Consider the following 238,516-nt stretch of genomic DNA (forward strand, 5'->3'; position numbering starts at 1 on the left):
TGCAATTTCTTGTAGCTGGCAAGTGTTTGCAGCTCTGTGGGGTTGCTACACCTTGGCAGAAGCTTCTGCTGCTGCTTGACAGATATATGCATAAGACAAGAAAGACAGAATGGGAGTGGGTGAAAAGAAGGCTAAAGGAATGTGGAAATGGGCAAAGAGACCGAGATTCAAAAAAATAAGGGTGCAGCAAGTCCTTGTAAGTTGTGAATAGGAAGAGATCACATTACCTCATTCCTGGCTGGCCTAACCTGTTCTTAAACAACACCAGTGGGTGGACAGTGCCCAGCCAGTGTCACTGAGCAGTCTATTCCCAAGCCTGTTTAGCCAAATGCTTTGTTTCCAACTCGTTCTGTGTTTGCCTAACTCATTCTTCCTGCGATTGTGCTCAGTGCTTGTATTTTCTGGGGTAAGACTTGGAATTGCTTAGCCTCAAAATGAAAAGACTCAGGGGGGAACCTTTTCGATGTGTGTAAATGCCTGATGGGAGGAAGAAAAGAAGACGGGGCCAGACTCTTCTCATGAATATCCTGTGAAAGGACAAAAGGAAATGGTCACAAACGGAAATATAGGAAATTCCACTTAAAGCTAAGAATTTTTTTCACTGTGAGGGTGGTCAAACAGTGGCACAGATTGCCCAGAGTAGATGTAGAGTGCCTGTCTTTGGAGATATCCAAACCCCACTGTCCATGAACCTGAACAACCTTCTCTAGCTGATCCTGCTGTGAGCAGAGGGCTCGAACCACAGGTACATTTCAGCCTCCACCATTCTATGGTTCAGCAACACTGGGCAAAGAAACCAGTTATTCTTGTCCTCTTTCCAGCAGTTCTTGTGTATTTCAAGGCTGTTTTCCTGTTTCCAATGAGAAACTAGTCCAACAAATCCCTATTCTTCACATAATAAATCAAAGCTTTTAAAGTTCAGATTACCCTTGATTTCCTTTGGGCTGTTTTCTATAGATAATTCTTAAAATGGTTCTATCAAACTGAATATAGAATTCCCACTGAGGTCTGACTCAGAGCAGAGTAAAAGGATTACTGCGTAGGTCTTATGTATAATGCTCCTGTGTGTTCATTGTAGTATAAATGGATTTTTTTTTCTTTTTTGTTACTGGTGCTCTTATCAATTTATGATCTAGGATTACCCCAGAACTCCTGATTAACCAACTGTTCCTGAGCTTGTATTTATACAGATGATTATTGTTCTTGAAAATTTTTCCTCTTGCCAGGCATTTCATTCATTTCAGGTAATTTATTCAACTTACCACAATAATCTCATAATGGAATCCTGATGCGCAGTGGGCTTTCTGACCCTTCTAGCCTGATGAATTTACTAAGTACACTTGTTATTCCATTATTTGAGCCATTGGCAAAGGTACAGGATAGTACCAAACTAGAGTGTTAACCATTAGTGACCACTGTCCAGGAGAAAATTCCCAAATGTTATAGCTGTGGAGGTGTCATAAATGGACCGTTTTCCTTAGATAGCTATGTGAAAGCCACAAGGAACAGGATCAAAGGTCATATTAAGTGCAGACACAACTATTTCCCAGGACTGCTAGACTGTCGTAAGAAGAAAGGATGATTCAATCTCACGTTTGTTGTCTTAACTGTTCACACTTTGTTGTCTTGCCTTGAAAGTACATACTTTGATAAATTTTTTTCTGTTCTTTCTTTTCATTTACGAAAAGAGTCTGACTGATCTAAACTTCTGTGACTCTTCCTACTTTCCCTTGTTAAGGTCAGGATGGTGGCACAGATTCCTCAATATATAAGAAGTTATAACTGCCCAGTGGTTTCACAGACATTGGAAAACAATAGGAAATTAGAAGCCCAAATACTTTCCCTACTTTCTGGGGCCTCATTCTCTGCTAGTTTTCAAAGATCAGCACTTATTTCTCCAAGCTGATCATGTTTCCACCTGGCCCTACCGGCCTGATGACATAGTGTAACTCCTGCAACAACAACACGTGCTTGTAATTTCCCCTGCAATAATTACTCAGGGATAGTTCTATTTCCTCCTACATCCTATATGGTGTAATGGTGTATATGGCAGGCTTAGGATGCCTTAATAAATGAAAGAGTGCCTTGCAATTCTTTGTGTCTCATCTCCAAAGAGACAATTCACTATTTATATGCAGTGTCTAGGATATTTTAAAATTTTGTTTAGGAATGCCTTTGACTGTATCTCAGAAACATCAGGTAAAGTGGAGTCATTTGTGTAGCTCCATATCTGTCATAGTGTTACAGCCCTCTGATTTATCACACATAGCCATAGAGCCAGGGTAAAAAGCTATTTTAGAAATGCAGTATATAAATTGTTCAGATAGATAGGTGTTGTGATATAATTAAAATATCAAAGTGAAAAGTACATTGCCAAGTGTTTCATATGGCTCTGATTCCACCTTGCTCCTCTCCAATCTTGCTTCTCACTGGCAGTCCCCCCCACAAATGCAGAACTTGGCTGACTCCAACAAAAATACAGAACTTCCCTGATTTGTCTGAGGAATGATCCTACATAAATTTCATTTTATTGTTATTTCCATAAAAGATAGACCTTGCTTTTATTTATCTGCATATAAATATGAGTATAAACTCTGTCGCCATGGCAGTTTAAAACATTTTACACATATCAGTATAGTCAGGCTATAACACTTGTGCACAGTAGGGAACAAATGTTACCTTTAGTCCTAAATGCAAAAGTGTGGTGCAAAGAACCTGCTGTGTGTTCAAGGACAAGGACTGAGACTTTCTGATTTTCAGTCCTCTTTTTCAGTCTCATGTCTGTCTTCTTTCCCTTGGTTTGACAATGACCTACATAGCATTGCACAAGAAAAGCAAAGCCAGCAATAAACACTTTTAGCCTGTAGATAGCAATGATCATCTATCCCAGTCACTCAAGTATAGAACATATAATCTCACAGGAAAATAAAGTTCTTTTAATCTTCTGATTTAGCCCTTTGAGAGTCATAAGAATTCTAATTACCGGCACAGTACTTAACTGAGCATCAAGAGCTTGAGGATTGCAAGATCTGTACAGGACTTTTTTAACCACATGCCACAGATGAAGGAAAAGCTGATAAATGTTTTTTGACCTAAATTGTTGCCTGGCAGCTAGAGATTCTGCTCTTGGGAGGAGAGGGTTGTGTGTCACTCTTGGAACTTCATACATCCCTACTCTTAAACACTGAGGTGTATCTGCAGTGTAAATGCAGCATTATGTAGAGGATGAGGTTGTGTAAATATGAGTTCTCTTGGAGACCTGTAGGTAGGTGTGTCAATGAGGTTTTTTATGGCTCCAAATGTCTGCCAGAATAATTTCACTCACAGTGTTAAAAAACAATCAGCTCATCTCTGTGTTGGTGCATCTGGCTAAGATACAGAAAGGCTTCCAGAAGACCACTCTTCCTGTTCCAGCTCATGACATTTGGGAAGGTGATGGTCACTGGAAAAGCTCCTTTGGATGACGCTCTCTGAGACTCATCACAAGACTCTGCTGTTCTATAAGAGTTCCTTAAGAGTTGCAACAGAAAACAGGAGATGCACTCCAGGACTGCCTCTGACAGGCTCCAGTTGCTAAGGGGTCTGTAGGACAAAACTGGATCTAATCTTAAATAAAACTCCTGGAATGTGCATGGTTCAGAAGCTGGATTCTCAGCACCAGCTGTTTAGGTCTCCAAATCCTTTCCAATTCTATGTGTCACTGCTTCCTAACGTAGGCACAGTTTGCATTAGCATATCCATACTACAGACATGATCTGATTCTGCTCCGTGTGACACTGGCACTGGCTGAGTGATACTAAGGTAAGTCCTGACCCTCCTTCTGCTCAGTAAGGTCAGGTGAGTTTGTTCCTACTTCAGTTACTGTGATTTAGAGTCCAGTTCCATAAATAGTATTTAATAGGTTACTGTGCATCTGCAAATCCAGTTCACAATATGCTGCACAAATGCTTGTGGCTATCCAGTGCAGGCGTGGGACAGGAATAGAAACACACAGCTGGGAAGGAGGAAAGGATTATTTAAGCTGGCTTTAGCAGTATTCAGTATTGTTGCTGAATGTCACAGAGTGTCAGACCTTACTTTGCAAAGTTCCCTCTGGAAAAACTTCTGGGGTGAGGAAAGGAGAGTTTGACCCCAAGTTAATTGGTTGCATAGGATTTTGCTGCAGCTGTACATGTGCTATTTTGAAAGCAAGGCATTCACAATATGTAGAGTGGAGTCTACTAGAGTGATATATAAACATATATATAGAGTGATACATAGATAGATAGATAGATAGATAGAGTGATATACAAATATTTTGTGTTACAACTTTATTAACTGAATGGAGTATTAAAGAATGTTTTCCATCACAACTCGGTAACGCTTAAATCCTGGAATGCTGAGACCACTGGCTTTGAAGCTGATGAAAAATGCCTCATTTTCTTATGTTCATCCCTTAAACATCTCATTCTGTCACTGACTTTGCCTTTTGTAATGGTTCTAAATCCCTGGAATCTGAACAGACATTGCTGGCTCTGCGCAGCACAGTGGGGGTCCTTATCCAGAACTGGAGCTCCTGGGCATGACACGAATGCAAACAATGCATAATAATTCATAAATATTGTATAAAATAATGAGTGCCAGGAGAACAGGGAGCAAGAGGAAAGTGATTCAACCCCCTACACTTTTCCTGCATTTATTTCCATCACATATGACTGACAGATTTTTGCACTGAATATCTAATACATTTCCTTTTCCTAGGGCAGCCAAAACCAGGGAAAAGTGACAAAATGAACTGTGGAACACTTCAGCACTTGGCAACTATTGCTGCTCTTCAGGTGTCATCTGATGCTTGGCCTCCACAGTATTCACAGCACATAAAGTTAGTTATGCAAAAATGGAATACATATATTTGGCTATTTTTGCTATTTTACTGTCTAATCTACTGATAAACCTGGAGGATTTAAAGCTAGATTCAGTGAACACCAGTAAAACTACAAAGATGATTATGATTTTTGTTTCTATAACACTAAAATAGAAAAAAGAAAACCCCTAGGGAAATTAAAGCAACTTCCAAGAAAGAGACTTGCAAAATTGATTCAAATTGGCCAAATGGCAGAAAAAAACCCCCCTTTTAAAAGCCCTTTTTTTCTAAAAGACATATTAAATTCCAGTGATCCTGAAATCTTACTTTTCATCCTTTCTAAAAGGCAGAATTCTTCTTTTTGTAATGTGAGCTATTGTTCTGTTTAAAAAAACCCCAGCCTAAATTAGACGTAAAGAAAGGGAGATAACTTCTTCCAAACGGTAATACAACCATTAACTTTTTCAGACTGAGGAAAAGCAAGAACAATCTGTTTTAAATGAGATGCAAATTTTATTACAATGGCCGTGAAGAACAGCCTGCTGTTTACTGTGGAGAAATTATGAATTGAATGTGTCCTTGGTATAGTATAAATAGTATTTTAACTGAGGAAGGCAGCCCAACAACACAGTAAGGAATCTTTTTATGTGCAGTAGCTTGGTAGTCTGCAAACTGCAATTTGTAATTCTAGAATAAAAGAATTGTAAGCAGTCAAAACATTCTCATTTATTTTTGAAAATGGTCCCATTGATTTGCTCTTAACAGCAAGTGCAGCAGAGGGAAATCAATACATTGTCCATCAGCCGTAGAGTATATTGTGGATATTAACCACATACACATTGCTTCGAAGGGAAAAGGTTTTTCCTTTCCTAGTGCTCACTGAAATGGAAATATTCCCATTGCAAGTAAGAGATTTTCATGGGGACGGAGGGAATACCAGAGTTCCTCTTCCTTTAGAGATAACTATAGCTGCCACAAAAAGTTACTTCACTGAAAAGAAAGCTAAAAATAAATTCAGGCAAAAATTCTTTTGCAGAACTGCTTTCTCTGGTTTTTGAGAGTTTTCTTTTTCTTGCCAAAAAGCTAATGTTCATGCCAGTAGTTTTATATTTTTCTGTTCTAAAACACAACATAAAACTATTTTTCAGTAGTACATTTACAGGCCCTTCAGAAAATGTTCTAGTACCAAACAAATCTCTTTTATCCACTATATTGCCTGTCAGGAGACCCTTTTGTGTTACTCTTGTTCTGAGGAGGTTCCTTCTCAAAGCAGACTCTTCAGTCTCAGTTTAATGCATGACAGACCCTCTCTAAAAAGCATACACACACAAAAAGCCTTCTCAAAAACATATTGAGGAAAGTAACCTCACTAAGAGTGAGGTTATCATCATAGTGAGGAAAGTAACCTCACTAAGAGAACCTCCCTAAGCTCCAAAGCGAACCAGAAGCACATGGAAGGTGCAAGTGGGTAGGGAATGCCAAGGAGGAATACAGAGGCATTGCCTTGGACACACAGGGATGAAAATAGAAATGACAAAGCACAGCTGGACTAAAAACTGAGAAGGAGTATGAAGGGTAACATGAAAGGCTTCTGTAGTTACTTTGGCATCAAAAAAGATGACCCAAGATTTTTCTAATGTTTCTCTGGAAGCTGCCAGGAGCATTGAAGCCAAACAAATAAAAAAAATTGTTCCATGACTTCTTAATGACCAACATTTAGAAATAAAGATCCTCACACTGTCTACAGTGTCATTTCCAGGTCTGGTACCGTTCACCTCAGGAAGAGTGGTGTGTTTGTTTAATCTATCCAGCCAATTGTACTTCCAAGTGTGGAGTGTTCCTAAATCACATCCCTCTCTGTTAATCAACATTTAAACTTGAAATCAAGCTGCTGGCAATCAGGTAATACTGGGAGAGTGCATGACTAATTGTCAGCCCACGCATTTCCTTACCATTAGCTAGTGACAATGAATTGCAAAAATGCAAAATTAATCTTCCAGTTTTTCCCCTTGTGCTAACTAAAGCTGACAGGCTCATAAAAACAGCACCCAGCTGTGAATCTATGGAAAACACACTGAATGCAAACAGAAAACTACCCACGGGGGAAAGAAAAAAGCTCTGATCAAAGCATGAAAAAGGGCAAAACAAAAGTCTGTCCTTGAAATCCCTGCAAACATTTTAATGGCAACCCTATGCATTGTGCTACAACACTGAACTACTTGGGAAACACAAGCAGAATAAAAATGATATTGTAAGTGATAAATATTTAGTGAATGATAGTGCAGACTAAAGACATAGGAGCAAAAATAATGTTTTGACCCATTGAGAAGTTCAGTTCCTAGTCCTAAAGCAGAAAAGTTCTGAAGCACATGCTCATCTTAAAAGATGTTAATGTTCAATTAAGTCTATTTAAACTATACGTCTGAAGTCATGCCTGCACTTAAATGCTTTTCTAGACTGGCTGCTCAGTGCCTTCCAAAATGAAGCTCTTGCCTGGGTCTTGAATGTTCACATTTAATAAAGAGACTTCTCATTTCTTAAAGTCCTTTATTCACGTGTTTTGTAGCATCAGTAATGAGGGGGATGAGGGGAGACGGGTGGATGGGAGCCGATCTAAGCGGAGCCGGACTGAGGGGAATGGGCTGAGGGACCCGGGGCTGAGGGGAAGGGGCTGCGGGGAGCCGATCCAAGGGGAGCCGGGCTGAGGGGAAGGGGCTGCGGGGAGCCGATCCAAGGGGAGCCGGGCTGAGGGGAAGGCGCTGAGGGACCCGGAGCTGAGGGGAAGGGGCTGAGGGGAAGGGGTTGTGGGGAGCCGATCTAAAGGGAGCCGGGCTGAGGGGAAGGCGCTGAGGGCAGCCGATCCAAGGGGAGCCGGGCTGACGGGAAGGCGCTGAGGGATCTCCGGGGTCCGTCGGGCAGGGTGGGGAGCGCAGCCCCACCCGCCGCAGCCCCGTCCCACACAGACCCCGCCCCCCTCAGGCCCCGCCCGGCAGGCCCCGCCCCTCTGCGCCGTCCCTTTAAGAGCGCGCGGGGCGGGGCCGGCCGCTGTCACGTGCGGCGGCGGGAGCGGAACCCCGGCTCGCGCCCGCTCCTCCCGCTCGCGCTCCGGGGCAGCGCCCGCGTGCGCGCCCCCGCGCGCGCCTGCTCGGGAGCGCGCGCCCCGTGCCGGCCATTCCCCCTTCCGCCCCGGGGCCGCGCGCGGCGGCGGGAGCGCCCCTTCCTCCCTCTGTCCCTCCGTCCCTCCGACCCTCTCTCCCGGCGGCTCCCGGCGGCTCCCGGCGCGCGAGGATGGAGCTGTTCCAAGCCAAGGACCACTACATCCTGCAGAGCGGGGAGCGGGCGCTGTGGTGCAGCCGGAGGGACGGCAGCCTGCAGCTGCGAGCCGGTGAGACCCCCGCGGCCGCGCCCGCTGCCTGCGCGGGGAAGGGCGGGCTGGGACCCACCCGAGCGCCGGGGCGGGCGGGGGGCGGCGAGGCCGGGGCGCCGTGTCCCCGGCGGTACCGCGGAGGTTCGGTGCCGCTGCCCATCGCCCCGCAGCTCGCAGGACCAGCCCCGGCTCCCCCCGGGCCGCGGGAGGTCACGCGTGTCCCGGGGTCCCGGCTGGCGCGGTGCTCTCCCTCCCCGCCAGTTTGTTTCCCCGCACGATGAAGCAGCGCTGCCCCCGCCCGCGGCTCCGCGCCCGGCGTGACCCGAATGGGTGCCGGTGTCGAGAGGCATCTGGGCATCCCCGGGGAGCATCGCGGGGTGCGAAGGGCCGTGTGGGGCCGGTGTCAGCCTTACATAAGGAATGCTCCCGGTGCATGGGCATTGCGTCTTCGGGCAGATGTGTCCCGTGGTCGCCTCTTCCAGGAGAAATTGAACAGGTGGCTGCACTGGGTAGGGACTGCGTGAGCTTTAAGGTCCATTCCGACCTTTTGACGTTCTGTGATTCTGTGGCTTCTAAAGTGCTTCTAAATTTTTTAGTGATTACAGGCTGTGTAAGCGACAATTACACAGAGCTCCACTGTGTATTAATATAAGACTGAAAGGAAGGCAAACAGAAATTGAGATGGAGTTGTGTAAAAGGGAATTTTGAAACAATGGTAATTATCCTATCCTACCTAGGAGGTTAGTCAGTAAAGGTGTCTATAAAATAAAATGCCACCCGTGGAAGTTATCTTGCTTTGTGTAATATTGGCTCCCATGGCAGGGGGTTGTAACACGATGATCTTGAAAGTCCCTTCCAAGCCAAAGCATTCTGTGAGTTTTCTTCATTCTTTGTGTTTCTAATGCATAGCTTTGATGCAAAGGACCATGCTGACCCTGCTTATATGTGAAAGAAACTCCAAATAGCTGGGTGTTTCACCAAACATGTGGCAGACTGCACAGATGTTACTTACAGCTTTCTAAAATTGGGATCTGTGTTAGGCCAAAAAAGGTGGCTAAGCATGTATATGGCCAGGTTGGCTATCTGAGTACTGTAGGCTTTATGAGCCTCTCTGAGAGGCTGGACAATCTTTAAACATAAATATCAAATACTGTTGTTATCTGTGTTTTTCCAAAGAACTGTTTTTCATGCAGCGCTTTCTTGTTATATTTTCATCCTAGAGTTGTGTCTTCTCAGCGCTATTTGTTTGCGTCTCAGATAAAATTGCAATCTGTCTCAAGTTAGCATGACTAACTCTTGTCCATCAACTTCACTAATCCAGCAATACTTTGATTTGCAAGAGATCTTACAAAATAATTGATGTTAAGCTATCAGACAGTACTGCTAGTCAGTGAAATGTGTGCTTTCACGGGGGGGAAAACCCCTCAGGTTTAGGTTTGTGATGGTTACAGCCATCTACGTGGGCATAAAAGCTCTTACTTGACCCACAGTAATTAAAGCACTAACTAGTGAACTATAGTTCTGGAGACTGGTGTTTGATAACTTCAACTTTTGAAAGCATCAGTCCCTTGCTTTCTTGCAGCCATTGCTGTGTTTTATTTTATCTTGATGTCCCTTTACTTCCTGGAGGCTTTGCCAGTGCCCAGCAGTTTGTCTGCCTGCTGTTCCAGCAGCATTTTGTCCTTAGCCTGCCTCTGCATTTCCAGGCAGTTTACATGTGATCCCTATTGTGTGTGACCTGCAGATTAACAGAAGGTAATGTGATATTGAAGTCCCTTGGTCTGCTTGAAACTCTCAATTGGTAGCAATATTTTCCCATTTCCGCGTGTTTGCAGCTTTGTTTTTCCAGCCCTGTCTGTGGATCATCTTCTTGACAGTGGACTCCAGGGCTGTGCAATGAAGTGCCTTAGTACTGAAATCCTTAGGGTTGAAAGTAAGCCCAAGAAAGGAACAGTTCTCTCACAGGAAGTGTTTCTTGGATCAATAGCTCTTTCTTGTATTAAGACAAAGCTGCATATCCTCAAGTTTGCAATTTTATTACATTTGACCATTTATTATCGAGGCTACTGCCTGGAAATGAGTAGATGGATTTCTGTGTGATGAGTCACTGCCATGTTAAAAAAAAACAAAGTCATAACTTGTGTTCATTGACATGTTTAATAATCTGTCAAAAGGCTGTGATCTATGTGTCTCTGCTTGGTTTTGGAGGCTTTGGTTTTATTCTGTCTCACAGAGGCTGCTTTGAATTAATCTTTGCACGTTCGTGGGTTGAAATAGATAATACTGATAAACCTTGCAAATCATTGCTTGAGATGGTAGGTCTGAATCTAAAGAGCTGATGCTAAGCTTTAAAATACTCTCCTTCCTCAACTGTAAAGGCATGTTCAGGAATTTGCTAATGTTGAAAGCTGTATTTCTGACCTCTTTGGATCATGCAGATTAACAGCTTGAATTTAAAAAGAAAGGCAAATAATCTTGATATATATTTGCCATAAGCAAAGTCTGAGGTTGGCCCTCATTTGAAGGTTGTCAGCCTGTGTTTACATGATGTTGCTGGGGTTTTTTTATTCTCTAAAGTGAAAGCACTAATGAGTCACCTGCAGGAAATCCATGAATCACTTTGGCATCATAGATTTTTTTTTTTCTTTTTTTAAAGAATTTGGCTGTCTAGGGTGTACTTTTTTCAGTGTAGTGAAAAAGCATGTGCTGTTCAACCATGCCTTAAATGCCTTACATCAGGTCGTGGTCAGGATTTCACTCTGGGATTACTCTGTTTATGCTCTGTGTGACTTCTCCTGACTGGTAGTTTTATACAGATTACAAACATCGTTTTATTGATGATGTTTGTATAAATTATGTACTTATATCTGCATATGTATACATTTATATATGTGTGTGTGTAAAGGATAAAAAGCATTGAAGACACAGAATTCTTCTGACTGTTTTTTTAGCAGCACAAAAAGGAATGAGACTGTTATGGTGTGAAAGCTTCTATTATCATTGTACTGGCCTTGATAATATTCCAGGCAGTAATGTCAAATAAGATTGGGAACAGTTGCTACTAAAACTATTTCTTGTAGTTATGCTGATTCCCAGCACTCTTTAGAAAAAAGCCTACCAGATTTTGAAGGATACACAGATTGGAATTAGTCTAACCCAGTTTTTGGGGATGTCATGCTCAAAGACTCCGTTGCCTCCACCAGTAAGAGTGAGATAGGTTAAGCTGTATCTTACCTCTGGAACTGTGAACTAGAGGCAAATGAGCCTTTGTTTGTTTCAAACACTTCAGGAATTTATTGTTACAGTTTTCATTTTTATCTGTTGAAAATGGTTGTGAGTCAGCAACTGAAGCAATGCATTTTAAATACTTCTAGTGAGGGACATGTTACCAAACAGTATTTTCAGAGGAGCAGGGGACAGATTTCAGGTTAGGTGTCTTAGCCTGATAGTGTGAAATCATCTCTGAATCACAAATTATAAGGCTGTCTAATATTCCAGCTGTGTGCTTGCCTTACTCCTCAAAGGCATTGCAGGAGTTGTGTAGAAATGACTTGTCAGAATTCCTGAGCTGTTCTTCGTGTCTGTAGACTGGAGGAGGAAGTTTCTTTGTGGGAAGTGCTCAATGAAGGCCTTGAGCTAATGAATGGTGTAAGGAGTGATGCCACTGCCGCCAAAGCATGTATTGCTAAGTTTAAATCTACAGAGTAGTTCTAGACATGGCTCTGAGGGGTGACAGCCTGAGTGTGAAGTCATGCTACTGAATCATTTCATACAAAATTACCTTCCTGAATTTCAGTAGTATGTCTTGGAAACTGCCTGTCTATTCTGGGAAATGAATTCCACAGGAGGCTGTAGCTTTAGAAATATTCTCTCTGTATTTCAAGTTACTTCATAAGGAACCTCAAGCTGTTTTTTGACGCCTTTTTAGCTGCAATGGGTACTGCACTGTTTCTCACCCTTGCTTGCTCATTCTGTTCTCTCTTTTCCCTACTCTTTCTTGGTTGTCAGCACCATGTACTCGTGGTGTATGTGACAAACCAGATGTCAGAACTGATCTGCATTAGCTGCAGCCCAGCGAGAACGTAGGCTGAAAAAATCCTCAGCAGTTGGGTCCCTGTTGCTGCTTTTTCCTTCTTGTGAAAGGTAACAGAGGGGACCAGGGGAGTGGGCTGGGCTGCTCTATATCCTTCGTCTGGTTAAATATTGCATACATTAGTCACTGTTGTAGCTTCTGACTCTGAGACAAGATCTTCATATATATTTCTCAGAGGGAAATTATTTTTTACTTTTTGTAAGTAAGATCTACTTTGTAATTCCATCCATGATTCTTTTTATAGAGCATGGTAAACCTAAAACTGAGATTTAAGTGGGTTGACAGTGTGTTACAGCCTAGCCTGGTGAGAATTAAATAAACCTTGAGGTGAAGTGTTTACTTTCCTGTTGAGCCTTAGCAGGTGATGAGTTGAATATGACAAGGGTGTTCCTGTCTCTTTTTCCTTTTTTTTTTTTCTCCTTTTCCTTCTATGAAAAGTTCTGAAAATGCCAAACTTGTCCCAACTCAGATGTGTAGATGTCTTGGAAAGCCTGCCCGTGCTGGAATGACCTGTGTTTTTTTAATACATGAAAAGCTCCTAATGCTTGATATCTTGATATTCTGGTGTGGCTGGTTAATTTATTTATTTTGTTTTGCCTTCCCCCTGGAATTAAAATGAATCTAATTCAAGTGATTTCTGTGGCTTGTATTTTGCTGGCAGAGGTGACTCATTTTTGATCTCATGAGTATTAACTAAATATTGAATAGGAAATTGCAGACTAACTGCAACTAAAATATGTAGAACAGAAGACACTGATTTCAATTAAGAAGGGTCTGCATCTGTACCAAGGGCTTGTGGTTTTTTCATCTGAGAATGCTGTTCTTCTTGTTAGGTTGTTTCACAGTTTAATGGTGTGGGTGATATTTCAGCTGTATGTGCAAGGAAACATTAAAACTTTAGTGATTTTAAGTTTTAAACTCTGAACTGCAGGAAGAGGCAGCCACTTGTTTGATATGCTGCTTGCGTTCTTTCAAAACAACTGTTGCAGATTGGAATGGGATAGAAAATCAAGTGGTAGGAATGGTGGATCAAGAGGAAGAGAAATTTTTGGTTGTATTTCTAGAGGAAGAATTTGGAAATAGTGCAAAAACTGTTTTTTATTAAAGTTTGGCTTTAATAAACAGGAATATCAATTCTTAATCTATTTTCTTGCTCCAAACATCTTCCCCAATAAAAACTGGGAGAGGACTTTTTGCCTGAAAAGCTGAACCCAAATGAATGAAATACCACTTGGAACACTGAGGTTTTCCTTTTAAGGGAGAAATCTTACTTGAATAGAGCCCTGGAGCAGTGTTTGCTGAGTCTCTGAAAAACTGAAGACAAGGCCCTTGAACATGCTTTGAACTGGAAAACAGAATTCTGAGCCAAATTTAAAAGTAAATGACCTTGCTCAAGAGGTAATTGCAAAATGTGAATGGCAAATATGCTGGTCTGTCATTAATTGTTATCTTTCAGTTTTTTTCCATGTCTGTTTCTCAGTTAAGGAAAAACAGCAACTTTTGCACATATGGGTATGTGATGGTTAAGTTTTTCCCTGTATTTGCATGTTTTCCAGTAACATTTAAAAAATATGTTGCTGCTTGTTGTCTGAGTAGTCAAATTGTCCCCAACAGTTAAAAAAAAAATAATAAAGGGGGGAATATATGGGGGGTGTGTGGTGTGAAATCCTGTCTGTTCCTGAAACATGTGCCAAGTTTTTGAGTATAACTCCCTTATTTAGTGTTAGAAGTGGTTGTTTCCAATCCATAACTCTTTTTGTGCTTTGAGCCTGATTAGTTGGACAATTAGAGAGAAAAGTTAATTATGGAGTCAGAAGAACAGGTGACAGTGAGGGAGAGCTTTACCTTGCTTAGACTTGGCTCACACTGTAATTCTCTCATGGCTCTTAAGAAGCATTAGCATAAGTCAGCTCAGTGATTAGTAAAACAAACTAATTTCCATAATTGGGAAATCCTTCTGCTCAGTTATTGTTTATATTGTAATTTTTTGAGGATAGAATAGCTTTCTTGCTTTCTTCTTTCAGTATAGCTGTAGCTGAGCAGACCTTTAATAGAGAATCTTCAGAATGAGTGAACATAGTGTTTAAGCTGACAGTTTTGTAAGTAGGTTTGAATAAAATCTTTCTCCTGCCTGATTGATAGTTTCCTTCTTGCAGAGTAAATAGGATTAAAAAAAAAATGCAGACAACCTACTGCTTTCTTAGCTTTAAGGGTATATCCTCAAACAACTTGAGCTTTGTTGAAATACCAGCTAAAAATGGGAATGCATGTGTGTTGGTGTGGAATAATATTAATTAGTGCAGTGTTGTTGCTTTTGGAAGGATAAAAGATATTTTTTCCTTTTCTGTATCACTTCTGAGAAAATGTGTTTGCTAACAGAGTTCAGCAATGTGAAGAATAAAGGGAAGCTCTAAAGTAAAAAAAAAAAAAAGCCAAACCAACCAAGCGAAGAACCAACCCTCTGAGCTCCAGTGGCTTGGCACTGATTTGCATTTTAAGAGTTCCTGCTGGGTGCTTTTCTGAATGGTATTTACAGGTTTGTGGAAGGGATGTGAGGAGCTGATTCTTATTTCAAATGGTAGAAATGCACATTACAACTTGTTGCATATATTTAGCCACCGACATCAGTGGTCTCTAAAGACCACCTTGTGGGTGCTCAAGGCAGTCCATTGGGGGTGTTGGAAGAAAATATTTTGTACCATTAATAAAAATAAACAGTGTTTTAAAATAGTGTTTATTCATCCATTAAAAACATCTAATCTTTTGTATGTTTTATAATGTATGCAGTGTAAATGAGTTACGTGTCCTACTGGACTTATAAATAAATATACGTATTTGGGACACGTCCTAATTTATTTTTTCTTGGTGTGGTACTTGATAAGAAAGTTTGGAGGCCACTGATGCACAGGGTCAGATTCTGTTTGGAGCAAACACTGGTAACAGCAGTTTGTTTCCACTTCTGGTACAGGAGTTCCTTGTGTAATTCCATGTAACATTGGATACTCTCCAGACAACTGAACATTTCCCGTATGTTTTCCAGTTTCCCAAGCAATGCCTGGTGACTCAAGGGATTTTCTGACTGCACCAGAATACAAAGAAGTATTTCTTTATCAAGATGAGTAGTGGGAATTCTTTTTTAGGTGCTTTCTCTGGGACTTGCATCCTGCCTTGGCAGCAGCAATACAAATGTGTATTGTATGCTCCCATCCCCACTGCTTTAAATCTGTCACTAAATTGTGCTTGACCTGTTTGTGTTCATCCAGTCTAATGCTGAGATATTGGAGAGAAGTGTCCCAATAAATGAAATAAACTGTTGGGTTTTCCTGAGCTCAGCTGGGGCGGTGTGTGCTCTGCAGTGGGCCGGGCTCCTGCTGCTGACTCAGGCACTGTAAACCTTGCACTGAATTCCTGTTTGGAAAACATGCTTTCCATGAGGGGAGGATAAACAGGTGCTCTAAGGAGGCTGTGAGGTGCAGCAGGAATGAGAGAATTAGGGAGGATTTTTTTTTTTAATCCTCCTGGTGTCACCCTTCTGTGGGCTCCTTACAGCAGGGCCAGACTGGGGAGCAGTGGTGATCCCATTTCTCTTCCAAAGCAAAACATTTCAACTCTAAATGATGGAGGGCTCTTGAGACTATAACACCTACAGACAGCACAAGCTGTATAAATGACAAATTATATTTGTATTCAGTCTGGTGATTAGCTGAAGGGATAACTTGTTCAAAGTTTGGAGGGGAATATGCAAGTAAATAAAGTTAACAGTTCATGACAATTAAGAGCGTGTAGTACTAAATGTCTTAATGCTCCATCTTCCTGCAAGTAGCTTGAATACAGTTTTGGAAATCTGTGTTGAAAGGAAAGCTCAATTAGCCTAAGTTTTATTTGCATAAGTAGTAATTTATTTCCTCCAAGAGAAAGAAGTTCAACTTTATACTCTTAAGTCTTCCTAGTTAATTTGTAATCTCTTAATCCTGGCTAAAATTCCAGAACACTATTCAAAGATGAGCTGGGACTTGGAAGCAGACTTTCTTTTGAAAAGCCACAGGACATCATAAAGGTCAAGTAATGCTAATAGTAAAGTCTTACAGTTGTTTTTGATCTAGAGCAGACACAGTTTAAAGAAAAAAAACACCTGAAATCTATTTAAAAATAGTATTGAAGCTTCTTCCTGAAAATTAACACTTCTGGTGTTAAAATTTACATTAGCAGAGCTGAGTGATTTATTTTGGCTATATATATATATAGTGAGTTATTCTGCTTTTATTTCTTGTATATAGATATCTATGGCTTGTGTCGAATGGTGAAAATGATTGAGAATTAGTGCTCTGTCAGACTCCAGGAAGACTTTATGAGAAATGACCCATTAATGTCTGTGCTTATACACTTAGGTGTAACCTGAGGGAAATTCAGTGATGGTGTGTATGTTTTTATATCGACTACACTGTCGATACAGACACTTTCTAGCTGAGGTTTATTCCCAAAGGCCAACAAAGAGGGAGATAAGAGGTGTGCCTATGCCCTCTGAGCTATAGCAAGATTGGAAGTGAAATAGTTACAGCTACTCAATGGATTGAACCAGGCAGCAGCTCAGTAGTATGGGCTGGATTCAAATGATAAAAAATAAAATCTTTTTTCTTCCTGCCTTCTCCAAAGGAAGCTGCCAGCCTGCCTCCCCAAACTCTTCAGGCTTGCCTCCAGCCATTCTGTGTTGAGCAAGTGGTTTATCCCAAAGCAGCAGTTTATTTTCTTATCAGAGTTTGTGCCTGACCTTGGATCAACTCAGCTGGTGGTAGACTGCAGAAAGGGCCAGAAAGCAGTTTTGGGTTTTGATGCTCTTCCAAGTTGCTTTTGTATCACCTTTATCAGGGTTATGTTTGTTGTAAACACAAAGAATTAAAGAGACTTTATCTGGTGTTGCACGGCTCTGCATCGCTGCTGGTGAGCTCTGAGGGTGGTGGTGGAAGTCAATCACATCAAAGCTGGTTTTGTTCTGAATTTGGGACAGAAGTTCTGTTGTGCTGCAACTGAATGCTGATACCATTGCTGTGAATGGTAAATGCATTGCAGTGATCATTAATCTCTGACAGGAATCAGCAAAAACCCCCAATATTTATTTCAGTAGCTTGAATTTATTTAGTAGGATAAGGCAAGGAATGAGCAATTTTGTACTTCAGGATGGAAACTTAGTGAGCAAGTGTATACATCAGAGTGTTAAGGCCTGTCAAACACTGGCAGTTCTGTCAAATTTAAACACACTGAGGACAGCAGAGAATGCCTCAAGTCGGGAAAGATCTTCCATGGGACTCATCTCACTGCTCATAGTGATTCTTTCTGGACACAGCTTCTGACTTTCTGTTATGAGGAACAATGACTGTTTTGACACTGCTCTTTTATCATCAGCACAATACTGTAAGAAGTCTGTTTAAACATCATTGTGTTGCAGTTTAAAGTTGATAAGTCTTTATTCCTGCCTCGCTGAGGTTCAAAAGAGGACTAGTATGACATTTATAGGAAGATAAGTTTGAATAGGGAAACAAGAGTAACTATTGATAAATTGTATTTCACATTATATCTCAAAACATTCAGTCTGAATGTGTAAGGAAAGTTCAGTGTTTCCTTTGATAGAGCTTTGTGGTGGTTAATTCTTATTGATAGATTCCTTAAAAGAGAAAAAAGAATCAAACTTGTCATGAGTTCTTTCAGCATTCAGCAGTCAGAAATGTGGCCAGGTCTCATGTATGCTATCTGAAAACTTTTAACTGAGGATTTTCAGTTTTGTTTTGTATGGTTATTTTCTTTTTATGACTTTTAGAGGATGTGGATACCTTCTGTAACATTATCACTGTCTACCATCTTAGGCTGCCTCTTAAATTCAGTAAAATATGTTACAGTTAAATACTAACCTACAGGCTTGCAGTTAACTTACTTGGGTCTCTGAATCTTTACTTATGTAATGATTTTAAATATAGAGTGGTTATAATTCTCAAGGATACAAGATAGTGACTGGAGATTGCTGCTGCCAGATTTACCAGACAGACCAAATGGCTGCAAGGGAACAGTCTTGAACAATTTTAGTGTTAGACAGAAGTTGGAGACAGCTTCTTCCTATGCAGAGTAAATAGGAGTGCACTCAGCATGAAAGCCCATCTTTGGGGGTTCATGAGAGAATGATATTTAAACCTTTAATTTGTTTAGTTCATCCATCTCCCATTTCCAGAGTTCACTCTACAGGAGCAAGAGGTTCATGTTGGTATTTACTGTAGTGGTATTTATTCAGCATGGTTGGGTGTTGGCTCTGAGCTGGGGTTGTCACACAGGAAATCGAACTCTAACCAACAACAAAGTTCTAATCAGAAGGTCGGAACCAGATATGTTTTATTTAGTTAAAACAACTGGCTTGCTTCTGTGCTGTCACACAAACTTTCCTGTAAAAAGTCCTCTAGAAATAGTGTGAGAAAAACAAATTTTGTGATGCTGTCACCAAAAGGAAGTCGGTGTGATTCTGCAATTGGTCACAGCCTATAGGCATTTCTCCCATAAGACTTCTTTGCATCTAGGTTTTCTTGGGCATTGAAAAAAACATGCTTGTCTCCTTACATGTTGCTAAATATGTATCCTTTTTTCCCCCTATGCTCTGCCTTCCCCATGGAAAATTTTCTTAAAGCAGTCAGCCTTTACCATTAGTAGCTTGATAATCACACTTATCTCAAGAGCCAGTGCTGCCCAGCTGGTGGATCCATATTTGCTGCCTTTAAGCTCTGAAGGTGGAATATGCATTTGATTCCAAATGCATTCTCATCTTTTCCAAAGCTTGTCTGTACTTAAAGTTTAGAGCCTTTTTTCATTGTGTCTCTACTGCTAGCATAGTAGGATTCCTGTAGAAGTCTTGGATTGTCTGGTGCTGCCTCTGTCAGAGGAACCCACAATAGAGCAGCTGTGTAAGACTCACTTGTCTGTGCAGTCCCTAACACCAGTTTTCTTATGTCCTTTTACAGGCAGGTCTAAAATGTTGTTTCCTTATTCCTCTAATTAGAACAAAACCTTGTTTCCTCATTTTTTTTATCTCTTGTAAACTCCTAGAGGAAGGCTCTGGATAGCAAGTGAGGTTTTCTTGCTAATATCTTGTCACAGCAGGAAATCAGTGTTTTAGAAAGACATAGAAGGTCTTCTAGATTACTAGGCTTATAGTAGCCATGGTTAACCTCCACTGATTTGGTTCTTTAAATTCCTCCTGTGCCTGGCTTTGTTTGCTGCTTGATACCTCTGGCTGGCTTTTAGATATCATGGTGGAAATATGAGTTTAAAGCTAATTACTAAGCAAGAAGTAGATGAAGTGTGAGACAGTGCAGCTCTAGAAGAGTCCCAGGGTAAAGACGAAACTGGGATTGTGTGGGTGAACTGGGAAAGATGGTGGAGGGTTTGGGAGTGAGGAAGGCTGCCTGTGTCCCTCTTTGCTGATAGTGCGGATTTCCCACTCAGCACAGAGATACTCCTTTTTGGAGTGAAACTGAGCTCAGGCTGTTCTAGAACTTTGTCTGAGCACAAATCTGTCAGGAGGATACAAGATGTGTTCAGGTACTTCAGCAGGGATTGAGGGTGCATCAAACCTTTCACTCTGTTGTACCCAGCATCACTGATTTCCTGATGCCCAACTGTGTTAGTCTCTTTAAAGTCCATTTCATTCTGGCATGGGTCACACAAGGTTCTGTGCAGATCAAGTCACTGTCCAGAGCACTCCTACAGAGAAAGGAAGAACCAGGAACTTGGTCCAGCCTGGTTACACACATTAATTGCAGCCCTGCACTGCTGCTGCAAACATTGCTTTAAATTCTACTGCTGTGGGCTTTTATTTCTTGCTTGTCTGTGTCCAGGCACATGTGATCCATCCCATTTAATGAGTTCATTCCAGATCTTCCCTGGCTGCAACCGTTTCTGTTGTAGCTCATGGAAGTGCTTGTATTAATGAGGAAATTAGCTGAGTCTAGTGTACTATTAAATGTTGTGCTGGAAGCTAGGAAAAGAATGTTCTTAGAATATCAAGGTCTTAATTACAAATGTTTCAAGGAGGATTCAGTGTTTTAAAATAAGTGTGTAAAGAAAATAATCATACTGTCAGCTGTCACCTGCAGATGTCAGATTTACAAGAAGAACGAAGGTATTGTAGATAAAAGTGTTTTTATGTAGATGATTTATACTCTTGCATTGTGTGCGTTTGTTCTTTCAAATGTTCATCTACTTACACCAATAGCTAAGATATCTATTTGTCTGGATGTTAAAACTGGAGAAACTTTTACCTTGGAACAAGTGTGTTTTGGTAAATAATAACAAGCTTGTCCTTCGTGGTATGGAAAAACCTCTTTTCCTTTGAGATTTTTCTCTCCTACACAGTTATTATTTGCTTTTAAGTATTTGTTTTCACTTTAAAGATTTGAATTAGGAATTTTATTCTTTGCCCCACTCTCAAATCCTTGAACAGGTACTGCTCCACTGTTAGAAACTCATTTTCTTCCTGCTTTCTCTTCTACTTCCTATGTGGTTCACTGGAATTTGTTAAGAGTAGAACTAGAAACCTAAACCTTAACTTTGTGTACTTCGATATTCCTTGTAGTTGTGGAGAGTGTTTTAACAAAAGAGGAAGTGTCTGTGTGTGCATGTTTATAGAAAGAGGATGTGAAAGTAATAGTAATTGGATACAAATGGGAGAGAGCTGGGAGTGCAAGTCAACATCTGCTGGGTTTTGAAGCTGTGCTGTTAACTCAGTGACCGCTATTCAGTTTCACTACAGCCATGTAAAATTTTGCTTATGTCAAAAATTCTAGTGGTTATTAGAAGAATTAAGCCTCCATTAAATTCAATTACTGTACCCCAAAGCTACTTTTCCCCCCTGAAAAATCTGGAAAATATCTGTGATAGGGCTTTTTGTTGGATACTTAGTCATTTGGTCGGTCATAGCTACTTGGTAACAAGCAAAAATAGAAGTGTGCATCATCTTATTATTGCTGGAATCATTGCACATGTTCTACCCCCTAAGGTGGGGAAAGTGGAGAGGGTGACTGTCCCTGGATTAATTGTCCTGTTGAGTTTACTGTTTAAAAACAGGAACTTTGTTCTTTTTTGCAGCCACTGATCTTCTTTTGGCTTGGAATCCCATTTGTCTGGGCCTGGTAGAGGGAGTCATTGGTAAAGTCCAGCTTCATACAGGTATGTGCTTTGTTCTGTTTTGGTGGGTTTTTATTTGTTTTGTTTACTGCTGAACTTCTGTGATGTTGCAAATAATACTGCACAGCTCAAATGGAATGATGTAGTATTCTTTGCTCTGGAGGAGCACTCCTCAAATATGTGGACTTGTCAAAGTGATTGTATTACAGCTGCACATATAAATTCACTCTGCTCTCCAGTGTATGTATTTTGATTTGACACTGTCTTGTAAAGATAGAGAACTGCATTTATAAATAGTAGAAGCTTGCGTTTGAAGTTCTTTCTGAAGCTCCATGTGGGATTTATAAAATTTGTAAACTTTTTGGAATAATCCATTCAAGGAGATTCCTGTTGTTCTCCTATGGTACGAAAACTAATAAAGGAAGTTTTCACAAAAGTATAAGGCCTGAATTCTTGATGCTGTATAAAAAGCTGAAGAAGAATTGCTACCTTGTTAAAGGAATATTTGAAAGCAAAAGAAACACTTAAACTTGCTTGCCATTAAATGACAGCTCTACAATTCAAGCAGGTGTAGAATTCATTGTTATTTCAATGATAAGCTTGTCTCTAACTGATAGTAGTAATGTTTTCCTGTAAAATAAACTCAGTACTCCTTTTGCTTTATCAGCTGCAAATTCCTGTAGCCATAATAAATATTTATTTTGATATATACCAGCTTTGTCCAGAAAGATACCTCTGCCAATAGAGCTCTGGCTGTCTATTTCCTGGCAGGTAGGAAAGGTAGCCATAAACTCTTGCTGTGTGCCATTCTTTTTGGGAGTGCTTAGACCCTGCATTTAAAGTAGTGCCTGGCAATATGATCAATACAGGTAAAGTTTCAAGTGTGTTCCAGGAGAGCAGGATGGATTAAATGCTGAAATGGATCAGATGTTTGTGGTCCCTTGAATAGAAACAGATTGGTCAGGCTGGCAGCATCCTACTGGCAATAATGGGATGGAGAACAGGGGACTTGGACACCCTGGCATGAGTGTAGGGCAGATTAGTTGTAGGAACTGTGTGACTCCAGAGGTACTGACACCCCTGGTCCTGTTTCTGGGAGTAATAGTTCAGAGGCCATCTCTCCATGAAGTTCATGACCACATCTTCTTTCCAGTTGCCTCGCTTCATCTTCCTTGAATTTCACCTGATGTGTTTGTCTGTGCTCAGTCTACAGATTTATTCAGCCACCCTTTTTCAGATCTGGTGATAGGAAGTGCTTCAGACTCTGCCATCTCACTTCTCTTCATCCAGAGATGTTGTCTGTGCTGTTCAGCACGTGCTGTCCATGATGAATGATGGCTAAACTCCAGTAATGACCTTTTTCTGCTGTGGGAAAATGCTCAGTGATTGGTTCTGACACATGTTTTTTGTGTTTGTGTGGGGTGTGGTGTTTAGTTTTAAGACCAGGCCCTTGGGTACACAAAAGCCTTCCCTCCCCTTCTCTCTAGGAAGTCTAGTTATAAAAGCCTTTGAAAGGGGAGACCTCAAATGCTTTCTGGAAGGTTTTTTAGTATGTTGTGGCAACTGAAGATCCTTGCATGTGTGTTTATTGTGAGCTGCTTCCTCTGCTTATGAAATCCGAGTTGAAACTTTCCCCAGAGTGTGACACTTCAATCGGTGTCAGCTTGCTGTTGTCAGGTAAATTAAGATTATCAGGTAATAAGCCTGATATCTCTTCTTTCCATGTGGCCTATAGAGCTACTGAATCAATTAAGATCATCCAGGCATTCCACTCAGTTGCTGCTTAGGCCAGTGGAAGTGTTTTCTTTTGTCTCTGCCTTGTTCAGATGACACCATCACAAACTGTTCATCCTTTTTGTCGTAGATATTCTGGTACTTAGTGATGCAGCTGTCCTATAAATGGTGTTTTGTTTTCTACCATTAAATGTCTGAAGAAAGATAGCCTCCAGCTATTTATCCTTGCTCTTCTTCTGAGAACTCCTTGAATTTGCTGACATTTCCTGATGACTGTCATCCATCAGGCTGCAGTCACAGTGAGAGGGCTGACTGAGATGTCTTACATAGGTCTCTTCAAACCTGCTATTTTCAATAAAAAATTCCTACTTGATTGTATTCAAGTGCAGCTTGATGTTATCCTCACGCTGACTCATCCAGCAGTCTGTAACAGTAACCTGTCTTCATTACTTATTCTTGTATCAATCTTTGTCACCTGGAAACTTTATCAGCAGAAGTTGTATAAATATTTAACATTGCTGGACCGTTCTGTCCAGCCTCAGTAGGAGAACTGTGCTGCAGGAGCTGGGTGAAATGCTTTCTCCACAGAGCTGACCTGCAACAGGAGGACTTGCTGCTCTGATTTCTTCTCCCCCTGCCCTCAGGTTACGAGGATCAGAAAACTTAATTTGAAGCTCATTTGGTGAATTTGGGCTTGTCCTGCTCAGAGCCTTGTTACCAGCTGTTGTTGAAAAGAGGTTTTAAAAATCCTTAGCACACAACCAGTGCTGGAAACTTCAAATGCCTTTTTAACTATTGGAGTTGCTACTGGTGCACTCTAGAGCTGTCACTAAGCCTGTATGCACTTGAACGTTTTGGACATAGATCCTCATATGGTCTTGAAAGGTTTGTTTATTGCAAGAATGCAGGAATTGTCTAAGGTGACCTTGAAATGTCCCTGTAATCAGTCATGGGCTGTCTGTAATTTAGCATTGACATACCCTTGCCAATGAGCTGTAACTAGGAATGGGTTTTAATTTACTCTTTAATCTTGCTGGTTTTATTGCTTGCTTCATACAGGAGAATTTGTAGGAAAGCTGCTGTGACAGGGAAGCCGTCTTGTAGAAACCAGCTAGCCAATTTTACATGGTTTACTTTTTAATTTTTTTAAGAATTTTTGACATGAGGGAGCATTTGTACCTCTGAACATAACAGTATGCTCACATTTGAGATTGAAATCCCTTTAAAGTAGTATTTTGTTCTTCCCCAAAGTGAATTTTCTTAAACATTCAGATACTTTTTTTGTTGTTGTTGTGTGTGGGGAGCTCAAACCCGAACAATAAAACCTTGCTTGAATATCAGAATGTAAGAATATGATCACTTACCATTTTCTGGTCCCTCCTAAGATAACGTGTAAGAAAATGCAGAGTAACAAGGGGAACAAAAGGAAAAGGTTTTAGGATGTATCGTGGAAATGTTACTGAAACAGATCATTGCACATTTTCTTGGTAAGATGCACAGTTAAAACTGTCTTTGTATGAGCTTCCCATGTAGAGGCAAACACATCTCTTGCATAAAGCATCTCCTTTATAGAGTATTAATTCTGGTGTTCAGTATATCTGACTATAACCAAAGCTGGATTTTGTAACCAGTTCCAGCATCTGCCACTTAACACAATAATTTCTGCCACAGCTTCTTCTGTTTCTTGGTCAGAGCACATCCCTGTGCAGTGCAGTGTGTGTACTTGTATTCATTTGGAGCATTCTTCCAGTGCTGGTTAATTATGACTCAGGTTAAATGCTGCTGACAAGTTTCCACAGACTCTATAAACAGGAGGGAAATGGGGTTCTTTCTTCCTTATCCCCAGCTTTTTTTTGTTAGCATTCCACTGAATCTTGATAGAAACTACAGGCTGTTCAGCATCTGAAATCTCTTCACTGAGATACAACTGAATTTCCTGCAATCAACAACCTAAAGCATTCTTTTTGCATGCAGCCAATTTTTAAGTTGTTCAAGTAACAAAAAGTATGAAAGTGGTAGCATAGAATTTCTTGGCTAAAATCAAAATACTTGCAAAAAGCAGCATTGTTAGTAAACTCAAGTACAGTTTAAGAAAAGCTACTGCAAAAGCATTTGGGGAAAGTAAATGCTAGATTGTTTGGGAAACGTTAGAGAAAAACAGCTGACAGTGTTGAAGCAACAGAGGAGTGAATTTCCATTTTAGTGAGGAATGAGAGGTGATAGCTTCCTTTGGATGCAATTCTTCAAACTAGTTGTGGCCATCTGCTCTGCCATAGTTCATAAAACACTGAAAATGAACGTTGGATCCTGAGAGATGACTTGAAACACGCATTTTTCTGGAATGGCGTACAGCTGTCCTGTTCTGCTGTTCACACCATCCCTCACACGTTGAGCAGGCAATAACTAATCTTCTGTGGAAATGCCTTTTTTTTTTTTTCCCCTTTCTGACTGCAGAAGCACATGCTCTATATTTAGGGATTCAGTTACTTAAAAATTGCTGGCTATTATAATATGCAGCTTTTACGGTTATTGTTGAAGCTTTTACTTCAGGGCATACTTTATCTGCATAATTACTTCCTGACTGTTTGCTTTTGATCTGCTGGGGAATTCCTGTTTTCTTTCAATGTTCTGTGGCTCTGGCTATAATACAAAGAGTTTTGCAATGTACACCATGACATTTCAGTGCATTTGAAAAAATGACAAAAGGATACTCAACTCACTTGTCTGTATTAAACTCTTAAGTTCTTGTTTACTGCTACCAGGGTTTGTTAATCTAGGTAAAGGGAAGACTGGATGGAGATTTTTCCTTTTCTGTTTTTTTACTGTGGCATATCTGCTCAGAAGTGCCTTTACCTTATACTTATCTCTAAAGAACCCTATTGATGAATTCACTGGAGCTCTAGATGGTCACCTTTCTTAAAAGAGTGTCTGTTTTGTTTGTTGACGTACATTCTCCTAGGAATGAATTGTGTGGCTAACTTTCTGTAGGTGGGAATAGATGAGATTATAGGACTGCCCAGCAGGAATATCTGCCTGGATGCCCTGTTGTACTTCCTTTCTGTTAAAAGCTTGGATTGCCCTGGCTTGCCAGAGACTGCTGGGTTTGTCTACTAGAAAGCAACATAAAAAGGGTAGGCCTTCTTCTCATATGAACTGATAGGCATCTCTTGTTGGTGGGTTTGGCAGCATTTCAGTTTCTCTTTTTCAAAAGGGTTTTTTTAACCTATTCATTGGTCTTCTCACTGTTGCATAAAATCTGTCATTTTCCTCAGCTTCCTTTTTCCCATGGCTGCTAGATGAGATGCTGGGGGCAAAGGCAGGTGTTCTCCAAGGCATGTTCCCTACACCTGCACAGAGGAGCTGTTCCAGCACCTGCTCGTCAGTGATGATCACTAAGTGGCATTTGCTGTCACTCTCTTGTCCTGATTTGGTATCCTTTGATGAGTTTTAGGAGATTGTGCATGTGTGACAGCTTGGAGTAACCTGGTCCAGCCTCAGGGCTGGCTCTGCTTGATCAGGGTGACACCCTGAGATCCCTCCTCACCTGAAGTGTCTCTGATCCTGCAGAGATTATGATTCTGCTGCAGTGTTCAGGAATAGCACAGGACTCCCTTCACAGGATCATATGTATTAAAGAAGTGGTGGTGCATGTTTTCATTCCCCTTCCCCTCCTCCCCTTTTGGGAGGCACCCTCTGGCTCTCACAGCACGTGTGTTGTTATGAGGATTTGAAATTTCTAAAGGCTTCTTAATACCCAACATAAACATAGCTCTTTTTTTAAGGCAGTAATACAGAATCAGAGGGAGGAATGGAGTGTCATAGCACAGTTGTCTGTTGGCAATGACTGTTCCTGTTCTTTAGATAAAAGAAACTGCGGGTTTTCTGTGTTTTTCTTAAGCATTCAGAGGATAAAATACTGTTTAGAATTTACTGAGCAAGGAGAACAGGCTTTGTATTTGCTATAGAGCTGCTAAATAGACTTTTCAAAGGCTGTATATCATATTCAGAGTATAATGCATGACACAATCTGCCATCACAAGTGTGGGAGCATATTTAAGTCTACCACAGCCTTTTATGTATTTATATCACCTTTTCAGTTGAACTCAGTTGGCTGCTTCTCAGCTGGGAGAAGCAGTGAGTGTGTATGTTTGTTTCTAAGACCTTCTCTGCCTTTTCCATCTCCCTTCACAAAACTTTTGCTTTTGACTCCTAAAAGCCCAGCATACAACTACTGCTGTAACCAAGGGATTGAAATCTAGGAATGTCCAGGCACTCTTCAGCAGCCAGTGGGAATGTTTGCTCTGTTTCCCTGTCTCATTAAAGTGTGGGTGCTATAACTGCAAGTGCTGTGGGCTGGATGTGTGTATGGAATGCACCTGTCACCAATATCTTCATTAACTTTAATCTCATTAATTTCTCCATCACTATGCACCCCAGGAATGATTTCATGAGCCCTTAAACATGTGTAAACTGCTTTATGGTGCAGTCCATGCTTGCTCATCAGATTTCTTCACTCATGAATCTCGTAATCAGATGTTACCTGTGTCTCTCTTGTTTGTACCTCCTGTCATGTATCAGACAGCACAGGGAGATTCTTAACTTGCTGTCTGAGCTGCAGCTGTTCTCAGACTGTGCTGCCATTAGTGGAGTGGGCATCATCCTAGAGATTGCTGATTGCTATAGGTGAGGCAGGGGTAACCTCAATGAAAGTCTGTGAAATAGTTAATCTTCTTATTATTTTAGAGACTGAATAAATATTTTTCAGTTTTGTTTTTTTTTCTTTATTTTATTTTATTGCAATGCATAATAACAAAACACAACAATAACAAATTATCATTCACTGGATTCTTCCAGTCAAATGGTTTCTGGCACACTAATCAAAATAAATGCCTGGCAAGACAAATAAAAGCATCTACTGATCTCTTTTTTCCCAGATTTACCATGGTGGCTCCTTTTAATTCGTCAGAAAGCATTGATTGGCAAACTTCCAGGAGATCATGAGGTTTGCAAAATAACAAAGATTGCGGTGATTCCACTTTCTGAGACAGAACCTCAGGATCTGGAATTGGAGGTATGGCTGTCCTCAAGGAACTCTGAGTGTCCCCCTCCTGCTTCAGTGAAATAAAAGTTAAATGCCTCTTATCTTTTTTTCCTGGTATAAGCAGACATCTTGAATATTTTGTGCTTTTTTTAAATACTTTTTTTTGATTAAAAGTATTTTTTAAACAGAAATCACAGGTTCTGCTAGGGAGGGAAATTGCAACAAAATAATACCTAAATTTCATAAAGATCACTGAGAATAATACCACACAAGAACAAGATGTACTGAACCTGGAGAAAGTATATATTTTTTTTAATGAATCCTTTGGCTTTCATCCCATTTTGGAATCTTAATTCTATAGCTTGGCTTGAAGGGAAATCCTTACTTCAGATGTTGCAAATTTTTTTTTCCCAGAAGAGAATGGATAAAGGAGCAAAAATAGAAATGGATAGTGGTAATGTAATTTGGGTGGGAAGTTGAGGTGGGTCTGGGCACTCAGGTGATGTCAAATTGAGGCAGAGATTCTCACAACCACAGGAGGAAATGCCTTTTACAAAAAATGGTGACAATCAGGCTGTAGATGGAAACCTGCATGTTTCCCCTCTATTTCAGTGTCTCCCCTAGGTTTCTGGACATCAAAATCTTGCTTTTGTAGAATTTCAGTTTTCTTTGAACTTTTTAAAGAGTATTTAAATGTTGGCTTTAATTCAATGTCATTATTTTAGCTTTGTAAAAAGCACCATTTTGGGATAAACAAGCCAGAGAAGATTACACAGTCCCCAGATGACACAAAATTTCTGCTGAAGACTCTTACTCAAATTAAATCTAATGTGTCTGCTCCAAATAAAAAGAAGGTAAAGTTTTCTACTTGGTTTTATTTCCCAAAATGTTTAGTTTACAGTTCAAAGGCTGTGATGGATGAATACAAAGACTTTAAAAAAAAACCCCAGTGAAAAACTGCAGAATGTGGAACTACTGTCCTGCTGCCCACTTTGATTTTTTAAATTTTTTAGCTGTGGCTCTTCTGTGGTTTTTCATTTTGTAATGACATAATTTTTGGCATAATTGCTAATAGAGTTCTTTTCTACCAGGATTAGCGTCTAGTGAAGTTCTAAACTTCTAGAAGTTGCTTTGTCTAAGTATCTCTTACGATGTAGAATTGGACTCAAAATTTGGTGCCGGTTTCCTCAGAGAACACCATACAATCTCATCTAACTGCTTTTAACACAATAGTGGCTTAGATTAGGAAGTCAAAAAATTAGGTATTAAAATTAGAATTATATTTCTGAGGCTGCTGTCTCTTGTGTTTATCTCTGCTGGGAATTTTAAGGTCCTGCTCATCACTGGGAAAATGCTTGTTCTGCAAGGTTAGAAATGGAAGATATGACTGGAGTCTTTTTCACTCACAGAGAGAGACATAAGAAAGCCATTTTTTTTTCCTTTCAGATTAGAGAAAGCAAAGAGAAAGAGAGACTGGAGAAGAGATTATTGGAGGAGTTGTTCAAAATGTTCATGGATTCAGACTCCTTTTACTACAGCCTGAGCTATGACCTGACAAATTCTGTGCAGAGGCAGAGCGCCTGTGAGAAAACCAACTTGCCCCTGTGGCGAAAAGTGAGTGCTTTGTGTTTGCTTCTTGCACCTGGGAGATGAGCTGCCCAGTAATGGGCATGGTCCAAACCTGGCTGGTCACATTCTACAGCAGCTCAACCCCTTCTCCTGTCACCAGCTCAGGTGCAAGGAGACACAAGTCTGCAGCAGCATGACCTGGAGTGTTTTAGTAAAAGCACTGACTTGTCCGTACAGCCGTGGTGAACAAACTGATGGACACTGGTGTCCTTCCCACAGATGTTGTCAAACCCTCCTTGTAACCCTGCAAAAACTGCCCTTTTGTCTTTTAAACAGGTGGATGACAGATTCTTTTGGAACAAGCACATGATTGAGGATCTCATCAGCATTGATGTGAGTCTTATTTCTAATGTGTATTATGAGAACCATTCTTTAGCTTTAGTTGAAATGTTTGCTTAAGGCCTTGTAGAAGTTTGATTACAAACCTGCTTGGCAGACAGGTCAGGATCAGGGCTGTGCCTTCTGTAGCTGAGCAGCTGGCACTGCCCTCTTCCCCCAGCCAGCCTTCCAGTCAGCCTGTGATCATTTCTAAGGAGTGAACTTCAGCTAAATTAAAAAATTTATGACAATAAAGTAACGTAGAATAACTTGGTATGTTTGTGCTGATTTCTGAAGGTAAATTTGAGTTGTATTCTTATGTGAAATAAATTATTCCTGAACAGAGCTGAACTTGATAATAAGGAGGAGCCAGAAGAGAAATAACCTCTGAATTCCAAAGTTTCCCTGAGATAAGATTTTGGTCCTCCACAGTGGAGAATAGTGTTTTTTCTCCTTGAGCAGAGTAGCTGATCAGTGTAAAACCAGTGTAGAACAAGTTGTTCTGAACAGCTGCTCAGAGTAAATAAAACATTTTCCTGGCTAATGAGCACATAAAGAAACAGAAAACCACCCCTCTTCCTTCAATGTATGATCTTCCATCACTTTAAATTGACCTTGTAGATCAAGGACTAAGTTGCTAACTTCTGTATGCCAGTTTAGGCCAAGTCTAATTTTCTTGAGGGATGACAGCAAACATCTTACCAACTTATGCCCTGCTTCTCTTTCATTGATAATTATCCATAATGAAATGGCTGTGGAGTCACAGCAGGGTAAACCTGTGCCCTCTGTGAAAAGTTGTGTGTAATGCAGGAGTTTAATGAGTTGTATTTTTCATGTTACAAAATATAAATGAATAACTTTCAGTTAGTGGGGAATTGAGATCTCAATGCTGTTTAGGAAATTGGTGTTTTAGGGTGCAGAGCCCTGAACCAGTTGTCTGGGGGACTAACTTAGCCCCCATGAAGCTTTCTGGTGGTATGTTTTGCTGAAAATAGGCTAACATCTACCTTCCTGTATAAATGTGATACAGTATGTGTCCACACAGAGGTTTTAAAACTGCCTTAAAGCAGGAACTAGGTAAAAAAGTTGCTTGCTTTCTTCTTCCTGATTTAAAAGCCCTATGACTGATGGAGGAAGAATGCTGGTACCTCTTACAGAAATAAGGATATGGCGAAAATTAAAACATGGGAAACATGTGAAGCAACTGTTTCTATAAAAGTAACATGAGAAATGGCAGAAATAATTGTCGGTAACATCGGACCAACAGGAGAGTAATTGTCTTTTGTAACCTTCAGAATGCTGAAGTGGACTTCTGGATTATCCCCATCATTCAAGGATTTGTGCAAATTGAAGAACTTGTAGTAAACTATAGTGAATCTTCTGATGATGATAAGAGCAGTCCTGAAACTCCTCCTCAGGAATCATCGTGTGTAGATGACATTCACCCAACGTTTCTGGTGGCGCTTATCTCCCGCCGGAGTCGGCACAGAGCGGGTAGGCAAGCACAGTTCAGGCTACTGGGGTTTTCTCTGAGCCCTGGAGAGGGATGCAGATGCTAAAACTGGAGAGTGCTGAGTTGCTCAGCAGATGGTCAGCCCCTGTCAGAGTCTGTACTGCAGCCTGCACTGCTTGGGAGGAGGGAGAGGAGAGGCTGCAGTGCCCACGACACTGCACAGCTGGTACTTGGGGTGGCTGCTAAGTGAGTAGGTCGGCTCAGGAGAGATGCATCCTTGCAGGTCACATTCCTGAGATAAAGTTCCATTTTTACAGAGATCCCTCTGATTAGGACCTTGCTTATAGCTCTGTGCTGATATATTTTGGTAGGCTTGGATGGGAGCTAAATTTTTAATGTCTTTCAGGGCTTTGACAGCAGCTAAAGTGACTTGAAAAGTCATGTGTGTGCATGCCTGTGTCCCAGGAGATGTTTATTAGGGGCAGGGTGTGAAATGTGACCATGCTTTGGTCTTGTACCTTCTTTGACTTAGAGTAGCAAGGCAAACAGAAATTATTCCCTGCCCTCAGGATCTCAGAAAGATTGAATCACTTTACTGCTTAATAGGTCCTGTTCAACTCGGCTTTTCAGTCTATCTGATTTTTATGATGATATTCTTCAATGTTCAATGTCTCCAACTCCTTTCTTACACAGTCAGGTTTTTAACATGTCAGAAAACCCAGGAAAAAACCTGTTGAGCTTGCCCTGTTACAGGACTGTGCCTTTGTACCACTGCTCACTTGGATGTATTTAATTCAGTTCCAAGGAAAATGGTTTGTCAGAACAACTTGGAGTAAATACTTGAGGGTTCCAGAGCAGTATCTAGTTTGCAGTCTGCTTTTTTAATACTAAATTGTTACACAGATACAGCAACTGAATTCTAGAGGGAGAATTTCTTATTGATTCCTTCTTACTGTTAATATCACTTTATTCATCTGATTGCTAGTCCAGAGCATAAACTGTGTAGAATTTTCTCCCTGTCTGATGAAAGGCTGTGATGCTGCTCTGACAATTTCTCTATAAAGGTCCCTATTACAGGTATTTTGAATTCCTTTCCCTTCCCTACTTTTAATCTCTTCCCCTCTGTGCTGTCATGGTTCAGATCAAAAGTTTAGTTCAGTGCTACTTCAGGAATTGGAACTGAATTTCCATGACCTTGAATATTTTTCCCACTCTCGTATTCCTTCCCCATCCTTTGCTATCACCTGCATCCTTTCTGAAATAATGATGTACTCTCCTTTGAGTCAAGGATATGTATGCAAAAACTTCTCTGTTTAATGACAGTGCAGAGCTGGGCAGGCATAAAACTGTGGTCAGAGGAGCATTATCTTTTCTTAATGTGCAGAGTTCATTACACAGGTTAAAACAAGGAGGGGAAGCCTTCTGTTTAGTGGAACATGCAAATCTTTTTGAGCTGCTTGTGGGATCTCTGTGAGAAGTGGAGCCTCTGTCACTAAAAGTGGCCTTTAGGTTCATGGAAAATATTGAGTACTAAAGTAAAACTTTGTGCTAAATGTGACAGAACAGGCAGAAATGTGTCTTTTAAGGTGGACCAGAAGTATTTGTGACTTTATAGTGCCATTAAACTGCCTTGCCCTATCAGCTTACTTTCTGCTGCTCATAGTATATCAGTAAATAAACTTTATCCATATAGTCAAGATAACTTCTGGGGAATGAAGTAGGATAGGAGTGACTTCTGCCATTGATCACGGATTTGGGCTAGAACTGTTGTCTTGTGTTAGCATGGTCACAAACAGCATCATAAGTTATTAATGTTTAAGACAAATACTTAAGGATGACTTGACCAATCTCATTCCCCCTAGGAATGCGGTATAAGCGGAGAGGTGTTGATAAAAATGGAAATGTGGCAAATTATGTTGAGACAGAGCAACTGATCCATGTCCATAATCACACCCTTTCCTATATCCAAACACGAGGCTCTGTGCCTGTTTTCTGGAGCCAAGTTGGGTACAGATATAACCCACGGCCCCGGCTGGACAAGAGTAAGTATTTGGGTGCAAAACCTAAAAATCAGGGGTCCCTTGCCACTCTTCTTTTGGAAGAGGTGTTTATGTGGGTATGTGGTGCATGTGTAGAGGGATGAAGCAGGTTTATTAAAAGTTAAATTTTTGTCCCATCTCCTCTGCACAAAAGGCGAAATGCAGCAAAATTCAATAATGTGTTTGCTGTACACTAGATTGTAACAGCAGTGTTGAAGCTGAGCAGATTAAAGAAAGGCCTTTTAAAGTAATTTTGTACAATGTGTTATTATCTTTAAGCTAGGCTGTCTTGGTTTTTTAGAGTACAAATCTGGGCATGATTTAATACATCAAACAGGACTTACTGCTGAACAGGCTGTTTCTGTCTAACACTGCTCCTCCTTGCAGGTGAAAATGAAACCGTGTCCTGTTTTCGTGCACACTTTGAAGAACAGCTAAAAAATTACAAAAAGCAGGTGAGTGTTACATGACAGAACAGTAATCTCGTGAAACTGCAGGGGATGAAGGTTGATGTTTTTAGGTTGTTTTTCTTGGTGATGTGTTGTGGGTTCTTTTAGAAGCTTGTTGACAATTGGAAGGTTGGTGCATAAATAGAATTTTACTTTAGGTTTTTCAAATATCCTTGTAAGTAAACAGTAAAACTCAGGAATAACTTATGGAAATGTGTAAACCCTATTTCTGTGTACCTGTCTGGTGCATTCAGAGTTTCTCTGTATAAAATTTGTGTAGGCAGGGAACTGTTGGAGCTCATTTGTTTCAGGTACAATCTAGCAAAGATTGTAACTTCAGCAAGATTGCTACAAATCTTTAGCTCGTGAGCTATTTGTTATTGCATGGTGTAAATCTAAGCCAGTTGTGTAGCAGATGATGAGTGTTAAATAATTAAACTTTTGAACAGGTTATTATTAATTTGGTGGATCAGACAGGCAGAGAGAAGATTATTGGAGATGCTTACCTTAAACAAGTTCTTCTCTACAACAATGCAAATCTGACTTATGTTTCATTTGACTTCCATGAGCACTGGTAAGAAACTTTTTAAAAATGTCACTTTGCATCTTTTTTATTGGCATGGAGGGCGAGTATAAGGGAGGAGAAAACCCATTGTTGTTTCTACTTCTGCATGAAACAGAAATAATTCCTTTAAAAAGAATACAAGTTTTAAACTAAAGCACTATTAAACTTAAAGTTTGGGTAACCAAGCACTGCTGTTTGTGATGTTGTGTCCCTGACCTGTTAAATATGCAGTCACTTATTGGGCAAAGCTTGACTGTCACACATTTTAAAGAGTTTCCTTAAACATGCCGTGAATGTAAAGCTGTGGCTGACCTGCTTTTTCAAGATATGTAGCATTTGGCTTTTAATTTTCTAGTTCTGTTTCTCTTCCTTGTTCCTATAAAAACATGATGGGATCTTTCAGGAACCTGATGCTGTTATTTCAATATAAAATACACTGGATTTTATCTTAATCTGGTGTGAGTAGTTGCTGTTTTCATGACTCCCCTCTGATGCTGCCATGCTCTAGAGCAGTGCTCACGTGCCCAAGCATCTCATCTGTCACAGGCATGTATTTCTCCTGCTCCCCTCAAGCAGGCTGCATTTGTGTGGGGTCTAAACTGGTTTAATCTTCATTTCCAAACTTAATCTAGGGATTGCAGCTGGCCTGGGAGAGCATTACTGACTGACTGAGTATGGCATTAGTAGATTTTGTCAGAGGGGGTGGTGGGAAGTGAAACCCCTCTCAGAACAGTATTGGCCTTTGAGAGTTCTGTAGGACTGTTGGCGCCCTGGATTGATTTGATAATTAATCTTTTGTATGAAGGAGCTTTCATTTTCCTTTGTTCACTTTTCTCCTATGAACAGCTGTAGTGACCAGGACTGTTTCTGCACTGTGAGCAGAAGTGAATTGAGAACAATCCTGAAAAATAACCTGATAGGGTAGGGGGAGGAGGGGGTGATGTGTCTATAGGTGGTTTTCTCTGTACAGTCACTGACAAAGCAGGACTCACCATCCCAGTTCCAAGTCTACAGCAGTTAACTTTTATTGAGACTAAAATGAGAGCAGAATGTTGCACATGCCTGAATGGCTGCATGCTTATTCTTCCTAATGGAAGCAGCATTAAAAAATGCAAATCCTTGAGAATTTCATGATCTTTTAACCTCTTGCCTTGGATTTGGGTGTTGAGCTGTACTGCAGAGTAGTTCTGAATATTGGCTCCTGTTTAAAGCTCATTGCAGGAGGGAATGCTTGTCTCTGTCATTTAGCCAAAACTTTCTTCGTTAATGTTACAAATAAAATAAAGTTATTAAATAAAGCCACTGCTCTAGTTCAAACTAACTTTTCTGAAATTCCGTGTTTCAGCCGAGGAATGAAGTTTGAAAATGTTCAAACACTGACTGATGCCATTCATGATATTATTCTTGACATGAAGTGGTGCTGGTAGGTACTTCACTGTTTTTAGACTAGTAGGGAACATTTGTAGAGGAAAACACCAACAAAGAGTAGATATTCAGAGGCCTTAATTTTCTCCCAACCAGTGTGTTTTATATTCCTCTTTCGATGTCCAGGTTGTCTGTCAGAGATTTTGTGTTCTGAAGTGTTGGTGTTGAACCCATGTGAACTCAAAAATTCTCAGGTGCTGTTTCCTGTCCCGGATTTGTTGCATTTCACGCTTTCAGGGTCACTCACATTTGATGTGAAACACTTCTTATTTGACCCAGAAACCCTAGAATGGCAGCCTTACTGTTCACAGCAAGTAGACATGTGTGACCTTTGGTTTGAACTGATTAAAGTTCATACCTTTGGGTAACAAGTGTGGCTGCAGCCTCAGTCAATTGTTCTTTGTTGTTCTGTATTGCTGTCATTATTATTGGCTTCTCTGTTCTTGAAATTAAATGCCTTTGCTCTTGAAAGCTTGTATTATGTATGCATGAGTTGAATTCAGCATCTGATTGCATCTCAAGTTTGTGGCCCCAGTAGGATTTATGTCTGACATCCAGCCTAGATTAAAGAGGAGGAGGATAAATTGGAACAAGAGGAGTTCAGAGTGGGGTGTGGCTGGGGTGGTGAGTGCAACCACTAATAGTGCTCCATGTGTAAAATGTTCTACTGTTGATAGAAACTGATAAAATCCACTGGATTTTGAGTGTCTCAGTGTGCTTTTGTTCTCTTCCTGTTGAAAGGGTTGACCAAGCTGGAGTGATCTGTAAGCAGGAAGGAATTTTCCGGGTTAACTGCATGGACTGCCTGGATCGGACCAACGTTGTGCAGGCTGCTATTGCCAGAGTGGTCATGGAGCAGCAGGCACGTATCACTGAGGGGCTGGGTCAAGTACTGAGTGCCTCACACCTTAGTTATTGTTCACAGAGAAATCTGTGCATTTGAAAAATGCTAAACTAACATCTACTAACAAATCTTTGCAAAATACTTGAAGAGCCACAAAGCTGAGAGGAATAATACATACAAATGCGAGACTTGAAATCATTATAGAACAGTGATGCTTCATGTCCTTCTTCAGAAAGGACTGACTGTCCACACCTTGGGAGAGGATTGTCTTGTTTGGATTTAGTTATTTCAGTTTAAGTGATGTAGGAATACAGAGTTCAGAAACAAGACACCTTCCCCCGCCAAGTCCTTCACTGAAACGATGTTAAAGGACTAACATCTAACAAGCTGGATGCTATTTTAGGTGCTTTGAAGTGAAATACTGTGATGCAGCAAGTAGGGAGATTAGTTGTCCCTTCTGTGTGTAGAAGAATAATTAATTCATGTTGTGAATAGCTGTGATGGTTGTGACTGTTGTGCTGTGGAGTTCTCCCTGTACAGAGCAAGGATTTCCAAGCAGACTGAGAGTACTTTCCCTTAGTTTTTCTCTTTGCCCTGGCCCCATTTGCTTTTTTGCTCTAAAAGCTCAGTGGTGACTCTGTTCCCTTGTGAAGACTTCACTGACACTGTACTGCTACAGACAAAGTGCAGACTTAATGTCCTGTAACTGAAACTTCAAAGCCCCAGTCACAGCCCCAAATGAGCAAACCCAACTGTGGTTAAAGTGAAGGAGAAGGGATGATGTGGATCCTTCATTAGGATGAAAAGTGAATGGTTCTGACCATTGTATCTGGCAGTTCCTCTTTGTCATCTGCTGTTATGAGCTCCTGACACAGGAGGAGTACTGAGGACAAGGGGAGGGATCAGCAATCCCACAGTCATTATTTTAGAACAGGATTTCTATCCACGGTAACTCTTGAGTTGCAAGGCAATTCTTTCAAAATCAAGAGTGTAATAGATTGTTGTGAAAAGGCTTCAGTAATCATTGCTGAAGTGTGAGCTTGTGATGTGCTGCATCATTGTTGTATTGTAGCTGAAGTCCTTGGGAGGCCGTTCATGACTGAGAAATGCCCTGAGCATTGCAGGGTCGATGGCATGGAGTGAAGGACTGAGAGTTACACGTACCTGACCCTTCTCTTCCTTGGAACCACAGGACCTGCTCTCTCTCATCTGGAAACTCGATAGGGCTTTCAAAGTTAATGAGCAGCTTTGTGTCAATTTTCATCGAACTTGCAAAGAGTGCTTGAACGTTTGGTTTCATTTGTAGATTGAAGTTTGCCCATGATTTATTCCAAGTTATCCCTATCATTTAGTGACTGCATTGCAGTTATGTGTGTGCTGCTCTATCCACTCAGGGTGTGTGCAAAGCCTGATGTTGGTGTTGTACCCCAGGCTTATCTCAGGTTCAGGAAAACTGAAGGGCTGGTTGTTCTGAGAGGGAGATATCTTACTTTAGTATCAGTGTGAAACAGTAACTGTCCAAAATGTGCAAGCACTGCTAATAAACCAACAGAAGAAGTTATTTTTCTTTGTTTTCAGAGCCTTGACGTCATGTATGCTTTTGCAATGGAAGACTTAACTAACTTGTTTATTTTAAAATTCTGTGATGACTTTTTTTGGAGGATTCTCTATTTAAAAATTTCCTGTATCTTGAGAATCTACAGTAACTTGTTTTTCTTCAGCTAATTTTTTTGATGATTGACTTAACATCCATAATTAATGTTACTGCTGCCTCCAGTGATACAATGTTCAGCAGTAAATCACCAATTCATTAATTTAATCTGACAAATTAGCACAATGGCTTCCTTTCCCCAATCATACAAAATCTAACAATTAAACGCTTGGCAAGCATTTCCATTTTCTTTACCAAGCTCTGATACTGAGAATGACTTTTACTTTGGGCATTGAATTAATACACATGTCAAATTCCAGCTCAAAAAACTGGGTGTGATGCCACCAGAGCAGCCTTTGCCAGTGAAATGCAACAGGATCTACCAGATCATGTGGGCCAACAACGGCGATGCCATAAGCCGGCAGTACGCGGGCACTGCAGCCTTGAAGGTAAGGGAGAGAACCTCACCTGCCCTCAGGAATGTCTTGTGTTCCAGGGCTCGTGTGCGTTGGAAGACCCTGGGGTATTGAAAAGTTCACCAAATATTCTGTGTGGTTTTGTTCTGGAGAGATGAGGCTTTGCAACAGAAGAATGGTTTGTGTCGCGCTTGGTGTGAATGGGAGAAGAGCTGAGCGCTCCCTGCTCTTTACCTGCATTCTGGTCCCTTCATGTCTGGGTACAAAGCAGAGCTAAGAGTTTAAGATCTGTATTAATTATTACATCCATCTAAATTTTAGCATGGTTATAGTACTTCTAAGCAGTTACAATACTTAAATTCTCCAAAGTTCTGGAGATCGGGCTATGTAGGTAGTAGGGTGATATTAATTAGTTACATTTTCTAAAGACTTTCCTTAATTAGCTGTAATGCACTCTGTCTACCAAGATTAAGCATAAAGCTCCTTGCTCTGTACTTCTACTGCTCTGAAAAGTCATAGAATTTGAGTATTTGCTGTGTATAGCTGGTGGAACAAATTTTAGTAGTATTTGCATTTGGCATAAGAAAAATAATTATGGTGGACATGCTTAACACTTAAATCTCTCTTTAAGTATCTTTACTGATCTTTGATTAGTTGATTCCACTAATAATTTAAAAAATATAGAACCAGCCTTACATGCTTGTTTTCATTGAGTATATTAAACTTTAAATCTGAAGCTCAGACCTCAATTTCTAGATCTACATTTTCAGGCCTTCTGCTGGAAGATTTCTCTACTCACTGTTGAACTTCATGGATCAAATTAATTTTAACTGTGTTACTTCTTTTAATTTGAAAGTGAAACACACTTGAAATATTCTTCATAGGAGTTGATGTGGCTTTTAGAACTGCTCTATGCCAGTGTTCAGAGTGTCTCTGAAAATAGAATCCTCTAATGAAGTGTAACTACCAAAACAGCTTTTTATTCAAATTCTAAGCCTTCTGTGGCCTAGAAACTTTCTTTTGTTTCTGGGGTTGTAAGGATATGTGCTGCTTTCCCTCAGTATGTTATGCTTGTCTTGTTTTGGTAGCAAAAGCAGAGAAGATGAAAACGGTTTTTTAGTAAGCTTCAGTCTTTTCTATTGTTCCAGTAGTGTTCCTGTTACATTAAAGGCCAAAAAATAAAGGGATTTTTTCTTTTTGAGGTATTGAAGCATCACAGTGATTGATGTCTTGAAAGTCCTGCTTCAGTGTTAGCTGGCTTATGTGTCCAGATCTGTTTTCTCTTGGAATTTCCTACTGAAATTTTAAGTCTGTCAAAACCAGGATTCTCTGCAGAGTCAAACAATGCCAGAAGATGCTCTTTGAAAAAATCAGTATTTTGAACTTCTATATGAAATAGTTACTTGAAGATAATTCCTGAGTTGCCATCTATTCAGTTCTGAGTTTCAGAGTGCCAGATCCTTTGAGCTCAGCCTGCTGCTCCAAAGTTTCATATTTGCATGGTATTTGCATGTTGTGTGTGACAGGGTGACTTCACAAGGACTGGTGAAAGGAAGCTGGCAGGGGTGATGAAGGATGGAGTGAACTCTGCAAACAGATACTACCTGAATCGTTTCAGGGATGCTTACAGACAAGCAGTCATAGGTAAGAGCACTATTTCAACCAAGCTGAGCTATGGTGTTTAGAAAAGATTATTAAATCATATTGGCATCTTTCTGACTGGTTTTTTTTTTTCCCTGCTGCTTAAAAGCACCTTGAGTGTGTACAGTGTTCATGTCTGTGCTGGACACTATAAGGAAGAGTCTCACTCACTTTGGAATTTAAGCAGCACTCAATTCAGAGTGATGGCATGCAGTGGGACTCATTGGAGACTTTGCCTCAACTTCATTTTAGCATTAAATGTCTTGTAGGATCTCTTTTTTTTAAGACAAAGTTAAATTTATGTAGCAAGTGTCTCTTAAAATGATGAGGAGCTCTTGTTTTTCACTGAAAATAGGGTTATACCTACTGAGCTTTCATTTTCAGGCAACATTCCATTCAGAAAGACCACCAAGAGCATCATTAAAATGCAACATTTGGAAGGAATTTACAAAACTGTTGCCATCTATCACTTTTAACTGTTTCATTCTTGTTTGGTATTTTATGGATTTTTTTAGATTTGATGCAGGGTATCCCTGTGACAGAGGACCTGTACTCCATATTTACAAAAGAGAAGGAGCACGAAGCCCTGCACAAGGAGAGCCTGAGGAGTCACCAGGAATTGATCAGCCAGCTGCTGCAGAGCTACATGAAACTGCTCTTGCCAGATGATGAAAAATTCCATGGAGGTTGGGCACTCATTGACTGTGATCCCAGGTTTGTTGAGCAAAGTTAAAATTGATCAGCTGCTGCTCTGACACCTCTGTTAATTACTCCTCATGTTAAAAGGTTTTGATAGCTGATGTGTGAACAGAAAACAAGTGGACAGCTCTGTAGAAGGATAAGAATGCTTGAAGGGTTTGAATACTTAAAATTATAAAAGAAAAGGTCCTCGGAATGTGTGCTTTTTCCTAAGTGCTGTAAAAATGGTGCATGCTGAAATTACCTTTGAGATGTCATCTGGAAATGGATGCATTTGGTTAATATTGCCAAAATGTGGCAGGTACCATGAGGAGAACTAAGGAGGGTTAGAAGGGAGTGCTTGAGGAGCTGTTCCTTACTGCTTTATAGGGAAAGTGTACCTTGACTGATCAGATTGAATCCCTGGGGAATGAGTCAGCAGTAGGTCAGTCTAGATTTCTGTTCATGGAAAGTAATGGGCATAAACTCTGAACTTCACTCCTTATCAAGGTCAGAGTTCAGTAGCCTGTAAGAGAAAAATAGTGGTTAGATCTCCTGCAGGTTAAATGTCAGCAGCTAAAACCAGCACAAGTTGTTACAACAGCTGTTCAGGGCACAGACTCATCACCCTCACTGAGGTATTTTTCCATTTCTCTGGTAGCATTTTTAATAGCTTGTGGGCTATTTATTTTTGGACCTTCTGGTGATATATTTGAGCTAACTTCAGGTTTGAGAGAGAGTGTTGCTTACATGGATCCATTTGATAACACACCATGATGGAAGCTTCTTGTAACTTGTGGTCAGCTGTAAAAGACTGTCCCCAGAACACACTGGGCATGGGTTACAGCTCTGCAGATAAAACCTTCTACCCTGTATTTATTTTTCTTCCCTTCAGTCTCATCGATGCCACTCACAGGGATGTGGATGTGCTGCTTTTACTTTCAAATTCTGCCTACTATGTGGCTTAGTAAGTTACCACTTTCCCTTACTGTGTGTAGTTTATTTTGGTAGCTTTGATTTAGATTAGCAGGAAGCACTAAATTCTGTTATTTTCTTCTAGTTATGATGATGAAATCGACAAAGTGAATCAGTACCAAAGGTTAAGTCTTGAAGCTCTGGAAAAAATAGAGATAGGTAAGAAAACAGTTACTCTGTGTCTTTTTTTGAGTGCTCTTAACGATGGCTTGATCACTTACCAAAGCATCCTGCAACTGCACTGAAGCAGCAGTCCTTGAAGTGTGGCACATACCCTGGGCAGCCCACCTAGAAATGGCCCTTGTGGCTGATAACAGATGCCAGGCTCTTCCTACTGCTGCAGATGGAAGCTTTGATCACCAGAAGGGTTCTCAAGTTTTCCCTCTTTCAAACTGAAAGAACCGCAGAGTCATCCAAACAGATTTCATTATTTATCAAATGGCAGTAACAATTTGATCAACTTCTGCAATGAGTCATGGGTTTGTGCATTCAGTGCTCTCTTCCTTTGATCCAAACACAGCAGCTGGCTTGGAATCATACTTTAGATCTGTTTCAGAGCTTTGTAAAACTTCTTTCTCAAGGTCTGATAACTAACATACTATTACAAAAGCACCTGGTTATGCTGATTTAAGTTATTTGCTATAGAATGTAATATCTGCAGGCTAAATTCAGCATTTTCTGCTGGAAGCATTGAAGATGTGATGTCTTTGGATCATGAGAAAGGTGATCCAGTTGGAGAGAAGGGAGTGTGTGGCCCCCTGATGGAGTTTAATCCTGCATTACACAATACACAGTGATGTCATCATCCCCTGACTGTAACTTTCACTGTGTCTGTGCAATTTCTAAGAGTTCAGGGGAGAGTTCTCCCTCACTTGTGTATTGTGGAGAGCTGTATCCTGAGGCACAGAACGGAGTGAAACATCTACATCTACACCTACACCTCCTTTAATGCTGTAAATGATGCAGTGCACTGAAGAGTTGAAGTACTTGATCTAAATCTTGAAACTTAAATTATGTCATCTTGATAAAAATATATTAGCTTTCCCTTTAATCCTTGCAGGAGCATTCCCTAAAAAACCTACAGGATGTAAAAAGTGTAAAATGTTTTTTTTCCTTCTGTTTGAAAGGGTGATCTGTAATAAACAATCAGGCTGGAGTGTAATAGACACACAGAATCTAATTGCTTTTTGTAAGTTATTGATTGTTTAGCTAGTGTGCAAATCTTTCATTTAAACTGTCTGTCCCGCTCTAATGAAAACATGAAGCCTTTTAGGCTGAAAAAAGACTGTCAGCATTTTCATCCCTTTAGGTACAGACTGCAGTATCTCTTTCAGTGTTTGGTTAAAGATTTCTAATCTGGTTTCTCTCTCAGGGCCTGAGCCTACTCTCTTTGGCAAACCCAAGTTCTCTTGCATGAGGCTGCATTACAAATACAAAGAAATGAGTGGATATTTTCACACTCTCAGGGCTGTGGTTCGCAGCCCAGAAGAGGATGGAAAAGGTTTGTATCCTGTGTAAAAGTTTTAGACATAAAAGTGTATTCAGGGTATCAGTGTTTCCCCAAAAAACCATTGTTCCATTGCTCTTAAAGTTTATCCTTCTTCAGAAGTCATTCCAATAAAATCCAGTTGTGTCAAGTGGGAAAACAATTTAAAAAAAATCACTCAGATGTTACTGTTTTAATAGAAAGGAAAATAAGTTTCAGATACAGCTTTGAAGCAATACATCTTTCCAGAGCTGGAGGAATTTCTGTCCAGGTCTTAACTGCTCCAAAAACTTAAAAACTCAAGTTAAAATTAGCTCCTAAAGAGGTAAAGAAATTGATTTCTTTAGTGAAATCAATGTTTGGAAGTGCTCTTGCTTGTTGTTTAGCTAGATTAAATGAACACTAGCAGGGGAAAAAATATTACTTCATACCTGGAGCACTGAGTTTTGTCAACAAGGATTAGAATAAATAAAATTGCTTCTCTTCCTTCCCCAAATGAAGCAGCTTGGCAGTGATCCACTTAATGCTGAGTATTTAGGGCTGAAGGAGAGTTCATTCTTTAGGCTTGTTTTGTAAGCTTTAAATGAGAATTGCAATTTGTAGGGCACAACTGTTCTGTGAGGTGAAAGGAAAAAAAAACCCAATAAAATCAAACAAAATTATGTTAAAATTAGACCTGTTACTTCGTAGATTGTGGAATATGGGTTTTTAAGGGTGTTTTTAAGGGTCTGACAGGCTGCTGCTTGGATTTCAGACACTCTTCAGTGCATTGCAGAAATGCTGAGAATCACAAAGCAAGCAATGGGAATGGATGTGCCCATTATTGAGAAGAAGCTGGAGAGGTGAGTACCTAAATGATGTGAACCTTCTGTATCCCACTTCTGCTCTCAACTCAACTGCTTTTCTCAGCTGAGTAGAAAGTGTAGCAGAAAAATCTTTTTTTTACAGGTATTGCAGACTGAATCTTTGCTAAATATGGCTATTGAGTACAGCATACACAAAGTCAGGGTTACAAAAACAGAGAATTCAAATCCTTTTTCATCAAAAACTAAAGTGCCTGGAGAAACTGCCTGCTCCCCTTGTTTGGCTACTCTTCTGTATCAGCCCTCCTTTGTTTTTGTTGGTTTGAGCTTGATTAGCTTATATGGGTACAATATTATGTAAAAAAAGGATTAAATTTATTATTTATCTAAGGAAGGGGTAACTTAGGAATGTAAATGTCTATCTCTGTTAGAGAAATAGACTGGAAGACAGTGAATACTTGGTGCTTATAAAAAAGACTGCTTTGATTGTACATTAAAGATCTTTTTCTCCCTCTTCTAGGAGGAGCAGCAAACCTCATGAAGACATCATTGGCATTCGGTCTCAGAACAGAGGGTCCCTGGCCCAAGGCAAGAATTATTTACTGAGCAAGTTCTCCTCTCTCAATCAAAAGGTGAAACAAACCAAATCCAATGTAAACATCAGCAACCTTCGGAAGCTGGGCAGCTTTGCCAAACCTGAAGTAAAAGTCAATTTTCTGAAGCCAAATCTGAAAGTGAATCTTTGGAAATCAGACAGCAGCCTTGAAACTCTGGAGAATCCAGGGGTAGATGCTAAAGCCGCCAGTGAATCTGACACAGAAGGCTCGGACAATGACTCGTTCCACTCTGATGACTTCCTGACTAATTCCAAATCGGATGAGGACACCCAGCTGACGGATTCCCTGGAGAACATTGGCCCCACAGACTATGTGCTGCCCAGCTGTGGCATCATTGCCTCGGCCCCGCGGCTGGGCAGCCGCTCGCAGTCCATCAGCAGCACGGACATGAGCATCAGCATTCCCGTTCCGGCCGAGGGCCAGGGCTGCCCGGCCGGCCGCTCCGACTGCGAGGACGTTCCCATGCCTTCTGCTGACAGCACAGAGCTGGAGTTTGCTAAGCCCATGGATGTGTACTGCCAGAGGTTCGTGCAGGATGCCCAGAGCAAGGGGTCCGATGTTCTGGAGCCTGAGGCTGGTTCTCAAGAGCCCCATCACACACTGACCCGAGCCAGCAGGAACGCAGCCAAGAGGGCAGAACCTAAGGCTGAAGCTGTTGCAGACATTCCTTCCAGGCCGTCCAAGCTGGATGTTCAGTCTTCTGAGCCAAATCCTCAGCTCTTGGCTGTCGGTGGGCCTGACTTCAGTAAATCCCCCAGAAGCCCGGGATCTGTGTCTGGGAACCACGAGCCAGGACTCCACACCACTCCTTCCCCCGCTGACGGTAGCAGCAGCAGGGCCGTGTCTCCCTTTGCTAAAATCCGCAGCTCCATGGTCCAGGTTGCCAACATCACCCAGGCAGGATTGACTCAAGGGATTAATTTTGCTGTGGCAAAGGTCCAGAAGAGCCCTGCAGAACCAGAAGCTTTAAATGAAATCAAACAAAAAGAACTGAGAGAAATGTTTACGCAATGCCAGACACGAATAATTCAGATCTAGTTGCTAATTTGGGAAGTGTTCTTCTAGCTGTGGCTTCTAATAAAGTAACACAATGGCATCAGGACTATTGTGGCATGAACTGCTACTGGATACTGGGATTGATAACAGGTAACTTGTTTACAGGCAGTGAGAGATGCAAATGAATTTGGTTCTGATCAAGCTTCAGAATTCCCTCAGGCAGGTGAGACAGAACCTGTATAAACCATATTTAAACAGGTAGCTTAGACACTGGGATTCAATAAGCATGCTGTCTGTCTTAGATGTGTTGCACAGTTATTTTTTTGAGACTAATTTTGTAGCTCCTCTGAATTATGTAGAAGGTATTTATACTCAAAAGGTGATACTGCACTTCTCTGACCTTACTTACCTTGCACTACACCAGCAAAATAAAGTACCGGTAAATTACATTTTATTTATTTTTGGACTAGTATTTTTACTTGTTTTCATTGAAGTTCTAGATGCAGCTCTATGAATTGTGCCTCTACAATGGGAACCGATGTGTTTTTGTTGAATTTAAGTATGTTGATCAGGAAGTAAGATTTCTTTGCTATCCTTTTCTTTCCAGACATCCTGGGACACTTTCATTATAAATAAAACGGAAAGACCCAATCTGAAATATCCACAATCCTGCGGTGCAAATTTCTTCCGTAGATTGGGTTTTTTCCTCACGTGTTTTGAGGTGAGGGAAATGAAGCAAATGTCTTTGAATTGTCTTGCCCATGTTAAAGAAATTCTGTTTTTTTTTAAATTCCAAACTCTGCCAATTTGCTCTAATTTTTTGTCTCTGTGTAAAGCAAGACAAGCCAGATACCTGCCCATCAAGCACTGTGTCCCTGTGTGCTAGGATTCTCTTTAAATGTATCCTAGCTGCCCAGGTGCAAAATCCCAGCTAGCATCTAAAGCAGGAGGCCAGTGCACTGCTTTGTAAGATCAGTGTTGCATTAGAGCACAGCTGTCAGCATCTACTCAAGACCAAATTCATGACCAGCTCCAGCTTTGCAACTCGCAGGGTAAAGCGTCCGCTCATGCTGGGAACTGGATAAAAAATCCCTTCTCTCGGTGTGTCAAAGGCTCCCATCTATTAAATGCTCTTTCCCAGGAATGCCTTGCCATGCCATGCTCTAGCCTAGGACATTGTCCAAAAGCTGCTGTGAAGCAGGACCTTCCTGTGCTGTGGTTTGTGACTATAACCACCCTGACAGACCCAGTGCCTCTGTCCTCGTCCCTGTTCTGTAGATAGGCTGCACGTGGTGTCCCCACAACGTCGTGTCCTGGCTAGGGTAGCTCTGTGTCTTAGGACTTGTACTGTGTCTGAAATCATTTATCACCTATGGTCTGAAACTTTGATAAACAAATTTGGTTTATTTATTTTATTAAAGTGATGTGGGTTTGGGTTTTTTTTTGAGTGTCTATACTTGTGGCTATATTTAAAATAAAACTACTGCTGTATTTTAATGTGAGCAATATACATGAGATATTTTAATAAAAAAAGTGGAATCAAAAGATGGGTTTGGTATGTGATGTTAAGGGATGTGGGACTGCAGGGCTCTGGGTGTTTTTTTCAAAGTTACAGACAAGAGCCCCTGGCAGTCAAGGGATACAGCCATGACTTCAGTTCTTTATCCTTTTAAAATGGTGCTGCTCCAACTCTAAAAAGCTTCTCTGGGCAACCTGTGCCAGGGCCTCACCACACTACCAGGGAAGAATTTCTTCATATTTAATCTCAATCCACCCTCTGTTAGTTTGAAGTCATCAGCCTGTGTCCTGTCCCTCTCCAGCTCAATGTCCTTCCAGCTTGGGAACTGTCCCATCCCTGGCTGTGAAATATTGGAGATGGCAATGAGCACAAAACCATTCTCTAGAGGCAATCTTAGAACCCAACTCTGCATTCCAGCCCAGCTGCCTTTTGAAGAGAGACTTCATTTTCTTCCTCTATTTGTTCAGTTGCTTCACTTCACAGTAATGCAGCACAAGGCAGCTGAAACCATGAATATTCATTTTTAGTGTTCAAAAAAAGAAATCAGTGATTTGAAATGGCATCAAACTTGGCTCAAGTTTAGGATACACAAAAATGTTTCTCACAGTAAGTACTCATTTTTAGTGTGAAGAGACAAAATACCCAGATTGGCTGTACAGCAAAACCCCTCATGTTTAGAACAGGAAAGTGCAGTAAAAAAGGGGATTCCTGTCCCTGTGATTTCAGTTAGGAGAAAGGACTTAGTAAAGGGGGGTCTGAGCTTGATGAAAATTTGGCTGGAGCCTTTTGTCTTGTTCAGAACAAGAGTAATTAAAATGTAGAAGTGGCTCCATTACAGGCTCCTGCAGGCTCTCTCCACACAGCAGCCTTCCTGGATTACTCCCAACATTTCACTCTTTAAACCACCCTTGGTAAATGAGTTCTGCAAGTCCCATGATGGGCAGCACATCCTCTGAGGACCAGCTCCAACTGTCCAGCAGGAATCAGGGATGGAGAGACCATTCTTAATGCTTCAATGATGTTATTCAAACCCTTTAACCACCCTGCAGGCCTGCTAAGGTAGAAAATAAAGATATGCTTTGTATGAGCATGTGCATATCACCCATTGTCCAGTCACTGTGGTTTTTTTAAGAAGCTGCACCAGAATAAAGCTCATCCAAGAAATTTGAGAAGTCATGGTCTGCTCTAAGCACAAGGAAAATGTATTTCATACCTGAGCTGGTTCTGGGTAAGATCAAATCACTGCTTGATACCAGTGATCACAATGCTGCTGCTGCTCTGAGTGTGATGTGCCTCAGCTCACAGAACAGCACAGAGAGTGAAGTCAGCACCTCCTCCAGCTGCAGCTGCTGGCCAGCTGAGAACTCTGATCCTCACACTTCAGCCACGCAGGAATTAGAGCACAAAAGTATTCCAGAGCACAGCCTACCACTGCTGTGTATGAAGGGCTTTGGCTTAAATTATCTTCTTATTAAAGGAAATAAGTTTACACAACCTCAGTATTAAAGTTTAATATCAAACAATTTGCTCAATGTTACCAATTTTCAATTACAAAACAGGGTCCAAAAAAATTCCATAAAATATGTTTAGGTGGCTGAACAGAGTTAAGTATGTTCAGACTGCAAGGGTAAATATCCATAACTTTTTGGTATAAATTATCTACAAAAACTGGTATAAACAATATTCCAATCTTAGTACGGTTTCCACCTAGGATTAGAGAAATGTTCAGGGTGACATCCAGCAGGTGTTAAAGTTCATTGCCATTGACACATTGCTGCTGCTGCAGCCTGGCTTTCCGCAGAGCCTCGAGTTGTTTTGCTCTCAGCCACCTCTCCCTCGACAGCGTCGTCTGCCCCGCACTGAGCGACAGGAACCTGGGGGAGCACAAAGAGCCACTCAGGAACAGCTCCTGCAGCTGCTGATAAACCAGGACAGCTCAAAACCAGCTGGCTTGCAGGATCCCGGGAATTAGAAAGCATGGGATGAAAGTAGGGAGGGAATACTTTGCCTAAGAGGAATAGAATCGCCTCTGCCTAGATCTGGCTAGTTTGGCACAACTCCCATTCAGCTGCAGACCAAGCCCTGGCTCAATTTGCAGCTTGCAGGGAAGCCTGGAGTGGTGACAAGGACACCACACCCACCTGGCCACGAGCAGCATTTTGTGCAGGTCATCGGCCGTGACGCTCTCGGGGTCATTCTTGCGCATTTCCACAAAGTCTTCTTCTACTGCCTGGAACAACACAGCGTGGAATTACGGAGAAGAACAGATCTCCACTCCAAGATAGGCTTTTGAGGAGCTAAACACTGCAACTACCTTTAGACTACAGGAGAACATTTCAATTCACTGCTGTCCAGAAGTGAGCCTGAGCAAAACCAGCTTACTCTCATCTTTGAGAAGAGCTAAGCTTGCAAACTGAGTGTTAGAAATCAGGCTACATGCACTGTTCCTTATCTGTAATAAATTCAGTATATACTTTACAAATCATTGAAAGAACATTCCCATGTGAAAATGCTTCTGTTTGGTTTTTATAAAACTTAACAGAGAATCACTGACAGGGCAAGTACAGTAACTGTCTACTAAGGTGCTTTCTATCCAAAAACACAGTTGAAAACTTATTAGTGAAGTGCCATACCTTGGTCACCTCATCTGATATACTGTAGTCCAGGAGCCTCAATAAACTCAGGTAAATTCGGAATTTGTTCAGCACAGAGGGCAGCACTGCAGTGAGGAGGCTGCTCATGTACTCTTCCATGTTTGGGGGAATAATCTGTGGTTGTAAGTGGACTTGGCAATCTGACTGAAAGAGAAAATTACATTTCATCTTTTTCCACATCCCACAGTTTTCTATTCCAAGACTAATCTACTCTCAGAACCAGCAGAAGTCACTATTTCCCAGAATGAAGATAAGACAATTCTTCAAACATTCCACAGCTCCCATTTTGAACAGCTCCTGGTTCAAGCAGGAGAGCAAAGGCTCAGCAGACAAAGCTGGAATGTCAGAGAGCAGACCTTTGCAAGCTCAGGCTACTGCAGGGGCAATGCCACATCTGTGGGCAGCACCTCAGAACCTGCCATGCCAGAGGGAGGCTTTGAGAATGGCACTTCTCTGCAGCTTTAGCCATCCCCGGGACCTTCACCACCTCACCATCCCTGTTCAGAAAGGAGGAGGGAAGCTCCATCTCCATGTTTTGCCATGAAGAGGTTTTCTGGCCTGGCTGCAGCCACGAGGGAGAAGGCAGCAGCTCCTGGCAGTGTCACACCCTCCCTGGTCACAAGATACATTTCCTGTCCCCACTTGTCCCTGGCAGGGCCTGCTCTGAGCAGCAGCTGCCAGCTGCAGTTCCCCAGCAAGCCCTGCCCATACCGGCAAGAGGGAGCGGCCCTCGGAAGTGATCAGAACATTAATGTTGCATGGGAATTCCATCCGGTGGTAATTGAAGTCATAATCCACCTTCTGCCAAGTGATCAGGTTACCCAGTGCTGTCACATTGTGGACACCTGCAAGAGCAAGAACAAATTCCCTGACCACTGGACCTAAACAAAAGTCAGCCCTGATTTTTGTCTCCCATCTGTCTTTAAGCAGCCAGAATAAGGATTCTTGCAAGCATCCTGCTCCTTCTTGTGTTTGAGGTGTCTTCCAGATAGAGACAACACTTCTTAATGTGAATCAAAATTAAGAATTCTTGATTTCAGTCTGGCTTAGTACATTAGTACATGTATTTATAGCTCATGTTTTCATTGGCCCTACAAAGCCAGCTATCTATTTACAGAGAAAAACCAAAACAGAAATCTCTCCTCAAAAGTAGAAAAAAAACTTACCAATTTAATTTTGCCAAATTTTTTTTATAGTACTCACTTGCCTTACCTGGAATTAAGTTATTTAAAATATAAAATGCTAAAATTGACAAATTAACTGCTTGACCCTTGGAATTCTCTCTTTGAAATACCAACATGTACCTGACAAATTCAATTTCTCTTCAGCAGTTACTGCATCAAATGACAAAACTACTGTTATGGTTTTGCCTTTAAATAATTAGTAATAATTCAGTATATTGTAAATAAAGGCAAAGTTAGCAAAATAATGGTAAATTTGATATTAGGGGTTGACTTCTGGGACATTTTTCTATTTGAAATTTCTAAGCTGTAACTTCCAAGAGTTCCAAACCAATTACTACATCTGAAGACATTCTTCTCTAGGATTAAATTTTGTTCCCAATGTTGCTGTAAGAAATTAAATTTTTTACTTCTTTACTCTAAATTCAGTAGAGAACAATATCACATCAGCAAAAATGAAATAAAATTAACAAGCCTTTTTATCTGCAACTTTTAATACCCAAAGTATTATTTTTCACTAAATGCTGAGGTTTTTTAGACATTACAAACAAGCATTTTAGAAAGCCTATAAAGCAGCATAGCAAGAATTCTCTCTAGATGGGAATTTATCATATTTTGACTATTTTTTTTGAAACAGACAATGCAAAGCTTGTTACTAGTTTTACTATTTTTCTTTAGTATAATTTTGTAGCTTTACTAAAGCTGAATAATAAAAAATTACTGAAAACTCAAAAGCAATTGAATAATTTCAATTAGCAACTTTTAAGAGCAGTAATTAAAAAAACTAAAGCAGCTTTCTCAAGACAGCATTTTTATTTTAAAATGAAGTTACTTGCAGTGATTTCCTGTTGTTCTTTCACAGAATCTCCTGAGTTGGAAGGGACCCACCAGGATCATTTGGTGTTCAACTCCTGACCTTGCACAGGACAGCCCCAGGAGTCACCACAGACACCTGTACTGTGCATGCTCCAGTTTTTAATATGCAACTGACCTCTTTTATGTGAGTTATAATTAAATTAATTTCTAAAGCCCTGCTGAAAGCATGCTACACAGTGCTACATCAGCTTGTACGATAGAATCCCCACGCTTTTAAACACGGTAATAGCAATCTTCTCCAGTTTTTAGCTGTGTTCTCAGGGTGCTTTCCAGATATACAGTAGAAGTATAGAGCATATTGCATCAGCATATGCTTTGCCCACTTCTTGCACTATCACAGGAAACTGAAAGGCCACTCTAATGAATCAGAGTTATTTTAGTAATAAAGAGTTCTCCAATTTGTCTTAAGTTGGCTGAGAAGGCTGCAGGAAGCTGCATTAAAGCAATGAAATAGGATGTAGAAACCACGAACAGTTTTGCAATAGACCCTTATCACCAGAACACATCACAATTATCACTACTATCTTAAAACACATCAGCTTTTAACCTCCCAAATGAGATTTTAAACACCAAAACCTGTGTACCTGCTGTGTCCAACTGTCCTTGCTCGAGCTGGGTCTCATCTATGACCAGGGAGGTGTTGCTGGCCAGCTGCAGGAGCCCACTGACCAGGCGATTGGCCGTGTAGTCCTTGTGAGGGATGAAGCGCGAGTGGTTCATGCTCTCGATGCTCATCCGGAGGTGGTAGGACTGCAACGAGACAACAAACCATCAGCACCTCTCCTGTCCTCCAGCTTCCCTAGGGAATGCTGCTTCCTGCAGCTAGAGCTGGGCTGGGAACCTGCACAGTAAAACAAAATTTGTCAGCGCAACGCTTTATCCCAAATATCCAAATGCCGTATGCTTAAAAATGTCCCAAAGGAAAACATTGCTGTTAAGAACTCCTACCACCTCTCCTGCACATCCAGGATGAGCTCAATAACAAATTATTTATTGCAGCAGTACTGTTAGTGTGACCCCAAAACAAATTACCATGAATTTTCTGCAGAGAACTACCCACAAATTTGGGAATAAACCATAATGATAGCATAATTAAATGACCCAAATGTCTAAACACATCAATCCAAAAGACAAAATAAAGCAGGCAGCAGCTGTCTGTCAGTTCAATACCTCTGAGGAGAGGATTTCATTCCATATTCATCCTAAATGATGAGGTACAGAGACTTCAACACACAGGCCAGCCACATCTCTGTCGTCTGCTCTCTAAATGGGTAGCAGGACAGCATTTAATCAGCGTGCCCTGACCTAAAGCACTGTTTGCCTGGCTGAATCAGTGAGAACACGTTCCCCCAGAGCCCTGCCCAGTGCAATGCTTACTGCTGGCACCAGCTGCTGGATGAGGCGGTACAGGTGCTCTGTGAAGGCGCTGTTCCGGGGACACCCGCTCAGGTTGACAGTGAATTTTCCCAGAGGAAGCACATCCCGTCTGGCATAACTGCACCAAAAATGACACAGGTTAGGCAAACAGCTGGCTAACACTGAATACAGGTGTCATGCAGCTTGAGCATTGTGTGGTGTCTCTGACAGCCAGCAGGATTTCACAACTAACACACCAAAATCAGCCACCTCCTCTTCCTTCCTTCTGCAGTGCCCAAGGAGCTGAGCCAGGCTGAACCTGCTCCTCAAGGCTTTGCAGCACCACACAAAAGCACTAATTTACAGCACTTGGGATCCTGCAGCGACCTTTCAGACATTCTGCTCTCCTTGTACTCTGCTGTTACTCAGTGAACACACTTCATTCTTTTCCTTCCTCCTGTCCAATCTCAATTTCCCTGCTTACCACACTTGTTCATCTCCTTTACCTGCCCTCAGCTTTCCTCTCCCTCTTCTCACCGTGTATCTTCTCCCCATTCTTGACAACTCTCAACCTTTCTGTGATACCAGCTAAGAGAGAAAATACATTCTAGTCTAAGTGTTGGAACATTCACAGTCCCACTAAAAAGAATGAAAACAGAACTAATTTTGATTTTGAAGACTAAAATGACTAACACTAAATTTGGGACTGACAAGTTTCACACTTGAGATTTTAATGAGTCAAACGATGCTGCTCTTTCACCCAGAGACAGTTTAAATCAACATAAGAGTCAATTTCTATCCCTAAACAGGTCACTTGAACTTACCCTTACATGTTTACATATAATTACAAGAATTCCCAGAATGTACCTTTCAGTACCTAAGCAATAATTGCTGCAGTCAGGAAATTATGTCTTTGGGAAGTCAGTGGCATGTCCTACTCATTAGAAGAAGCCAGAGGCAGGAAGATGTTTTCATACCTCTGTTTAAAAGTGTATTGGAGATTTTGTCAGCTCTCAAAGCAGTACAGAAAAGATACAGTGCCATAAAGCTGGTCTTTTATCAATTTTTACTGTTATTTCAGACAGTGAAATCTGCCTCTGTGTGTATTGTGACAGGACAACTCCAGCTGGAGAAAGTACTACTGAACCAAGTATTATTTAAGCTATTTCTGCCATTTATTTGCAGACTGGTAAAGGACCCTGTAGAAGGAGATTTCTTTTAAATGATAAATACATAACTTCTTAGCACACATCTAAATACTTACACTGTAGAGATGAGATGCAATATCAGGTATTCAGCAGCCAAACTGTCTCCCAAGAGGGCATGGGTGAGGAACCCCAGCAACTCTGCTCTCACTGGTGACAGCTCAGACATGAAATTAGAAACAACTGGCAAAAGAGCAGAAGACAAATGTCAGAAAATGTTCTGTTTCTCACCCTCTTCCCTCTATATAAATCTGACTTTCCATCACAGTTTGATGAAGGAAAATGTTTATTCCAAAGGAGTCTAGGAAAAATAAACAAACATTCCGTTTTTCCAGCTGGCTTTGGGTAACCTGAATCACTCAACATTTCCTTGAAAATGCTTTTTTCAAAAAATTAGATATTGCATAATGCATTTGCAGCAGGCTATAAAGTTTAGAGCCAAATTTCTAAAATCCATAGCTGATCCATTTTATATTAAAGGCAGAAAAAGCCTCCTGCATATAGCTCAGAACAAGCAATACAAGGCACTCAAGGAAGAAGGTTATAAATATCAGAGGTCTGCAAGCAATAATTCCATGAAAAGAACGAGTCAAACAAGGAATAGCACAATTGCTTAAAAGCAGAATTGCCTTACTTTGTACACAGTATTATGAGTCTCTATATTATCAGTATGTTTCTTACTTCCAGTATCACACTAAATTGGAAATCTAATTTTCCAGCAATTCACAACTCCATTTGAAAACAAATCAAATCTTATGGCTGAACAGCTTGGTAAAATCCACAGGCATGGTGAATGCAAAACCAAGTTCCATATAAATCACATTTATTTCAGCCAAATAAAAAAGCAAAAATCACATAAACACAAACACTTGCATCCTGTGCAGCTTTGCATGGTTATTCCATTTAACAAGATTTAAATTTGAACCCTGCTGTTGAGGCATTTGCCTGTGAGCAAAGCAGTATTTGTTCAGATGTCATGGAAAGTGCCCAGAGTTCAGACACTCACAGGTTTTACTCTCCTCTTCGTTAAGGCAGGCAGGCAGCAAGGGGTTAATGTGTTGCAACTTCTGTGCCAAAATCACATGGATCCTGGGCACTAACGAGGCTGGAGGGCTGTGCACCCTCTGCTCCTCTGCCGTGTCCATGCACTCCATAGGATCAAGGGTTGAGCTGTCCCTAGGGAGAGGGCACAGCACAGCTGGACTTAGAAACATGCCACAGGAATTTCTCTCCCTCTGACCCAGAGCAGCTGGAACCAGGCCAAGAAGAGAGGAACAAACAACATCCACTCCCAGCTCCTGGTGACTCCTCCCACATTCAAACTACCTTCTTTAGGATCTTTATAAACACCATAAATACTGAATCACAATTATATAATGACATATCAACACCAAATCAGGCTCGACCCAAAATATCTGGATTCTATTATTTTCAGAAAATAATCAAGTCATACTTTTCTGAAGAAAAAAAACTCAACAAAAAAACATAAAACCAAACTCTGAAAACCAAACCACATTTATTATTTGCTGCACCATTTAATAGGCTGTAGCTTCAAGTAAAATGTTACACACTGTTCTGTCTAGCCTGTACTGAATGAAGTCTAAAAAGCAGCTTTTAAAAAAATAAGGTCATGATTTATTCCATTTGTCTCTGTATGCACATGTGGGATTTTCATATCCCACCAGGTTCTGGAGCCTGACAAGATCTTCTAGACAGTCACATCACAGCTCTGTAAGTGGCTGGGTAAAAAAAATCTATGAATAAATAAACCCTAATGTACATCTGCTGGAACCTGGAGGTATTACCTCTTAATTTAAGAGTTCAGATACACAAGCTTTGCATGCCTTGAAGATGTCTTACAAAATTTCTTCCAGGTGGTTTTCATTTTTCTTTTTCAGAAAGTAAAATCCCTAAAGCAACTCTATCAGATGATAGTAAAGTTTAGCACCAATTTCATCTTCTTGTACTGGTTGTAAAAGCTGTCAGGCTTTATAACTTCAAATCCACTTCAGCAGTTCACCCACACACTATCCACTATTTCCATTAAAGGAGATTTCTTTTGTTTGCATTCAAAATGCTGCTAAATGCCACCATTTTGTCTTCTTGTTCTAGAATGACACAGGAAAAAACCCACAAGCACCTGTGACAGAGCAACTGAGCTGCCAGTCTGGGATTAGCTGTCACACAGATGATAACAAAAAGCAGCTGACCAGGCTGAGTTAATTTTTAAGAAGTTGGCACTATAAAGGATTCACATTGCACTCTGGATATTGTACGTGCCAGACAGATAAACAAACTCACCAACAGAAATGATTCAGAGTGCAGTGGCTCAAGATAACAGCAGTATTTATGTTAGATTTTGGTCAAGAGTTTTATTTTGAAAATTGACTTCTCATTTGTATTTTGTCAGGCAAGGAATTGCAGAACAGCAGGTGAAACGGGAAGTTTCTATCAGTGGTACAACATGGTAAGATATCTTAATTAATGAAAAAATCAACCCATTTTTTACTCATTTTGGTCTCTATCACTCTCCATGCAGGCATGCAAACTTTTTTTTAATATTATTCAGAAATGTTTACATTTCTGGTAACAACTTTCATGGACTTAGAAATTGGTTCAAAAGGACATTTTATAATTTTAAAGCTTCTCTGAAAGCTTTGTTCACTAATCACTCATTCCCTGAAAGTTTAGTAGGCATGAAAGAGTACAAAACATTTAGCTACAGAAGCATTTTCTGCTTTATAGACTGCACAACAACCTAAAAAAAGATGCACTGGGTATCCAAGGATAGGGATGAACCAGAGCACGTTGGACTTCAGTTTACAGGATGCTGGATATAACACTTTCCTCATCAAGCTATTTTTAAGCAACAAAATTCACTTCCTAAGCATAATTATCATGTATTTACACATTTCCTTGTCTGCATTAGGGGCAGCCTGCTCATTGCATAAAAACCTGCATTTCAGGGCAGCCTTACCTCTCTTCACTGCTCACTATGCTCAGCACTGGGTCCACAGACAGAACACCAAACACCTCCAGCACATCATTGACTTTGAAGCTCTCCCAGCTCTCATAGACCTGCCCCCAACAGAAAATAAAATGCAGAGGCAGGTGGGCTAGATGCAGGACAGCAGAAAAACACAAAGGAAACTCAGGAGACTCAGCTGTGGACTGAGAACAGTCTGAGTGAAGAGGTCTTCCCCAGCCCTCAGTGTCAGCAAGCTTACACTGGAAAAGGGAGTTTCTATGATTCCACACTTTTTCTATTGGCATTCTTTGCCACACAAGTGTGAACAACTGTATTCTACTCTGATTCATCAAGATTTGCTGAATAAGAGAGAACAGCACAGCAACAGCAGAGGAATTTTGTGTTAAAGTTTCATAGTAATATAGCACAGTAGTAAATCAAGGACTACTTCAAATTCAATATACAAACATGTAGCTTATTGGTTTTTCACAGCCATTTTTCAATTAGAGGAGATATCCTAAAAGCAAAATCCTAAAAGCAGGGCTCAATACCAGCTACATCCTCAAGCATCTAATACCACAATCTTTTTTTTAAACCAAGTTTGGTGAGAAGGTACAAGCTCTAATAAATGCTGCTGGAGGATTTCAGCAACTCAGACACAGCACTCAAGAAGAGAAACACTGAGTTAGCGAAGAGAAAGCATGTAATTATCTCTAGAAACAAAATTCTGGACTTGGGAGACAATTTCTGTGCCTACAAATCTCTGCAAGGCTGATTCTGTCTGCCTAGCTGAGAGCACAGCCCTGCTCATCACCTCTCCTTTCTCTTACCTTTACAAGACACGCTGGTCCCTTCTCTCCTGGCAAGGGAAAATTTAGGTCAAGTGGAGGGGAGCAGTTGGGAGAAATGACATGATGACCTGCAGAAGCTTCTGTTTCTAATCTCTTTGGCTCCACACACCCATGGATATCACTTCCACTGCCTGAAAAATACAGCATTTGCAGGCTTTTTAAACAGAAATGCAGAACTGCACAACACACAGTTAAACTAATTGAACAAGGCATCTGGCACAAAAATATTGCAACGTACTTGACAGAACATATTCTTAATATGAGAAGTCCCACAAATGCATATTTTATGTAATCAAGTGTGAGAGAGAGTACTGGCAAAGATCTATGTGTCTTGGAAACCCAAACATGGCCAGAAATCTGATTTTCAAAACGCAATGTTTAAGCCAGGGGAATGATTTTTTTTTCCTTGAGTCCATAGGACTGCAAAGGTGATTTTTTTTTGCACTTCATGTTTAAAAAACCAGTTCTTAAAGGTGAGAATATGCATAAAACACAGTTTATATTAAAAATCTTTGTAGACTGTCAGCAAGTCATACAACACACAAAACACTGTGGGCTCTCCCACACTCCTTCAAATCAAACCACTGACATCACCAAAGCCCCCAAATCACAAAGGCTGCAACAACACTAAAAATTCAAACAGCTGCAAATACTTCAATTTTTAGCAATGAATTTTTGACAAATTCTGGAATGATATCATAACAACTATTCAGCAATAGCAACTATTACCCATATGTTGCTCCTTCTGTTTGGAGGGATGCAGATCCATGTCCTCATCCTCCTCATAGCTCCTCTTGTGGCGACTGGGTGTGTAGGAAGTTGAAGGGCTCACTCGGGCTTGGCTGGCACTGATGTATGCGTGGAATTGAGGGTTAAGGAAGCACAAACTGAGCAGGGAAACCTCAACCACACTAAGGCTGTTTTTTTTTTGTTTGTTTTTTACAAAATCCTAATCTTAACATGCTCAGCTACAACTGTTTTATAGGAGACTCTCACTGTGTAACATAGTCCTACTGTAGAAAATGCCAGTGGCTCCACTGAAGTTTCCTTTTTCTAAGCATTTGCAGATAGAAATTAACAGAAATTTTCAAGACTCTCCCAAGCAAAAATGTCTACTAAATCAAAACAAAGGCTCCTAATTCATTTGCATCCTCTTAGTGCATATTACATACCATCAGTTTTCCTTTTTTCTCTTTCTACACCTACCACCTCTCCTGATTCTCTAAGAAAAAAAGAAAAAAAAACAAAAAAGGAAACTGCAAATAATCTTATCTCCTTATATCTAATTAATTAGTTGGTGACCTCTGATTGTATAACAAAGCACCCTCAGTCAAAAAAGATATTTCTTTCACCCATGCTGATTCACCAGGCACTGGAACACAGTAGAAAGTCTGTCTCTCCGAGGTGACTGTTTGTGAGGAGTTCAGATCAATTTCCTGCTGAGGCTGGAATCCAAAGAGAAATTTTGTTAAAAACCTGATTATACTTTGTTTTCTTTTTTTAAACTAATCCCACAGATTCAGTTACACAGCCAGAAGTTACAATTAACATACAAGACGACATAATTCAGGAAAAAGTGACTATATAACACTTTGATTCAAATTGCACTGCACTACCAAAAGTAATTGTTTTCCATAACAGACAGTTTCAAGGTCATGGGCACTCCCCCCTCCACTCAACCAAAACAAATTTTAAATACAACAAACAGCTGGAAGCCTGCTGAAATTAGAATGCCACTGAGCAGTTATGAATACTCTGCTTTCCAAACCAAAGATTAATTCTGCATTTAGAGCAGTATCTTCAGGAATCCATTGGCAAGTACCAAAGAAGCTCTGTCACATTTATAAAACTGCAACACTCCATCTAATATTTGATTTCAAAGTTCATATAGTTTATGCAACTTACCCCACATTCTGCCACATCTCTGTATTTTCCAAAATGCAAAACCTGTCAAGAAGGAAAAGGCAATGCAATCACTCTGTTTCTGACAGCATCCTGAACACGAATCACACCAAAATCACTGCAGTCCAAAGTCCCTCACAGACATACTGCCAAAGCTTTCATCATTTTAGCATTTTCTACTCCTCAACAGAAATGTTACATGTGATGTTTTACTGATGCCATTGGAGCCGAACAGTCACTGTCAGTGTCCAGACTCCACAGGTTTAACTCACAAACTAGAGAAATACAAGGACCAGAATGAGTAAAATGACAAACATTTGCTAAAATAGTAAATCAGTATTTCACTTACACGTGCATTTGTGTTCGGGTCAACTGTTTCATAAACTCCCATGTAGAACTCAGGATCAAACATATCTTGAACCATGCAGCGAAATTTCACTAAGCTGTTGGGTTTTAGGTAATGTACAGGAACGTCATTCAGTGATGGAACCTGTGAAAAAAGAGCTTGTTTTATACAATTGGTGCATACTGAGCAGTGCTCTGAAGTAAGCCAAAACCAGCACAAAAACTTAATCTCTGATCATCCAGTAGATCAGCCTCCTCAAACCCCTATATACATATAGCACACTTACTATTTCCTGGGTGCACCTCCCATCCTAATCTAAGCAGTAACGAAGTGTATCTATCCCAACACTTTCTGCAATGGCTGTTGCAGATAATAGTTACAAGTATCAGGCACTTAACAGTTCTCAAATTCTTCCAGTCCCAAAGCCACCAGTCCCAATACTGGACTATGAAAGAAGTGGTTATAGGTCACTGGAACTGTATAAAAACTGTACAACATTTGAAACCAACTTTTAAACTTGGAATTATTGCAGCTGCATGATTAAACAGAGTTTATTACTTATCTTATTTCTACTTAACTGCACTTCCACCATGTGCTGTGTACTAGCAGTGCTAGAACAATTTGCATGCACAATTTCTTATAACAAAAGGTCCTGGAAAACCTGTATGTTAATTTCTAAGTCACAGTGGGGAAGCCTTTTTCACACAGTTTTACGTGACAATGGGAAAATAGAAAGAAAAAAAATCAATGCCTAAGCACGTGGTATAACTTCAAAGAATGAGACTTGCAATACGAATAGAGTTTTCTAAATTTGAAGATAAACTCTTCGTTGAAAAAGTCCACTTCCAACATCAAAATGCAGCAAAAATCCTAAGTGGTCCTATAGGAAGTTGCATTTTAACAAACGTACATCCCCCCATGGTTTTTTTGAGTAAGGAAATGCGATTTCAATTCCTTCTAATGTTGTAAATTTTAGTAAATTTTGCCATTTATCCTTTAAGCTACCATTTAAATACTAAGTAAAGAATACTTACACTGACAGAGAAAGAAAACAAGTATTTTCCACCTGTTTTTAGTCACAAGTAGAATAGATTTGATATGGATGTTTCTAATCCCCTTAGCTGTGTTCCATGATGTCATTTCTGCTACAGCCTTTTAGAAAAGTACCGACTTTTGAACTCAACTGTGCACATTTTATTTTTAAAACCTAAAGCACAGCTTCTCTGCTAAATGGCACAAACCAGGCCTGACCCGGCCCAATACAGCACAGTTTTAGAAGGAAAAGCATTTTGTCCTTAAAACCTGAAGGCCCAGGCAGCTATTTATTCAACCCACACAAGAGTTTGCAGCATCATGATAAAAGCTCCTGAGAGGTTTATAAGCAGCAACTGAGAAGCTCGTGGAGCACACTGAGGACTCGCACTTCCCCAAAAATGACAATATTTGTCATCTCCTGCCATCTACTGACTGCGCTGCAGAGTGGCAGCACCCAGCAGCGATGGCCTGGGGGACGGAGGGGGCTGAAGGCAAGGGGATGGATGGACGGACTGCTCCAGCTGGGATTTCACATCCGGGCTGTGCACCCAGGCCAAAGCAGCCGAGGTGTAAATTCCACATCCTAAAGCCTGGGCCTGAAATTCGGCTGCGCACTTACCACGGAAAGGCAGAACTGACCAAAAGCAAGCCACCACAATAAAATGTAAAAACCAATGACGCTTAAGAAAAAGTGTAACTCGAGAAGAACAAAACACTCTTACCCAGTTAGTAGCATTATTTTCTTTTAATTTCTCCTTGAAGTATTCGGTTACCTTCTTCTCCCAATCAGAGTTTGGAACATTTTGGGCTACAAAACCAACATATTTATGTGCCTATTAGCACCACATAAGAGGCTCTTATCCAGCATTCTCCCAGAATACCAAATAAACCCCAACTTTCACTTCTATCTTAGGGAAGTGCACCTTAGACTAACTTATTCCCCTTGCAATTCACTGACTTCCCCTTTCAAACCCTTTCAGGCCAACCAAGAAGCACAGAGCCATTCTTGGAAGCGAGGGAAAGCTCCACAACAGCCCAGCAGGAAAGCGCAGGAGTCGAGGGGCTGCTTTCCACGCTGTGTCGGCTGCGGAAATTTATATTTCAGCATTCCCTAAGTTTAAATCAAGCCCAGCACGAAAATAGCCGCGGCTGATGGCACTGGTAACATTAGCACCGACCGGCAGCGCGGCAGAGAGCACGCGTTGCTGCCAGAACCCAGAAACACACGAGATACAAGAAATATATGCTATATACAACATATATAAGATACGCGACAGAAATATAAGCTACAGAGACGGCCTCGCCGCTCTCCCGCCACCACCCCGCGAGGGAAAGCGCCGTCCAGTTCCGGGCGCCGTCGGGGCGCTCCCGCTGCCGCCGAGGGGACGCGGGCCGCGCCTCACCGAAGATGCCCTGCACGATGCTGAGGGGGCTGTTGAGCCAGTCTCCCACGCACGGCATGGCGGGGTCGCGCCTCGCCGCGGGGCTGCCGGCACCCTGCGGCCGCCGACTCCCGCTCGCCAGCCCAGCGCGGGGACCGCCGCCGCTTCCTCCTCCTCCTCTTCGCCCTCCTCCTCCTCTTCCTGTGGGAATGGCGGCCGGGCCCGCCTCCTGTCCCTCACGGCTGCGCGCGGCCGCCGCCGCCATCTTGAGTGAGGGCGGAAGGGGCCGGGGCAGGGACGTGGCCGGGGCGCGGCCATGGCGGCGGCGAAGCCCGGGGGAGGCACCGGCACCAGCACCAACCTGCTCTTTTCGTCCTCCGCCACCGAGTTCAGCTTCAACGTGCCCTTCATCCCCGTCAGCCAAGCGCCGGCCGCGCCGCCCGGCCCCGCGCTCCTGCCCGCCGGTACGGAGAGGGGGAGATAGGGAGGGAGGGAGGGTGCGCAGCTGGGAGCGCAGGGGCTGTGCGGGGTCCTGCCGGGTCCCTCACCGCCACCGCCACCACGGGGAAGGGGCGGGGGGCCGGGGGAGCCCCCAGAGCCGAGCCGGGGCTGCCAGGGGTGGCTGCGGGCCTGGGGGGGCCCGGTACGTGTGGGCTCGACCCGGCTCTGAGGCTCTCCGGGTGTCCCTGGTGGTGCCTCAGGAGAGACACTGATCGGGATTACATATTCCGCTTTCTGGCACTTAATTTCTTCTGCTTTCCCCTATTTAATGCTTGTGTTTGTGGTTTTTAGCGCTGTGTCTAAGGACGGGCGCTGATCGTCGCGTTTCCAGCTCACCGACGCGTCAGTGCTTCCATTCAGTGTGTACTTTCTGTTTTCGCGTTTTTTAAGCTTCTCTCTCATGTTATTTTCTGTTTTACCGGTATGAAAATAGCACGTTAAGCAGCCACCTTAAATATCCTTGCTAATTTAATCCTGGTTCTAATATCCTTTCCTCGTAAAGCTTTGATGGGATTCCCGACACATGCGTGTGGAACTTAAAATCTGATGCTTAGGCAGTTTCAGATAAAGAAATGGATTTTTCCGGGAATGTGTTCAGTCAGAGATTAAAGCTCTAAACACTAGAAATGCATCTAGAAATCAGGTATTTCGATTTTTACTGCATTGTATGTGTTGGGATTGGACGGATGACCTTTAAAGGTCCCTTTTAACCCAAACTATTCTGTGCTGAGTCTTCAAGACTTCATTTCAACACTTGTGTCTTAGCTAAAATAAGTATTAATATAGCTGGAAATCAGTGCAGTACCTCTCTGTAGATTTAATAAAATGTTTGCTAAGTATGGCTTTGGAATAGTTTTATAGATGAACTGCTTTTTTTGGGTAGGAGGGATAAAAGCATCAGAATATTATTCCTACTTACTTGAGGTATCTAGGTAGTTGATACATTTACTAATTCCAATTGTGTAATTCTTATAGTTTTTCTTCGATGCAATTATACATTAATTTTTCATTAAAAAAATGAAGTAATTTTTAAGTGCTGATCTGGCTGGTAGCTTTGCACAAATGACTGTTCTGGCAATTTCCTGAACATTTTTAAGCCAGCCAGGGATAAAATCGGATGGAATTTGATTAATGTGGTGAATCTTATACTCTCCGTGTGACTTAAAATTTGATCGAGTGAGGATTCATGGTTCTGCTGCTGGAGTGAATTTCAGTGTCAGAGATTGTGCCACATTCCATGTCAGTCTAAGTAAGGCCCATGTCCTGTTAAATGTTCTGTTTGCATGGTCAAGTGTTCTCACCATCTGTCCAGCCAGGTGTTGTTGGGATCTTGCTGAGTACAATAGGTTGTATTTGGAATCCTATTATGAAACAGGAAAGAACAAGCTCTTGAGTTTGAATTTTAAATTGTGTAAAATGTAATAAGAAACAATCCTGGGATTTGTCACCTGACAGCCAACATTAGGGAGCTGTGTGCAGTCATTCATTTGTTTATCCGTCTCAAAGAGTAAGTATTTAGTGGTTTGAGCTCTGCAGTTGGACAATAAGAGACATTCTCCAGCTCAGGTGTGGGTGCTGTAACCAGTATATTTACTGTAGGAAGGGAGGGGTATTCCCAGTGAGGATGTGGACTGATGTCACTTGTGGTTGTCTGGTGACAGTCTGTGAATGACAAGGTTCTGCCTTGTTTCTCGAGAGGGATGTCCAGGAGGTTGACACAGTCACTGTTGAAGAAAGACTGTTTTATGCATGGGAAGAACACATGTCAAAGCTGTACACTCATTTTTTCACATTTGTATAACATGCTTGTCTTTCCAATATAGTTTTTTTGCAAAATTAGAAAAAGGCAAGATAAAAAGTAATGTTTTGTGTTGGAAAACTGGATGTGCTGGAAAAATGTGTATGTATAGTTTTGGGTTTTTTTTTTGACAGAACTTTTGTCAAGCCTGTTTTTCAGGGAAAGCTGCACTTAGGCTAAATGTCCAAAACCTATTTGAAACTGGGGAAGAGTAGCTGTTTTGTGAACACTCATTAGCTAAAGGCCTTGGGAACTCTTGAGCATACTGCTGCATGTTTATGGTGACCTGACACGGTGAGGTGAAGGGCCTGCTCTGCTGCCAATTGTTTGGGAAAGCTGAGAGTTGACTGTGGCTTGCAGTGTGCTTCTCTCTGTCCCACAGTGTTTGTGAAATATGAAAGGAAGGGGATTTTATTGTTTAGAAGTTGAGACCTTTTATTAGTATAAATGGTTACTCTGCTTGCAGCTGGGAGATAATCCCCAGGCCTGACTTCAGAGTGGTTGTTGCTTCTAAGTGGTTTCAGCGTTCTCCACACAGTGGCTTGCACACGCAGATTTTGGCTTTGTTCCTCAAAGGGGGATCAAGTGCTGTAAATGAAAGTAAGAGGAATTGATAAATGCAGGTGATGCCTCAAATTGATGCTGTCTGCAAAGTCTAAGTAAAATATGGTTAAAATAGTTCTTACTAATCTTGGCAGCTGAGTCTTTTATGATTAATTAATTAAAACAGCAGCTTCCTAGGGAGACTTCTCCGTGGATTCCCCTGTACTCCCTTGGTACTCCCTATTACAGTTGTGTTCGCTGTGGGTAAAGACATTTGTTGTTGGCTGCTTGTAGCTGCAGAGGCTTTTGGTCTCTCTCTGCCTGGGGACTGAGCAGCAGAGATACTCTGTGGTGTCTTCCCCACAGCCTGGGATCATTTGATTGCCAGGCAGGTGAAACACTGCTGGTTTCTGCAGATGGCACTGACTCCTTGCAAGGTACTGTTCTCTCAGCAGGCAGGCAGTGCTGCTCAGGCCATCACAGCCTTAGGTGAGCTTACTGTGAGACCCATAATCATGACAAACCTCCTTCTTTTCCCACTTGTTCCTAGATCACTGCAAAATAGAAAACTGTGATTGATCAGGACCTGTTTCATTTATTTTCTCAATGTGAAAGGGCGTTCATGGCCTTGCATCTTTATAATCCTCTCCTGCAATTATGCAGAATGAGGACTGATTTTTTCTGCACCAGAGATGTGGCTTTTATGCAAGTCTAGAGTAGGATTTTTTAGAGAGAGCTGGACTAAGTCCTTCTGATTAAGTGGCTTGGGATCATGAGTTATGGCCACCTTGCAAGTCAAATGAGAAACCTTTAGAGGGCTCTGCTGAAGGAGCAGTAAAGAATGGATGGGTTACCCAGTAGGTTTGGCCTGTTTAGGAATGTTTTTAAGCTCTATCCTAAAAATTGGAGCATGAAGTCCTATGCTTAGTAGCTGTTTTCATGGTGAAAGGATATGAACCAAGGCTGTTCTTGCATTTGAGGGATAAGTGAAGTTGGGAGGGATTTTAGTGCCTGCTAAATTGCCCTGGGAAGGTCCCGAGTCCAGTTATATTATGGTTTCTTATTTAATATTTTTAATATTTGTTGCTTTTTCTGTGTACACTGAGTGACTTTCACGGTCCATTTAAAATGTTCTTGAAGACTTGGTATCTTTTGTTTCATTTTATGACATGCTGAATCAAGGATGTGTGAGCTTTGTAATCCTTTTGGTTTTCTGGGGACCAACAATTTTGGCAATAGCTGATGATGTTATGGAACATTTTGACCCCATACAGTGGTTTGAAGCTCTCACAAGATCTCTGGCGATCCTTTTGTTTTTGCAGATGATTCTGCAGATGCTGGGGAAGAGGACAGCTTCTTGGGTCAGACTTCTGCCAGCCCCAACCCGCCACAGACTTTCAGCTACTTCTCTCAAGTTCCCAGTAGCCGCGATCCCTTTGGAAGTATTGGGCAGCCACCCTTAACAACTGTTTCAACACCTGTCGGAACACCAGCCTTCTCCAGACCTCCCACTTCACTTCCACTCGTGTCTGGGTCACAGGATGGGCAAAATGCCTTTTCACCACATACTCCCAAATCCCAGTCTTACAGTGCACCGCCCACTTCCCAGGTGGGAATGGCGCCTTATCAGCCCCCTCAGCAGAGCTGTCCCCCGCCGGCCAGCACGGCCCTGCCCGCAGGGACCGCCCAGCAGGGCTATAACCCCTACAGGCACACCACCCTGAGCAGCAGGGCCAACCCCTACCTCACCCCGCCCCAGCTGCAGCAGAGCCACCCCCCTGCCACAGCTTCTCCTGTGCCACCTGTGCAGATGTACCAGACACCCCCGGGGCCACTGACACAGGTATGTGACTCCTTCCAGCTACCACAGCAAAACAGTCACTTTCCTCTTTGAACTGTGTGTTTTATCTTTTGAAGATTTTTCTTCTCTGCGCAAAAAACCCAGAAAAAAATCTTGAACCATTTATAACAGCAAAGTCTTTTCACTAGAAATAGCTTGGAACTGTTGTTTCAGGAAAACTTCCTGAACTTTGAAGTGAGTGTACCCTGAGGCTGTGGGAGCCTCTGGGCATCAGAAACAAAGCCAGGTTGTGAAGTTCTGTTGCTCTTTTCTGTGGGTTTCTGAGTTTGCTGAGTTTCAGCCATGCTGCTGCATTTTTTGTGCCTCAGCTGTAAATCAGGTCATTCAGCTATTTGCAGGATATGGGCAAAAATGTTTTTTGAAGCTGGTTTTGTTGGTGAAGCCAGAACTTTTTGAAACTAATCACATAAAATTGTCAGCAAACTCTTTGAAACACATTGGTTGAGGATTTTGTGTGATATAAAGCATTAATCTCCATTCTTTTTTACCTGCACAAAATCATTATTAAAATAATGCTAATGGGTTAGTAAAACCTGGCACATTTGCCTTGAAAACAGCAAAAATTGTTTTTATTTTTGCCTGAGCTATTGCTACATTTCTGTTAAGAATAAAGAATGTAAAGATTATATAATGACAAACATAGCAAAGGCAGTAGAACCTAAACAGTCTGGAGTTTTAGATTATATAATTTCCGAATTTCTGTTTGTTGAATTTTACATAATGTACAATATTTTTGTGCCTTTTTTTTTCCTTTTAAATATATCATCAGCCAAGGCAGTTGCTACTGCTGACACCAATTGCTTTTAGTTGTACTGATTGGGATTTTTGTACAATTTGTATGAAATTAGCTTTATGTACATTGTAGACCCTTTCAAAATCAGTTACTTTTCTTGTGCCAGTGATGCTACATTTCAGTTTGAAATCTGCCTGTTTTGATCACTTTGCAGGAGAAGAGCTACTTAAGTGGCCGCTTGTTAAAACTGGGAGTCTTTATGCAAAAGCATAGTTATGTGTAAAAGAATAATGAGGAGAATGCATTTTTATTTCCTTGTCAAATTTTGTGGCTGTAAGAAACAAGCTCAGCTTGAGTTTTGAAAATTTAAGAGAATATTTGAAATCTCACTCATTTTAGGTGATTGTGAAGCTAAACCATGGCAGCTTTTCACATGTTTGTGGGAATGAAATTCACATTCTTTCTCAGTTTGAAAAGGTGTAAGTTTTCAAACACATGATAAAGTGGACAGTTATTTTTAAATGGAAGGTAATGTTCTTGGGGAGGAAAAGATATTAGAACTAAAGGTTCAGAGTGTAGCAAAGTATAGAAAAGTTCTGTAAAAACCATGTGAGATTGAGGTGCTGAGCCCATCTCTTCTCAGTTTCCACAGTCCCAGCCCCAGCTCCAGCCTGCCAGGCCTGCAGGGCCCCTGGTCCCAGCCCCTCCTGTGCTGCTGCAGAACCAATACGAGCCAGTTCAGCCACACTGGTTCTACTGTAAGGAGGTGGAGGACAAGCAAATATGGATGCCATTCAGCATTCTGGATTCTGCAAAGCTAGAGGAGGTCTATAATTCTGGTAAGTGAGCAGAAGGACTAAAGGAAAATATGGGGGTAATGCCACTTATGTGTATGGCAGTAATAAGTAGGGTTTTGAAGATGTATTTTGTGCCACTTAATTTATTTCACTGACATCATCACTGCTTGATGCTGTCATTGTTGAGCTGTACCATCCCAAATAGGTATCAGATTTTCATATAGAACTCCTAGTTATTTGTGTCTTGGGTTGCCTTTTTGTTAAACTGGCAGTTCTGGAATAAGTATTCATATTTGGGAGTTTTTCAAAGGTTTTTTGTTGTGTACAGAGCATATAGAAGCATTTTAGAAGCATCACAATGTTACAAAGCTTCTCTGCCATTGTGTGGCTATCAGTCCTAATGGCCTAATATTGATGCCAGGAGGGGTTGGGGCTGGGCTGCGATAGATGTTAGTGTGGTAACCACGTGTGGCTGTGTGTCCCAGTCCAGCCTGACCCCGAGAGCGTGGTGCTGTGCACGGACGGGGGCCGCTACGACGTCTTCCTGTACGAGCGCATGAGGAAAGCCGTGTACTGGGACGAGGAGCCCTCGGAAGTGAGGCGCTGCCTGTGGTTCTACAAGGGAGACAAGGACAGCCGCTTCATCCCTTACACCGAGGATTTTAGTGACAAACTGGAGGTTAGTAAGTCACAAAGTGTTACATCAGTGTATTACTCATCTTAGAAACAGTTCTTTCTGTTTCATTAAGATGATTTCCAGAATGAACTTTCTGGAACATAAGCAAATCCTGGAAAGAGGAGTGTCTAGAAGGCCACATTGCTCCTGCATCAGTCCTGCACTGCTGTGACCTAAAATCTACTTGTGTAACTCTACATGTGACATTTTTATATGAACAAAGTTATGTACATTTTAACTGTAGCATTACAGATGGATGCATGAGGCCACAAAATACTGAGAAGGTTGCCATGCTGATTTTGTGTAACTTGTTTACTGTTTCAGGCAGAATATAAAAGGGCAGTAACTACAAATCAATGGCATCGGCGACTTGAATTTCCAAATGGGGAGACAATTGTTATGCATAATCCCAAGGTAATGATTTTGGCAATTGTGTCTCACAGGATTCATTAAGGGTGAATGAGCAAATGGATGGAAGCATAAATTGAATGCAGTCTTAACCTTGCATGAAACAGTACCAGTTGGTTGTTCTGAGTGTGTGTGCATTAAAGATGATCAAGTTTACAGAACACTGAACTTCAGTGTGCTGTCATGTGGTTCAAAGACAATGCTTTCTGAAACCTAAAGAGAATAAGGGTTTGCAGAGTAAATATTTTGGCTAAGCATAACTGGCAGCAAATGGTAAGCAATTTGAATTAATTTAACCTCAGTCTGTACCAAAAGAAAGAGAATTAAAGGTAAGAGCTTTCATGTGGAGAAGAGCATTAATCTAGCTAGAAGGTAAGTAGTCAGTTTATTTAAGCCCTGAGAAGGTTTCTGCTGTGACTATTTTTAGGCCATAAGAAAGCATAGCAAGACAAGCTGTAGAAGTTATTCTAAATACTCTGTGAACAGTCTCATGTGATTAAAACATGGACTTCAGCCTTATTGACCAATGCTGTTAACTGTTCGCTTATCACAGGTGCAGTAATTAATACACAGAACTACTCAAGGGCCAGAAAGGATCATGGTTGTGATGCCATGGTGATTTTTTGCCTTTTCTTTTCTACCCCTGTTATACCTTTTTACAACTTCTGTATTCTTAGTGCTTTTTGCCTACATTCTTGGGCTTTTTAAGCTAGGAGACTCAACATTTTAGAAGCTTCGTAGCCAGAGATCAGTGTGCCCCAGAGCCCAAGGTCCTCTCCAGAACACATTCTGTAAACCAAGATAGAACCATCCAGGAGAAGGCTCTTTGGGGAGGGGGGCACATTCAAGCCTCTCATTGGGGAATTTTTGATAGATATGCTAATTAGTAAGACCTATAATGTTATACCAGATCTTTTGGGGAGGGATTGTAGTGTGCATGGAGGTGCATTCGACCTGGACGTGGTGCACCTAAGGATCCTTAAAATAAATACCAAGGTAACCCCTTCTAACCGTGTTTGACTCTTGATTTTAAGACCAGGAAAAGGCATCAGTTGCTCCTTTAAGTATTTAATAATGCTGGCTGGGGAATTCTGTCCAGTAAAAACCTAGAGAAGGAGCATTTGAACCACTTGGTGTCATAAATACGAATTCAGACTGTAATTCCTATAAACAGCTGTACTACTGAATTCCTCACTTTTTAGTGTTTTCAGACTGCTTCAAATACTGTTGTCTTTCCCTGAAAGACACCGCACATTTTTTTTCCAGTTTCTCCTTGTGATAGTTATTGTAAATAAGGTAGTATTCCATTTCCTTACGTAAGCAGCAATCTGCTAAGGAAGAGTGGATACTGGAGAGTGGGAAAGAGGAGCTTGAATAATGCTTGGCTGAGTTAAAATGGTTCAGAATTACTGAGCAGGCCCAGCTTCTTCACCTAGTGGTTAGAGTCACCTGTTTGCTTTTCACACTAATGAGGATTTTGTGGAAGAAAACATTTGAGTTTCAGATGCAAGGTAAAGCAATCAAAAAATGCGTTAAACCATGCAGTGCTTTCAGACTAACATGAGTCTTGAGGGCTTACTGTGATTAGAATTGGACACTATTTGTTGCAGGTCATAGTTCAGTTCCAGCCTTCTGCCACACCAGATGAATGGGGCACCACTCAGGATGGCCAGGCAAGGCCAAGGGTAGTGAAACGTGGAATTGATGATGACCATGATGAGATTCCTGATGGTAGGTGATGAGATTCCTGGTGTACTTGGGTCTGCACTGGGGGCAGTCATTTTGGATCTGTGCAAAAGCTGGCCAATACTGGGTGGAGTGGCTGTGTGCTCTTTGTGCCTGGAGTCTAAAGTTATTCCTTCATCTAAACTGCTTGAAAGAGGTTATCTGGTTTTAATCAATGGAGTCTTGTGGGCTCTGTTTTATCCTGAACCATGTTGTGTAATAGGCTTTATAAAACAAGCATGTATTACACTTGCTTGAGTCTAAACTTCACTCCTGCAGTACATATTGGTACTCTGAATGTTTTTTTTTTTTTTCTTTTTCCTTTTTTTCTACAGGAGAAATGTCCCAAATTGACCATCTGGTATTTATGGTTCATGGCATAGGTCCTGTATGTGACTTGAGGTTTAGAAGCATTGTTGAATGTGGTAAGTTTGGGCTCGTATAATGAGCATTTATATTCTTAGCTGTTTAAATGTGATTCTCTCTAGCTTATATTCAGATAAGCACATCTTAATAACTTTTTTTTAAAGAAAAATCTCTGATATTAAGAAGTTCAGTTTTTTCATGGTTATTTTCCAAAGGCCGGATCTGTGTTCTGTCAGACTTGAAGCTTTAGCTGTTATTACTAGTACTCAATACCAGACTTGCAGGGTGATTTGGGTTTTGGGATGTGTGGTGAGGGGTTTTTTTGGTTGGTTGGTATATTGCTTTTGCTTTTTGTGGTGTGAGTGGATGTGTTTGCTTTATGTGGTTTGTGTGTGTGGTGTGGTTTTTTATTTGCCTTTTTTTTTTTAAATACATTCCAGTACAATTGAATAAATTAAAAAAGCCCTGTCTGGTTATGGAGTGAATAGGCAGTCATTGTGAGATAAATAGAAGCTTGCTAGAAAATCCACTCTAACAGAAATGTGCACTTTCTTATTGTTAAAATAGTAGTACTTGAAAAGATTTTTCCAGTTTTCTGTTTCCATCATTTGTGTTCTGACTATGTGTGAAATTATGGGGCAGGAGGGACTATTCATGTGTTACTTGAGTACTGCAGTTATCAGTTTTTCATTATTCTTTTTCTTTACAGTTGATGATTTCAGGACTGTTTCTCTGAAGTTGTTGCAGACTCACTTTAAGAAATGTTTGGAGGAATGTAAAGTGAGCAGGGTGGAATTCCTTCCAGTTCACTGGCACAGTTCTCTGCATGGAGATGCAACAGGTGTAGACAGGTGAGGGTGTTGTTCAGTGTTGAAAACCTCTTAAAAGCTGCTTTTTAAGGGGCTCTGGAAAGTGGAGAAAAAGAGCAGTTCATATGCTCTGCAGGCTAGATGAGTAAATGTATGACTGAGTTTCAAAAGAGAATTGCTAATTTTTAAGAATTAGTATTTTGATGAGTAAAGCTGGAAAGACATGAGGAATATTTTCTCTTGTTTATTTTCATGCACACACCTGTTCAGTACTGCATTTGCATGAGAGTGGCCAGTGCACGATACCTAATGATGAGTGAGTGCGTAGAGATTGAGATCACAAGTATGAAGTAGTGAGCATGGAGATGTTTTGTCCAGTACCATGTGTGGACACTTCAGAGTGCAGAGTTTTCTATTCATTACCTTCCTGCAGTCTGATTGAGTTTGACCCTAGGAGTTACTTCTGAGGAAGACATGGAGCCCTCTGTCCGGTCCTAGAGGAGTACCTGAATTATGATTGGGCATTTGAGCTAAGGGGTTCTTTTTTGAAGCAAAGTATCTATATTTGGGTAGGAGTGTTACAGCATTTAAAATTCTCTTTTAAAATCCCTTCTCTGTGCCTACTGCTTTGCTGTGACTTCACATTTCAAGCTGTTTTCCCTTGCTCAAAGTTGGGGAAGTAGAAATTGTTAGGGTGGAAACCTGTGCTACTTAAAGTGATGCTGATGCTCTCCAGACTGTTCTAGCTCAGTCAAATCTCACTGCTTTCCTCCAGTCTTGGTGTTTTATTTGCATTTGAGCACTGCGTGAGGAGGGATCCTTATTCTGTTAATCAAACCAGGCAGTCTCAAGCCTATAGCAATTCCACTGCAGCTGTCTTGACTCCAGGCAGGCAGATGGTGATGCCAAGCTTTTTCTTCAAAAAGAGAGTATTATGATTCTATGATTCTAATTTTATATGTGAGTTCCTTTTTCTCTTCCACTTCAATCTGCTTACCAGACTTCTCTGGTACTTTCTGAGAGCAGTGTTGGAATAGAGAAGAGGTTATTTCAGGCATCCCTTCAGCCTGGAGAGTAAAAAAGGGAGCTGTATCTTTCTCAAATATTACAATCAGCTGGTAGCATTAATGTATGAATATGCAACAAGGCCAGAAGGCTGTATGGTTTTTTAAAATCTCTTTAGAGACCTTTTCTGTAGAATTTACATGGCATTAATTTCAAAAGCTAACAAAGTCCTCACGAATGTTTCTTTAAAGCCTTTCATGCTTCTAACGATTCTGCGTTACCAGGAACATAAAGAAAATCACTTTGCCGAGCATTGGTCGCCTGAGGCACTTCACCAACGAGACGCTGCTCGACATCCTTTTCTACAACAGCCCCACCTACTGCCAGACCATAGTGGATAAAGTGGGCATGGAAATGAACCGCCTGTATGCGCTTTTCATGAGCCGCAACCCCGACTTCAAAGGGGGAGTCTCCGTGGCTGGGCACAGCTTAGGTGATTGTCTGAGGAATGCTGCTTTTATCCCAAATCAGTTCCTTCTTAAGGGAATTGGACCCTTCATTAAGCATAAGGCTCAAATTAGCTGTTAGGGCTTGGCTGTCTTTCAGAAAACAGCTGTCTGAAAGACGAACATCTCTCATCAACTGAGTTTCTGGGCTTTGAGAGAAAGTCAATACTTCCCTTCATGAAAACTTAGTATCTAATCTGCATTTAAAGTCAATAGATTATCTGGTGTCTTGTTAGGTGGGTGGTTTCTGTGTCTCAGAACCCCCACTTAGTAAGAGCACAATCATTTTTTGGAAGATAGAGTCAAGTGTTAGAGCAGCATATTGACATACTGGTTTGGAATGGAACTTTTCCTTCAGTCCTTCAAGCAGTCTCAGGTATTGAAGGAAAAATAATTTAGTCATGGCATCTACATAAAGCATGAACAGAGAAAAAAAGGGGTTGCTTTTAGTTGAGAGTGATTATGTTCAAGTTAATATATGGGTATTTTAATTCAGCCATCTCTTTTGATCAGTGTGTACCGTGACTACTATTGCATATAAATCTTGCTCAAGATTTAGGGACAGGAAAACCTGATATTTTTCCCAAGTCAACTCTAATTCCTGTTTGCAGGTTCCTTAATTCTATTTGACATATTGTCTAACCAGAAGGACTTGGCTTCATCAGTAAATTCTGGACCATTCTCTGGTGTTAATGGGAGTGTGAAGGACGTGGCTGTTCATGATAAACAGGTAATTTGCATGCTGGTCTTTCCAGGCCAATAGATCTGATATTTTCAGCCATTCCTTTGTTAACTTTTCAGAATTTATTAGCTGAAACATGTTTGTGGTTTTTGATAGTACATTTAAACATGTTAATGGAAAGATGCAGTTTTGTAAATATTGTCAGCTCCCAGGGCAAATTAATTAGATCTCATCTTAAGTTCCAAGTGGGTCAGTAATGAGATTTGATGGTGAACATCAGCTTTGACTCTTGTGAACATGTAACTTCGTCTAACACTATCTAAATGCTGTGAGAGATGTATAAGAGGGAAAGAATATATGTGTGTTTAGTCTAGATATGATGACCAATTGTTTGATGAATAAAAGGAAGCTTTTCTGAGAGCATTTTCTCCCTCATAGTAATTTTTAAATATCTATTTTGCAGGTCTATTTTAGTGGAAAATCTGTGTCCTGCTTCCCTAAAAGTGGATGTATGTTTACAGAGCTTGCATGATAATGTTTTTAAGAGAAAGTAGTCCAGCTTGGTTTTGTTTGCTGCATATTGGTTTTCACTGTCAGAGGATGTGATTCTGTTTCTGTGCTGTTTTGTTAAGATGACTGAAGATACCAGTTCCTTGGGCTCCTCCATTGCTACTTCTGGTGATGATCTTTGTGAGCCTGAAGCGGATGAAGATGTTCCTACTTTGCAGAAGACTCTGGAAATGCTCAGTTTGTCAGAGTACGCAAGCACCTTTGAAAAGGAGCGAATCGACATGGAGTCTTTGGTACAAAAATGTTCACTTGACTTGTAGGGATTGCCCAGGGTATGGAGGTTTATGTTTGGGTTTTCTTGTTGTTTTGTTTTTCCTTTGAGTTCTGTGGCCATGAGAACAGTTGCAAAGATAAGATAATCAGTGCATGACTTGAAGACTAAATGTTCTGTGGCTCTTGTCGTTTTTTTCTTGGTGTGGTGCATTCCCCCCAGTTATGTTAAGGCACTTTGTGTCACATCTTTTTAATTTTTTGCATTTTCTGTAGCTTTATAAATTGACTTAACAAATTCAGAAGTCGTTGCCAGTAAGAAATGATACATTTTACTAGAAAGGTTATAAGTACTTTTTCTACTAGAAAAATATGTTTTTATATGTGTGTTTGTTTTTTTTTTTTAGCTCATGTGTACAGTTGATGACCTGAAGGAGATGGGGATACCTCTTGGACCAAGAAAGAAAATAGCTAATTTTGTAAAAGACAGAGCAGCCAAGCAGGTACATACATATTTCAGGATTGAAATAAAAAGTTGTTAGGCAAATGTAACTGACTTCCTTGCTGTGGAGTAGCTTCTATTCTTGAACACTCTTGTTAACATCCTGGATATATTAAAGGAATTTTGACAACTGTGAAATAAACTTTTTTTTTCCTCCCTAACTTTAAAACTTTTCTCAAAAGGAACAGAAGAAAGCAGTGGCAGAAAAGAAAGCAGTGCTGGCTGCCACACTCCAGACTCAGGAAGATGCCCAGAAACCAAAAGAAGCAGTTTCTTCTGTCTCCCCTTCAGAGTCTGGTCAGATGCACTCAAAGAGGAAGCTCCCAGTTGGTGCATCTGTGTCTTCTGTGAACATTGACTATGAGTATTTTGAAGTTGGAACTGGCCAGGTGAGTCTACACAGATTTAAATGATTTGAACAATTTAAAGGATTTGAATAATCCTGTCTTTTCATTACATTTTTCTTTAACGTTGATGACCTTTTGCTACTTTCTTTGAAGCTTTGAAGCTGACAGTTCTGAGAGATGATGTCTGATTTCTCTCTGGTAGGTTTCTGTGGTTTACAATGCACTGGACTTTGAACCAGATATTTTCTTTGCTCTTGGTTCCCCCATTGGTGTGTTCCTTACTGTGAGGGGTGTGGAGAAGATTGATGAAAACTACAGGCTCCCTACCTGCAAGGGGTTCTTCAATATCTATCACCCAGTGAGTAGCAGTGCGTTTGAAATTTGATTTTAGTTGATGTAGATGACAAAAAAGGCAGAATACTAAGTTTTGGCTTCTGAGCATTACACCTCTTGTTCCCCTGTGTACATTTCAGGCATGGGTTGGTTTGGTAATATTTGCCTTGTTCCTTTTCAGAACTAAGTAAGTTTTTTTGGGGGGGGAGTTGTTTGCATTTTTTTCATTAGTTTGAGGCTACTCTTGTAGATTTTTATGGAATGTTTGTGTTTTTACATGTAGTGTTTGTCCTCTTCTGTCTCATTTTGTTTAACAATTCCACAGTGACATGTTGATAGAGATTGAGTGCAAGGAAATCTTGCTGTTGTGTTTCCTCATTAGAATCTCCTTCTGTAGGAGAACAAGACCAAAGTAGTTCATGAACCTGCCTAATGTGTCATGAACTGAATTCTTGTAAATTCATAGTACAGAATTCAAAAATGGCTGTCTCTAAACCATAAATAGGGGTTTTTTTTCACTGAAATGTAATAATTAGAATAATTTTAAAAATAACTAAATGTCAATGTGTTGTTTCTTAACAGCTTGATCCCGTAGCTTACAGGTTAGAACCAATGATCATTGAAGACCTGGATTTAAAACCAGTTCTCATTCCACATCATAAAGGCAGAAAAAGACTTCATCTGGGTAAAAAGAAAACTTATTTCCTATGGATTCTATTCATTATTTACTCATTTGATGCCTTAGAATATTGTAAGATTTTAAGAGACTAATGAATGTTCCTGAGTATCTGACTCCATGTTTTTCCTAAACATCAGAGGTGATTCCACCCAGCCCCGTAAGATGGGCATTCACAGTTTCATTCAAAATTAATAATCATATTTCCTCCAGATTTAACCTTCTCATTACCAAAGTTCCATTAAAAAATTGCTGTACATTGCTTGTTCATTTCTAAGATGTGAAACAGAGACTAAATTTATTGGTTTTTTTAATCTTGACCCTAATGACCACCATGATGTGTTTAACCAGAGTCTCTTCAGTGTTGGAAACCCTGAAGGAGAAGGAGGTTCTGTAGCCTGATTTTGTTGCTCCTGGGTGCACATCAGACCAAGGTGGTCTACTTAAATTTTCCACATGTAATAAGGAAAGTCAGTTTTGCTGTTGTGCAAGTTCACAGAGCCCTCCTGAAAGCCTCTCTTCAGGCACTTGGAGAGATTCTGCAACATCTGTCCTTTAGAATTGTACATTAGGGTGAGTTTTCTTTGCTAGAGTAGACAAGGTACTTGTTTTAGGTTACAACTCTCCAAAGGTGTGTATAGTAAAGGAGAAAAATATGGTCTGTTGCTCTTTACTTTGATGTAGGTGGGTTCATTGACCCACTCAGTAGGAAGTCAACTGTGTATTAATTGCATTTCACCTAATCTTGACTAGAGAAGCAAGAAAGACACATTTATGACATAGCAGGCCTGTTTCTCCTGGTAATTGGGGTGTTTATTGAACAGAGCTTCATCATTCTGATTTTAGTTTGTAATTTTAAATCCTTCTGTAGTAAATTTTTTGGGTTTTTTTCTTTCTCAGAGCTGAAGGACTCTCTCTCTCGTATGGGATCTGATCTGAAGCAGGGCTTTATTAGCTCTTTGAAGAGTGCATGGCAGACCCTTAATGAATTTGCACGTGCTCATACATCTTCAACCCAGCTGCAAGCAGAACTGGAGAAAGTGGCTAACCAAATTAAAGAGGAGGAAGAAAAGCAGGTGGTGGAAGGTATGTGGTCACATCACTGGTTTTCCTGTAACTTATTTATCTCAAATAAGTTGACACTTGGGTATCCCAGTGACTCTTGTTAAGGAGGCCTCTGCTAAAAGCCAGGTTCCCACCAAAGGTGCTCTGTCATTCTCCTCCTCGGCTGGGTGGGGGAGAGAAAATACAATGAAAGGTTTGTGGGTTGAGGTGAGCTCAGGGAGAGATCACTCAGCAGTTGCTTCTTAAGAAAACTGTTTAAACAGTTAGGAAAAAAACAAACCAATAGTTCAGTAACCTTTCTGAACCATGCTGGACAGTTCAGGTTTTTATTATTGTCTTATCACATAGCACTTGGGAATTACAGTAGGAAAAATGGTAGTATTTCTTAATTATAGTCAAGCAGGCTGTGCTTGAGCATAGTTTAAATCTGAAACTCTTTGATTTTAGCTGAGAAGATCACTGAAAGCCCAGACCCTCCAAAAGATGAAGATGTCTCAGTGAAGGTTGGAATGCTAAATGGAGGGCGTCGCATTGATTATGTTCTACAAGAGAAACCAATAGAAAGCTTCAATGAGTACCTGTTTGCTTTGCAGAGTCATCTGTGCTACTGGTAAGGGAAAATATCTGTGATTCTAGAAATACTGAGTAAGATACATAGTATGTGTGATTGTCCAGGGGTGTCAGGCTCAGCGTGTTGTGCTTGAATGTCACTATTTGATAATCCTATTTCCAAATAAAATTCTGTGTTAGCACGCAGTAAACAAATCTGTTTGTGATAAAGACACTGCACACTGTTCTCTTGACCTTTGACACTCCAAACACACGGTTTTAGCTACTGTCATTTTCAGAACAAGGAGAGCTCTGAAAGCATTTTCACAGTTGTAGATTTTCAAATAAAACTGTTCAGGAAGGAATTTTACTAGATTACAATAAGTGGTAAAACTTTATTGCTTCCTCTGGCAGAGCAAAGGATGTGTGAACTATATTTAACAACCCACCTTTGTATGTATTAGTCAACGTTGGGTGTGAGCTGTGTAAAGTGGTGTTGAAGGAGGAGGAGTGACTGGTCTTTCATTTTGAGTTCAGCAGGTGCTGGACAAAGGGCACTCTACGTTCTCTTTGCAGGTTTTGATTTTCAGTAGGTAATTTTAGCAGCAGGCATTTTTCCCAGAGGTTAAAATACAGCACTGAAAGCGTTACCTGAAGGGTCTCATTAAAGCCATCATCACTTCCCCTGTGAAAGCTCAGCACCTGCCAGAGGAGGGGTTAGCGAGCCTTGCTGTGGGCACTCTGTCAGGGTGACCCGGTGGTGGCAGCGCCGTTCCACAGGCGCGGCTGAAGGGATGGGAATTCTTTCCACAAGGTGGCAGCCGATCACTGCCAAGGTTTCGAAAACTGGGTACCCGTAGCTGTTCTTGTCATTCCAGTAAGGAAGATGAGCACGGTGATTAATGACCCAAATAGGAGAGCATTTTTTCTTAGGGAAAAAGCTTTGAATTAAGTTCTCTGAGTGTTAGAGAGATTGGAGCTTGTGTTGAACCCTCTACTTGCTTGTTTGCTGCTCATTTAGTGCAAAGACCATCAAGAAATGTCTGTGCTTAATTGTGGAAAATACATGTAGTCCCTTAGTTTGCATGTTTAATTCTGTACTGGTGTTCTGCAAATTGTGCTACTCATATTTGGTGGATCACAATTCTGACCATCTAAATCTCCTTTACTGGCTCTCTGTGTCACTTATTTTAAAAAGCCCAGGAAGCTGCCCTCATCTAACAACACCTGCAGCTCTGGAACTTTGTTAAAATTTGCCTGTTTAACTTTTGTTATTTTTTATGTCGGTATTGTTTATGTGTATTTAAATAGCATTTTATAGATGAATAAAAAAATTAAGTCTATTCATGTTAACTTTAAATTCAGATAGCCTGAAGCTTTGATTTTTGAAAAGAGGAGGGAAAACGGCCACTTGGAAACATGGCACTTGAATTATGTTAATCTTTGTTATTTGAGAACTATGTTACATTTTAGTGGTAAGGAAGAGAGGAAGACTATGGGTATTTAACACAGTCTGTTTACAATTAAGGGCCTGGCAGCTAGAGAAGAATGAGAATATTGCTGCTAGAACTGGCAAGGCTGAGTTTTGACACTGGGCTAATTAATGGAGTGGGATGAGATGAATAGAATGAAGTGTGGAATCTGTTCAGGAGCTCAATGCAGACAAAAAGTGATGCATTATTTGAGGAGATTAAGACAAGGAAGTAACATCAAAGAGGTGGATAGAGGAGGGGATTTAGAGTTGCAGCATAGGAAGTTAGGGAGGACAGAGGAGGAGGAGGTGCAGTAGAAACAAGGTAAATGCATGGGCTAGGGCTGATAGCAGAACTAGTTCTAAGCTGGTGTAGAATTGTAGCTTGAAGGAAGTTGGTAGAGGTAAGGCCATGTTCATGAAAAATAAGCACTAGGCCAATAAGTTGTGCAAACTTTAGAGAGCTGAAGTAGGATGAAATCTGACTTAGGAGAATTAGAACATGGACCATAGTGAGATAACTTATTCCTTTTTGGTTTTTTTCCTTTTTTCCTTTTGTTTTATTTATTTCATTCTTCATAGGGGATCTGAAGACACTGCCTTGCTGTTTCTCAAAGAGATATACAGGACTATGAATATCAATCCTGAGCAGCCACAGCATTGATGTAAGAGCACATGAATTTGTAAGTTTGCTGTAATGTAACTTCTGTGCTTATATCAAATTCAGCTGCAGCTTAGATGTCTTTACTTTCCCTTTCTCCTCTGAAGTTTCTATTACAAAGCAGACAGCCATAAAATGTCATTTTGATTGCAAAAACAATTTCTAAACTTGAATGCAGAGGAAGCCTTTGAGTTCTTCCTTTAATTCCCAAAAGATGTCTGATGTTAGTGGTTTTGGTACTGGATAATAATTGCCAGTACAAATAAAACCAAAGTATGATCTCTTGATCATTCTTCTCTCTCAGTTTGGTTGTTCAGTGAATGTTCAAGAACAGGAAAATTTGGTGAAATTGAATATGATGAAACTTCATTTACCGTGCAGTAAATTAAAGAACCCCAAAAGTGTTTCACTGCTGCAAGGTCCATATTTGATCAGTTGACCAATGGTGCACATTTGCCAGCAAAAAGCTGTTTGTCTCCTAAGAAAGTGTTAAACATTGATAAATTACTGAATGAGACCCTTACATAGGTCAGTATTTTATTATCTTTGTATAGCTTGAGAATTTCAGTAGACCAAGTGAAATGACACAGCATGGAAGCTGGTTCCTTTGGGAAAGAAATACACAATATAATTGAGTATCTTAGATCTGAAATATTCTTGCAGGTATTTTTATTTTAAGATGTATGGTTCCAAACTGGGGATCTGTATTGTACCAGTTTGCATCACTGCATGTTATAGAAAACAAAATACTTTGTTTTGAGAGGCAAGGAAGAAATAATATGCACCTTGCCTTTTTGGAATCATACAAGATAGTTTCTGATGTATTTCTCCATTTGCAGAAGAACTGATAATGTCAAGGTACATAAATACCCAGCATGAAGAGAAATGCTTGACATTTCAGAGGAATATTTTAGGTGTCTTTCATTGCTATCATACAGTTTTAGTACTCTTTTGTAACAGAATGCTTCTGACGGTCAGTTGATAGCAGCTTTTTTAAAAATAAAATGTCAAGGCTGATCAAATGCATTTCTTTAAAGCATTGAGAAGAAAAAGGAAAAAGGCACCAGCTGGCTACACAGCCCTGACAGTGGTGTATCAGTCATCACAATGGCTTATGCAGAGTCTCAAGTCACAGTTGCAGAACTTTTTCCCTACTTCTGTTTCTTTATGATGACTCTGGTTGAAATCATAGGAATCTCATTGCAAAGGAAATGCCTTTAAGTCTCATTGCAGGGGGGAGTGGGATGTGATAATTTATCAGTGCAAAGCTCAGAGGAGTTTGTTGCTCAGCTGCAGCAGACACTGGGTTAATTGTGGTTTTTTCATTGAGAACTACACAGTTGGGGGACAGTTTAGCAGGATGTTACACAACAAAGCCCAGTCAGGGAAGTCTGTAATTCCATTAGCAATTGCTCAGAATGTCCCTCAGCACTGGCTTGACTGAACAGCCTTTGAGACTGGGATTCAGATACCAGAGGCTTAAATGGGAGGGCAGGATGCACTGAAGTGGTGTCTTGGGAAGGCTGCACACCAGGAAATTGGGATCTTTTTACATGAGAAGAAATGTCTTTACATGAGCTGTGTAAAATATTATCACATCACAAGAAATCTGGAAGTACTGAAGTGGAAAATTCTCCTCCAGCGTTAGCAGCCATGTGGGTTTTTTCTCTGGTTTTTTTTTCTGTTCTTTTAAGACCTTTAAACCTGAAGGGTGGCAGTGTGAAGGTAATGGATTGTCCAGTAGTGCCTATGACAGCAACATCAATTTTTTTTTTTTTATGAGTGACTTGGTTTAGCTCTTCTAGACCATCTTGAAGCTGCTCTTTGTGAAGCAGTAATACAGGGTTTCATGTAAACAATAGAATGTGCACCAGCAGATTAAAGCTTGGATGTATAAACTATCACCATCCTCACTAGGATAATTTATTACCAAAAGCTAAAGAATCTAATAGCTGGTTAAAATGTATAATGAATGACACCCTATTAGCAGTTGTTGTGAGCTTTTTCTGTTTGCAGTTGTAATTGCCAATTTGTGTCCACAGAAAGTACATTTCAGAGGCTTGCTGTATGAAAAGTTTCATTAAAAAGATGTATGGATTTTTAGATCTTTTTGAGTCCTCTTGAAATTGAATGATGGCATATTTAATTTGACTAGTGCTATTGCAGAAAGAGAAAACCTGATATATTTCCTATTTCTAATATGTCCATGTTCTGTTTTCTCTGCACAGCCCTACCTGTTGCTCCAGCAGACCTGGTGAAAAACCCTCTGAAGAACATCTGGTATTTTCATAGTTGCACATGACAGGATAAGCACCAGGGTTTTTTTTTCCCCTGCCAGTCCAGAACTTGCTTGGATTCTACCTTCTTGTGTCACTTCAAGCAAACTTAAATTATGAGATGATCAGCACTGTCATTCAGGAGATGGATGGAATGACAGAGTTTTGATCTTAAATCAGTTTACTTGTACCATTGCTGAATATAAGGTGATTGAAGAAGGTTTTTTTGGCATGCAAATCGTAACTTCTCTCCTTCAGCTCTCCTGTCTCAGCTGGCTGCCAGACATGCTTTGCCTACCAAGGCAGCATGTCCTTAGTAAAAAGGACTTGTTGAGGAACAGCAATAATCTACTTTTCTTGACACATTTGTTCATCCACCTTTAAGAAATGAAATGTGAACTGTAGTTATAACCATCTTTAATACAGATTACACAAACCAGCTCGTATTTACTAAAAACTAGCAACCAGAATAATTTTCTTACTATTGTAAGTGTGATGGAGATTATTTTATAAAGACCTTTTTAAGCCTCTGTTAAGAGTTTTATTGTGGCTTTTTTTTAAGTAAAAATGAACCTTTGACTTTGAAAATATTACAAGTTTGTTACAGCTCGTTCAGTGTTCACATATTCTGAAACGAGGAACAATTTAAAATGACATTTTGATCTGGTAATTACAGAATCACAGACTGTTCTAAGTTAATTAAGGCAATTTTAGTGAAACTAGGCTGCAGTTGTGAGAACTAAAACACTTACCTTGACCTTGGAGTTTAACATCTCAAAACAGTTATTGTAAATAGGAACCTAAAGCTTATGGGTGCTAGATAATAATCTAGATCCAACCCTGCAATCCAGACTCCATTTTCATGCAATGAGGTTGAGGTGAATTAGGTATTGTGAAATCCTTGGAATTCGTGTCTCTGAATACTGAACTTCTGTAGCTTTCATCTGGCTTCAGTTTACACACACATTGTGGCTTTCCTTAATATTAGTGGCTTAACCTTAGTCCTGACTGTTTCCCTCTGTTATTGCAGTAAACAAATTTTGAAATGCAGTATGGTTTTTTTTCCTTGATATATGTAAAATACACATTATTGTGTATATAATTTGATTGCTGTAATTAAAATTACCTTACTTCCAGTGGGTCTTTACAACAAGGTTTTGTATTTAATCATAAAAAATAGCTTGGAGAGGTTGCTTAGACCAACTTTGCTGCTTAGGGCCTTGTTCAAGGCTGGAGATCCTGTGCCTCTCTGGCCCTGTTGTAATGGTTGACTACTATGATTGCAAATTTTTTTCTAATACACAGTTGAAATTTTCTAGGTGGAGCTCGTGTCTGTGGCCTTTTGTCCTTTCTCTGCATCTTCAAGAGTAACATCTCTGTCTCTTCTTGTACTCTTATGTTTCATAGTTGAGGACAACAAGATTTTCCTGTTTGGCTTCTCAAGACCCAACACTTTTCTTGGCATCTCCTTGCCTGCCATGTGCTGTGACCCTCTAGTCAGTCTTGGGGCTTCCCACTGAACTGGCTTTTCAAAATCCTTCTTGTTCTGGGGAACAAGTTTGCCGAAGGAAACTTTTTATCCAAAACAGCCAAATGTCTTTGTATCTTTAAAAAATAACCTCTAAAACAGAATTGTCTAAGTTTTACAATGTTCTTTGGTAGTTAGAATACAAATTTTTTTAATATATATACACAACAAAAACCTCACTGGCCACTCAACAGCAAAGACCACTGGCCTCATTTTCATCATAAATATCACAGAGTAGAAGGTTATGTACCCTTGTATTTATCAACTCTGTGCCACACTGAGCATGCTGATGAGTTTGCTTAAATAGCATTTTTAAGAAGCTGCTGGGCTGTGACACATCCCCCTGGGAGGGGCAATAGCACCAAGGAACAGATTTTAGGGGTGTGTGAGAGGAGTTGGTGCAGGGGGACCCTGGCTGGCAAGGAGCTGCCTCTGCAATGGATGGGTGCACAGGAGGATGCTGCAGGAACCAGGACCATCTGGAGTGCAGAAATTGGTTTGGGAATATGGCATAAAAATTAGTTCTAGTCATATAAAAAAAAAATTGGATTGCAACTACAAGCCATTCTCACTTCTTAAAAGCAAATGGAAGTTTAGACATAAAGGAAGGAAAAATGACTGTAACCTATGGTTATAGAAAACAAAGAAAAATAAAATAAATAGAGTTTATAGAGTGATTTTAAATCTGCTACAGATGAATACATTACTTCCTCAACAGAAATCTTCCTTGTGTGCTGCAATATACACAATACACAGCACAGCTTCCAGTAGATGCTGCTGGTTTTGATTTATTTTTATATGAATTATAATGCATAATGAAACAGATAAGGCTAATTAAACTCTAATTAGTCAATCCACATACAAAAATTATAGGTTTTCCCTGCTGTATTTTCATTTTTGCTTAAGCGATTGTAAACAATTGAAAAAAAAAAAAGATTGTCCAGAAAAAGGTTTTTTAAAAAATCAAAATCACTGTGGAACAGGGCATAGTAGGACATGAAAGGAGGTGGAAATTTTTATTAATTAATTCCAAGCAAAAACATCAGAGCCTCTCTGAGAAATCCAGCACCTTTCCAAAAAAATTCCCATTTGGACAAAAGTGAATTTTTCATTGAAAACTTTTTCTTTTGGAAAACTTTCTATCCACTGCTTCTCTCCTGCTGTTCCAGGATTCACTGCCTCTGCCACTAGGAATGTTCCTATCCTTTGGGAACACCTCCTCACACAGCTGTTCATAAAAGTAGCATAGTCAAATAATTTCTCCGTGTGCTGGGAGATGTCTTGAATAGCAAAGAACATTTCCAGTAACTGTGCTGGAGTTGTCCTGGTCCTTTCCCAATGAATGCTATATTAATAATTTCATGTCAACAATATGACAAACATTTTACAAACTGTCTAAAATGCTCTTTCCATAATATTCTCCCTGATTCCTCCCTGCATGTGATTTTTTTTTTTTAACATGTGATGAATAATAAAATCTAGCATTTCATTTTTCCTACAAAATGATCAGTGCTAGGGTGCTGTTGGTGGAGACTGGCTGTTCAAATAGGAGCAGGGATTGGGGAGCAGCCCTTTGCAGAGCTGTATTACTGAACCATTATTTTTAATCATCCCTTTGAATTAGGATGTGTTCCCCAGAGTTGAAATAAAAAAATCCCATTAATTTCTGTTTAATAATGGGAAATATTATTTCACATGCCTGTTCCCATTTCAGTGCTCTTGGCATACTTGTGCTTAACCCAAATGGTGGAGTCACTGACAACTAGTTGGATTTAATAGGAGCAATCTGGGGATTTTTTTCACACTGTTCTAACAGCAACTCTTAAACTCTGAGCTCGTCTCTAGACTCGATTTTCATAACTGTAGATCAGGATTAACTTCCCAAAGGCTGATGGAACCACTCCAGTGTAAATATGATTACAAACAGCCTGCAGGGCATTTCCACAGAGCCAGTGAGGGGCTTTTTATTGGCTTCAGGTGCAGATTTACCAGTGATGACTCCTGAAGAGTTCCCATTTTCCCATGGTGACAGGAATGGGGTGAAGGGAAGCAGAAGATGGGCTCTGGGTTCCACACAGCTCCTGGATGTCTCCCCACCAGCCTAGGCAGGAGGCTGAGGGAAAATGGGCATTGCAGCAGTGAGCTGGGATCTGGAGCATCCAAAGGGGTCATTAGAGCATCCTTGGCCCTGCATGTGGGGGTTTGACCAGGAACATGGGAATATGTGAACCTTACGTTCTTCTGCTGTGTGATGCAAATGGGTAAGAAAAGCAGGAATGTAGATGTCATCCACAATCACCAGGACCTTCCTATGGACAGAAAAGCATAAACTGCTCTGCCCTCTGTTGCAAAGCCCAAAGATTGAAGTATTTGTCTTTTTTCCACAGTGGAAATTTTCAGTGACCTGAGCAGAGGTGGCCACCAGTACAGGGTTTGCTCCCAGCGCTCAGCTGAGCTGTTGGGAGGGCAGAGAAACCCACCTAAGGCACCCTCTTGAAGGTAAAATGCAGTTCCCCAAAGTGCAGGAGGAGTGGTGCTCTCAGCTCAATGGCTCTTAAAATGCAGGACTCTCAGGCTTCCTTTACATATGGAGGCTGTAAAAGAAACATTTTTTATATGTCAGTAAACCAGCTTCAGATCCATATAAATCCAGGCAATCAAAATGAAGTGTGTGTATTTAAGAGATGGTTATAGAGAACAAAGGCCTGAGAGGAGAACAAATCCAGCAGTTGACCTTGTAGCTCACTTTCTGCCAAAAATGAGTTCAAGTAACTTTTAATGTAATCTTGTTAAAGTGGCCTCATGAACGCAACCAAAGCAATGTTTATGCTTGAGATTGCTCTAAGTGCATGAGTAGGGACAGGGTTTGTTCAGACACCAGGGGCTCACTTGGGTGTAGTCAGAGCCAAGTTTTCCTAAGCTGAGGTTTGTTATGGGTATTGCTCATTCATCTGTTGGTAGCTTAGGGGATTCACGGTGTTCTCTGCATTGCAGGATGTTCAGGTATGATTGTCCTGTCCCCAGTTTTCTGTCTGCACAAAAGGACTAAGAAAATTCAGCTCTGAATTTCTAAATAATCAGCTCTAGCTCTAGTAGCCACCAGGGAGGGTCTAAAGTGGTGTGGAAGGGATCTGGAGAAGGGATGTGAGGGAGAATCCGATCTCAGCTTTCTGCCCTTATAAAGTAGCTAGGAAAAGGGGAGCTCAGCTTTGTCATGCCAAATACTTCCTCTGGTTTTTCCCCTTTGCTTCTCAGTGGAAGCTCCATGTGGAGAAAATACTGACAGTGAAAAACAGGAGTTGCAGCCAGAGAGCAGAAATAAATCACCTCCAAAAGTCCTTCATGAAGGTGGCAGCATTTCTGCAAAATACCTTGGCTAAATGATTTGTTAAGGAACCATTCTTCTTCAGAGCTGAGCTCTGTCAATAAACAAGATTAGTTTCGCTTTTCAAGCCATCCTTTGTACAAATATATGTGGTTTCAGCCACTGGAAGCCCCTTTGTTAATAGGGTCATGATACAAGTTTATTGATAGAGATGTGGCGACATCTCATATTGAATGATTTGTGAAATTCACTTAGGAGACAGCACACTTAGAAAACAGTGATGCCTGACAACAGCATCAAAAGATCTATTAACAGAAATGACAAACTGAGATGGAATTAACAATCAGATATAAATGTGTATATATGTATATACCATGTGCTTATGTAATGAGGCACCTGTTTGAAAAGTCCTGAGGACAGAAGAGCGATCTCTCCTGTAACATCAATTTGTGGAGGCTGAGAACCTCTGCCCTGGAAGCCCTGTAACCTCTGAAGCAGGAGCTCCTTGCAGCCTCAGTGCCTGGGCACAGAGAACTGCTGGAGCAGGAGCTGCAATAAACTGGTTTTGGCTCCCAAGTCCCCCTGAGCTCGCCCATCTGTGCAAAACTGCTCTGTGCACCCAGGTGTTTTATTAATCATAAACTGGAAGATGAAATAAAGAAGTGCCAAATACATGTGCAGATGGTGGGCAGCTTCTTCTTTTGTCCTTTATTTTGATAATAGATCCCACGTCTAACCTTTCCTCCAGGAGAAATTATGCAAGTTATAAACCCTCTAAGATGTATTGAACTGAAATACACTTGAGTTATTTTAACGTCCCAAAAATTTTTTAATACGACCTTGACTTGTTGCCTTTCTTTTAAATGGCATTAAGTTTAAAATGCCTGCTGCAGCAGACCACTGACACAGCAGATTCAAGGTAGGGGTGGAAATGCATCTGTGCTGTGTTCAAAGGGCTTACGTCAGGCTCCTTTTACTCTAATGTGAACTTAGTAATTAATTCTGCAATCACTCAGGTGGTGTTTTGACATATTTTGAGTAGTAACATCACCCTACAAGCCTCTTCCCCTATTTTGATCACTCAGCTGCCTGCTTGGATGTGTCTGTGCAGCTGTGAGGCCACTCGGTGACCTGGACTCAGGTTCAAAGTACTTCAGAAGGAAAAAAACCCTTTTGAACCAAACAACTCTTCAGCCACAGCAGAGGTGACATCTTGGGGATGTGGAATTTAGGCCAGCAACACTGCTGGAAGGAAGTGCCCATCGAGCTGTTCCTTGGGTGGGTGGTTTATGTGACAACTATTTTTTTATTATTTGATGTAAAAACATGTAACAGACTTTCTGTCTGCAACAACAGCTCCTCAGGTATCATTTGGTCTCTGTGCAGACTGGACTGCTTAGCAAATTTCTTCTTCATTCTTTAATCTGACTCATTGTTATAATGTATAAAGGATTTTTGTGCACTAATGTCCATGGGAGGGTTTTAGCCAGGCAGTCTCCTGTTGACTACAAGCAAATATCCTCAGCAAAAATCTCAAGTACCATTAGCACAGGACTAAAAATCCTTTGGGCAGTCGGTGTGTGCTGAACTCACAGTGTGCCTAATTTGCTGATAAATGTACCTTGTTAGGTATCATTTTCTCCAGATATGCATTGACCTTTCCTTGGATTTCGGCAGGAGGTTCATAGTTAAAGTACAAGATAATTAATGGCCTAGCTAATCATATCAGATGTTGTACTGGAAGCACTGAGGGTAAAGCAATTAGGGATTAGTTCTGTAGAAGTTAAAATCATCTGTAGGCTAAAAACATTGTGGGCTTGAGCTTGGCTAGCAGTGAAACTTTGGGAGTTTGTAGGAAGGACAGACTTTCAAAACAGGCATAAATTCAATGAGCTTAACCTTGGTGCTTTATCAGCCACAGCCCTATGGAAAGCTTGAGGCATCCTGTGCTTTCACTACCAGGGGTCAGGATTTTGAAGTTCACCAAATTTATTTCAAAATGAAGCTGATGGCTGGACAGGGAAGGAAGTGAAAAGTTTGTACAACCTTAATTGCTGGAAATTGTTAAGAAAAACAGCGTGAAGAATGGATTTGGGGGTAAAATAGAAAAACCTTTTGCAGAAAAGTTGTCTGTGCAGGCAGCTGGACCCTCCTGTGGCTGAGCACTGTGGTCTTTACCTGGCACAGTACCTGGGATGCCCCTGATGGGAGCATGACTGGGCCTCTGCTGGGCTTCTTACTCCCTTATCTTGCCTGAGGAAAATGCCTCATTCCAAAAACCCTTCCTTGCCTGGTGCATCAAGTCTAAGCTCATTTCTTCTGGTCACAGAGCCAGCTGTGAGGGCTCAGAGCCTGCAGGAGGGCTCAGCTCTGCCCACACAATGTGTCTGCAGAGAAATGAAATAATATTTCATTTTCCTTTTACTGCTCTTCATTCCAGGTATCTGTGACTGTAACTCTCCAATGCACCTTTGCAGCTCCTTGCTAATCAAAGCCATATTCTGCAACATTGTTTTTTTACACTGCCCACATTTGTTATATTAGAATTTCCACCGGGACAGAGCAGCCAGTGCAGCAGAATGGTTACTGTAAATAACCCTGGATCTGGGTGAAACAAGCAGGAGTCCAGAAGTGGACTTGATGATGTTAACAATATACCATATTAAATGCAAATAACAAAGCAGTAACCTGCAAGACATCAGTGCTAGAGGAAGAAATTCCTACCAGCAAAGGGCGATGCAAAAATATTCACTGCCTGGCTTAAACTAGATTTGATCATTACAAACCTACAATTTACAGCCTAAATTAGGCTTTTGAGTTGAAAACATTATTTCTACCTTAACTTATGGATGTGGAAGCAGAGAAAACACCAGAAGTAGGGACAGATGGCTTGTCATCTTTGCAAGCAGTTCCCTTAGGAATGTACCAAATTTCAGATACAATGAATATGTGCCACTTGCCAGGATTTGTTACAGAGCTCCACAATCCACTGCCTCCAGAGCTGCACAGGAAAGGTCTATGTGAAGAGCACAGCTCTCTGGATGAATGGTCTTTTTAGGTACCTAAGAGAGTGATCAGAAAATCCCATTGGAATATAGAGGGAAGAGAGTCTGTTCTAGATGCCTGATAAAACACAGAAGTCATGCACAGCACGTCTGAGGACAGACAAGAGCAGTACAATTCCTTCTGTGTCCCCTGCAGTTTTTTGGTGGTGTGTCTGACCATGTCTGGGCTCCAAAATATGCTGCCAGTGTTTTAACAAGAGCTTGCTACAGATAAAAAGTGTTCCTGTCCAACCTTGCCCATTATCCAGTGGTAAACTTCATGTGCCAGTGTCAGCCTGCAATGCAAAGGTAATAAATGTCTCATTTCTTGCTCTCTTGAGGGCACTTTAAAATAACAATGAACTCCACAATCTTTACCTTTTCATGCTGAGTTTCAAGAAAGAATTCCTTCAGGAGGGAAAGGAGTTTCTTAAATTCTCTTCAGTAAGGGAATTTCAGCACATATTATTAAGGACTTCACCTTCAGCACAGCGAGTTACAGACTTGGGGCCGAGCTTTGTGCTGATATATATTGCAGAACTCCAGCTCTAACAAAGGAGCTCCAGCAATGCCTGCCAGCAATAAAAGCAAACCTTGAGTTTATCTTGGCAAGACCCTCACTTGCATTCTATCCAAAGCCATAAAATGCTACTATTAGCCCCGAATCCATTGCATCTGAGCAATGAGCTTCAGGATTCAATTAGTGTATTGTTATTAATATGCACAAGAGACTGACTCTAAGTACCATTCGTAGAGATAATGACAATGCCTTTCAGTCAGGCAAGGATGGTGCCCATGAGATACCCTGTACTAAACAGAGACCCTGATACTGTGTGTGCATAGTGTGTTCATGTCCTGAAAAAATAGCAGCTGGTTTGAACACAGCCTGGATGTGTATTCTCAAACACAGACCAGGTTCTGCCCTGCACTGTGGCAGAGGAACCCTGATATTTCCCTCTGCCAGGGAATTATGGCTTTTAGGAGCTCTATTGTATTGGCCATTATATATACATATATATATGTATATATGCATATATATACTGCAGAACTTGCTTTAATTTTATCTTCTTGAGGGTGCTTGAGCAGAAACTAATTGGCTGTTTTTCATGCCCAGTACGGAATGTGGGAAGTACTATATAAAATGAGGATTAATCATGTCAGAAATGGAAAGTAGTTGAAAGAGAATGGGAGTTTGTTAGTGCTTCAGTAGGATGCAAATATGGCTGGGCATGATTTTGGAGAGCAAGTCCTGCTGACAACCTCCTGCCCTTCTCTCCATGGCCAGTTCAGTCCACATCTCTGCAAAGGCAGTTTACAAAAATGTGAAGCAAAATGTGTGTCAAGAGATCCTATTTGAATGTGAAAATAACTATGGTGGGCCCTTCCTTTTAAGCTCCAAGATGTAAAGGGGAATATAAGTGTTCATTGGCATTAAATAGTCAGATACAGGAGTAAAGGAGGGCAAATAAAATGTTAATACCTCCACCTTGCTCTGAGACAATAATTTGTCTTGCAGCATAAATTGATTATGCTCACACAGAATTTTCCTGAGAAGGTGTTTCAAGAGGTGGGTCTTCATTCTAATTTTTATTCAGGAACAGGGAAACAGAGCCATGGGAATTAATTAAAATTTCTTATGTGACATGGGAAGGAAAGAACAGCAGCAAGACATTTTTCCAGAGAAAAATGAATAGGTGTGAGAGACTCTTGCTCGTGCCAGTCCCCTCACATCCAGCAGCACCCTCCTATCCAGAAAGATTCCTTCACAGGGAAATTTCACCTGGCCTAAGTTGTTTTTTGGGAAGTAAAACTTCCCAATGGTCTATCCTGGTTTTCCTGCTCTGGCAGCAGATCGTTTTTTCCCAAGAAGCAGAGAAATAAGAGAAGCAAAGGAAGGAGCCATGTCAAAATTCAATCCATTCATCCTTCTTGTCATCCCTGTGCAGTCAAGCTCTCTCATACTTCTTGAGGAGACACAAGGGCCATTTAATCTCTTGGAAGGAAGAGTTGATGAGCCAGAAAACGAATGAATTATCAGCAAGTGCAGACTCCGTGGGAGAACAATACACGTAATGTTGACCTTGTGTAAGAGAATTTGTGTGCAAGGTGTGAAACCAAACGCTGATGATTTTTTTCTTCCTTTAGTTTTAACTCTAAGCAATAAAAAAAGAATTGCAGGTTGAAATTCTACCAACCTGGATGGCCTATGTTAACTATTCTGTCATGTCGGTCTTGAAAACCAAATTTCAGAAGTTTTCTCTCTCAGGCACTTCAGTTGTATCTATTAATGTTGTCAGGTAACTTATGTTTTGTGAGAAGGCAAAATTCTTTTTGTAGGATCAAATATTGGTTAACTTATGTTCTTGTATTTTCATCTTGTTGAAATGAAAGAAAAGGTTTACCCAGAAATCTCTCTGAGCACTTCACGTTACAAAACCCTGTTAAAACATGACATTCCAGAAAGCAAAGAAATGACAGATGTTTTTATTGCCCGAGACATCTAAAGTGTGAGTGGTAAGTTACTGAAGAGAAAATCAGATTTTAAAAGGTTCTTTCAGATTTAATAACATGGAATACTATCAGCAGCACAGGTAGGGCTTTGTTTTAATAAGATTTTTCAGCTGTCAATTTAAAAAATCCCCCAAATCAATACTTTATAGGCAGGACAGCTGCCACAAAATACGACACCAAGAAAAACAAAGCCCTGTTTAACATGAGAATGGTTTTCCATTTTCTTCATTTCTATGCTTAGCAGCATTTAATTCCTGGAACTATTTTGGTCCTGATTACAAATTACAGCTAATCACAAAATCACTCCCTTTGGAAACTCTGTCTTTTGGCATGTTGTGTAACTAACATTATTCGTGGAGATCCTAGCTCAGTTCTGTGCCCATCAATCACAGCTTCTTTTGGTTTTTTTTTAAATGTTTTTTATCTTCTTTCTACTCTTGGTTTATTGGTTTCGTGTCAGAAATGGAATATTGCATGACAGCTCCATTTATATCTAATCCACAACATGAAATTATGACATTTCTATTATCTCATAAGAAGTTAACAGTTGTAATGTGTTCCTGCAGAAGGTATAAAACTACATCCAAAACATTTATATTAAATAGATGGAAGTGATCTAATTAACACAGCAAACTCAACACACATTAAAATTGAACTTCATTCCAAATGCCTCATTAAAATATAAGAAAATAATTAGAATAAAATCCTTAAACTATTAAGAAAAAAAATTATTGCCCAAATACCTTTACACTGGTGAGACAAGTACAGCTTCTACTATTACCAGTCAGCACAGGATGATGTTTTCTTTCCAGTCTAGCTGAATCATAAAACTCTAAACTCATCTATACACGTGTCAGAACTGATAATCTAAACTGTTAAATGCAATCTTTGTACATAAGAAAGAAAGAGGTTGTTTTACACCACCTTCAGGATCCTTTATAAATGAAGCTCTGAAAGTAGTTCAGCCAAAATTATTTTTGAGTTTCACTGGTTCTATAGGAGCAACAGCTCTGCTTTCAAACAGCAACGTGTCGGTTCCAGCCAAGGGCAGGATGAACCTGGTTACTCTTGGTGATCTGATCTGCTGGGAGTTTTTGTAGAAGTACCTGTGTCTGTACAAAATGGGATGGAATTGTGCCAACAGCCACCATCCTCTTTCTAGACATTACTCTGCTAAAATTGGAGCTGTTCTAGTGTAGAATAGCATCAGTTTTCCTGCAAGCTCAGCAGCCAGACAAGACAGCAAATAAAGTTGCTGTGGGTAGTCTTGGGTGGTTAAAATCATTAATGATGACTTTACTACCAGCAGCCATTGCTTTTTTAGTTTTCTTTGCTACAAACACCATGAAGAGGCAGCAGGCAGGAACTGATGCCCAGGAAGTTCCATCTGAACATGAGGAAGAACTTCTTCCCTGTGCAGTGACCGAGCACTGAACTGATTGTGCAGAGTGGGTGTGGAGTCTCCCTCACTGTGGGTATTCCAGAACCCTCTGGACACAATCCTGTGCCTTGTGCCCTGGGATGGCCCTGCTTGAGCAGGGAGGTGGGACCAGATGAGCCACTGTGCTCCCTAAAATCCTGTGATTCTGTACTCTATTTCACCATCCTATGAAATTTTTAGAGCTAACAAAGATTTTTCTTAACCAGTCTTAAGAGCTTAGAAAGGGATTTCCATTTTCCTTTTCCTGGCACATTAGCAAAGCTACCGTGAGGCTTCAGGGGGAATTGCATCTTATAGGGGATGCTTATAAGCTGCAGCTGCAACTCACTGATGTGAAAGCAGAGAGGCAAAAAATATAACCCACATCAGCTCCACTTCTCTCTTTTGATTGCTCTTGCCCTTTCTGTAACTTGTGAGTTCATTCCTGACTCCCACCAGTGCTCTGACACCTGCAGACACTTTGCTGGGGACATGCAGAGCCTGTCTCAGCCCCTTCTCCTTTCCCTCTGCCTTTCACCTCCTGCAAATCGAGGCAATGGGGGGTAATTAAAAATGCTGAAGCCTGTATCACTCCTAAACAATGCTGGAGCTGGTTTGCACCACCCGAGGGCCTGGCACAGCTGTGTCACCATCCTGAGGGCACTAAAAATCTTAGTGGCAACAACCAGCCTCACCTGGGAGCTCTAGCCCCAGCCCTGGGCTCAGGGGTTCTATTTAAGCTCAGCCTTTGTATAAAGAATGAGATTACTGTGAATGAAACAAGAGAATTCCTCATTCAGGAACAATTTGGGGCAACTCTCTTATCCCACTGAGCTGCTGTGACTTTCAGTCAAATTTTAAGTACTTCAGAAAGCATTGTATTGCCCCAAAACATCAGAAAGTGGGACCCTGCCCCAAAGCCCAGACAACATGATAGAAAATATGAAAATGAAGTAGTGGCAGCAAAGTATCCTGGATAATTATGCTGATGTACCCCCATGTCATTAAAGCTTGGGGGGAGATATTTAGGGAACTGGTGCATTGCTGTAATGAATGTTTGTGACACTCAGAGCAATGCACATGCCACTTGTGATAGCTCATTTTAGTTCACTCCCCGAAATCCTCTCTAAACTCATCAAATATTGCATGTTCTGCTGCTGACATTCCCAGCAGACCAGTTTACCAATGAATCCAGGGGTGGGGAGAAGTCTGCAGCAGTGGATTTGCAGGTGCAGTGGATTTAGGGAGAGGAAGGACATGGAATGAATGTCCTGCTGCTTCTCCAGCCTGCATTCACAGGTGACTGTGGCACTTTGCAGAGCAGCATAGAGGGCTTGGAGAATTATGGACTGATGGCTCCTTTCCAAAACCATTTTGTGTTGCTTTTTTCTGCCACCTGCTCTGCTGGAATTGCAGGGGTTTTATAGGAACAGCACTGGATTAAAGCAGGCAGGGCCAGTGTCTCATCAGGAATCTGCCTTCAACTTGTCCTGCTGAAGTCAGGACAGCAATGTGACCACACACCAGCTCGTCTTTCTTTAAAGAAGAAAAATTAACTCAAAAATCTGTCTAATTATTCTTAGCATGATTCAAATAAAAATATGTTCTACAAGATTGGTTACGTGTGCTTTTTTTTATCTAGGGCTCAACCTGTTATGTAATATTACCTAGGGTTCAGTGTCTTTTGTTAACATCAGTAGAATCCCTACCAGGTGGATTTTATCACCACTGTGTTAAATACTGTTGTGTTTGTTGTGTGTCTTTGGTCTCAGTCTGATGTAACTCAGTGGGAAGGATTTCCTTCCTCTTTATGTACTTTGGAATGAAGTAAAGGGATCACTCTCCCCTTTTTCTGTTCTAAATAGATTCCATATCAGTATAATTTTTGCAAATTCTGTCTCTGAGTGTACAGAGAAAAAAAATTCCTCCAGGAAAAAAACTTGATGAATAGTTCTTGTGAGGTTTCGTTGAAATTAAAAATCATGCCAAATACAGGGATTAGAGCCCCATCACTCACTTTATTTTTTAAAATGTTTTGCTTGAACACTGTTTTCCTTGTACCAGCTAATGATAATAAATGGGCTGCCAGTAGCAATCCCACCACCTGTTGAGTTTCATTTCTCAAACCCTCCCACCGACACGAACAGATCGACACAGCTACAGCAAGCAGCTGAGGCAAGGAAAAAGGGGAAGCAAGGCTGCCTGTGTCCAACCCTGCTGGGACTGAAACCAGAACAGAGGAGTGCAGGAGCATCAGGGAGCTCTGCACCTCATCTACCCACGGACCCAGCCTCCTCAGTGACCTTGGGATGCAACGTGAACGTTTCCGAGCAGCAGAGCAGGTATATGGGACAACATTCTGCTGTTTGATGGCAGCTTTTTATTCCAAACATCAGCATTTCCCTATGAGCCTTCAGAAAAGCTGAGAACCGACTTCATCAAAGCCTCAGCGTTCACCAGGCTGCTGGAGTTGGGCTTTGCATGTCACCAGTAATGATGGTCTCTATTCTCAGAATGGGAAATGCTCATCTGGAGTATTTAGCTATTAAAAGGAGGAATTGTTATTACCTGAAGCCAGCTACTATAATTTGTTTTATTTTTAAATGGAAGGTACATTTTGTTCACAGGAATTCCTGGTCATTTCTTTTCTAGGACAGATGATTGAGGGCCAAAATATATAAATATGTGTAAATTACTTTTCTATATCCAAATATAAAAAAGCAGTCTCTAAGATGGTGCTTACAGAAAAAAGAGACAAAAGTAGTAAGTGGAACAAACTGAAACATTGATATATATCACTGTGGCATCACTATAGCAAAAAATGCTAAATGTTCAAGTCCTAACTACTGCCTTTAATCAGTTCACCTTGAAAAATACAGTATTTCCTTTTCTGTTTTCCTCTAAAGCATAAAAAGCCTGTTTTGTACAGTTATATAAATGCATAGTTCCAAAGCTGTATACTGTTATATTTCCAAGCAGTCAAGATTTCTTTTTTTTAACGAAATCAGTCAAAAATCCAATTTCTCTCGTTATTTTCAAATTGCACATGAAGAACTGCCTGTAGCAGCTTTATTATTGCTGCCTGTCACTGCTATGAGATGAGACTGCTTTGAGGCCAGAATATGAACATATTGGAATATGGGAGTTACTGTGGGCGTTGGGAGGCTCCACATCATGGTGAATGTCTGGATCTGTTCACAGTGCAGCCATTTGGTTTTGCAAGTCAAAGTCTTCATCCAAAACCTGCTCCCATTTCCCTATCAAGACAATAAATGAAAATTAACAAATAGTCTGCTTTTAGAGTAGGTTTAGATTGGATATTGGGAAGGAATTGTTCCCTGTGAGGGTGGGGAGGCTCTGGCACAGGGTACCCAGAGAAGCTGTGGCTGCCCCTGGATCCCTGGAAGAGTTCAAGGCCAGATTGGACAGGGCTTGGAGCAACCTGGGACAGTGCAAGGTGTCCCTGCCCATGGCAGGGGATTGAAACTGGGTGATTGAAACTTTAGGGTCCCTTCTTTTTGGTTCTTTGACTTGAACCTTTGCAGTTTCTGGCCAAATCCAGTACTCATTAGTGCTGGGAAAAGTTGTTTGGTATTCAGAACTTCACTAAGGTCTACAGGATTTCGAAGGGAGGAGAGAGTTTGTTATTATGTAGCACTTAATTCAGATCCCAGTAAAGAATTCAGGAGGAAAAAAAGTCACCGAAGGGAACACAGACAGTGATTAAACTTAAGCAGAACTTTCCTGCTAATAGATAATACAGGGATTAAACCCATAGGATCATTACTACAGCTCAGCAATGTAGTCTGTACTCATTAAGGAAAAGCAGAATCAAACTGCAACTCCTTTTTTTGAACCTGGTTGTTTCTTCTGGGGTTTCTTCCATTGCATGGATGAGATTCAGGGCCCGATAAAAGATGCTGGAATTAAGGATTTGTACTTCTGGTAGAGTTTGCTTCAAAGTCCTACATCTGACACTGTCTTTCAAAACAAAAGTGAATTCTGTGCTTCTGATTGATACTGGCCTCTCTAAATGTCTGACCACGGGGAGGAGAGGACATATATGGCCTCTGTATGGAAAAAGCTGAAAGTTCCAGTTATGGAAAAACAGTACTTTGGCTCTTCTCTTGATACCTCTCTTTCACCAGATGCCATTCTCACAGATTAGAAACCATACAGACACATCCAGGAAAGATGCTCTGGCCTTAAACTGTGCTCTCTTGAGGTAGACCTGGGAAGACCTGGTTAGAATTGGATGACTGATACTGAACGGTTCCAAGCTGCCCATTAACTGTGAAAATAATCTGTTCTTTGGTACACTTTAAACAGAGACCTAATTAAAGTTCTGAAAGAGAGGGATGCTCATGGAAGTTTTGTTTCCTTTAAAAAAGCCCTTTAATAGACTGGGCTTTTGTAATTCCTGTTTTTTGATCCCTTCCCGTTTGCTTAGATCCTTTGAGACACTGATTCAAGTGGCCTGGAAGTTATTTTGAAAACTGTAAGATAATCTTTCATACTTCTGAGTGAAGGAATCACTTAGCACTGATAAATGAGGGGAGAAAAAGAATCAAGTTCCTTCCAATCTACACATTGACTGTTTTATGCTGCTTTTTGTATTGGCAGCTTGCAATACAGATACATTTTAGTGCAGTAGCTGAAAAAAAGTTAGAACTAATTTATACCAAGCACAGCACTAATCCTAGAAACATTGCAGCCCTGAATAAATAACAAAGAGAAAATTCCACCAAATTCTTTCTGGAATGGAAACCACTCTTTTCTTCTTTTTTGCATGTAATTGTTTTTTAGGGCATTCTTCTATCGTGGGGTACACCACTACCTTCTAACTTTTGCCCAGCTACTGGACTAAGAGGAGCAAGAAAGGAAAAACTCACAGACTGGCAAAAGAAAAACAATCATGAGAAACCCTGAAGGCAGGTGAAGCATCAGCTCGCTGTGACAGAGCCCAGGAATAGTCAGGTGGAGCAAGACTGAAAGAGGAAAAAGCTCTGCTCATTCCAGCCTTGTGCAGTCATTGGCCTTTCATGGTTGAGAATGACTCAGAATTTGGGGCAGCCTGTGTAAAAGTGGTTTGTCTCCTAGATTCCAGCTTTTTTCCATGGTAATATTTCACTTTTTTCCCCCCTTACTGGGAGGCTGTGACTGTCACTTTAGGATTTTATGGAGTGATGCTCCCTTTACAGCAGCTCTGAACTACCTGGTTGGGTAAGATAGAGAAATGGGATCATCAATTTTCGGTTTTCTGTGACAGCAATTTCTTTGAAGTCAAGCAGTTTCTAAAAGCTGATGTTATCTTTTTGAGTGTCCTTAGAGCTTTAGAGGCCACTACTGCGATCAAAAACATTTTCTTCAACTCGTTTTATCTTCTGCTGAGCTAGTGTTGGCCTCCTCTTCTGGGTTAGAAATTCCAGAGTGGAAGTTGCTTGGTATTTATGGCACAGATGAGCTTAAATTATTAAAGCTTATTTCACTATCTGACTTTGAAAAAGCACTTCCATATTCTTGTGTCACTTTTCTTCCAAAATAATCAGAAATGAGTGTTTCAAGCTCCACAGAAATCATTTGACACAGCCTGTCAAACTCTACTAACTCTGTGTCAGGTTCTTAGAAGCCATCCAGTGCTATCACAGCAGCTTCAAATTTGCTTTAGTGACCTTCTGCACATGAAAGAAAGTCAGAATTTTCTTTCAGCTGCTCAAGACTTAAAGGTTTTAATTGCTTCTGCAGTTCCTGTCACTAAACTCAGCGAGCAGCGGCTCCATTAGGATTGTTCTCAAACCTTTTGGGTCTGAAAAAACGTGCAAGTAAGAAATCTCCTTGATACTAAAGGAATTAAAAAATCACACTTAAAATTTTTAATGCACAGGCCTTTAAAGGGATCATTTTGAGCCCATTAGAATTAATGGCAATCCACCCAAAGGGTTTGATGAACATCAGGGCAGGCTGTTGTCTCCTAGGCACTTTCTGACACAGTAAAGAAAAACTAATGAGCTGTAATTAAAATCACATTGTTTACTATGTGTTACTTGGCAGAGGTAATTTTTGCTTTCAAGTTAAAGTATGGTTCTGTTCTGGAAAGTCACTCTGAGAGTGGCACTGGGAAATGGCACATTTATTTGTCACTTTACTCTTCCCAGGTGAGTTTGCTCAGTTCATAAGCAAAAGGAAGCATTTCTTCTGCCTTATTGCTTGCCCTGTAAATGGCATTTCGAAGGGGAATTTTGGCCATGTCCTTCACTGCTTATGATTCATCATCACTGAGCATGCTAAAGCCCAGAGAGATCAGAGCTGAGATAAAAAATGCAAACGAAAGGTACCTGTTGTAACCCTGAATTAAAGCTACACCAGTGATTTGGAACAGATTTCTACACTGACTCCAATTACTTTTCCATCTGGTGTTTGCAAGTTAATTCTGAAAGTGTTTATACATCTACTTAATCCTCATGCTGAAAAAAATCACTGTCAGCAAGTGGAAGCCCCATCTAGTCTGATTATGCCAAGTTTTTCATTTTCCACTGACTCTGTGAACTTTAGCTGCAGAACTGATGTGGGGGGGGCAGGAAATAAGAAAGAAAAAATAAAATAAAAAAACCCATTACTTTGTATTCTGATATTTTCTGAGTCTCAGGCCCAGGTCCTGAAGCTGCTGTGTGCACAAGCACCCTCACGGACTGTCTGAGCTCCAGCCTCAGAGATTCTGCTCAAATCTGACAAAAAGGTCACCAAGCATAACCAGGAGCAAGGACATGTCACCAAGGGGATGCATTTGCATTGTGGCCTGCAGGTCTTTAACCAACAGAAATAAAAACAAAGTCACCAGTGCCTGGCCCAGGGGCTGTGCAGGGTTAGAGATTCACACAGAAGCTCTGCTGTTGTTTTGTGTCACTGCCACGGTGACCAAGGGGGTGGCAGTGATGAAACTAAAGATTATTAATGGATGATTTGAACCAGAGTGGGTAGCAGAATTCAGGGAGTTTGTGAGTGTTCAGTATGTGCTGCATGCCTGGGCTGTATCAGGCACCACTGCTGAGCTCCCTGGCTCCTCTCATCACCCTGCTTTTCCTGTAACAGATACAGACCAAAAGTGGGAAGGCAGTGAAGAGTGAAAAATGGATTAATTACTGTGAAATAAGTTGTGCTTTAATACACTGTTGCTTTTCTTTGGATCAAAGACAGTTCTTTAAAGCATAAATCTAAGGTTTAGGCCAAATCAAAGGTTGTTCAACCTTCATTTATATGAGCTCTATGACAGGAAAAGGGTTGCATTGTACAGAAAGACATAAAAAATACTAAAATTATTTTAATTATCCATCACACAACCGAGCCCTCTAGAGCACAGTCTTTTGCTGACAGCTGCTATTGCCATTCTCCCAAGTGAAACTGTCCCCATGTCCCCACAACAGTGTTCAGGATCGCTGCAGGGCTGCTAGAATTACAACAGTCAAACATTTGAAAATTTAGAGACCCTCTCATTCACCAACCCATCACAGTGACACAGTACCTTGGAGTTTAAAACTGGCTCTCTGAATGAGAAAAGGTAAATACAAGGGGGAGAAAGAACCTGAGGGCAGTTTGGCAGCTGTTGCCTACTAAAAAACACTAAATTACTGAGTGATGGTGCAGGAGCAAGGCAGCAAAATGAGGGCAACAGGCAATCACCCCTATTGATTCACCTCTATTGTGCTCCCCTAGGAAGAGTTTTAGCTTTTATACTGTGTAGTAAATAATTCTGTTTAAGCTCTTTTGTCTACTCATTTGTCATAATAAATAATTCATTTTCTTTAAACATATCTGATTTGCCATTTTAAATTGCATGGGACAAAGTTACTTAAACTCTAATAAACTTTGTCTGAAGCTCCCACTCCACCTGTGACAGGAGGTTTGTGCATCCACAGAAGGAGCAATGGTTATTTGTCCACTGTGGGTGTTAAAACTCCCTTTTGCACTCACATCCACAATATTTCTTCAGGTTCATCTTTCAGAACTCCCCTGAATTGCTCCTTGCTGCTCAGCTGATGTTTGCTTGAACATAGCAGTGTTTGTGTTTTCTGTGGGGCAGAAAACTTGAGCTGGAGCAGTTGTAACATTCCCACTGAATTATGCTGTGTAAATACCTGTGCAAAAAAAGACCAAAAGCCAGGTGAAGCCAGTCCCTAAAAAGACAAATCAGAAGGTGACAGCATCTGTAGGACCTGCCTGGGAACACAGTCCTGGCAAATCAGACCTGATTGGAAATCGATCTCTGTAATTGATGACAAACACATTCTAACTCAAATCAGCTGCTGTTTGTCTTCAGGCAGCACCACACACACCAATTAACACTGATTAACTGAGCTTGGCACGGCCAGACACCCAGAGCTGCGTGTGGAGCAGTTTGCTGCTCACATGGGGAGAGGAACTCGTGAGTCAAGAGAGGTGCTCTGCAGAGGTTGGAGTGTCACATCCATTCCCCTCCAGCCTCAGGGCTTCCCTCCACGTCCTGGGAGTGCTGCTGTGCCTCAGTGTCCTGCAAGGCAGTGGGGGAGAAAGAAGGGGCTGGAAATGAGGAAGCAAACAGCTGCTTTGTGAGAAATTCTTGAGTCTGGTCACAACCATCTGCATGTCTATTTTGTGAATGATTGTTCTGCAGCCTAAGTCTTCCTGTTGGATGTGGACATGTTATGCTCATGGCTCTGGGGCAAGCACCCACTTTTGGACATAAGTCTGATTTTTCTTCTAGTTCTGTTCCAACCAGATTTTATTTGTGCAGTGAAATGCTGCATTCCCTTTTGCAGGGAGCAGGTGCACCCCTTTAAAACTTCCAGTTTCCTTTTCTGAGATAAGAAAGCAAAGCACTCCCCTGGAATGGCAGCAGAATGCTTGAGGAAGAGCTGGAGATATCTGCGAGGCATCATCTGTTCACTGGCAATGGAAATAGGAAAAAGTGCATGAGGAAAAGCAACTCTTCAGTCATATTTCCTAATCTGGAGGGACAAGTGGGTGTGGGAAGTAATGACAGCCTGTAATAGCCTTGGCTGGCCATCTGGTAGGGGCTTTATTTGCTCTGTAAAATAGAGTGAATTTAATACTCAGTTTAGAAAAAAAAATTGTGCTGTCTGAAAATTCAGTCAGAAAAACAGACTTCCAGGAGGAGAGAGAATTTCTTTTGGCCCCAAAATGTTTGTAGGCATGGAAGTTCTGTATATACATACATACATATATATATATATATATATTTTTTTTTTTTTTTTTACACACACACACACACAGATATATATGTATCAAAGATCTCCAGAGTATGCTTGTTAGGTTGTTGGGCTCTAGTGGGTTAAAGAACTAGTCACAGAAAGATAGGAAAAGTTTGAATTTTACACACTGAATAAATTGAAAGACACCGGCAGGAGCTTAAACACAGCCTTCAGTCAACAGCTTTAAAATAACACTTGAAGAGCTGTGAAATCAAACATTCAAAGTTTTAGAGATGGTGAAGTAGCAAAACTGGCATTTCTAATGCAGTCAAGGTTGGTTCATCTACAACTTTGAGTGCGTTTTCTTGAAGGCTGAGCTGCAGGAGGCTCATTCTTTCAGCAATACTTATTTGTTGAGGTTTCCACTAACATGCAGCTGTGTCATTTTGGCTCAAAGCTGGAATTAACTTCTTTAGGGAATCTTCATGGAGCTTTTTTCACTGGGAAGGGAAATATCCAGTGGGTTACGATCCTGTGGATTGCTGTGCAAAGCAACAACCCAAGGCTTGCCAGCTCTCTCCTCATGAAGCAATCTTTGAGCCAGGACTGAGAAACAGATTCTGGTGTGTCAGAGTGAAGGTAGATCAGTGAGACACTTAATTGATAATTATAGAATGGTTTGGGTTGGTGTGCTAGTTTGAAAACAAACCAGGGGGAGGCACCAAGTCAGAATAACAATTTAATGGAAATTAAAGAAAAGGAAAAGAAAGTAAAAGAAAACACTGACAGAGTCAAGATACAACCTGAGTCCCTGTTAGGCAGGGTAGTGGTAGCAGTCTGGTGGAATGGTGGCTGAAATCCTCTGAAGTAGTGATCCTGTAGTAGAAGGGGTCTGCTCTTCCTCAGAAAGTCCAGTGGTGGCTGTGTAACTCCTGTCCTCTGGAAATCCAGTGGAAAGAGTGTCTCTGGTGCTCAGAGTCCCAGATTATATCCACGATGGGATGCTTGGTTCCTCCCTCTGGGTGGAGCATCTCACAATGGGGTAATGAGTCACGAGGCCAGGTGTTGATTAGGCTCATTAACAGAAGATAGTCCGGAGGGAGTTATCTCTGAGTCATGGGCAGGACAATGATGGGCCATTAACAGCAAGGTAGTCTGGGGGGAGGAGGCAAGGAAACACTGCCCCACCTGATTTCAACAGCTCATGAGGATGGTAATAGAATACACTTCAACCCAGGACAGTTGGAAAGGACCTTAAAGATCATCTCATTCCAAGCTCCTGCTGTGGACATCTCCCACTGGACACAGGTCAGTCTTATCCTCGAAGCTTGAGCAAAGCTTCCCTGGTAGCAGTCACATCTACAAAGGTGGAGCATTCAAAAAAACCCATCCCAAAGATTAAGGCAGTGCTCAGGTTTCATAGCAATCCAGTATTTACTGTACTGTGAATAAAGATTGCAAAGCTACCCTCTGACTGTTGGGGATTTATTATTTGAGAGAAGAATTTCTCATATGAAGAGGAGGCATAGCACAATTTCCACATGCACTGCAAATCATCTCAGCATGATGACTGAACTAAAATATTAACTTGGGCTCAACAAGAATGCTGGATATTGACTTGACATTAGCTTGAGGTACTGACTGCCTCCAGAAATACAAAATACTCAAGGATGCAGAGACAGATTCATTTAGCCTTCACCCACATTCATTCACGGTTCTCGTCTCCCAGTGTAAAGACTTTGACAAAATATCTCATTGTATTTAGGGTTCTAAACCCATTTTTTTCAGTAATTGCTAGAAACTCAAACAACTTTTTATTTGCAATTGTACTGCCTAAATAGTTTTCTTTATCCACATGGAAGAGGACAAGCAAAAAATATTTGTTTGATCTACTTTGAATAAAAGCCAGCAGGTGACCACTCCAAAAGCAGAAAACTTACTTACAAATTTGATATTTATATCAAAGCAGTTCTCAGTGTGTTCAGACCACAAGGAGCATCCAAGTTGCTTAAAAGGAGACACAATTTACAAGATATTTTTTAATAATTTAAAACATCAGTGCTAATGTTGGTCCTTATTTTTTGTTCTGGTAACGTGGGTATTATATTAGAATCCATCTTTTTGCTCATTAACACTCCAAGAGATTAAATAAAAACATGCATCAAGCAACAAATGTGCTTTCTAAATTTTGATGTTTATGGCACAGAACCTCCTCATAAACTCAGCCTTAAAGTGTTTTGTCAGTGTTAGACACTATAAAGATTTGGCTTTTATACTTTCATTTCACAGCCTATCATTTGCCCATTACAGGCTCATTTTTACTGAATTCCCACTGCATTTCATTTCTTTTTAAAAACATTTTCTTACATACTCATCTGAAATGTCTTGATGTCTGCATGCTGGGAACATCCATATCTCAGCTCTCTTTGATGATGTTCTCTCTGTTTAATTCGGGTGCTTTTCATATTTGGTGCACTAATTGGCTTTTCACAGTCTGGCTTTTCAACTCTGCATGGTAGATCTCAGTGCATTAAAACCATTTTTACCTTTGTTTCCTCTCCCATTCTCCAGCTTAGTTTTTTTCCTTGTTATTAGTTCCGTGCCATTGTCTTTCCTGTCAGCAATATGTAATCACATAGATCAAAACTGCTTCAAATTAACTTCTTGCCCAACTCTTTCCTTGCTCCATGAGAGCTTATTTAAGGCAGGCTGACTGAAGCTGTGGGCTAAAATCGGGAGTCTGGAAAGGAGTTGTGGAGTCAACCAATAAATACATATCTTTAAAAAATGATTTGTGCCAAATAAAAACAGCCTTCCTACATGACATTTACTTGCAAAGGTTATTTGGATGGAGAAGTCCCTTCCATCTGCTTTGCTCTTCACACGAAATGCGTCATTTGAAAAAAAAAAACCACTTTAAAAACCCCAAAACAACTAAAACACACCCTAAAATGTTTAGTCCTTCACCCAAGATGGGATAAATTACCAGAACTAGACCACACTTACATTAACCTTTTATCAGCATTAAGGTTGATATCTGCTAAGGAAAAACACCATATCTGTGTTCAGGGAAGCCAAATGAAATGGTGGAAAAGTGAAATAAATAGTTCCACCCATTCCCAAAGGAGTGTCAGTGGAGTGTCACCCATTCCCTAAGGGGTGCTAAAGCCAAACAACTTCAATCTTTTTCCTCACTTTTAAAAGTTGTTCCAAGTTATGATGATGGCTGGCAGCAAAGCAGGGACTTGCTAGAGAATGTGGAAGGGACAGGAATGAGGAAAAGGAAATCCCCTTGTATGTAAGGTCACTGCTCCTTACTTGGGAATTTAGGGAAGGCAGCAATGAAATCAGTTCAGTCCCATGCCATGGAGAAATTACCTATATGCTCATAAAATGAGACACTGGTGAAAATGAAATGCTCAAAATCCTGTGGCTGAACTGGAATATATTTAATCTCTCTATATGAATGCTTATTTCTGTCAAATGCCTTACTCGTTTTTTTTTCAGTGTGCCAAAATTATTTCCAATACAAGCAGCAGAGCCTGGATTTTACAGGGGAAGAAGACTTGGCAGCCTGTGTCTGTTTCCTTATAAAACACTTAGTGAAGTGCACACAGTGAATTAATTAGAAAACAGAATAGAGAAATACAAAGCTTTTCTCTTTATTAGGCTTATTAGACAGACTAATTAATATTGCTAGATACCATATCAGGTTTGGTGACTAAGTGACCAATTCCAGCTGGTTGGGAAAAAAGTAACTGAAGCCTAAATAACTCTGATGGGTTGAGGAGCCTGCATTGAAATGGAAAAACTGGAGAGTGTTGGGTCATGACATTTGAGTTGAATGTGTGAATATCCATACCCCAGCTCTGGAAAGGTTCCTCATGCACGGGGCAGAGGAAGAGCAGAATGCAGGCTCTGGACATGGCACCAGCCCTTCCTCCATGCTCCTGCTTCTTTTTCAGCACCAGCTTGGGAGTGTTGGATTCATTTGTAGCTTAGAAGATAAAAATAGGTAACTGAAAGAAAAATTATTTGCAAAGAAGAGAGGAATGGTTTTATACCTCATTTGAAAAGCTCGGAAGCCTGTGGAGAAAGAACAAAGAGCTTATTGCTGGTCTGTGAAACATCTGGAAAAATGATGAAAAGGGGCCACAGAGATGCTCAGAGGGCTGAGGGACCTCTCCTGTGAGCAGAGGGTGGGAGAGCTGGGGGTGTCCAGCCTGGAGGAGAAAAGGCTCCAGGGAGACCTTAGAGACCCTCTCAGTGCCTAAAGGGGCTCCAGGAGAGCTGGAGAGGGACTTGGGACAAGGGATGGAGTGATGGGATAAAGGGGGAATGGCTTCCCACTGCCAGAGGGCAGGGATAGATGGGATATTGGGAAGGAATTGTTCCTTGTCAGGGTGGTGGGGCTCTGGCACAGGGTGCCCAGAGAAGCTGTGGCTGCCCCATGGTGCCTGGAAGTGTCCAAGACCAGGTTGGGCAGAGCTTGGAGCAGCCTGGGATAATGGAAGGTGTCCCTGCCCACGGCAGGGGTGGGACTGGATGATCCTAAGGTCCCTTCCAACCCATTCCACGTTTCTATGACCTTGCTCAGGTACCCTCACAGCTTCTCCAAACCAAGCACTGCCCTCAGCCCCCTGCATGGACCTTCCTCCCCTAAACCTGCCCCCATGGTCCCAATTCCTTCCTGACCCCCTCCCCAGGGGACTACTCAGGGCACTCCTGTTGCATTCGGGTGCTGATGACCAGCACACCCTAGGAAAGGATTTTTATTTTAGCTGCTCTTCCTGAGAACAGAGTTTGCAGATGAGGGAGAGGCCCTGGGAGTAATTAAACCCAGCATTTCTCAGGCTGAGTGCCAGCCCAACTGAGCCTCACCAGCAGTGCTGCTCACTTAGCTCTGGCTGGTTCCACACGGTGCAGACTCCAGGCTGCTCTTTCAGCAGGGCTAATGGGATTAAAGACAACTATTCCCACTGAAGTAAACAGGAATGACAGGCTGAATAATACGTAGCTTTTAAGGTTACATAGATGGTTCAGCAGGCAGAAATTCAGCCCTGTTTGTCTCAAGTTGAAATATTTTTCATTTAAATTAAAATATCTGCTGATTTATGCAATCAAGGCAAAAGTTGGAATAAGTTACATGGTCTTTTAAGGTAATCACTTAAAAATATCCAACATAAATGGAACTGCTTGCTTAAAATAGACAAAATATAATCTATTCAGAAAAAAAAGAACATTCAGATGTAACCATCAGTATTCAAGTGCAAAGCAAGCTGTCCTTTCCACAGCATCATCCATTTGTTCAAATGTAATATGAGATGTGAAACACTTTTAAGAATATTTTTTCCACCACATTTATTTGGTTTTCTTTTATGTGTTTATGACAGCACGGCATAGAATTGTTGGAGATTCTTGGAAACCTTTTCACCTTGCATTCTTTAATATTTTATACAATACTGGAAACAAAGTGGTCTGAATGACAAATATAAGCATTTAAAATGAGTTGGGAAACTTGTCTTTAATACTTGGATTTTGCCAGGCGCTGTGCCCAGCCAACAAAGCACTCAACATGTCCCTGTCTGAAAGTGTCATAATTTTACACAGGGAAATGTCTGTGTGCCAAATATACCACCAAATGTTCAAAACGGCACAAAAATGTCTTTTTTTTTTTAATTTTCTTTTCAATACTAACACAAAATTAAGTAATTGCTAAATATGAATTCCAGAAAAAGCCCTCGGGTCCCTTATTCATGTTTTATGAATAGGTCACAGTGTTACAGGGTTAAAGTGATGATCTTGTAAGCATGGATTTCAAACTCAAATATGTCAAAAAAATTCATGCAAACTTCCTTGATGGCAAGGCTGATTGTTCTGTGTTTTTTCTTTTCTTTTTCTTAATGTGTTATTCTAATGAATTTTGTACAGAAAAATTATTTTCACAGGGTACGTCACATAAAGTCATTTTAATTTTTTTTCCTTCTGCTGTTCAACAAAATTGCTAAAAGTTATTTCTAAACAAGGCAAAAATTAAAAAGCTGTTTGGTGCCAAAAAGTTCAGCTCAAAAAGTAATTTTCTGTCCCAAGAAGTAGAAAATGGGACCCACTTTGGTTTGCTGAACAATAAGGCAGAGCCTACTGGAAGACTTCAGCTTTTTTATTGTTTTTTCCATTACTGTAGAAGTGCTTCAAAAGCCATAATGAACCTTTTAACTCTGAATAATTTCACCCAAATGCTGTTTGCTTCAGGACAGACTCTGCCCTCGCTTGCACCTTGGTGAGAGTGCTCTGAGCTTGCAGTGAAATTGTTTCCAATGATTCCAATTCCCAGTGATTGACTCTTGGAAAGGCTCACAGCTGATAGCATAGCAGAAGGAATTGAAACCTAAATACCACCTTTGTTACAAGTTTTGATTCAAGGGAGCACCATCCATTTAACTCCTGCTTCATTTTTTTACAGACTCGTTTGTGTGGCTGTCAAAACCAAATTAAAGGCACAGTGTGTCTGCCATGCCAAATACAGTAATTCTTTTGGAACTTGCTTTTCCAGCAAAGATCCTATTCTTTCTCTTCTTTTCTTTTAGGAAATGGCTGTTTGAGAAGGCAATGATGTGTGTTAGCAACAACTTTGTGAATACTTATTATTTTAAACAATAGTTTTCCTATTTATTGGTCAAAGTAGAGAAAAACATTAGAATTTCGTGATGTGAAAAAGTGGTGCTGCCTAGGTGCAGTGCTGTCACCCTTCAGTTTGTGGTATCAGAATTTAGGAGTTTCTTTCCCACTATAAAGGCCAGTATTTCTGAGAGGAAATGGCATAGTAAACTTCATAAAATTGATTCAAACATACGGAACCGGTAATTAGGAGGGATGAGGTATCTGACATAAGAGGACCTTCTAATCCCAAAAACAAAAGCCAAATCACAGTAATACAAAAAACATGCAAACTCTGAGATAGAAGACAGTCCCCATTCCAGCTGGTGCTTATCTGGTTTGCCAGATAAACTTCGAAATCAGTGATTATCCTTGACCCCCAGCAGCTGATATAAAAGTCTTTTAGGCAAGCAGAGAGGTGGCTGTGTGCTTGGAAGGAGCAGGATGGTCTAAATGGCTCAGCTCAGAAGAGGTTAGTGTTGCTCTTATCTGTTAATGTTTTCTACTTTATGAAAAAAAAAATTATTTTAAAGTGCTATGAGGGAGTTGGTGGGACATTTTCTGCCTTGGTTGCGTTGTTAAAGCATTTGTTGGGCTGCTGCTGGCCAGCCCTTGGGACGGGCTGTGTGCCATTTGGTGGCCTGGCTACTGCAGGCACAGGCTGGCTTGTGAATCTGCACAATAAATTGTATATAAATATTTTACAGTTAAATTTGTTGCTGTCTCAGGAAAGTGGGAATAACTATGCAGTTACAAGCCCTGGGCTGCTGCTGGGCTCCTTCTTGAGAGCAAGGCCAGGCAGGGGTGGGTCTGCAGTTTAGATCTCTGTGGGTTTTGCTGTGCCATTTTTCCCCCTCTTTCTTTGCTTTCTTCTCACCCTGTGAACTGAGCTGGTTTTGAAAACGCAGGCTCACCACTTGTTTCCCTTTGTGAACATTTTGTGAAGCAACAAACAAATTAAAAATTGGAGCAAAAATCTCATTCTCTCTTTGTGGCCAGGGCAATAAACCAGGTGGAGTGACTGGTTTCCAGGTCAGCCCCCTGACTGGGATGGCACCCTGTGCCTCACCTGCCTGGTGCCACAGGTGAGGTGGAGGGAGGGAGCAGCTCTGCAAGGGATGCCTGATGGCTTTGTAGAAGCCTGTAACCCCCTCTCAGCCCCTGGTTTTGCTGCCCTTTTGTTCTGTTCATTCACACCGTGCTGCCCTTTAGGGGCACGGACCCGGGCTCCTGCTCTGTGAGAGGTGTTAGTGCAGGAGGCAAAGGCTGCCCCAGGTGGGCTCCCATGATGGGCTGATGGATTCCAGCTGCTCCAGTTTCTGTTGCCAGCACAGGCCTCTCCCAGCTTGCAGCTGCTGTGCCTCTGCACCTGGGTTACACCGTGGCAGTAAAATGTTGGGTGTTTGGCAAGTTGCACAGTCTGTGAGAAATATTACCTGCTTCCCCAGGGCTGACAGGGCTTGAAAGGAAACATTTATCAGAGCAATTCCTTGTTTTCTCTACTTTCCTTGGTCTTATGCATTGCATTAAGATGAGAGGGTGGCATGAGATGAGAGGATGATGAATTTCTTTAATTGTGGGGCTCTCTAATAACTTCCCTGAGGGCCTGTCACACACACCAGGGCGGCTTTTGGGCAGATCTCCTTCAGGGTTCTGATCACCAGCACTTTTCCTGACAATGGCCTCTCGTCTGAAGCTCCACTGGTGCTTTGCAGACATCCTTTACGTGTCTCAATGCTCAAAAGAACATAATGATTGTGTCTTATTTGGTTATAACTTGTGCAAATGAAAACAAGGCACAGGTGTGTAAGGGCAAGGTGATGCTGTCACGAGTGGGGGGTACTGGGGCTGTGCTGCTACTGCTGCTGTCATGAAAGCAGCTTAGAAACCATCTCTTTCCTCACACTGCTGCTCTTCCTGCCCTATTACAGACTCATGGAATGGTTTGTGTTGGAAGGGACCTTAAAGATCACATAATTCCAACTTGGTGCCCTGTGGTTGATAAGAAAAATCTCATTCTAGGCCCTTTTCTTTTGAGTGTAGCAAACACTGGTCTTTTAATGAGCTATTCATCCTTAGACTGCACTTTCTAATTTGGTGTGGTTATGGTTTGAAGCATAATGCTCACACCAGTGCAGCTTTCCCTAGTACTCAGCACCAGCAAGCCAAGAGAAAATTCAGATGTTATTTGTACATTGTGCATAGAAATAAGATAATTGTATAACATGTCATGGTAGTGGCCAAAAGAGGAACCAAATACACCTGGCTTGCCCTTTTGTTTGAGCTTCTGGGTAGCTGTCTGCTGTGCTTTCTGTGTGGCACAGTGAGATGTGGCTGCTGCACCACGCAGAGGTGCTGCTCCAGATGTTCCTGTACGAGGAGCAGTGGGATCAATATCGATCTCTGCAGCCCCGTGTGCTTACAGAGGCTCACAAGTGCAGGTCGTGCAGCCCAGGCTGTGCTCCCAGCAGAGATCAAAGTGAGCTGAGTGCTGTTGTAGCTTCTGGGACACAGCAGTGGGGATGTAGAGGTGGCTGAGGCAAGCTCAGGAAGAAGGAAATGAGTGAATGAGCTCTGATGTTTGCTACAATGAGTAAATGTGATTAAGGACAAAAAAAAAAAAAGAGATTGAAGAGGAAAAGGATCTCTAATGCTGATGAAATTAGTCTAATATGATGCAAAGAGTATTGTTGGGGTGTGTATTGGCTATTGATCAGTGTTCTGTTCCATGTTTGTGGTGGAAATGGGGTGGATTTGAGGGAATTGGGAAGGACTCTGTACTCTGCAGTGGCAGCTTTAACATAAATTGGCAGCACATCTGTACCATGGAACACTGCAAGACAAATCTGCCTGGTCTGGTACACCTGGAACAATACTTGTGGCATTTTTGAACGAAGTTTTTTTTAATTACACTGTAGAATTGCTTCCATCTCTACTTCCTTTTCTTTAGTTTTGCCTAAAAAATATCCCAAAAAACCTCCAACCTCCCCCACAACCAACCCCAAACAAAACTACAATTGTGATTTCTGGAACCTAAACTACTCAAAAATTGATGGTGAAGAGTGGTTGCTCTGTAATTGCCATGTTTGAGTGTCTGTGACTATAATGTTGTGTGATTTATATCTGTAGGAAGTAAAAGTCTAAAGTAACTTACCAGAATTCTCACAGGTTTAATCCTGTTCTTCTGGGGTTCTTGGAAATATTGCCTCTGATTCAGCCTTCCACAAGGTTGTGGCTTTCAGGGATGTTCTTTAGGTTGTTCTGGTTTTGTACAAAAGTCTGAATAGTGAGCCATATATTTTTTTCTTTTCCAGCCACCTGTGTGTATTTAGGCATATTTCATAATGTTAAGTTGAAATAAAACTAGCCTAGCTGGTGTTTAGATCTCAGTGTGTTTCCTCAAAAAGGCCCATAAAACCCCATGAATAAGCCAAATGGTCTGTGTAAGTCCAAACTATAAATTAGATTCAAGGGCAGAAATATGTTAGATTTTTTTCGGGTAGCCCAATAAAGGTTTGGGAGAGTTTTCTTCATTTAATTTAATCTGGAAAAACAAATAATAGCCTGGAAGCATCCTTTTTTCCTGCCCAAATGGCTTTTCTGCCTTTGCAAGGTAATGTGCTTGTGGTTTTAGGGAGAATTAAGCCTGGAATTCTGCTAGGAGTGTATCCAAATACTTCCCTGTGGTCTTTTATATTGAAAAACAAATCTAACTATTTTTACTTACAGATGTTCTTTTTCTCTAAGGGAAGCACTGCAAGATAAATTGTGGAATTATTAGATTGTTTTACTTCCCACATCTATCCACTATTAAATGTCTTTTTAAAAACTGCTTTTGAAATCCATTTAGTCATGTTATCTCAATTCTTGTGGCTTACCAATGAAGAAGATAAGGCAGTTCACAATAACATTCTATTTTTCTCAAGCTGTGTCACTATGAAAATAATTTAATAAGGGACTAGTCTTGGGATGTTTGCTGTAATCAGCAAGTTTAGTTTCATTAAAAGGAAATTTAAATTTAATGGCAGAATACATGACTTATATTCTCTAGAGAGAGTGTGGTGATATACTTCTGTGCAGGCAACTTGACTAGATCTAGGCCAGGTAGTCCTAGGTTTTATGGCAAATGATTGATAATTAATTATACTTTAGGATCAGATTAGTTATTGGTAAACACCTTTCTGGAGGTTGGAAATAAAACTCTCCAGAGGAATAACATCCTCAATGAGAGTGCCAGCTGTCCAAATAAAAACAAACAGACCAGTTTGGACACTGGTTCAGGCAGGGTTTAGTAGTAGAAGCTGGGGTGCAGTTTGAAATGCTCAAAGGATCACAGAAAGGTTCATCAGTTCTATTGCAGAGTCTAAGGAATTTGTGGAACTTTAGTCCCTGGAAAACAGCAATGCAAAGAGCTGCTTATGTAAGTAAGATTAGCATCTGTGCTTACATTAGTTAGGAAAAATAAGGAAGGTTATTAATGCTTCAAATCACTGACTGAAATTAAAAGGAAAAAAAAAAAAATAGCCCATAATGGCACATCCATGCTGTGCTGTAATTATGTGCATCGCCCTTTCTCTGATTAAATGCAATTCAAGCTTCTATTAAAAAGAATTAAAAAAAAAAAAAAAAAATCATACAACAGTTACAACCCTCCCTAATACCCCTATGCCTATTTCTGGTTTGTCAACTGCTCCAACCACAATCCTACAGACCTCTGGGGCAAACAGCAGCCCTATGCAATGTCTCCATGCTTTATTTGGGGTACAGGTAATTGCAGCATTAAACCCACAGGTATTAGATGGATTTCAAGGCCTGTGCAGCTTTGTGATCTCATTATGCTTCTGGAAATGGGAGTAGATGGTTCATGCCTCCTTCAGGGTTCTGTATCCTCTGTATCTACAGACCATGTGTGGTAAGGAATGATGGGGTGGCAGTTTTGCTCTCCTCTGGACCTTTGTGCTCAGCTATGCATTAGAACTCCTTCCTAGTGTGGACAAAACTATCATCTCCTTTCCCTACAGCAAAAACAGTGATCAGAAATTTATTTAAGCTCTTGCTGTGGGGTGGGTGGTGTGTATTTGGTGTTAATAGCCTTGCATTTTTATATCAATATACTCGACATGATTATTACTTTGTCTGTAAACTTTCAAGTTGTCACTAAACTGAAGAACGACAGTTTTCTGAACACGGGAAAAATCTACTTTATCTCTTAAAATAATTAGGAGGAGACTTCATAAACACTAGAAATAATTTAATAAAGAAGGGACTCCAGATGGCTGAAGGAAGACTCAGGCATTCAGAACGTTCCCCATCCTAATTGCAATACCATGCACAGACATACGTCCTGATGCTTTGGGGAATTTACAGATGAGCTGCACTACAATCTGCTGGGAGGCAGAATCGTCACAGGGCTTTATTGTGACAGAAAAAGCATAATGTCTATTGAAGAAAACTAATTGCTGACAGTTTTTGAGCTGGCTGCGGTGCACGATACTTTTGTTCTGCCCTGTAGATTCTTGTTTCAAAAAATAAAGTACACACATGCAAATAGAAACATATTGCTCCAATCTCCATGGCATTCATGTACAATTTCCCTCCAATGGCTCCAAGCTCCCTTTGTCTGTACAGGTGCTCATTTGGCAGTGGGATTTTTCCAAAGGTTCCCTTTCAATGTAGCTCTGGCGAGAGACCTTGGATTGCACAGCCCAGGCCCTGAATAACAAACTAATGTGAAAAGCTTTAAATTAGGTTCTTCAGCACATCCTTCTGTCCTTTCAGGAGGCAGCAAGAGAACAGAGTGGTCCAGTTTCTCCTTGGGGGTGCTCTGGGATGCTGCTCTCATCTGAGAAAAGAAAGAACTGTAATTTGGGACTCTGACCCAGAAACACCTGCAAAAGGGAAGGGAATCCCCCAAACACCTGTGTTTCTGATCTCCAGTGATCACTGTAGCATGGTTTTGTTCACAGTAGGTTTCTCCTTCTTTTGTCCTTCTCTTGCTGAGGAAAAATCTAGCAGGCAGTGTCAATATGACCTTCAGGACTTCAAATACCTACTCCTTACTGACTTAAAATAGAGGCAAATTGCAGCCTGCCTGCAAAGGGCTCATCTGTTTGTTTAAAATGGAGGTTTATGCCATAGACTAGTTTCCAGAATTAATTAAGGCACCCCCACGTGGAGATATGCAGAGTAATTACTTGCTGATAACTCAATACTGGCAATGTATTCTTGGTAAGTAGGTGTGGAGAAGTTTATGCTGCAGTTCAATGGCTTCTCCAGGAGGCAAGGGGATCTGTGGGTTGTGTGAGGTGATTTTGGGGATGTGCTTTAATTTTTTCCCCTGTGAACTCTCATTATTCATTCCCTGCCCAGTGAAAAGCCATTTATCAGACTTTCAATGCCAGTCTTGGAGTGGTGGAGGGTTCCTGCTGAAGGAAGGGCCCCTCATCTTTCACAAGAACTGTAAGGTCATCAGTCTTGGAAGGGTTGTGCATGGGCACTGAGGTTGTGTGAGAGAATTCAGCAGCCAGACAAAGAGAAAATATGTTTGCAGTGATTAATTAGCTCTGCCTGCTGTTGGGTTTTGCTGATGAAATGTGCTCCTCTGATCTGATTGTGTTGGCTTGGGCACTCAAGGAAGTCACGGTTGCCACTGGGATACCTTTGTCAGTGTGGAAAAAGACTGAATGCACAATTTATATCTGAGATAGAAGCAGTTGTGTGTGGATTGATTGAAATGGAGCCCAGGAAGTGCCTCCTGGGATCTGCAGTCATGCCTGGGCTCAGAGGAGAATAAATGTTGGTCCAGCCAGGTTAGGAAGGGATGATGAGAGCATTCAAAGCTCAGAGACAACATGTGTGAGATGACCAGAGGTATCAGGAATGGCTCCAGCTCAGTGAATTAGAATCATAGAATAGTTTGGGTTAAAGAGACCTTTAAAGGCCACCTTGTCCAACCCCTCTGCAGTGACCAGGGGCATCTTCAACTAGACCAGGCTCCTCAGAGTCCTGTCTGACCTGACCCTGGACACTTCCAGGGATGGAGCATCCACCACCTCTCTGGGCAACCTGTGCCAGAGGTTCGTGAAGTAATCCTGACAGAGTAAGAGTTTATACCTTCTCCTCTAAGTAACATAAAGCAAAAATTGCAATAACAGGAAGTTGAGACTTTGGAGAAATGATTTCTTTGCAATATTAATGTAGAAGCTGGATAATGTGCCAGTGGAGCACTGCCAAGACAAATTTGACAAAAGAATGAGTGTGCATTATAGGAATAAAACTATTCAACCTCCTCTTGGCACCTGCTATAATCCATCAGACCTCTGGGAAATTCAAATGTATAAGCAACATCTGGAACAAAACAATCACTATTGCTTTGCTACTTTAAAATTTCATGTGCCTAGTCACGAGGGGGGGACAAAACAAAATATCTGAAAATGGTTACAGATTTATCTACTGCTTTATTTAGGCAGCTCACATCTGAGATGGGAGCATTTTAGTGCTGGAAATTGATTTCTGGACGAAATGGGGATCAAAGAGGTAAAAGTTGGAACTCAAACCATGTTTTCATCAGCAGCCAGACTTCAAACAACTGCATGGTGGGAAGGCTTAGCAGCAGGCTGAGCTGTGGCTTGGTGATATGATAAACCTGGCTTTTCAATCAGTGGTGGTGGGTCAGAAATGCTGTGACTGCCTGACACACAGCTCTGATCAGAGAGAACTTGCTTGGAAGGTTGAAGATTTGTTTAAAGGAATGCTTATTGATTAACTTTGGAATGGGAAAGTTCTGTGCCATGCCTGGGGCTTTTTCAGTGGGCATAAATTCAACAGAAAGGAGCATGAAATTCAGGCTGTACCCTCTGACTAACCAGAAATGCAGTTCTGGGTCACTGTTTGTACAGTTGGTGATTCGGTGGTGCTTTTCTCATTTTTTTTTTTAAATAGAGATATTTGGGGTTTTTTTAAGAGGGGGATTCTTAGTTTTAGGGGATGTTTTTTCAAAGACTTATATGGAAGCTGGGGAAGGGTCTAGAAAACACATCTTATGAGGAGCAGCTGAGGGTGTTTAGTCTCTAGTAAATGACCCATAGGATTTCCACAGAGGTTGCACATGGACTGTGGGAAAATTTTTTGGTGTATTGCATAGGATCTGTTATGACACATGATTTTCAAAGGAGTTAATTTTATAACAGAAATCAGTGAAAGCTATATATACATATATCTATAAATGCATGTTATTACTGTGATCCTGCATCTACAAGCCTTCAAGATTTTAGGATGTGGTTCAGTCATAGTTAGGAACATTCTTTTGCAGTGATAATATTAATCAAAGTTGCTTTCCCAAAACAACAAGCTTAAAGGAGGAGCTGCCTACTTTTTTCTGTAGAAAAACATGCTGGTTACAGGAGAAAACAAAATGCTGATGGACTGAAGATTCCTAATCTCAGTTATTAAATAAATACCTTATTAAGCTGATCAAAACATTTCTTGTAAGAATGGTGAGATGGATCTAGGTTTTGGCCTGCTGATTACTCATCTTGCGTTATAGTATGGGTGGTAAAGAAAGATAATTTTAATTCCAGGGTATGTAATTATTTTTTGAATAGGTGAATGAAATCTGTGGGTGGCAAAAGGCAATCCCATACAGAAGGACTAGCAGGTGTAATGTTACTTGTTTCCCTCTGTCTCTTGTAAATCAAGAAGTCTATCTCAAATGAATCAGATTCTGGTAAAAACACTTCCAAAATGCCAGAGCCTTTCCTCTCTAGTTCTTCCAGCTGAGGAGATGCTTCTCTCATCCTCTCAGTGAAAAAAGCCCTGCTTATACTCAACGTCATAAATTCTTTGCTCACTTTTATTTTGTCTGTATCCAGTTCCTGTTTTCTCAAATGACTGTATTAAAACACAATGTTAATTGGATAGGGGCTGACCTCTGATAAGCTTGCAGGCCTATAATTTCCTCTGCCTTGGTTATGAGCTCGTCTTTACAAAATGTCTGGAAAAATTAAAAATTTCAGCTCCAGAGGTGAAAGAATGCCTTCTCAGGGGGAGTGGTGTCCTCCAGACCCCCTGGGTTACCAAGTGCTCTGCTCTGACTGTACTTGCAGAGCTCAAGAGGCTGCCCCTCTGAGAAGTTGGCATAAGGAAGCATTTAGAGCTTAGCTCAATGCCAACTGCAGTTCCTGGGAATTTCCCACAGCCTGAAGTGTCTGAGGATCTGCCTCTTAAGCCAAGCTCTTAAAATCACTGTCAAATAAACCCAGCAGAGCATCAGACTGTAGCTGCCTATTCTGAGACCTTGGATGTATGGAGCCAGCAGTGCCACCTCAAACTTATCCTGGTGTCAGCAGAGTTTCCTGGTTTTCCTCTTACCCCTTCTGCTTTTATCCCCCCCAGATTCTACTTCTGCCTCTGGGCCTTGCCCTCCACACAGTGGGTGATGGCTTGTGAGAGAAAACTGATGCCTTTTAAGAACTGAATGAGCAAATACTGAGCTGGTACAAAGTTTAGATGGAACACCTGAGGCCACAAACTGACCTACTGCTCAGTGTTCTTGCCTTCATTTTTAATACACTTAAAAGAATATCACCTTTGGAGAGGGGGTGGGGGGAAGATGTGCTTCTCAGGGTTACTCAGTGGAGCTATGAAAGAACAAGCACAATACCAGCAGTCCCAGCTGCAGCTCTGCCTGGGGGTTTGCTGAGCCCTTCTAGTGCTTTTTGGAGAATCTTGCAATTTATTCCTGCTATGGCCTTGAAAGTCTTTTAACATAATGTGTGTGTGTGAAATTTATCTGTTGGTTCACTGTCTTGCTCAAAACACACAGGATGGTTGTATGAAGCACCTGTTGTTTGTTGAGTGAAGGTGGCAGGTTATAGTGTGTCTGGTTGCAGCTTAAAAAATGGGAGTGTGCTGTCAGAAACTGAAGATAAATCCCACCAGGGTAAAAGAGAGAAAGATATTTCTGCCTTTATGGAGAGGTTAAGTTCCCTGCTATCTTGATTAAATTAGAGTGGCAAGGATGTGAAGAGGCTCTTGGGGGGAGAAAAACAGTTCCTGTAACAAATACTGTCCATTCTTTTAAAGAGAAGCTCTTCAAATGATTTTGAACTTAAAAGTTATCTAACGGTGGTAAAAGTGGTACAAACTAAAGACTCAGCTGTCTGTTTGCTGAAACAACACAAACAGTAATTTGCTTCTCAGATTTTGCTGTGGTTTTATACAAACAGATGTTAATAACCAAATAACTGGGTGGGAAGGATAATTGCCACACTTTGGAACATGGTGCTGAGTTATCAGGGAGGCATTTCAGCTCCCACTGCTGTTGCTGAGGGACTCGGGGAGCCTGATGAGATGAGCAGACTGAGTTAGTTGCATGTTTTCTTGGGGAATTTCCAGCAAAGCAGTTGGTTACTCTGTCCCTGACTAGTTTATCAATGTCTCTTTACATTGTTGTTGATCCAGCCAGATTGTTCCCAGACTCAGCACTTGTCTCCTCTTACGTGCTGCACCCGGTGTCTTCTGGAGAAAGGCTAGAAACAGTTTCCTTATCTAGGGGATCTTTCTATCTAAAGCAAATTTAGGAAATAATTTGTGCCTTCAAGCAGTCTGCTGTGTTCAACCACCACTTGTGCCTGGTTCTGATGAATGTGATCAGCTTATTTGCTGTCCCTGCTGTGTATCAGAAAGGCATTGCCTTTTACATCCACTGTGGAGTACCTTCATGACCTGGTGATAAATATCCAACAAATTCCAGAGGACTGTGATTTAAACCACATGAAGTTTAACAGCACCACTCTAGGCCAAGAAGTTACAAGTGAAATTTAGAAAAAAATAAATAATTTATTGAGAAACACTACTTGCATTGCTATTTTTTCACTTGTCAGCTTAGTCTTATTGTTGTTCGTGGATTTATAGCAATGGCAATTTTGCTCTGTATTTTGACGTGCAAGAGTGAGCAGAAATATTGTTCCTTGTTATTGCAAACTTTATAGTAGAGAAACCAGAGTTAACTCATCTGATTTCACCTAAAGATATCTCCAAGCAGTTAGGAGAAAATGATGTATTTCTGCCAAGCCATTAAGAGAATTCTTTGTTAAAAAGTTGCCCTTGCCCAAGTCTTGTTTTTATGGAGCAATCACAATTAGTTAAGGCTGCTCCAAGTGTCAGCCAGGAGTCAGGGTGCTGCAGGGAAATAAGTCCAACAAGTTTATTGCTTCCCAGTTTGGGTGATGGCCTGCCTCAGCAACCTGCAGCATGCCAAATAGTTTCTGATGGGATGAAACCTCAAATTTTATTACTTCTGAAGGTCACAGCATATTAAATGTATCACAAATATACATAAACAGCCGTAAAATGCAAATTCACTTCCTCCATCAAGTAAAATTTCCTGCAATATATTTTTAGTTGGTTTCTTTTTCTTGGCTTCTGCTGAAATCAGGTCTGTAAGATTTATTTATGGAGTAGCTGAGTTGGTGTCCATGGTAGAGATATAATCTCAATTAATTGGTTTTTTATTGTTTTGGGGTTTCTTTTAATTAAAGAGCTCAGTTTACACCACTGAATTTCCCAGGTTCACATTTATTGATATCAGATAAAACATAGTGACTTTTTCCCCCCCTGTAGTGAGGAATAATAACATCTTTTTAATACAGCCTTTGTTTTTTTTAATTGAAATCTACTTTGTCATGAGGGGTGGCTAAGAATTAAATTGTTGCAGCAGCATGACATGAGGTGTTATTTCATTCCTAGATGAGAGATTCAGATCTGCCTGTGACAAAGAGAAAAGATGATCCAATGTACTGGTGCTGCACATTTTAGCAAGTACTGACTGATAGTCCTTAATGGACTAGAAGGACCCAGTCCAGAGCATCTTTTTTCCACAAGAGTATTTTGTCTTTTACATTTGCTGACTTAAAGCTTCAGGAGTGCTCTCTTAAGAGATTACCTGAGTGGTATGTTTTTATTGACAATAAAAGCTATTTTTCTCCTCCAAAAACCTAGGGCTTTCCAACATATTTTTCTCTCTTTCACTGAAAGTCTGAAAATAAGAGTTGCAGAGATCCTTGGAGAGCAAAAAACATGTAATCATAACTTATGACTGACTTTTTTTTGTCTGAAGATGTGTGATATGTTTTATGAGCATTTTATCTTTCAATAAAATGTTTTTCAGCTGCCTGAATTCACATGAAATGGCAGCAAAATATTTTTTGGTTTGATACTTAGATTTTTGAACGGTTCTGGTTGACAGGATTATTCATGAAGGCCCTTACAAGCTTTTCTGAAGCTGTCTTTTGGTAGGCTTTGCATTCAGAATTATTCACTAGGTTAAATTAGAATTAAAAACATTAGATTTTGCCTTCGAACAATTTGTGTTTAATTTTATTGTATTTTATGCTATGTTTTGCTTTGGCTTGTTATAAAAATGCCAGTTAGTGTTTATCCTTTGTTTTTGAAAGAACCCCCACACCCTGCAAACAGAACTGGTAACTCCAACAAGAATCTTCTTATCTGTCTAAACCATGATTTATGACTGTTTCTTTGTTTTTTTATAAGTCCAGAACTTGGGGCTTAAATTAATAGTCTCTTTTCTTTTTCTTCCGTTAATGAAAGGAGGCTGTGAAGCTTTCATGCAGGTTTTGGTTTTGTTTTGAAGAGAACTCGAAAAATTTGGGCATTTAGGGCAATTTGCTACATTGCATATCTCCCAGTCCCTTAAAAAAAAGTGCAGACACTCCTAAGCAGGAGGATTTTATAAATTCACTTTTTATAAATGGGAATCTATAAAAAGCCAGGGATTCTGTTCTGACCCAAGACTTCTGTTGGAGAAAGAGCTGTTTTAGATGATCCTCATGGAGCAGGGGAGAGGAGGGCACCTCAATTTTCTTGCTTGATGAAAGGTGTGACTTGATGAGGAGGGGAATGGCTGTGTTTATTTAAGCATTATAGTGTGAATTCCATAAAAGTATTTTATCCAATTAAGACTTTAAATTTGGAGGAAGCTTCTTGGTCTGAGACACATTTTCCACTCAGGTTTGTAATGTAAGGCATCTCTATAGTCAGTGGAGAAAAACAGATCCTTGAGAAGCCAGTCCATCAGAAATAAGGTGGGGTGAAGCTTCATCTGGTTGTGCCTCTCCCCTGGATTATTTTTGGGGTGTATGGAAGGAAGGAGGTGACAGAGAAAAGCACTGGTTACTGTCTTCAGACAGTGAAACTAAGAGAACTCTTCAGCCTTAAAGTAAGCAGCTGCAGCTTGATGACTTCAGTGCAGTTTTTGCTATACCCATCCCTCACGAGCCTGATGAGCAGGTCAGATATGATGCTAACTAAATATGTAGTGACTGGCATCGTAATGTTTCTTCCTGCTTGTCTACTGCAGCTGTTATCAAATTACTGAATTTTCTACCTTTCTGTCTGACTGCTGTCAAGGGGAACAGTCTGCCTGCCATGATTGATGGCAGCTTTTCCCATCACTGCTGCCTTCTGATTTCATTTTCCAGGCATGTCTACATCAAATTTTATTATGAAAGATTCTTGCTTTGTAATTTCGTTATACAGAGAGAAGGAAGAATTAAAAGCATAAACACTTTTGTAATAAAGCAATATGTAGATTTCCAGATTCATGTTCTGAAATGCTCACTGACTGAGAGAAAAACACAAGGCTTGAGGCAGAAAAAGGCAGCCCTGGAATAATAAAAATTAGGCTCTGGAGAATCCAGCTGAGGCCTCTGCCAGTACAAACAGGCAATCAGAAAAATATCTGCCCTTGACAAACCTGAAAGGGCTTCAGATTGATGGACAACACAGGCAAACTGGATTAGAAAAAAGCACAGAGAAAGGTCTGAGGGGACATGACATGGCAGTGACAGAGCCAGACACAGAAAAATGGTGACACTTGAACCTTCATGCAGCATGTGGTGGCTTGGCCCCAGGTCCAGGCAGGTAGCACATGTGGTGTCCTAAAGCCTCTGCTTCTCACAGCTAAAGAGCTTTTGTTGTGGGAAATGAACGGCCTGAACCCCCAGGATGGGGGCTGTGACATTGTGAATTCACCCACTGCACCCACCGAGCACAGAGGGAGTGGTGATGAACTGTACTGTGCTGTTATCACACAAATATGATCACATATCTGGTTCTCCAACCTGCTTCCCTTGGTGCAGGAGCCCTCCAGACCCTGCTGAGCACCTGGAGCTCACCAGCTTTGCCCACTCACCCTCCAGAGCTCCACTCCGTGGTGTTTTCCATCAACCCCCTGCAGCTGGGTCGGGAATTCCAGGAGGGGACTGACTCAAGCTACAGGAGACAGAGCAGAGCTGTGGAAACGAAGTCAAATAACTTACAGCCTGGGATTTCTAAGGAGATTTGAAGCATAAACTTGGCTAGCTTTCTGTGAAAAGTGAGATTTAGAGTTTCAGCTCCTTAAAGCTGTTTTTTTGGAAAGTTTTATAAGTTAAAAGAGAAGAACAAGAAATTTCAGAGACCAAGTAGTAAGAGTTGTGTGGCCCAAGGCAGAGGGAGAATATCTGACCTTGTTGGGGATCTTGGGCCTCTTCTGGGGGTGTAGGAGGGCTGGGGCTCAGTCAATCACATCTTTGCTCTGGCCTGTGTTAGCAGCAAACCCAAGGCAGAGCCAGGAGCTCTGTCATTGCCATGCTGTGCCCAACACCTTGGATTCTGATTTCTGTCATGTACCCAGCTCTGAACTGAGAATTGTAACAGTCCAATAATTAATTTTGGTTCAGTTTTGTTTTTTTGCTTTCTATACCATAGGAAATAGTATTGATGACTTAGATCTGTGCACCACAAACTTGTTAGTTCCAACTCATTTGCTGTCAGTAAATTGCCTCCTCGTTAAAGAAGAATGATGATGACTCAAATTATAGTTGATGTTGCATTGCAAATAACAAATAAATATCATAGAGGAGCTTTGGTCATGATGTTGAATGTTCTTTCTCTGAAGTTTTAAGTGTAATCACTTAGTGATGGTGATATGTGAATAAGTCAAGGGGAAATTATGTAATGGTACAAAGAAATCAGCTACAAGCACTGATCAGTTGTAATACAGGAGGAATGAATTCTTTTCCCTATGAAACTGTCTCAGACTTGCCAAGTACCTCAGCTAAACTGCCTTTTGTACAGTGTGTGATAGAGATTTTGCTAACCTGAGCCAAACCACTTATTTATGCAGTCCAATACACATTTCTAGTCTATTATTATTTTTTGTTATTTTCTGTTGTGTTAAAAAAACCCCAATTTTTTCCTACCTGACTAGATCTACTTTGATTTCTCTTTGTATTTTCATGAGCATAATAACTTAATTTTACCCAGTTCTTTATGGTGGTTGACCACTAGGAACAGCTGAGGATAGGATCACTGCACATACATGGGAAGAAGTATCTTGTATAAAACTGTATGCAGCAGTCTCATGCCAATAGAGTAAAAAACAGAAACTTTAAAGCCAAGTAAGTGTGTATTAAGTCTGTTAATCCCATGCCTCTGAGCACTGAGTGATGCTGAGAGATGCCAGAGGGCTCACAGTACGGTTGGTAAAGTGTTAATCTATGATCCTGCAAGATGATTTGATCTTGGAGCACAACCTCTCAAACAAGCAGGAATCCCAAGACTGAAATTTTTCATTCCTTAAACAAAATGAAGATTGTTACAGAGCAATCTGGTTTGAGCAGTTGAGATTTTAATAAGTTAAATAAATTTGCTCCTTAGTCTTGTGATGAAGCTTTCATGGCATTTAGAAATGGGCCTTCAATGACACATTGTCTCAACACTCCTAAATATTGAGTGAGAAGGGCATCAATCCTCTGATCTGACTGTCAGGCACTTCTGACTAAATGCATCCTCAAATTAGGTGACCTCATACATTAGCAAGGTTTATTTCTGCAGCTGAATTCACAGCTCATTTGTTTACCACTCAAAGAAAAGGGAGGAAAAAAAATAAAATCTAGCTTTTCCTCTTTTTTTCTTTTAAAGGAATCCTGGCTTGTTGACCAAGTTGTGTGTGTATTTCTTCCCAAATAACAGTATTTAGTCACTGAGGTGAGACTGACAGAATAATAGTATTCATCTGAATAAACCACTTGAATTTATTCTGTTTTATGGTGATAAAATACCCATATTCATTTGCTTGTTTTCAGCTTGTATGAGATAATGTCTCTCTTCCAATGCCAATCAGCAAAGCACGCAAATAATGATATCAGTGCATGGAATTAGCCCTGACCAAGAGGAACACTGTGTAGTCTGTTGTACAAATAGACTGATTCCTTCCTTCCTATTTTTTTTTCCCCCCCAGCTCCCTTTAAGATGAAATTCTGTGAAGTATTAGGCACACAGGGCTTATTCACTTGTTTGTGTTGGGTAAGTGAATTCGGTGCTTGTGGGAGATGCCAGATGGGCTCTGGGAAAGACAGAAGGTCTCTGTGTCTCCACCAAGCAGCAGCAGTGTGTGTTTCCCAAACTGAGCTGCCAAGTGCCTCAAACCTGACCCACAGGTAAGAGGCTAATTTTGGTACCCCTTCAAACCATGGCATCTTTGACATTGAGAAATATTTAATGTCCTGAATACTTCATTTCTTCCTGGCGTGCTGCTGCTCAGCATGGAGGCTTAGGCACTGCTCAGCTTCAGCCATCCTTTGAGACAAACATATCCAGAAAAGATACAGGAATGATTACACTGCTTGGGCTGCTAAAAAAAAATCCCCAAACAAAAACAAAACCAGAAGGAAAAAAGCCCCATAATTCATTTCCCATTCAATCCTGAGTGGTTGAAAACAACATGCATAAAACTTAGTTTCTGATAGCTTTTCCTGTCTCATATTGCTGTTATTGGTTTGTAATTTCATAAATTTATTCTGCTGTACCTTGGTGCAGTGGGAAAACAAAAGTCTATATTAATTTAAGACTGAAATTTCAGCTTAATAGCAACTTTCCAAACTAGAATATTCCTAACTATAGAGTTCTTAGTGGACTATACAGGGTCAGGGCAGTGGCTGGTTTCAGTTTAAGCCATATTTTAGTTTAATTTGTTCTCCAGTTGTCATCAGTTGAAAGAGCCTAATGAATGTGGGTAAAATTGAGAGCTACGCTGCATTTTCCTGAAAAGTGCACAGATATTTGCAGTGATTCTGGTTTGTTGCTGCATATTTTGTGCATCCCATTTCACAAAACTTAGCAGAGTGGATTTGGTTTCCACATTGTGACTTGCTAAATTTATCTTGAGAATGAAATGCCAGCAGGAAAATTTCTCAGGTTCCGCTTTGTGGTGATTTTCATAATGTTTTTTAAGTTTGAAGGAAGATGATTAATTTGGATATTTGTGCAGAAAACAAAAGCTGCAAGGAAAAAAATTGGATTGCAGCAGGGGGACTAGAGGGGATCTTTATTTCAGACAGAACAAAAATTGTAATTATGTGTTGTTTTATCTATTTCATGGCATAGGGCTTTGTGAATAATAGCAATAAGACATCAATCACAGCAGGTATTACAATCCAGACCTGACTTTCTGGAATATGCCTTCTTAGTCAGATAAATCCTTATAAAAACCAACTATAGGATGCCTACTAGAATTCTGAAAGCATTGGGGATGTCTGTGTGTAGGAAGTTGGCTGAGTTTGCAGCAGATTCTTTAATTAATACACAGCTTTTTTTACTATTGTTAGTCAGAAAATGTCAGTGTTCTTCATGGGAGCACCTGAGATAAATCAGAGAGTCAGAGAATGGTTTGGGTTTGAAGGAACCTTAAAGATATCTAATTCCAACCCTCCTGCCCTGAATTTGAAAGGGGTAAATCCTTTGCAGCCCATTGTGAATATTTTAGGCTTAAGATTTCTTTTTTTTTTGTCTTTAGTGCACAAGCTCATATGAAATTATAGAAGCAAAGCAATATATTGACTTCCCTTTGAGTATGGAGCTTTGAAATAAGCTTTTACACCCAGGTGGCTCAGCCAGCAGAACTCAAACAATAGAAACATCTTACTGGGGCTGCTAGATCAATGTCTCATACTAATGAAGTTTCTGTTTGAAATATTGTGAGGGTGAATCCTAAAAATCAATCTGTTTGTCTTTAGGCTAGAAAAAGGCAGTGTTAAACATTCATCCTTCCTGCCTCCTAGCTTGGTGTTTAGATCTGTCTGTTAATTATAGTTTGTCTTGTTAATTATTACTTCAGTCTTACAAGGTCCTGAAGCTGCTGTTGCTTTGGTTGCACAGTGTAAAAGAAGCAAGGGAAAGAATCAGTCCTGAGATGCTTTTTCACTGTTGTCCTCAGAGCAGAAAAACTTGAAAAATTAAAGGGTGTGAAGGAATGAGAGAGAATAGGGAGGAAAGGAGAAATGAGGGAGCACTGTCTGTGTCCTGAGGGGACCTGCTCAGAACTTCTGACAGAGTCAAATTTCAACCCCAAATGCCTGATTGAATTTGAAATGTTTTTGTTTTGAGGAATTGTGATCTCAAAGCTTTAAATCCGTGGCAGAACTCTGCTTACCAGACAAAGCTCTTGACAGACCTTGCAGGAGAGCCTTGGTGCATTATCCCACTATCTCACCCTGGGGATCTGGATGGGCTTTTGGTTAAACAGGATACATTGGGTGTGCCTGAGAGGGACTTAATGTTCCCCACTGCAGCCCTCCCAGTGCTGTGCTCTGTACTGGCAGCCAGAAAGGTGCTGATAACACTCCAGTGCTCTGGAACACGGTGTCAAGGCTCTCTCTCCAACACTCCTCACCTGGGAGTGAGCAAAATCTTGGAAAAGGACACAGCCAGGACAGCTGACCCAAACTGACCAAAGAGATCGACACTACCGTGGGAAATCTGCTCAGCAATGAAATCTAAGAGAAGGGGAGTGTGTGTTCATTATTACAATGTTTGTCTTCTGGAGTGATTGCTATGGGTACTGCAGCCCTCCTTCCCAGGAACTGGCCAGACATTGCCTGCTGCTGGGGAGCAGAGAATCAATCTTTTGTTTTCCTTTGCTCCCCTGCACTGGTTTTGCTTTATTAAACTGCCTTTGCCTTGACTCATGAGGTTTTTTGGTGTTGTGTGTTTTTTTTTTTTTTTCCCATCTTATTTCTTCTGTCTTGCTGAGGAGGGGAGTGATAGAGCAGCTTGATGGGCAACCAGCAGCCAGCCAAGGTCAACTCACCACATGGAAAAGCTGAAAGAAAGGGGAAAAATAACCATTTTATCTTGTGTTATAATGAGACTTTAAACCCCTTGAAACTTCAAATTAGAGGCAAGCCTGCTCCTCCTGCCTGACCTTGCCACCTTAAAGCCTACATCATTAGTGCTGCATTCTCCAAGTACAAATACAATGGCCTGGAAAGGAAGGTTTAAGGAATGGCTTGTGACAAAGCTGGTGTGATGTGTGCATGTTACCTGACCTGTTCTCATGAGCTGGAGTGAGCAGGTGAAGCTGTGCTGCCCCAGGTACCCAGGCACAGACCTGGAACACTCAGTTTTGGAGCCACACACTTAACTGAGGGACTTGCCCAACCTTTGTTACACAGCTTGCCCAAGGACACTCACAAATGACCCTGGTACGAATAGGGGCACAGGGATCAAGGACTTGCTGCTTTAAAAGCAGCAGAGGGAAGACCCTACAGCCTGCCATGGGTTTGGAACTGTGGAGGTTGGTGTGGTACAACTCTGATCCTGAACTAGGGGCTGTATTTCTGCTGGCACTGACTGTGCCTGAAGAGAAAGCTATAAAAAAACCCAGACCCACCTTATTATGTTTTCCAGGCAGCCCATGTGCATACAGACCACAGGTAGACCACCTGCAGGTCAATTCCCATAGATTCTGCTGGTTCTGGTAGGAAGCTGCAGCCCAGCTGCACGTCTGGCTGCTCGGGGCAGGCTCTGTGTGCCTGTGGCTCACAGCTCTGCCTGGTACAGCGGGCTCAGAGACAAATGTTCACTCTGCTCTCTCACTGCCAGTCTGAGCCAGGAGCAAAGACAGTAAAACACTGGCTTGGGGGCTCTCAGAGGTGGAGGTGTAACTCTTCCCTTGTCTCGCTTGCACAGCATCGTTACTCCTGTTGGTGCAGATTTATGGGATGTGTGAGGCAGTTTTCCCTGGCAACAGTACATAAGAACCTGTAGAATGAGCAGCTGGGGAGGGAGTCTTTCCCCTAGTGCAGCCTGTGGTGTGTGCTGGGGACTGGGAAGGGGCTGTGCCATGAGGGGGGTTATGACTCTGGGATGGCATTGTTGCATGATGATTCTGGGGCTGTGAGTGGAGCCAGCATCGAGTCAGCCAGCAGGTGAGCCCATGGAAAAAAATCCCTTTGTTTCCTTGGGGTGGAGTGATGACCATAATAAAGTTTGCTCACAGGAGCACTGCAGGTGTAGACTGCTTTAATGTGCACGGAGGGTTTTGGAGATGGAAATGTCTGCATAAATCCTGAGGTTGTTGATGGTGACAATACTAGTTTAGAACCTGGGTGGAATGAGAGACTTTTCTTGGGATAATGGACTCATTTTGCTTTATTGCTCTGTCAGGCTTTACTCTTCAGTATTGCTGTGCTGTATCTTGTAACTAGAAGTACCACAACATCCACAACAAAAACTATTATTTCCTCAGTTCCCACTGGATAAAGTCTGTGTAATGGCCTCTGAGGATAATGTTTCTCCCAAAACCTGGATGTTACTAGTTGACACAAAATTGGGTCTAAACACTGTGGAGTTTTCAGAGTGTTAAAACAGAAATCCTTTTGAATGTGATGAGATGGGAATTTAATGGCAGAAAATTCAACATTTCAGCTTTTTATACAGTAATATTGTCTTAGCTGGGGCAATGCCAAATATATATATGTATTTAAAATAGCCTGTTACTATTTCATTGCTTTTGCCAGACCTTAAACACATCCTAGTTTGAAATCCTGCCATCTCTCCAAAATCTGTAAATCAGGTGTAGGGAAGATGAAGCAGGATGCCAAAAATCGCTCTTCGCTGCAAAAATGAATTCAAAGGAAAGGAGCAGGGTGAGGAAAAAAAAAAGTTAACTGTTGTTAATTAGAGATGACAAGGCAAGACCGTGAGCTCTGTGTGTGTGAGCTGAGTGTTGGTGTCCCTGGGTGCCTTGGAGGGCTGCTGGCAGGGGAGCAGAGCTTGAGGGCAGCACCTGGAGCAAACAAATGTGTGAGCAAGTTGTGCATATCTTTCTCCCTTCCTAGGGGAAAAAAGGATGGGATTCTCACAAGAGGTATTTTGCTTCATTTTAGAGTTTACTGCACTTGAAAGGCAACACAGAGTTTTGAACTTCTCTTTTGAATAAGCTGTTAAACCCCACAGGGGCACTTTTAACTTCCACAAAAGCTGTAGACAGCATGAAACCAGTTGCTGTTTGGGTTTTTTTTTTTTGCTATGTTGGTGTTTTGTTTGTTTGTGTTTGTTAAACACCCCTGCAACTTTTGGAAATATATTTGAAGTATTTGCCTCTCCCTTCTTTGATCTACTTTATCAGGACACAGAAACTTTAGTGAGTACTTGATGCTGGGCTAATGAAATCATAACCATATTTCCTCGTGTTAGTTTAACTGGACTTTTTTTCTCCAAAAGTTGATGCAGAAACAATTAAAGCATGCTACTGTTATTCAGCAATCCTACTAAATATCCCATCATTGTGTAAGGTAGACACACAAATTCCTTTCTACTCCACCAAAATCCTTCATGTTTTAATTTACTGGAACATCACAACAAATGTAGTAGTTGTTAGATTCTGAGGAATCAGAGGAATACTCAGACCTCCACACGTCAACACACATCACTCAATTCAACTTAGTGATAGCTGTGCATTTCTGTATTAGGAAATATATTTTAAGCATTTGGGGAATAGCTTACAGAATTTTTTAAAGCCCTGCCTGTTATATATATATATTTTAAATCTAAGGTCTCAACAAAATTCCAGGTTTTCTAGTAGGGCATGTTGGTTTGACAGTGACTAACAGTGTACCTACATTTATTTTTCTGTCTGTTTCACACAGAAATAAAGTATTTGCCAGGGTGATCTGTCACCTGCCTTACTTTCTGTTCCCAGGATTCAGTCTCTCTTTCTCTTTTCCCTCTCTCGGGTCTCTGGTTGCCTGATGTCTCTGCTGGTTGCAGAGGAGTCGTGCCTGGGTCTGAGCACTCTCCAGGCTTAGGGAGATGTGAACTTTGAACCTGGAATTTCACAGACCCTGGCGAAAACAATACTCTGGAAAGAGTCAATGTTCTGATAGAAGCTCAGCAATAAAATTGACTCTGTAGCCATGGACAGGAGCTGCTTTGCTCTGTTTGCTCTCCTTTTGACTTCGATATGCTCAGATAGAGCATCCCTGATCCACTGCTATCAACAGATCTCCCTTTATTTGTGCCTAGTCTGGGCTCTTCCCCTGACATACTCAAACCATGCAACAGAGAAGAAGATGAGAGTAGCAGCACTCAGGATACTTGTTCCAGGCACTAGCCATGCAACAGTGTTTATGGAGCTTGAATGTCAAGCATTTTAATAAGCTCAGCTTGACTGAACCACAGTTTAATTATTAAAAAGAGGAACAATGTTCCACAACTCTAAGCCCAACTTGTGCATGAAAAAATATTGCTGCTTTTATTCATTATCTGCTTAGCATTCCAGTGTTTAAAGGCCAATGAAGAGTCTGATCCCATTTTATCTATAATGAAATTTTAAGAAAATAAATATTCCTTGTCATGTAGTCTAAGGGAAGGCACCTTGTGCCATGTTCTCATCAAAATATTGATGTCTGTGTTATTGTAATTCTAAACCTGAATTTGTTAATATATCTCAGAGGTGCTTGTATCTGGTTTATGAACATATTAATTTGGTTGGATAGGGGTTTTTTACAGCTCTGGGATTGTTCATGTAAGCCAACAGAGTATCCAAATGAGGGCACCGCTGACCACAACACGCAGAGAGAATGGTGATCAGGATTCATGATCCTAAATTGGTTTATTTATGGCTTCTCTTGTAACTGTGGCAGGGAGCATGCTAGAACAGCAAAATTCAGCAAAGCAAAGACATCCTCAAATGGAAGCTTTGCTGAGATCAGTGGCAGGAAAAGCATTCCATGGATTAAATCAAGCAGCAACAATTGCCACAAGACTTGAAATAGATTATGCAGAAGTTTCTCAGTTGTTCCCAGTACCAGCTCCATGGGAATAGTTTCCCACACAAGACCAAGCTAGCTAGTGTAGCTCCTCAGAAGAAACCTCTTCCAACTTCTTTTTGAGCTTAACAAATGTGAAAATACAAGAACAAGATGGTTGATGCAGGAAGAACAGAGCGTGCCACAATATTATATACAGTCATTTCTGCAGAGTACCTCATTGTGACATGTTTATTACTCTTGTTTTCCAGAGGCTGCCCATAGTTAAAATCATAGATCTTGGGGAATAAGCTTTGCACGTTGCCAACAGCATATGGCTCATTGTGGAAACAAACAGCAACTGAGTTCACAAAGGCATGTTTTCCTGCAGCCACTGATGTCTCAAACCATGGAAGTATAATATATTTTCAGTAATTACTCTCTGCAGTTCATAATTACCCAACATATGCAGAGTGGTGGGAGTTTCTTTGCAGAGCTCTGGAGAGTTTCCAGCAGAAGCAACTCAAGTGTTAAGCACCAACAGGAGAGATGAAAACCAGCCATGACTCCCTCATTGTGGTATTGGCCTCCTCTGTGCAGGACTCTCAATTGAACCCGAAATTTTGGGACTGCAGGAATTATATGACCACATGGACTACATAACACATCTAAGGGAAGATAAGTTTTTAAATTATTATCACTCCCTGCTCCCCACTGGAACAGAGAATACAACTTTCAGATTATTTTGTATAATAAAGGACAGAGTGCCTGTTCAAGAGCCATTGATCATCTCAGTCGCTCATCTAGTGTTACCCTTGTGCTTAAAAGAGACAGATTTTTTCCCTCAGGTTCATGACAGATAGATTTTTACCTAATCTCTTGTGCCCAATGCTCAAATCTAAAGAAAACCCAATATTTGAGTAGGGGGAGGAGTGGAAGAGGGATGACACTGCTGAAATCTGCCTTAACAATACATTTGTCATTGCTGTGCTCTTCTATCTTGAGATATTTGTATTTGCTTCTTCACCTGTATCTTACCTTGATGTCTAAATATTTTGTATAACAAAATTGAAGTGCAAAAATTCCTGTGTTAAATCAAAGGAAGATGATTGCCCGAGTGGGATCCTCAGCACATGCAGGGTAGTGGAGGGTAGCACCAGTCAGTCTCTTGCTCTGCCTGAGGGCATTTGCCCCTCCTCTGCTCCCCCTCCATGTGAGGAAGTGGTACCTGTTTACTCTATTTTCACCTCCTGGCAAGTACAACACCCTTGGCTTGGCTCTTCCAAGATGTTATGAAATCAGGGAATTATTTAGTTTGGAAAAGACCAGTAGGATGTGTCTTTCCTCCTGTTGGTAATGTTGTTTTACCACAGGGATAGCATTGATGTGACAAATCCCCATCTTAGGGGCAGCTCAAAAACCAGAAGATGGGGTTTTGAAGCATGATATTGAACTGTGTTTTGAAGTCACTGCATAAAATCCAGGTAATCCCTGAAGAGATAGGTAATAAGACAACAAAATAAATTTTAGTATGTACCCATGGTGGTAATAAACAGGATGTGAATTCCCCTATGAAAAGAAGAGCAGGAACTATAACAAAATCTCTTTTTTTAACCAGTTAAAGTGGCTAAAGACAGCCACTGGCTTGCTCCACACATCTGGCTAAAACCTTTTCAAACTGTCTTTCCTTCAGTATCATATTTGGTTCTCTATCCAGGCTGTAGTTCCAGCCTTGGTTGTCTGCATTTTACAAGCTCAGACACATGTATTTATGCATTTTTCCCAAGCTTTCATCATTTTTCAGTGACCTTGTAAATGTCTTCACTTACTTTATTGTGCTTTTTAAAACCTCTCTCTAAATCTCTTGTTTGTTGTATTGTCTCATATATATATATTTTTTTTTTTTTAATAAACTCTCATGGAATTTAGCTTTGAGGCTGGTAGGCAGTGAAATAGAAATGAGACCAAATTACACCGCTGTTGACTGCTTTCTTAGGACTTGCCCTAGTTTTACTTGTAAAAATTCTAAAGTTTCTCTCCCAGTGACAACTTTTATTAGAGAAGTGACTGGATTCAGAATGTATCTGTTAAAAACATAATTATAACAAAATTTGGATTTTTTTTTCCACTTATCTCTAGTTTTTTTTGCTTTTCAAACTGATCTTCAGGTTTAATGTTTTAATATAAATAGTCTAAAGGTTGATGATATTAAGTGGAGCTACTTTTTTAGTGAGGCAGGTCCTCAAATGCTGTAAACCAGGGTAGATGTGACAGTGAGAAGCTTAAATTGAGGTGTTACTCACTTTTCCTTTAAATAAAGAAGTTAAACAACAAATACCACTTGGAATTATTCCTGCTGTGGTTTACTACTTATTTTTATGTTTACATAAAGAATTTTTCAACATAGTCATTAATTTTGTCATTGTGGAACAAGGTGTACAGCAGGTCCAATAAATAAATCCCATGCAGAGGGTGGGGGGGATCAATGAATAAATAAAAGAACAAAATCACCTTGTAGAAAGCTGTAAAGTCTACCAAATATTTTTTTTTCCTATTCTTTCTGTTATTTTTTTATTCAATATTTTGTTGGCTGCAAAAGAAGTTCAGGCTTGACTATACTAAATGACCTTTCAGTCAATCTTTTAAACGTTTTGTAGTATCACTGTATAGATATTAGTATAGAATATTTTAAGCCTAATGTAGTTAATTAGCACTAAGCTAATTTCTAGGGATCTCTAGGAGAGGAATATTGTCTGTCCAGAGTGGGGAAAGAGCTGCTGAGCCCAGAGCTCCCTTGCTCCTGCAGCAGGGAAGGCAGTGACAGGGTAGGTGGTTGTGTATTATTTTGTTGCTCTAAACTCGGGGTTATATTTTTTTGCTGGAGAGCTGTGGCTCTCTTCATGGCTGTGCAGATCTAGTCTGCCTTAGGGCAGCGATTTTCTGGGTTTTAGAGAACTCTTGTGTAAGTGGAAAGAGAGGATAAATAAACACATCGGCTAGCCAATGATAAAATGTAGGTCTGCTCTTGCATAACATCTGGCTCTCTGTATTTATAAAAATAAAGCAGAACTATTTCAAGTTGCTTTAGGTTCCCCAGAGGAAGAAGAGGAATTTCTTTGGGGGAGAGGTAAATGCTTCAAGAGAAAAATATCCTTTTCTTGCCATTTCCTAGATCATGGTTTCCAGTGGGAACTCTAAGTAAAAAAATTGCAAGTGTTTACTCTGAAGAGTTCTGTACATCAAATACTTTGATAAAGACATGACAACAGTCATTAGGATTGTTGTTCTTGTCAGAATCTGGGATGGAGTTTTCAAAAGTAGTCACCCTCCTCGTTCTGCTCTATTTCAGTGCAAAGTGAATTAGGATAAAAGCTGAATATTCAGACATATCTGAATGCTTTAAAAGCCCGACTGCCAAGCAGCAGGGAAATAGGCTGGGCATGCAGTGGGGTTAATCTTCTCTCCAGGTCTCCAGCACAGAAAATAGAAGTATTCAAGTGATGCATTAGGCAGGATGGCTGTGCCTGCTGTGAGTGTGCTCCTTGGAGGACAGGCTGGCTCCCACCACTCCAAATGGCTTCAGGCTCTGAGGTGATGCCTTTTCCTGGTCTTAAAATCAAGAGTCAAACACGGTTAGAAGGGAAAAAGGGATTTTACCTTGGTATTTATTTTAAGGATCCTTAGGTGCACCACGTCCAGGTCGAATGCACCTCCATGCACACCACAATCCCTCCCCAAAAGATCTGGTATAACATTATAGGTTTTATTAATTAGCATATCTATCAAAGATTCCCCAATGAGAGGCTCAAGTGAGCCCCCCTCCCCAAGGAACCTTCCCCTGGATGGTTCTATCTTGGTTTACAGAATGTGTTCTGGAGAGGACCTTGGGCTCTGGGGTGATTTTGATCCCTAGCTACGAAGCTTCTAAGATGTTTAGTCTCCAAGCTGAACAAACAAGTCCAAGAATGTAGGCAAAAAGCACTAGGAATACAGAAGTTGTAAAAGGTATAACAGGGGTAGAAAAGAAAAGGCAAAAAATCATCATGGCATCAGAGGCAGCCCCCCAAACCCCTCCAGCAGATATTTGTCTGTGTGCTTAGCAATCCTCAGCCAGTTACATCCATCTTTTTCTTGATGTGCAATTTTTAATATGAACAATGTGGTTAATGACAAACTGCTTCTCCTGTTCTGAACCTTAATTTGATGTCTGCAGTCCTTATACTGAAGAGACTGTGCACAAACAGCCCCCATTCTCTTTGGGATTCCAGATTTTGCCTCCTTGTTTTTGCATCTTGTCGCTATCTCCCCTGACCATCTCTACCCCAGGCTGATATCCAAGCCTGATTAGTTTTGTTGCTTCCAAGCCATTCCAGACCTCATCTGATCTTTTTTTCTCTCCTTCTTTTTGACCTTTTACATTTCTCCTATTACTAGGGGGGTGCAGAAGGATGCAGACTTTTCTCTGAGGTTGACAAATAAGGCAACTTTTTCTGGAGAGTCTTCTTCCTTTTTACTCATTCTTAGAGGCTCTTTCTACATTTGATGCTGTCAGATACTTGTCAGGATTATGTTTGCATCTCCCTGCTAATTACTGAATATTAATTCATCTTCATATTCACTACCATGGTTTTATTGTCTGATTTCCATGGTTTCATAGCCACTTCTCAGCAATCTGTTTTTATGGATGACTCTTCACTGGGATCAGGACAGAGATATCACTGTAGGGCACTTTGTAGTGCTGTATTTCCAAAAATAAAACAGAACCATTTCAGACAGTGTTGGGACTTGGGGGTGTGTGTGAAAAGCTTTGGGAAAGCAGAAAGCCATTTAAAAAATGCAAAGTATTTTTAGTACTTTAGTATTTTAGCAAAGCATTTATCCCACTTCAGGTGTGGGTAGGAGGTAAGTGTATAGGGTGCAGTTTTTCAGCTCCTGAAAACTACTGGTTACAGATCAAGGTAAATTGCATTCTCATTAACAAAAGTGAAAAATTGCAGGTATTTTTCATGGAATTTGTGAAAGAGCTGTTTACTTGTAAATTTTTGAAACAGATATGTTGATTTTGCTTTTATTCTTTTTTTTTTTTTTTTTTTAAATCACATTCTTCCCTTTTCAGTTTTGCTACTAGGAAAAAAAAAAAAAAGCACCCTGAAATGAGAAGGGAGTGGGGCAAATGTGACATCACCATTTTTTTGCCCCTTTTTTTTTTGATGAAGGAATTATTGTGATTTTTTTAAAAGCAGCCTGCTTTTCAGTGAGATGTTCTTTTGTTTATCTTTAATAGAGAACTTAAAATGATTGCAGTCAGCCTTTGAATGTCCAGGGTGACCAGGCACTGTGATTTTGGGAAGCTCAGAGGGACTGAAGGATGTGCCTGAGAGGGAACCCTCGAGCTGTGTCTAATTCCACCCCTTCTGCATGGCTCTCCAAGGAGCTTCAATATATTTTCTGGCACACTTTTCACATGGTTCTCAGCAATTTTTCCTGCTATTCTTCCTGATAAGGCTCACAGGGAGCCTAAGAAAAGATTGAGCTGTGGGTTGTCCTGGGGACCTGCTGTGGGGTAGATGCTGGATTTTAGCCACTGGCTCTGCCAGCAATCAGTCCCTTTCACTGTCCCTTGCTTTGAAGTGCCAGGCAGGGCACTGGAGGTTGAATTGTGCAATTTGTGCTTCTAAAATGAGATTGCCTTTTCCTCCCTTGCATCTTTATGTCTTTTAGGACTTGCTTTTAAAAGGGTGGTCAGGTTAGGGCAAGATTCTGGCACTGAAACCACTCCTTTTGGGGTGTTCAGTTCAAAATTAACTAATTAGGACACTGATTCTTCACAGTGAAAACTTGTTACAGAAATGCGTTACCTTAGGCTAAACTTTGGATGAAGGTATTCCTGGTGTAAAATGTTCAGATTTTGGGTATTCCCAGAGCAATAAATGTGTTTTCATTTACCAGGAAAGTAAAGGGAGGCTCTCCTTAGTTTCTTTTTTCTTCTACTGAACTTGAGTATGTTAATTCTGAAGGGAATTGGAGCTATGAGAAGCAGAAATTTGATAATATCATAGACCCATGGAATGGTTTGGGTTGGGAGGAACCTTAAAGCCCATCTCCTTCCAACCCCCTGCCCTGGGCAGGGACACCTTCCACTATCCCAGGTTCCTCCAAGGCCCATCCAACCTGGCCTTGGACACTTCCAGGGATGGGACAGAACACATTTAAACATATTTCCATAAAATATTTCATCAGAAATTAGAGGAAGAAACGGAATTTCATGGAGCAGGCTTGCTGCCAGGTGGTTTCTAGCTCAGGATACATTTAACCCTTTCTTTACTGAACAATTTAGTGGGATGTGCAGTGAGTAGGCAGGTGCTGGGATTCTGGAGCACTTCTTTTACACAGCACTTCTTTTTTTGTTGTGATCTGGGATCACAGCCCAGCCCCCACATTTATTAAATGAGTGACCAGTTACCAGGCACAAGAAAAAGACTGATCTCCCTTTCTCGAGACACATTACCTGATGCTGTGTGGGTTGTCTGCTGCTCACACTCCCTGTCCTGGAAGATAGAAACCCTGTTTGCAAGACTGTAAACCCCAGAGGGTAAGCAAACATGAGGGATGAAGTGAGAGAGCTGAAATCACCTTGAATAATGGTGCTCCATTGCAGTCACAGCTGGCTTTGCTCTTATGGTAATAGAGTTGCTTGCAGGGGTTGGGCTATAATGAAGTTTTGTGCTGTAGACCAGGGAATCTGATGTAATCAGATTGATGGAACAAAATCAGATATTCAAGGGAGAGGCAATTAATCCTTCATTTAAAGACACTCAGATCAGCAAGACTTCTCCTGTTAAGGACATAAATAAGCCTTTAATGTGGACTTCATGATAGGTAACTCCTGCAGAGGCATCTATCAACTGTGTATAATGGTAATTTGCAACTCCCTGAGGAGCTGGAGACAACAGCTGACAATTTCTCAAGTTTTTTTTTGCTGCTAGTATTCGCAGCAGGGTCAGCCTCTTGCTCAAGAAGTGGTCCTGGCCCTTTAGAAGATTGGAATCACTCTAATTTTCTACTGTTCTGAGGAAGATAAAAAGTTGTCTTGAAGAAAGTTAAAGGTTGGCTCTAAGAAAGGATAAATTGGAAAACTCCAAACCTATGAAAAATTCTACATCAAGCTTGTGGTTCAGCTGTGCAAATAAAAAGAGGGCTGGTCTGTCATTAGGGTTGCTTAATCAGAATAAGACAACTGCTCATTAGGAGCTCATTCAGAATATTCACGGATGCATTGAGACAGATCTTAAAAAGAATAATTGCTTGAAAAACATTGTCTCTGGTCTATTGAATGATGTGTGAATAGTTTTATTCTTTTGTGGAGGCCTTCTACTTTTTCTTCTTGGTTTTACTGGGGTTGGAGTCTGTCATGTCCTTACCAATTTAACCAACCATTATAAAGCTTGTTTAGCTAAAGAAAGAAAATCAATACTTTGAAAATCAAACTGTCACCAGCTCAATCAGTTTGTTGGCTGGTGGGTGCTGAGCCTGTCTTGATGCCTCCAAGGCTCTCTGTGTCCAGGGAAAAGTGAGTTTGTCACAGTCCACCCAATCATGCAGTTCTCGTTGTCTCTTAGGCAGCCCATGTGAAACGAAGATTTCTTAATTTACTTTTTCTTAAGATTTCTTCATTTTCTTCCTTGCCCTTTCCGTGCCAGCACTGTGGATTGGTTAGTTACTAGTTAAGAAGTAGTAGATTACCTTAGATGCAGCCTCAAAGGTAATATATAAAAAGGAAAAATCGAGTTTTAATTGAAATGTTGCAAGTGTGTAGGATCAGGTAGACTGAAGAATCCGTGCCAGGAATTTCCGAGGTGCTCTGGAGGAGTTGGGGCACAGAGTTACCCTTAGAGGTGAGAAAGTGAGCTGGAGCTGCTCCACACAGCATCCACACACAAGTGCAGCCTCCTGAGATGATTTTCCAGGCAGTCACTGAAGCAGCTCCATCACCATGGCCATCACTGAATGCAGAAGATTGATCCACTCTCCTAGAAGTGAATGAATAAAGCCTGTGAATTTAAATGCTCACCTCAACCCTTTCTTCATATAAATTAAAAATAGAAATGAGGTCAGAAGGGGAACTTTGCCTTCAGTGTGTTACTAAATCAAGCCTTTGTGGCAAGTTAAATTAAACATTTCACATAACTGCTTTATTTATGATTACATGGACCATCATATCTGATAATGGTGGTTAATTTTTATACCTGTGCAGTCTCCCCCTGACTTTATTATCCAATCAGATCAAAGTCATGCACCTAACTTCCTTACAAAAATCAGTTAATGCATTCTACAGGAAAATAAAACTTTTTCTGAGTAGGAGTGGAAGTGATACATCATGGAAAAGGGAAAAATCTTACTGTAGAACAATATTTTTCTCTCTTTCCAGTTTTCCTGTACAGTGAGACCTCCTGCTTTTATTGGTAGCTCTCCATATTCATGAAAGATAGAGACAATCAATGCTTTGAAGAAAGGTATTTACATTTTTGATGGACCAATTACACTCTGTGCTAAAGTTACTCATTTAAAAAACAAACAGAAAAAAGTCTTCTGTGTTTTCAACAGAAATGCTTATTCATTCTAAATATGGGGAGTAAATTGCCCTGGTTTTCTTTACAGTGTGATTTAACACACTCAAAAACTTTATGATGTCCCTCTTAGCCTTTTCATCTCTAGACTAAGCAGCCCCAGTTCCTGAATAATTTGCTTTCCCTGCAAAGGGATATGCAATAAGCATATTGTATAATGATCACAGAATGCTATCCTAAAAATATATCTTCATATGTGCTTGAGAGACTATCAGCTATGACAGAGCACATGAATAAGAAAGTAAACATTTAAAGGAACAGGAGAGAAACTAAGAATTATACAGTAGGGTATGAAATAATGTATCAGTGTAATCTCAACACTGATTAGAAAACCAAAAAAGGGAGAATGGGAGTGGGGAGCTGTATCCCAGCTATAAATGAAGGGGTTTGTGATCTTCAGGGAAGGTCAAGATAATTCCACACACATCACAATTGCCAAAGGATGGCCCAATTTATAGGATGTCTATCAGGGAGACTCTTTGCCTGGAATGCAAAGACATAGTTCAATGTTGAAGAAACAGAGCAAATAAACACTAAATTAATGGAATTAAGGAAAATCCTGACTCCTTGGAGAGCAGAGATTGATTAACAGCAACTTTGCCAAAAAAAGTTTAAACAGGAAGGATCAGTGACTTAATGACAGGAGATGGCATGGAATTTGGAAAAGACCCCAGCCTCTGGGAGGAAAAATCCTGGAGGAGGAAAGATGGACCAGAGTTCCTCACTGGAATGGTGCCTGTGGTTTCTCCTTAATGAACCTTGTCAGAACCACGGGATGCCCTGCTCTGATTTGCCTCCTGTGGCAGGTTTTGGACTCTTGCAGATGTATAGACAAGAAGGTGCTCATTCCATATGGGGGAGGAGGTGTGAGACTGCTCTGGTAGCTAATTAAGAACAGGATGCAATGACAATTCTGTAGTTTTGTCTTAACCTAAGAAAGAATGAAAAGTGGCTGAGGTGAATGTGGGGCCAACAGGAACCCAATAAATGAAGTGATAATGAAAGTTACACCCAGTGTAGTCCCCTAAAAAAAAAAGAAATAAATGAGTTTCACACTAATTTTGATAATTTTCCTATAAACCCCAGTTCTTTTTCAACAAATTAAAAGCTGATTGTAAGAAAGCAAGAAACTACAGTTGCTTCTGCCTGTTATTAAGAAAAGATTTCAATTTCCTAGGGAACAGATAAACCAAGCATCAAAGTATAGCAGCATGACATTTCTTTTTCTTTTTAATTTTTCATGTGACATTTCCATTGGACACATCAGAGAAAGCAGCAGGAAGGCTGTTTTGGCTTTAAAGTTTGAGAAATAGAAGAAATAGATAATTCAGATTCAAACAGATGTAAGATCAGCATAAAAGATGCTGTTTTGGGGAAGGCAGTGACATTAGCTAATCAAGTGTAGAAACCCTACATTTCTGTTTAACTGCATTTCTTTGCTAGATATCTTGAGGCTGCCAGCAGCAATCACTTTGTTAACCAGAAAACAAAATGGTAATTGAAAATTCACTTAAAAATTCAACTTTCTGAATAAATCCAAGTCCAGAACGAGAAGTTATGCAAACCTAATGGATTATGTTAAAAAGAAAGAGCTAGCGGGTGAGATTAATCACAGTAAAAAGTGCTGAAGGAGTTTCATTGAATGTTTGAGGAATGAAGAATGTGAACTATTAGCAAAAAGCCCCCACAAACCCAAACCAAAATAAACTTAAAACTGGAGCAGAAACCTAAAAGCTTTAAAATGGAAAGAATTGGAGTCAAAGTCCTGTGCTGGGACTGATGCTGAGACCCATAAATCTGGAATTGCTCATGTGTGACGCTGGGCAAGAGGCAGAAGAGGAGAAGGAGGAAACTCAAATGCACAGCAGCCCCCCAGCCCTGTCTCCACTGTGTTTCTGCCCTTCAGAAATCAGTGCAAATGATTAAACATACAGATATTTAACCCAGATCAAAATCAAAGCGTGAACTTTCAGCAGCCTGTGACAGCAGCACCACTGCCATCAGAAGTGTTTCCATCAATGTTTCCTTCGCCTGGAGTTGTCTTTGAAGCTGATTCTTTTCATGTGAGGTCTCAAAGGCTTGCTTTTCCTCATGTTTAGCCTTTGGAAAAGAGAAGTCACATCTCACCTGCAGAGACACCAGCCTTTACAGCCTTCTCCCAGCAGCTGAGCAGGGCAATGTGCAGGACAGAGAGAGAAGAGAGTGCCCTGGTGATGCTGCTAATGCACGTGTGTGGTGTGAGCACATGACAGCCAGGCTGAGTTTTTTGAAAGAAAAACTATATTTCCAGTTTTCTAAGGAGGGAAGGGAAGCTTACAAATATAATCAAGTGTAGAGACAGATATAGTGACTTTGTACTATCCTAAAACAGGTTAGTGTTTTAAATTATTAGGAAGGTGAGAAAATTCTCTTAATTTTTACATAACCTAATTCTTTGTTTTATTTTTAAGAGTTAATTCTGAATTTAGATTCCTAATATACTTTTCTAGGACATACACTAGACTTCTGATATCTGCTGTCTTAAAGAAGATGAAAACCTCTTTCTTTCCATGCTGTATTAGAGCAGGACTGTGTGGATGTGGTCCACCTCCCCAAGATTTAGTCCTAAGGTGGCATTCATCTCCTTTCTTCACCTGAAAGTTTAATGTGGTATTCTAAATTGATTCTCCTTATTCTTTGGGCTCGTCTGTGTGTTGGTTTGAGGGGGAAAGGGCTGAAGGGTCAACAGTGCAGGCCTGGAACAGTTGATTCCACAGCTCAGTCACACAGCAGGATCATTTCGCTTTCCTTCCTTCAGATGTCTGCTTTGATCCAGACATGTTCTGCCAAAGAGACCCCCTGGCTCCTCTCCTAACAGATTCATATTCCAAAATATGAAAGGATAACCTACCCATTTAGCTGTGGTGTTGGTAGAGTCCCCAAGTAGTAAATTCCCTTGACACACTCTCAAAGTCTGAATGCTGAGTAAGTCATCCAATTTTCAGAGTAGATTTTAATTCTGTTCATTAATTTGTAAAGCAATTACATACTCATGTAAAGTCAGCATGCTTTAAAGAAACAACTAAAAACCAAATGGATTGAGAAATAGCTACAAGGCATAAGTGTGTTAAATTTCCAGTTTTTAAAACTAACCTTACAAATGAGTAAGCATTCTGTTAAGTCATACAAATAATAAGATAAAATACATATATTAAACTGATCATCCTTGTTTCTTTGCAGAGTTTACATAAAGTAAATTTAAATGACTGTTTCTACAAACCAAAAGTGGCTTTTTAATACAGATTAGTGGACTCAATTCTGTGTTCACACTGTGTTTACTGTTATAAATCTGTCAGTGGCAGCCTTATTACACCTGATTTATCTGTGACATTGTGCTCTGCTGTGTAGAGCTGTGTTTGGAATGGGTCAATAGTGAATCAGTCCTGATTAAGGCTGAACATTTCTCTCATGGATCTGCTGCTACTCGAGGTGTCCCTCTCACTGTGCAGCTGGACAGGGTGGTGTTATTGGCAGATAATCAGCCTCTTCATTTTCCTCTCCTATTCCTGTATGGGATCAGGATATATGGGAACATTTGCAGCACAAAGCTGAGGCATTTTAGTTCCTTTAAGTATTAACTGCATTTACTACCTGTATATCACTATATGGTTTCCATTTAATTGTAATATATATATATGTCTTTATATGCTATTAATGAGTAAAAATTACAGAATCACAGATTCATTCAGGTTGGAAAAGACCTCCAGGAACAGAGTCCAAGCTTTAACTGATCACCACCTTTTCTACTCAGATTAAGATTTGATCCGTGGTGTGTTCACAGGAGCAGTTTCATGGCCTTTGATGGAATTATCCATATGAATAAAGAAACAGAATATAATGCTTGTGGAATTGAGGTCTGCCCTGTACATTCTCAAAGGGAATGCTTATTTGTTTAAATTCTGGCTCCACTGGAATTGAAAATGGAGAAAATAAGTTCCCCAAACCTTATGAAACCCTTTCTTCAGTCCTTCCAGTATAAAAAGAAAGTATAAAAAGTATTTTATAAAAAGTATAAAGTATTTCTGAAATTGTATCATCTACTTTAGGCATAATTAGAACAAAGCACTGCTGTTTCCTAGATGTGGCAGATTTGGCCTTTGCAAGCTGGTGTGCAGAAGGCATTTTGTGCTTCACTAGTTTAAATTCATTTCTTCATTTAGGAAAATTACCAGATAATTATGTTTAGTGCATTGCAGATGTATAAAATCAACGTGTTGCAGGGGCAGTCAGGCTGTGTTGCAGGCAGCTCTGGCTGTTTGAGCTGGGCAATTTGCAGTTCTCACTGCACTGGGGCGTGAGGGAGCAGCTCTGATGGGAGTCGTCGTTAAATTCAGTGCATCCGTGGTGTACAGATAGGATGTGAATATGGTTGGATACAGAACTTCCTGCACTGGTTTTGCCTGTGCCCCCAGCTTGGAAAGAAGCATTAGGATCTGACCTGGGAGCCATATGGCACTAAACATGCACTTCCTTACATATGTCCTTATATACCCTCAATTTCCCCCTACCCCTCTCCCACCGGTATCTGGATTCCTACAGGTGAATTGTTGGCATCTTCTGAATATTCATCTCCTTTGGGAATCTGCAAGTTGGGGATGTGAAGATTCAACTTGCAACTCAATTGCTAGGCACTGGAGGCTTGGGAAGTCTTTGGCTATGCCCCTGAGCCAAGCTGCTCTCCTCTCTTGGGAAGGTCCATATTTAATGCTTGAACGAGTGACATTTTCTGTCTTTTTCTACAAACCCTGTGGCAGATGTTAAAGGCAGCATTCTAGGAGGTGAATACTCTTAGGAATTCAAACTGAAGCCTTTCTCCTGACTCTTCCTGAAGGCTCAGAGAAATTCTTGCCTCCCTTCCTGTCCAATAATCCTGGTTCTGGCAATGTGTTGCAAAGGTGATGTAGAAGACACAGCAGCTCTGTCTTTTACCTGAAGAGAAATAGAAAAATGTCAAAAAGCTCCATATTTGTAGATGGAAGTGAGTGATCTGTGGTAATTTCTAGGTGATTCAGAGCCCTCTGCATATTTACATTCTAACCAAGCAGGAGATGCAGGTGGGGCGAGCACAGTTCAGCTCAAGCTCTTCCAGTACATGTCATGGACTTCCTCAGTTTCTCACCCCAGCTGACCTTCATGGACAAACAGCTATTTTTGACCTAGGATGGCTGTTCTTTGGTGTATTATTTACCTCAGTCATTTCTAGCACTGTAAGATTTGAGGAAAATATGTAGTTTTAAACCCCACTACAGAGTGGGAGATTGTTTTTCCATTTTCCCCCCCTTTTACTGTAATGGCCTTCATGAAATACAAGCATGAAGTTAATGTTTCAAAAGTTTGACATTGGGGATTGCTGTTGCTATTAAGGACTGTTTGAAAGTAGAAACTGAACTCTTGATCCTCCTAGATGCCAAGAAAAGAGAGCTGTGCTGCTGATTCATGGATATGAAGATTGGTACAGTACTTCCCTAATGCTAAATCAGTGCAAAGGTTTGAAAGGATTGGAATTTTAATTACTTACAGAAAATTACTGAATGTGCTACTGAATCAAATTATTTTGCTGGTTACAGCACTGACATGGTATTTTAAATTTTATAGCATTCAAAGCAATCATTTTTGTGTTGGATATTTCTTGAAAGGTAATTTTCACCCAGTTTGTTTTTTATAGGAAAAGGTTGCCTTAAAATATAACCATTGATAAATGGGTCTGACAACACAACAGACTGTCCAATTTTTTTCTCCTGAAATTCCATTTTCAATAGATTTAGGACTTATGTGTTCTCAAGATACATCTTTGATTAAATATTTGACTTCTTAAAGGTCAGCAGGTTATATACAGCTAAGATTGTAAAAATATTCAGAATGCTGAAGAGTTGGACTAAGAAACAGTTTCAGGACTAAGAAACAGTTTCACCTTATTGATGCAAAAAAGTGTAGTCATGGGGACTGAATATATAAGTGAGCAAAATTGACACATGAATCAAGTTGAGAACGTGAACTTAAACACAAATTAATTTGTATCTGTTTCATGCAGCACCATTAGAATTCTTTCCACAAATAAAAGTGACTGGGGTTTGAATCCACTTTGTTAAGTATTGTGTTAGACATAAGTTAATAGTTTAAATTTGAGAATCTCTTATATTCAGAAGTGTTACATTTGGTGTATAAAGCTGCACATAGAAGGATGTGAATAGGTTATTAAAATCTGTGAGAAAAAGTGTTTAATGAATTATAATTCGATTTTCAAGGAGACAGTCAGCTGAAATGTGAGAAGTTCCATGCTTGCAATTAATCTGTATTTCTTCCTGTTAGAAAAAGAACAAGGAGGAGGAGTGCCCAAGTTGCCCTCAATTAGCTCCCTAATTTAGGCTGAAACCTTTCTTTACAGATGTATCTGGAGCATGATGAAGTGTTGTTCCAGTGTGTGTGTCTGTACATAAAAGCTGTATATGCAGAATATGGAATAAGACTATCACTTGTCAAGAGGAACATCAGGTACCTCTGCCATAGCTGCAGTGGGTGAAATCTTACATTCCATCTGTACATTGAGTACATGCAGAGCAATTGAATCTGAAATACAAGCTATGGAATGTATCACTGATGTCAGTGCAGGAAACGCCAGGCTGGTCATTAACAATGAATTTTGTCATCAGTGTTGGCATTTTTGCATAGGGGAGACTTGCATCCTTGCTTTTGGTGTTCATTGTTATTCTGTGTTCTTCTGTGACTGGTTGGCACCATCTGAAATTCTGTCCAGTTTGTTTAGGCTTTAATCTTTGGTGCATAAATTTGCTCATCTGATTGTTTTCCTGAAGGGCTTTGTGCCTAAGTTTTACAAAACTAATGGATTCATTCCCTCACTTGATGCCGTGATTTGGGTTGGGCTCTTTCTCCTGGTCCTCACCTGAGAAGATCCTGTGACGTGCAGTGCCTGCTGTTCCTTGTCTTTTGCCAAATGTTATCTGCTCATGTGCAGCTGTGGTGGCTTCTAACAAAACTGCCCCAGCCCTCATGAGAGATTTCTGTCACCTGAAACCCTCTGGATCCTGAAAACCCTGGCACAAACCATGGCATTCAAAAGGTGGGACTCGAGGCTTTGCCCCTCTGAGTGCTCTTCCCTGGGCAGGGTGAGTGTGGAGCAAGGTTGGTCTGTGCTCTTCAAAACTGTGGGAAAACTCAAGAGATTTCAATTTTCCTCTTTCCAAAAGCAAAAAGCTTAGACCCCAGTGCAGTATTGCACATGAATGACTTTATGCTCAGCATTATGATGATGCAAGCCACAGCAATGTGGGATGCTGTAATAGACAGATGTAGATGATTATTTAAAATGTTTTTGTAATTAAGTTGGCCAATTCCATTAGTTTATAAGTGTCTACTACTCAGCATAACTAATAGGAATTTTATGGGGAATCAATTAGGGTGGGAAAGCAGATTCTCTGGCTCTTATGATCCGGAAAGATAAGAATTCAGGAACAGAAATAAAGTTTCTCATTTCTCTCAGAATTCAAACAAATTATACATCTGGCTCAGGGAGCAGTTATGAATTGTGAGTTTTATGGAAAATCTGTTTGGAAAAAAACCTTCATGCTAAACCCAAAAAATTAAATCAGTGAAAGTACCTATTAAATAGCATGGAACAGCTCGGGTGACATGACCAAAAGAAATGCAATTCATAATTAGAATATCGGCAGGCTTGTGGCAATGGCTGGGAGCAAGCAAATTGTTCATGAAAAGCTTCTTAGAGCTGGGATTAGAGTAATGGATGCCTTGAATTAGACTGATTTGGTCCTTAGGGTAGAAATGCAAGCTCCTAAATACACTTAGAATAGGGTGTAGTTATGTGGAATTACATAATTGCACTTTCATAGCTAAGCTGGTTTTCTGAAGTGTAGGAGAGAAATGTAAGAGGATTTACAACTGTGAATTAGGAACTGGGATCCTGTCACAGCCAAGGCTTTGTATGTAAATTGGTGGTGATGTCAGGGAAAAGCTGGCCATCTAAAGCCCACAATCCAGCAGGAAAAACATTTCATATGATAAGGGTTATCTCCCTTTGTCAGTCCAAGTGAATTCTGTAGAAGGTTACCAAGGTATAAAATTCAAGCACAGACTGTCAGATTAATGATTTCTGAGGATCTGAGCAGCCTGTTTGAGCTCAGACTCTAGACCGAAGGGATTATTACGAAATTTCTTAATTTTACTTCCACTGGGACTGGCTTTTCTCAGCATCAGGGAATATTGTACAGACAAGATCTCCATATCACAACTTTTCTTGCTTTATTTTTTGTGGTGGTTATTTTCTTTCATCTAAGATGTGATGGTGCAAGAGGTTTTCCTTCTTTGATTTTACGCTGTAGGTACCCATAATGTTGATTTGCCAACTTCTGAGTTGCTGCCATGATGCAGAATGAACAAAAAATAGATGTTTCATTGAAATAATTAATCTACTGGTGCCACAAGTTAAACTTTAAATGATCTGATATTGAATATGGCTGGTGGTATTGCCTGATGGTTTAGCATTACTTAAATGTTACTTCTACTACAAAAATCCACGAGAAAAAATTGGTGGTTTATTGTAACTATGCCTGAGTTCTGTAATGGTAGTAGTAATAACAGCAACATTAATAATAGTAAAAAACCCCCAATATTTCATGGTGAATATCTTATTTTCTGCAGTAGCTTTAGTTTCCTCACAGTCCAGAAACTTTTGCTTGCTTCCTTTTTACTTTCCCTATATTATTATCTGAAAAATGCTGAAAAGTAAAGTGAAAATAAAGTAAAAATGACCTTTAAGTACCTTATAATTGAGTAACTGGAAATAAATGGCCATGGAGTAACTGGAGATAAATTAATCTCTTGTCTGTTCTCCATATACAACATATCTGCAGTGCTGAAGGAAAAAAGCATTGCTGTTGCTGATAAAGCCAACAAAAATAGCATAAAAAGTTGGCAATTTTTCTAAAGATTCTTCAGAATGCTACTAGCAGCAAACCAGGGAAGAGGATGTGCAGCTGAAGTTTTGTTTGTTTTTAGTCTCTTGGGGACTTTAAGAGAAAGGATCACCATTCCCTCTACTAAAAAAAAAAAAATTAAATGAGTGAGTGAATAGCTTTAGATACAAAACTGTTCTCTCTGAGGTTCATGTTATGGGTAGAAATAAAGTCCTTTTCATTTATTACAGCATAAAACCCCCTTGCTACTGCTCGTTTTATGCACCAGTGGATCAGTTTCCTATTCACATGGTTGTTCCAGAGATGACTTTTTCACACCTCCACAGATGCTCTGACCTGGAAAGCAGCCAGAGCAGTCCCAAGATGCCTCTAATTCCACCTGATCCTGATAGCCAGAGCAGTCCCAAGATGCCTCTAATTCCACCTGATCCTGATGGCTCTCTGAGTCCTGTCAAACCTCAAAGTCTGCCCAAGAGCACTGTCAGTGCCCTCCTTCTGCAATGCTACCTACTCTGAATTCACATGGACAGTGATGACCTTGAGATTTCCTGGAATCCAGAGAACACACTTAATTCTCATAGTCTATGTAAAAAATTTACCTGAAGAGACTTTTAGCTCTGCTCTTCATTTTAGCACAACCCTAAACAGAAGTTTAGGTCCCATGGCCACCGAGATTCGTAAATAAATATGTACTGCAAATTGTATTATTTGTGTGCTTCTGCCCTGGGGAGGACTTTGTCTCCTGAAGGGGATGTGTTACAGTGCTGGAGCAGAATTAAACCTCCTGAATCTGCTTTGTTTCCACCAGTTTTAGTATTTCTAATTAATTCTCTTAAATGGGAATAGCAAATGGAGAGCAGATCCTCCAAGCTAATTCCCTGTGAAGCATTCTTAAAGTTTTGGGAGCTGGATTAAAGTCTTTGGTCATTTAATGTCAGTGTTTATCACTCCATCTAGATATGCAGGGCATTAAACTTAAAATCTTGGAAGACATGACTATGTCTGTAAGGTGCTATGGTACAGTTTCTGATGTTCATTATCACTTTGCCCTTCTGTTAAATCCCTTGAGACATTTTCTTCTAGAGTTTTTAAGGCTTTCTTAAATATGATTAAGGAATTATTAAGCCTTTTATCTACAGAGCTTTGTTTGATCAGCTGTAATTTGATGCACGTATTAATAAGAAATGAGGGTGCTCATTGATAGGGATAGACATGCAAGTTCAATATGCAAGGTGTGCACAGGCTCATTCCTCTGGCAGAGTTGTTCACTCTTTATCCCTTATAAAGCAGAAGAAATCTTTCAATTCAGTTTTCTAGGCTTTGATTTAGGCTCCTAGACCATCAGGTGTTGAACGAACTACTTTTGTTATTATTGCATATTTGCTCAACAGCTTTTCCATCTGGTGGCTCCATCAGGGCTGCCCAGGCCATTCTCTGCAGAGCTCCTTCCCAACCAGTGTGTCCCAGTCTGGGCTGATTCCTTCCCAGCTGCAATGGGGACAATGGGCACAACAACACACATGAATGCAGACCCCAATGTGAAAAACATTTGATCCATAAAAAGCTGTTTCAGCTACTCTGTTCAGTTCCATAGCAATGCTTGCCCCCAACACATCTGAGTTTCCACTTCTACCCCAGCAAGAGCTGTTTTTTGTGTTCTTTTCTTCTCCCTGTTTCCCATGGCACACAGTAGGACCTGGCAGTGTCTGCTTCCCAGATCCCCCAGTAGGAAATGCGATTGCTTGTTCCTTCTGCCAGGCAAAAATATCAAAAAATATTTTTTGCTTTTTCCCCCCCTTTACTCCTCTGCCTTTTAAAGTTCCCAGGTGCTACCATTTTCTGTATTCCCTGTTCCATGTCTTCTGGCAACTCCTACAATTAATTTAGTGTTTGTGCTAAGGAGAACCCTATATCCTTTTGTCCCAAGCATCCCCTTTTCCAAAAGGCTTAGTTCCCCTTTTCCAAAAGGCTTAGTTCCCCTTTCCTGAGTTATTTTGTGATGCTGTACATAAGAATTTTGTCCTGAAGCTGGGAGGAAAACTGAGGTGGATTCAATGCAGCATGGAGGAGCCAAGCTTTGGAAAGGATTTTATTTGAGAAAGCAGAGAGAGTACTGACAAAAAAGTTGATAGGCTTTATATTCCATTAAATTCACATTGGATTTCTGCTCTTAACATCAGACATAAAAAATATTGAGCTGTCCAGCAGCAGATCTTCAGAGCTTTCTCTTTCCAAGCCTTGGAGAGGGGCAACTCTGACTTAGAGGCTGTGGGGCTCTGTACGTCCAGCAAGCCAGCTGGTCTGGGACAGAATCACTTTCCCCTTCTCTGAATATTTTGACCTCCCTTAAGCAAAGAAATGCAAGTCAGCAGCTTGAGATGAAAGTTTTAATTAATTACTGCAAGGTAATTAATAAGCAAAAATTTATACCCGTGCCATATGTCTGGTTCACAAGTGTGTGCACCTGCGGAGTGTGGGCAGGAGGAGGGAGGCAGCTCCTGGGGCAGGTCAGAGGCACAAGCTGAAGTCAGCAGGAACATTTTCAGTGCAGTTATTTGATTTTGTTTAAGGATTAATGCTTTTGCTTTAATACTTTTTGGTTTTCATTCATTTTGTTTGGTTGGTTGCTCGCTTACTTGTGGCTTTTTTTTGTTTGTTTGATTTTTGGTCTTCCTTACTTTGGAATAAAGAGATAAAAGGGCTTTTCAAAACACATGAAAAATTTGCTGGAAACCCACGAGCTAATTTTTCTATAGTTCCATTTTCTTGGGAGCAGTATAGGTACAGTACAGCAAACCTGGCTGTGCAGGGAAAATCCTAAAAACGCAGAAAATAACTTACCTTTTGAGATTCCTGGGAGTGTCCTAGGCCAGGTTGGACTGGGCTTGGATCAACATGGTCTGGTTGAAGATGTCCCTGCCCATGTCAGGGCCTTGGACTAGAAGACCTTTACAGGTTTCTTCAAACCCAAACTATTCTCTGATTCTGTGGACAGCTAATCAGTCATTTGCTTAAGTGTTGTGAAATTGGGGGAAAAATCCTTCAACTTTTGAAAAACATAAAGCAGATCAATTTGCCTTGAATATTTGATGTGGAAATGAAGAGACACAGACCCCAGCAAGAGGAGGGTTGAGCTGTTGAAGGGGGGAGATCCAGGATGGCGAGGGAGAATTGTCCTGTGCAGGCTCTCCCTGGCAGAACCCACTGAGTGGTAAACACAGGATATTCATCATTGCTCGTTTCAGCTGTACTTTTGTTTGGTGCGTGTTTACAAGGCACTGTGGAGGTGAAAGCTGTTATGGAGGTGATGTGTTTCGTGATTAATTGCCATGATTAATTGCAGAGCTCAGTGGTGCTCCTGGTGCACATCCTTTCAGGAACACCGGCTGGGGGCTGGCAGAGATGGCTGTAACAATGAGGGTGATGAACCATGTCAGAGCCAATTACTGCATGTGAAGTGCTGGGAAAAGGCAAGTGTGAATTGGTAATCTATCACATGATTGCTATTATTTCAGTTTATTTATCAAGCAAAGAGACGTTCTAGAATTCATGGTGTAGATCCTTCACTCCTCTAACAGGTTTAATTACCATGATTTCACTTCTGTTTACACCGAGTTAACCAACTGAGCTCCATGTGTTGTTATCATTTGCAGAAAACTGCTGCCTGTCCCTCTATTTGGCCTTTATCAAGGTCTAATACTTGTTTACAGAAAAAAGAAAAGAATGATTTTTTTTTCTCATCTCACTTATCCATTTCATTGGAGGGAATATTCAGTATCAAAGCCTGTAGGGTTGATTTGGCAAGAGCCTAAGAGCAGTTGCAGTAGTGAGGTTAATGCACAGTATTTGGGGCTCTGTTTTGTGTTTCCAAACATGTATGCAGCTCACACAGAAGAATCGACTGAGTTTGTAAAGTGAAGCTCCATAAAAGCAGATATGGAAACTACTTTATGCAATTAATTGTGAGATGAATTAATGAATGGCATGATGTTTGAGCTACAGGGTACTCATTGACATAAAGGCATGCTAAGTTAATTAGAGCTCATTTTTAATGTTGCAACTGTGTTTTCCTATTTCTCTTGAACTATAAAAAGTGTCACAGTTCAGTAGGTGAAGAAAGGTGATCCTCAGCTGGGTATGTAGAAAGGACATGTCAGACCTGGTTCCACCTTGTTTTTAATTAGGTTGGCACTGAACCAGTTTGTACTTACCTGAGAGAAGGTCTTCACCAACTGACGTTGCTCTTTACTTTCCCTGCAAAACCAGCACTCAGTTTATTGCACCCAGGTAAAAAGTGAAAAGACACCACTTTGCAACATAAGAATTTTTAAATCATTTTAAGAGCTAACTTTTACTGTTAAGCACTTTAAAAAATATAATTAGATTGAATGATAGTTCTCCATCTTGAATGTGGGAGAAGATAAGATTCAACTTTCTGATTATTTAATATTTTACAAGCTGAGTACATCCAGAAAGAAAGTAAAAAATACTAAAGTGTGGTACTGAACTTCACTCCTCAAGTGAATTTCACAGTGTAGCTTCAAATACAATGTTACAGAAATTTCATTCAATAAAGCTTCCATGTAAGCACGTAAAAAAAAATATTTAGAATATTTAAAAAATATTTAGTTTTGCTGAAGTTGTGCCCATTCCGGAATTGCGTCCCTTGTCAGTGAAATATTGCTGAAATTTGTAGAGAATATTAATAAGTTACCTGCATATTTTAATCATTGCTTTCAAAATTAATGAATGTTGCTACTGCAGATTCCATGGTTTGTTTGGGTTTTTGTAATAATCATCTCCTCCTCCATTGGGGAGAAACAATTTATTCAACTGAGCAATCCCTGGGAGTGACACTAATAAATTGTACTGTAGGAAAAAAGTGGAAATATTTAATTTTCCTTTTTTTACTCTCAGTGTTTCTTTTGGTTTTGACATTTGTTTTGTTTGAGAGGTAGAGTGACCTCAGTGCTAAACCAGAGCAGAGACTGAGGGAGGTGGGACCTGGATACAGAGAAAAAGGATGGATAGGACATGGAACAGAGAAAAAAGGTGGCTGGACAGCACAGAGAAAGGGGTGAAAGAGGTTTTATAACCCCCTGCATAGTGTGTGCAATTACTGATATCTGGCAATTTCAAGCAGAAGGGTGGTTTTCTAAATTGAGGTTGGCTGAACCTGGTTTTGGCACTGGAAAATTTTACAATTGCAACTTTTCAAAATCTGTTAATTGTAATAAATATGAATTTATTTTAAGTTTCCTTGAAGGTTTTTAGAAACAGTTGCCTTTTTTCTTCAGCTGATAGAGCTTTGGGCATGACTGAGTATTTTTGCTTGTTTCCTAATACCTCATGCCACCTTCTAATTCTTGAATTTCCTACTGCTTATGTTTAATGTACATTATTTATTTTTAGAGTGGTTTGAAGCTGCTTGTAGAGTTGGTTATGATGTTATATATATTTTCTAGGCTAGCTCATGATTTCTCCTGTGATGAGAGGTACAGGTAGGCTTCTTTCAAGATGTGAAAGGAACCTTGTCAGCTGGTCCTTATCAGCAGCTTCTTGCTGTCCCTGCAGGGCTGCCCTTGGGATGCTGCTGGGAGACAGAACAATCACTTTGCTTGCAATTATACTCTAATATAATTGTGTATTTTGTAAAGGTGTTCCCAAACTGGAAGATTTTGACATCCATTTAAGTTTTCCTGCTCTCACTTCAATTATGTACTCTTCAGAAGAAGTTAAAATGCCCCCAAAGATTAATAGTACATTATTCAGTTGGAGGGATGTGATCCATGGGGATGCAGACAGCCACAGTTGTGAATATGTGGGTGAAAAACCACTTCATTGATCTGACATAATGAGATTTTGGCACCTTTAGTACTTATGTCGTGCCACTCATTTTCAGCAGAGAATGAAGTTCTTGCCAAGACCAGTAAATTTAAACCTGGTTTAAAGGAGAGTAGGTATTGTTACAGTTTGGGCCCTGTGTGCTGTTTGAAATGAGAGAATAGGTCTCAGCAGAAATCTGCAGTCTAGAGGAGCAGCACTGCTACAATGAGTTGAATTTCCTTGCTTTATTTTAGGTTTCACAGCAGTATTTTCTGACTTGATGGCTTATATTCTATTTGTTATCTACCTGTATGTGATAAATGTGCTTAATCTCTTTTGAATTCCTACATTAAACCTTACTGGCTTTATCACTTAAATTCATGTTTGTTTGCTAGGGCAAGGGAATTGCTATTAACCATATGAATTGGTTTCCAGATTAGTGTTTTTGTCCTTTCCTAATAAAAAGTGTGAAATGGTATTTTTAGAGATCACTTGGCCTTCAGGGTTTTCTCTTTTTTCTTAGTGATCTTTATTACTTCAGCAGAGCTGCTGCAGAGTCTCAATTTTGTTTTCAGTAGCATAGTCCTATTCACCCAACTCCTATTTTGCATGAAATTGCATTAGCATTATTTCTTGGAGAGCTAGAAAGCTAATAATTGCCTTTTAGTTTTTAATCAAGCTTTTCAATATGGTACAAGTTGCTAAATTAATTGACTTTTTTTAGGATGCGGGACAAATCAATGAAGGTGATAATTGCCGAGTGAGTTTGTTTTACAAAGCCTTCCAACAGACTTTCTATGACTGAATTTTTAAAATTTTTTTATGAGTATATTGCATTATCCTTGTTTTCTCTTGCAGTCCTCATGTAGCAGAAGGGCAGTTTTCAGTCATGGTAGTTGTGTGGTGCTGGAGATCCCCTCTGGGTAGCACAGAGGGTAGCAGGGATGAAGATGTAGGAGCAATTAATAGCTCTAATCCTGGCAGAGTATTTGGACAGGCAGTGAAGTTCCTCTGACTTCCTGCAGTTCAAACAGGAGTAAATATCACAGCTTAAGAAGGATGAAGCACAGCTGGGTTGGGGATGAGCTGGGTCCTCTTTTCCACTTCACCATTTATTTCCAAGTTACTTCAACTAAAAGTATTGCAGTGCTGCAGATGATTTCTGCAAGACTAGATCCTGACAGCAGAAAAGGCAGAGAGGGAATAGTGGGGAAGAGATATATATATATATAAAGAAATGCTTTCAAATTAATCAATGTGAGCCTTCTGAAATACACTTTCTGTGTCTTTTGTACAGTCCTACCTGCATGTGTAGTTGATTCAGAAAAATCAATGTTGTCTTAAGCTGTGTCTTTAGAAGAAGGAAGTTGTCTAGGAAGTTTTCCTTTTGTCTGGGAGTCAGGGAAATTTGACCTTCAAAGATGATCAAGCAAAATACTATTGTAACACAGAACTGGGTTCATTTCTGATGTAAAAAGTACTGGAAGATAATTTTTTATTAGGGAAGGAGGCAGTGATTTCAGTTCACCTTCCTTACTACTCCACATTTATCAGCTGTATGTCAAAGGATAATAATTAAGAGAACATGTAGAGAATATTGATTTCTGTCAGGTTGTTTTAAATTGCATAAAAGCTGGAGATTTAACAGATGTTAAATACTGTTTGATTTTTTTTTTTCTTTGAGAAATCACTCTGGGCACATTTGGAAATTCCACTTCTCATTACAGCAGAAAGGCCAAGAGCTTTGCCCCCCAAAGTTGATTATCCAGTCCATTAGAAAATGCTACAATTCCTCCCTGACAGCATCACAAAAATGAATGAAAACACACATAATAATTCTGTTTCAGTAAGTGGCCACCTGCACCTGTGACAAGTGTCACATTTGCAGAAAGGCATTGCAGTCCTGTGAAAGCTCCCCTGACACCCATCAGAAAAGAAAGAGATGCTGAAAAACAGAGCTTTAGGGAGGACTGCAGGTCTGCAAAATAGAGCAAATATTGATAGGGGTCTACTGTAGACAAATCAAAGTTGTAGTTTACAGTCATGTTTGAACAGCCCCCATTTTGCACAAGTGCTGTTTTGCTCCTTACAGATGTGCTGTACAGCAGGGTTCTCATTGGGATTGTGATTGAACTGCAGATTGCAACTCCTCTATTTTCCTAACTTACACTTGTATGGGGATTTCAGGATATTGCAGTACCACTCTGCTAAATAAGAAATCCCAACAACAAAATATGACTAAATAAGTAAATCTGATATTACACATCACATCCTGCACTGATAGAATATCTACTGAGAAGAATCTGGTCAGAAAGTTTTGAACTCTGGCAGCTTGGAAAAACCACATCTCTAGTCTGAATAGCTTATATTTAAAGTCTTGGACTCTATGATCTTAAGGGTCTTTTCCAACCCAAATGAATCTATGAGTTCAATGTTACCTGTTAAGATGAGCACATTTTTCAATGCTCTGTTCCTAAATTAAATTTACTTCTCCTTGCTGCTTTAAGAGTTAATAAATCCCAGCAAAAAGCCCACATGCTTCAGTAAAGTTATATTGTACATTTGAATTCAATAAAGACTGGGAGAGCTTTAAGCATATATATAGGCACGTATAGAAATAGGTTTTAGAGATGTATATGTTATTGTTGTACTATGCAGCTGAAAATAAATCACTTAACAGCCCACTGGTAGCCAGCCATTGGCTAATGCCTTATCTGGACTCTGGTCTGAAATTCAAGGGAGTGAAAAGATTTTGTAAAATGTTACCCACCTAGAGAGACTTTCTAATAGAACCTGATCCAGTGTCCACTGTCTTGTGGAAAAACATCACCCCACTTAAAGTGAGGTCTGGATAAATGTTGCAATGTTCACACAGAAGCAAACTGCCTGGATTTGTTCTTGCCTGGAGGACGGGAAAAAGTTAGATTGGGACAACTGGGAATGCCTACAGCCCCTTCCCTGTGTGTCTCTAGATGTGACAAAAATGTCGAGTGCTTTTATCTTTGCTTCAGGAGCACTTTGTGGGGAGGTCTTTCTTCCAGAGATATAAAAATGGCATCTGCAGAGAGCAGGTATTTTGCTTCCAAGCATCTGATCCCAGTGATGTTCTGTGCCTGTAAAGCTGCATGTTGATCAAGCCCTGATAATCTGACAGAGCAAGGTTATAAAATTCTGCTCAGTCTGTGAAGCTGGAGCTGGCACTGGGAGCTGACTCGTTTGTGGTGCTTGGGGAAGATGCTTATGAGCAGAGACTGACTTAAACTGGTTTGACATTTTAAAATATCGTTGTTAAATCCTCATTGATCTCTATGCTTGTGGTTTTTATTGAGAGACAAGAGCAGAATAACCCCTCTGATGTTAACAGTGTTTTTAAGTCACCCCTAGAAATTCTAAACTGTGATTTTGCTATTTTAGTAATTTTCATTGTCACGACCGTACTATTAAACACAACACAGCACAGAGAATTTGAAACAGGTAATAAATTTTCCTTAAAATTCAGTGACACAATGTAAAAGTTCATTTTCAAGCCATATTTTTCAGGCAAAAAGTTAGAACAAGCTAGTTGATTGTTCTAGGAAGGAGAAATATAGCAATATGCTCATCATATGTTGTGCCTGGTAAATTTGGCAACCAAAAGGTGTTGGTGGTGTTTTGACCAGACCAGAAGGATCTTGGAAAGCAGAAAAGCCATATGAACATAATAGGGGATTTCAGAAAGGTCTTTTTGCCACATTTTTGATCATTTGTTAGAGTGGTTAATGAATGTCGGTACTAAAAGAAGCTACAGTATAAATTCCCTGTGCCTCCCAGCCATCGAGTCCTGCTTTGGATTTGTCTGCTGCTTACAGAAATTGCCAGCTGAGATTTCAGTGTGGAGGTACTTAGGCACCATGGCAAAATTATTCTTGATTTCTTCTGATACAAATGACCCAAGTGTTCCTTCCTGCAGTACAGTCATTGTTTTCATAGCTGTCAGTACAGAACACAACCAGAAATCGAGCTTTGAACATATTTGATGGAATCACACATGCTAAAAGGAGAAATGTGTGGGTTCAGCTCAATTATGTTCCAAAACACAACCATGTGTTGCAGCTACTGACTAACTCGAGGGCACAATATTGTTTATACGTTGGATTTGGCATTTTTACACTTTCACCATATTGGACTGAATTGATTATATAAGAATCACAAAAAGAAATCCCATATACTTGGAGGGCAATGATATGAATAGCAAACATTTATTTCATTCCACGTGATTTTGGAATTGTAATTCTGCTGTGTGCATGGTATTGACATGACAACAAATAAGGTGATATAGAGACTCCTGTATTTGTTGCCATATATCCTCAATCTGCTGTTCATAGGGAATATTTGACTTAAATATAATATTTTCAGCGAATACAAGTATCCATTTTGAAAAAAACACAAACCCTCTGGTTACCAGAATTGTATTATATTTTAAATCTGTTATAACTCTTGTCACATAATGAAGATGAGTGAATTAGAGCATTTGATTTATTTTGGTGGAAAACCCAGAAAGGCTATTGGAAATTCTTGAGTCAATCATGGACACTATTGCTCATTCCCTTGTGATTTTTAAAAAAATGTATTCAACAGTTGGTGGACCTGTTTTGTCTTTCCTCTGTCTTTGTGGGCTGATATAAACCCCTTGCTTGTGACTTTTTTTCTGGAATATAACTGAATTTCAGATTTTTAGCTATTGTGTTCAGACAGTCAGGTGCTGTACTCAACCCTGAAGTTGAATACAGATAAACAGAATGCGAATTTTGACCCTATAGAGTCTATCTAATTTTCATATATGTGAATTTACCTGTGGGTTTTTGGCATGAATACACTCATGATATTATATTTTGTGATACCTACAATGGACAACCCCAAAATTCTGAATTAAGCCTCCACAGATATTTCAAAACTCAGCCCTTTTAAAGTCAGAGCTCCTGACCTTGGAGCTGTGTGAAATCTGTCAGCTTTGTTTTGAGTGCCAGAACACCACAGCATGCAGACATGACTCAATCTCATCTCTTGGCGAGTTGCTCACAAGTCTGTGCATGCAGCAAGGAACAAAACTCCCCAGCTGCCAAGCCCTTCAGGAGATGAGCTGGCTCTGCCTCTGTTCTCAAGGAGAGTGTCTGGCTGCACACAATGCTGAGCTGGTGTCCACTGTTTGAAGGAACTGATCACAAGGTTGCCTTAAAAGTGATATTTTATTTTGAAGAGCGGTGACCTTTGCCTCCTTGGGCAGATGAAAGAAAGCAGAACGAGGGCTCTCAGCTGGCTTCGCTGTGAAAACATTTGTAGAAGGGCAAGTGTGAGATGCAGGCAGGGAGGCTTTGACCTTCTGGGACTGACTCTTTTATTTTGCAAAAAATCAACTTCCAAGTGCTTGGAACCATCTGCATGAGAGTTGTGGTGAAATGATCTTGTTCTGAGGAGCAAAAGCACATCTTGGCAGAAGGGAGGAATCACAAGGAAATCGTGTCTCCCTTGACTTACCCACGAACAGGAGTGCTCCAAGGTAGAAACAGGCATACCACTAAGGTGAAAGTGCTGCCAAAAATAAAGATTTGTGGTGTTTTTCTATTGAGGGTTTAGTAACAGGATATTTCTGCACTTCTTTCTCTTGCTTTGCCTGCTATTTTTCTGAAAAATGTGCAAGTCTGTGATTGTGTGCTGCCCATACAAACAACTCCACATTTCACACAAGCAGGAGCTCAAATCCACTTTCCTAGGCCATCCCAGTGGTGACAAAATTGTTAGGGACCATGGACAATCTCAGCAGCTGCAATTTCAAGTTTCCTTTTCATCCCTGCAGTCTTAACAACTAAATTCAGTCTCAGTTGATCTTCACAACTCTATAAGCAATTAACTGGTCTTTTAAATCCCTTTTCCACCTCTTTTAAATCTCTTTAAAGCCCTTTCTCCACATCACATTGCTTACCAGCACCTAAGCATTTTCAGTGGTTGAAATAAAGGAACCACAATAATTATCTCTTCTTTTTCCTTGCTGCTTCCAAGAATGGGACAAAAGGAGTCTGTGTGCTAAATTAGAAGAAAAAAGTTTTGCTACAAAGAAACAAAAGAATGATTTTGTTCCTGAAGCCCCTTTGTGAAAGGGAGGTGTCTGGAGAGGGAACCCGGAGAATACTCTCTGTGTAAGGCCAGACGGCTCTCTCCACTTCTCTCAGTAATTAGTCAGTTTAGAAACTTTCCATTTTTGACCATATGGCACAGGAAACTCGGGGCCAGCCTCGCTCCACCAGGAGGTTCTGTTGTTTTGTGATGACTTTGGCTTCTTGTGCAAAACTTCTCCTTAGTGACTAATGAGGTTCTTGCTGCTTCTGATGTCACTGCTCTTTTTGTGGATGTCAAAATACTTCCTTTTCTAATCATCATTGCCACATTATTTTTGTCTTCTCTGAATTTTTTTTTTAATTTTCATGATGTGGCATTAAGATAATTGGACTGTTGAAAAGCGTCTGCTATAAAAAAAAAGGGACTAAAATGAATCCTGTCAGATACTTGCATATTATAGCTAAATAGCCCCTGCATTTACCACCAACCTGGGTCTCCCTTTATTGGTTGGAGATTTGAGTCAGCAGAGGTGGCAGGAACCACACTCCTTTCACCCTGAGGGTTTTTGCCTGAGATCTGCTTTAGCAGAACCTTCTCTTCAAACCCATCCTCCCTTCAGGTCTGTGTGAGGATGTAACACGTGTCATACTCGAAATTCTGAAAATCCTTGTTGGTCAGAGGAGGTTTTGCAGTAACTGTTAATTTTGGGGATATCCAGGAATTAGGATGTAAACTTGTATCCTAGGACTCTAGGGTTTATTGCCTCATCCTCTGAAGTTGGTGCGGAGCTTGTATTTCATTGCTTTGCCTTTTAATTGTGCTTTTAAATGTTTTTACACCTCCTAAGTGCTTTGGAGATTTTCAAACGGAGAAAAGCTCTTTGTTACTAGCAAATTTGACTTTAATGCCATGAGCAGCAAGTCATTAGAAGCTAAAAGACCAGGGGGAAATCAGGTGCTGATTCATTGTGACTTGAATGGAGCCCAGGGGATCTGGGCTGGTTTCAAAGTGAGACTCGAGAAGATCTGGTGTTGGCAGCAAAGCTGAGACATTTCAAAGGTTCAGTCATGTAGCACACTGTGGGTGTAAGAGAGGGCTGTATCAGCTGAAGGAGTGGTTTACTTGTCATCACAACCTGGGGCAGAAATCACACACCTTCAAATGTGATAATTTTTGTAAGATCTAGAGAGCTAAAATATTTTTATATAAACACAAAAGCTATCCTAGAAGCCATTGAAGGATCAAATACTCAGAATGGTAGATATGAGGGAAAAGAACACTAAATCTGAGGTAAATAAAATTCCTGTCTAAACCAAAGAGTGATTCAGAAAAGTCTAAACCATTTCAATAAGAGGACTAAGAGAAATGCACCAGCTTAAGCATCTGAACAGAAAAAATATATCAAAATGTAGCCTAACCTTTATTTCAGCAGGTAGATAGGATATGTTGATTGATATATGAATATTTTATGAGTTTGCAGATAAATCAGACAAAATATCAGCTCATTTGATTAAAACTGAGAAGAAAGTGGACACTTAGGAGTTTTATGATTATGAACATACATTCTGCTGAAGGTGAATTCTTCAAAAAACTGTAAAGACTTATTCTTTTTAATAAATGGAAAGCTTTTCCACAGAATTTGCCACAAACTGACACTGCTCTTTTCACAGCATGATTTTTGTAATTATCTCTGCTCAGAATAATCATCAATTGCTCAAGGAAAGAACATCCAAAAGAATTAAGCCTGCAAAAATCTTTACAGAGTGACTTTGTTCTACCATACTTAAGATTTCCTTGATGTTTTGTGTTTTATTGGAATAGGGGTAATTACTGTCACTCTGCCCAGAGATGTTGCTCATAATACATCTCTTCAGTGGCTAAATTAACAAGTAGTGTCACAACTGACATTTCTTTTTGAAAAATAATGAGAACTCAGACCAAGATTTAATGACCCACATGCTAGAACTGCCCATTAATCGTTTTTCCATCCTGTGCATGCTAAGGAAATTGTATTTCAAAAAGAAAAGAATTTGGAAGTAATTGTGTAATATTTAGCATTATTTAGTGGTGTGAAGTAATCTTGTGATTCTTGGAGCCTAATTAGAGTCTTTCAAACCAGGTTATTAAAATACCTGGTGTAAACTACTCACATCTCCATCTGTCTCTATCCTTTGCTGTTTATTGTGGGAACCTGTGCTGGTGCAGTCCTGGAGCTCCTGTGAACGATGTCTTTAAAGAAAAGGGAGCTTAGCTGGAGCTCTGGGGCACGAAGGTATCAGTGCACAGAGATCTGTGTGATACCCAGGCAGTGCACTGAACTCCCAGTGCCTCAAATCTGCATCATTAAAGAGAATACATACTCCTTTCTTTTCCTCTTTCTGCTGTCTCTACATCTGAGTTTTAAGCCCTTTGGAGCAAAGGCATGCTGTGTGTTTGCTAGAAAAGCTAGAAAACACTGGCTATGGTCTCCTGTGCAGTTTGAAGGTTTTACCATCAGTCTAACAGAGAGATATTATTATTAAATCACTGGATATGTGCTGAGATATTTTTTCCCCAAGTGCTGCCTTGAAGTGTGGCTTTTCAAGATGGTTGATGCCTCCTGCTTTCATAGGCTTTGGGTTTCCAAGATATCAAAGTCATTGTCTTGGAGTTACTGCTTATAGATAGAGCCTGTAGTGCAGCTACAACCTCAAAAAGAATTTGGAGTCAGCTCTCAGATGGGGATTTTTTGGGTTTTGTTGTTTAATATATTTTACGTTTGTTATTTTTGAAGAAATGTTCTAACAGCATTCTGCTAAAAGATAATAACACAAAGTACAGCAACAGCAGAAAATCCTGTTGGGTTCCCTAAAGACCTCTCCCAAATGCAGATTATTATTGCCTTTATAGAGAGGCCTTTATATATACCCTCAAACCATGCTGAAGCCTTTAGATGTCCTGCTGAGATAACTTGACTTAATTATATCTGACTTAATTATATCATATCTGACTAGTCTATAATAATATAAAACATATTTTACCCATGTCTTGAGGTTTATAACCAGGGGATTTTTTGTTTTACCTAATGATCTATGTGCAACGGTTATTTAAGCTGCTTTGGACTCTGAGGTGCAATTGCAACCTAAAAAAATGGTGCATAATTTTAAATTTAAAGTGGTTAATTGTAAATTAGTGGTATTCTAATCAAGATGTTAATGAAAGGGGTTTTATTTTGTACACCTTTTTCTGAAATCATGCTGCTCTCACTTTAGTGAAGTATTTTCATCAAATACTAAGATTTATTCATAAAATTTTACATTCAACCCTGAGCGTCTGGAAAAAAATAGAGTACAAACTCTTTGGAAAAAAACCCAAACTAACCCAAACTGACCCCAAACTGCTTCTGCTCAATAATTGCTGAGAGAAAATTTATCCCAAGCAGTTTGAGAGCTGGGAAGGAGCAGTTTGGCTCCCCAGCCTTTGCGTGAATGTTCAGAATGTCAATTAAGTTTTAAACCTCAGTTGTGTATCAGAAGCTTTGATATCTCGAGCTCCTTTGATCTCTAGAAAGCTTCTGACTTGAGGATAACTCATGGAGTTGTTTACAAACGTTACAAGATAGATTCTCATGTTCTATTATCTTTTTAATGAGCACAACCTTCTTCCCCAGGCAGGGATCAGGACTGGGATGTGCTTGGTACTCTATGGCACATCTTAAAGCTTCTGCTATGATATTTTAGCTTCATCAATTGCTAAAACCTGCAAAGAGGAATATTATAGTTATAATTTATATATATAATGGCTTACAGTGTCAGTCTGTTCAGTTTGATCACATACAAAGCATGTGTTTTCCTAATGAAGATGCTCACAGTGCTAACATTGTTAATGCTCTCACTTAGACTGGGCTAGCCTGGCCCTGTCTTTTTAAATAGAGTTAATGGAAAAGGTGAATTTTTACTTTGTTTTTCAGGTTGTATATCAAATCTTCTTTTAATTGAGTACTACTAAGCTGTGCAGATCTCTTTGTGAGACATATCTCTCATGAATTTTCAAGGATATGTTCAAGAGTCTGTATCTTGATATTTCATTTGGGCTAAACCCCTAATTTAATCCAGCCAGGAGCACACTGTTATTCAGCCAATGGAAAGCCCAAGCAATGAGTTGTAGTGAGAAACAACCAACGTCCTGTGTAAATCTGAATTATCCACAAATACTACCCATGTAGAATCCACCCAACTGGCACAAGTTACCATCAGATTCCAAAATCTGGGAGCTGTTTTGCTTCAAGTCAGACCTATAAGGAAAAAAAAAATCAGCTTTGTGCTATGCTCTCCTAGTTTTATGGATTTTATGGTGGATTTTGTACTGTGGAGCTTCTCAACCAGTCACAGTGTCAAAGTACTGAGAAATACAGACCTTCAGCAGAGACTGAAATGTAACTTTTAGCTGCTGTGAGAGTCAGCCTTCTAAATGTGGAGAGTGATTTGGTGGCCCCAAAGCACAACACCTATCAAAATGGAATTAAATTTAAATGTACTCAAGAATGACTCCTGCAATGTGCTTCTCAGCCCCCTCCTCTCCATCTGTGGCTGGTGGGAGTTGAGCTTACTCAGAAATTTGCTGAGGATGCTTATCACCTTGCAGATGTTTAAATTTGAATGCCATTTGTAATAGGATATAAATAAAATAATACTGGTTGGCTGTAAAATGCCATATCTTGGAAAGCAATGTTGAAAAGCTGTAGGAGACAAAATGGGGATTTTTAAAAATTTCAGCTGCTTTTACCCTTATTCTTTAGATGGCATTTCCAAATCTGCACAGTTTCCTGCAACTTTTTTTTAAAAAATAGACTGGGTGCAAAGTAATCCTTTGTTTTTGAGTAAAGAATTGTTTTAGAGACCACATGAGCAGATCCTTAAGCAGGACAAAGTTGCTTGGAGTTCCCAAGAGGTGGATGTGTCCACACAGGTGTGAATCTGCAATATAATTCTCTATATCCTCATCCAAATAACAGAGAATTTCCAGGCTCACCATCTTTGTAGCCCTCCCCTGGACCCACTCAAGGAGTGAAAATTCCAGGAGAATCCTTTTATTCCATTATTTTCACAGTGACAGCAGCAACTGCTTGGGAGATGCTGAATTCAAACACTTGATTTGCAAGGGAAGGTTTATATAAATGATGATTTGATTGCATGTGGTGGCAACCGTAAATACATCACTAATGGGAATGAATCCACTTAGGAAAATCATTTTGCAGTTCTGTTCCATAGTGCAACCCAAATGCTGTAAAGCTTTGCCCTAAGTTAATAATTGGGAATATTGCTGAAGAATAGTGAATCTTTTTAAGGAAGATGGATGTTTGCTGTAAACCAGACATCATTTTATAGCTTGTAGACATGGGTAGTCCCTGAAGTATCTGCTTTGCAAATATGAACATGGGTCAAGAGGAAAGAAATGAGAGAGCCTACAGCAAGTGCTGTGCAAGACTATTGCCCCTGGCATGAAATATTTGTTGTTATTACAAGTTATGTTCAAACCAAATGAGAATACAAGACTTTTTACTTGTCTGAAGTTGGAAATAAATTTTTTTGTGCATTTTTTTTTCTTTTCTTCTTTTTTTTTTGTCTGCTGTTAGCTGGTGTAGGTTTGTAAATGCATTGATGTATGCACTGCACTAAGGTTTTAAGTTTGCCATGTGGGAAAGCTGTGTCATATCTCCCAAGATTAACCAATGATTAAAGTTCCCCACCCATAATCTGTCAAAGTGAATGAAAGTTATTTTGTTGACTTCACTGGGCCCAGTTTATTTAAGCATGCTCTAAGGGGGAGAGTGGACACCCAGTTCTGTGCTGTATTTCTAAAGTTTTAAACAAATCTCTTTCTAATAACCCTAAAAGTCACCTTGTTCCATTAGGAGGGTGAATTACTGGCAAACAGGACCATGACTAAGAAAAAAGAGGATTTACAAATGGGCTTGAGGAGAATGATAGAAAGCTGATGTTCACAGCTCAGTCGCAGGGCCAGTCAGAGCAGACACCTCAGAGCAGCTCATTGTGTCACTGGAAATGTCCCTTACAGCGCTTGCAGCTTTATACTGAAACCTGATTGAACCAATTTCCACACCTTCCGTTTTCCAAACAGACCTTGAAACAACTGCATTAGATCAAAAAAGAATTGAAACTGGGAAAATTATGTGAAGATGACAGTCCCTGGAAGTCCCAGCTCTCCACTCGATCTCCAGGGACCCGAATCTGCTGCATCACCCAAGCCCTGATGATGTGATAAGACCAGAGCAGCAAAGGTGCTGCAGGACTGATTAAAAACAAGCAGTTAATGAGCTGTTGGTACAGAGAAAGGAAAGGGTGAGAACCCTACTTGACCCACAGAGGGATGGTTCTCAACTTGCCTTTTCCCAAGTCAGTGTAATTCAATGGGCTGTCCCCAGCATTTTGACCATAAAATCCACATTTGTTTTATGATAACTCTCTCTTATTTCGAGGAAAAGATGTAAAGGACCACAGAAGTAAAAGCTATCATAAAGCATAATAAGGTCTCATGAAAAGTTTGTTGAAAAATTGTTTTATTTGACCCAGGTTCTAAAATTATTAGGAGTGGTGAAAAGCAATTTCCATTGTAGTGTTTTTAATTTGATTTACAAAATGTGGAGGCATGGTTTCATGGTAATAAAGAAATCAATGTATAGTTGTTGCAAACCATGACATTTTCAAAAGTAATTCTATTTTCTCAAAGTGAGATAATATTATTTCATTCTCTTCTTTTCAAATCATCACCCAGCACTGTGTCAGGCATGTGGGAGTCCAGATCACTGTTCTCTATTGAGTGTGAGAGATGAAAATACATCTTAGAAATCTTTTCCTGCTGTCATTTCTGAGAGTGGCAGTGACCAGTGTCTGTGGGCTGTGTCTCATCATGCTGCCTCAATTCAATGTCATGCTATTGAATGTCACAATGTCACAGTGTTCTCCTCCTTAACACCTACTCCTGTTTCGGGACTATATTTAATAGAAAGAAGCTATTCTTCTCTTTATTCAAAGAGATTGGAGTCTCTTTTCTCTGCTGAGAGATACCAAATGCAGAAGCCCTTTTGTTAGTCATGAAGGACACTGAAGGAAAGGTTGTGCAAAAACCAGAATAGCTCTCAGTCCCACGTGGGTTGAAACTGGCACCCTGCAACATTTCAAATTTTCCACTATTTCCATAATTCCCCTATAGTTTCCAGCCATATCACTGCACTATTGTCTTTTCCAAGTGCTATTTGATTAGACTGTGGAAATAAGGGATCAAGTTTCTGGCCCAGCATGGTAGCCCAAATTACAATTGCCTATCAAAGGTCTGTTTAATGACAGTTAGGGTGTGATGGTATTATATAATCTAAAAAAACCCCGTTTTGAACATTTCTGTGCTTAAAGGCGTACAAATAAAAGCTAAAAAGGAAAGATTTGTGCACACCTTCCTGTTTGTATTGCTGTAGTGGCATCAGCTGTGCTTTCATTTCCCACTTTAGAAGGAACATTCCAACACTTGCTCTTTGTTATTCACCTTTAACATCGCTCTTTTGTTCCTAGGTAGCAATTTCACTGACAAGGCTGCCACAATATTCAATAAATGTGTGAAATTATTTTGTCTTAACACAGCTGAGATCTCTGAAATTAAAATGATGGTTTGTGACACTGACAGTGAGAGTAAAATGCAAGACAAAACACAGTGATGTATAACTACTGCTGCAGAAAGAAGCATGGAGCTTCCATGGAGCCAAATTTGACTGCTGATGTTTCAAAATGGTCTTGATTTCCTTGTACAAAACTATTTTTAATGAACATAAAGAAAAATCTAAAAATATTTAGAAGGTTTTACACTAGATGTCTCAATAAATTTTTCATCCAACCACCTTAAAAATATAGTGTAAAATACCACTCAAAGTTCTTATTCTATGTTCTGACTTTTTGCCATTTCAATGGTATCTTTTTCCAACAAGCTAAAGGTTAAAGCTCTTATTAAAACTGAATTCTGTAACAGGACTTTCATCATAGAGCTGCTACTTCGAGGCTGTGATAGAAATGATCACCACTGTGACAAATTTCACGTTGCTGCTCAGTGAGTGTTGCAGTTACTTATTCCTGCAAACTTGTTCTTGTTACATCCCACTGGTTTGTTATTGTCATAATCTGGTGTTATCGAGGCAAAGTCCCATCAGTGTCCCTGTATTTCACAGGGATGTCCTAAATGCCATATAAATCTTTTTTTTAGTATATTAAACCAGAGTTTAGGTGGCCTCCAGCAGATACGTTTTTTGATCTATGGGCAGCCACAAATCTCCTTAAAGGTGATGCACATACCGGATGTCTGTCACTTACTTGAAAGTAATGAACAATTAAATGGGTCTTAGTGACAGATGGGAAAGGCCAAGGAACTGTCATCATGTAAATGCTGGGACTGGAGTCTGCAGTCTCCCCTTCCCTTTCCACCCCTCAACTCCATCACTCCATGGAATAGGTGTCAGTGGTTAGAGGAGAAAAACCAGGGAAGCAGAAATACAACTGGAGAGCAACCAGAGGAATAATAAGAAGCTCGGTTTGTGTCATGGCCTTGGGAGAAGATCTGCAGATGGAATTTAATTTTTAAAGAATTTTTGGAAGAAAAGTGTAGTTGGAATTGCAAATAAGAAAACTCTCTCATGTTTCTTAAGCCTCCTGTGTTCAGCAAAATAAATGTTTCTATTCATAGATTTTAAGTTAACTGAGAGGGATCAGGTAAATATAATTTGCTTTAAAAAATATTTTATTCAAATAAAACTAACTCACACATTGTTTATGGCCAAACTAAGTCCTTGACATGTGATGTTGTCTCCCAGTGTGAAATTCCAGGTTCACTGAAACAAACCCAGCTTTATAAATTTTTTAAATCTTGGTTTGTTTTTCTAGTTGAACTGTTATCTCTCAGTGGACAGGAATTTCTGGGTATATTGTGGAAAACACAAATTTAAACTATTAATGATGTTAAAAATGAAAAAAATATTTTATTGCTTTGTACTTCTATTTCATAAAGATTGCTAATTTAGGGTTGGGAACCTTATTCCTATGACTATTATATGACTCTGTGATCTTTTTCATCTCTTAAAACAGGAGAAAATACTTTCTGAATTTTCTGTTTGCAAGAATTGTGCCTGTTGCTTTGGGCTAATTTATCTCTAGGCTCATTTACTGTGATTGTCTCAAACCAGACTTTTAGTTCACAGGAGAAAAATGAGTAAAATCTGATGCTCAAGGGATTTGACTTCCATAGCTTGTCTTTGTATGTTTATATGGAAAACCTAAGGGACAAAGACACTCCTTTTTGTCTCTGCCCTCATTTCCTAGTGCCATTTTAATTAGTGCCATGATATAATGGATTCTTTTATTTCTTAGAAACTCCAGCTATATCATTTTGATAAAAAGAATCTTAGTTTTCAGAAAACTGATTGATGGGTACTGACTTTTACTTGGTTCTGTGAACAGTAAGCTGTCGTGTTTGCCCTAAAGGGGACACAATTTTTCCTTTAGATTTTCTCCAGTATCAAAAAAAAGGTACAACTTTCAATATTAGGAGCAGAAAGGGGAAAAAACTGCACCTAATAGTTCCTGAGTTTTAAGGAAAAGGGTAATAGATGTAATGAGGAAATGATAGCAAGTAATAGGCTAATAATAGTAGGCAAATTTAGTGGGCAGTAAGTTTATGTGTTGTTTGAAATTGTGGTTCCTTCATTCTCTTCTCATTGACCCCACTTGGGGTCAGTTTCATATGTAGAGAGCAATATGTGCAATGAAATGATTATTGCTGCTGACAGAATTTAAAGAATACAAAAAAGGAGAGGACAACAGACACACTGAGGGTCCATATGTCCAAATGGGATGAGGATATTTTCTAAATTAAAAATGGTTGCCAAGGGTTAAGTAGCACTTGCCAAACAAAGTACGGGGCAATGTTACTGAGATTTTTTTTTTTTTTTTATATTTGACCCTGGTTCCTTAACTTAAATTGGAATGATTTGTCTCTAATTTCATTGTTACCTTTCCAAATACAAAAGAGGATAAGTCTTTGTGTTACATCATATTTGCTACTGCTGATTATGGCTACTTGACCAGCTGAGTTTGATTGGTTTCCTCAGGAAAAGGGATTTTGCTTTCTTTGTATCTATTTAATTAGTTAGCAACAGATCACCAGATCAGGTACCCTGAATTAATGGAGCAGTCAGAATGTGTGAATTCTGTAGCCTGCTTTTCCCTGAATGATCAGATATTTTGGCTCAGAGAATTCATCTTTCTAGCTGTTCTTTCAGTTATCTTTGCAATGCAGTTTAGTGGTGCTCACTCTTAGGCTGAACAGATCAAAGCAAGGACAAGCCTGGGCCTGTACTGGACAAGAATATAGACAAAAACTCTCTCTCTTTTTAATCAAATTTGCTCTTATTTCCATTGGAAAATGCTTTTGTGCCTCAGAAGCCTTTTTTCTGCTTGTTCTTGGGGACAACTCTGTCTTTGCCTATGGTACTCAGCACACTGATTAGTTGAATTTATGTTATTCTTTTCATGTCTTGCCTCCATTGCTCTTTCAGTGGTTCTGAGTGCCAGAAAATGGACATTTGATTTCTGAGTCAACTCAGTAGGAATGTATCTGGTAATTGGTATTACAGTAGTTTGCAGAGACATGGGGTTTTGAGACAAAATAAAAAGTCACAGTACCTGAATATCCTGCCATTCTGGGATATCTGGAGGAAAACTGTAATTCTGCTTCTGTTTAGCCATGGTTTCACCACTGTTTCCTCCATTTACAGGGTAGAAATGAATTAATTGGTTTAAACCCTTTGCCTGGCAGTTTTAAGCACCCAGGTGCAGGTGGTGTCTGACATCAGCTGGGGCTCTGCCTGGGGAATAATTCTGGTACGAGGGGGAGTTCAAAAGCTCCTTTTGAAGGACATTTTCTCATGGAGGTTCTTTGAAATTCTGAGGAATTACAATGATGAAAGGTGGCTCTAGTCTGTGAGAGGAGGCAGATGATTGCTTCAAGTGTTCTTATCTTTGTGATCTGTGGATCTTTTAGCCAGTGCATTGACTAGGTATTGCTATAAACTCTATTTAATAAAAGTGCAATACAAAGAAAGTAAGTTCTTTTAAGCTATAAAATGCTGATAAAACCTATTAAAGATCAGAAGAATAGCATCCTTCAGATCTAAGTGTATTTTGTGGGTGATGGGCTCATGTTCTAGTCAGTACTTTGTTACTGGAATGGAGTTGTTTCCTGCAGGAAGAAAAGCAAGAAGCCACAGATTTGGTAAATAATCTTTTGTGGTTCCAGTGAATGCTGGTTACACCTATTTCTTATGAGGAGATAATGAGGGAGAGTAGGATTTTTGTTATTCATTGGTAGTTATTATCAGTGTCCCCCATTTTTCATTCAAAGTGCTGTTTATCCAAAACACTCAACAAGGTGTTTATTTTCTAAAATCTGCTATGGAACGATTTTTCTTTGGAACTTGTTCTGATAGGAAGTTCTGTCTTAGATCAGAAAACTCCTCCTAGCAAAAAAACCTGTGATGGATCCAGTAAATGTAAAACAGTCATGCTGCATTAGAAGAAAAGACATTTTGGTGAGAAAATCACTTGCTGGAAATGTTTCTGTCAGCTCTAGAAAATATTATAGGATCTAAATTGTTTGTGAGATGAGTGATGGCTGTTCTGCACGAATTTCATAGCTTAACACCTAAAAAAAATTCACCTTTCTTCTTTGACATGTGTCAAACCCAACGTGTGTGTCCCTGTCCCTGTTGTGTGCTGTTTCATGACCTACTAAAAATAACTTCCAATTCACTTCACTGTTTCTTTTGCAAATTCTGTCGATATTTTCTCCTCAGAGCTTTATTCCAATTTCTGTTCGGTTTTGATTGGCCCAAGTCCATTAATGACTTCAAATTTTCTCAGGTTTCAAAGCAAGTTGTTGGTAAAAAGTCCTGTTGGATTTTTTATCCAGCACTGTCTGTATTGATGTATTGCAGATATTTATAAAAATCAGAAAACCATCATATTTTATCTTCTCTTGCTTGTTTTTTGACTCCTCACGCCTCTTCGGTGTTTTCCTTCAAGCTGTACCTCCTGTGAACACACAAGTGTATGTGCTCTGTATTTTAAAATCTTCTGCTGTTTATTTGATTTTATGGATGTCTTTGTAGTGTCTATTTTTTCTTAGCTGAAAATCTGTTGCTAATCTCCCATTTTTCTCAAAGATCCTTCACAGGGTTGTGCTGGACCGAATACATAATATGCATCTGGTGTCTTGCAAATCTATCTGAATGTAAGAAACCAAGCCGTGCTTAAACAAACAAACATTTTTATGTGTTTTAAAATAACTTTCAACATCCTTTGAAGCAGCCATGAAGATTTCATTACTGAAAGCTCCTTCCCTGTGTGATACAGCTGCTCCTTACAAAGAAATCTTACAATGTGGCCAGTTCCATCCCATGGGTTTTCATAACTCTTTAGCTCTGGGCTACTGTGAATGTTGTTTTTTTAATAATCTTAAGCCAATCACTTATTTCTCAATATTTTATCCAAGTTGGCCTCTGATGTTGCCAGTGCTCTGAAGGTTTCTGTCCTTAGCCCTGAGTTATTTTTTGTCTCAGTGCTTCCAGTCTCATTGTTAGTCTCATCTTGCTTTCTGTAGGTGGCAGAAAGGATATTGTTCTGCTGATGCTCTTTCATCTCTCTCAAAATGTTTTTTCCAGACCTAACCCAAGAAATGTGCAAATAAGTGTTTTACTGCAAACACTTAGCAAACACTCTGAGGTCTGGCTATGACAGGAATGTGGGATTTTTCTGAAATACATATTCAGAGAACAGAATTGCAATAGATCCTTTGCCTGAGAGAAGTCACTGCGTTAGTTGAGGGGTTAGGATGAGACAGAGCTCTTTGTGGTAAGGGAGCTGCATCCTATTCCTGAATTCTAATCTGAAACTCCCAGCACATCAGGGCCCTGGGGCATCCTCTTGCCTTTATGATGGCTCCTGCCAGATCCCAGCACAATCTCCAGGACAGCAAAGAGAAGAGGAGGGAGGATGAGGAATAGAATGGAGGAATGAAGTGAAGAACAGGTACCAGTGGATAAGGAATACCAGGCACTTGGGTGTTCCTTGCTGATCAAATGGCTCTGCAGCAGCTGCTGTAACTTAGCACACTTTAGAGCAGCCCTAAAGCAGCTCTAAATTTCAAGTGACCTCAGTTGCTCCCTAGGTTCAGTGATGTTCTGTATATTCTGTCCTATAAGTGTTGCTCAGAGCATTTAAAAAGTAACAAATTCTCTTTGCTCCTCTCTGAAGGTACAAAGCTGTCTCTTGAGTAATGTGGTGAGAGATCTGTGTGCTGAGCAGCTGTACCCCCTTACCCTTCCCATCACCAGCCAAACAAGCCCTGGTATTTCTCACAGCCTATTTATCCTCAAATGCCCTCCGCTGGAAGTTTTGTCCTACTCAGAGGATCTTCTTATTCCATCACATTCCTTGGTGAAAAATCCCAGGCTGGTCACCTTTCTTGAACCAGTTCCCACCAGCTGTTCCCTGTTTTTGCACTCAGGGTTGGGATGTTCACAGACAACACCAAGGTGGGTGGGAATGTGGATCTGCTGGAGGGGTAGGAAGGCTCTGCAGAGGGATTTGGACAGGCTGGACCAATGGGTTGAGGCCAATTGTTTTAGTCTCAAGGGTTAAATGAAAAACTGGACAGTGAAGTGTCTGAAAATTGGTAACATCACTTTGGGAACACCATTCACGTAAACTCGCAAAAAGTAACCCAGACATCAGTTGAAACAGGAATTTTAATGAGTCTTCACCTAAAAAGCAAGATCTTAGTATCAGAAGTCGTCAAATCTGAAATGTTTCAACTCTGACACAAAAAGCCCAGACTGAGGAGATGATCCTACTGAGTCTTGGTAACATTTCACAGCAAGCATGGATGTGACTCGTGCTGGTCAGGAGGGGCTGAAGTCGTGTACCCTGCATGTCTCAGCTCTCTCAGGTCTCACTCCAGGCTCTCCCTCAGGCACTATAGAACAGCACCAGTGCTGCTGTCTGAAGCAGGGAGGGTTTTCTTCCTCTGTTCCCTCTCTTCTCTCATTTTCTGCACAGCAGCAGAACCGTGGTGTGCTGGGCAGGGAGGGCTGAGGCTGGGAGTTGGAACTGTATTTAGTGTCCAAGGCAGGAAGGTCCACTTAGTGGGAAAGTGGAGTGGAATAAAATCTTTTTCTCTTTTTTAAAAAAGGTTCTACCTCACGTCAAGAAAGATGAGATTTTCCTTTGCTCTTGGCTGCAGGGAATGCCTTGAGTGCTCTGGGAAGCAGAGCACTCAAGCTTTTAATTTGCTTTCCTCTTGACTCAATGTACTTTGCAGTGGGAGCAGCTACAGAGCCTTGCTGCTGGTCTGTCTTATAATTGTCTGTGTCTGAAGGAATTAAACTTTACTGCTTACTGCCATGTGCTGCTGCTTCGCTGTCTATTATCCTCATGAATAAATGAGCAGGAGGAAGTTGAAGATCGCCCTCATTTTCATCATGTGTGAAATCTACCTGCACCCTTCATGCATTAATTAACTGCACCCTTGCCTTGCTGCCTGTGAGTAAGCAATTCCCTTGTTTATTTGGCAATGGAAAGAAAGGAAATGCAGCAATATAGGACTAGCAGTGTTGTGAAAAGTGGCAGAAAATGGCCAGCTTCTACCCACTGAAAAGACAAATGCTTCTCTCTATCCCCAGTGCCAAATACTCATCCCAGAGCACACTTGCAGTAAAGTGTGCCAACAGGAGCAGCTGTTTCTTCTGTCTACCATTGCTTTACTATCATGATAATTTAAATGCTTTCTGTCACTGCAAGAGATACTGAAAGAGAAAATCGATGCAGAACTACTCTCATAAAAAGGGATTTTAATCTTCATTTTCTCCATAAAATCTAGACCCCTATCTACAGATATTTTTTCCCAGAGGGAAAAAACCCAAGAGATTCTTTTCTTTCAGAGAAGCTTTGGGTTTATGGGGGAGGGAATAAAGCTGCCTCTGTCACACACTGGTTTGAACCCACACTGGCCTCTGTTGCATATTCTGGTGGTGCACATATCTGAGTTTCAAACCAGTCTGGATTTTGTAGCTTTTGGATTCCAAATTTGCAAATTAGGCTTAATTTTTTTTCTTTCTGATATATTTTGACTTCTTCTTTGATCTTATTCATATTAACGTACATACGTATACTGTTATATATGTATATACATATCTAAACAGTTCAGGACCAACAGATAAGAGGCAGTCCAATTCACATTATGTGCTTCCTTTCCTCCTTGAAGCTGATGCTGTGGCTTACTTGGATGCAGAATTACAGAACTTTTTTGTGAAAGGCTGCACCTCCCCTCAGTGGGAAAGAGTCAGGGAGCAGACTGTGAAATAAATCCTAAATGGCAGTGGGATTTGTTACACTGTGAGTGCAGGCAGGTTTCAAAGAAGGGCAGAAGGGCCTGAGCACAATTCATATGGCAAACAAAGCATGTGTGAAACTTTTCTTGCTTAAGGCAAAATCTTAACAAAGCTGATTGAAAAGACCCAGAAGTTATTGGTAAAATTTGGGCTAGAAATCCTGTGCAGTAACATACACAGGCCTGGGTACATTTTGGTGTTGAAATTTGGTCATCCCAGGTTTATATATGTTTGTGTTCTCATATCATGCTATGTAATAATCATACATTCATCATAGAATCATTGAGTGGTTTGGGTTGAAATGGACCTTACAGTTTGTGAAAAACGAGGTTCACTCTCCTGTTAGGATTTAAAAGTTTAATAAAGGACAAAAAGGGACAAAGACAATAAGGCAAAATTCATGGTGCTGGGTGCTTTGGCACTCAGCCAAGAGTGCACCTGTTATTGTGGACACACCCTTTACATACCTGTCCTGTTGCATCAGCCTAATACATATTCATAATCAATTATGCATATTCAAACTTTCCCCCAAACTAGTTTGCATGTCCCAGGAACTCTTCAGCATGGCTCCTCCTTGGATCTGCCTTTTCAGAGCATGTGCATTTCCTGGCTGTGGTTTCAGTCAGTTTTTATCATCACCCTCAGAGGGGGCTTTGGTCCCTGGTTTCTGCAGACCATAGTTGCTGATAGTTGGTGTGTCAGTAGCAGGGGTCTTCCTCATATGTTCATTGGATGTTACCCAACCAAGCAGACAGTTCAACTACCACAAGCATAACAGTATCAGCTATTTTACTATTATGTCTAAATTTAGTTAATGACAGAAATAAAGGCATTAGTTATTGCTACAAAACTACATCTTTATAACAAAGCTGCTTTAACATTTCACATATAGCATCTATTTGTAGAAAGCCAATACTATAACACGTATCTATGACAAAACAAGGCTACTTTAACATTACACATACAGCATTCATTTTAACATTTGCAGAAAGCCAATATTATAATATGTATCTATCACACTGTTTATCTGTTTCCAACCCCACAGCCATGAACCTTCCACTAGACCGGGTTGCTCAAAGCCCATTCATACATAAATCTTACACAATAAAATACATATACATGCATGTATAAATTTGTTTTTAAACAGTTTAGAGGGAGAGATGAGAACTGAAGCAAATCAAACACAACTGTATATTGAAAGAGGAATCCCTTGTAAATAAACAGGAGGCTGGGAGGCAGCCCCGAGCATCCTGGCAAATGCTGCAGTTCTGCCAGCCAGAAAATCTTGAGGGGATCTCTCAAGCTCTGCCTGTGAGAAGATTCGTGTTGCAATGAACCTTGGAGATTTTGGAGCCAGGAAGATGAAACAAAAGCTGTGCTGGCAGAGTAGAAAACAGTATTTCAATAGCAAATCACATTTGAATCTTTGGAGTCAGAGAAAAACAGTCATTAACAAAGATGATCATTGTATTTATTCTGTTAAAATGATATTTGTTGGAGTTGCTGAGAATATTTTGTATTTGAACCATTGCCAGTAATGTTAGGCCTGAAAATGGAAAAACTAGTTTGTCATGAAATATAGAATTGTGTGCTGAGTGTGATCCAGGGTTCTACTGATAGTGTCAGGCTGGTAAGCACCTCCTGCTCACTGCTGAGTTTGGAGCATTTGTCACACTTAACACCAGTAAAATGTACCTGGAGAGCCTCTTATCTGTGAGCCTGTGTGCAGCACTTGTCCTGACTGTGCCTGCAAGGTGCAATGATAGCAATCACATAGTCCATTGTATTTATGGGACATCTCTGGCACTGAATACTCCCTGTAAATTCTGCTATCAGGGAAAAGCACAGTGTGCAACAACTAAAGAGCAAAGAGGTCATAAAATGCTGAAATCTTCTAGGCACAGATTCTTGGAGTGCAGGCATGTAAAGTACCTGGAAAACAATAAGGGCCTTGAACTGGATGATAGACATGAAGGTTTAGAAGGGGTATTGGGAAGGAATTGTTCCCTGGGAGGGTGGGCAGGCCCTGGAACAGGGTGCTCAGAGAAGCTGTGGCTGCCCCTGGATCCCTGGAGGTGTCCAAGGCCAGGCTGGACAGGGCTTGGAGCAGCCTGGAAGAGTGGAAGGTGTTCCTGCCCAGGCCAGGGGGTGGGACTGGATGGGCTTTAAAGTTCTTTACAACCCAAACAATTCTGTAATTCTGTGATGATTCTGTTATTTATTGAGAAAAGGTGTCAATGAACTTGTACATTTAGTGGGTAATAACAATTAGAGATAGTGACCAAGATGCAGAGGTGCTTAGGCAGTGAGGTTTTTCAGTATTCATTTTAATGAGACAAGGATAAAGTGAAAATGGAATTATTACACAGAGTTTTTGACAGCAGAAAGCCAAGGAACTTGTGGCAGTTTGGTCAAAATAATGTCCCTGAAGTTTGTGGGTTTGCACACTCTGTAGTGCCAATGTGCTCTTTAATTTATCTTCTCTTTGCAATTCTGTCTTGAAATGATACAATAACTTTGCACTTTGAGAGAAGAAGCTTGGGTCATATTTTTAAAGGCAGATAGTCTTTGCAAGCAGCAGGTAAAACACATTTTTGCTGGGCTCTTGTAGTTGTTCATCAAGGCACATCTAGCAGCTTATTTTAGATCTGCCTTGCCATGGGTTATTCTCTCATGATCCAGCTATAAGAGGTACCCTTGTTGTCCTCTAAAGAAGTTAACTCTTTTTCATTTCCCTCGCCCCTAAGCAGTGCTGAGTCTTATCCAATGGCACAAGTCCAGTTTCTGAAACTTTAAGGGTTTTAAGCAGTTTCCTGGTGTCTGTTACTTTACTTCTGGCCTCTTGTAATTTGGTTTTATCATCACACTTAATAAGTATAAAGAGTACAGTAGTAGTGTACATTCTGTTGGTAATTTGTGAAGATATTATACCACTCCTCTTGAAACATCCTTAACTTTTCAGCTTGAAAATCGTGACTGTTTTTAGTGTGTGGACTATTAATCTTGGTTGTACATTTCCCATATATCTTCAAATTTCTCCTGAAAATTAATCTCACAAATCATTTTGCACTGCTGTTAATACTGCTGCATGCCTAGGAGCTCAGAGGCTTTAATAAAACATACCTGTACTTGGCCTACTTCTTTCTTCCTATAGTGACATTCATTAAAAACAACTCCACTGAACTCTGCAGCATTTCTCTAAAATGGTAAACAAGAAATCAAATTAGGCCAATGAATTTGCTGCATCCCTTCATGTGCTTTTCTTTTTCAAAGTAATGAGCAAATACAACCAATTTAAATAAATATGGGAATGCTTAGAAAATGATGGCTGTGTGTGTGAAATCATCTATTTTGTATATTTTTAATACAGAGGTAGGATTTTGTATGGCATTTCTCACACAACCAGATTTTGCTTGGAGCCACATTGAGGGGTGTGTCTGCAACACGTAATTATGAGTTGTTTGGGAAGATTGGACTCTGGTGAGAAATCCAGGGGTGTTTTGGATAGAAATCAATGGCTAAAGCACCTCTTCAGGTCTGCAGAGATGAGATGCTGGTTTTTTTTTGCATCTAGCAAAGTGTAAAACACATATATCATCAGTAGAGATTTCTGTTACCATCAGTGTTATTGTTCTGTGGAACTGTGAATAAAGAACTGAGTAGATTTGCAACACCGTAGTAGAAAACTATGGAAGATGAGCAGGGAGAGGGCCTGAAGTGGGAATAAGTGCTCAATTTAGCAAATGCTTTGAAGCTTGGCTGCCCCATATCTGAAAACTTGAAGGAGAAATAGCACCAAAAGCTGTCGAACATCTTGGCACTGAGATGAATGAGTTTGAGCAGCAGGTATTGGTGCCCAGTCTGTCCATGCCCAGAATAAACCCAGAACAAACCCTGGTGGGGTGGGATGTGTGTGAGACACAGAAATGTGTCTGAGCACCACTGAGCTCATTGTGGAAGGGCTTAATCCCTTGCCTGCATGAGGGAGGGGGCTGGGTAAGACAAAGGTGTTTGGACAGGGCTCATGCACGTGGACAGACACAGCTTTTGCAGGTGTGAGAAATAACAAGGAAATTTAGCTCTGCTAGGGAGTTTAGCTGGTGACTCACCTTCTAAATCGGTGGAGATGAGAGAAACTTTCCAAAAGGAATGAGAGATGGCTCAAGTTCTCCCTATATTTCATCAGGAGTTTAGGATTGAGCCTTGAGAGGCAGAAAATATTCCCAAACCCTGCATATTTCCTGCATGAAAAGACGTTTTTGAAGTTGAAATGGATTTTTTTCCCCCCCATTTAAATAAGATTAATGTCAGAAAGTATAGGACAGTGGGAGCTTTGAGTGGCTTTCAAGCAGCTATTTTGCTAACCTCTCTGGAATGTCAGCTTTACAAAGCTACAGATGAAAAATGAAAATTCTCATGTACAATTCCTTGGAATAAAAAAATATGCAATCCTTTGGGACTGCCTTAAATGCACTCCTCTATCAGTTTAAGAAAGAAAAATATGGGTGTGGGGTAGTAGAGCATTTCTGAATTGCTCAGCATCTGATGTCCAGCTGCAACAGGGGTTTATGGAGAAGATGTTGATGCTTATATTGAAACACAAATGGGCTTTGGGATTAAGAACCTCAGCTCATCCTTCCCTGGTGTTCCTTTGCACTTTCCTTTATTAGCACAGTAAATCTGCTGCAGAATGTAGGATTTGGGCAATAAGTGTGCTGGGTACCTGGTCCTGAGTCCCACTGAGCCTGGGACACATCAGTGACCAAATAACTTTTGGAGTTTGAGTCCCCAAACCTGTTATTGGCAGCCCACAAAGCACTGCCCATGCTGGGTGGAAATGCAGAATATCCTGGGATTGTCACCAGGCCTGGAAAACTGAAGGCATTCCCAAGCATCCCTGGGGGAAATAAAACTCACTGCCTAGGAAATAATGAGAGTTTCTGGTTAGCCTTGTCACTAAATCTATAAATAAATCTTGATAGTGCTCTTTTGAGAGTGTGTGTGTTTTAGAAACATTTTTGAGGTTGGTTTGGCATTTATTAATGTTCTACCTTTCAGCAGAAACTACGACAGATGGAAAGGCAGTTTGTAACAGAAGTTGCTCTGATATTTAAATATAGTGGTGTATGCTAAAATCTCTATAAGATCGCCTGCATTCAAAGATATATTAGAGTTTAAGAATTGGAATTCAGAAAAGAATTCATTTCAGCAACATTCAGTTTATAGACCTGGATGGTTTATTGTAGTGAATACCATTGTATTCATTATGCATCACAGAGGAACATAATTTACTTAGGAGAGGTGTTTTTTAACCAACTAAAACACTAAAAATCTTTTACTAGCCTCTAAAATGCCTTGAAAGTGGAGCTGTGGTCAGATTTGTTTCTGAAGAAGAAATTAGGCAAGTTAAGTTCTAATTAGTTCAGTGTGCTGAGTAAACACATCAATCTGGGTAAAATCTGAGTACAGCTTGTCCTTGGAAGCTGATCCCAGGTGCTTTGTTAAGCAGCTCATTGTAAGGATGGGGGAGTCAAAGCACAAAAAAATAGACTCATTAAGTATCTTGATGAATTTGAGCCAACTATAAGACTTCATCCTTGTGCCCCTATTTTCTAGTATATTTCCTGTAGGAGAAATGGACTTTACTACTTATGCCAATGGGAGGTAAAGTCAGGACAGAAAGTGACTGATGGATGGAGCTTGGCATCCCTCTTTCAAGTAATTTTTAAGTTGGAAAATAATTGCTAATGTTTCACAGAGTGACAAAGAATGTTAATCTCCAAACTGTTTGCAGATCAAAAATTCAGAAAAAATTGTTTCATTTAGGAGTAATTGAGACCTCTTTTTTTTTAGATTTCAAAATTCTTTGTGTTGATGTCAACTCCTTAACTTGTATGTTACAATAGAACAAACTCAAAAAAGCTTGTCTAAGAAATAATAAAGATTAATGTATCAACTCTTATATCTTCTGAGTCTTGCTAAATTTGCCCTGCAGTGATGGAGGGCAAGTTTGTTGCTATTATTATTATTACTATTAGAAATAATAATGATGATGATTTATCATTATTGTTATCTATTGTTTAGAGTGGGGTTTTTTGTCTGTTTGAAGCTCTAGGGAAGGCAGATCTGGAACTTTTGTGTGAGCTGGAGATAGAAATTATGAGTGAAAAGAGAAACATCTCTCTCCTGGTGTGTTGTGGGTGCCAGGAGCAGCCTGGTGCTCAGTCTGGGGCAGGGAATCTCTGAGTGATCCTGTGGGCATCCACCAGGCTGCCTCTTCTGGGGGGGATTTCACTTTGCACCAGGTAACCCTAAGTGGGCAAACAATGATATTTGTCTGAGCTCATTCTTCTTTCTGTACTGTTAAAACTTCTGTGCAGCCAATTTCTTACCTTTCTCTTTGCTGAGAGATTCAATTTCTCCTTGTTCCTCCTACCTGAATTGAGACAAGCCACCCAGCCCATTCCCACCTGGCTTCCATGGGCTGAGCTTGTAATTGCTGCTTCCATGTCTTTTTTCTGGTGGTTTCTGGAGGCAGAAATGTCAAAGCTCCATTTTTGCCTGCTCCATCTGCTCTGTGTGCTTTTCTGAGTTCAGGTCTGAGACACAGAACTTGGTTTGTTATCTGCCTGGTGAGCTGCATGGAAAGAGGGCTGCTCTGCCTCATCACATTGTCTCAGATTCTCATGGAATGAGTGCAAAAGAAGCACCTTAATTCCGTGATCCTTGAAGTTTTTGAATATCCATTAACTCGAAAGATCAAAGCAAATTACAAGCGCCCAACCTGGCACAACTGTGTTGTGGACTTGGGGGCATGTCCTTGGGGCTGCATTGCCCCGAGATGACAGGTCAGGCTGTGATACAAAAATGCCAAGGTGGTGTCTGATCCCCTTCATATTCCCCAAAAATGCCAGGGTGGTGTCTGATCCCCTTCATATTCCACAAAAATGCCAGGGTGGTGTCTGATCCCCTTCATATTCGACAAAAATGCCAGGGTGGTGTCTGATCCCCTTCATATTCCCCAAAAATGCCAGGGTGGTGTCCGATTCCCTTCTCATTCCATGTCATGAGCCATCCACTGGTGTTTCACTGAGCACAGAGCACTTCCCCATGGCCTTGTTGACCCATTTATAGGCTTGGAGCACACTTCCTCCTTGCCTCTGTGAGTGTGGGCTGAATGCAGGAGACTTAAAAACCCCACTGAACACTTTCATTCTTCTGGTTCAGCAGCATTATGGAAAAAAAGATGATCTTAAATATCTTTATTCAGTATAAACCCACAGCTGAGTTGCAGCCTCTTTATCTCTCACGTAGAGCAGGCTGTATAAGTGTCATGGAAAGAAACAGTTGCTGTAACCATGAATATCTGAAAGATGGATGGTGTTAATAATACAGGAGATGCTGTGCAAAAGTGTTGCAGGCTTTTAAAAGCTGGAAGGACCTGCACAGCTGGGGCCAAGTTTCAAGGTTTCAAAATTTTTGTGGAAGGACTGAACACAGATCCAGCAATGCCAGTGGAAAATAAAGTGATTTTTACCCAGGAAAGCACAAAATGTTTCCCAGCAGCTCAGTGTGTTCTAGGTTCTCTCCAGATACAGCAAATTTACTGTAACTTGAATAGTTAAATACCTGTGTCTCAGAGCCCAGGCATGGGGAGATGAAGGAGACAGAGTTAGGCTCCATTAATGACTTTGTCATTAACAAAATTGGAGCCAAATCAACATATCGCATTTTCCCAGTCTTGGTTGTCTGCTATTTAAAGCAAATTGTCTCCCCCCCCCTCCCCCCCCCAAATTGTTCTAGAAATCTAAATTCAGTCTAAAGGTTACGATTTTTCTTCAAATGATTTCTGTTGACAGTCACAAGATTAGATACCCCTTATTACTGACCCAATGGTTCTGTGTGCCAGCTCCTTCCTCACCAGAGTCCATGTTCTTACAGAGAAAAGTGGGGAATGCTGTGTTTTCAGTGACTATTCTTGAAGTCCCTCTTTATTAAAAAAAAAGTTAACATCTGATGCTGGTTAAGCAGGGAACACTTTGCATGAAATGCATTAGTCCAAATCCCTGAAGGAAAAGGTTTCAAAGTTTAAAACTGATTAATGCTTGAGTTTGGCTCCCCAGAGGTGTGTAAATGTAGCCTGTAAATACAACTGAGCACTGGCAATTGCTTAAAAATCCCAAAGCAATGTATGTTAGATTATTAAAGAACAGCAGCAAACATTCAATACACAGAAAGTGAGAAAATATAAGGGATCAACGTGAACTTTTTTGAAAGGTGAAGTTGTAATCATCTTGTTCCCTGCATCCAATTTATACCTTTGCCAGGAGCAACCTGAATGCTGTTAGCTGGCAGTGATTTTATGTTCCTCTGGGAATTTTGCTGTGGTGATTTTCTTCCTAGGTTATGATCATATAATGACTGTACTCATGTGGGGGAAAATTTTTCAAGAATTACAGTACTACACAGTCTTAGTGGTTTTGTAGCCATTGTTAATTACTTTAAAGTAGCTTTTTAACAGATTTCAGTTAACACACTAACATTTTCAACTACTTCTCCTCCTCTTCATTGTATCTCATCCCTTTATGATCACTCAGTTTCATGAACAGTGACTCATTTCACATGTTTCCATGGGTCCATAAACGGATCATGCAGCCCACCTTTTTTCTCACCTTGCTCTCTATTCTCTCTGAAATAATTTTATTCTTCATCTCTTAGTGACTCAAAGTATGAGGCTTCAAGAGATTTAAGAAAAAAATGGGTGGAGGAGAGGCAAGCTAGAAGAAAATGATACATCCACAGGCAATTATGGAGTTAGGTTTGGGGAATCTTTCAAATTTGCTTTTTTGAAAGCTTAAAATTAAGGAAGCAGGGGGCCAAACACCAGGCAAGAGTTTTTAAGGCTTTGCTGCTCATGTGGATGTGGTTTTGAGCCTACTCACTGTAACTCTGCCAGTTTGTTTATTCCTAATACCCAAGTGAATTCCAGCCCATCAGGCTTCAGGAATCATCATCACAACTTTTGGCACCTAGGCATTCCAATCCAGACAGAAATTTGCTTTTTGCCAGCAGTTGTTATAATAAGCAGTGACTTGGAAGCAAATTTTTCCACCTTTAAACATCAATATCCTTTCCCCCCTTTCCTGGAGCAGCATCCAAAAAGGGAAGTTTGATATTTGAGGTTCTTCAGTTCTGGTGGCTGTGCCGTGGTTCCTGAGGGAAAGTTGTGTGTTCATCAGGACTCCCCCTCTCCCCAAATTCTCAAGGATAAATTATGTCTGTCAGCAGCTGGGGGCTGAGGCATTTCTAATTCATGCCAGGATGACAGAAAAGCTGTTACCTGTGTCCGATTCATTTCACAGCTCAGTGGGGCCATAGGTACCCATCCTGAAGGCTGTTATTCAAATCACACCACAGACAAGATGGGATGTCAAGGATGCTTATTTAGGAAGAGAAACCTCCCCAGAGAGAAGCTCAGATTAAGCTGTAGCAGAGGTGTGAGAGAGCACAAGGAAATAGCATGAATTGCCAGTTACAGCCTGTATGGATCTCTTCCCTGTTAAGCTGAAGGTGCTAAATTAATTTCAAATTAAAGATTAAATTAGTTTCCTTTGTCCTGGCACAAGTTCAATGAGCAGAAATAATGGAAATTTCAGCAAATGTTGTTTCTTTCTGTAGAAAAGAGCTTCACCTGTAAGGAAAGAGTGTCAGATATCCATTAGGGTGGGCCAGTGGTTCATAACTAATGATGAAGTCCGGGAGGAAAAGTACTTTATTTTCTCAGTGACTCTGGGGAGATGAGGTACATGATTTGTTCCTTTCATTTCCACAGACTGTCAGCTGAGGATGAAATTACATGTCCTTGTCTACTTGTATCTGATATTGAGTAAAATTTGTGGAAGTTTCATTGTTGTTTACAATGAATTTCAAATAGACACAAAATTGCTGTGAAACCTTTAGGTTTTAAAGCATTTTTAGCTGTTTTTCTTGAAAACAGCTGGTATAGTCTCTTTGATCTATTTTCCCCTGATTTAAAGTTTTTCATCTATTTTTTGAGTTTTTTGGATGCAATACTTTTATCTGTTTTTCTCACAGTGTAGAGAATCATGGGCTGCCCTGAACTTGCTTTTGTTTCAAAGAAGAAAAGACCTTCTTGTAGAAGTAATTCAAAACAAATTATATGGTTTTGCTGACTGACTCCCTGAGTTTTGAATAGACACAGTGGACTGGGAATATATATGAATATATATATTTGTCTCTCAAATGTTGACAACAGGCAATCAGTACATGCAAAACTTAAGCTGATTTCTGAACAGGACAGAGACCCTACTAATTGAAACTAAACCAGATTCAGTTTTTAAAGTAGCTTGACACTTGTACAATTCATCATCATCGTGGTGACTATGAATTGCATCTGAATTAGGGCTGGAGGTTATATTAAAACAATTCAAAGTGAAAGGAACAATAAACTTCCAGTAGCATCACACCCACCTCATGAATGCCTCTGGTCTTGGAGGAGCAGCAATTTTGAGAAGTCTGATGCAAAGACAATTTATACCTCTGAGGTTCATCAGGATGTCCTCAGGTTCTCTGCATATTCAGTGCTAAGTTTCTTTTGTTGTTTGGGTTGTTTTTGATTTTTGTTTTCTGTTTTCTTAGTTTATATGTGCTAGAAACAGTTTTTACATAAAATGTGAATCCTTCATCTGACTGAGTGGTTCCACCAGAGAATTCTCTTAACAATGTTTGTGCCCCAACCTCTCTCAAAGAACATCTGAGCTAAGAAAACATGGCAAACAGCCGTGCAAGTTTCTTTGCTTTCAACTCCATGTTTGCTTTCAGATTCTTTTGGTGGACTCAGATGTTCTACTTCTTAAAGAAAATTTAAGGGATTAACCTCAAGAGCAAGCTGTAGGATCAGGAGAGAGAAATTTAATTGATAGGGGCCAATTGAATTGGAAGAACTTGAAGAAGAAACACCAATTTGTATTTGAGCCTGGGTAAAGCACATGTTCTTCATTAGAGATGCTTTCTTATGAACTTCATAAAGGCAGACAAGCCAGAATGGCCAGAGCTGGATGCTGAAATAATCCAGTCCATGCTATAAAATGTGTGTGTGGGGATATGATGATGTTTATTCACAAGTAGTGACCAATATAGAAAATATCAGGGCAGCACAAATAAAAGGTTAAAAAGCTTTTCAAATACAATGTTATACTTTGGCTGGAAGAATTGTATTAAACCATTGCCTTTGTTTAGGCTTCCAGGAAAGTTAAAATCCTACAAAATCTAAGTTATTAACAAGCCCATCTACTAATTAGGGCAACTGTGGGAACGCCATTTGGGAGAGCAGAACGAGACAAACCCGTGGTTTGCTCATGAAGCAGCAGCAGAGCTGAAATGCAGGAAGGTGTCCCAGATGGAGCTTTGTTTTCTCCCTGTGTGCTGCATCTGGTGCAGACACACATCAAGACCAAATGCAGTGAATTAAAACCAAGCACTTGTCTGGCAGCCTGCACAATTTGAGTGCAAAGACTGATTAGGGATTAAATCCTTCTGACAACTGAACCACTTAATAACAGAGGTTTCATAAGGTGGAAGGCTCCAGGCAGTTGGGCTGTGGAGCAATTAGTTTTTGTTGTGGTAAAAAAAAAAAAAAACAAAAATAAAAAGCACTGGAAAGTCCCAGTGTATTCATAGCAGGTAATTTATTTTTCTTGTGCTAATTTGAAAACTTACCTTCCATGAAAAATTAAGCATTGACTTAAAGAGTAGGGAGAGGAAGAAGAATGCAGGTGGGCAGGCAAGAGGGAGTGCATTGAATTTTGACTGGCTTCAAAATGTGATGGAATTCTTTCACTAAGAAAAGTTTTGCCACTTCTTAGTAATTGTTGGAAGCAGCTCACAGGTGGATTTTGGAATAATTGATGCTTAGAAAAAGTTGATATCTACCAAACTCTGATGTGCAGAGCAGAGAGAGAAACTAGAACCGGTCTGGAACTGAAAAAGGACAGTCTGGGTTCAGATTCACAGCTAAACCTTCTTTTTAGGTTTGAACTAAGTGTGGCAACTCAAAACAATTTCTCACTTTTTGTGGATTCCTTGGAATTTTTACTCTTACCCTCAGAAAGTTAGGCACAGGAAGTCAGAAGAACTGGCAGAAAATTGCTTTTTAAGTGTGAAAGCATCAGTCATTGTGGAAGTCTATCTACACAGTTATTAGCAAATTCCTGCAACTCTACAGTCTCAATCATGCTTGTTTGTCAGTGTGTTCTCGGTTTATTTTTCCCTGAGGTCCAATTAAGTCTGAGCTAATTAATCCAGAATTATGCCTGCATTACCAAAATAAAGTGATTGTTTAGCATAACAAAGCTGATAATTAGTGTAACAGTAGGGATAATGTTAGTATCAGCAGCAGTGGCATGTACAGCCAAATTTGGGCTACCTGGAGACACCTCCCTCCAACAATCTTGTCTTGATGGGTTCTGCTACCTTGGAGCTCTTCTGGTGGTGACTTAAAAACCCCAAATTCTTCAGACTGAAATTTGCCCTGCCATCGGTTAATTGTTTGCTATTTGGCAAGACACGCAATATAATTTAATAACTAATTTAATAATGAAAATTGCCAGGAGGATCTCGGGTAATTAATTATTTACTAGTATAAATATTTTCTGTACAAATGAGAGATGTAAAAATTTAGTTCTTCTGACCCACATATCAGCTTAGAGTACTCTATCTTAGCAGCTTAAGGATGCCATTATCTTCATCTCTTGCTCTACAATTTCTGGGATCTCACATCCTACATGGATAATGAAAACTCTTTTATAGTTTCTATGTCATGTCTGAACAATGATAGAGATTAGGAAAATTTTCTATGTCTAAGGCAAATGATATTCTGCCATAGATTGCCAAGGGAATTGTGACTTTCTGGTAGCTGAGGTGCATAAAATTTAGAGAAGCTGGTGAATTCTTTGATCTGGCATTTTACACAATTTCAACATCTGAAACTCTGTGTGGTACCGTCATCAGCTGGCATAAATCTGGGGACTCCATTATGTCCTCAGAATTTCAGACAAACCTGTTCTTCAGAGTAATTTAACTCTATTTGCTGCAGCTGGTTTCACATCCCTTAATCCATCTACAACTCCCATGTTTGGCAGTGCACAGGAATGGAGCAGGGAAATACTGAGTTTCTGTAATTCCTGGACATGAAGTTAAACTGGTAAACAAACAGAGTGACCTGGTAGAGATTGTGGGTTTGGGACAAGCAGTATGTGGTTGTCAGAGGACAAGAATGAGGGTCAGACAATCAGCATCTCACTCACAGGAGCTCCTTAACTAGCTGCATGATGCTGGATAAATCATTTTAATGTTTTTATGCTGTTCCTACTCCCACTTTTTACCTGTTTGTTTACAGTGCTACCTGGCAGTGTTTCTCTTTGTCTCTACAGAGCTTTGCACAGCACAGCCTTGGCCTGTGGCTGGAATTCCTCACTTTCACTCACAAATGATAAATATTTATTGCAGTGAGGTTCATCTCCTGCTGTGCAAGTACATGGAGCCAAGCCAAGGCACCTCGTGAGGTTGAACACTGCTTAAACTTAATGCCAATACTAACCATCCCACCTCGAAAAAAAAAAAAAAAGAGATATTCCCCAGGGAATACATCCAATCAGAGAAACACTCGGTGTCCCTGCCATGGTTTTTGCATATGTGCACCTCACTTGCTACAGCTGAACTTCTCAGCACGTGGTCTGTTCTTTTACACATTCCAGTAAAAAAAAAGGGGTGTTTTTAACTTATATTTAGCTAAAGCACGCAAAAATTACTTGTTTCTACTTTATAAGTGCTGCAAGAATAACATGCTGATTTTTGCTGCAGCTATTATATTATTGCTATTTCTAGGGCAGATTGTGCCACCCAGCAAAATTTACTTAAAACATACTCAAACTAACCCAATAGCATCAAGCAAAACCTCAAAAATGAGCTGACAACATCAAACAGAAGCTCAGAAACAACAAAAAGAGAACCAGCTTTAAAGTTTCAGTTGATAGCAGAACTGGGTTGTTATCCAGCTCTTTCTGGATGGAGGCTTGTGGACATGGCTCTAGTATCAGTAAGTGTGGTAGACATGGGAAGAAATGTACTTTATAAAACACAGGATGGGTGTACAGACTTGAAAACAGTTTCAGAATATATGGCACAGTATTTCACATTCTGCTTTTCAGGTCAATTGCAGAAGGTTTTCATTTAAAAATTACAAAGGTCTCTAAGAAATCACAAATCTGAAGGAATTTTTTGCTCTTGAAATGTCAACACCTTAAAAATGAGTTATTGATCCATTTTTGCCATCTCTCCTGCCATTAGCACTGAAATAGTGGGCTCAGTTGTTCAGGTAATTTATTCTTGTTTCTCAGTTTTAAAATTCAAGCACAAACGGGTAAGCACTGTTAGATCCCACCACGTGGGATGTTTTGGGTTTATTGGCCAGCAAACCAACTGGCAATAGCACAACACAGCCTCTTAAATTTGCCATGGCTAAACAGACACAAAATGATGTACAATAACCTACACAAGCAGATGGAGATATATTACTGTGAAAAAGCTCCATCCTTAGAGCTGCTTAAAAGTTCTTTTTCTCCTGTAAAAATTTATCTGCAATAAAAAACCCCATCTGATTTCCTAGGAAAGAGAATTTAAAAATTGTTGTTAGTGAAATATCTCCTTTTCATTGGTTTTTACATGAAAGAGAAAAAAAAGTAAGGAAAATTTTGTGAAATCTGAGACAATGGTGAATGTCCCAGAACCCACAAGGCAAAGCAGCAGTGAACCAAATTCTTGCTGTTGGTATACTGAGAAGTGGAGAAACACCACTGAGTTCTGTGCCAGTGTTCAGAACAGGAATCTGGAAGCTCTGACACACATTTTAGTAGCCAAAGGAAGCAGTTTGCATTCTTTATCTTTCACAGGCTCTGATTCACAGCTCTTACACTGCATTTCTGGAGTTGCTGCTTCCTGGTTGTGACCCAGCCTGGTGTCATCAAACAATCAATAAATTCTATTTCCAGGAAAATGCATTTAAATATTGAGCACATTGGCTGAGTGCAGAAGTGAGGTGAAGACAATAACAATCACTCCAGGTAATTAGTGATCAGCAGATGGCTTTTTTCCTATTAATTCTCTCAGACTGTGGTGCCGAGGTCAAAGCTTTGACCTCTTGTGGGGTCCCCTCTGATTGCAGAGCCCAGCCTGAGTGACAGTCACTGCCAAGGAACTTCCATGACAGGCAGGATGGTGGAGACCAGGGAATAAAGAAATACACTTTTCCAGTTACACTGTGCTTGTTCTCAGAGCTAATCACCTTCCTGAGAGCCAGCAAATGAGACAAAAATATTCTGTGGTGGATTCCTCCAGTTCCCTGTTAATGTTGGCAGCTCCTGTGATTTTAATCATGTCTCTTGGCATGCATTAAATGGAAAGCTCCATCCTTGAAAAGGACAGTAATTTAAACTGAGTAGTAGATGCTGCAAGTAGAGTTTTTCAGATGCATGTTTTTCATTCCGAAAATAAAGTAAAACAATTAAGGTATTTATTTTTGGGGGGGAAAAAAAAAGCCAGCAAAACCCACCCCACAATCCTTTCTTGAGGCAGTGGCATTGTGTTGTGTGTAAGGTACCAGGAGAGCTTCAATCCAGCGAATTCTGAATCCTAACCCTTGTTAGTGTCAGTGAGATTTTATGATGATTGCTCTGTGACTTTTTCTGGCTTAGCTGCCTTAAAGCCTTTTTGCCAACAGAGCAGATGGAAACAAATACATTTAACCTTGCATTAAATGGGTTTGCTTCAGAATAATGCTTCCTCTGGTTAGTCCCCTTCACAAGCATCCAAAAAATTGGTAGTCAGTATGAAACATTCCTATATATTAATAAATTCATAGTCAAGACTGGAGGCTATGAAAGAAGGAAAGAATGCTTTTGTCAACAAGCAGAATATGTTTGGGTATTGCGTGGGCTCATTTTTAGTTTAGATTTTTGGGCCATGTACAGATGTGTCAGGGGCCAAACAGCTCAGCAAGGTTGGTGACTCTTTGAGGTTTTAATGACTTGGAGCACATGGGCAGAGAGATATGACAAGTGATGGGGAGGAGGAAATAATCAGAAAATATACTGGAAAAAAGAATGCGAAGAACTCACTCCAATCAGATTTGAGTAAAGTCCCCAAAATCCCATATATTAAGGAAGGTCGCAGCTTATTCTGATTTTTATAAATATCTATATAAATATATAGATATTTTACCAGATTAAATAAAATAGATGAATGAAAAAAATATAAACTACAGAGATGGACTAATAGTTTTTGGTTCGACATCTCACTGACTTCTCCTCACACAAAATAGAGGGAGATCCTTGCAACTTGCACTGTGGTTTTTCAATATTCATCTTGCTAACAAGAGCACATGCTTTCTTTTAATCAGATTTTTTTCTGAGTTTTAATAATATTAACACAGTTAACGACACTTGTTATGTCTTGCTTCTAGAAGGAGTAATAAAAATAATTTCTTTTTACTAAAAAGTCATGAAATTCAGTCTGCAATGCTTCATCTCATGCTTGCAGTATCAATCACGTCTTCATCCGATGTCATGGAACTATTTACAGTATCCCATCAAAAATAATCAAGTGTTTGATCAAATAGAAGAGTCAAAATAAAAAAGAAATATGATATAAGATGTTGATTTAAGGGCAGTTGAGACTATATAAACAAAATTGTGTCACTTTGACTACCCTCAGGCTCTAGAAATTTCTGTTTAGTTGCAGAGAAGTGGGAGTTCTGGATATTTTCCATCCTAATATTCTGAAATCAGGAGCCAGGAGCAGGACTCTGCAGTAAGAACCGGAAATTTTTTATTACACTTCTGTTTAGGAAAGTATATTGAAACAGAAAGCTTAAAAACCAAATGCAACATTATTCAAGAAATTGAGGGAGAAGTGATTAGGCCCAAACCAGTCATTTGGTTTGAATTAAATGGAAGAAGAACATTTGGAAACAGATCTGTAGAAGAGAAATGGCTTAAGTATAGATATAAAATGAGAGAGAGAGAGAAAGATGTTATATAAGGCTACAAAAAGTCAATGGCTAGGATCAGCTCATTTTTTATTTGATATCAATGTCGATAATAAAAAAAAAATTGAAGGAATTGTTGTAAATGGAACTTTATTTTTTTGCTGTAGTAGTTTATCAACTGCAGTATCATTTGTGAAATTGTGTTCTAACTTGTGGAGGATGGGATGTAGTACAAATTTTATAAAGTGCTAAGTGGCTGTGAGGAACCAGGAACAGGCAGCGTTGGGAAGAGGAGGACTGAACTAGATGATTAGTTTATTTCCTCAATAAATGTTTTTAGGCTCCTGGTGAAAGAGATGGAAATAGGCTAATAAACTCCTTGTTGGCCTGTAAAAAAAGATGAAAAGGCCAAGAAATACAAGTCCAGTTCACTAAGAGCGAATGCAATGAGGAATAACAAATATGTCAAAATAATACAGGTAGTGTTGCAAAATAAGATACAACTGCCAGGAAAGAAGTAACTCCAGGTATGCTTTGACAGTGAAAATCAAATTGAGGGACTTCCCAGTATACAAACCCCCTCAAACCTATTAAAGAAAAAACTCCCACAGTCTATTTGCTGCAAGTTGGACAGGAATAGTTCATTCTCCATGTTCATAATGAACAGCAGTGAAATTCTTGAAGAGAGATTGAAGTTTGATGCTCAGAAAAAGCCCTTTCCTCGTGGTGGGACAATGGCAGCTTTGGGACAGCTCTGTGGGCAAGGGCAAGGAGTGGTGCTGCCTGTGCTGCTGGATTGTGGAATCCTTGATCATTAATGATGGGCAGAGCTGTCCATGCTCCTGTCCTGGTGCAGGGGTGAGCGCCCTGTGACCCCTTCAGGCCCTGTGACCCCTCCAGATGTGTCCAGGACACATCTCTGTGCTTGTGTTTAGAGACTTGTGTCAGGTAAATGTTTCCACTTCCTACATCCTTCGGCCTTGCTGCTTGCCAAAGTGAAAAATTGCCCTTTCTGGCACAGAAATGTTTACCATCTGGTAATGGTTTACCATTTTTTCGTCTGGTGTATCAGATGAAAGTGTCAGCCAGAGAGCTCAGTGCCACAGGAAAGCTGCTTTGCACATCCATCCCTTAGGAGATTAGCCAGCACACCAGTTCCAAAACCTCAGGAAGCATGAAAAGGACTTTAGAAGACAGTCACACCATCAAAATAAGATGTTCACCTTCTCCTCAGCTTTTTCCTGGTATTCTGTGGTCAGTAACACCAGCTGTTCTTGTTGTGCATGTGTGGCATAGCTTCCAACCACATGAAGGTTTCACTGTGTACAAAAATGGGAGCTCAGGTACCATGGAGAAACAACTGTGAGTGGAGAATTCATTGCAGATGTGGGCTTTGTTTTCCTGACAGTGTCACTAAAACATCAGTGTGTTATCAGCACCATCCTCATACTAAATTCAGTAATACCACACCTGCTACTAGGAAGAAAATTAAATCTATCCTAGCCAAAATCAGGACAGATCAGGACAAATAAAAGATTCCAAGGACCAAATGTGAATACTTTGCATTACAGGAAGAAGAATACACCAATTGCAAGAAAATAATTTGTTCTCCAAACCAGCCAACCGAATGTAATGGATTGAAATACTGAAACATTGCTCTTCATATTACTCATCATATTTTTAAAGTTACATTCTATTATGTCCTATGACTTCATGTAAGAATCTTTGCAGGAAGGCTCAGATTATTATCACACAATAGTTCATAACATATAAACCCCCCCTGTCTAATGTTATATAATAGGCAAAGTGTGGGAATTAAATTATATCCTTAATATACTGTTATATCAGCTCTGAAATGAAGACATGCTGGGAATGGAAAAATTAGTAGTAAAGAGGGAAAGGATCTAAGAGAACAGCTTCTGTTAATTCAGTATTATTTTCAAGTTGAGTGCTTGTTTGTAAGACCTTGTTACACCACAGCACTCTCAGGTTATCTTCACTCTTATGCCAGAGAGTTACGTGGGCATGAAAGGAACATCCCATTTAGAAGAAAGAAATTTCAAATAATCCAACTAGTCCAGCATGATGGAAAGATGTTGGGACTTCATAGGGAAATGTCTTCACAAGCCAGAGAATAAATGTTTCTTTCCAGCATTGAGAGTGTGATTGCAGTCTCACAAAATGCAATTTCTTGGGATGAGACTGAAAGTTGAGGGTCAATTCTGTCGACTACGTAGTCTGCAAAGTTATTTCTTTCAATTATTTTTCAGTCAGTTGCCATACCCATCATTATAGTTTGTGGTGATCTGGCATTTTATAAACAGGAGTAGCTCCAAGAATGACCAGAATTTTCTGATCTCATTCCCAAGACGATCTAGATTTTTAAAAAGGGGAAATATGAAAACTTGAACTTTCTCATGTGTGCGAGAATTAATGTTAGAGTGGTCAAAACAAGTGATGATCAAACTCTACAGTCACACATTTGCAGATATATAATCAGTGGTTTGTTAGAACCTCAGTGGGTCACAGGATTTCCAACGCTTTCTGTGTTGATATAACATTCAAGTGGGGTTTGTTTGACTGCACTTAATTGCTGTGAAGCTAACTAATAAAACACTATACAGTGTGAAAAGGCAAGGCAGAATTCTGCACTAGGATTGCAGTCTTTACGCAGCAGCTCTATTAGCAGATCAGGATAACAAGTACGTTGTGATTAATGACCAGAAAAGAAGCTTCTGGGGATTAGGCACTTCAGAAATAATTCTAAATAGCTCCATGCAGCAGGTTTCATGCTAATACTGGTTTGATCTACAGCTGCTGGAGACATAAACCAGCTTCAGTTCATTGCGTTTGGTGAAATAACCCTGATTTATACTAGCTGAGGATGTTCCTTTGCATGGTCGGGATTGTTGCTGCATAGTTTCATTGCAGTATGACAGAAAAAGAAATAGGCTTATCCAGAGTTGTGTTAGAGATGTAGCAGTGCAGTGATGCAAGGTGTTTTGGGATGAACTGAGCTGCTCATATCCAGTTTGCATATGCAGCAGCATTGTGGGGCTGGTCGTGTTTAGCAGAGACCCAGCTGCAGGAAATTAGTCCCATAGTTCCTAGGAAACTTTTGTTTCTCATTCTGGCCGTTCATCAGGGTGATGCCACGAAGATTTTTTGCCTTTTCTTTTATACCCCTGTTATACCTTTTTACAACTTCTCTATTCTTAGTGCTTTTTCCTACATTCTTGGACTTGTTTGTCAACCTAGGAGACTAAACATTTAAGAAGCTTCATAGCCAGGGATCAGTGTGCCCCAGAGCCCAAGGTCCTTTCCAGAACACATTCTGTAAACCAAGATAGAACCATCCAGGGGCAGGTTCCTTGGGGAGAGGGGCTCACTTGAGCCTCTCATTGGGGAATCTTTGATAGATATGCTAATTAGTAAAACCTATAATGTTATACCAGATCTTTTGGGGATATACTCGGGGGGACGCATTTCGATGCATATGACCCGGACGTGTGCACCTAAGGATCCTTAAAATAAATACCAAGGTAAAATCCCTTTTCCGCTTCTAACTGTGTTTGACTCTTGATTTTAAGACCAGGAAAAGGCATCAAGGGCTTGATTTTCCTGAAGGGAAAAGAAAAACTTATGTAGAATAACAAGGAAATGGGTGACTTTTTATTTCAGAGCTTTAGAGGACTGCTAGAAGAAAGTGGCAGCCCTTCCTTGGCCTTTGTTAGTGTCACTACTCTTTCCAAAAAATGGACTTAATGCTTTAGAATCCTGCAGTCTTAAATGATTCAGTGACTATCCATAAAAAGGGACACATGCACCCAGAATTCCTACTGGTTACCTTCTTGTAAAGCTAGGTCAATTAGTCTCCTAACTGACTAAAGAAAAGCAAAAGCACCAACCCCAGCTGTGTCTATATGGTATGTAATGTGTATTTGAGAGGACACAATTTGCTAAAACTGGCACAGGTTATTTCCCTGAACCCAAGGAGTGGCCATACAGATATAATCCTGCTATACCTCTTCACTATTTCATAAAACTCCCCAAACCCTCTAAAGTCTTAATAAAATTAGCAAGAGTGACAGAGCACTCAAAATATTTACAGAATTACACCCTAAAATAGGATCTGGGTGCCTGTTAAATTCACTGGTCTCTAGGACTGTTCCCAGTGCTTTGGCTCTCCCATTCTGCTGTTGCCCCCTCTTTGCTGCCTCTCACATGGTCACAGTCTCCAGCCAGAGCAACCATGGGAGAACCTCTGAAAGTCTCAAGGGGTGAACTTCCCTTCGTGTTCTCAGGCATGAAGCGAAGATCCATATGAGTGGCACAGGATGTAAATGCTCTAAAACTGCTCCCCTCAGTTGCTTTGCCAGTATTTAAGTGTTGTTTGGCTATTTAGCTTTATTTTCTGAGTCCTGAACTTGCCTCTCCTGCACTGGCCTCTGCTGTTCTGTCTCCAGGAGACATTGAGGGATGGGTTCTACTTCATCTTATTTCTTTTTCACTGATGCAGTACTGCCTTAGTTATGGAAGAATGGTCTATAAATGCCACATGGATGCGTTCTCAGTACAAAACATAGTAATATTTTAAGGTATTTGATTTAACACATTCCAGGAAAAGAACTTTGGTAGCCAAACTGAATGAATACAATTGCAGACAAAGTGAAAATCAAGTCCATCTTACAGCAATTACCAAGTATTAATGAAATCTTCTAAATGTGGTTAAATCAAAACTAATAGGTTTTGAATTTCTTTAGAGACCTGAGGTATGTGAGATGCCACACCTCCATTTTTGTTTTAACCCACAACTCATATTTGACTCTCTAGTACAAATTTGAAATTTCTCTTTGGGATGGATCATCTTTGCCTGGTCCTTTTGTATTACATTATGTGGCTCCTTCATAATTATAAAGATTTATCTACTCTCAGAATCCTTCCGAAACAGCTCTTCAGGCATAGTTCCAGCATAGGTTTTACTAAACAGGAGAAAGACATTTTAAATCTCAATTAAAGAGCCTAGCCTGGTAATTATTCTTGACTAGCTATTTTGGTAAACTTCCAAATGCAGCCAAATCCTAAGAGTTCAATTAAACACAACCCCTGAATACATTTATTGAAGTAGCTCCATTATAGTAAAGACTGAAGATTTTTTTTTTTTTTAATGCCCTGTTAAAGCAATCCTGGTTGTTACTTTTCAGGACGGTATCTGTCTTGCTTTATTTCTTATCTGTCAGCCAGACTTCACTCTGAATTACACTGGCCATTCAGTATGGAAAGCCAGGCTGCTGAAGGGCCATCTGCAAGGGGGATGAGATTTACCTTGTTCCAAAACAGGCACTGCTGTGGCACAACAATTACTGGCTGTGTGGAGAAATAAAACTGGTTATCAGTGAGGTCTGGGCTCTGGCACAGGGCTCAGCTCCAATGCCTCAGCTCAGTCACTGCTTTTGCTTTTTCACCTGGATTTCTCCTCCCTGAGGATTCTTATTCACGTCGTCCCAAAGGTTAATTGCCCTGAAATCCCTGTGCAGGGTGTGAGATAGACACAAATGCACAAATCTGTACTGGATCAGTTAAAAACTACAGGAAACCTATTGTAAAACTGAGAAAGGTTGTTACAACTTACAGAAATAACCTGCCATTACATCATTGACTTGTACTCTGTCTTTTTCAGACATACAGAAATCACACTCACAGAAAGAGGATGAAACAAGAGACAGTAGAGGATGGTTACAAAAGGTTTTGTGAGTCTTAGACACCTCCTAGAACCTTGAAGTGTACCCTGATAGGCTTTCAGTTTTGGGTCAGGATTGCATTTGTATCAGTGGTGGAGTCACCAGTTTGGGGATAATAGTTTTCCTTTAAAAAAGCAAGAAATAGATTTTAAACTAAACAGACACTTCTACATTTTTACTCTTCATTTTTTCAGTTTCTAAATGATAACATAGGCTTTAAACTGACAATGAAATTGATTCATCTAGAAAAAACTGAAACAGAGATCTTATATTTTTTAAAAAAGTTTTATTACAATTTAAATTAATTATATGAAGAAATAGAAATAATTTCCTGAAATTTTAACTTCACTTTTTATTATGCAGTATCTACCTTTCATACTAAAAAATTTTAACAAAATGTGCTGAAACTGTCACTCAGTGCTGTCACTCCTTGGGCTCAGCATTTATTATGCCTGCAGGTAATGAGAGGGAGCCTTGACTCAGCTGTGATCACCCTGGCAGATGTGACTCAGATTCTGACTGCAAGACAATTCCCTCTGCAGCAGTGACGAGGGTAAATGGTGTGCAAGGCAGAACCATGCATTGCTCTATATTTAGGGAGTCACAGCAAGAAAACCACAGTGTGCCCTCTATAGATTTTGGGTTGATACTAAAGCAGGAGGAATAATTGCCAAAGGGTTGAGAGGCAATTCAGAGGGAACTTGAGGACTGGAACAATGAGGACCATGTGGACTTGAACCAAAAATGTTTTGCATGAGGGATGAGGAAGCCTGTGCATCAATAGAGCCCTGCTGGAAAACAGGGGGAGTGCAGCTGAGGGCTAAAGCATGGTCAGGGAACCTAGAGCAAGCTTTGAACCTGAAGAGGGGCTTTTGTAAGCTGAGAACAACCTTCAGCTGTTTGACAGGAAGAGCCAAAGGCAACGGAACCAAACTCTTCCGTGGTGGATGGAACAGCACAGGGGAATGGCCCTGAACTGCAGTTTGGGAGGTTCAGAATGGACACGGTGGAAAAACCTTTTCACTAGTGAGGTACTGCAGTACCAAACCAAAATTTTCTAGGGCATTATGGAATCTCCCATCCATGGAGATATTTAAGATATGTGTTGACAAAGCCATGGTGGACACCACCTGTTCTTTGCAACAGCCCCATTTCTACTGGAAGGTTGGAGGAGATGATCTTCAGGGATACTTTCTAATCCACATTTGGCTGATCAGTGCATTTCACTCCACTGAAACATTCTCCAGAGAGTTGTGCTCTGCCAGACTTTTCATTATACTGGTTGATCATGAGTTTTCTCCACTACCTCCATGTATTCAGACACTGTTTAGTTTACCAGTATTATTTGAATGTCTGTATATTACTTAATTAGCAATGGACTAATTAACATTAGTGTGTTAATACATAGCTATCCTTCAGAATTCATAATCTCAGTGCCAACTTTCTGTCATAGCTGCATTTCAGTTAGAGCCATCAGTCTGATCACAGATTCAAATTTTTTAGATTTTCATGGGTTTATTGAAAGACCAACTGATCTTAAAAGGTTCTAACAAGATACAGTTTATTTCAAGAGGAATTTGCCCAGAAAAAAAAAAGCCACTAAGAACATGGGAGGATCTGCCTTAGAAAGAAAACCAGGTTCTGCTTTCCAATAACATTATAAAGTGATTTTTAAAATGTGGCTGTCAATGTAGGGGTGTGCTACCACTACTGCAGAATGCTGCCAAACTGTGGGAAACAGCTGGAATATCTAGTCATGAACATGGTGGTTTCTTTTAAAGATGAGGGAATCCCTTTGGGAGGGTTTCTTCGTTAAACTCTTCACTGAAATAAGAGTTTGCTTAATTTCATCCCTCTTTGCACTGCAAAACAAACAAACAAAAAATAGGTAGAAAGAACTGTATATTGTTTTACTGTTGTGGGAGCTACATCCTTGAAGTAACAGTACCTCTAAAACTCTGTAAGCCAGCTGCAATAAAGGCTTGCCAAAGTGGCCAAATAGTGTATTTCTTTGACTGGTGGCAGAAATGAAACAGAGCAAATGCATCAAAATTTCTCCCACCTACTCCAGCTGAAGAAATAAACCACAGCAAACTTATTTTCCCAGGAAGAATTGGAGAGAATCCACTGACTTTCAAGAGCAGAGAATGCAGCTAAATCAAGTAGTAGAGTTCTGTAAATATAAAATGACAAAAATTTCAAAAAGGCTTTTGGATTGGAATCTGGCAGAGTATTGTAATGTGTACAATAAAACAGAACAGTGCTTAGGGCTGTTTAATGAAACCATTACTATGATGGAATATTAACCTCATTTGTGAATTTTAGCATAGTTTCCCAATGTGACTTCGTGTTGTTCCAGTTTAATTGCTTTTGTCAACTTGAGAAGTTTATTTGAGGAATAGAAGATGAAAGTCTAAAGGATTTGCCCTATGTTAAACCATGACTCTGATAACTCAGATAATTTCATATGCACAGGACAGAATTCATCATATTTTAGATGGGTCTGGAAAATTACATTTGCTAATGCCTCCGACCCTGTGATGGAAAACCCATCACTGCCATTAAGTTTTAAAGGTCTAGAACTGGTACACTAGGAATTCAGGAGTTTTTTGACCTCTATTAAAATTAAGTTTTAATGTCCTTAAACAATTAAAGCTCAAATATTATATGTCCATTAATGAACTTCATAAATATTTATAAGGTGCTGCTAAAGTGTACAGTCTAAAATGAGTATGGTGAGACTTTTCCTTAATTTGAAAGGATTGTGTCCTAATTTGGAGGCTCCTATCTATCTGTTGCACACAGTTCTGTATTCTTTTACCAGAGGAAATCGGGTAATTACATGAATGTCAGCAATATTATACCAGTGTGGAAGCAGTAAAACCCAAATATCTCACTGTTACACAGTGGTTTTGTTGGCTCCACTCAGGCTGCACTTTGGCACCAGAAGGGCTGGTCAGGACACAAGGACACAGGAGACAGCAGGTTGTGCTGTCAAGTTTAAATCACTCCTGGTTCATGGGCAGGAGGGTTCTAACATTTTCAGGTGTTTATAGATGCAGTGGAATACTTAGGAGTTGCACAGAGAGATCTTTCCAGGGCGGTGTGTTTTATATTCAAATGCCAAGAGAAACCCTTCTTCCACCTAAATCTGTGCCAGTGAAGATAATGAAATCATAAATGTCAATGTAAAACTGATATACCTGAGGGAACAGATATGGCACAGGGCTTTTAGCTCTGGTTAAAGCTTTAGACCCATGTTAAAAAGCCTTGTTGTAATAACCCCCTTCCTGGTTTCAATAGGGTTGCCAGCAACACTTACACTGGATAATGTATTTTCTCTTTCCTCTGTCAAACCAATGAACTCAATTATATTAGGTTGCTTATATTATTGATGAGTATTTATGAGCATTGAGACATTTCTGCTTTTAGAACATTGAGGAAGTTGCTGATTAAGATGACTGGAAAAAAATATTCTTATAAAAAAGTTAGTTTAGCCACAGGCTCATTGCACACGAAGAAAAGTTTTTAAAAAGCTATCTTTGTTCTGTTTGTTTCCCCTTGACTACATCTTAGTATTTTCTACAGGTTTTCATGGATTCTTTCCTAATCAGTTCATTCCAGCTCTTGGATTACACTCATCCATTGCCACTCTGATGGCCCATCTCAGTCCACTGCCTCAAAATATTTATTTTCCTTTTGATTATACCAGTCTTTGGAAGCTCTTGGTTGGCATCAGAGAGTTCCATTCCACATTAATTAACTTTCTTTGCTTCTTTAAATGCTGTTAATATTTCCTGGAATCCTAACTTTTTCTTTTTTTTTTTTTTTTTTAATCTCCCACTAGAAATAATGTATCTTAGTTGCTTTGTCTTGTATATTCGAGTTTTTCTCTCTGCAGCTGCCAGGTTGCAATGAGTAGTTAATAGACAAGTCTCTGTTTTTCTCTGTCACAGGCTTGCTGAATCACTGCTTTTAAAGGGCAGCCTGGAATACTTCAGTGATTGCTTCCCATATTAAAGTGAAATGCTTTCAGTAAGTGCTTGGAAACACGTAGCAGATGAGCATAAGCAGCCCCTTTCAGACAGCACTCTTGTTTTTCACAAATTACAAGTCCTCTTGTAGACTGACAACAGATGGTGCTTTCCAAGAAATATTTTTCATCTTTGATTCTTTTGGCCTTATTAGTGTTGCCTGAGTTTAGTGTTTGGCACGGAAACAATTTTAGAGAGGCAGAAAATATTCCCTTACTGAGGAAGGGAGAACCGATTTGCTGGTGTAAGAGAGGTTCCATTTTGTTTTAACTACATGACAGATCCATAATGAGACAATTTCACTTGTTTAATTTGTTCCTGGTCTAGTTTCCTGGAGTCTTTGCACATGGAGAGAGGTTCATTTCATGGGTTTTGATAGTTACGGCCACTGAGCACTGCAGCATTAACAAAACTTGCACGTGAGTTTCACTTACTGTAGTCTAATTAAAACTCTACAGATACTGAGGTTTAAAACAGAGCTGACTAATCATATTTAATTTAAATGTCCTAATAGCTGTATTTTTAGTAGAACAAGGGTACATTAGCTAATCCAAGTTTTCTTCCTACAAAGAGAGGTGTGTCAAAAGTTCTTAGGGTTTGATCCAAAAAAAGCACATTAACTCACGGATTAATTCAGGCAGTTATTAATTCTGCTGAAGTCAGCGATAATATTACTTGCTTGAAATTTTGTTTGTATTGTAAGAGTTGTTATATCTCGAGCTGAATTGTACAGTGTCTTTATTTTTGCAACAGAATAAAACCATTTTAGTGGGAGTCAATTATTTCCTAAGCCTCTGATTCCTAGGGACACAAAAACATTTCTGCTTTTTGCTTTTGCATTGGGTATAGCACATTCAAAGAACCCAAACCACTTCCCTGCCTGTGTGGGAATTAATTCCACCCAGAGCAAAGTAGGACATTACTCACACCACTGGAGATAATGAAATGACTGAGTGCATTTAAACTGTAGTCAATGAGGGCAAATTTTGGCATTAATTTTGGGTTCCACCTAAAAATTGTCTCCTTTCCCTTCTCCCCAGAAGGAAAAAGTATCTGAACTTTAACAAGGGCTCTTTTAAGGCATACAGAGAACACCAAGCAGTTCTAGGGATAATTATAAGTCAGGAATAATTACAAAGTATTTTGAATTTTGAAATTTTTCATCTCCTCTCTGTTTTGCCGAATCAGCACCTTTGAGGAGTTAAAAAATGTTGACAAATCATGAAAACTCTGAAGTTTCTTGCTCAAGGCAGTCCTTTTCTTGTAACAACTCAATGAATGGGAAACTGGAATAAAGTTTGGGAAAATGTTAATGTGTAAAACTACATTTAAAGTTTGATGCTGTATCTAGTTTTCAAACCATCCTTAGATTCAACAGTCTCTCTCCCATGATACTGGTACAGGGCTTCTTTTGAAAGAGGTCATCTTTGGGTAGCTGTCTTTACAAGGTACATACATATTTATGGCACCTCATTAAGCCAATTTGTGATGTACTGCTTCAATACCCGCTGCATTTTATGGCGAACTTTTAAATTCCTTGCCAAAAAAATATTTTTAAGTGGAGCTCTGATATTTTTTTTCCCCTTACAATCAGTAGAAAACAGCAGCAGGAACAAGCCTAGCCTACATTACAATGGCTAGGACTCTTAAACCCTAACTCATGTCTTGTTTCTGACTGCACTGTACAGAAAGGCTTTAATCATTTGGAATCGTGGCACAGCTGAAGTTTAGACAGAAAAATAGGTAAAGAATCACTGTTAAATGTACAGAAGAAGGAAAGTATGAAAACCAATTTTCTTGTATAAGCTCTGAGCTCTATCTGTGGCTCCAGACCTCTCAATAATAAGGTTATAAATCCATGTGAATACGGAGCTTGTTAAAAGGACTGTGCTGTCCTGCAGCTCTGCTCACTCCTTGTACTTCCAGGCAGCTGCTGCTCTTTGTTTCTTCTCCATGAAGACATCCCAGAAATATCCAGGGAAAAGTTAATATTTTAAAATATCTGTTAGCTGTCCCTAAACATAGAAGGGGACATAACTGCCATAATTTCTCTTATCTATCATAACATGTTGACTATATTAATGAGATTAATTAGTCATTTAGAGACTAAACAGATTAATTAAATGTTATCTTTTAATTTTCTGTGTGCTAATGAATATTTTATGTGATGGTTTTGTTTAAAGTAATATTAACAGCTCTCACACTTCAGGCATTATTTCATTAATTCAGTTCTCTATCACATTATGAATGGCTTTTAATCAACTGGTTTCACAGGGAGCCTTTTTCTTCCCTATCTGCTAAATCAATCCAGGCAGGCCTTTATACCAGACACCATGAACTATTCAGGGGCTCTATCCACAGTTTTGTTTTGATAAATTCAGTTTTTTTTAGAGGGGCATCTACATTCATTCAATTCTGAATCCCTGACTGCAGGGGCCACAGACTCCTGCCCTGTTTGCTCAAATGAGCTTTGCTAGATCCTTGTTTTGAAAATGTCTCTCTTCAAAACATATGTAGCTCTGAATTAAAGTTGCACTCAGGCATATCAGATATTCAGGAATATATCACTGAGAACACAGTCAGATGTGTTAACCTTCCAATAAATCAACAGGAACTGCACTGAGTTTATGGAATGTGAATAACCTCTGAAATATTTAGACTACCTTCTAAAAACACAGGAAAAACATGTCTGTGAAGGGAGAGTGTAAAGGCTTCTGTTCATTTTCTCATGAGAGGTAATAAATTCCAGAGCTGCCTGTCCTTTTACACTGAGAGAATTCTAGAGACTTAATCTACAAATGACTGTACCTTACCCAGTCAGCCCATTCCCAGTAATGCACAACCCTCATTACCTGAGTCCTTCCACTGAGTATTTATTATGATTACAGCACATTTACAAAACAGCTTAATTACTTGTTTGACAAATATATAAAATATTAAAGGGAATGCTTGCTGTTCTCCAAATGTCAGCAGATTCTCCCCTCACATTCCCCAAAGCCAGGAGTGCTGATGAAGGTATTTCATTACTCGGTGTAGCGGGGTGGCAGGAGCACCTCCAGCACCTTGACCTGGCATGGGTCACGAATGGATCTGATACTCCTTCACTGCACACACAAGGAGTAAAACTCCCACTCAAACCTGGGGAGAAATCCTCAATTTTTAGTGGTTAGAGAGTGGTTCTGTGCCTTCTGACACAGAACAAAAACTGTTTATTTAGAAGAATATCGTTTCCCATCAGCCTTTCATAGGCAGACGGATGAGTTTTTAATTCTCTCAGTTTCAAGATTCTTTTAAACTACAAATGTCTGCAATAGGTGCAAATCTAGTGAGGATGGTGAACTGTTTCACCTTGAAGCTGCTCATGCAGATTCTTCACTGTTCTCTCAAAACTGTACACAAAAAACCTGCAGCTACTGCTACTGGTAGATTCACGACCATACCTTGGCAAAAGTACTCGAGTAATTACCATATTATCCCACTCTAGTGCTCTTGGCATTAAATTCAAATATATTAATATCAGGATAAAACCATGATATAGATTTTGTTAAGAACAAGAGAGTAAGGACACTTCCAGGGGAAGTAGTGATGAGTTCTAGCCACAGGCAAGAAGCCTTGAGGGACTGAAGAGGGAATTCACATTATTTTTGTTGCTTCCATCCTAGTGTTTTACTCAGTGTCCTTTGTCATATTTTGCTTCTACTGAATTGTTTTCTGTGATGAACATAAATTTTTTTCAGCATTCATGGTTGTGAACACTTAGGGATTTTTTTCTGTATAGTTTACTCATTAAGGTGTGCAAAGGGGCCTTTGCTTTATGAAGCATATTTCTTAAAACACATCTTGGAGGTATGAGAGAAGGTCTTCTTCTAGCTCCTGTGAAACAGGGTCTGCACCACATTCTTATATTCCAGGAAAGTGCTCTCAGGGGGCTATAGGTAATCATTGCAGAGAGCTTTGAAATAGCTGCAGGGGTTTGTAATATTAATTAAGTACTTGCTGATTTGGAATGAAATGGAGATATCCACCATTAAGTCTGCAGCCTACAGGTTGGAGTGTTCTCAGGGCAAGAGATGTGAGTCTGAGATGCATCTCAAAGACACAAGGAATATTGAATCAGGTATGGAGTGGAATATCTCTAGCAGAAAAATAAAAGAGGATATACCTAACTCACTCTTTTCTTTAACCCACAATTTCCTGGTGTCAGAGAGTTTGGGGCAGATGAGGTAGAGGAGAAAACATAAGTGAAATGATACCACTTATTTATTGCTGAAGCTGTTGCAAAGACAGTCTTTGCAGATCCTAGTAGGTGCTTCCTGCACAGTGCATTTATTCTACACCAACAGCCACCAAAACTCAGAGCTGCTTGTGGAGCTGCATTTTGTACAAAGCCTGGAGTCAGTAATTTAAGAAGCTACTATTTCTTTTATAGGTGGTATTAATCTGAAAAATATACCTCAAGGCAGAATGTAATATTGTTTTCAGTCCAGTTTCTGGTGGCTGAAGATTTGCCATTACAGAAAGTAGCATGAAGGGAGAAAAATAAATGCCAATTTTGATGACTGCTTCAAGAAAAATGTGAGGACTGACCAACCCCTGCCTCCTTCCTCATTTTTAGCAGTGCACAGGTTGTACAGATCTAGAGAGCAAAGACAATTCTTTTAGAAATAGAAAAATTGTCAGTGATCTAATGTGTGTCATGGCAAGTGGGCACTTGAGGGATGCCAGGCTGAAGTATTTCTCAGGACTGTCACAGCACTGACCAAGAGGATTCTCCATCAGCCCAGGAGAAGGAAGATCAGAAGGTCAAATTTTCTTTCCCTTGAGAGTTTTCTTATCCCATTTCTGTAGTTTGGAGTCCTCTAGGCAGCCATGAACTCTTTCTTACAGCAAAGAGGTTTTACTGCTAATGCTTGTCATCTCCTCATGCAGCTCTATAAATTTCAGGAATTCATGACCTGGTGCAGCCTTCTAAGTTGAATTTGCTCTTCAGTGGGGAATAGATTCCTCTTCCAAGGGGTTATATTCAAAGGGAAGACTGGAAATTAGTGCCAGTTGAAGAAAAATACCTCAGTCTCCCTCATATACCACAAAATTAGCCAGTTAGTCATTAGCTCTTCCAAAAGTTATTAGAAAATTCATACATCACCAATGTAATCAAGTACATACTGTCCTTGTGATGGATGCCGTGGAGTTAAGCAGTGCTATTAAAAGTGGATGAATCTGTATGGATTGTGCTGTGCTAGCAATAATATCACAAAATTCAAAAAACCCAAATCCAGCCTGGAATTCGTACACCTTTGAATGCACTGCCTCGCACCTTTTCCTACTTAAAATTACTGGACACACAGTGAGTAGTTCCCAAGTTTATCTGTTTCAGCAGTTTAAAAACATGTCAGATAATGAGACACGGCTCAGATTCAAACCAGTCCCAGAACAAGAGGCATCTAGGAGCTATTTTAGAAAACAGAGTTAGAAACATAATTACAAGGCAGGATAATGAACAGAACCTCTTCAATTTCCCTGTGGCCCTTGCTAAGAAATTAAATCAAGTTTGTAGTGGATAAGCATGACTGCACTGTTAGAAATGGGGGAAAGATTAAAGTGCTATCTTCTAAACAATATATACATAATGAACAGAAGATAAAAAAGAAAGCCATTGTAATAAAAAGAAATGAGAATTTTAATGGATTGTGTAAGACCCAACAGTTAGAATTGGTACTAGAAAGATCCAGCCCACAGTTTATTTGGAATGAGTAACTGAAATTTTGGAACTTGTGTGGGAATAGGTTTCTCTGATATTTAAAGAGTAGTAATGTTGAATCTATTTCTTGAGCCAGCACCTGCCAGGAGAGGAAGACAAGATGTCTCTATGGATACACTGGAGATGAAATACAAAACTTGTCAAAACCAAAATAAATCTTTCCATTGATGTCATCAGGCTCTGCATGAAGCTTTATCAAAACAGGTCCCCTCTGATTTTGGGATCAATGTCATGAGAAATCTCACCTTGGACTCCTGGAAGACATAGGAGAAGGCAAGCCAAGGGTAGCTGGTGGAATAGCAATAAAAGGTTTTGCACAGCTGGGAGAGCAGCAGTGATTCCAAATGCTGAGCACCACCAACCTTCATGTGTCTTGGTTTTGATGGGGAATTGATCATCTACATTTCATGTTATTCCTTCTGATATCTAACTGGGTAACTGAGAGCTCTTAAGTTATAGACATGAGAATGGAAAACAGTGACAGAATTCTTCTGTCTGCTTCTGAAATTTAGATTCATGGAAAATACAGGTGTTTCTATCAATGCTTATTCCCCGTTTTCTATGAAAAAATACAAAGCAACATACAGATGTTTGAACAAAAAAATGGAATATAAGTCTTGTGGCTATTTTAAAAACATCATTTCAGGTCCCAATACTAGGGTTTTCCGCAATCTCAGGGTGTTTCTATGTTCTCTTTTGTTTAATTTAATCAGTTTATTTCCTGAATACAATGATTGTCAGCACTGAGGATCCCTCTGTTTCTGGAGTAAAAGGAGAAACCAGCAATCAGATTGTGGAACTTTTCCAAACATGCCTAGAGGGCTCTCTTTAAAAGAGCACGAATCTTCAGCAAACAACTTCTTGTTGTATTAAATGTTGCTACAGACACTTGCTGCACAAAATCAGAGGGAAGAAATGTCATACTTGTAGCAGATATCTTTTTTTAGCAGACTGGGTCCCTATTTATATTATGGGCTGTAGGAAATCCACAGACTTCAATACTAAAGACATTTTCCTCTTACATCTTTTGCTTAATTTAGTAATCTTAAAGTAAAGTACCTTTTTCCTCCAAGGCATTTACAACCTTCTTATAATGACATTGCTACAAGTAACTCTCTTTTTTTCTCGTTTGTGGGCAACTATTTATTTATTTATTTTTCTCTGAAAGCTTGAAGTTTTCTCTCTAGCTACTGTTCAATTCCCATTTTGGAATGTGTTCCCTGTCTTCAGTAACAGGCTTATGAAAATCAATATTCCAGCATTTATCACAAGTTACAGAAGAAAAGCTCTTAATCAAAGACATTTAGGCATGCTTGTGAAGGTTACCCAGCACATTATGATAGATGACCCTTCACAGATTCCACAGCTCACCTATTTTAGCCATCTCATATGGTGAGAAGCCTGCCCATCTTATAAAGATATGAATGATTGAGCCTGCTCCATTGCAGTTAATATCTCCCTGAGAGAAAGGTCTGTTGGGGAAAAATGATACACTTATGAACGTTCTGAAACAATAAAATGGATCAATTTTTGAGCCAGCTTTTCCTGCAGAGCTAATTCCCAAGCAATTTATTTTTGCTGATTAAATCTGCTATCTGCAGGGGGGAGCTGGCAGGTCTGTGCAGGACAACACAATCAGCTGCATTTGCAGATGGAGCACAAACTTTCCATAGAATCGGATGGATTTCCATTAATGAGTTAATGGTACAAGTGTTTGTGTTCACTTACAGGATGCAGCCTTTCCTAATCACAGGAACATGGCAATCAGTGAAAGTCTGATTGTACTGGTGTTACTGGTTCAGCTGGGGATGGGGGGGGATATCACTCTTTCTGGGATGAAAGGAGAAAGTTTCTACTGTGAAAAGCAAATTACAGAGGCTCAGAGTCACTCTGAAGCTAACACTTGCCCAGTGCTCTGCAGCCAACTCAGTTGGAGTCTGTAAGTTAAAACTAAACTTCCTCAGGCTCACTGAGGAGAAAAGGCAGCTGAAAGAAAGAGCTGCAGCAATATCCATGTGTGGAAATACTGTACCTGTAGTTGAAACACCACTTCTGGAATGATTTCTGAATCTGATCACAAAAGGGTGGACAGATCCTTTTGAACAAGGAGAAAAGGCACAGACACAAAAGTGGGAATCACTGGATAAATATTGGGCAGTTGAGAAAGATTGAGGGAGTGCAAGTCCCTCAGTGTTTGCACGTGCAGTGATTCCTTGGACACACAGCCTGTGCTCTGACCCATCCTCAATGCCCTTGGTGGAGTGCATTTTTAGGTGTAATGTGTATTTAAGGAGCTGCTTCACAAGCAGCCATCTCATCCTTGCAAGGTAGAAACATCAAATGTTACAACATTTAAATGCTATTTAAGAAGCCCCATTTGCTTCTAGATCCCCTTTCTCAGGAAAATGTATTCCTGTAGGGAAGCATAATCAGTTTTCTTACCAAGGCTGGATACAGGAATCCCAGAAAGGCACGGGGAGATGGGAGCTGAGGTCACTCACACAACTCAGTCCCAGGCTCTCTACAGCACAAGAGCAGGCAATGAAACTTCATCAAACTTGCACTCAGAGTTTTGCAAAATTAAGGAAATAACTTGAGGTATTTCTGTCCCAGATTTTTGGCCTTGATTTGAATTCAAGAGAGGACTCAGGATGACGCCCCCTGAATTTACAAGCTGTTCCTCAGTTTCTTCTTGCTAGGCTAACAAAATGCTATAGAACGAAAACTGAAAGCTAAAATATCCCTCAGCCCATATGCCTAATTTTTACACTGAAGATTTATGTGTGAGCTTAACTTCCTAATTATCCTGTTTAAGGGCATTGCTGGGTTTCTAAATTAAGACTGATGGCATAGATGAGTAAGTAAAGGTCATTCCTTGATGCATTAGCTCTTTGTTGATGAACAATTTAACACAAAAACACTTTGTGTTTAGCACGAAACCTTTCTCATGAAAATCACATCCCACTGCCTGTCTTTATAAATATTAATTCACAAAATGCACGTGCTTTGTGTGGGTCCTGACAGCCTCTGTAGTGGTACTGACAAGCCAGTCAAAAAGAGAGAAGTACAAAAAAACAAGTGGTAAAGTTTACCCCAAGGCGTCAAAGAGCATTAGGACATGTATTTAAATATAGGATTCTACTGAGTTCCAGAGGGTAAGGATCAATTTAAAGACAATTAGATGAAAATAGAACAGTCAGCAGTATAATCAGATCTTAAAATTCACACTGTAGGTGGGAATCCTTCTAAAAGGGCCTGGGATAAGAGAAAACTGCAGATAAAAAAATTAGAATCATCAAATCAAAACTGCCAAACAAAATCCCCTCAAACCTAAAATCAAATTATGGTTAGACAGTTTCTGAAGAAAAGCAGGGACTGCATGCAGAGTTCTTTGAAATGAGAGAGTAGAACTGGCAAAGGGATACAGCAAGAGGCTTTGCTGGATTGGTGAAAACTGAGGTTGGAAGAAGGCATGTGTTTGACAGCAGGAAATCAAGAGGGGTTTTTGAATATCTGGTCTCTTCTGTGAGGAGCTAAGTCAAAACCTTCCAACCAAATCAATAAACACTGAACCAGATGGGACCCAAAGGGGAAAAGGTACTTGGAAAGAACTGCAGAGCTGAAGGAATTGCCAGGGATATGTGAGGAAATAACTGAGCTGATAAACAGAACCAGCTCTGCTTTCAGGTATAGCACACAATTCCTGGCCAGGCTGGGAATCCTGCAGACAGGAAGTCATAGATTAGCAGTGGAGAGAAAGTCACAAATCCTGCTGGTGAAGGATCATCCTGAGAAAATTCTGAGCCTTGTCAAAGTATTGTCTTGGAGGGAAACTATTCCCCTAATTCCCATGAAATAAACCCCAAGAATTGGCATTTATCCTGCTGAAAAGCTGATGTGCTTATCAGTATACTGGCCCCTTCTTTCCTAGCTGCTTTGTTTATTTATTACCCTTTTTATATGTAGACCTGAAATTGAGTATGATGGGAAGGGGCAGAGGTTTGTCTTCCTCTTCACAGGAATTTAATACATCACTGTCCACTGGAGTCCAGCACACTTGATCTTGAATTACAGCCACTCAGTCCAAGCAGCAAGTGTGAGCCATCTTTAGTGAGATGCTCTGCAGGAATGCCTTCTGATCAACGAATCAATATGATTATGCAGAATGTCTTATTGTTTAAAATACCCCTGTGCTCACACATCTCACAACTGTGACACAACATCTTACACACTTTGCTTACTTATATATTTTACCTACTTTTACATTTTACAACTTTAACATAAGACACTATGTATACATTTTGCAACTGCTGTGCACGAGATCTCACATTGCTTGATTGGTTTCTCTATTTTATCCATGAGCTCCACATACACTTTTCTGATAATATGATTGGTTTTACTCCAGTGCAGCACAGTCCTTTTTTATCTATTCCTTGCTGCCTTGGTATTTAGTCTTTCAGCTTCTTCTTTCCCAATTTAGCAGTTTACCTTTCAGTCCTTGATGAATTCCTGAGGGCTCTAAGAGGTGGGACTCCTGATCCAGGCAAGCAGAGTCAAGATGATGACAGCAACAAAACCCCTCCAGTGATCAGCAGCCAAGTTAGTCCAGTAAATCCAAACAACAAGCCAGCAAAGGACAGAGAGCAGATCTAAGCCTGCCCCACCTCTTTCCTCAAACCTTCAGACTGGAGCTTAAAACCCCTCTTGGGGCTGAAGTGCTGTAGCTGAAGGTGGAAAAGCCAGGTGAAGGCAGTGAGTGTAATTCCAGCCTGTTCCCACTCTGAGGGCTCTGGTAAGAATAGCTAAAGATGGTTTGGCTGGGGCACACTGTCAAGGTTCAATACAACAATACTCCTTGTATGAAAAGCTAACTTACTGTACATCACAGAGATTGTAGCACCTCTTGACTTGCTGTCTTTTCTCAGGTGCTTTGCTTTTACACTGCAAAATCCAGACATGCAAATCTGATTTTAGGGAGATCTGCCTGCCCTGCTTAGCTGCTATGAAGTCCCTGACTCTGCTAATTCTCAAAAGAATTTGCAGCTTGGAAACAGATTCTATAAAACATTTATCTTGATTCAGGGAGATCTGAAGCCACTGTACAAATGTATGTTACAAGAAAATCTTTGCAGATCTGGATCATTATTTTGAAGAAAAGAAAAATTCTATCAGAAGGGACTTTTCAAAGTAGGAGCAGTCAAATACTGGTAAAATTGTCAGAGGTCATGCATTTCAAGGATCTGGTTACCTCTAAATATAATGCTGGAGTTCTTCGTGTGTCTGTTAGAACAGTGCAATGAATTCCCAGCTGAAGGAATCAAAAGGGTTTTATTTGATTGACCTTTAAAAAATATTTTCTGTTGGTTCTGTACACATTGCTGTGTGGCAATACAGAAAAGCTATAGCCATATTTGTTGGATTATGCTTTCAGTTGGACCTCAATAATAAATCTTGTCCTTTCTGATTTTGGGTCTCATTTATTGCTTTGTGCACTTTGATAACAACAGACTAAATCTACATTCTATATTAATCTGTACATACAATAATAAGGCCTTGAATACATCTCTATTTAACTCTGCAGTTTGTTAATAAAAAAAAAAAAAAAATCCAGTTATTATTTATGTTAAATTGTGGCTCTACTCTTGTGTGTTGTTACCTCCATATGCAGAATTTAGAATACTCTCCTGGAACTTGACCAGTGAATTTCGGTTATGGGCTTAACTTTCAGTATTATTCTAAAGCCCTGTTTGCATCTCATTGACAAAATGATGGTGTTACTGAGGGCTAAGCTGGCTACATATACTTACATATTTTTATTTGAACAACAGCAAAGTGGACCAGCCTAGAATGCCACGGTATTGAATTTATTTAATTGTTTTTTGGTTCACCATTACACCCCAGAATTAAGTGTCTAAATTAATCAATTTATAGTTTAGCTACTGAAAAATAAAAACACAACAACCCAAAACAGATAAAACCCAAGCTAGCTTGTTATTAAAACCAGGGTCACCTGGTTTTTCCTTAAAACCATGTATTTTGTGTTTACAATACCAAAGAAAGCTTGTTTTAAACATTTTGTTCGATAACACAAAAGTGATATTTCAAAGCTGTTCTGACTACAGAAATCTTGAGCATGCTGCAGCAACTGTTGTATTTTTCTTTGTCCACAGCAAAGTTAAGTCTGTGAAGCAAAGATTTTCTTTGAAATGTTGTTTGTATTTTTCACTGCACTTCAGGAAATTATATTGGTCCTTGTATTTGTTTATTTTGATTGTCCCACAGGGAGTTTACACAAACAAAATCAGCTAAAATGTCCATCAAACACTACCTCTTTTCATAACATCTTTTAACAGCAATCAAGCTACATAAAAATTTAAATACTTCCCGAATTTGAATATGCAGCTGTAAGCTTTATGCCTGTCTCTGATGTGAGGTGATCCAGGGCAGAATATATTACCACTCCTTTAATGAAAGATGTAATGATTTAATCTCTGTGTTAAAATCTCTTTTTCTTTAGAAATTATTTACTTGACATTTTCTGTGGCCATGAGATTGCTATGCACGATGTTTCAAGGCTTTACTACTCAGAATAAAGGCATTTTTGAGACTGTCAGGGTGCAGTTTTGTAACTGGGTTCATTGTCTCAAGGGGTTTTTTTTTGCTTGACCTCGTCCAGCTGTGAGTTCCCTCCTGCTTCTTTGAGCAAGCATTAGTATTCATGCAGTTCTGCATGAATCATCAAACCAGAAATGTAACCTCCAAAAATTAAATGGTTTGATTTCATTGGGATAGTGAAACAACTGAAGGTACCCCATGGGCCACAAAATACCAGCAATAACTTCAGGGTGATTGTGTGGAAGCAGGATCAAGAGGAAGGATGGGATGGTCCCTTTTGCTAACAGAGTAGGCTTGGGTTGGCTTCTTCTTGTCTTCTGAGATGGTTTTTGAGCCTTTGCATGTTGGTTGCTTTAAAAATGTGCACTTGTGGCTCACAGATCTGTGGTGGTCACATCATGGGGCCTTCTTTGGACCTGAGTATGAGAGAGCAATTTAGAAGATTTTCTAGGCTGTGCACAATCTTGAAAACAGAGGTTATGATGTTATTCGAAGGGAAAAATCTAATCTAAAAGTATTTTCACACATGACAACTTCTTCCCTGCTCTGCTGTACCAGTGCACATGGTTCTAAACATGTGTTTATCTGCTGATCCAAACCTACATCATTTATTCCCTTAGCACAATTCCTCTCCTGGGATCCTTGCCAAATGTTGAAGCTCAGAATGATGCTGGTTTTCCTGAGAGGATTGTGTCTCCACAAAGAGCCAAAAAGGCTGCACTGGGGAGCTGTCACATGGTCCTGCTTCCAGAGCTGTGTATGACAAAGCAAAAAGCTTTAATGTTGCTGTTAGCAAATGTAGAATCAGCCTTATCACCTACTGACATCCCCTCAATCCCTCTTCACCACTTCTTTTTCCCATCCTCAGCTACCCATCACTACAACAGCATTTGCTGCACACCAAAAAAAGAATTTAGACTCACTGGCATGGTTTCCCTGGCTAATTTTCCATTTCTTTTTACCTTTCAAATGAAAATTATCCAAATGCACTTCCCCCCCACCCCCCCCAATGTTCTCTGTCTAAAACTTCAGGGATGTTTAAAATCCTGGTGGACGATTAAAAATAAAATGATTCCTGCCTGGGTGGATTCCATGGATCTAATCCAAAGTACCAGAAAAAAAAAAGTGAGTTAACGTTTGGATTTGTGGAAACGGTATTTAGTTGGTGATAATGTAGTTTCTGTGGTGTAATTTTGCATGCAAAGAGCAATGAGTCAAGTTACAAAAAAGAAGTTTGAAAAATAATGAGACTTTGCCTCAACATATATTATTAATTCTGTAGATATTAATACTTGTTTTCAATAATTCATAACCTGTGTTCATTTTTGTGGGATCCTAGGGTTTTCTGAGAGAGTCTCACTCCCTGGCAAGGGAGGGATGAACGGAACAGAAGCTCACATGTGGAAAATTATCAATTTTTGCATCATTGCAGATCTGAGCTGCTACTGGGGAAGCCAATATGTGAGGAGCAGGAAAAAAAAACATTTGGAGCCTTTAAACAGTTCAGTATGTAATTCTGGTAATATTATAGAGTCCTTTAGCTCCAGTTTGTGTACTGATTCATCAGAGCTAAGAGCTTGTAGTTAGTTATGAGTGTACTACATCTATTTTTCTTCAGAGCTATATCCTTCATTGCATTTCTACACGACATATTCCTGGCTTTTGTAAGAGAAGCTGTTGTTTTCTGCAGGAAAAGTTTGTCAGAGTGAGCGAGGGTGGTTTGTAGATCAGGCAGGCCTGAGCACCAAGGAGTTCCCAGGGGCTGGGTCTGATTGCAGCAGGGCTTGGGATCTCTCCCAGTGGGAAGGGACATTCCTCCACTGGGCTGGAGCTGGCCCTGAGCATCCCCCTTAGAGGGGATATGCTCAGGACTCTCTCACATTTCAAAAAATTTCCTCTTTTAATTAGAACTCAAATACTGAGAATTAAGCTTCAGGAATTTATATTCCATGATCCAAATAACTTTCTTTTCTTTTGTCTCCCTGCCCCTCACCATGCTGGATCATTCCACTCTGGGGCAGAGCCTATAACCCCTACTTGTGAGAACAGGTGCCTGTGGTGAAAGTACAAAAGAATCCAAGCCTCTGTGTTAAAAAATTTTGTTATTTTTAAACCAGTGGCATAATTTATGAGTAGCTGTGGGGCAGGAGGGTGAATTTTAGTGTTACTCTCATGAAAGATGGATATGCTTCATCATACCCATTCATCTTTTTGAACATTGGCTCGTTTTACACTTTTACTTTGATGCTGTCAGGACTAAGGGGAAAATTTTATTCTGGAAAAGCAGAATCAAAGGGAATTAGGTAACTCTTAGGCATTGCCAGGTTGGAATGAAGGGCTTTTCAAGGACCATCAACATATGAATAGGATTACCTTGGATGCACTGGTGACCAGACATATTTTTAGCCTTTGGCAGGCGAGAATGGAACCTCTGAAAACAGCATGACTGCCACTCAGAGTGTAAGAATTACTTTACAGAACATTAGAGAGGGGGAGTTGAAACTTTTGGAGGAAGGGACAAGGAGATGGGCAGAGTCATATGTTTAATTTTGGGTTTTTTTCCTTCTGATATAAGGATCATAAAATAACACCTTCCAAATGAGTAATAGATAAAAGTCTGCCTGGTGCCACTGCACATTTATGTTGCATTGATTTTGAAAGGAAAAGGCTCATTTGGGTCAAGCTGGGGGTCCTGGTGAGAAATGGGGGCTGTGAACTGAGCAACAAGTTACGAGAAGCAGTGACTGCCTAAAATCTAAACTTGAATGGTGTCCCTGCCAGGGGAGAGATGGGCTGATGTTAAAAATGGCAATCTTCAAAAGGAACTTTAGCTCTCTTTTGGAATTCTATCTCCTTTTACAGCAACATTTAATCATTCCCAGTGATTTGTGAACTAAGCTCTGTGTGCTTAAAATGTTTGGGGTCTGCTAAAATCTGTGACAAAGCAGAATTCTCTAGGCTTGACTGCATCCTCTGTCAAGAGGTGGTTAGTTAGCTTGAAGTACCTCTTCCAAGTGCAGTGTCACTCTTAGTGCCAAGTTCATGAGCCTAGGTGGCATAAAATAGACGTGTAAGTTGGTGATTGAATAAAATCCATGCATGTTTTTAAATATGTTTCACAGAGGGTTTATTTTTAAGCCTGACGAATGAATGTTGTCAGACTAGCTTAAAACAAAGCAAAAATGAAATAATTATAAAAGTAAAAAAGACAAAATTAGAAAGCATTTTAATCCTTACGGGGAAATAAGGTCTTAAAATATTTTAATTAACTTCTGTTCATCTGCCTTTATTTTTGTAGTCCTGAACAGCATTACACTCAACTATATGTCCACATATGGACACCTCATAAAAAGATTTATCCCATCATAAAATCTGAATAAACAGGATGGGCTCCTCTCTGAAGTTCCTGCTCTTCTACACTGATTGTAAAGGGAGTGTAAATGACTATCTGAAATTATACAACATATGAAATGCCAAATTGGCTGAAATGAATGCTATGTTGAATTCAGATTCTTGGATAAATGTTCAGAGCTAGGGTTTGTTTAAGATCCCAATTTCTAGGAAAGTCAACTGGGCTAAATGAAAAATGCATTTCAGAAAGCCTCTTTTTATACCTGACATCATGCATTAGTTCTTCCCTACTTCTTCTCTGACCTGCCAATATAAATGTAAAATTTCTGGACTAGGGCTGTTCCTATTTATATCAACACCATATAAGACATAGCCACTGATTTAATTTTTATTCTCTAAGAGCTATTTGTAATAGGATCTGTAAATAGTGATAAATAGAGTGCATGGCAGATTTTCATGTTGTATTTATTAGCTTATTAACTGCTGTACGATCTCCAATCTGCTACAGTATGGAAGTGCAAAAAAAACTGAATAAAGTTTTTCTCTGGACTTCTTTAATGCAGAAATGGAGTAGGTTTGGCCAAATATAATTTATAAAGTAGCAGAAGCTTTTAGGGGAAGAGACTCCACAGAATTTCCTGTGAAATCCAACTTGTAAAAGAGCATAAAAGGAACATCGTTTGCTGTTAAATGTGAGCTGACTTTTCCACAAAGGTCTCTAAAATGTGTGTGGGTTAGTGCAGGAGGGGACAAAAAACGTTTTAGCAACTGTTAAAGCACTTTAGGTAGGTTGCTTTGTTTACTGGTGCATTTTCAAGCATGTTAAAGGTTGGAAACGCTGAGGAGAAAACGCCTACCTAATTTTTCTCCTCTCCTTTCTCTGAGTCCCATGAATGTGAAATGAAAGCATTCTTCAGTGAGTTAGAAAAATTTATTCCTATTTGAAAAACCAAAGGCCTGTTTTTAGATAGTATCAACCTCTTAAAAAGCCATTCACTGACACAGATCTGAGGGGTCTCAATAAGGAATGAAGTTATGAATACATGCAAGAGGCTCTTCTCTGAAAACACCAACAGCCCTGAGCCGAGAGGCACTGAGCAAATACTGAAAATGTGCTTACTGTAATCTGTAGCTTCTAACAGGGCAAGGAAGAGGCATTTCCTACATTCCCTCCTGCAGCCACACTGGGAATAAATCAGCCAAGTAACATGGCTTGTTTGTGCTCCTTTCTGTAGCAGTGACTGATGTTTTATATTGCACTGATCATTAAGCAGAAGGCACCAGAGGTGGAGCTCATAAAAAGAAGTAATAGGGATGTATTTTTTTTTTCTCTGTGGAACAAATCCAGATGATTTTAAAAGCCCACGTGTTGCTTGCACCTGCCACATGCAGTTTCATGACCAAGCAGAGGATGCCATTTATAATTGGCATTAGAGCTCATTAGAGCAGCATTTGCTCTCATCTTCTTTCAGGGATTTGGACCCTCAATCCCAGGGCTTTAGCTAAACCTCTCTGAAAGATTCCCTCTTGTCTCCTGAGCCTCTTCTGGCCTGCCACTTTAACCTCTCTCTGCACTTGAGTGTGATTTTCCTTTTTACAGAAGAGATAATGATGGTTGCTGTTTATGTCATTCTCAAAAAGGTGTCTGGCCATCACAGACCAAATATTCCTGGGGTTGTTTTTTTGGGTTTTTTTATAACTAGATGATCAACAAGATCTGTATAAATCCTTCAGAACTCCTTCCTCTTTCGTTACTCAGCTCACTTTTTGGTGCAGACACCATGCCAGACATTAACTGAGATGTTTGCATTAAGGTTAGATGGAAAATAGGAATTAACCTGTATATAACACTGAAATATCTCATTTCCTGGTCAGCTTTTTGGCTCTTCTTCACTGGTAAAGGTGTCCTCCTTTCAGAAGTGAACCACTGTAAGAACAAAGCACAGGAAGCCCAAATATAAATGAGGAAAAACATTTCTTTTTCACAGTCTTCAAATCCTCACTCTAGCTGCCTCAGACATCTATTTCAGAATTTAACTCTCATTTGGTCAACAGATAATTACAGGAAAAGGGATTTAGAGAAGTAAAACGTGAATGAACAAGCTCTATTGCACTGTCCATCATCTCCCTGTCTGGTACCTCCCTGCTTTTTGTGGAAGAGTGGATGGAGTCAGCAAAGCTCCAGGTCATAGCAAAAGGGTGTGAAATGGCCCAAGCCAGCTCCAGTGAGTATCTGCCCTGGGGTTTGGGAACCTGAGAGCCCGAATGGATACAGAATCTTTTACTGCTCCGTGCCTGAAGCTGTGCCCTCAGTAGTGTGTCAGCACCAGCTTCATCAGAGAATCTCCAGATCACTCCCTTTTATCACATTTTGGTTGATGTTGTGTCTCAGAGCACAGAAACTGGGTGAAACTAACAGGGGGTTAACCCACCTCATCCATAAACTGGATACTCATCTATTGATCTTTTTCTTTTAAATTAAAAACTCATCTAACGAGTGTCCTCAGAGGCATTCAGTCCAGAGAACCAGCCCAGACACATTCTAGAACAACCCCCCCAAACACACAGACAGACAATAAGTGCTCAGCACCATTTCACACTCACACCCCACCCCGGGAGGCTGCGCTCCCTACAAATCCCTGTAGGTAACACATGCTAGAAGGGTTTGGAATATTGCTCTGTTTGCAAAACCTCCCCCCAGGCATCGCTCATGAAAAGCTCTCCAGAAGAGCAGAATGGTGAACACAGATGTTACACCGAGGTTTTGCTCTGCTGGGATCCCCTTTATTTACCACAGAACTTGTTTTTCTCTTCTCACAGGCTCCACTGATATAATCACAGCCAAAAGCACAGCACCTTAGCCCCAGGATTTTCCAATTTTTCCTGATCCTGAAATGAATAATTTGTGAATTTCTGAGTCGTCTCCTTTTTCTTTTCTCCTCAAGAAATGCTATGAAATACAAAATCATTTCAGCACCCTATGCAGTTCCCATCCCACTTTCATTTTTTAAGTGATTCCTACATTTTGTTGCAGAGTCTTGCAGGGATAAAATGTGGCTTGTGCAACTCCATCTCCCTGTGGGACATTATTCTACTCATCCTGTGACAGCCTTCAGAGTTTTAATCACTGTGCCATGACTCAAAATCCTGCTTGTTTTGCAGGGGCAGCCTCTCTTCTGCTTTGCTGTTGGCACACAAAGGCAAAATACAGAGCAGGGGCATGTTGAAAAAGGGAGGAAAAGCTGAATGTTTCACTGTAATGTCCCTTGGTTAGATGTGAGGTCATTTGCTGTGTGAGCAGAGGAGCTGCCCCTACTCCCTGTGTGTATGCCAAGATCTGCCAACTTGGGAAGAAGCTGGTAGTTTATAGAGGAATGTCTGTTTTGGCAAAGCCTATATTTTTGTGGAAAATAATTTCTTTTTTTTCTTTTTTTTTTTTCCCCCTGAGGAAAAAAAACCTTTCTACTGTTTGGCAATGCAGGGAAAATAAAAATAGATTTCCCAGAAATTAGATCCTTTCAGTGAAGTAATTAATTGAATCTAAACCCTTCATTTTCCAGTTTTGATAGAGGCACTTCAAGTTGTTATTTCAACTATTTTTTGAGACAGGGAGGAACTTTAAAACAAAGCAATTACATTTACTGAAATTATACATTGACCACATATGAATGACAACTCTGCCTTGCATTTTTTCATATCTATTAAGTAGACACAAATTTATTAAAAATTATGTACACTTGTAAGATAAGGTCTAAAATTCCTTAGCATGTGTAAGTACTTTCAAAATATGGGGATATTTATGTTCATGTTTCACAGTTCAAACCTCTGGCTGGGAAAGGTCATGCAGAACTCAAAATCACCTTGGGAGGTTCTTGGCTCCCACTTAAGATACTTGATTTACTTTGAAGGCACCCAAGTTATTGGGGAGAGAGCCCAGATCTTTTGGATTTATTGCAGAATTTTAATTCTAAAGGATTTCAATTATAGTTTGAAATAGCCCTGAATGTCATTGGTGCCTTTGTCCTGTCAGAGGCAACACAAAATGCAATTTTTAAATAGCAGATATTACGGTGCTTGCTCTGGCAGTTATTTTACTACTGATATGTTGCAGGAAATAACAGCAAATTAAATAATTGCTGGCTTTCCCATATGGCATGACAAGGTTTGATTCATCCAATAGTTTGAGTCAATACTTTAATAATAGATATATATGCAAAGTAGTGTATATGATGCATTCTGTAATATTCAAATTCTTTAATATATGTGCAATTCTTTTGATGATTCCTAAGAGCTCCTGTTCTTAGGCTGTGCTGCTTTGGTTAGGAACTGTTATCTTCATCTCAGTTTAGACTGTGATGTCTTTGTGTGCCTTCGAAATCGATATTTTCTTCAAAGGAAAAAGAGCTTTTTTTTTTTTTTTTTTTTTTTTTGTCCCTTTCATCTTGTAGCTCTTTTGAAAAACACCTATTTTGAGTAAAGAAAGCATTCCAAATTTTAAAATATTGATGTAAATACTGCAAGGTGCTGGTGTAACACAGGTGCCCACTGTGCACAGGACTGGTTTTGTCTATGTCTAGTGTCTTGAACAAAAGTGTCAGACTGCTGCAGAAGGGGTTTTATAAAAGAGCTGGATGGAACAATCAAAGTTGTAAAGCATAATGGCAATATCCAGTTACAACTCAGGAGCTGAACTTAAGCCTTTCTCACTCTTTCACTCTCTCCTTTTTATCTGCATGCATCAATATCATCTATACAGAGCTACAATTTTTAAAGAAATACCTGATTTTGATTCCTTTGTGTATTTTTTGTTGGCATTTCTTTATTCAAGGCACTTTACACTTCAGAGAGTGAATCAGATACTTTAAACAACCAGACTGGCTGCTCATACATTTTCTGAGCCCAATTTGCTGTCTCCAGATACAAAAGAAGTTGCTGTAATAGGTTTATTGTCAAGAAGGAAAACTCCTGAAGCTTCAGCTTTACTTTTCCCTTCTCTTGACAAGAGTTTAATATTTCTCTGATTCTTTGGATGGCTTGAAAGGCAAGGAAAATTCAAAAGGAGATGCAGCTTTGTGCCACAGTCAAAAAATAAGGAGTTCTGCCTTGCAGGAACTTGTGCTGGGGACTCCTTTCCATCCTGAGACAGGGGTTAATGCTGGGCTTGGCAGTACTGGGTTAGTTGTTGGCCTCAGTAATCTTTTCCAGCCTAAGTGATTCTATAATTCCATGGTTTGGATCACCATTACTACAGCAGGTAGCACACTCTCACTTTTTTGAAGGCTTAAGTCCTCCAGCACAGAACTTCCCCTTCAGATTAACCCTGGTAAACCAAAGTTACAAATTGCTGTTTCTGCCAGGTCTGTGAAGCTATACAACTGCAGAAAACTATTGTGTCTTCATTCACTGAAAGGAAAATTCTGAGCAAATATCCAGTGCTCACGACCTGTGAGTAATTGCAGATGAAAAAAATGCACCTTCTATACCTATAAAATGATGTATTTGTTCTACAATATTTGCTAAATCTTTCCATCACTATATTTAAAGTTCCATCACTATATTTTTACACTCCAAAGTAAGCTGAGGTTATGCTTTAGATATGTACGTTTACATTTAAACCTTTTAAACTCAGATCTTAGTGCCCCTCAAGAAGACACTAATTAAACTATTACAATCATTCAAATTTACAGTTGTTATGTCATAAAACTGCACTAACAGGTGGAAACATTCCCGTACTTCAGAGTCCACTGGTGATTCAGTGGTGTGCCCATGAACAGCTTGTCAAACTGCAGTTAAAAACTGCAGCTTTTCATTAAAAATAAATATCTATACCCTCACATCACAACAAATATACCACGAAATATTATCTTCATGATATATCCAGAAGCTCCCTTCAAAAGCAAGGAAATAATAAACCCAAGCAAGTTTTCTGGGCCAGGATCTAAAGGACCTAGTCCTGAAAGCAGGGATGGGAATCTTCAGCCCAAATCCATGAATTAAAGCAGCATTGAAACAAGTCACAAGATTACTCCCTTACTCAAGAGTGGCCTTCTCCACTCCACTGCTAAACCCTCTGTTGGCAACTCTAAATCTAAAGAACTTCTTTTTCCCTGCCTCCAGCAGGAATTAGAGCCTTTCAACTGCTCTTCACAGTGGCAGAAAATTACAATGCAGGGCAAGTCATAGTCCCTTTGGAAGTAATGAGAAATTGAGGTCATTTTGGGATTATATTGATGGGAGAATGCCTTGATATTTTTGTACCACTATAAATCAAAATTTTCTCAATTCCAATGCTGGAGCATGAAGAAGATCGCTGCTATTAACTCTTAATACCAGAATTGAAAACATCAGCTGGAATTTTATCCCCTTTCTTCATCAAAACCTAAACTGCAGTCCAGTAAATATATTTTGATTATCCAGAGCAAGAAAATGGGGCTGGGAGATGTTAACTCTTTGAAGGAAGAAAAAAAGAAAAATAGATTGAGGAAGAAGAAGAAGAAAAAGGGAGAATCAGGAGAAACACGAAAAAAGAGAATAAAAAAAAAATCACAGAGGATGAAAACTAAGCATAAATGAACTTTATATTTGGCTCACAGAATGTATTTATTTAATTTATTCCACCTGAGTGTAGGAAAGTTGGATGGAATGCCAGTACCCAAAAAAACATGTCCATATTTCATGACTGTTGGGCAAAATGGTGATCCACAGATTTGGAACTACCTGGGGAAAAAAAAAAAACAAAACCAAGTACTTTTTTCATTATTTTACTAAAGTTTGCCTTCCATTTTGGTATGTAGAAATAATGGATATCTCATGTCCACTATTTAGAAAATAGTCATTATTTTTCACTAGCAGAAGACAAGACAAGGGAATATGAAGTCTAAGAGTCAAAAATTACAAGACTGGAAGACAAAATGAGAAGATTGAGGATCCTGAGAAAAGGAAATAGTTTTAATAATTTTAATACTTACAAAGTCATCAGGTGTGTTCATGTATTCTCTTTTTTTTTTTTTTTTTTTTTTTTTGCCTTTTTTTGTCATATCCAACACAAATCTAGCAAAACTGATTACTCACCACATTCAAAAATTATCATTTACTATGCTGGGGATCAAAGAAGGATGAATTATTCAAGAAAAAAATGTATAAATAGACACTTGAAGACATTGGGTTTTCTCACGTCTTTCTCTAAAAGTAGAATTCTCTTTTATTTGTAGTATTCGTTTAAATAAAAAATTCAGTAGGAAATGGAAAAAAAACATCTCAGAATAATCAGTGAAGTCAACCTAAAGGAAAAAAAAAAGAACTTTATTCCTTACACAGGGCTTTTTCAGTGTGCTTAATTAAATGCCTTCCTGAAGATTTTAAAGCATTTTAGCTCATGTATATCTTTGCAATTTCAGTGCCAACCCAGTTAAAGAGCCTCTCACTTAACCCTGGTAAGAACCTACTGCTTTCTTGTAGCCCACTGCCACTGAGGTTGAGTTCAATATTCCCTCTAGAACAAATTAGAGCACAGAACAAATCAAAGCCACTCAAAGCCTTGGAAACTTCAACAGAAAGCCTGTTTTGTTTGAGGGCTGAACTGCCAACAGAGCTGCCCTGTTCTTTTCTGTCTGCAGAAAATAAACATTCAGAGAAATATTAGGTTCTTCCCTAAACCCCGACAATAATTAGCTTATCATTATTACCCTTATGACTCCACATTGATTATGATAAATGCACAGAACTAATTTTGGTCAATAAGGAATTGTACTAATTTCATTTAGTTTGAGTTGATATCCTTTTCAAAACCATGTAATTTGTGGCTGAATCCACAACAGGATCCTTTTGTGGGTACTTGCCCAGCAGAAAGGCATCATTTTGCCAAAAGTAGTTCTGCAGTTCAATATTTACACACAGCAGTACTGGTGTGGTGTGATTTTAAACAGCTTTCTTTCTACCCTCAAACAGCATAAAAGCTTATTATTTAAAACCAGTTGATTAAAATCTGTCTGCAGTTTTAAAAAGTAAAATATGCATGAACTGATTTTGCTCGAGTTTGTTCAATTATCTCTATTTACAACTCAATGCATAAAATTGCATAATATGTTTAAAAAGTCAAATAAATGTTTAATATTTGCCTTTGGCTTTCTGAGGGAAAGTTGCCCAGTAACAGAATTCCTTATTTTTACTTCTGAGAGGAGACAGAGTTGCCTCATAAAATGATGCCTGAATATTGGTGACATAACCAGTGACCAGCATCCACACTGATGGCACCAAGCTAATCCAAATCAGCTGCCTGTGATTTGACTTCATCATTATCAACAGCTGTTATCATTCTCCACTTAGATATGGTCGGCAGCCTCTGGCTCACCTAAAGAAGTGTGTTTAGATTTGCCAGCTCAGGGAGCTGCTGATGTCCAAAACTGTGGGATTATTACAGGAATGCTGTACACTTCCCCTGCTAGGCAACATTAATGACCAAACTGGCTTGGAACACTGACTGCTTGATGGTATAAACTGGGATCAACCATCCTTTAATTAATTAGTGGTCTTTACTTTGAGGGACTGAAGTAAGATGTGCAAAATTGGCAGTAGCACACACACATATACAGCAGCACACACACACATACAGTCCCAATCAGCTCCTTAGCCTGCTCGAGTTGCAGAGCTGCTGATTTTTTAAATATAGATAATAGAGAAGGCAAAAAAAATGAGGCTCTCACAGTGCAAAAATAAGCACCAAGCCTATCTTTCAGCAAATAATGAAATTGTGAATGCATTTCCAGGCATCCAGAAGTTAATAATGCTCTCTCTGTCCTTCCTCTTCTTGAGCACTATAAAATATATCCTCTGTTATATATTGAAAATGATACAAATTAAACCAAGTATCTTCATTTGACAGTAGCCTACATCATGCTAGATGGGCCAGACAGAAATGACTTTGGTATTTAAATAAGCAAATAAATTATGACTTAATAAGAGCTGCAAAGAATGAATTCCAGGGCTCAAGTTGGGAAACAAAGTTTTGCCACTTCAGTTCCAAACAGCATGAATATTCATGTCTAATTTTAATTTGCCTTCAGTGGAATTAATGGAAACTGGTACTGAATCAGGATGTTTCAGCACTCCTCTGACCTGTGCTATGGGTCTGATAAAACATCATCAATGTAGCCCAATTAGCCATGGAATTAAGGGTGCTTCCACTTCTGCAGTTATTGACCAGGCACTTCAGCATGCAATTGATGTGAGGAAAAAGTAAATTTCTCCATTTGCCACAGTGCACCCAATCTCACAGCATCACAGAATTTAAAGGGGAATTAGGTCCCTGGTGTTGTTTCCTGGGTTAGGAAATCACTTTTGCAGTCGCTCACAGCTACAACTTAGAAACTGGTCTCATTCCCATCAAGCAGAAAATCTTATTTTTCTTCTCCTACAGATCACTGACATGATCAGCAGCTGAGGAAGCCCCCAGAACAGCAGCAAGACATGATTCCTGCAGGGAAACCCCTGGCACACTGTTCTTGAAGCCCTCAGGTACCACTTCAGTGAGCACAGCCCCCGGAACTCAGTGTTCTTCCAGGGCTGGGGATGCAGATCCTGTGCAGTCAGTGTGTGATTCCTAAGGCAGAGCAGCAACTGGCATGCTTAAAGGGGAATGCAGGTTGAAACTGTATTAATACACTGTCTCATCCTACTTTACCCTTCCTGGGGCTATTTCCAATAAATTTGGGTTAGAACAAATTCCTGCTGTGAGGAGCTTTGAAATTCCAGCTTTTTATTACACAGAATCCAGGAGAAATGGCTAGTGGTTTCCAAGAATCCAAGTGAAACATGAACAAACAGTCCTTTATTTTTACCCAGTACTAAACCATAAGGCCCTGTTCAAACTCTGGAGTGTTTGTTTTGCAGCTCACTCCTGTCCAGGACAATTGGCCATTTTATTTTGTTTTGCTCTGCTCGTGTAGAGCTTGTTCTTCCATTTACCTCTTCTATTTAATTATCCTGCATCATTATGCTCCCTTTCAGGTCAAAAGCAATTTGAAATGGCTGCAGCAATGGTTGGCAAGTTTCTACTGCATTTAGAAGACAAAAAAAGAAGAAAAAGAAAATAGTAATTACACAACAATTTAGGTTGAAGTCAATAAGGCCATTCTTGGCATGGAGTGTTACTCAAGATTAAAGATAGCAGATGTCTGCCTTAAGTCACAGTCTCCTGTTAAATACTGCACATGAGCACTAAATATTGTAAAGGTTAAAGACTTGAATTTATCACAAGTTTATTATGGGAACATGAATACTTTTACAGCTGTAACCCCATAACAATATACACAGTATATTGAGCACTAAAAGCACCAATGCTGCAAAAGTCGATTGGTTCATAAATAATTTATATCAGCTTCATGTAGACGTTAATTTAATTGTTTAGACTAAACAAATTTCCCCAAGTTGCTGATTACTATGGGCAGTGGTTTGCTGGCTGAAAATATGTCCCTGTCAATTCTTGGTGTAGAAGAGTTATAAAGGACATTCTGAAACGAGTCAGGGTTCAGTAGAGAAATTCCATGGACAGCAGATAGAGGAGAGTCCACAGGGTTGGCTGTCCTGTAGGGATGGGATGTCTGGGGATGGCCAGGTGTGTCCGTGCCCCGGGACGGGCAGCAGCACGTTCAGTGCATTGTAGGTCTGCTCCACCAGATGGCCCCAAGCACATACATTCACCCCCAAAACAATTCCCAGATGAAACATTTGACACAACTTCATTAAACGGCAACTGCTGAAACTCGCTGATGCATTAATGTTTAGAACTGGTTAATTAGGCACAATCAGGAGCCAATTGTAGGCACCTGCACAGTAACTAAACAGAAGCAATAATGATTTGCTTTTATAAGTGTTTTAAATATGATATCCAGGGCAATTAAGATGTGCGTGGTTGCATCACGCTGACTGAGATTTGTAACTCCTTTGAAGTTTTATTCCCTGAAGTTTCTTTTGTCCATCAGAGTACCAGTAACTACTTAGGAAAGAGACCAGCAGCAATATATATGGAATAGTAGACAAATCCAATTATAACGGGAAATTCCCATTGCAATATGCATCTGTGTAGACACGTACAGAATAAGTAAAATGATCTCAGTCTTGAATCTGCTTTCTTTAACAAAACCCTCCATGATTTTGGAGTTCCTCTAGAGCTGAATCTGCAGCCAAGGGCTGTGCACTGCATCTGGGTGTGCAGCACAGATCAGACCATGCACAGGGAATGTGTATGCAGGGAAGCAAAGGAAAAAAGGGATTTCCCCCTTTGTGACCTAGATTTAAATAGTCAAACAGGCAGGAAAAGAAGTGGTAAAAGGTAAAAGGAAAAAATACTAACAGAAGACAGTAAAAGTTAAAATATAAATTCATTTATGTATTTGAAGGAATAACTAGGTTGTTTAGTGGACTGTAATTTCTGAAGAATAAAAAGCTACCCTGGTGTCATGTCAGGCTGGATTTTAATGTTTCTTTGGCCAGCAGTTTTTGCTAAAGCATCTGGTTATCTACAGACTCAGGCAACAGAAAACTGGACATATTGTTCATCTAGGCATGTCTTAATACCTGATCTCAGTGGATCTGAACCCACATCAGTTTTATGTCCTATGACAAATCTGAGTGTAAATCACTTCAAAGTGAAAGTTTTCTGCCAAGCTGTTCTCAACTTTGTATCAGAACTACGAAAGTTAAGAAAGCTTTAGTCAACATCCCTTGAATCCTTCTTAAAACAGACAAAATTATTTCACTTTTACGTGCCGTGTTGAGACCCTTGCCTGGTTTCAGAGCTTGCTGCAAATTCCTCACATGGATTTACAAGGAATTAATGCTCTGCCTCCTTTGTCCAACAAAAGCCTGTATCACTTACAGGTAGCCCTACATTTGGGTTATATAGTACAGCCTGTGAAGAAATATAAACCAAAGTTCTCTGCTCTCACTTACACCCCTAATATATAAGGTATTAATAACAATCAGTGATTTCATGGTTTCAACAGTGAGGCATTTAATCAGTAAACAGCCTCAGTAAAGTTATACAGGGTGAGAGAAGGGGTCTTTGGTCCACAGGCAACATGCTTGTTTCAGGTATTTCAGGCAAATTTCTCTGTACAATATTTAAACATTTTAGGTTTGGCTTTCTTCAGAATCTTTTAGATCCCCAGGAGTCCTAATTTTATTAGTAATAACACTAAGTAATGGCCATTTTTCACTGTTAAGTAAGGTGGTTCTGAAGTATTTGTGTATATCTGTGCTGCAAACCTGTCACATAATCTTTCTGTGGGCAAGCAGCTAAAGCATTGTGTAGATGTGCCTTTTACCACAGAAATTACACAAAAATATTGGCTCATTGTTTCTGGATTGGGCTCTAGTAATTAAGAAATTACTTATGCAGACTTAAGGTTCCCATGAGGTACTCATACATATACATACAGATTGGCTCAGAAATAAATCATGCACTTAGAGATGTTACAAATTTCTTTTTCTCATAATAATTTTGGCTTAGGTTAAGTCACCTAAAATAGTGAATGGCAGACAGAGGAGGGCTATGGAATTACAACATTTTGGAGGAAGTTCAGTGAAGAAAAATAAAAAAAGCTGTGACTTTTGTTCTCTGACTTATGTGAAGTGGTGGCACTGATTCTACTTGATGGCAGAGTTTCACATGGTGAATAGCATCAGCTCAGAGTCAATGAGACAGATTTGGGCAGGTGCCCAAATCTATAGAGAGCCCTCTGGTTTTCATTTGGTGTCCAGGCCCACAAAAGGAGCTGCCTGCACAGGATGAAGTGCTCAAGTTCTCCTGACCTTGGGTTGCTGCCTTCAGCCTCCCTCCCTAGCAGGACTGGGACATGCCTCTTCTCTTTCAGTGCTTTAGTGGAGTGGCACAGGGACACTGGTACTGTCATCACCATTTGCTCTTCTTTGGGGTGAAAGAGCTGATAAAAAAAGAAAAAAGGGACAACATTTAAAATAGAGATATTCCATGTTGATATGTTCTCAATCAACAGGTACGCTCTGGGGATCTAAATGGATTTTCTGTCTGAAATTTATTTTAATTTCTGACATTATCATCTAATTTGTGTGATTCTGTAAAAAAAGTACCAAAGTATTTGCATTTATATTCATTGATTAGACACTAATGATAAAGAATAAAAAAAGTGTGCTTTTCCCCCAGAAGTTATAAACAGAACCAACATAATTACTGCTTTGAATGATTAAAGAATGAATACATGTAACATCCTAATAGTAAACATCCACTGTTTCCTATTAATTATAATAATAAGCTATTTTAGTTTAATTTAGTTTTAAGTGGAACTTCTTGAGCAAGCACAATGATTGGAATTTTTCAGGATGATTTTCCCATGTTTCATTTTAGGAGATGTATTTCAGATTTTAATATCCTGAACCATTATAAAGATTCCTACTGGCTTAGGGACTTAAATATTATTTTCAATCTTCTACATTTTTGCAGTGATATGAAAAACAGAGGTTGTTTGAAAGCATTCATTTGAAGTCTGAAATAATGAAACAATACTCTTCCTTCAAAATTAATTCTGCTATCACTTCCCTTCCTGAAACTTATGAATTCTGCAACTGAGGATGCATTCTGTGGGATGGAGAAGTTTGACCTGAACTTCTGAAACACTACCAGTGATTCTTCTCAGGTTATTCTTCTTCACCTGGGAATGCTTGACTTACCAATACTTAAAGGTAATACTTTTCTCTGATACAAACCCATAAGAAATATGTCGATAAAGATGGTGGAGTTATCTAATAAATGTTTTGGTCTGGATCTGTGTTTTTTCTTTGATGAACCACTACACATAGCCATATAAGGCCAAAAAAATACTTTAATGAAACCTTTTCAAGGATCTTTAATGTGGAACAAAAGCTCTCATCAGCCCATGAAACTCCATGGCCTTAAGAGCTTCCACAGCTACAAGGACTGGACAGACAGCACACATTTCCAGTGAGGTTTTTCTGTCCTTAAGGTCCCAGAAGAGTTACATCCCTTAGGAAAAAGTCAGGAAAAACCTGCTTCTGCAGTTTCAGCTATTACTACCACTTGGGTTTTTTGTCATGTTTCTTTTGCTGCAAGCTTGCTGTTTTCCACAGCCTTTTGGTAGGATGAAGTTTGCCTGCTTTGATAGAAAAATCAGTTTCTTTTAAGCTCAGCTTACCAGGAGTTGCAAGATTTTGCCCCAAGGCAAGTAAGAAGCCTGCACACATCCTGGCAAAGGGCTGTAACCTCCAGAAAAGCCATATCAGCTGTGCTGCTCTTTCTGGCTGTGAACATCTCTTTGTGGACTGAAAGCTGGCTGCAGGTGGCTCAAAGAGAAACCAATCTTTGTGAGAGAAAAATACCGAGGACCGGAGTTAGCCACCTAAAAGGATTGATAGCTTCCTCCATCGGGGTGGGATCAGCTCTCTCTTCTCTGCAGTCACTCTGAAAAACATAAATAGCATTGAGGGTACCTGCTGTGCCTGATGTAGGGATGGGATGAATAAAAAATTGGGATGTTCCCAGGGTCACTGCAGTTTGCTCTAAGAATGTGCTGTAGTGCAGTGATTGTGCTGTACCTCCTGCTGGGCTGGAGCGTAATTCCACAATGTAGCCTAAAATCTCTTTCTTGCTATTTACCACTACAGCTCATATTCAGTTCAAAAGTCAAAGCAGGTTTTGTTCAGCAGCCAGCTGCAAGCTGGGTCTAGCTTTAAAAAACCATCAATCTGAAGTATTTATGCTTCATAAATCACCATCAGCTGATACATGTTGGAGAACCAGAACACTGCAAGCAGATTGCTGCAGCAGGACAAATTTTGTTTCATTTGTAGCTAGCACTCCTTGTGTCATGACTGGCTTGATTCACACAAATTATGAGGCTATTTCTGTCTATTAATAAAACCAAAGATTATTCCTGTGCACACCTATCAAGAGTGTAGGTACACATTCAGTCATGGGGGGCACAAACCAGAGGAAGTCCAAGTATTTGACAACCAAAGACCAACCGAGTGTCCTCAAAGGAAGGTGACATGTCCTTTACCACCACCACCAGTTTAATATGGAGATTTCACAATTTAGCTTTGCTTCTTGGGAGTGATTCACATTTTTTTAAATCCAAACTATCAATAGTTGATGGAGCTTTGTCTGAAAAATTAACGAAATGAGGTGTACAAGGGAGAAGGGTCTATTTCAAGTAACATTTTAAGTGTTCTCTCCAATGCCAGTCACACACCTGGGTTTCCCGGGCTTCTGTCATGCCCCTTGCAACAAATCTAGCACTGATGTACTTCTCTCTAGATGAGTTTAGTACAGAATCTTATGCCTCTGTTCTTCCACAAACATGGTCAATAAAAGTTTTATTACTTAGTAGTTAATTTAGAGTTCAAGGCTTGCCTTTAGTGCACAGTGCATCTATTAGGCAGATAGGTTTAACAAAGCCTCTCGGGCATTAATTGTCCAGCAATAATCATGTAATAAAGTGGATTGGATTCCTGCTGCAATCCTGATGGCTGTTTTGTAGCTGTGTGCAGTATTAATAGCTATGAACACTTTCCTGAAGGACATGCCCTTTCAAAGGCCCCAAGAAAGCAGATAATTA

At 40.1% G+C, this 238,516-nt stretch overlaps 3 protein-coding genes and 1 long non-coding RNA gene across 7 annotated transcripts; 3 read left to right on the forward strand and 1 right to left on the reverse strand.

Annotated features, from left to right (window-relative positions):
- Window positions 1–7,910: 7,910 nt before the first annotated feature.
- INPP5F (inositol polyphosphate-5-phosphatase F) lies at window positions 7,911–48,006 on the forward strand. The gene is made up of 20 exons (XM_069020149.1): window positions 7,911–8,228; window positions 21,424–21,504; window positions 28,131–28,267; window positions 28,963–29,091; window positions 29,684–29,851; window positions 30,143–30,199; window positions 31,480–31,678; window positions 33,500–33,679; window positions 34,064–34,131; window positions 34,575–34,699; window positions 36,036–36,113; window positions 36,857–36,977; window positions 38,931–39,059; window positions 40,553–40,670; window positions 41,183–41,381; window positions 42,241–42,312; window positions 42,406–42,479; window positions 43,693–43,821; window positions 44,561–44,648; window positions 45,130–48,006. Exons 1-20 carry the CDS (start codon window positions 8,132–8,134, stop codon window positions 46,262–46,264), a joined length of 3,384 nt encoding a protein of 1,127 aa, XP_068876250.1. The 5' UTR covers window positions 7,911–8,131; the 3' UTR covers window positions 46,265–48,006.
- A 1,482-nt stretch (window positions 48,007–49,488) lies between these two features.
- MCMBP (minichromosome maintenance complex binding protein) lies at window positions 49,489–61,158 on the reverse strand. The gene is made up of 14 exons (XM_069020489.1): window positions 61,084–61,158; window positions 60,199–60,277; window positions 60,039–60,054; window positions 59,562–59,680; window positions 58,812–58,963; window positions 57,991–58,091; window positions 56,020–56,189; window positions 55,073–55,196; window positions 53,830–53,947; window positions 53,037–53,202; window positions 51,107–51,240; window positions 50,375–50,539; window positions 49,883–49,971; window positions 49,489–49,615 (listed from the first exon to the last, which is right to left on the reverse strand). The coding sequence occupies exons 1-14, from the start codon at window positions 61,156–61,158 to the stop codon at window positions 49,489–49,491; spliced, it is 1,635 nt and encodes a 544-aa protein (XP_068876590.1).
- A 2,365-nt stretch (window positions 61,159–63,523) lies between these two features.
- On the forward strand, window positions 63,524–85,881 carry SEC23IP (SEC23 interacting protein). The gene is given in 21 exon segments (XM_069020150.1): window positions 63,524–63,655; window positions 63,657–63,739; window positions 63,741–63,961; window positions 67,662–68,182; window positions 69,577–69,772; window positions 70,216–70,409; window positions 70,731–70,820; window positions 72,425–72,545; window positions 72,875–72,964; window positions 73,615–73,756; window positions 75,004–75,212; window positions 75,837–75,955; window positions 76,540–76,710; window positions 77,095–77,190; window positions 77,372–77,578; window positions 77,739–77,894; window positions 78,452–78,554; window positions 79,446–79,631; window positions 80,058–80,220; window positions 82,213–82,295; window positions 84,520–85,881. Coding segments are annotated over 20 exon segments (3,282 nt in total). The 3' UTR covers window position 82,295; window positions 84,520–85,881.
- Window positions 85,882–112,622: 26,741 nt separating this feature from the next.
- LOC138112684 (uncharacterized) lies at window positions 112,623–234,618 on the forward strand. 4 transcript variants are annotated; one of them, XR_011151805.1, is made up of 6 exons: window positions 112,629–112,709; window positions 228,266–228,353; window positions 229,758–229,887; window positions 230,306–230,341; window positions 232,324–232,421; window positions 232,914–234,618. It is a non-coding gene; the product is annotated as an uncharacterized lncRNA (long non-coding RNA). The 4 variants fall into 4 exon arrangements; XR_011151806.1 differs by having other exon boundaries at window positions 229,761–229,887; XR_011151804.1 differs by lacking the exon at window positions 229,758–229,887.
- The last annotated feature ends 3,898 nt before the right edge of the window (window positions 234,619–238,516 follow it).

Source organism: Aphelocoma coerulescens, chromosome 6 (genome assembly GCF_041296385.1).
Source record: "Aphelocoma coerulescens isolate FSJ_1873_10779 chromosome 6, UR_Acoe_1.0, whole genome shotgun sequence".
Classification (NCBI taxonomy): Eukaryota; Metazoa; Chordata; class Aves; order Passeriformes; family Corvidae; genus Aphelocoma; species Aphelocoma coerulescens.

What these genes read in the sequence shown, in the direction of transcription:
- INPP5F (XM_069020149.1), top strand. Translation starts at nt 8,132, where the DNA reads ATGGAGCTGTTCCAAGCCAAGGACCACTACATCCTGCAGAGCGGGGAG. An exon ending in ACTTGCCCCTGTGGCGAAAA is followed by an intron (nt 29,852 to 30,142) that starts GTGAGTGCTTTG and finishes TCTTTTAAACAG; the next exon opens with GTGGATGACAGATTCTTTTG. An exon ending in CTCATTGACTGTGATCCCAG is followed by an intron (nt 41,382 to 42,240) that starts GTTTGTTGAGCA and finishes TCTTCCCTTCAG; the next exon opens with TCTCATCGATGCCACTCACA.
- MCMBP (XM_069020489.1), bottom strand. Translation starts at nt 61,158, where the DNA reads ATGGTTCAAGATATGTTTGATCCTGAGTTCTACATGGGAGTTTATGAA. An exon ending in TCCAGCAGCTGGTGCCAGCA is followed by an intron (nt 53,203 to 53,829) that starts GTAAGCATTGCA and finishes GTCTCGTTGCAG; the next exon opens with TCCTACCACCTCCGGATGAG. An exon ending in AAAATGCTGCTCGTGGCCAG is followed by an intron (nt 49,616 to 49,882) that starts GTGGGTGTGGTG and finishes GTGCTCCCCCAG; the next exon opens with GTTCCTGTCGCTCAGTGCGG.